This window comes from Hetaerina americana, unplaced genomic scaffold, assembly GCF_022747635.1.
Source record: "Hetaerina americana unplaced genomic scaffold, ioHetAmer1.1.p SCAF_1, whole genome shotgun sequence".
NCBI lineage: Eukaryota > Metazoa > Arthropoda > Insecta > Odonata > Calopterygidae > Hetaerina > Hetaerina americana.
The window spans coordinates 46,257,072-46,524,659 of NW_027286069.1; the positions used below are offsets into that span (position 1 = coordinate 46,257,072).

General features: G+C 37.0%; 7 protein-coding genes across 15 annotated transcripts; 4 read left to right on the forward strand and 3 right to left on the reverse strand.

Annotated features, from left to right (window-relative positions):
* Positions 1 to 4,045: 4,045 nt before the first annotated feature.
* Positions 4,046 to 34,780, reverse strand: LOC139691463 (uncharacterized). 3 transcript variants are annotated; one of them, XM_071589288.1, is made up of 8 exons: positions 34,676 to 34,780; positions 34,125 to 34,374; positions 33,334 to 33,497; positions 26,919 to 27,081; positions 19,493 to 19,593; positions 10,100 to 10,858; positions 5,408 to 5,532; positions 4,046 to 4,208 (listed from the first exon to the last, which is right to left on the reverse strand). In XM_071589288.1, exons 2-8 carry the CDS (start codon positions 34,275 to 34,277, stop codon positions 4,096 to 4,098), a joined length of 1,578 nt encoding a protein of 525 aa, XP_071445389.1. In that variant the 5' UTR covers positions 34,278 to 34,374; positions 34,676 to 34,780; the 3' UTR covers positions 4,046 to 4,095. The 3 variants fall into 3 exon arrangements, with proteins under 3 accessions (XP_071445389.1, XP_071445396.1, XP_071445405.1); XM_071589295.1 differs by lacking the exon at positions 34,676 to 34,780 and adding an exon at positions 34,490 to 34,604; XM_071589304.1 differs by lacking the exon at positions 19,493 to 19,593 and having other exon boundaries at positions 10,100 to 10,842.
* Positions 34,608 to 59,310, forward strand: LOC139691477 (RNA-binding protein NOB1). The gene is made up of 8 exons (XM_071589318.1): positions 34,608 to 34,855; positions 36,751 to 36,883; positions 39,943 to 40,151; positions 41,125 to 41,472; positions 43,281 to 43,514; positions 53,308 to 53,622; positions 54,772 to 54,907; positions 56,257 to 59,310. The coding sequence occupies exons 1-8, from the start codon at positions 34,790 to 34,792 to the stop codon at positions 56,385 to 56,387; spliced, it is 1,572 nt and encodes a 523-aa protein (XP_071445419.1). The 5' UTR covers positions 34,608 to 34,789; the 3' UTR covers positions 56,388 to 59,310.
* A 2,562-nt stretch (positions 59,311 to 61,872) lies between these two features.
* On the forward strand, positions 61,873 to 83,916 carry AspRS-m (aspartyl-tRNA synthetase, mitochondrial). Of its 2 annotated transcripts, XM_071582503.1 has the most exons (13): positions 61,873 to 62,221; positions 62,329 to 62,531; positions 62,662 to 62,760; positions 64,595 to 64,693; positions 69,371 to 69,541; positions 70,208 to 70,324; positions 73,152 to 73,211; positions 74,929 to 75,111; positions 75,414 to 75,524; positions 75,618 to 75,812; positions 78,692 to 78,913; positions 80,064 to 80,247; positions 83,610 to 83,916. In XM_071582503.1, exons 1-13 carry the CDS (start codon positions 62,005 to 62,007, stop codon positions 83,780 to 83,782), a joined length of 2,034 nt encoding a protein of 677 aa, XP_071438604.1. In that variant the 5' UTR covers positions 61,873 to 62,004; the 3' UTR covers positions 83,783 to 83,916. The 2 variants fall into 2 exon arrangements, with proteins under 2 accessions (XP_071438604.1, XP_071438605.1); XM_071582504.1 differs by lacking the exon at positions 69,371 to 69,541.
* Positions 83,917 to 88,538: 4,622 nt separating this feature from the next.
* Wdr82 (WD repeat domain 82) lies at positions 88,539 to 98,053 on the reverse strand. Its single transcript, XM_071589379.1, has 3 exons — positions 97,469 to 98,053; positions 96,955 to 97,140; positions 88,539 to 91,206 (listed from the first exon to the last, which is right to left on the reverse strand). Exons 1-3 carry the CDS (start codon positions 97,940 to 97,942, stop codon positions 90,919 to 90,921), a joined length of 948 nt encoding a protein of 315 aa, XP_071445480.1. The 5' UTR covers positions 97,943 to 98,053; the 3' UTR covers positions 88,539 to 90,918.
* Positions 98,054 to 98,078: 25 nt separating this feature from the next.
* Wwox (WW domain-containing oxidoreductase) lies at positions 98,079 to 124,797 on the forward strand. 6 transcript variants are annotated; one of them, XM_071589345.1, is made up of 11 exons: positions 103,719 to 104,060; positions 104,200 to 104,365; positions 108,770 to 108,881; positions 109,017 to 109,081; positions 109,195 to 109,431; positions 112,905 to 113,133; positions 115,458 to 115,542; positions 117,759 to 117,859; positions 119,554 to 119,653; positions 124,138 to 124,308; positions 124,442 to 124,797. In XM_071589345.1, exons 3-11 carry the CDS (start codon positions 108,787 to 108,789, stop codon positions 124,643 to 124,645), a joined length of 1,287 nt encoding a protein of 428 aa, XP_071445446.1. In that variant the 5' UTR covers positions 103,719 to 104,060; positions 104,200 to 104,365; positions 108,770 to 108,786; the 3' UTR covers positions 124,646 to 124,797. The 6 variants fall into 6 exon arrangements, with proteins under 6 accessions (XP_071445432.1, XP_071445470.1, XP_071445453.1 ...); XM_071589331.1 differs by lacking the exons at positions 103,719 to 104,060; positions 104,200 to 104,365 and adding an exon at positions 98,079 to 98,131 and having other exon boundaries at positions 108,761 to 108,881; XM_071589369.1 differs by lacking the exons at positions 103,719 to 104,060; positions 104,200 to 104,365 and adding an exon at positions 98,108 to 98,131.
* Positions 124,798 to 135,321: 10,524 nt separating this feature from the next.
* Su(dx) (Suppressor of deltex) lies at positions 135,322 to 167,200 on the forward strand. Its single transcript, XM_071589391.1, has 16 exons — positions 135,322 to 135,590; positions 135,994 to 136,142; positions 137,476 to 137,617; positions 139,975 to 140,363; positions 143,651 to 143,860; positions 147,805 to 148,126; positions 148,675 to 148,939; positions 153,809 to 154,056; positions 155,578 to 155,718; positions 157,450 to 157,692; positions 158,498 to 158,657; positions 158,738 to 158,938; positions 159,463 to 159,536; positions 159,616 to 159,841; positions 162,629 to 162,725; positions 164,964 to 167,200. Exons 2-16 carry the CDS (start codon positions 136,097 to 136,099, stop codon positions 165,134 to 165,136), a joined length of 2,937 nt encoding a protein of 978 aa, XP_071445492.1. The 5' UTR covers positions 135,322 to 135,590; positions 135,994 to 136,096; the 3' UTR covers positions 165,137 to 167,200.
* Positions 167,201 to 172,191: 4,991 nt separating this feature from the next.
* l(2)34Fd (lethal (2) 34Fd) lies at positions 172,192 to 181,499 on the reverse strand. The gene is made up of 14 exons (XM_071582509.1): positions 181,387 to 181,499; positions 181,255 to 181,300; positions 180,751 to 180,965; positions 180,521 to 180,657; positions 180,228 to 180,440; positions 179,521 to 179,791; positions 179,111 to 179,230; positions 178,886 to 179,030; positions 177,824 to 177,984; positions 176,061 to 176,242; positions 175,118 to 175,211; positions 174,746 to 175,035; positions 173,925 to 174,024; positions 172,192 to 172,633 (listed from the first exon to the last, which is right to left on the reverse strand). The coding sequence occupies exons 1-14, from the start codon at positions 181,450 to 181,452 to the stop codon at positions 172,502 to 172,504; spliced, it is 2,172 nt and encodes a 723-aa protein (XP_071438610.1). The 5' UTR covers positions 181,453 to 181,499; the 3' UTR covers positions 172,192 to 172,501.
* Positions 181,500 to 267,588: the final 86,089 nt, after the last annotated feature.

Sequence of the window (267,588 nt, forward strand, 5' to 3'; positions counted from 1 at the left end):
CTAGTCTGCAAGCCCACCTAGAATATAACTAATTTTGAACTATTATTGTAACTCTATTGATAATAATCTTTGCTCAATATCACAATCATCCATTATAAAATATTCATCAACCCATTCTACATTTTTTTTAAATACTCTGGTTACATCAACTCCATTACAAATATGCTTTCAGCACTGCTCCCATCAGTTTTAATCACATTTCACCAAAGTTTACAAAATTCATACAAAATGCCTCCTTTTCTTTGGCCAGAGTTTCTCTTAGAACTTCTTTGCCTTCATCATCACTCTAGTATCCCAATAATAAAAATACTCTATTAATTTTGAAAAATGGAACAACCATATTACATTTCGTCAATAAACATATTATTTAACATATAAACATAAGTTCTTAAATGTGATGAAGATTATCACAAAACAATTCATCCAATGAGTAAAGTGGGTGAGCAAGTAATCAGGTGTATACCCTATTCTTGAAACTCTGGATACCGCCTGATTTCAACTGAGTAGGCAGATAGTCATACAGTCGTATGTTCATACTATGAAATGTGTTGTAAGTCGATGGCAATCTAGAATAAATACTATTTAGATTTGAGTTTACCCCTTGTGGAGTAGTTATGGATGTTAGATCTTAATTGGTAAGTTTCTGGATTAACTTTCACATGCAACAGAGCCTTAAAGATATATATAAACTTAATACAGTCATGACTCCATGCCTAATAAAAAAGGTTTGCAGGATTCATGTGGTGGTATTAGCAAGAGAGCAAATCGATCGTCCAAATATGACTTCATTAGTTTTAGTGCAACTCCCTTAATACCAAAATATTCTAGCTTTGTTAGTAATATTGAATGATTAACACAGTCAAAGGCCTTACTAAGATCACATAGTGTCACAGAGACTGACTCCTTCTCTTCAAATGCATTAATTATATCATTCACTATGGACTCTACTGCCAAAATTGTAGATTTCCCAGATCGAAAGCCATACTATGATTTGGAAAAGAGAATATTTGACAACTGTAACACTGGCAAGGTTCCTCTATATTTTCTATTTTTGGGCCCTGTCGTAGCAGTATTTCAGATAACAATTACTGTGGCTGCTTTCCATCCTTAACCACTAGGCATGGCAGTCACACCAGCTAATTAAATTCTACATTTACTGGAGTTCACTTCTCCATTTTTACCTACCATATTATCATGGAATGTCTGGGATAAAAATAAGAATGGAGATGGTAAATGCGGAGAAGATCTTAGATGCATAACATATTTAGGGGAAGATCAGTTACATTCTAGACATGCCTGATGTAAACCAATAATGGCATCACTGATAGAAAGGCATATAGAATTTTACCAGAATACATTTTTTTGCTTCATGCATTTCAAAAAGTTTCTTGAGAGATCAATGGGCACATTGCTTGGTAAAGATTGAAGAGAAATGGTTGGAGGTGACTTATTTTAAATAAATACATAACTCATTGTCAGATCATATAAGTGACACTCTGATAAAATGATCAGGATGAACACTGAAAAACAGGGAATTAGATAGGGTTACCTACTATGCTTATAAAATACATATATGAAATACATAAAATATTTTTTACATAAATATATGAAGTGGAAATGCATACATATATGAGAGAAAAATAACTTACATAAATAAATACCAAGCAGCATGGCAAGGGCTGGATGTTGGAATGAAAGTAGACAGTAGTGAATTAAGTCAAATTTATGGATGATCAAGTTTTAGTTGGTCAGTCGGCCAAAGGGTTTCAATCATCCCAGACCATACTACAGAATTAGTGTGATGAGTTATTTCCATTTCAGGGTAGCCTATGTATTGTATGAACGTTTTTGCTTGCATTACATTATTTCCTTCATTTATTTGCACAATCTACCTGCTTTCATTCCACCTAACGAGCCTATTCTCTTCCTTCCTCTTATCTTGCTTATTTAAAAATCTCTCTTCCATCAAAATTTTCAACACATCTCACTTCAGTCTCTCTCTCAATATTTCCTCCACCCACCTTGATGAGGTATTCATCAATTTAGAAAATAAAATTATATAATCAAATTAGAAAATGAAGGTTATGAGGTTTGCAAGAAATAGAAAGGTTAAGTTTAAAATTAAAGTTGATCAGTAGGCTTCCGAGATGTCCCACCGCTGGATTCAAACTTCTTCCACGATTGCTGCCTTGTACATTATTTCAGATGACAATAGTTTTGCTCCTTCTCCTGAAAGTGTTTCCAGTTCCAAGTGCCCCGAAGCAGCCAGTAAGTTCAAGGGCATAAATAGAGTACATAGAACACTTCAGTTAGAGTGTTCTGGATGAAAGTGGAAAGAGTAGTGTGGGCATCAAGAGAAGAATTCTGCTAGACATTTTCGGCAATGAACCTTTGAGATAATTAAAATGTATGTTATGGGGCTTTGATGAATTACGGCTGCAGAAGTTACAGAGTATGCCCTGATCACCAATGAATAAATATGCAAAGAAACCAATTCAATAGAAGATGAAATGTAAAACCAAGCACAGGGGAAACAGTTACATACATGGAAAGGCTCAGAAGTACCCAGCCTGACCTCGAGGCGGCGGTAGTTATTTGAAAAACATCACTGTATTAGAAAGTACGCCATCTATAAAGCATATATTTCAAGTTTGAACACACCTCATTGCTTATTATTTGTTTGGCAGCCATGATTAGAGGATATTTTCAGAGAATTTATGAAAATGGAGAAAATTGGTCATCGTTATGTGATACATTACTTTTACTTGAACGGCCTCGGCCCAACCAATATAAAAGCTGAACTGGATTCTACTCTGGATGAGTCTGCTCCTTCATTGACAACAGTAAAATATTGGTTAGCAGAGGTTAAACAAGACCAGACGAGCTGTCAAGACGAGCATCGCATTGGTCGACCAAATGAGGTGACGACTCCAGAAACGGTGAAGAAAATTCACAAAGTGATACTGGATGATGGTCAACTGAAAGTGCACGAGCTAGCAGGCAGTAGGAATTTAGAAGCTGCGGTACACTCGAGCCAAACCAGTGTCGTGAAGATGTTTCAATTGATGGTTTAGCAAAGTTTCACAGCAACAAAGCAGAATTTTTGCACTGTTTCATAACCATGGATGAAACATGGGTCCATTACTTCACACCCGCGACAAAAGAACAATCAAAACAATGGATTCAAAAGGGAGAACCAGCTCCAAAGAAGACGAAGACAGTTTCTCATCTGCAGGCAAGGTCATGTCGGTTTTTCGGGATGTGCGTGGGATATTTTTCATTGACTATCTTGAAAAAGGACAAACTATCAACAGTGAGTATTATGCGAACTGATTGCCACATTTGAAAGAGGAAATCAAGCAAAAGCAGCTGCATTTGGCTAAGAAGAAAGTTTTGTTTCATCAAGACAATCCACCAGCTCACATATCTGTTATTTCAATGGCCAAAATTCATTGTTTGAATGGTTAAAAGTTAGAATTTCTACCTCATGCACCCTATTCCCCAGATTTAGTCCCCTCGGATTATTTTCTGTTTGCAAACTTGAAAAAATGGCTCCGTGGTCAAAGATTTTCAAACCGTGAAGAAGTGATGGTAGTGGCAGTTCATGGCTATTTAGAGGAGCAAGACAGTTCTTATTATAAAAAGTCTATTGAACTTATTGAAAATCGCTGGGAAAAGTGTTTAGAGCTGAAAGGAGATGATGTTGAAAATTAAATAAGCTTTTTTCCAAAATATTTGTTTTCTTTTTTGGGTGGGGTACTTCTGGGATTACCCTCGTACATGCAATGATTCTTATTTAGCATGCACAAAACTGCTTTTTCTGGTTGCAAGACTCCTCATAAAATCTGCCACTAAAAATGGATGTATGGAGACAACACCTATATGTAAAAGTTATATACCTATTAAAGATTTCTGGCAGCAGCAAATGCATGAAAACCTAGCATGTCCTTAACAGCATAAGAATTCTCAGGAATGGAGAGGAAAAGACAGGAGGTACCAATTTCATTTCTTTAAATGCAGGAAATATATACTCGTGAATTTTTGGAACAATTATTTAATAATAATATTGAATACATAAAAAACATTTATTGATGTCTATTTAATCTCATGGTTGAGTTTAAGCTGATCTTCTTTCGGAATTTTGTACCTCTTCAAGTTTGGTGCTATATGTCTTCGGAATCTCTCCCTCATTGACTGCCAGCTGCGCCCTGAAAAATATTGAATGTTTACTGAATAAATAAAATTATTATGTTTTCACACAAAAACTTACCAAGCATACCAATTTTATTTGATTGGGTGCCATGTGGAGAACGCGTCAAGCAGAGTATTCCATCCATTGTATGTAATGTTAAATTTTGGATATCATGGCACCTTTCATTTAGAATATACTAATGCTGACATTGGGTCTCTCTCTACCCTTCCTTCTACCATTCCCTGAATATCCTACCTCCTCCACATGAACACTCATTGCGATTGGTGCAAATAACCTCAGCTTCCAGTCACCTCCCAAAAACTACTACAAATACTTGTTAATACAAGTGAATCTAGAAATAAACACAATATCCTTTACATGTTTAAGTAAAAACTATTACCACTATATGCCCATTTCTTACTGTCAGTGGAAGGGAAGGAGAGTCTGCTTTGTCACCCTGGCATGAGCTTCCTTCCATTATTTTCACCAAAGAAACAGCCCAGGTGTGAACCCATGCACTGTCTCAATGGAAGAGAATTTTTTTCTTTATCAAATGAGGCTGTTTTTCCTGGATTTCTTCACTCAACTAGTGCAATAATTATGCAAAATACTCTCTATTTATTGATTGTTTTTTTTTGCAAGTAATAAATGTAGATGATTCCATGGGTGTCCCCAAAAACCGTGGCCATCACCTTTTCAGGGTATTTCAGTCTTCGCCTTCTTTGGAATCGGATCGCCTTTAAAATTCACTGTTTCAAGTGTTCCTGTCTCTGGAGTGTGCTAGTGTATTCGTTTCATTCAATCTTATGAATTGATGCAGAAACTCAACAGGATTTCGACAGATAAGTGCCAAACCAGCCTCTGAATAAACCACACAATTGTGTTTATTTTTGTTCATTTATACTATGAGCATCATTGCTGGATATTCTTAATATTTATTGAAGGACCCGTATACTTTTCTACAATGATATGACCACTTTATTTTAGGAAAATGATTATATCATGCAGACTTTTCTTTAAATTTTCTGATATATCTTAGCAAGGAATGTTGATATGCCAAGAAATGATGAAAGTTATTTGGGTGTCGAATAACAGTATATTATAAGAGAAAAAATTATAACAGTTGTACAACATTCAACCACATCCAAAATTAATGATTGTATATTTTTTGTTACACCATCAGCTACAGCTTGAATTTAAAGTACATGACCATACCTGGAAGAACTCCTCTTGACTCTATAAATTTCCATATTCGATTCCCTGTCAGTGGATCATCCGACCTTTTCCTTTTATTACAAATCCACTTCAACAGTTTCATGTCTTCTTCATAAGTATATAACCTGAAAGTATTTAAATTTATAAAGTTATTTAATTATGTATCAGGAGTAAACCCTGGAACACCTGTAAAAATAAACATCAAGCTACAATAGAAATAGCACCACAAAATTACTGCAAGCACCGAAAAAATAAATAGTTTATGGAAGATAGCATTACAAAGATTGAAGGTTTCCTCAATCCAATCCACTTTAATCTCCTGTTGCAGTGGTTTTTTTCCTTCAGAGCAGTGATAAGGACCAACTTGTGGTCAAAATACAAGTATAGTGTTTCCTTAGTTTTTACGAGATATATTACCTTCCTCCTTAATTTTCCATGTTTCTTTCTTTAGACAGCGGGTTTTAATTCCCTCCCATTTTTGGTTTTGACAACGCCATCCAGTGTTATGTCCAATTCATATTCCCAAGTGTTGGTATTGCTTTGCTGCAATACCTGATTGAGTGTGGATGTGTGTGAATATTATTCCCCCAAAGTAGGTCCCTGGTGTATCGATTAATTTATTCCCAAACATATTCAGTCTCTTCCTAGTTGACACACAAGTAGTTAAGGTAGGCCAGTGTTGGTCCCTGGCAAGGGAAAAACTTCCCCGTAAACCACTTTGGGCTAACCAGTGTGATTGTGTGTGTATTTGTAAGTTCCTGAATATGGTCCCTGGCAATAGCATTAATCCATGTAAACCTACTCAGGAAATACCCCCTGTGCAATTGTGAATGTCTTAATATTTTGAATGAGTCTGATCACTGACGAGGGATCAACTTTCCCCATAAATGACCACACCATTCTTAATATTTCCCTGCTTTTTTCCTTTAAAAGTGGTGTAAAAAACCCTTAATGGCTTAAGGAAAAATTATTATCTAATATAGTCAGTCTAAAAGAGGCCATAAGAAGCATTTTCTTCAATGCTTTCAATTTATCTTTTCCACTGGCTAGTGTTGTTCATTGTAACCTACGGCATTTTGGTACGTGAACAGAACCAAAGGTATAAAAATACCTCAAAATTGATTTGAATCAGTCATCAAAAGCATACCTATGTATCAAACAGTATAAGGTAGCACGAAGATGCACCTGAAAACTAATTCCAATATTTTCATACCAATTTATGGTCAGTACAAAGAAATTCATCACCAACTGATGTGGAGCATAAACAAATGATATCAGCACATACAAATGATCCCCAAGAACAAATAAAATATTGTCTCTCCATATTATGCTTAGATACAATTAGTATTAGATGCAGGATCAGTAACTTCTGAAGGCAGCAAATATGATCAAACTGATAATTATTTAAATTCAAACACATGTACTCATATTCACCAATGCTCAATTTTAATTTCTTCCATTCAGTGGCTAATGGCCTGGATTTTTGTCGGCAACCACCACGTCCTTTGCCAGTAGCCGGGTTCATTTTTAGGTCATTAAGGCTTTTAAAAAAATGCAATATTACTCATCACGGCATCCCATTACAAGTACCTTAAGCGTGTCTTCATACTTTGTACATATTCACATGCATAATATGGTTGGCCAAAACAAAATGGCAATAGAAACTTTTCGTAAAATCACTTAAGATTTCCCAAGTGCTGTTTCCAAATTTCTTTGAGTTTCCATATTCTCAGCTATTGAACAATAGTCCTCTCTAACTTCCCAGCAATAATGAACGGTGAACTAAGCCTATTGATTTAATTATTTTCATTTCCAGTAATCCAACAACTAATGAAGAACAAATAAGTATGGAACTCGAGTACATGTAAGCTGAGACAAAAACATGCCAAAGCATGTATTGAATAAAATTTAAAAAATAAATCCTTCGTTTCATATCTAAAAATAGTTGACAACATACCACTTTTAAATACATAGGTCTTTGGAAAAGTAAAATGTCAATGACATGATAATTTTCAACAAGGTTAGCAAAAGATAAAAGAATAATGTTAACAACTACCATATTCCCTCGCCCTAAGTAGCACTTTTTTTACTCCAAAATGTGCTCTAAAATCAGCAGTGTCTTATGAGCAGGGTCTACACGGGTATAACTTTGACCTATAAGCGCAAGCCAATTTGCCTGAAAAATATTTACTATTAAGTACATATTTTTTACTGCATCAGGAATAGAAAATGGTCGCCTTTATTGGAAATGTCGATAATATCACCGTTTTGAGTTAGTATAAAGCAACAGAGTTTTAATATTTTGTGGAAAGTACTTCCTAAAAAATTTGCCAATAGTAAATGTATACAATGCAGTGCTTTTAGTTTCATCTCAGTTTTGGTGCTACTGCAAAACTTAATACATACTGAGATGATGGGGATGTCACCCCTCTGCTAATACATACATACTCATACATTTCCTCTCTCCAGATAAACTCTTTGAGTTTACAGGAATTGAACCATAAGTAGTATGATAGTGCCGTTAAAGCATAGAAAATGATTGCCTTTAGTGTAAATTTCAATAATACCAAAATAACAGAAACTAAGGGTCACATGAAAGTTAAAATAATAATAACATCGTGGGATATTAAAACTTTGTTTGCCCACTGGTAAGAACCTCAGGGGATCTTAAAAGAGAAGATTGTCATACAGGATTGGATTTGAACTTGAAATCGTGAATTACATTTCAGAACAGTGAAAAAACAGCTTGAAGCTGATTTGACCTGGAGATAATCAATGTCAGGGATTCCACAATGAATAAATGTTGATATGCAGGTAGCCACTACTCGTTTAATGTAACAATTCAGTTTTCTTCGCATAGAGGGTTAACGTCAAAATATTTTCTCTCTGATCCAAGTATTTTCGTAAATTCTAGCCTGAAAAATCATGGTGCATCTTATGAATCAGGAAATATGGTAGTATAATATCTCAAGGACTTCAATAAAAAATTGAATACATGAAGGAAGCAACACACTGCAGTGACTAATTAGAAAAAAAAGGTCTGGTTGGCATTTTTGGAGGATTACTAGGTTATTTCTGTGGAACTCTCTGATTTAGGTAAATTTTCAAAAATACAACTGAGTTTTAAAAATACCTCCCAAAATTCCTAGATTTCCTGGCTCTGTCACCACCCTGCATAAATTCTTTATACATCCACAGCGACCATCTATGCCATAGGAGAAAAACTTATGACCACCTGAAGTGATACGCCACACAGTAGTCCCATTTAGTGGGACTTGGGACCATCCCAAGTCCCATCAAACAATGTGTTTGTATTTTTTCCGCCGCTATTTCTAAGAACAGTGGAGTGTTACATTGTGTTTTCCATTTAATGATCACTAAATTAATATAAACTTTCACAAATTTGAGCTAGTAACCTTCCAATACATAGCCTCCCCCTCCCTTAGACCACTAATAGGCACCTAAACTCAACTTACCCCCTCTCCCTTACTCCCCCTACCTTACCCCCTCCCCTGTCACTTATTCCCCTCTTGGAGTCAGACTATAAAAGTTGAAAAAATGTTGATGTATGTTACCTGATGATGATGCACAGCATCGAAACCATGGTCGTGAAATATTAAATCTTTATGGTGGAAATGTTAAGTTTCTTTTTACCCTCATAATTTCAAAATATTGCATTATTTATATAATTGAGACTTTAAAATAGACCTTTTGAATATTCTTACATATTTTAGCTAAGATCATGTTTCCAATAATTAAATTTCAGTCCACCACCTCTTGGAGCACATCACTAAAATGTAGATAGTCCTCTTTCACAATTTTATAAAATGAAAACTGATTTATAAATAGTTAATTTGATATATTTTACTCATGTCCCACATAAAAACAATGACGTTGTTCAACTGCCCATTTTGTAGGTTCATCCTCCTCCCTGAGATAACTTCCCTTTTATCCAGATATCAACCACTTAATCATCTGTTATTAATTAGACCCAAAAGTGGCTGCTTAAGACAGGTTTGTCAATACTTTTCTTCCTTCACAAATTATAATCATGACTAGGGAATATTAATCATGAAATTAGGCATTCAGGTTACCAAAGTCAGCAAATTATATGATTTGATACAAGATTCAAGCCACTCATTTGATACGAGAATAGGCTTTCATTTTTTTTTTCTCCTTGTGCAGTTCCAAACACAAGTTTTCATTTTACAAAAAATAATGCTTGATGCACTCATTCTCTTTGTCACAAACCCTATTTCTGGCTTACAAATTATAATATAACTGTAGCTTTGAATCCAAGCCATCATCAGCAGTTTCCCAGAGTTGGACGAGCAAGTGGTGGCCTTTTCTTTTATCTTTCTCTATTTCTTATCTCATTAAGATATTTTAAAAACATTTTAAAAGGCATACATTGGCATACCCCTTCTTCCACCCACTCAAAAGATTTATTGCACAATCGCTAACTTGGACATAATAACATTATCATTGATGGTTCCTTATCTATCATTTTAAGTGGGTGCACAAGTGAATGTATTTTCAACTACATACACATATCACAATCAACAAAGTGATTGCGTACATATCGTAATGAAGTTTTTTACTTAGAAAACTTTCCATTACTTCTAATACTTCACAATCCAGGAAACCTGAAAAATGTATTGCTACATGGATGGGCTTTTAATTCACACTCACCTTAAATGATAAGCAGGCTTTTGTCCATTGGCTACAACATTTGGAGACTTGTATTCACTTCTACAAAACTCCTCTTCTACACTATTGTCCATGTTCTTCTGAATACAAACAGACTGACTGAGAGGAGTGGATGTACATGCATTTCCCTTTCTTCCACACTCAGAGCCTGGCCCACCCTTTCTGAGCCATTCATTACACGCAACACTATAGTTGGTTCTCATAAAATTCCTATTCCTCCTCACTTTTAATGGACTCTTAGTTTTTTCAGCTTCTAGTTGGCTAGCGACCTCACCCAAGTCACTATTCTTCCCTTCAAGGTTGTGAGCTCTGGATTTTTCTTCTATCTTAGATTCATCTACCTTTACTTTTTCACTGATAGTTCTCCCATCAGAGTGGGTACTTGTACCATCTATGCACTCCAAGGTACCCTTTTCTTCCTCAGATTCCAATGAACTATCGTCAGTGATTGCAATCCTGTGAACTGCAGCCCGTTTTATTTTCCAACTCAGAGAAATATCTTCAATGGCATCTAATTCATGTCTACTTTTCTTACATAAAACTTCCTTGCTAAGTAAAGAGTATTCAGGTAATATCTTGTTGCTGGATCTCAATCTGCAATTTTCTTTATTCGATTCATGCTGCATCACTTCTCTAGTCTCATTTTCCATCACCTCACTCAATTCTGAATCCATGATAACTGTTGAAGTTCGAGCAGGAATACTGTTCAAAGGATGTTTGGAAACCTGCAACGAAGGACCACTGCCACAGAATTTTTTCAGTTCTGAGTAAATGAAAAAAATGTGTTCTTAGCTATACATAACTAACCCACATCAATTTAACCACTAGATACCACTTGATCCCTTGTTTTCCTCAAACACACACCACCGGCAGTCATTTGTCTCACATGAGATAACCTAAAACCATTTTGATATACAAACCTGCTCAGTAATTTATGCCTTCCTTAAGATAATCACAATTTCATTGAAAATGAGAGATGGCTAGTGTTTTCATTACATATCCAATAGAAAATTGATGCAAACCAGAAGCTTCTGGCTTATATGGCTTGCATAAGTTTTATGTATACACTAATGTGATTAAATGAATGATAAACAATATGTAACAATTTGATTTTTCTCAAAACTAGGATTATATAAGAATGTTAGATAAAGAATTAATCTTAGTAAATAATAATAATTCTATTGGTCCAGCGATCAAGTACATGATATAGGTCAAGTCAGAAGATAGTAGAATAATATACAAATTACTAGAACAGAGCACACTATAACAATGCTACACTCCATCATTAATGAAATCTACAACCTTGTAATACATTTTCTGGAGTAAAATTGCTTTAATTTTGGATTTAAAAACGAAAAAACTATTGATACCCTTTAACTCATTGGGTAATACATTGTTAAGTTTTAAACCCATTGAGTTTGGACCACACTATGAACTTGTAGTGCGTACATATGGGATACGAAGGTCATTAGAACTTCTTGTGAAGTGGCTGTGTACAGCACTGTTTTTATAAAATTTGATAAAATTATTTGGTAAAATTATTGCAAGTAAAGGAAAACTATTTCTTGCATCACATGGTTATTTTTTACCCCATTAAATGTATTACATATTCAGGCCTAACTTGGCATGAATTTTAATTTAAAATCTCTCTTAACCTGAGGACCCAAGAGGGTCCAAAAAAATACACTAGGAGAGAAATTTTTGCCTTCGTCTGCCTCATTGTGTAAATTTTAATGCTGAATGCAAAATTGAAAGAATTTTTCCAATCGTCTATTCCTCCCTGTCCAACAGCAGAGGATGTCATCTACAATCTGAACCAATCTCAAATATTGTCCAAGAGTTTTTCTTTAGAATTGAAAATTTTTTCTTCCAATCTGTCCATGAAAATTTTGGCCAGAAGTGGGGAGAGTGGTGAGCCCATGGCTAATTCCTTCCTTTTGCTCGTAATACCCAATAGATAATTGGAACAATTCTTCCGATATCTAAAAAGAGTGCATAATTCTTTAAAGTTCACCATGCAGCCGGCGGTCAATGGGAGAATAAATTTCCTTGACCTTACCATCGATTTTCAAGAGAGTAAACACATGTTCGGTATCCACAGAAAACCCTCAAATACTGACTTGGTGATTCCCGCAGATTCATGCCACCCCATTACCCATAAACTAGCCAGCTAGCTAAACTCCATGATAAATAGGTTAATCATAATCCCCACGCCTAAAACACATTTTGACCGCGAACTAAATACAATAAAATGCATCACCACCAACAATGGCTACAAGGAGGATTTGATCAACTCCTTACTCTGCAAGGAAAGGACAAGGCTTGCCACCAACATAACCTCCTCCCTGCAAACTGAACAGACCACGGAAACCCAAAAATGGTGCAAAATCCCCTTTATCAACAACACATCATACCAGTTAGCCAATGCACTCCCAAAGAACATATTTAGTCTCTTTTTACACCCCCTTCAACATATCAAAACTCCTTGGCAAAAACAAAGATGCCATTGACCATAAAGGGAAGAGTGGTGTGTATGCGATACAGTGTGAGTGCAAAGCCATATGTGGGCCAAATGGGTAGGAATTTCTCCATCTGAATCACAGAACATGAGAGGTGCTGATTTTGGGCAACACCACATCAATGATTGCCAAACACCTACTCGAGACCAACCACACCTGTGATTTCAAATTAAAAGTGTTACATGGGTCAAATAAATGCAAAAAATTAGAAGCATCGGAACAATTGGAAATCGTCTAACGAGTAAAGAAGAAAACTCCCCTCCTCAATGACATGCAGTTCACTACCTCCTCCCCCCTCCTTTCCATCAACTTACGCTGGTAAACATTGACCACGCGTGACACAACCAACCCCATCCTTGAGTGCCCCCCCCCCAATGTGTGAGTTAAGTGTGGCGTATTCCATCGCCACCCTTCCATAATGGCCTAATCCCCTTGGCCTGGACTCCAACCCTCGGCCCGCCTACTGTCATCGTTCTGGCTACAGATGGTTATTGGTGACTGTGACTGGGGTTAGCTCAAATGCAGAAGTTACTTCAGGTGTTTCCCAAGGAAGTTTTATCAGACCTCTTATATACCCACAATACATTAAAGACATTGATTCCGCAGTCACTAATAAGATGTGGTTATTTTCCAATGATGCGGTTGTTCACCAAGATATTCGTGATCCTGAGGATAGAGCAGCTTTATCAGATGACCTTAAAGCTATACAACAATGGTTCGACACTTGGCAATTAGAGTTAAACTTAAAAAAAAGCATAGTGATAAATTTTTGGCAAAAGAGCAATTCCTTCCTATACGACTATTGAATTGGGAATACCAAAATGGAATGTGTAGACTCAATTAAATACCTAGGCGTTATCCCCACTCACCTTATCTCCTGGGTGAAACACATACTGGGAATATGTGGACAAGCTAACAAAAAATTAAGATTTATCAGAAAAGTAAAAGGTAAATGTGATGAAAAAGTCAAAGAGAAATGTTATCTATCGCTGGTTAGGCCTCATTTAGATTATGCTGCAAGTAAATGGGATCCTCATGACGTTGGATTAATTGCTGAATAGGATTGCATGCAGGGTAGAGGAGCTAGATTTGTAAAACATTATGATAAACTGATAACGTATCTAAAATACTAGAGTAGCTAGGCTGGGAATCACTAACGGAGTGAAGGTTAAATTACTGATCAAAGCTCTCGCATAAGTTGGAAAGACATCTCTTTAGCAGTGATGTTGAAAATGTATTATTACTCCCATCATACTATGGCAGGAGAGATCATGTCAATGAAATTAGAGAGATCAAGTGAAGAACAGATAATTTAAGATGTTTTTCCACGAACTATAAGGGATCATAATAGCATTGTCCAACCATGGTAAGGTCAAGTTCGGGTAAAAATTAGTCTGGTGTGTATTCACTGCCTAGCACACACCCTAGCGTGGGTTTGCTTGGTACATAAATTAATTAATTGATAACCCTTATACTCCTCTCCTAAACATGGAAATGAATTTCCCACAAAAGACTAATTATAACCCAGGGGACCCATACAGCCAATAAAAATGCCACACAAAAGAGATTGGAATTCTATAAACAACAAAAGTGATAAGATGATAATACGAGGGTCATCCGGAAAGTAGTACCCGTTCGTGAATTAAAGACACAAAAGTAAATTAATGAAGTAAGTACTAATGAAGAGGCCACTATAGATTGCCAAATGTCTTTCCAAACTCAAGGAAATTACGCTCTTCATGGCACCACATACTATACATCAGATTCGTCGATATAAGTGAACTGTTCGGTGCAATGACAACCCGAATAACCTAATCGGATGCGGCTGTATTAGAAAACATCCTATTTTCATTTGGACAATATACGAGGGTCATCCGGAAAGTAGTACCCGTTCGTGAAATAAAGACACAAAAGTAAATATTAACAAACATAAAAAATTTTATTTGAAAGAGGATACTTTAAACTACTTCTCAACATAATCTCCAAGCAAATTAAGGCATTTGTCATAACGTGTGACAAGTTTCTGTATTCCTGCTGCATAGTCCTTCGCCGCCAGCTCATTGAGATACGCGAGGGACCCATCTTGCACAAATTTTTGCATAATGCAGATGGTGTTTAACAATTTCATGAACAATTGTTCGAGAAACATTGGGAAAATGCTCACAGATGTCATCAATTGTGACGCGCCGATCGTTCCTCACGAATTCGTCAACTGAGCTCACCAGTTGGTCTGTAATGACAGACGGTCTCCCCGAACGCTCATCGTCGTGTGTGTTCCCCCTCCCCATGTTGAAGTTGCGACACCACCGCCGAACAGACGACTCGTCCATTACATTGTCTCCATACACCTCCTTTAATTGGCGATGAATATCACATGGGCGAACGTTTCTTGCATTGAGGAATTTAATCACTGCCCTCACTTCACAACTGGCGGCGTTCTCAATTTTTTTAAACATTGTAAACAATCACAGAAACAACACAGGCAATGCTAGCGTCACGCAACTTGGCTCAGAGAAGGCAGACAAGCCACTGAAGCTATCTGACCTCGTCCAGCAGCTACTCGCGTCGTCAGCACTTCATGCGGCACGAACGGGTACTACTTTCCGGATGACCCTCGTAGATTAACCCATAAAATATTTAACTATATTTCAAAATTAAAACATGGATGGTGGGAAGAGACCAAAAAGAATGATTGGAATAACAGAAGAAGTAATCCAGAAAAGGGATAAATACAGAAATCTGGTAGATAGCACAAGATTTACTGAATATAAAAACCATAGGTAAGAACAAAAGGGTGTGAACCAAAGAACATGATAAAAATTGCAGGGGATAAGAGAAGTTATGGGAAGAAAGAAAAAAGTTAAACCAGGAGTAAGTGGCGGATGAGTAACGTCCTCCTCGTCTGCCAACCCAGAGGCAGCAGGTTTGATTACCACCTAGGTGGTCCTTTATCCACCTAGGGCTTGGGTGTACGCAATTGTCAAATTGTTACATCAATGCTCAAAGTCCGATGTAAAGGTCAAAGTGTTGTTTTCCAACTAATGCAAAATAAATAAATAAGGTCTTGAGTTCATTGCAGTCTATGGTTGAACCAGGAGTCTTGATTTATTTTCGCCCATAGATGGCCAAATTCAATAAGAGAGAGGACAAAAGGGGATCAGGATGGTGCAGTGACTAACATACTCTTTGCCAATCAGATAATCCAGGTTCGAATCCTATGGGGGCAGATATTTTGAAGTGATCTCCCGATCCCTACCTCAGATGCTTTGTGAAGAGCACTTATGTGAGTATATGAGTATGCCATCCATCTGATGAGATGTTAAACTGTGTACTCCTTGGCACCTTTGGTTAAGAGTCGGCTAATGTTGATGCCGGGTTTCTATTCACCCTTCCTCCTTTTCCATCCTTCTCTAATAGTGCAAATGACATCAACAGTCGGTTGCCACACCTAAAACTACAACTACTACCCCTAAGAGGATAAAAATATTCTGGATAATTATTTCAGATCAGAAGATTGAAATAACACTGGAATGCCAGCAAAACCGTCATCTGCCATGCTGAATCAACATGGATAGAACTTGAAAACACTTGACTCATGACAGTATGTAAATTAGTTATAAAGATGATATTTTGATGATGAAGATGATATTTTATGAAAGTATGACACAAACAAGATATGTATAAAAAGTATCAGCAACAATTTTTTCCTGTGTGCGTGAAGTGCTGAATTCAGACCATCGGTGTGTGCACATGATCGCAGATCATATTGGCATTGATAAGATGACAGAGCACACTATTGTCACTGAAAATTTGGCAATGCAAAAGATCTGCACTAAACTTGTCCCAAAGCTCTTGATGGATGACCAAGAGCAGTGAAGTGTCTGCTTGCAAAAACCTTTTTTATGGCATTGCGAAGATTCCCCAGCCCCCTTATAGTCACAACTTGGCACCAACAGACTATTTCCTATTCTCAAAAGTGAAATCCTACCTCAAAGGACACCACCATAGGACCCTAAATGCTGTCGAAGAAGCTTGCACGCTTGCCCTTGAGGACCTTCCGGGATCCACCTAACAGGGAGCCTTTTTGTTGAGGAAAAGCCATTGGCAAATATGCGTGTCGTCAATCAAGGGTTGTACTTTGAAGAATTTTGAGGCATTGTAGCAATATCTGAAATTAATCTATTTTTCCTAAACTTTTTATACAAACCATGTATGACAATATTTTGGCAAAATGTGGGCCATCTAAGAACCACATACATCACCTAGAGCTTCATTCTCAAAAGGTTTGCGTATCTCATTGGAGGCTAACAACTACCCATACTACGGTTCTGAGCAAAATCGGAGGAGTCAAGGGGAATGTTTGGCGGCATAAACTTCAAATTATAAAAAGACTGTAAGGCATGCATGCATTTTATGACAAGCTTAAGCAATATTTTTCATGACTACAATTACAAAGTTATGTGCAGCTGGATAGGTAAATTAAGAACTGCATTGTTAACTGTGTTGCCTCATTCTGTAGCCAAATTTCCTCATCAAACTGACTGAACTCGTTCTGACAAAAAATGCTTTTAATTTCAAAATTAAAATCTAATCACAAACAAAATGCACTAAATTAGGCATGTGTATGGCATCTGCATACGCCAATATTTTTATGGGATAACTCAAACACAACTCTTTCCACCAACAAACCTTTAAATCACTCTTCGGGGCGCACTACATTGAAGACATTTTCCTCCTTTGGTATCATGGATGCGAAACTTTATCCTCCTTCATTTCCTCTCTTAACTCCTCCTCCTAAATATCTTTCTCTTCATCTATTTCTTATTCAAACATTGCTTTCCTCGATATCGACATTCACCTCCAGATCAATAAATATAACACCTTTGCCCACATTAAACTGACCAACAACCAACAAAACTTTCACTTCAAGATCTGCCACCCACCACATACGAAATGCTCCATCCCTTTTTCACTCTCAGTCTGCGGCCACTGCCTCTGCAACAACATCCCCAACCAACAGTATTACATCAGCCAACTACGCGAATCTCTCAGGAAAGGTGGGTACCCGGAAAAACTATTAAATAATAAAATCCTCAAACCTTCAACCCGATACACTGATCTTCCCAAACCAACCCACACGAAATGCCCTAACTAAATCACTAATTTCTTCCACAGACCTGACAAAATCAAACATATAATCCCTGAACTTTTCCCAATTATTCATAACAGTCAGTCCACATCACCTTTATTCCCACATTGTCCCTTGATTTTGTTTAAACCCCCATTGAACTTGCGAGACATCTTCAAGTCTACAAGACCACCTGCGGGTCCCTTGTTCTTTCATCGCCCCGCTCCACACCATGCAACTGCCCATGTTGCCATCTTCTTCGATTCGCCACCTCCCTGACTACCAAATACCAAATCAAGAGTTACTCCTTCGCCAACTGAACTTTAAAAAATATCATATACTGCCTCCCCCATAACTTCGGTGCTCCTTCTACGTGGGTGAATGCACCACCATTCTTTCCCTCAGTATGATTAACCACCGCTACTCCACTAAATATCCAACATTCCTAAATTATCACATACCTACCCACACTGCTTCCCAGGACCAATCTTTGGATGACTGCTCCTGTTTCATTGATTGAAACCCTTCCTCATTCGACAAGCAGTATAGAGGTGAGAACATGTGAGATAGCACATATCTGGGTGCTTCAGTCATTTAATCCTCCCAGACTCAACTCAACCCACTGCAACCATCCAATAGCTGCCCACATATCCCCTCTCACCCCCTTGTCCACATCCTATGCATCCCTTAACTCTCCCCCCTTACCCTCCCATGAACACATCCTCTCTGCTCTACCCCCGAGAATGGCATTCTGATGATGATGGCCATGCCATTGAAACGTCAACTAGATATGTGAGTGTCCTTTCTCTGCATTTTTGTGCATAAACGTTTTAATCAAAGATTATTAAGGTGGTCTTAAATAAATTTTAAATAAAAACATAGCTTTTCCAAAATTTGAGAAACACAATATAAATTTTAGATAACTATAATTAATATTGTGCTTAAACATGCATAAACCATAGGAATTTCCACAATTACAGAAAACATATACTTAATACATTTTTTTGAGGGCCTGGGTTTGATTCCTGGGCAAGCCTCTCTGGGTACCCTCAGCCCTACTCAAGCTATATGATTTTTCAGGTACCAGAACTTCCTGGGAAACCATAACCGGCACAGGGTAAGAAACTGTCCCCCCTACCCTGATGTGTGAATTTCCCATATCATTGGACTCCAACTGGGTGAACTCTACTATTAATTACCAAAACAAGCTTCGGGTTGATTACTATATCTAAGGTTTTTTAATACACTTCCTGTTCTTGAGAATGATTGTTCCCTCAAAAATTTAAAGTACAATTATCACAGTATAAAATTGGCCAAGTTAAACATTATGACAATATTACAGGATATTGGCACTGGATATCAAGATGGAATATTGAAATTAATGTTACTTTGAAATTGTGTTTCTTTAATTTTTAACGTCCATACAGAAAGTACATGGACAAAATTTAACATTAGAAAGCTGATGATTCAATGAGCAATTGATTTCCGATTAAATTCCACCGTGAGCAAATTCAACAAATGACGAACCTGTTCTATTTATTCTGTCTGCAACAGTAAAAATTTGAAGGGAAATGTAAGTATAAATTTGTAATAATTTGAGTGAAAAATTCTAAATCATGTTGTTTTGTATCAGTTTTGCTACATCTGAGAGCACACAAGTGATGAAATGTGTATCAAATTATAAAAACTCAACCTTTGCATGTATAGAATATAGGATAGAATTCTTACCATAAAGTTTCCATATTTGATGATGTTTTACTATAAAATTTTTCTAAGGCCCAAAAAGCAAAGGTCTTCTGGATGGCTTTCCATGATTTAGCACCACAAACCTAAAATTAAGTCCAGTAAATCAGCCTATTAATGAATGATAACAAAATAATATGAAATTAAAATATTAACAATTTCAACTCCTTAATAATCATTACTAAAAATGTTCAAAAATTTAGTTCACCAAGCCCAACATCTTCCTTTCCAAAATATATTGCTAATCCAAAATTAATGTTTCAAGACTTATAGTTCAACCTAACTCGTTAGTTTCACTTTTCCAAATTGAGTAGGTGTAAGTTGGCCTGAGGATGATGTAGGCAGGAGAATGAGTTACGTCATAAGGAGATTAGATCATTAGTATAATGGGAAGAGTTCACCCCAGCCGTACTCTTATAAATGGGCAAAGGATGGGTGGGGGATATTGGAGAAAATAGAAACAGTAAATCGATAAAAATTATAAAATTAAATAATTAACTGAAAATAAGACTAACAATAAATATAGTAAAAAACTGAAAATAATTGAAATATTTAAATACCGCAACCGGTTAGAACAATGAAATGGAGGGGAAAAAAAATTAATTTTTTTTAATACTAAAAAAGTGAAAATTAATCACGCATTCTCTAGCTTGGATGTACTATGCAGCAGTGATCCTTGCTAGTCGCATACACTCTCACATGGGAAAAACAAAATGGCGCCTTTAACAACTCTTCTCGTAGAGCCCGCTCAAAAAAACGAAAAACATTCCGTGAATAAGTGCAAAATCTGTCAAAAAGGTGTAAAAAAGGGCATAAGATGTGATAAGTGTTTTTCATGGATTCATACTAAGTGTGCTCAAGTGGAAAGTTATGAAATCTCAGAAGATAGTGACTGGATGTGTACCTCGTGTTCGGAAGAAGAGAAGTTCGCCAAGCATAAGCAGGAGATTGAATCTAAGGACAAAGTTATATCCATTTTAATGAAGGATTTGGCCGCACTTCAAGAAAAAAATAAAAAGTGGGAACTGGAAACTAAGAAATTGGAAAGGGAACTTGCGTTCTACAAAGAAAACGGTCCATCGGTTGTTGGTAAGAAGTTGGCTAAATCAACAACAACTGTCCCTTTCAAATCTAAATTTGTTTGGGAAAATACGAAGCGAAATAACGTTGAAAGTGGTGAAAATGCGAAAAAAAGTGCCTCTGTTACCCCTTTGATCCGTGCTGAAACAAGCTCTACTTCCCCAAGTGTTTTTCAACCCGGAAAAGTTATTCTGAATGAAAGTGAAAATGTAAAAAAAAAGGCCTCTGTTACCCCTTTGATCCGCGCTGAAACAAGCTCTACGTCCCCAAGTGTTTTTCCATCCGGAAAAGTTATTCTAATAGGTGATTCCATTGTGAAACATGTCCATATCACAGGGGTGGAAAAAAAAGTGTTCTGTGGAATCAAAGCTGAGCAAATGAGTCGAAAGGTGGAAGAAATCGCTCAAAATGTGAAAACCAACGAGATAGATACGATTTTTCTTCATGTGGGAACAAACAATCTTCGAAACTCAAGATCGCCTGATGAAGTAATGGGAGAAATGTATGAGCTCATTAGGTGCACAAAGAAACATTTCTCCAAATCAGTTATTGTGGTAAATAGTATTTTACGTCGACGAGATTTCGACCTTAGTTATATCCAAAACGTAAATGATAATCTTAGATGGGCTTGTGGTGCTCTTAAGGTTGTATTCTGTGATGTAAACAAACGTATAAATGATCACTGCTTAGCTCACGATGGCTTGCATTTAAATCGCAAAGGGGCATATCTGTTAGGTAAGGCAATTGAAAATGTAGCAAATATTTGTGCATACAAGGGAAACGGAAAACGGAGGTAGCCCGTGTCAATATAATCAGTACCCCCAATCAAAATACAAAAAATATAGTTGATTGCACAAAAAATTGCTCGGTAAAGCTTCTACATCAAAACATTCAATACATAGCAAATAAAAAGCTGGAAATTGAGATCCTATTGCAGGAAGAGAGGCCGGATTTTCTTTGTATAACGGAGCACGGCCTAAAAGATAATGAAATGAAAAGTCTAAAGCTTGGGGATTATTTTCTTGTCGATCATTTCTGTAGGGAAAGAAACAAAGGTGGCGGTGTTGCATTTTTCGCCAAAACTTGTCTTGAATCAGTAACCAGAGCCTATAAAAACTTAAAAAATAGAATCGGCGAAGAAAAGGGATTTGAAATAACCTTGTGCAAATGGCCCAAGACAAATGAAACTTATTTTTTTATTGGTCTGTACAGATCTCCAAGTTCAGCAGTCGATAAATTCCTCAAAAAAATGGATAAAATACTTGAGAAAGTTGTCAAGAAAAACAATAAAATTATCATTGCTGGGGACCTGAATATAGATGTCTCAAAAGATAACAGCTCTACTCAAAAGCTAAAAGAAATACTTCTCTGCTACAGTGTTCAGCTAACTATTTTTACCCCAACCAGAGAGTCATCTCACTCAGAAACTGTTATTGACAACATAGCTACAAATCTACCAGAGCATAACTTCAAATCTCTAGTTTTGGAAACTACTATCTCAGACCATCATGCACAAATTATTGAATTTAACGCACACACTCTAACAGATAGAAGTGACAGAGACACAGATACAGTGTACACACGTATATACTCACAGGAAAATATGAATCTATTTAAATGGGAGTTGAAGAGTGTTGACTGGGCAGCAGTACTAAATGCAACTCTAGTTACAAACAAGTTCAAAGAATTTCAATCAATTATTGAGTACTACTGGGATATTTGTTTCCCATTGAAAAAGCTAGCCATAAAAAATAAATCTGCAAATAAAGGATATAACTGGATAACAAATGAGGTTCTGACTGCTAGAAATAGGCTTGACTACTTAACTAAGGCTAGTAAAGTGGATGCCAGTCTGGTACCCTTAAGAAATAAAATGAAGTCCGAGTACAGGATGCTGCTTAGGAAAGCAAAAAATGACCATGTCCAACAAATTATTTCGAATTCTACCAATCAAACAAAAGCGTTGTGGTCTGTAGTAAATAATGAAAATTCCAGGAAAATATCAGAGCCCGCGAAAAATAAATGCTTCTCAATAACAATTGATGGAAAAGAAATTAGAGATCCTCAAAATGTGGCAAATGAATTCAATAATTTCTTTGTAGATATCATTGGCGAAACAACAGCGCAGAAAAACATTCTAAATGATAGCATAGAAAAATTAATGTACATTAGTGAATCAATTTACTTAAATCCCACCACAGAAAATGAAGTCAGAAATGTAATCAAGAAACTAAAAAACAAAAAATCCAGTGGGCATGATGGCATATCAAATTATCTAATAAAACTTTGTCAAGAATCCTTCACTTTACCTATTACCAATATAGCCAATGAATCGTTTCTAACTGGGCAATTTCCTGAAGAATTAAAAATAACCAAAGTTATTCCACTACACAAAAAGGGAGCCAAAGACCAACTGAATAATTACAGGCCAATCTCACTAATTTCATGTATTTCAAAAATACTTGAAAAATTGATGGAAGAAAGACTATTAAAATTCCTCATAAAAAATAAAGTTCTTTCTCAGTCACAGCATGGCTTCACAAAAAATAAAAGTGTAGAAACTGCATGCAGTGATTATGTCACTAAAATTGCCCAAGCTTTAAGTGATAAAAAGCATGTTATAGGGGTTAACATGGATCTATCAAAAGCCTTTGATTCTGTAAAATCTAGCATTCTTTTAACTAAACTAGAACATTATGGTATCAGGGGAGTAGCTCATCATTGGCTTACATCTTTTTTGGAAAATAGGAAACAGTATGTAGAAATTGTCGGAAAAAATGGTGCTACCTACAAATCAAAAATGAAAACTATTAAATATGGTGTTCCACAAGGTTCTGTATTAGGGCCTTTACTTTTCCTGGTGTATGTGAACGACATTGAAAAAGCCATAATCTCTCCAGAGAATAATAACGTGGTGCTCTATGCAGATGACATAAGTCTAATAGCAGGTCATACTAAATCATCTCAATTAGAAATAGACATGTATGCTATGGCGAATTCAGTCGCTCAATGGCTGCATGTAAATAATTTACAACTTAATGCAAGAAAAACAGTTTACTTGGTATTTAGTAATAGAGACCTTCAGTCAAATATTTCTGTAGAAATAGAAAACCAATTGATTACTGAGTTAGAACATACCACTTTATTGGGTTTAGAAATAGACAACAAGTTAAGCTGGAGGTTTCAAATGGAAAAATGTAGTAAAAAATTATGTTCAGCCCTATTCCTTTTAAAAAATCTTGCCAACTACTGTAATACAGAAGTATTAATCCCAGTATATCATGGTATATTTGAGTCCATAGCTCGATATGGCATAGTCTGCTGGGGGAGTTCAGCACATGGAAACATCAACAGAATACTCACACTTCAAAAACGTGTGTTAAGGGTTATATTTAAACTAAATGCAAGAAAATCCTGCAGGGAGTATTTCAAATGTCACAAAATCATGACCATTCCCAGTATATATATGTATAATGTGATATTGTATGCCTGCACGAAAACACCTTCACTGATCAGAAATAGGGACGTTCACAAGCACGACACCAGGGGCAAGGAAAATCTTCATAATGGCCATTGCAGAGTAGCAGTACTAAAAAAAACCCCAGAAGTTTCAGGAAGACTACTGTTTAATCGGCTTCCTGAAGAGTTAAAACGAATACTCCCCCAAGAAAATAAATTCAAAAAAATGTTAAAACATTTCTTTTTAAATAATGTTTTTTATAGCGTCCAAGAGTACACAGAAAGAGCCAATGTAGGAAATTCAACTTTTTTAAATCCTTAATACTCATATATGTCATGTACATTATTATTCCTAAGAACCTGTATACAATTGATGTAATTTGACGAAGCCCATACAATTATGTATTGTTCTATGGTGAATAAAACTATCTATCTATCTATCTATCTCACCCTATCAGGGCTTACGAGAGGTTTCCCTCAGCGTCAGGGGCCCACCAATCACACGTATTGAAATAAAATTAAGAAATATAATAAACGAAAAATGATCACGCGCTCTCTAGCTCGGATGTACTATATAGCATTGATCCTTGCTAGTCACAGGCACTCACCTTCAATCAGGGCTTAGGAGAGGTTCCTTCTGCGCCAGTGGCCCGTCAGTCACACGTATAATAATAAAGGCAAAATAATCACGCACTCTCTAGCTTTGATGTACTAAGCAGCAGTGATCCTTGCTAGTCGCATACACTCCCACTCTATCAGGGCTTACGAGAGGTTTCCCTCTGCGTCAGGGGCCCACCAATCACACGTAGTGAAATAAAATTAGGAAGTATGTGACTGACGGGCCACTGGCGCAGAGGGAACCTCTCCTAAGCCCTGATTGAAGGTGAGTGCCTGTGACTAGCAAGGATCAATGCTATATAGTACATCCGAGCTAGAGAGCGCGTGATCATTTTTCGTTTATTATATTTCTTAATTTTATTTCAATACGTATGATTGGTGGGCCCCTGACGCAGAGGGAAACCTCTCGTAAGCCCTGATAGGGTGAGAGTGTATGCGACTAGCAAGGATCACTGCTGCATAGTACATCCAAGCTAGAGAATGCGTGATTAATTTTCACTTTTTTAGTATTAAAAAAAATTAATTTTTTTTCCCCTCCATTTCATTGTTCTAACCGGTTGCGGTATTTAAATATTTCAATTATTTTCAGTTTTTTACTATATTTATTGTTAGTCTTATTTTCAGTTAATTATTTAATTTTATAATTTTTATCGATTTACTGTTTCTATTTTCTCCAATATCCCCCACCCATCCTTTGCCCATTTATAAGAGTACGGCTGGGGTGAACTCTTCCCATTATATTTATACGGCCGTAGTTACCATTCGCTTTGTATATAGATCATTAGTGGTCACGCATATGTCTCTCATTCTTAAGTAAAGGCTACATTTCCTGGACTAAGACTACAAACTGTTATTTGTGAACAATTTTTTCATTTCAATAGGCCTTTAATAAAAATGACTATACAGGGCTGGAGGTCGTCTAGATTATTCAAGATTTTAACACACTCTAATACATGGACCCCATTAAATCTTGTGCTCCAGAGACTGCCGATTAAATCTACCCTGACAACGACTTAACTCTTCTTACTTTCTGACAACTGTTTCACCTTCCTGTATAATGCACCAATTTCACCCTCTCTCTGTTAACTTTCCATATCCTCACATTTCATCTTCCACCACACATATTTTGTCCCACTTGTTTTGTGCCTCAATTTATTATAGAAGACTTTATACTTCCTTCTACTAAACTCAGGGTATATATTCTTTCATTTTCTTCTTTCATGTATCTTTCCAATCACCTCACATGTAATCCATGGTTTCCTTGCCATTTTCCGGTTAAATATTCCCATAGTTTCTTTGGCGATTTTCGATGCCCTTTTTTTTAAACGTAATTTTTTTGCCCTGCAGGTTCCCAGTTTTCCTCTAAATAGAACCCAGCTCTCTTTCCTTAGTCATGATTTCCTCGGCAGCCTACTGATATGCCTTCCATGTTGATACGATTAGTGCTTCTACATTCTATTTCGAAGACCATCTCCCCTGTTTTATGCTTAAGCTTCATTTTTACTAAATTATGATCTGAATCCGCTCTCATGAAACTGTGCAAATTGATCACGCTGTTCCTAAATCTGTGCTTGACGATAATATAGTCTAACTGATACCTTCCTGGATCCCAAAGTATTTTCCAAGCATATCTATGCTTTCCTGGTGTCTAAACCATGTGTTGGTGATGATTAACCCCAGTTTCCTGCAGAACATTATTGCTTTCTCCCTGTAGCCATTTCTTACTCCTAAACCATAGCCCCATATCTCAATACTACTATCTCCTATACATCTTCCTTCCTTTCTACTGTAATATACCATTTCCCCATCATTATGAAATGTTTCCGCCAAAAACACCTGCAAATATTTCCCCTAATTCATCATTTACCCTTTTCTTCTTCCCTACAATTCCTTGGTGACATATAGATCTTAACAATGGCCAAGTTCATCAGTTTAGCTTTACTTCTATTGATAATAATCAATCACTCACTTGCGCTATGTTTACTGTGCTATTTCATACCATTTGATATTTTTTTCATACCTTTTATGCTTTTTCATAATTTTGCCACCCTTCGCTAACTCTCTTCTCCTCTGCTATACATGAAAGTCAAGTTTCTATGCTATTTAAACTGACAGAATAAAGGATACCTTACCATGAGCCCCAAGATTCATTATTATTTTACTCATAACAAGCAAAAATTTATTACTTTATAGAGGACCCTAATACTTCTGAGCATAAATGGATATTGATGAAAACTTTATAATTAAGACATACCTTTTTTTCATCAATTTCCTTCCATAGGTCTTTGCATTTTAGGATATACATAATGACCTGATGTAATTCCTTCTGCGACAGTGTTGTAACAGGATAATCTATACCACATAGTGCTCCATTTTTTCTTACAGATTGAGCTGAACCACCATTATCTGGAATAAATCTGATTATATTATGCTGAAAAACTTATATGATTGCAAACAAGTTACATCGATGAGCAAACCTTACTTTAAAGCACAGTATTAAGGTACCATTATCAAAAATTGGAAAAAATATCAAACTTTTGAAACAAACCGTCTTGAATTCTATTACCTATCTCCCTTATGATGAAACTATATGAATAATATTAGCCACAATAGGAGGGTAATCCCAGAAGTACCCGACCCAACAAATAAAACACAAAAATTTTGGAAAAAAATGTATTATTTTTTCAACGCAATCTCCTTTCAGCTCTATACACTTTTCCCAGCGATGTTCAATAAGTTCAATAGACTTTTTATAATAAGAACTGTCTTGCTCCTCTAAATAGCCATGAACTGCCACTGCCATCACTCCTTCACGGTTTGAAAATCTTTGACCACGGAGCCATTTTTTCAAGTTTGCAAACAGAAAATAATCCGAGGGGACTAAATCTGGGGAATAGGGTGCATGAGGTAGAAATTCTAACTTTTAACCATTCAAACAATGAATTTTGGCCATTGAAATAACAGATATGTGAGCTGGTGGATTGTCTTGATGAAACAAAACTTTCTTCTTAGCCAAATGCAGCTGCTTTTGCTTGATTTCCTCTTTCAAATGTGGCAATCAGTTCGCATAATACTCACTGTTGATAGTTTGTCCTTTTTCAAGATAGTCAATGAAAAATATCCCACGCACATCCCGAAAAACCGACATGACCTTGCCTACAGATGAGAAACTGTCTTCGTCTTCTTTGGAGCTGGTTCTCCCTTTTGAATCCATTGTTTTGATTGTTCTTTTGTTGCGGGTGTGAAGTAATGGACCCATGTTTCATCCATGGTTATGAAACAGTGCAAAAATTCTGCTTTGTTGCTGTGAAACTTTGCTAAACCATCAATTGAAACATCTTCACGACACTGGTTTGGCTCGAGTGTACCGCTGCTTCTAAATTCCTACTGCCTGCTAGCTCGTGCACTTTCAGTTGACCATCATCCAGTATCACTTTGTGAATTTTCTTCACCGTTTCTGGAGTCGTCACCTCATTTGGTCGACCAATGCAATGCTCGTCTTGACAGCTCGTCTGGCCTCGTTTAACCTCTGCTAACCAATATTTTACTGTTGTCAATGAAGGAGCAGACTCATCCAGAGTAGAATCCAGTTCAGCTTTTATATTGGTTGGGCCAAGGCCGTTCAAATAAAAGTATTGTATCACATAATGATGACCAATTTTCTCCATTTTCATAAATTCTCTGAAAACGTTCACTAATGATGGCTGCCAAACAAATACTAAACAACGTGGCGTGTTCAAACTTGAAATATATGCTTTATAGATTGGATACTTTCTAATACAGTGATATTTTTCAAACAACTACCGCCACCTCTAGGTCAGGCTGGGTACTTCTGGGCATTCCCATGTACAAACAACCAAAGGAAACACATCAACTATGCTCAATGATGACTCAAAGCCACAACTTCTGAGTTAACTGTCAAGTACGATATCCTTTAGATTAGTCTAGTAATTTTTTTGGCATTTTATTTCATTCATGTATTGTCATCAGCTGTCTCGGCACATTTTCTTTTACCTTTTCAATGTCAAGAAGTTTATCAAGAATTTCGTGCAGCTGTTGCACGGGACTTGTTCCAAGCCAATAACATTGACCCAGATTTTCTAAATAAAGGTCAACTGAAAGTGAAACTCAACTGAGGTGGCTTTGACTCTGAAGCAAAAGCCCAGTCTTCTTAACAGTCGGTCGATGAGATAAAAGACAATGCAATGCATCAGACAACCATTCCAAAAAAGGACTTAAGTCAATTGTTTTGAAAAATGGAAGAGATGCTGGGATAAGGGAGTAAGGTCCTGAGGGGAGTACTATGAAGGAGACTAAGGTCTCATTATTCTAGGTAGGCTATTTTCTCAAAATATAGCACGACTGCATACCTTACCAACAGACCTTGTGCATAGGTAAAATACTGGGTGATTATAAGCAGCATCAACAGAATTTGTAAATTATTTGTTGGTTAACTTGCAAATGTAACATTTTACATAAAGTAACCCATTACCAGTGGCATTCTACTTCATTGATATCATCAATGCAACATCATGACTTGTTGCCTAATTATTATTAGGTAACCAATTAAGGTAGGTTTTGGATGGACACAACTATCAAATAAATATCTTGTTTCTCTGCACAAAACACAACCTATCATCCTACTCTACAACAAGCCCCTCTTCATCTCTGTATACTTTCTTCCTCCCTTCATTCCATCCTTCCTCACTTGCCAAAAATTCTCCCCTACATCACAGTCTTCAATATTCCACTGCCTATTCATATTCTTGTCATCTATTTCTACTGCCTCCTCATGATTTCTTCTAACAATCCCCTATCCTCCCCCACGATACCAAGCACTTCCTCATTTGTTTTCCTTTCTGTCCACTTCTCCACACACACATTTCAAAAGCCTCCAATCATGCTTCCCAATTATGCCTTATATCATGCTTCAATGACCATGTTTCCACACCATGTATAACCACTCTCCATATCTATATGTTTTGAAAAGCCTTTTCTCCGTTAATCAATATCCTTGTCATCAATTCTCCACTCCTCGTGAATGCTTCTTTGCCAATAAAATTTTCCTTCTTGTGTCCCTACCACTTCGACCATTTTGGTTCAAAACACTTCCGAGACATGTAAAATGTTCCACATGCTCTCATTTTTGCCTTCCTATTTTAGCATTTTAACTTAGCCTTTGCCTTTCTGGAAAACCACAATACATTTTTTCATTTACATTTATTCTCACCCCATATCACACTGAATTTCCAGTTCACTCAGCAATGCTGCCCTATGGCTGACTCGCAAATTAGAGCTTGTTCATCAGTAAACCTAACTGATTTTGTGAATTCCCCGCTGACTTTCATTTCAATTTACAGTTTTTCTCACGCCTCTTTAATCATTTCCTTCACAAATACGTTGAACAGCATCAGTGATATTGGAGAGCCATGCTTTACTCCTCTTCCTAACACTGCCCATCCAGACTCTCCATCCACCAGTTGCACCTGAGCAGTCTAAGACATGAACAGGTTGCGGATTAGATCTCTCTATCTATTTCTATTTTCTACAATATATTCATTAGTTTTCCTAATTCACTCCACCAAACACCTTTTCGAAATCTATGAAACAAAAATACATCCTGATTGTACTCTATATTCCTCTCGATTAGTGATCTCATTAATGCAATGGTATCGTAGTAGTAGTATTAAGGGGAGGCGACCGACTGCTGAGGTCATTTGCACCATTAGGGATGTACAGGAAAGGATGAAGGGTGGAGAGAAACCCAGCGTTGGCATTAGCCTACTCTTTACGAAAGGCGCCAAGGGGTCCGCAGCTTAACGTCCCATCCGACGGACGGCGTACTCACTCTCTCTTGGATCTTTTCTGGCTCAACTAGTATTTTTCCTGACTTATCTCTGATTGTTAACACAGATTTTCCCTTCCTACTTCACAATAGTGTTTTAACCTTATTGATAGTGCAGCAATTTCATCCTTCCTCTGCAAACTTTCCATAACCTTGCACTGCATCTGCCATCATGCTTCATTTGGATGCGGTCTAAATTTGATCGGCAGTTGGCTTGTTGTAAGGTAGGATGTTGTGTTTTGACAGGAAAGACAAGATATTTATTTTGTAGTTGTGCCCATCCAAAATCTACCTTAACTAGCAGATTACCTTTAATATTAATAGTTTCTTTTTCAGCTTCTGATATCCCTACTTTGACGTATTTCCTTTTTCCACAATTTTATTCAGCTCTTTTCCCTCACTTATGATGCATATGCTAAATCCACCTTCTGCTCCCGCCACTCTCATATTATCTTCTCTCTCAGAGGTGGTTCAAAATGCCTTTCAGCTCCTCTTTTCCATGATCTGAAGCGTAATTCATGACTTCACTTTTAAATGCGATAATTGGTGCCAACCTTCTCTCTTAACAATTTGTGTTCCGCTCACATAATAGCACTTTTTTTGTTACCAGTATCATATGGCTACTCATGTAGTCTTTGGGTTTTTTTGCCTTGTTGGATCATTTTAGACCTATAAGGAGCTACTTCTTTGATTCTTATCAGTCCATAACCTTTCATGTTGTTTTTGAGAGATAATACATTTTTTTAACCTGAAACATTTATTATTACCCCTTAGGCAATCATGGCTGCATAGCATAGAAGGGGAATGAGCAAATATGATATTTTAATGAAGCTTTTGTCGATAATTTTCCCAGCGGATGTCCCAGGTCGTGAATAAACTGATGGATGTTCTGATGAAAACAATAACGAAATCCCAAGTGACTGTGTTGAAGATGGGATAATTACCAATAAAACTGTTTGCGCACTACCTGTGCAGTATTCTTGTAATTCTGAAGTTGATGATAGTAATGATAACTAGCATGACAAGTGGAGAGGTTTATTTTGGCCAAACAACAACATTATTCCTGATTTATACACATTTGCTGGCATACCAGGTGTGAAAATTATTTCACATGATCCAATAAATGTGAGAGACGTAGTTAGTTTGTTTACTGGGGATGACATCTTTTCAATGATGGTGGAGGAATCAAATCACTTTCATAAGCAAAATACTAATAAATACCAAGTATCTCCAAAAAGTTTTAATTGGAATTATAGAGCCATTGCAGAAATGAAAACTTTTTTGAGTTTGGTAATCCTTATGGGGCAGGTGCATAACGACAGAATAAGTGATTACTGGACACTGGACCATCTAACAGAAAAACACATAGCACAATAATGACAAAGATCACCTAGTGGTCAGAGAAGACAAGAGTTGTATTTGTTGAACAGTGCCCTATTCAATTATTTTAGATTGCATTTGGAGCTCAATGGAAAACAAATTGTAAATAAAAAATTCTTGCAAGAAGTTGCAAGACCCTGAATAAGCCACAGAGATACAGAAGGGCCCATCTCAAACATCCTAAAGAGAAACATTAACATTTTTCCTGAAAGGCATGCACCTATGATGGGCCCACTAAGAGACTTTCAATGGACATGAAAAGGCATAAATTAAAGAAAATAGTTAGTGCTGGGAGCACGAAAATACCCCAGAGACCTTGAAGATTATGTGCAGCCATGAAAAGGAGAAGTGAAACTTGTTTTATTTGTGGATTTTGTTGTGCTCCCCAGCATACAGGGATATGTTTGAAATAATACCACACACTAGTTGATTACTCTGGTAAATAATCTCTACGCATTTGAAATATCTTTAGAAAATATCCTGTAGTTCAGGAGTTGTGTGTTTTATTGAATGCTTATACGTTTAATGGGGAGGCACAAAAAATGGCCGGCCGCAAGGGCTGGTAAATTTAAACGCCACCAGCACATAAAGTCTTAAAAATGCCCCGATGTTACTCTTTATTATTCTCTATATATTATTCTTTGTTTATATTATTTTGATATCATTGAAATTTGTATTAAAGGCAACCATTTTCTATGCTTTAGCGGCACTATCATACTACTAACGGTTGAATGCCTGTAGACTCAGATTCAGGTATTTACAGGTTAAACTGCAACCTGCAAACCCTCTACACTGAGTTTATCAGGAGAGATATAATGTACAAGTATATATGTATTAGCAGATTGGTGACATCCTCATTAGCCCAATGTGTATTAAGTTTTGCAGTAACACCAAAAGTGAGATTAAACTACAAGCACTGTATTGTATACATTTACTATTTGGAGATTTTTTAGGAAGTACTTGCAACAAAATATTAAAACTCTGTTGCTTAATACTAACTCAAAACAGTGATATTATCAAAATTATTTCTGCTACCCTTCAAGTTGTCTAAAAATCCTGGACAAATACAAGCACATCATACCAGTTTGGTGTAAAACAATAGATACCTAATTACCAAACCACATTTAATCATTTCAAGTTTTGATATTATAAAGTACTGTTAGAATTCATTTTCAATTAAAAAGTTTGGAAACATTAAAGGATATTTACTTTTAGTTATATAACATAGAATTTCGATGATAATTAAAAGAAAAGGATTGCAACAATCTAACAACATAAACAAATACTAACTCAAAATTTTGGTTCCCCAGTTACGAGGTCAATCAATGGTTATCATTTGAAATGTTAGCCATTGATGCACACCAAATTAAATGCTTGCTACATATCATTTATAAAAATCATTCAACAAGGATGATTAGATGAAAAGCTTAAAAACTAACCTCACCTGAACTCTTTCATATCAACAAGTTCATCATAAAAACGGGACACATAAATATAAGAAGAACTAATCAATTCTTCAAAATTGTCCACATTTTGTGAACTAGAAGTTATCCTAACAGCACCAGTGCCTGTGGAATCATTCCCATCAACCACTGCACCGCCACCATCCTATAAAGTAAAAAATATATTCTCACTGAGCACATAAGATAAGTACACCGCATTTGAATTATATTCCCAGTTTTTGGCATAATATTATTACCATGTAAGGTATGCACAATGTATAGGTGTCTTAATTGAATCCTAGGTGTAAAACCTAGCCACCAATGATATTTAAAAACATATCCAATATATTCTCACTGAGCACATAAGATAAGTACACCGCATTTGAATTATATTCCCAGTTTTTGGCATAATATTATTACCATGTAAGGTATGCACAATGTATAGGTGTCTTAATTGAATCCTAGGTGTAAAACCTAGCCACCAATGATATTTAAAAACATATCAAGAAACTTCAACAAGGGTAAAAACCTAAGGAGCATACTAAAAAATAGGACTGGTGTGAGAAGGTAGAAGAAACAAAACAGCATCAAGCACAGCAATTCCCACGCAAAATGTAATGTGCTCTAATCCAGCTTTTACAATTAGATAGTTTCATAGTTAAACAGCACACCTTTTAGATGCCCTATGTGATGCCACATGGAACACTTAAAAAAAAGTGCTACCGCGAATGTTTGCAACTCAAATTTGCATCCACTACTACTCAGTAAATTTTTATATACATATAAGAGTTACCTTTATTATTTGCACAATTACGTCGCGGTCTGGAGATGGCAAAACATTAAAAGCCATGGGCGATCCATCTTCTTTACAAAACAGTTTAGCGGAGGGAGAAATGGAATCTGATTTCACTTTCACCAGCATTTTGTTGGCGAATATTTTATCCATTTCTCTAGTCGTTTAAACGTATGCCTTAACACAAATTAATTATCCACATTGTATGTAGTTCCCTTAGGCTCAATGACCACCATTCCGCTTGCTCCTGCTTTTTTGGACCAAATGTTCATGGGAAATCCTAAATTAAAAACTACAACAATATATTGCTATCACTGATCATTATTAGTTTGCCCGATTCGTTAGGACGCTCGAATGCTATTTACCATTTTCGAATATTATCATATTCATATTGTTTACTAACATCTGCTGCCATCTCCGATAAAAATAGAAAGTTGGTAAAAAAAACCACAAACACTAAATGCGCGTCTCCAACCCCATGTGGGTTAAAGTCTGGCTCCAGTTTGTTAAGAGGGGTGCGAACGTGTAAAAGGTCGTTGAATAATAATTACCGAGGGTTTTAATTGTGCCATCTTCGTCGGCTGAACGTTTTTGTTTCCAAGGACGGCATTGTTGAATTCAATCTATAAATCCTATACGGCGAAACTGAAATTGCTTGACCAAGCATGTTCGAAAAAATTAATCACTTAATCGTGGACACGAGCGGCTTCCTGAAAAATCCGGAATTGCAGGTAATTCTTGAATTTCCTGCACAAATGAAACTATTCTTCGAAACATCGTCTTGTGTTCTGTTATTGAAGGCTAAAGTTCTACACACTTAGCAGTTTACCTGGAGGCAGCGTATAACTAACGTGTTTGTGTTTAGTTTTCCAGCTGAATAATGATGGAGAACTTAAAAGATTTCCTCATTTGGAACTTTTCTGATTAGAATCTGTGAATGCTACTTATTTAGCAAAGGCCTAAATCTTCCCTAGCAAGTAGGGAAAGCCTTCAATAATTTGGCGATATATAAGAGAGTTGTGTACTAACTGGATTTGTGAGCGATGTGCCCTACTTATCGATACGTAAAAAAAGTTCTTCGTCTTGAACAAAGTATGTTTCTCCAAGCTGCTCTACCACGCCATTCTTATTTGAGTGACGTCTTCCATCTCTCATTTGCTCACTTGTGATTTATCCTTTGCCCTTCTGTTCCGCTTCCATTTTACGGATCTGGAACACGGGACAATACAGTTGGCATGTTGATACAAATATTTTCCGATCCGATTCCCGTCGAACCCGAAAAGTTTTTCTTATAGGATATTTATTTTGCTAGAACCATCATGAATGATTTAACTTCATTTATTGTAGAGATTTTCGGAGGTGAGGTCTTTTTGTCAATGGATTAATGCTCTACCTATCACCATCGAGTAGTGAAGGTTTGTTAATGAAATTGACGATTGACCTTGAAAGATGTTTGATTTTTATGGAACCCTGATAAATCTCTCAGAATTTGGTTTCAGCGAGCGCGTCGGCGCGGAATTAGTACTCAGTATTGGGTTAAGATGTTTGAGTGCATTCCAAATACGTGAGATATTGGATAGTTCTATTTCCCTTGAATTCAAACCGACTGTCAATTTTGGCCAGGTAAAAAAATATTTTTACAAATAAATGCGCTTATTACCAATGTCTTGGTGATTTCTGGTCATTTTGTAGTTGCCGGATTTCATCTGTGGATTCAAAAATAGAGGGTCTAGCAAAATAATAACCGGAAAGGAGTTTATTACATATGGTGTCAGAAACAACAATAATCAGGCACAATGAAGTACTTCCTCCATTGGATACCTGTTGAGTTTTCTGCGTGGTCTTTTTTTCATTTTTCACTGTATGTACATACATTTGGGTTAACTCCCATTCAACGCATTTGCGGCGTCTGAAGATTTAGTCACGAATGCTCTGATCAATTGATTCTCCATACACTTTCCAGAGGAAATTAAATACAACTTTGAAAATACTTGTTAGTGCAATTGTGTTAGATGGTGCTGATAGTATACCTTCAATTGGTTCATCTCCAAATGATTTAGTTTATTTATTGTTTTCAAAGTGATTGCAGTCATGAGGGAAAAGCAATTTATAACCATTGTTGTGGAGTTCCTGGATATTAATATAAAGGAAACTAGCAGTCAATTGATGTAGCTAGATTTTCATAGTCAATATTAGGTATTGTTCATGTTAAAATGTATTGAATATAGAGAATCCATAAAACAGGTTATAATAGCTAGGGAATTTGTAGTATCTGTATTGTTTAGGAAAACCCTAAATTAAAGGACCACATTACTCAAATTGTTTTTTAATGTGATTAAAGTAACCTTTTATGCATTGCTATTGTATTAACAAAGTAAACTCTACAGTATCAACTTATGAAGGGCATTATAGAATTTGTTCAGATCTATTTTGGATGGCTTTGCTAGCATTACTTAATACCCTGGTATATTGTATTTACCCACAGTGCCTAGCATTGCAAGTACTCATTCAAGTGCTTCGTACTTTAAAAAACACTAGGGTCCCTGAAACTAATTACGTTACCGCCAGAGTTCTCCTATCTGATCAGAATTCTGATGACTCTGATAGAATGCTGATTTCTTTCCAGAACATTGGTGTTTCCATTTATACTGTTCAGAATGTTATCGATGAAGTGACATCCAAATCCCAGATTCGGAAACTCGTGGTCTTACCCTATGAACTACAGATCAAAGAGCCAAATGCCGAGAGCATTAAATTTAGTAAGTACCAGCACTTGTAGATAAGCCCTTTCAGTTTTAAAGTATGACTACTTTCCTACACCTGCAACTCCCTACCCATTGTGCTTTGCACTATTCTGTTGATAAAACTTCTTTTTTTGTCATTTCATATAAGGGCCAACTAAATATAACGTTACTCCCTTGTTAATTTTGAAACTTAATCCAATTGAAATTGGATCTTGCTGTTTTGCAATAGATTACAATGTTTATCTGACACAATATAACATATTTGTTACTGTTGTATAAATCTGAACTTTTTTTTTGTTCCAGTCTAACATCAAATCTAAGGCACAGATTGAGTTTCAATTTGCTACAGGAATACAGGTTACCTTCTTTGACATATGGGCTTATTAAAGTTATAATTCATAAGGTGTTCAAACCAAAAATATTTGCATTTTTCAGTTGCATTTCATAGAATAATCTAAAAATTCCTCTATAGAAACATATTCCATACACATTAAACATAAAATAATGCTGCTAAATTTCTAAGTCTTAGATATAGATTTTGTGAATGGGTTTTCTTGTTGGGTTAATCCTTTTTTGTATCCCAATTGTTTATATTTTTCATTCCCTTTCTCAATATTGGTATCTATGGATACAGATGGTGTTGTACGGTGAATTAGTCCATAATGGAATATGATTTTGAGCATAACTCTTTGCCCTCAAGAGTTGTTGGAAAAAGTGCAATGGTTAATGAAAGTTAACCACATCAAATGATATATTTCATGGCTCAGTTTAAGTGTAAGGTGTGGACACTTGGGCATCTGAAATGGACGAACATACTGATGTATATCCATACTAAAAAGACTTTGTACTTTTCCATAGATTTTTATTGTAAGGTACAATGGGTTTCACCAGCATGCAGCATCATTAGGTACAAATTTACTTAAGAAACAGTGCAAGAGTATGTACGCTCAGGACAGAGTTGGGGGGGGGAATGGGAAGGAGGGCCTGCGAGGGGAGGAGGCGATTGGGTGAGTTGAGGTGTTGGTTTGACCAATTCCAGGCTAGTATCTTAGAAAGGAGTGGGGAGGGGGATAGGAACAATTGCTCGTTACAAAGTGTCAAGTTGGGGTTTGCTAGGTGCCTCCTTATATCCATTTGCTCGAGAGCATCCATTTTTAATCCTTTTGGGAGTATATGTAATATTTCTGGGACAAAGTCACTGCTGTGGTCGAATTCTAGTAGGTGCTTAGCTAAGAGAGAGTTGATATTCTTATTTTGGTGACATCTTGCGTGTTCCTTGGCTCGTAATTTGACATTCCTCCCTGTCTGATTTACATAAACAATGTTGCAAATCTCACATTTCAGTCTATAAATACCTGATTTAAGAAGGCTACCCTGTGTGTCTTTACCATTGACTAGAAGTTAGGAGAGGGTTAGGGGTGTGTAAAAGGCTGCTTTGAGTGAGGTGGGTGGGCAGTTGGAAATCCTATATGATATATCTCCCAGAAATGGGATCGAGCACTAAAAATCTTTAGAAACTGCGGACTGTGCGGAAGAATTACTATTTATGGGCCATTGATTTTTGTTTTTTTCCGAAGTAATTTATCAAGTAGCTTAGGGTTGTTACCATTGTTGGTAGCTATATTAGTGATTGTCATGAATTCATTGTTGAAGTTTTTGGGGGGAAGGGAGATGTGTAGGAGGTGGTGGATCATCGAGTGGAGGGCCGCATGTTTGTGAGAAAAATGGTGGGAGGAATCATTAGGAATTTTTCTGGTCTGTATAAGTGGATTTTCTGTAAATGCAAACTCTTTTCCTTTATGGTAATTGGCAAGTCGAGGAAGTTAATTGTGCTGTTGACGTCTTTTTCTATGGAGAAGGAAATATAAGATGGAGTGTGTTTAGGTAATTGAGGAAGGAGTAACTGGCAGTTGGTTCCTGACCAAATGCATAGAATGTCATCAACGTAACGGAACCAATAATCCATGTTTTTTACATGCTGATTGTCAGCATTGAAAAGATTTTCTTCTACAGAATTGAGGATGAGTTAGGCTAGGAAGGGGGAAAGTGGGGAACCTATAGCTAGCCCATCTATTTGGCTATAAAGAATTTGGTTGAAACTGAAATAGTGTTGAATAACTGTCATTTTGATTAGGGAGACCAATTCATCTGACATATTTTGGGCAATGGTAGAATAATCAAGGAGTTCTTTCACTCTAAGCAAGGCTTCAGATATGGGCACACAAGTAAATAAATTTTTAATGTCAAATGAGACTAGTCTCACTTTTTCCGGAACATTGATTCCTTTTAATTTTTCGGCTAGCTCTATTGAGTTTTTAACTCCCGTGTTTAGGTTTAAAACCTGTAAAATCTCGAAGCATAAAGTTAAAATTACGTGACAGAATGCAAGTCGGTGTAACGCATTGTACCTTATAATAAAAATTGGTGGAAAAGTAAGAAGTCTTTTTAGCATGGATATGAAATACTTCCACGGAGTGAAGCCTGAAACAGTAGAATACATGCCGGTGTATGCTTCAATTTTAATAATAATATTTAAATTCTATGGTATTCGGCTCAACTTGATGTAACTTCATGATGAAAAGTGAATAATGATAACTCAGTAAGTTCCACTGATTTTTATTTTAAAAACAACTGGTTTCATCGAATAGTCGACATTATCAGGTACAATGTATAGGACTTTTTGACTTTTATATATGCATGGATGTGGTGGGAGATGTTTTGGGTGGATGGGAGGTGTGGTTTGGAGGGTGGGGTAAAAGAACTTGGAGAAAGATGGGGGGGGGGGAGGATAGTGACCAACCAAGGAAGAGGGTGGGGAGTGGGAGAGGACATAGGTGAAGTGCAGAGCGGTAGCCACGAGCGGTTGAGTTGACTTTCCGCAGTACAGCAAGTCCTGTACATTTTACCTGACAATGTTGACTATTCGATGAAACCAGTTGTTTTTAAAATAAAAATCAGTGAAACTTACAAAGTTATTATTATTCACTTTTCAATGATATTTAATGTGAGGGTTCACTTGGTGAAACATTATGTTGAAATATTTTTTAAAACCAAGCTTTTATTTTATTTGATAGTCACTGATTTTTCCAAGAAAACTGGTGACTACCACTGTTTGTCAGCAACTGATATTAGAGTGATGGCACTTACCTATCAGTTGGAATTAGAGTTTATTGGATCAAGTCACCTGAAGTCTGAACCACAGCAAAGTAGAGATATTAATTTTACAAAGCAGTCTGCGGAAAACCCAAGGGATATTTTTGGGTTTTATCTTCCTTCAAGAAAGGTATGAAAAAAGCTTTACATTATAACCCATGCAATGACACAAATCAAGCATTTTTCTGTAACTTTAAGGGTGACAGCTGTTAGCTCATATTTTTTCATTTCAATGTGATGGCAAAGCATGATTTGGTATGATGATATGGTATCATCAAATATCCAAAGTAGTTATTTGCAGAATGAAGTATGTGCGTGTATTTTATTGCGTAGGCACCAATTCTGTATTTAACATTCAAATTATAGGCCCAACTCTAATGCTAGAATTAAAATTTAATTGTAACTGTACTTAACCTTTTTCCTTAACCTTTTTTTTTATTCAATTATCTGCTGAAACAGGGACACTTTTGTTGTAGAAATAAAATTATTCCAGAGTTCTTATTTATGGCCAAAGCAAAGTTAAGGTAGTTTGGTTTTCTTTGGAAGTTATCATAGTCACCAAAAGTTTTGACCTCGAAAATTATTCATTTATGAATATAGGTTGTGTATTATGTCACCCATCGAAGTGGTATTTGAAATTAAGGATGTCACTTGCTATAAAATTTATAGAAAAACTTGTTTTTGTCATAGAGTTCTTTGTTTATGCTCTAGGTGTTATGGCATTGTTTTTTGGACCACTTTTATTATTGAATATTTAAATTGTTAGTGCATGTGTTTCAATTATTGTGCAAGCATAAATTGTCAATATATTTGCTATATCAGTTATTGCCTATGAAATTGTGTCCTCACGAACTGTTTCATTACATTTCAGCATTATTGTTTCACTGTCGTATATTTTTCAAATCTGGGGCACAATCTCTAATTTTTTTTATTTCTGAAGTCATTAACCTTTCAAATGAATCAAATACTATGAGCTGTTGAAATGGTTTTTAATATTAAGTGAATATGTCACTGATATCAGCACTGTTCTTTGATGCTGTACTTTTTGATAACTTTTATATTATTTTCACAAGGTTTTGATAAAGAAGTTTGTTTTTCTGCAGGATTCTAAACCAGATAAGGACAAGAGTCACGAATTTTTTTCCTCTCCTATTCTTCATGTCATTAATGAGTATTTAGGAGATCATTCTTATTTGTTGAATTATGCTGCATCTGGAATAGATTTGGCTCTATTCGAATTTCTAGTTTCTAAAGATGAAATTGAAAAATCTGGTGATTCAGTGTTGCCCATTGGCCTTTTCGAAGAATTTCCTCACATTATACGTTGGATGCGCCACATAAAAAATATAACTGAAGATATTAAAAGATCCCAGCCTGAAGATGAGCTGCTGACAAATGAAGATGTGTTTAACTTTATTCATGAGATGGTGTCTGAATATTACAGCACGGCGGTAAAGTATCTTATTATTTTAGAAAAACTTCTTTAGTCGATATTCCTAAATATTTTTTCAAATAGTGTAATGTATTAGTTTGCCAGAAAACCTCTCAATCATAGCTGTTTAGGAAGTGAAAACCCAGTAAATAAATTGTCATCATTTGTATGTACTGATTATGTACATTAAGTTTAGTTTGACCTGTTGAAATTCAATTTTATGTGTGGAAAGATATTGAAACTAAGTAAACTTTCACAATATTTTTATTTAACATTTAATAATGTTTAAAATTGAAGCAAAAGTTACACTGGTCAATGAAAATATTTTAAATTGTTACTTATTGATAGGTGTAACATCTTTCTAAATTTAATGTGGTAATTACATTTTCTCAGTTGGAATTTTTTCCAGCATTTGCAGTAGAGGAGCTGCACATTTCCCATCTTTGTCCATGTTCGGCATTAGAAGTAGGGTGTCAGCCTAGCTATATCTTAAAGTTAACTTAAGTAGTATTTTTTAGTGCTAATCCTTTAGTAGTATTGATTGACTAAATGTTGTTGTTGAATTATTAAGATATGAAATACATTTGTGTGTGGATAGTGCTGAGGATAATGTTTGAATAAAACACATTTTGCATGGAGTTGAGGGCTCTTTTAAAATTGAGTACATTGTTTTCTTTTCACTTAAGAGATTAATTGTTTCCGTGTTCGAAATAAGTATTCTTGGTTATTTGCAACATTTGTATGAAGACTTCCTTACGGGAGCTGTTTTGCTAATTAAAGTTCACTCCCTCATGTATCCAATCACTCTAGGACTTTGCATTTTTCATATAATTAAATTACAGAGATAATCTGAAATCCCCTCCCTGTGGACCACAAATTGTGACATGGTAGAAGGGCTGGTGCATTCCAATGTTCCTAGAGCTGTGCTGTTGGGAGAAATGATATTTACTCCTGGCAGGATCACCCGGATAGGTTGCCCATGCCACCCATGCCAGATAGGTTTAAGGGTAGGAGCCAGACCAAAGGTACTCTTTGCAGCATCTGCCCCTCATTGAGGTGGCTGACAAGGAATCTTACACCGGTGGGATGGCTATTAAGTGATGGTGTCATGTTAAAAATACTATTGAGAAAGACAACAGGCCACCTCAATTATTTATCCCAAGACTTTTAGGATGGATGCCATAATGAAAATGAGTCCTGACCACTGTTGGGCTCAGCTGTGTTTCATGCTCAGCAGTGGGGGAGGGAAGGTTTCTGTAGTTGTCATCTTATGAAATCTTTGCAAAGCATATGCAACAGTGGAAGGACACTAGACATGGGAAAAGATTGAATTAGTTAGAATAAGGACTTGGAATGTTAGACCAATGAGAAGGGCAGGAAAATTAGAGAATATAATACATATATATATATATATATATATATATATATATATATATATATATATATATATATATATGTGTGTGTGTGTGAAATTCACACGCTGTATAGGGCTCAGTACTGGGTGAACTCTACGATCACCTACTAAACTGACCTTCGGGTTAATTACTGTGTTTATGGTTTTTTTTTATGTATATAATTACATTAGTATGCCTTCTGCCCTTTCTGTTTGCTTACGTGATATCAGCCCTGCATTGATTATAAAGTGTGTTGAGAAAAATTATTGCTATTCATCCCACACCATCCTGCAAAAAACAGGATTTTGATTAACTAAGTATTCATCCTGTCTATAAATTATGAATTATTATCCATGTGTCTTTTATCTTTACAAAGATATTCTGAAGGTAACTTTAATTGTTTTTAACATTATTTCCATTTATTTTCATGTAGGGTGATTGTATGGAAGCCATTCCATTTGCTGACGATCAAATTCAAGAAGATTCAGAAGCTCCCCTGGGTGATGATGGATTCTGTGATGATGGTGATGATATACAGTCTTCAGAAGATGATGATGAAGGTTGGATAACTCCTAACAACATAAAAGATGCTATGAAAAAAATGGGAGAAACTTATGAAGACATAAAAGTTGAAGTTGGCTGCCTTACAACTGACTTTGCCATGCAGGTAATTCAAATTTTCCATGTCATTATAAAGCAATGTTCAACTCCATCTACTTTGTATAGGTCTCGCCATACATTAGGTATGAAAACAATCATTTACATAGAAAGTTTAGATTACTTGATAAATAAACAGTAATTCAAATTCCAGCTGGTTACTGGTTAGTGAAATGAAAGTTAGTAAAGTAATTAACCTTTAAACCTTTCTATTTACAACCAGATGAATCAAAATTGACATAGTTATTGTATCAAATAATTTATAAACTGGACTTAAGCAATGGATGCCATCAATATGTAAGATTGTTGACAATGCATGTGTTGGAAGAATTCCAATCACAGTGGCCATTCCTTGAGATTCAATTGATGATGACCAGCTGCAAGTTTTTATAACTCTTGGTATAAGTTCTTTTGTTGATATAATTTGTCAAGAGTACCTTTGGTTTATAAGTGGTGGAGACTTGATTGATAATAGAGCTATCCAAACCTTCATCATTATTAAGTTAAAAAATGGAATGATCGACTAAATTCTTCATGTTAAGTAGTTCCGTCATTTAAGTCTTTGTAGTGATGAAGTACCATTGCTCATCCCTCGAAGGATTTTATATTTGAAAATCAGCTGAAAATAAACAAAATTGAGAGGGACTATAAAAATCCTTAGGAAATTCCAATGCCAAAGGAAATTAAAATATCAAGGTATCACCTCTTCGTACAACACAAAAATAATGGACTTAAATTTAATATAGTCATTGAGTTCATCTCTTCGGTAAGCATCCAGGAAACAAGATATCTGCTCTGTTCCCACTGGTTAACCATCCTTGAAAACTGGGAATATGGAAAAAATCTTGATTCAAGCGGTAAAACCTAGAATTTTTGGAGAATGATGCTATATTATCTGAAAGTAGATACTGGACAGTGGTAGGATAAAAAACTTATTTAAATTGAATGTAAATGACTAATATAGAGATTTTGTTAAATTAATGGCCCTGTGTGTTATGTACTCTGCAATAAGGTAAATAATCTTGTGCAATGTAACTATTCAATTATAAGATTTGCTGCAAAATATCAAAGCTTAATTTATTCTCATTTTGTCCTTCAGTGTTTTCCTTTGGGAAAAATCAGTGGCAGAGGTGAATATTCAGATGTAAGGGCCATTAATCTGAAGGAATGACTAATCTAGAGATTTTTTTAAATTAATGGCTCTGTGTGCTATGTACTCTGCAAGAAGTTAAATAATCTTGTTCAATGTAATTATTCAATGATAAGATTTGCTGCAAAATATAAAAGCTTAATCATTTTCATTTTGTCCTTCATTGTTTTCCTTTGGGAAAAATCAGTGGCAGAGGTCAATATTCAGATGTAAGGGCCATTAATCTGAAGGAAGGATGTCCAGATATTTTAAATTGTGACTACTGATGTGTATTTGAAGGACTTTGTGGTAGTGCTAAAAATTTTAAATATATAAGTAAATTTATGAAAAGATATATCCAAAGTATGCATAATGAAGGAACAAGATTAAAATATCATCATCATAGATTTGAAAGTCTTCATTTTTAACCTTTTGTGGGAGAACAATTTAGCCACTTACAGGCAAAATTTTGACTAGAGTATGACCCAGTTTTTAGTCTATAATTAAGGGAGTCATGCTCTGAAATAGATTAAATAGCATGTGACGCGGTATTTAATTCATAGATAAATTTTCCCCGATACCGCGAGACAAGGGAGGCCGCGACTCTACTTGTTTTGAGGGCGCCAGGCTAGCCGCATGGCTAGCCGCAGAGTCACGCCGCTGGCTGTCACCTGGCCCATCACACTCCTCGTCCCAGGGGAGGGCTCGCTCACCTTTTATGTGCCCCGGGGTGGGCAGCGGCTCTTCAGCTGAAATCACGAGAGACGCTAGGAGGCGCATAAAAATGGACTACGACGAGTTAACTTCACAAGAACTATTTATTATCACAAGAAAAGGTGTGGGCGCTCCCAAGCAAACATGACGCGCGGTGCCGACGCCTGCTGGGCCACGATGTTGGGTGGCCGCTCGGCGGCAGCCGAAGATGGCCGCCTCGCTGTCGACTGCTGGGTCCCGATGTTCCGGTCGGGGCCTGCGGGGGGCCCACACGGCGAGGTCGGTTGCTGGCACGCGCACCCCCGGTGTTCGCAGGCTGTCGGTGACTCGACGATGATAGCACACGACCTTCTCTCTCGGACATCTCACAACGAACTCTGCTTCCCACGTGTTGGCCGGCACTCTCCGCGCGCGGCGCGCTCCGCTCCTCTTTTTTCTTACATACATTGTCGGCGCCCACAGATAGCGCCCCGCCGTTCTACGGCTCGCGAGAGAGGCGCGCGTATTCGAACTGGGCAAGTGACGCTGCGCCAAGCACAACGTCACATACCCCCTCCCTAAGCCGGACACTCGTCCGAGTGGACCGCTTACAAACGAGCCTGCAACTGAAACCTATGAACACAATATAATAACAACAATTTCACAGATTTCTACCAGTAGTTCACTCAGTTTTGAGATTCTGTCCTCAGCTATTGGATAGAAAATGTATAGCACAACTTTTTCCAATTTTAACCACATTCTCTATGAACATCAAGTAATACATTTGGTATGAACAAACTTTTGGCATGAATCTTTCATACATTCCAAGGGAATTTCTCACAAAATTTCAACAAAATCATCACTCGCTCAGATAATTCACTCTATAAAAGGCAGTACGTCCTCAGCTCAAACACATCACACCTCGTTTTCAAACTTTCATTCACCACAATTCAAGGGCTATGTGCCATAGCAACAATAATGTCCGACAGAGATTTTCACATTATTGAAAAATAAATCGCTCACTTTGACACACAGACAAGATAACATGAGGCATACACACAATGCTGACCTATTACATAATACCAAAATTCATAAGGAATTTTTTTGAGAGTGTGCTCCGTGGGCTTGGCGCTCGGAGGACTCACCACTTTGACGAGTGGATCTTGGTGCTATATATCTTTTCAAGTCGCCAACATCTACTTTCGCGTTTTGCTTATTGGAACGCGTTTCTACGATATAAACTGTTGGAGACAGTTTTTTTAGTATCGCGATTGGCCCTTCAAATTTAGGGGCTAGCTTGGCTGAAAACCTATCAATCCCACTGGACAGATGGTGGGTCCTACGCATTACTAGGTCTCCTACATTAAATTCGATGTTTCTTCTACCCTTATTATACGCTTGCGCCTGTTTTTTCTGAGCTTTCTCTATATTCTCGGCTACTAAATCTCGTAATAAGCCTAACCTATCGGCCCTCTTTTTCCACGCTTGTGGATCCAATCTGCTCTCTATGCCTTCCCCCTTCTCAAGCTCGCGCCGCAAACTCTTCACTGGCAGTGGATGCCTTCCGAAGTTCAAGTAGGCTGGCGAGATCTTAGTCGAGGCCTGCTTCGCGGTGTTGACTGCATGCCTTAGTTCGTGTAAATGCTGATCCCAATCTCTATGGTCTATTTCTACAAACATCGCGATGGCCGTCTTCAGTGTTCGATTGGATCTTTCCACTGGGTTTGCCTGAGCATGGTATGGAGGCGTTGTTGTATGCGTTATTCCATACTCTGCCAATGCTTCTCTTACGCATTTGTTATCAAACTCTTTTCCATTATCTGTCAAGAGATACTCCAGCGTTCCCCAGCGAAATAGGACAAGCTCCTCAAGTGCTTTAACCACGTTTGCCCCTGTAGCAGCTCTGACCGCCTTTAGCTCCACCCATCTTGAAAATAAGTCCTGAAAGATTATTAAGTACTTGTTCTTGGCTTTGCTAAGCGGAAACTCCATGAGATCTGCTGCTACGACGCTCCATGGTCTCTCTACCGTTCTTTTACCCAATAGTCCCTGAGGCGCTTGCTGCGACGTTTTGAACTGTTGACATTCCTGACATTGCCTCACAAAGTTGTGAATGTCGTGATAGGCCCCTCTCCAATAGTAATCTCGTACGACTCGATCGAATGTCTTTTCCACTCCGAGGTGGCCCGATGAAGGTTCACAATGGGCATCCCTGATGACCCGCTCTCGACATTCTTTTGGAAGCACGAGTTTCCAGCCCTCTTCACAATCAGCGATTGGATCGAGCAGCTCATCGTACTTGTAACGATACAAGTGGCCCGCTTCGACCTTCCAATTTTTATACCTCTCCGGATATTTGCTGACTTCCTCGACTCTGCGTTGGTAGTCCTCATCCTTTACTTCCGTAATTTCAGCGATCTTCTCTTCGCCAGAAAGTTGCTCGTACATACGAGATAGTGCATCAGGCAAATCATGGATTTTACCTCGACGATGCACCACCTCGAAGTCCCACTGCTGCAACTCCAGCGCCCATCTCGCGAGCCTACCCGTAGGTTCCTTGAGATTTCGCAGGAATTGGAGTGCGGAGTGGTCTGTGATCACGAGGAACTTGTAGCCCTCTAAATAAGGCCTTAGTTTTTTTATGGCCCATAGAATAGCTAACAACTCTCTCTCTGTCGTCGTATAGTTTTTCTCAGCTGATGTGAGAACTCGGCTGACATAAACGATTGGATGTTCTCCGTCCTCATTCACTTGAGAAAGAACACCTCCAATTGCTTCACTACTCGCATCAGTTTGTACGATGAAGGGTTTAGAGAAGTCCGGCCTTGCCAAGACCGGGGCTTCTGTAATGGCCCTTTTGTATGTCTCAAACACTTTCTGCTGTTCCTCTGTCCATTCCCACTCTTGACCTTTGTGCAATAACTTGACCAATGGAAGCTTGATTTCCGAATCGTCCTTTATGAACCGAGCGTACCATCCAATCATACCAAGAAATCGTCTTAGTTGTTTGAGGTTAGATGGTGCTGGATAATTCACGACTGGAGCTATCTTTTCCGGATCTGGTCTAAGTCCCTCTGCGTCTAACAGATATCCAAGATATGCAGCCCTGGTACAACAAAACTCGCTCTTCTCCTTATTGATTACTAGCCCTGCCGTCACACTCGCTAAACTCACTCTAGGCGTGGACTCCACGCCGACTCCCCCTCCCTGAACCGGACACAGCCTATCAGGTTTGTCCTCAATGGTTACAGGGTATGTCACACTCTCACTCGACTCATTCCGGCCCGTCCCTTTGTCGGAACAAAACCGATCCAGAGTGAACAGTACTTGAGGTAATTTCTCATAATCGCTCTCCTGCTCTGATTTCGGGCCCGCGTGAAGCGACTGGGCAGAATCTACATTCCACGCATGTCTCGGCGGGCTTTGTGGCACCGACGAGATGCTCTGAGGCCTCTCACTCATTCTCTCACTCATTCTCTCACTCTCTGCTTGCTTTGGCGGCTGGAGACAGGCTGGCCTGTTCGATCCTACCAAAGACTTGACCCTTTCGCTTTCTTCCGACCTAACGGATTGGCAGAGCGGAGCTGACTCCGTCGACCAATGCGCCTGCTGCCCCATATGCGGTTGATTTGATGGGCGGAGACGGGCTGACCCGCTCGGCTCGGCGAAATCAACGGCTGGACAGCAAATATCAGCTTTGCAGTGGAGGTCGGCCGTCCGTCTCGACTGCTCAGCTGGAGAGCTTTTCCTGATAGCTCCATTGCATTGGCCAGATAGATAGAGGTTGGCTGTCCACCTCGATCTGTAGATTTCTTCATCCTTGATCTTTGCCAACGCCTCAGATGGGTGGTGGATGTTGGCTGTCCAACTCGACCCAGGAGCAGATGTTTCATCTGGCCCATCTGAGTTTATCTCCCTTCCTTTCCCTATACAATCCTTTATTCCACTATTTACATCTCCCTTGATCGAATTTGGTTCGCAGAATTTGGCTGTCCAACTCGGCTTTTCCAAAATCGAATCACCATTTCCTAACCTAATCGACTTATTCCTATGATTATCTAAATCTAATTCAGCCGATTTATGTTCGACGGATTGGTTTGCGGGGAAGCCGCTTGGGCTAGGCGACTCCCCGCTTGTCCGTTTTCCTGCCGAGTAAACAGGTGTTTGCAATTAGGGCAATTAATTGCCAATAAGCCGACCTTGCCGCAAAGTTGGCACTTTCCTCGTGTCCTACCCTGTCGACTGGGGCAATTGACACTGATATGCCCTCTTGCGCCACAGCTGAAACACTGGACTCTCGGGCACACATTTGCCCTATGTCCCGACTCTCCGCAGGAATAACAAGCTCCGTCAAAGCCCGGTCCCTGGTCTCTCGCCTGTGAAGGCCTAGACAACGTACGTCTCGTTATGGCCCGGTTGTCCCATCGGCCATTGTAACCTGCCCCAGAGGAGCTGGGCGTGACCTCTCTCGGAGAGGACGGCTCGCCATTTTTCCCCATAGTGGGCGGTATTCTCCCTCCTCCATCCGCGATGGACTTTTTCTTGACCTCATTGGGTTGAAGTTCATTAACAATGCTGGTCTTCTTATTCATTTCCTCCACATTACTCCCCAGGGCCCCTACTTTCGCTAGTTTTCTCGATCCTTGCTCTTCTCCTTTCCTCACATAAGCGCCAGTCGTGATTAGCGACTCGCTAGCTGGCATAGGATCATGATAACGAGCATTGATTGCCATTCTTCTTTCATACTTATGACCACAATCCATCAGCTCATCCAACGTCTTAAGTCGTCGATCCTTTATCTCATTTCGATATTCTGGAAGTAGATTGCTCAATGCGACCTTGAGCAGTTTCCTCTCTGACAACGGTTTCTTCAAATATTTAGAAAGATGTTGTAAATTTCCTATAAATTCTGCTATCTTCTCCTTCCTCCCTTGGGTTCTATTGGTAATTTCCCTCATCACTTGCTCTTCGTCCCACTCTTCGACGAATCTCTGTTTAAATCGTCGTTGAAAGTCATTCCAGTCTTTGATGTACTCCTCCGTGGCCGCATACCAGTTGTAAGCGGTATCTCGAAGAGTAAACGGCAACACCTTCAAGATATCGCTATCCGAGGCATTAGTGCTGGCTCTGATGTTTCCCAACTTCTGGATGTACTCTCTTGCCTTTGAATTGCCGTCTCCTCGAAATTCAAGCTTCCAACTCTGGAACGCCTTTATGCATCTTTGCGAGATCTCAGCTGAGCGTGACGAGCTCGTACGATGTCTCTTGGATTTAGATGCCAATTTTCTCGGAGCACTGGCCCTTCCTAACTCAGAGCTGATGCTCTGTCTATGTCCATCGTCCCCTGATGCATCGTCCGAGTCATCACTGCTGTCAGTAGATAACGACCCGCTCGTTACCTTCGACTCTGAAGAAGATGACGAAGTGGATGTTATTTCCCTCCGATACTTTTTCCTGGAACCCTTTCTCAAGTTCACTTCCTTATCGTTCTTCTCACTGCCCAATTTTTGTAAAATTCGGCTAAGTCCATCCGTTAGGTTGTTGATCATCTCGTTCTGCTGTTGCAATTGACTCCGCAACTCCTTTATTTCCTCAGAGTTACGGTCGCTCTGTACTGGTATCTCTTTCTGATTTAATTTCGCTTCCGAAGGCAGAATGCGCAGTTTTTCCTTTTCTCTGGTCAAATCTGACGCTTCTTTCCTTTCCCCCAGCGGCGGAAAATCATATGAGTCCATCAGCGGCAGTTTGGGCTGAGGGCCTCCCGCTGCGTTTGCTGTAATGGTCCGAATGGGGTTCAGTTCCTCATTAATTTCTCCGTTGCTTGCGGCAACTTTCTCCGTCTCGATGTGCTTCTTTTTATGCCCCTTACTGCATGCTCCTTTCGTTTTCCGCCCTGCCTCTAGGTCTTCGTCCCAGTTTAAGGCGTGTAGAGCTCCTGAGAGGATTACATCGTCAGGCTGCACATCCTCGTCCAATTCTTTTGACCATGGTGTCCCTAACCGTGGTTGTGCCAAAAGAAGCTTAGCCCGCAATAATCGCTCTTTGCGTACTAAGAGTGGCCCTACCAAGGAGTGTCCTTTACTTGACAACTCATTTTCCACCTCTTCTTCACTCATTTGCTTAATTATTTCAAATTCTGCCTTTACCGCTGAATGCCGTAGCAGTGCCCTCATATCTCTCTGATATCTCGCCAAAAATCCAGTGTCACCCTCCATTGTAAATTAGGAAGAAGAAAATTCTTAACCTATTGAATAATTAAAGGATTTGCCCCACCTAACCTAAAATACGCTTACTTCAAAAATTTAATCCTAATCTAAAGATATTTCCCTGTTCTACAGTTATTATAACAAATAGGGTAGAATAAATCAGAATTCTATATTAAAAGCATAACCTAACCTCAAAATTCAAAAATTACAAACTCCACTTCCTCTTTTCAAAGGATCCTCTGCCACTCTGGGGATACGTGGCTACGCACGGAGCTTCCATCACGCCAATAATAGTAGTTAATCTTAGAAACCGATCGTCCCTCCGCAACTTAACTGGAAACAAGTCGCCTCGGGAATGTTCACAGCTTTCATCCCACCCTCAACGCCAAGCAACCACTCAAAGCAACCGCACAAACCACATTCAAGTACAAAAGATTGAGTAGAAATTATAATCTCTTATTTACTGCTTCCCTCACAAAGAATTTTAAATTTCTTAATTTCATGAAAATGTATAGCAAAAAAAAAGGACTAATTTATAAATCAAATAGAAAAATTGTATACCGCTCGCGAAAGAGCTGTACGTAATAACTGGCGCTCGCGCGATGTTAATCACGCATCGTTCCCGCTCACACACACGCTTTGCACACCATGCCGGTATCACTCCCCTCGCTCTCCTTCACACCATTGTTGCCTCGTCAAGGCCGACGCGACGCCATTTTGCACTCGCGCCTCATGCGCACTCTCGAAATATAATTGTCACTTTTCTCGCACAACAATAGAAAGGCTGCCCCACGTTGGGCGCCATTTGTGACGCGGTATTTAATTCATAGATAAATTTTCCCCGATACCGCGAGACAAGGGAGGCCGCGACTCTACTTGTTTTGAGGGCGCCAGGCTAGCCGCATGGCTAGCCGCAGAGTCACGCCGCTGGCTGTCACCTGGCCCATCACACTCCTCGTCCCAGGGGAGGGCTCGCTCACCTTTTATGTGCCCCGGGGTGGGCAGCGGCTCTTCAGCTGAAATCACGAGAGACGCTAGGAGGCGCATAAAAATGGACTACGACGAGTTAACTTCACAAGAACTATTTATTATCACAAGAAAAGGTGTGGGCGCTCCCAAGCAAACATGACGCGCGGTGCCGACGCCTGCTGGGCCACGATGTTGGGTGGCCGCTCGGCGGCAGCCGAAGATGGCCGCCTCGCTGTCGACTGCTGGGTCCCGATGTTCCGGTCGGGGCCTGCGGGGGGCCCACACGGCGAGGTCGGTTGCTGGCACGCGCACCCCCGGTGTTCGCAGGCTGTCGGTGACTCGACGATGATAGCACACGACCTTCTCTCTCGGACATCTCACAACGAACTCTGCTTCCCACGTGTTGGCCGGCACTCTCCGCGCGCGGCGCGCTCCGCTCCTCTTTTTTCTTACATACATTGTCGGCGCCCACAGATAGCGCCCCGCCGTTCTACGGCTCGCGAGAGAGGCGCGCGTATTCGAACTGGGCAAGTGACGCTGCGCCAAGCACAACGTCACAAGCACCTCAACCTCCTCACACCAACAGTCATCATCTCCTTAGCTGTTTCATTGAGTGTTTAAAGGTTTCTGTGAACAACATGAACTCTCTTTGAATGTGGTACTGCATAGTTAAATTACATAATTGTCTCTCACGGATAATGTGTATGTATTGGTATTTTTCCTCCAGCACTGCCTTGCTCTTTAGGCTTGTAGAGATCCAAGTAATTTATGTCAAATGATAATTCAGACTATTGCCTTGCTTCTAGAATGTCCTGAAACAAATTGGGCTTTCAGTTGTGACTTTGGAGGGGCGTGTGATAAAACAGCTACGGACTCATGTTCTCCGCTGCCATGCTTGCTTCAACATTACAAACAACCCAGCTGGCACTTCACTGGTTCCAGGTGTTAGGCCATCTCTGCAGGGTGCTTCCATAGTAATGGGAGCTGGACTCAAATACCAGTTTTGTCCTAAGTGTGGCTACCAAGGCACATTGAGAAAGGTGGCTGTTTCTGTGGATGAGAATGGGAAGCAAGTTATTAATGTTTCATGTCGAAAACCTATTACTGGGCGAGGGAAAAGAGTAAGTAATGTATAACAAAAATTCTACACCTCTGTTGATATAAACCACAGATTCCCAACCTTTGAGTTGTGACACCATTTTATAGAAGGAAATTGACCTGTAATCCCAATGTATTAAAAAGAGTCTTATGATGGGATAAAATGAAAATGCAAAATATATAATCATATTTTTAAAAACATATTTAATGTTGAAAAGTTCTAAGTCTTAGTTATTAAAAGTCTTTCAAAATTTAAGATATGAATTAAAAATGAAAATTGCTTTAAAATCAATATTTTTCATTATCATTAGTTCACTCTCATCCTCTCTCTCTAGACCATCTATTCCTCATTCTAAGTCTCTTGAGTGTGTCCTTGGTGAACTATTCTCCATCCTAATGAACCACAGCATGTAAGCAATGTAAGCATGCTCCCTTAATGTCGGTGCATCACTTTATATATACCCTGCCAACATAAAATACATCCTAAAAACTATCTAGCCTTTTTCTTTATCTCCCAACCCACTCAAATCAATACAAATCATGCAATCAAGCCAGGTGTAATTCAAGTCCCATCTCCACCCCCAAGTACACAATATTTCTCTTCCTGTCTCCAATACAGTTATACACTGTTAATACAGTTATCCATTACTAAAAAAGGAAAGAAAGACTCGTACTTTTCCACAGATTTTATCATATGGTGAAACGCGTTGTACCGTATAATAAAATCTGTGGAAAAGTAAGAGTCTTTCTTTCCTTTTTTAGTAATGGATGTTAAATACTTCCACGAAGTGAAGCCTGAAACAATAGAATAGATTAATACAGTGTTTTAATTCTTGCCTATCCCACGCTAACCAGCACATCACTGAAACAGAATGCACAGAAATAGGTCCATGCTTGGCTCTTTAGAGCCTTCATTCCACTAGGACTGAATGTCTTTCGCTAAGAACCCCTCATCCCTTTCTATTCAACTTTTATTTCCCAGTAGCCATTGCACCTCTTCCTCTCTTCCGTCACCCCTCCCTACTACTTCCAATCTTCTCAATTTCATACTACTACTGAATATGGTGGTTATGACAATAAAATATTCAAAACTGCATGTGGCTGTGTGTACTGTAATTTGTAGAAAGTTGCATAAATTTGTGAATTTCCAATATTGATTTTATATTCTTCAGTTTTCAGTTCCTCCACCTAAAGGAGGAAAGTATTCCAATGATCCTATCATATGTGCTGACCAAAGAGTTCCTCAGCGACATCCATCTCGTTTAGCTCGCATGAAAACTGATGCATTAGATCCAGATTACATTGCAGGTAACAAATTTAGTGTATCTCTAGTCCATATATCATGGCAAAAGGTTTTGAAAATATGCTGAACCATATTTTTAGGTAACATGTGATTTTGTAAATGTAGACTAAATAACATTCAAGCATGTGTGTTAAGAATATTTGAGTGAATATAATTTGAACCAAAAGGTTGGTGGGGTTAATTTATAAACATTCAAAGGGATAAAAACATTCTGACTAGGATAATAGTATTTGCTGTCTCCGGCATAACTTTATGGAATTTGCATAACTTATTGAAATGTAATAATTGACTTAGTATACAAAGTCAATTATTTCATTTCAATAGGATAATAATATGTAAAATGCATTCAAAAATAATGTTAAGATAAATTTAGCGTGATTATTGCCGTGTATTGATGGTGCGAAATGAATAATCTTCGTAATGAAATAAGGACAATTTGCACTTTTCCACAGTTTATTTAACGTACGACGCGTTTCAACTCACAGAGTCATCATCAGGTACAAGACAAACTAAATAGTAAGGAGACCTTATTTATATGTACAGAAGATGTGGTTGGGGAGGGAGAGTCGTGTAGGGGAGAGGAGGAGGGGGGGAGGAGAGGCGGAGAGGTTATAAAGAGCGAAAAATGGGGGGTTAATGACAGGAAAAACCGCAAGCCTGAATCTGTTGAACTTATGAATAATCTTCAATAATCTCTATGGCGTTCTCGTTAAATTAGAGCCAATTTCTGGAATAATGGATTAACGAGAAAGATGTTACCCTTTATGTTTCTGAAATTTATTATGTAACTTGTGAAGCATTGCATTAGTTAAACAAGTGCCATTGAGGCAGGCAGGCAGATAAGCATAGATTAGAAGGTTTTGAGATTTGGACGTGGAGATGAAAGTAAAAAATAGAATGGGTAAAAATGGATGCAAACAATGAAGTTCTTAATGTGGTAGGGGAAGATGGAAGGTTAATGGGGAAATTTCAAGGAGGTAGGACAAGTGGATGTGGGAGATATTAAGAGCCAATAGGCTACTAAAGATGGCAATAAATGGAAGAATGCTGGTAAAGTGAGGTGGAAAGATGAAAAGAATAGGAATTTTGGATGGAATTATGAAAGGTAAATAGGCAGTATGCAGTGCTAAAGAATAAATTATGGCAATATGTAGTATGGTGTCTAAGGGTATCTTTGTCTGGTTAGTTAAAACTTAGGTGAGTAGTTCCAGGTTCTTCCCAAAACCTACTCTTGGACGATAGACTACCACTAGTAATGATTTTCGCAATATATTAAATGCAGTCTCCTTTAATCAGTGTGCTGGAAAGTTAAGTAGGCTGTTGGTTTAACCCTTTATTACTTTAATTATTGCAGGTTTTTCCCCATTTGTGATGCGTGATGTCAATTCAAGAGCAGCAGTCCTTGGGATTCATGGAAGTAATCTTAAACATTGGCTACGAAAAAATCCAAATGAAAATAAGCATGGAAGGAGAAGAAAGAAATAGCTAAATGTTTTCAATTGCTCATCATTTATCATTGTGAATACAAACATAATTTAATGGTGTGTGTTGTTTTTGTACTTGGTAAAGCATTTTGTTATTTTATCTAAACTGTAAGTGTGTGCTGCATTCATAATTAATGCTAACCTCTATTTTTGTAAAGGGATAAAAGCAATAAAATGATTCTTGTTTTGTACATTTTTGGCAAAAATTAAGAACCCATTTGTATTATGATGGAGAGCCAACATTTTGGGGTAATTTTCTGTGTACTTCAATACGAAGAAGATGGGAAATGTATAATTTAAATTATTTGACTGCATATTTATTCTTCAAAATTACCAGAAAATTCATTGGATTCCTTCTCACCATATAAAAACTGGCATTTAATGAAGCAATGAAGTGGTAAATGATGTGATGTGAATTACAAGTTCAATCGGCGGAAAAGATAATTTAAAACCAATGTAATAGATTGCTGATTATGGAGGTACCATGTTAAGAGCTATGCTAGATTTCGGTGGTGAAATTGGAATTCTCTAGTTAGGGATTAAGTAAGATTTGTGAGCAGTGGCATGCGAGTGTGTGTGGTCCAAAAATGTCTGGTGGTGAGGTAAATTGTTCATGGTCAGGGCATCTTTATGGGATGACATGAATAAAATAGTACATAGTCACTTCTGAATTGTTTCATTCAAATTATTCTTCCTCTTAAAGGTAGGTTTTTGGATGGTTCCTAATCATAATCTTATGTATTGTAAGTACTTCTGTGTTCTTTACATTATTTTGCCTTATCTTTTATTTGAACTTTCACATGCCTTTGTGCTGTCTTGAAAGCAGATTTTCTTCCTTGCTGTGCCCTTCTTAATTAAATTTTCATTCTATCAGGGCCTTAAACAACCCATTACATTTTGATATTTCCTCTATCATCTTCCTCACTTTATATGCTTTATGTTAAACTTTGTTTGTATTCCTCTCTGTATAACTTCATTTCACTCTTCCTCTCCCTTCCAAATGACTGCCCTGAACTACATCTTATTTAAAAATTGTGTTCGTCGCCTTAATGCTTCCATAGTAGTTCAACTTTTAGATACATTGCGTTTGATGTATTACGGCCCTTGAGTAGCTTTGGAGTGAGGGAATTGTTAATATATGGTGATTTGCTCAGATATTCAGCCTGCCGTGTTTTAAATGGGCTTTGATTTGGCATGCATGATGTTCAATGTGACATGATGGTGATGCTAAAGTAATCCTGAGGATGTATATCATGGGAAATGTCTATGTCATGCAGGTGATATTGGAATGATTTTATTAGATTTAATTTACTTATCGTTGCAAATAGCTTGAATAATAAACTTAGGAGACTTCAAAATGACTAACGTTGTTTTCCATTGTTGAAGTGGATGTCTTGACTATTTTTTTTATGTTTGAGGGAAACAAGATTATTTTGCTGCTTTTCTAATAATATTTTTTCAGATATGCTATAAAATGTCGAAGGTTAAAACACGGTCCATAAGTAAGAAGAGAAAATGTGTTAACATTTAGGTCAGCTGGGAAAAAAATTAGTTGAGCCAGAAAATATCCAAGAGAGATCAAAGGAATGAATAAAAGTAGTGTATGATAAAGAACTTAGGCCAGGGAGCTTAGACATAGAAAGAGAATATGTTCTGGTTGAATATAGCTAGTCATACTCGAGGATGCTCAAGTCTAGGCATACTGGAGGATGAGAGGGAAAGGGTATTAAGGGAGATGAGATCAAACAAGGCCATAGGGGTAGACAATATTCCTATGGAACTAATTAATGTTTAGGAATGTGTGGGAGGAAGAGTATATGGACTAATTTGTAACATGTTAGGACGAAGGAATCTGACCAGAAGACTGTGGGATCAGTGTTAAGTTTCTATTCTAAAAAAGGTGAAGGCAGTATCACGTGAGGACTACAGAACAATAAGTTTCATTTTGTGTGCAGCATAAGTGGTTCTTGGGATCATCAACAAAGGATGGAGAGCAGGGGGAAAGATTCCATGGGAGATGATCAGTTCGGGTTCATGAAGGGGGGAGGTGTGCCTGATGCCATTGCTGTGATGAGGTCACTGATAGAGGGTCAAAGAATACAGCCAGGATGTATGTACCTGTTTCATACATTTAAAGGGGTGTTTGAGGGAGTGAATTGGGAAAAACTAATGAATATATTGTAGAAAATACAAATAAATTGGAGGGATAGTAGACTAATCTGCAACCTGTATATGTACTCGGACTGCACAGGTGGGGATGGAGAGTTGAGATGGGCAGGAATGTCCATTACCACCTGTACTATGCAATGTATATATGAAGGAAAAGGTAAAAGATTCATGGGAAGAACTGGAAATAGGAATGAAAGTTGGCTGGGAGTCCATAAAATCTGTTGGTTTGCTGATGACCAAGCTCTAGTTTTTTAGTCAGCCAAGGGATCACCAGCATTGCTGAGTGAATTGGAAATTCAGTGTGATAGATATCGAGTGAGAATCAATATTAATAAATCAAAAGTTTTGCAATTTGCCAGAGAGACAAAGGCTCAGTTAAAACGTAAAAAATGGGAGGCAAAAGCTAGAGAGAGTGGAACATATTACCTTTCTCAGAAGTGTTTTGAACCAAAATGGTAAAAGTAGTAGGGATGTAAGGAGAAGAAACGCTTTAGGCGAAGAGGCTTTTATAAAGAGGAGGAAATTGATGATATGGACATTGAGCAAGAATGTTAACCAAAGACTCATCAAAACTGATATGGAGAGTGATTATGCACAGCGCATAAACATGGTTTGTGAAGCAGGAATAGATTGGAGGCTTTTGAGATAGGGGTGTGTAGAAGATTAATTTAACAGTAAGGAAAGGAAATAAGGAGGTGCTGGATATAGATAGATAGAGGTCTTTATTTGGGCGAAATTGAGGCCAAATGGTCCCTTCTTCCATTTAACCCATCGTCGTATACATATTATATGAGGCATTAAACTTGTAGTTACATTCATATGTACACATAAATACATATAGACAGACATCAATTCATTTAGCACAGATTAGCACATCGAAAAGAAAAAAGTATGTATATATATATATACACACACACATACATACCTATATGCATACTTACACACATAAACATACGTACATGCATGCATACACATACATACATAATTATGCACATATACACCCATACATATAATATATATAGTGGAGGAGGAGAGGGGGATTGTTGGGATAAATCGTAAGGAGACAGGAAAAATGGATGTAAAGCCTATTGATTGACAATGGGATGTTGAAGACTGTGATAGAGAGGAGAATGCTAGCAAATGAGGAAGGGGCAGGAATCGGGTAGGGATGTTGAAGGGAAAAAGGAAGTTCACGGAGATGAAGAGGGACTTTGCTATAGAGTAGGATGTTGCATTGTGTTTTGTTAGGAGAGATATTTGGTTGTTAGGTCCATCCAAAACCTACCCTAACCAGTAGATTACATAGATTGCTATAAGATGTGGAGGGGTTACTCACTCAGTGTTTTTTTTTCTTTTTTAAATGCTCAGTTGAATTTAAAGATATTTAAGTTCCTACTTTAAGAAATCCATTTTCAACCCATCCTTGAACTGTGGTTCTCTTTCCTTTATGTATCAACATCTCTTGGCCTTCATGTCCTTCCATCTCACGTTTCACCTGCTTCAAGGTCTAATTCTCTTAATTCTCACCTTAAGCATTACTTACTTGACAAAGCATATGTCTGCATCTAGTCAATTCTATTTTGTTATTTTTTCATTGTACTCTTACCCTAAAATCTTGATTTTTCATTTGGTCTCTACACATCGAATTTTGAACTCGTCCTTCTTTGTTGTAATTCAGGAGTCAGCTATGTGCAGGAGAAGGGATATGATATGAAACTCCAAAAAAGTTAACTAACAACTTCTTTCATCAATATGGTAAATTATTGTTTTACACGACATTGGGAAATATATATTACATATAATGTGGCTGCTCTTTGTTTTTTACTCAGAACTTTTATTTTGGTGCTCTATTTGCTTTTCTTACCAGACTTTCTTTAAGGATCTTTTTAAGTATTTGTCATAACTCGTAACTTATTTTCCATCCTTTTTAATTAATAATACCTTTGATTTTTCTGGCTGAATAACACTATTCTTAGACCTTGTCTGCTTGACCCTAGGGTTTATGGGTTTTAAGTGGGGGCCTTCTAAGTTGATACTACCCTTTTTGTCATCAGGATAATAATTCATAAAGATGAACAATGTTTTTTCATATATTTTTAAACTTTTTATTCATAAGTTTGCTTGAAAGTGTAAGTTGGCCTATGAATGGTAGTTAGATCTTTAAGGGTGAATTCATCATCTCTTAATTTATTCAATCATCCAAACCATCATGTGCAATAGTAAGGTAAATTATTGTATCGCACCAATTACTCCACATTCAACAATCAAGGGTCCATTTTTCAAAGCTACCAGCTGTTTTTTTCAAGTCATCTTGGTTTATTCATGAAAAACTTTCTATGGAAATAATATGCTCCAACTCCTTTCGCATCTAATTTTCATGAAATATGTTATATTTACAATCATTTTCAAAAGACTTGTAGATGAATGAGTCTCTGTATTTTATTTAGAAATTTTCTCTCCTGGATTCTCTATATTTACCTGTTAGCATGGAATATCCAGTTATCCTAGATTCAAGTCCAAAACCCTATGCTCCTCACTGAGGGGGGTGATGAGTAACTCATATCTGTGGTTATGGGCTATTAATTCTTTGGTGAATGGTAATTGTTTTTCATTTAAAATGTATTCATAAGTACCCAGCTCTGCTTCTAAGACCAAATTAAAAATCTCAGCCAGTGTACCAAGTATAATTGACTTATATGCAGCTGACAAAATTCAAGTTTGTAAAACCAAGAATACATGTATGAAATGATAGAATTTATGGTTGGGAACTGTTTAGTTGCTTGAATTTAGAATGTTTGTTCACATAATCATTGAGATTTTAACAATGTTCATTTACAGTACTTAGCTTACTGAAAGAAAACTAAATATTTTTTAATTATGAGAAAAAGTAAATGTTAGCCACAGAAATATGTTATCCAATTAGAGAGATCTTTTCCAATATAAATAAAAAAAATACTTGCACCATGGGAACAACGGGCCAGAGTCCGTCCACTACCTTTTCGAAACGAAGTATATTTTTAATGAAATTTGTGTTTCTTTCCACACTTGCTAATGTACTGCCTGCAAATAATATCACATCATTTGGGCAAATAGAATTAAGAACATTATTAGAATAGAATTAATGCAAAAACTGAGGTGACTTCATTATCAATTTTATTTTAGTGGCAGCAAATTTAGCAGAAACGTAAATTTTATCTTAAATTTACTACAGAAAAAAATTGTGTCTGGCAGCCTCGTCAATTCCAAAGACAAAAATCCCGCCGTGGACGGCAGATGAATGTCGAAATGAGCTACCATCCCCGCGTTAAATGTAAATAGCCACCTTGGTGTTTGTAAACACATGTATGATATGAAGAATTTAAGGATATAATCCAGGGTGATTTTGCCGTTAAACCACGGCTTAAGTTCGTTTCGCCAGAGTGGTCTCCTGAAGCCAACGTAGATACATTATGGGTAGTGTCAAAGCGTTGCTGTGTAATTGTGCTCGGTCGCATTTCCTTGGTTGCTTCTTGTGGAAGGAATGTCCCCGGTCATCTCTTTTTCGGCGAGGCAAATTTATGAGTAATTCCACAAATAAAAACACGGCAAAGTATTCACTACACCGTGTACTGTCTTACAGTGTGAGACAGTACACGGTATCTTCAGGGGTTCCAGAAATTTCACATGGTATTTATGTAAAATATATGGTAGATATCTTCCAGATAAAGAGTTAAATCCTACAATTCTCAATCAACCACCCGCTTTTCATTTTGTGCGTTGTTGTATTCCTACAGACTGTAGTCATCCCATAACAAATAGCAACAGTTCCCCGGAAAATAAATTCGTTAAAATGAGAACTCATACGTGTGGGTCTCTTGATGAGAAAAATTGTGGTTCTGTTGTTCGTATTTGTGGATGGCTTCAATTTTCGAGGATGAGTCGATTCGCTATTCTTCGCGATAGTTATGGTTTAACCCAAATCATAGTACCGGACGAGGTAAATGGGTTGCGTATGATTTACAACAAATAACTGACTTATTTTGAGAAATTCATTGGCTGATATTATATTACTATTTTCGTACCTTATGCTGACTAAACAAAGATTTTTATTTGCCATGTTTATGCAGAGGAAGGATCTTGCTATAAAACTTAGTGACACACCTTTAGAATCGGTGGTCGCCGTGGAAGGCAGAGTCATTCTTCGCCCCCCCGGCCAAGAAAACCCAGTAAGTCCATTCTGATACTTGCTTCCAGTATTATTTAGTTAGCCACGGTGAATATCTTTTCAAATATTTCAGGTTGTGCTGACACATGTATGACTTAAACTTTGTGTTATTAAAGGGAGTTATATCAAAAAGTTCCTTCCCCACCTGAATGCAACACAAATTCTAAATTGGTGGTTAAGTCATGTCCTCTCCCATCAGAGGTTTCCATAGATAAAGCAGGGAAATATTTTAAAGGTATGCCCCCGGAAAACTCTGAAAAAACTGTTATGTCAATTATTTTTCAGAACTTAAGTGAGTAAATATTTTATTTATTACTCATTTTTTAATGTGATCTGTTTCTAGAGGAGACTGGCATACTTAAACTATACGACAAAACCCCAATGTGGAAGTGCAATGTATAGGGTGATTGTTACCTTTGAAAGAGAATTCCCTATGATTGTTATTATCTAGATCTAAAAATTGTGTTGCATATAATTTGTGTCATTTAATCTACTCGTGACAGTTGCCTTGTGATGTTACGATAAAAGTGCTCTCTGTATGAAGATGACCATTCTGGAAAACTCTTTAAATATCCCTTTTTTAAGTTAAGAAATGGCATACAAGAGAGAGAGAGAGCGCTATTTAACTGTGTAGAGTAAATAACCCTATCTTTATATTAATAGCATTGAGTATTTAACCATATCTCTGTTGTCGATTTATAGTAATTATATTAAAAGAAGGAAAACTACTTAACCTGTAGAGGTGTAGTAACTATTTGTAAATAACTCCATCAAACACCTGGTAATATTCCCCCTGATAGGTATCACTTTAGCTGCCAATTTCCGCTGAAGAAGTTTCATCTAGGGAAAGGCATCCAATCCACTCAAGAGTAACTTCATTAGGTTATGCTGTAGATGTGATCATTTTGGATTAAAAGAAACCATCAATAAATTCAACGTCTAATTTCTATGTAAGCTGCAAGGGTTAGAATGAATTAAAAGATGATATAAAAAAATGAATTCATCACCATCTCCCCAAACATAAACAGATGGTAGTAGTGGATTTCAACTTATAATTATCTAAGATTTTTTTATGATTTTAGCATCCCAAATAGTAGTGTAACCCATCTTTTTACTTTTTCATATCGGAATAATTATATCAGTTTGAAAACAAAAATGAGAATAGCAAAGTGGTGGTTATTGGGAGAGATTTGGAAAGGGAAGAAAAAGTGGATGAAGAGATGATTTTGGGAGGTTCAAGGTTATGAAGAATGGGAGAATGCTGGATAAGCTAGAAAGAGGGAGGAAAAGAACAAGTTTGGTTTGAGGCGGGTACCTACACACTAAACTAGAAGGTTTAATGAAAAATTGTGCTGGTCACAAGTTGTGGAGCACTAGAAGTCCTCTTTGAAATAGTTTCCAGCTATCTTCTCCTACCTAGTAACTCTACTATGTAGCCTACTTGTTAAAATCAAGATTGCACTTCACTTGCACTTAATTATCAATTTTAAGGAAACCAGTAAGCCTTTCTAGAGGAAAACCCATGAACGGTTAAGGTTTTCCCTTTGGACTATAACTGGAGATGAGTATATTTTAATGATTAATGATAATTAGCTAGTGATATTGTTTGTAAATATCTTATTTTCATTTGACATTCAAAAAAATTTACATCATGATTATTTGTTAAAATTTGTTCTTATTTCTTGCAAATTGCAAATCATAGTTCTATCAAGGAGTCAGTAATATAATTGTAAACATGCTGCATTTATCAATATGCATATAATTTGTAAATAATTTATTTTATTTAAATATTAAATACATACCATTGTAGCAAGTGCCAATTTTTTTCTTAATAGGCTTTGTCTACAGGAAAAATTGAAGTACTTGCTGATAACTTCACAGTTTTAAACCTAGCTGAAAGAGAGTTGCCATTCTCTATACGGAAGCACAACAAAGTAAGTATATTTTATATTCATGAGGGATTTCTGATAATTTAAAATATAGTATAATCTTGAAAAACAAGATCAGTGATATTCAGACACGTAAAAATGTGTGTGTTAAAAAAATAACATAGCTTGGGTTGCCGCACCCTGTATAAATGCACTGCACCTGCAGATGCTGCAACCTGTATAAAACTTTCCATTGATATGAAAGCATTAAAAATGAAAAAAATTTCTGTGCATGTCATGTGTTATTTGCACTTTAAAATGTCAAAGTGCTGGATTACAGATAATAACAGTAATCTTCATTTAATGAACATAAACTTCCACAAAGTTGAGCCAGAAACAATCGAATATAATCTTTAATCCAGTGTGACTATTGTCCACTTCTGTGATATCAGTTTTTTTTTATGTTAACTATATATCGCTCTCCCTGTGGTAATTTCAATGTGTTTATTGATAAATTTTCCAGCATGCTGAACAATGTTTATAACTCGGTTGATAAACCCCTATTGATTGTCACTGGTGACTTTAATTGTGACCTCCTTCATAGCACCAAAGAAAAATCAGAACTATTAGATGTTCTTTCCCTGTATAACTTAAATGTAACTACTGACAAACCCACCAGGGTCAGCTCTACTTCTGCATCTGCCATTGATGCTATTTTTACAAATATTGATTATCGATTCGTGAAAACCGAGGTTATAATATCCCATATCTCCGACCACTATCCATTACTCTCCACATTCTGCATTAATGCCTCCGACAAGATTATAACAAAATACAGGAGAAAGTTCTCTGATGAGGATGTAAATGCTTTCTGCAATTTGATTATGTCTCATGATTGGACCAATGTTTACTCCATGAGCTCCTTTGAAGATGGTTTTAATTGTTTTTACTCAACCTATTTATCCTATTTTGATTTTTGTTTTCCTGTATTACCCATTAAAATTAAAAATTTGTCTCTGTCTAAGGGCATAAAGTCATGCATCAGTGATGAAATCCAGTATGCATCCAGAGTCATGAAAAACATGGCTCTCCATTACAAAAATAGATCGGTCCCTATTGAACCTCTCGAATATAAGGCAATGAGAAAGAATTATAAATGTCTTCTTCGTAATGCAAAAAGAACTTTTAATGATCGTAGAATATATAATGCTGGAAACAGGTCAAAAGAAATATGGAAAATTATCAAGGAGTCAAAACTTCCTAAATCATTAACCCCCAATTTCAGATTACTGGACTCCCAAGGTAACGAACTTGAGGACAGTTCTGCTATTGCCATGGCTTTTAATGACTTTTTCACTTCTCACCAGTCACCCAACGTGACTCAACAAAGCTTTCATAGACAAACATCAAGCCAATTTAATTCCCTATTTCTCCGCCCATGCTCTGACATTGAATTAACTAATATCTTAAACAAAAGGGGAAATAAGTACACCACTGGTCCAGATGGCATTCCTTTTATCATCATTAAAAAATCCTTTGATGTCATTAAACCCCCTCTATTATTCTTAGTCAATGAATCTCTTAGGCTTGGTCAGTTTCCATCATCCCTTAAAAGCACCAAAGTCATCCCCTTTTATAAAGGTAAAGGAAATAAACAGCACATGAGCTCTTATCATCCAATATCTATACTTAATCAATTCAGTAAAGTTTTTGAATTAGTGTTTTATTCTCAATTAATATCATACCTGGAATTGCACAAACTGTTATCAACCTCCCAGCATGGATTTAGAAAATCCATGTCCACTACCACTGCTACCTACCATTGTATAAACAAAATATTGTCTGACCTTGACAATAAACTGGAATCTCTTGTTTTATTATTTGATTTCTCCAAGGCCTTTGATTGTGTCAATAACCATATGTTATTGCTGAAACTTCAAGAATCTGGCATAAGAGGTACTCCATATAATTGGATTAAATCTTTTCTAAACAACAGACAATAGAGTGTAAGTGTTACGAAAGATGGAATATCTCATGTATCGCCTGCGAAAACAATATCCTGCGGGGTTTCCCAGGGATCTGTTCTTGGTCCAGTGTTTTTTCTCATATACATAAATGACCTCCCAAGGATGCTTAATTCTGAACCTAATACACTTCCCATACTGTATGCCGATGACACAAATGTCTTAGTGTCTGCCTCTTCAATCAGCGGTCTGGTATCAAGTGCTAACAATACTGTCCACCTTTTGCAAGAGTGGTGTGATCGTAATTTTCTTCATATTAATAAGGAAAAAACAAATTTAATACACTTAGTAAATAAAAATAAGCCTCTAACAGATATTTCAGTGTCTTTTGACAATGTGATTATTCCAAGGAGTGATAATGCCTCCTTCCTGGGTGTTACCCTGGATAGTGGACTAAACTGGGATAGCCATATTTCTAGTTTACGCAGAAAACTCTGTTCAGGGTGCTATTTGGTACGTTCTATCAGGCAAACTGTAAATAATGAAGTTCTTATGTCTATCTATTATGGTGAGTTTTATGCCCATGTAATTTTTAGTATTCTTTTTTGGGGCCCATTACCCTGTGCTCATGTTGTATTTAAAATCCAAAAGAGAATACTAAGACTAATGTGCAATGCACCCCTCAGAGCTCCATGTCACCCCCTTTTCAAAAAACGTTGTATTCTCCCTCTTCCCTGTGTGTATATGCTAAGTGCTATTGTTTATGCTAAATGCCATATCTCATTATATACCACTAACAATTGCATTCACAATCATTATACCAGGACCTGCAGTCATCTACATGTTAACTTCATCAGAACTTGCAAGTCCTCTTTTCCCCCCCATAACATGGGACTCTTATTATATAATAACCTTCCTCTGGTTATCAAGAGCATAGAAAAAATGTCCACCTTTAAATTCAAAGTGAGGGACTTTTTCATGCCACACTTATTCTACACTATTGATGAGTTTCTGAATATGTAACAATGTATTGTATTTTATGTTAAGATCTTTGACGTGCCATATATCTTGGAACATGAATGTACCCAGATCCTCAGGCAAATAAATAAAAATAAATTGGGTTTTATGATCAAAGCTTGGACATAAACAGGTCATAGTTTACAACATAGAGTTCAATACAAATCTGGTAAGACAAAATAGTCTCTTTTGTTGTAGACTTTTTTCCGGGAGGAAGTATTCCAGTCTTTTTTTAAAGAACTTTCTTGTGGGAGAATATTTCACAAATATTGGGAGTTTATTATAAATATTTGATGTTGCAGTAAATACGTCTTGTTGACAGGTCGTCAGTCTGTTATCCTCTATTTGTGCATCATCTTTATGATGGGTGTCATAGTTGTATAAATGTTCATTTGTCACCAACTGGGTGTTATTTAATCTGACAAAAATTGCTCAGTGCAATATATATAGGCATGGAAATGGTAATATTTTCCAAGATTAAAATGATGGTCGACATCGAGATCAATATGGTACTCCAAGCATTGCCTTGACAGCCTTCTTGTGAATGGAAAATACCTTTCTTGAATGAGGTGGATTGCCCTAAAAGATGATGCCATACATTACGTGGTTTGGTACTTAGAAAAATATATGCATATATTATTTTTAACACAACTCGGCTGAGAATGTCATGAAGATGATGAAGCATGAAAATGCCAGTTCATATATTTTTTGGTCTGTATCTATGTGGTGTTTCCAACTCAGATCCTCACTTGGCTATAGACCAAGAAACTTGGAAATCTGTGCCCTTTCAATATATGAGTCCTCTTACTTTATTAGGGGACTCAGTACTGGTTGGGATTTCTTAGTGTGAAATTGAAGGTATGATGTCTTCTTGCTATTTAATAATAAATTATTAGAATTGCATCACTTACCCATATCTTCAGCTGGGGTTCTGATAACATAGTTTAATTGATTCTGAGATTGGGAATTAACTAGACATCTACCTACAGTCTAGGGTCGCTCCTTGATAAATGATATGGGACATAATTCATAAAAATTATGAACAGTAGGGGTCTCAGAATTGAATCCTGGAGAACACCAGCTGTTTCTTGTTTAGACCAGAAAGTGTAATTAAGTTGACCCGAGAGGCTATTTTTTAAGAATCTCACAACTTGCTGTCTGTCTACAGGGAAGGATTTCACCAAATCCAGCGGTTTCCCAAGGATTCTAGCCATTTAGGTTTATTAATGAGTAATGTATGATTTATGCTGTCAAAAGTCTTTTGTCAAGTCATAAAATATCCCAATTACAAGAAGACCTTCATCTAGCACCATGTAAATATTGTTCTATTGCTGAAAACATGCAAGCATAGTGAAGTTAGCTATCCATCTAACTAATGTTTGTGAATGAAAGGATGAGTGCTGAATGGATTATCTCATTTATGAATTCCTCATGACACTGCCCATTAATATGCCTGTTGACCTTTACCATTTATTCGTTTCGCAAAACTATTAGAAAGGGTCACATAAGTGAGGGGGGCCAAAGGCCAATCAAATTGCCCATGGAGCCTAGCCGTTGGTGAAACCCTGGGGTCAAGATGGTTGTCCATTGACAAATTAAATTCATAGTTATAAATGAAAATTTTCAATGTTTCTTTTTGCTTTTTCAAGAATATCAAATGATTATATTCAAACACTTATTCTGTAGTTCCATAAATCTGAAGAAATAATGTGTAATTGGAATTTGAAAAATATATTTATTTATATTCCCATTTGTGGTACAGGCCAAGGAGTCTTTACAGTTGAAGCATCGATACCTCTCTCTCCGTTTTCCTGAATTGCAGCATAACCTCCGGTTAAGGTCTCATATGGTGAATTTAATGAGAGAATACCTCATTAAAAAATGTGCTTTTGTGGAAGTTGAAACACCGACTCTATTCAGGAGGACACCTGGGGTAAGAGATTTAGTTTAATCATGGCATATACAACATGAAAGTTCATGTATATTTGGCTTATCACTGCAGGTGTGCATTTATATTTTCTGTTATGTATAAACCCGTAGGTGGCTATAGAAGGGAATCATGGTTTTGGGTCATTAACACCTTACCATTAGCCTTTTTAAGCTGAAAAAATATCCCATTAGTATTCTGGGTAATGCCCTGTGAAAAATTAGTTATTCGGCCAGTTTCAAATCTTTCAGAACTTCCTCTTTATCGTACATTTCTCTCATACTTGCTTTCATTCATCAGCGCAGAAGATTGTTTTAACATTGAAATAAATTTATTAGACTTCAGATTGTCACTCTTAATTTATTCCTTTTTACCCAGAACCCAATCAATTTGGGGGGGGGGGCGATCTTTTAATGGCCTTCCAAGAAAACTAAGGGACATTTCTAATTACCCACAGTTTAAATGTAAACTACACCAATATATTTTAAGCATTACATCAAATTCCTCTGATGTATTCATATATTTGTAATGTGTATATTGGATTTTTAAAATATATATCTTGGCCTGTTATGTGTGTATTCATACTTGCATGCATAGTTAATATCTGTGACATGAATGAAGGAAAGTACATGTATAATAATTTCAGATATTACATTGGATTGGGTTTTATAGGGTGCGCAAGAATATTTAGTTCCTACTCGGCAAGCAGGCCATTTTTACTCCTTGGTTCAGAGCCCACAACAATTAAAACAGTTGTTGATGGTTGGTGCAGTTGATCGCTATTTTCAGGTTAGTATTGTATTTATTTTTACTTGCTGTAATCTGCTCAATTATTTACGTGCATGTTAATGTATAGCTAGAAAGAAAACATAATTTTTATTACCTAGGGTTTGAAATCAGTTGGTCATTGTAATAACTGAAATAAATTGCTCTCTAAATCTCAATGGGAATATGGAAAAACATAAACCACTTCAGGCCTTTTTCTTGTGGCACACTTCGTTTTTAGCTCTATCATTGAGAAAAGATCTATATAAGATTTTTTTACTTAAATAAGTTATTTGATATGGTAAAGCCTCAACTGGTGAATATAAAATGTCGTGGTATTGGCATCAGAGGATTGGTCTATAATTGGATCAAATCTTTGAATTTTCTCTTAGTATCTGACTAATCAATTTTTCTTTGACTCATTCTTTACCAAAAAATCCCCTGGCAATATTTTCTGGAGTACCAGAGGGCCTGTGGTTAGTTCATTTCTATGTATTATTTTTATAAATATTATGTCAACCGTAAATGGTAGTCCAGATCCTCTAAATTTTTTCCTTTGCAGAATGATACTAACTGTTGTATTGCATTACCAAACTTAAAAAATTAAAAACTGTAATCGGATGTATAGTTAAATACATTTCTGAATGGAGGAAATCATTTTAAATAATGCTTAGCAAAATCAAAATTTTATTGTCTAAGCAGATCCATTTTCAGAACAATGTAAATTTTTATTGAAGGACATTCACTGGCCACAAAAATCCTAGAAGTCAGTTTATGGCAACATGAAAAGTGGGACACCCATGTCTTTCATTAAATATTGCATTCCCAATTGTTTTGCATTAAAAGTCTTAAATCATCTGCTTCTCTTCAGACATATGTGAGTATCAATTTCCGTGTGACAGATAATTTTTCAGGAAATCTATCTACTTTATTATATAATAATAATAATAATTGTTAATTTATACAGAGTTTGAAGCATAGGACACAATCATAATTCAGGGCATTCCTTATATTATAAGATAATGATTACTCATTATTGAACAAGGTTTTTGTAATTCAGACAAATATATTTTATTTAATATACTATACTCATGTAAAGCAGAATGTGCTCCCGGTGGAAATTAAACCTCTTTTAAGAACAGTTCAGACGTGGGTACCTCATCTATCCAGTGGAGGTAAATATTTACGTGTGAAACATCAGAAGGAGGTTTTTAAATAATCCTATGTACTTACTTGATCTGTGGATGATACATTTAGCCAAATGGGAAGGAAAGCGGGGATGATTTCCACAAAAATCAAATAAAGTTCATCCAGAAATTGTTTATCAAAGAAATTGGGAAAAATAGTTATTTACTGCTCCTTGACGACTTGGTCAGGAGAAAAAAGGTGGAAGTGTAGGACATTGTATATTTTGAATGCAAACTGAAACATGAGGAATTCAGGGGAAGCACCTAGTTAAGACATTGTTAGATAATAGTTATACCCACTCATATATTTTGGAAAAAAAATAAAAATACCTCATTACCAAGGTAAGCCAGTAGGATATTCATTTTGCCTTAAGAATATTCGATAGTATTTTCGGAATTCAGATGAAAAGTGGCAATGAAATTTAAATAAATCTTACCCACGGCAAAAGATGCATCACACCCTTTCATATTTATACCAAAGGCATGTATCAAACATTGTGTAAAGGAACATGAGAAGGCCTTGGAGAACTGGATTGGAGAAACATAGCCACCATTAAACATGGTCACTCCAGTCCAAGCCATAAGATTACTTTTAAAAGTACAAAACTGCTAGCCAGAGAAACAAAATGCTTCCCATGGTTTATAAGAGAGGCTTTAGAAATTGAAAAAACATCAAAGTAATTATATCAGGAAGGATACAAGGTTGACCCTATGCGAAAATATTTATTCCATGACTTTGAGAAAAGGGAAGAAGCAATGATCCCTGGTTAAAATTTGAAGGTCAGCAATTGCTGATGCCCAATGGTCATTTAGTAATAGCTGCACTACATGTAAATATTAAAGAGAGTCAATAATACAGTGCTTTCTGATGATGCACAGCACATGAAATTTTAAGAGAAAAACATAAACCAATGCGGAAGACTAAAATAATCTATATATTTGTTGTAGTATGTTATGTATATAGTGGGAAGTGGGAGGGATACAAAATTTTGTTGGCAAGTTCATCTTTGCAATGGATGCATTTCAAAATTTCCAACTGCTCCAAAGCATCGAACCTTTGACCTTTATTTTCAAAATGAATAATTTTAGTCACAAAGTCACTTCTGTGGTCATCAACCTCATCGAAAGTGACCACAGAAGTGACTTTGTGACTAAAATTATTCATTTTGAAAATAAAGGTCAAAGGCTCGATGCTTTGGAGCAGTTTCAAATTTTGAAATGCGTCCATTGCAAAGATGAACTTGCCAACAAAATTTTGTATCCCTCCCACTCCCCACTCCTAGACCTACCACTCTTCCAAGTCAAGGATTGACACCAAAAGATGTAATTCTCTTTTCTTCCCAGCTACATTGTAACCTTTTTACCTCTCCACCCTCCCTCTCTGACCAACCCCCCCTCCCTTGATCAGAAGGTATTTATACCAAGTTTGCTTTTATGAGGACCACCCGATGATGACGTTCAATGTCAAAACCTGGGTTGTGGTTTTTAAATAAAGTGTGTGGAATTACAAAGTAAATTATTTCATTTCATTTCAATAATCTATATATGTCGAAGAAATCCTTTGAAAATCTAAAAAAGTAGGTGATACTGTTCCAATTTTGATTTTATTAATACTATCACTGGAATTAATTATAAAGTGACTTTCCCTCTATCAAACATCTTAGGTTGCAAGATGCTACAGAGATGAAACCGCGAGACCAGATAGACAGCCAGAGTTTACCCAGGTTGGTTTGCTATCTTCAATTTGCAATATTGTAGGTTGGTTTCTGAGACAATTTAAATTTAAGTTTTTAAAAAGAGCCCTTCTAAATGTTCTGATATTCAGTTCAATGTTAAAACTTCTTTGCAAAAAAAGCATTAAAAATCTGATTTTAATTTTTTATACTAATTACATATATAGGTAATCATAAGTTTTATGTTAATATTTTAAAGATATTTATCCTGTAAGTCGTGGTCTTATACATTTTATGTAAATAAATTTGATGTAATTAAATTCTCTTTTCACCAGAAATGGTGACACAATTCTATCTCTGTAATAATTTCATACTCTGGGTATATTTTCCGTTTGATTGATGAAGAGTGTGCCAATTCTCCACTGTAAATGCATATCATAGCTCTTCGATTTGGACTCTCTTTTGATGAATTATAACAGTTTCATTAATATGTACAGGGTTTGTCCAGAAAATAAGTGTACTGACTCCTGGGCTGGGCGCGCCGCTCCAGGCGCACCCAGCACCGCTCTGACGGGCTGCGATTGGAGGGGGGTATGTTGGCAAGCAACGCTGAAAAAGGCAGTCGGCTCTGAGCTGTGGTGTAGTGAGGAGCTCTGTTAACGCGAACCTCCACGCTCGACCCACGTCACGGAATGCGATGCCCAAGTTTTTGGAGCAGCGTTATTCCATCAAATTTGCGGTAAAGCTTGGGAAATCGTCTACCGAAACTGTCGGTATGATTAACCAGGCTTACGGGGAGTCAGCCATGTCCAGAAACATGATCTTTCGGTGGCACAAGATGTTCGTGGAGGGCAGAGAAGAGGTCGACGACGAGTCTTCGAGAGGTTCCCGATGATGCCTTCGCGGGAGCGTTCCAGGAATGGGAACGTCGCTGGAACAAGTGTATCGACTCACAAGGGTCCAATTTTGAGGAATATTAGCTTAAGATATGTAAAAGTGTAAAAAATTTTTTTTCCTGAGCTCAGTACACTTATTTTCCGGACGAACCCTGTATGTCATTATCAGCAGAATTTCTCAGTAGATTAAACAAAAAAATCCTGTAGTAGAGTAATTGTGGATGAGTGAATGAACTTGATTTACAAATCATTAGTCGTCTGAAAAGGATTCTGTGTCTTCTCATACCTTATCTTTTAAAATTACCCAATGCCAAGATAATTTAATATTGAAATGTAATGAAATAATTGACTTTGTAATTCCACACACTTTATTTAAAAACACGACCTAGGTTTCGACATTGAACATCATCATCAGGTGGCCCTCATAGATGAGGGTCCCTATGAGGGCCACCTGATGATGACGTTCAACGTTGAAACCTGGGTCGTGTTTTTAAATAAAGTGTGTGGAATTACAAAGTCAATTATTTCATTACATTTCAATATGTTATGCAAATTCCACAAAGTTACGCCTGAGACAACAAAAAAATAATTTAATATCATTTAGTATTGTCAAATATGTCGTATTTTTATTGATTTACTGGTTAATTATTTTAATTGTTGTTTCACATTAGTTTTCATAACAGATATTATAATGGGAGTATATTTTCCTGAATTCTTAGGATTGGTGATGCATGAACTATATTCTTGACTCTAATGGAAAATGGAACCAAATGAGATGGGAGGGGAAAGAGACAACCAAAAACATTTTTTTTCAAAAGTAGAATAGTTATCATTATGATTGATTTTGTAGTGAATACATTTGTCTATTCCAGTTAGACATTGAAATGTCTTTCTGCACACGGGATGATGTAATGGATTTAGTGGAGGAAATTCTTGGGAATAGTTGGCATTCTTGCATCGGAAAATCCAATTTTCCTCCTTTTCCACGGATTACACATGATGAAGCCATGGCTTCATATGGTACAGACAAACCTGATACAAGATTTGGAATGAAGGTAATTTTTTTTCTTCTGTTGGATAAAAATAAGATGTAATTTATGTAATTTACCAAACAGGCTTAAGAATTAATTCATTTGTGAGAATCATGACATATAGCCATGAAGTTGTGGGTTACAAACTCAATTTTTGGATTTAGGGAGGAAAAATATTTTTTAAGTTCAAATTAATTGTATTGATGCAGTGAAATAGGGAGACTTTGGTCAAATCCATTGATGTTATCTTAAAATGCTAGAAACACTTCTATGTCAGTTTTTTAAAAGGAGGCTACCAAATCTGAATTTTTTTTTGCCTCTTGCAGTTGATGGATATAACTGGAATGCTAGATTGTGATTCTTCTTTAAAAATTACCAAAATAATGAAGCCCCGACCTTCTTTTAGTGCTGTGTGCTTTGTTGTGCCTAAAGTCTTGGTAAGTTGGAATTAAAATGTTGCACTTTGTGCATTGAGGATTGCTTAACACTTACTCATGAACCCATATTGAAATTCTTTGATTCTCTTGCAGGATAATGGTTGCCTGTCAAAAACAGTCTTAAAAAAGCTTGAAGATGAAGTAAGAAAAACACTTTTGGAAATAAAGTCTGTTAACATTGTGATTGAGAGGGCATCTTCAGGAACTGGCCTCCATGAGTTAGTCAAGTCACTCTCAGTCAACTCTGGTGACTGTATTGTTACTGCAGTTGGTGAAAAACATGATATAGTAAGTGGTAATTAGTGTTGATTTATGCAAATATGATTTAATTCCATGTAAACATTGCTATTTTTATTCATCATTAGCTGTCAAAAGCATATCAAGTCAGTTTTAAATAAGTACCATATTTTCCCATCGATAATGCATGCGTTATCTATAAAAAAAATGCTGAGATGATCGAGAAAATGGTGATGCGCGTTATGTAATGAAAATTGAAAAAATCCTAACATGTACATACCTATGTACATACATAACAATTAAAGGAGAGTCTCGCAAAAATAAATTAGCCTGGAAGCATGCCTTTCTACTTGCATTCTATTTTATACAGATGTGCTACTTTTACTGTTATTTCATCTCATAAATCCATGAGAAAAAGAAGAAACACATAATTTCTATACTTCATTTATTCTAATGTGTAGTACTTCTTTATTCAAATGCATAGTACTTCACGTATACGTTGAGTATGTCGTACTATAAACACATACATATAAATATATGATAGGATAGGTAGATCTCTCAAATCCAAGAAATTTGTCACCTGAATCACAATTAAATGAGTTAAGTGTATTTATTATCTACTCAGGCACATTACCGAGTTCGCTCTCCAAAATTAACTCTTCCTCATCCTCTAGCACTGGCGTTGAAATATTGCCTAAAGCTTTTTCAAATCCATTTTTTACACAAGACACTCAGACACCCTGCCAACTGCCCATTGTTTTATAGTCTTTCATACCAGGCATCATCCACTTTTCCCAGCTAGAACGTGACTTTGATTTAAAAGATTAATGGATAAATCCTGGCAGCCTCATGATTTCCTTTTTCTTTTGCAAAATTAATGACTTCCAGCTTAAACATCGCTATGTACAATTTTCTTCTCCATGGGTAATTTTCTTTTGAAAATTCTAAATTATAAAAGTTTAATTCAGGTTTGAATCAATCACCGTGTAGGTGGCATTTTCATAGAACTCGGAGGGTGTCTAGAACAGCTGAGCACCAATACTAACAAAGTGAACTTCGTGAACTCTACGAGAGGGTCCCGGGTTTGATTCCCGGGCAAGGCACTCTGGGCACCTACAGCTCCACCCAAGCTAAAGTGATTTTTTGGGTACCATAACCAGCCCAGGGAAATGTCCTGGGAAACCATAATTGGCCCAGGGAAGGGTACTGGCCCCCTACCCTGATGTGTGAATTTAACACGCCATCGGGCTTAGTACTCGGTGAACCTCCACCATTAGTACCATCACCTACCGAACTGACCTTTGGGTTGATTACTGTGTTTATTTATTTATTTTATATATATATATATATATATATATATATATATATATATATGTGTGTGTGTGTGTGTGTGTGTGTGTGTGTGTGTGTGTGTATAACGCACACCCAAGGCTTTATAGTTATCTTGAACACACACACACACATACATATTTTTTTTAAGGTAATCTACCGGTTAAGGTAGGTTTTTGGATGGACACAACTACCAAACAAACATTTTATTACTCCTAACAAAACACAAAATCCATCATCCTACTCTATATCAGGTCCCTTTTCATCTCTGAGTACTTTCTTCCCCCCTTCATCCCTTCCAACATCCCTATCCTATTCCTTCCCTTTCCTCTTTTGCCCAACATTCTCCCCTCTATCACAGTCTTTAACATCCCACTGCCGGTCAACACCCCCTTCATCCAATTCTCCTGCCTCCATAGGATTTCTCCCAACAAACCCCTCTCTTCGCCCACCATGCCAAGTACTTCCTCATTACACACACACACACACACACACACACACATATATATATATATATATATATATATATATATATATATATATATATATATATATATATATATATATCTTGAACACACACACACACACATTATATATATATAAAATGTGTGTGTGTGTGTGTTCAAGATATATATATATATATATATATATATATATATATATATATATATATATATATATATATATGTGTGTGTGTGTGTGTGTGTGTGTGTGTGTTCAAGATCATAAGGTGCACGTTATCGATGGGAAAATACGCTATATCCATTAGTGTGAAAGTAATGAGCCAGTGACTGTGGAAGATGGAAATGTGATTACATAGGATGGGAGGTTAAGATTATTAAAATAATTTCTATAACATATCAATCAAAATATAGTACATCAAAAGCAAAGATCAACTTAGCTCAAACAGAATTGAAAGCATTAAATAAATAATTAAAATTTAAGTGAGGTTCAATGGATATTGCTTAAGAGAGAGGGAAATAAATCATTAAAAATATATAAGGTGATGAATTTGTTTTGGAAAAAATGTTCATGCTAAATCAACCTGCACCACGTTTTTGATTATTCAATCTGCTGACTGTTGACATGAGTAGACACCATATATGTTTTTAATTTATAAAAATTGAAATTTTAAAAGGTATTTTAAGTAGCACATTTCTTATTCATCATAATTTAATTCTAAAGGCAGCGGTCAGTCCCACAAAAAAATTAAAATTCCACTCCAGTATTTAATATCTTAGTATACTTGTGTTTGTCGTACTGATTATTATTTAAATGATGCACCACCTTAAAAGAGCGTGCATGAACTGAATACAGAGGAGCTTTAACCTTGGTGAACTTGACATAACATTCCTGCTCCTCCTAATGCTCAGGATTAGGATTGTACCACAAATTTTCTTTCTTCAATATCTTAAACATATATGTATAATGAAACATAAATAGATGTGTAAATTCATCATCTATGTTTGATGGGACTTTATTCATTAAAAAATCACAAAAATCATATTCATCAGTTGAATTATGTGGAATATAAAGCATAGAATCTATAGAATGTGTCCAAATATAAAGAGTACTTATCTAATTGTTTTATGCGGCCATAGTTGCCCTTCCTTGGTAAGCTACGGCTCAAGGTTGCAGAATATCTGGAATCTAAAGGAAATAAAGTTCGAGAAGAAGGCTTTAGGTTTTTGTGGGTGGAGGACTTTCCATTGTTTTTTTCTGTTGAAAATGAGGATGGAATGGAAGTTTTGGAATCAGCACATCACCCATTTACCCACCCCCATCCAGATGATCTTCATTTACTGGAAACTCAGCCTCTGAAGGTATGATTGAAAGGAGATTTTTTTTAAGAAAAATGAATTCTCGCAAGAGTGGTGAATTAACATACCTGCTTGTTGAATCAAAATAATTTTTTTTCCCGTTACTAGTATGTTACTAGCCTTTAACTTTTGATTTCTGATATTTGTCTTAGTATGTTTTATTTCATGGTTTATTTTTAGGTGTTTATATTTTTGGAGGTGGCTTTAGTGGCATTAGTATACCATTTTCACTATTTTAGATTTTGTATTGTACATGATTTCCTAAAAGGCAACATGTTAAGTGTAGATACATGCTTGTGAAGTCATGTACTATGGGGGCTGTCTGCTCTGTTGACAATAAATTTTTGTGTCTGAGAGTTAAGATCATAGACCTGATGGAGCAAAAAGAAGAGCAGAGCTGGTGGGAGAGAAATTGGGAGAGTAAGAGAAGAAGCAGGGAAAGTTTGATTGTTTCTGCACATAAAAAATCTAGCTCACAACAAAGATCACCCGTAGTTAAATTATTATGCAGTGATATTATTTGCTAGCAAGTAGGGTGGATATGAACACACTTGAATTATAATTTAACTCTTGTGTAAAACTTACAAATCTGGACAACTAAGTTGAAAAAACTACTTCAGATACTATAAAAAGTTAATTTTTCTGATTTCAAAATCTTCCCTTTTTATGATAATTACCCTTGCCCTCCATATCCTCCTCTTCTCTCTAAGTTGTCCACTTCCAGCCAATCAAGAAAAATATTATTTCTTTAATTGTTACTTTGCACCTATTCAAGGAAAATGTGAGAAATGTCACCACAGTTAACTTAGGAAGTCATCTTTTGATGTGCTCACAGTAGTGCAAGAAATTTCACAGTGGAGGAAACATTCACCCAGACCAGGATTAAAACCTGTATCCATCAGTTTACAGTTCAGCCAGTTAAGCTCCTGAAGCATTCTATTTCAACACTGATTTTTTTTTATTTGTGGTATCCACATAGTTTTTCCATCTTTGCGTCACCTGCTTCTGATCTTCTTTAGAATTAGGAAAAACAGAGGGATTTACTTTATAAAGGCTTCATCGCAGATCCAATGAGTGGCCTTCGGAAATCTTTTATTTCTTTCAAATAGGGAAAAGCTATAGCATTCTCAAAGATAAATAATATCTGTTTTAGGTCAGAGGTCTCCATTATGATTTGGTCTGCAATGGCTGTGAGATTGGTGGTGGCTCAGTGCGAGTTCATGACAAAGAATTGCAATGTCTCATCTTGGATAAATTGGGGATTGAAATTAATTCTTTGTCATATCTAATGGAAGCACTTGGCAGTGGATGCCCTCCACATGCTGGAATTGCTCTGGGTAAATATATTGATATCTTTTTCTTTATTTAAAATTGGTACTCTATTAAATTATTGTATAACCCCTACTAATGAACTAGGGATGATAGTTTTTTTGGTAAAATAGAAATTCTTTATATGTTCAGACTTGCTAATACCCATGGAAAAACCATTTTTAAGTGAATGAATTCACTGAGAACGAATTATTGGAAACATTTTATGAACAGGTTAGCATCATTTATTCTTTCATGTATGCATGCTTCAAATAAATGTCATTGTAAACATAATAAATATACATGGTCAGAGTAGAAGCTTGAGAGTTTCGAATAAGGACTGACAAGGTGAACAATGACTCTAACAAACTCTTTTTGTGCCTTAAAAATTCTTAGGACATGAGCAGAGGCATTTCGGAAAAGGATATCATTCATTAGTGGTGTATAAAATATATCAAAGGACATAGTATTGTGCACATCTTTATAAACGTTTGCTTTAAACATATGAACATAAAGCAAATTACATTAAATTTATAGGATAAATGATAAACATGTTCTCCCAGTGGAAAATGTATCTAAAAACCCATGAATATTGAGTTCTAAACCTCATTAGCAGACTATTTGGTCAGTCAACATAATATACTAAGGATTCACCTGATATATATGAGTCACCAGAGATATAGTAGTTTAGCAGATGTATATTAGTATCATCAGCATTTACTTGAAGGCCATAGCAAGGTCAAAGCACGATTTAAAGGGAAAATCATTGAAAATGTTGTTCAATGAACTGAGAATCAAGTGTTAATGATTATGTCATATTATTCTGCTGAAAATAAATGTATCATATAATATTAAATAATTTATGTTGCATCACCAAAAAATGTTAACTAAAAACATTGAGAACATATCTAAAGGATTCTATATGTGCATGTTTATAATGTTTACCAAGTCATGGTTTATCATTTCATTTTACATCTGATTGAAATAGCCATTAATCCCAGGAAAACTCTTAAATATTTTACCATAAGTGATCTTCAATTTTTTTACCCAGCCTCTGAAATGGCTTTGATAGTGGAGGTCACTGTAAGATAAGTTGGTTTTTTGATCCATGCACTTCCTCCTCCGGCACAGATACCTTTTGACAAAAGAGTCAATTGAAGGGAAGATTACTGGGAATTGTATACATCTTTGACCAGTTTCTGTTTTGCTTGAACTGTGATTCAAGTTGTAAATATTCGAAGCCTATACTTCAAGGTTGGAGATGTTCCATAAGTAGAAAGAGAAAATGTAGACCCGGAAGTGCCTATGCTATTCTACACCAAAGTGACCAATTGCTTAAGTCATTTATGCCATTAAGGATAGATTGGTAATTTGGTAGATGGGGGCAGGGTAGAAAGAAACCTGGCATTTACAATGGCACACTCTTAATGATAGGTGGCAAGAGGTCCACAATTTAGCATATTATTGAACAGATGCTTTACTCCACTTGAAATATTCTCCACATGGCATCGAATTAGTGATCGGGATACCACTAAATATCCTGCCACCACTGGGATTCAAACCCCAGCGTTTGGGATGGGAAGCCAGTACACTGGCCACCACACCAAAAAAAAATACAACGTCTGTCAAATGATCATTGGACATGATTGGCAATAAGTTGGTAAAACTGGAAACCTTTGGAAAATGCTGAGGAAATCAAAATCAAGCAACATATATAAATAGAAAAGTGATTTATTAGATTTAAAAGGTAAAACGTTTGGTGAAGTCAATAATTATTGATATATTAACAATGATGAAGTTTGTTATAAAATCATGGGCAAAGAGATGGCCCATGATGCACGGGATGCATTTAAGTAACATCCATTGACTACCTATTTAAGTTATGTACTGATTTTTTCACATTAGGTGATCTTTGAAAGAGAACAAAACTGCTTTTGACAAGCATCAGCAGCACTTGGCCAAATTATGTTTGTCAAAACCAACCATGCTATTTATATAGTGTATTTGTGGAAATACAATATTTTAAACCAATCCATGTGTTTATAACTATGGAATTCCACTAAGTCACTGTCTCCTCAGTAATTGTTTTTTACATCAAGTAAAGATTTTTTACCGACCATTGGCTTTGCAAAGTTGAGTTTGTAGAATAATTTAAATAATGAACTTCTCTTCTGTCATTAGGTCAATGTCTGAGAGATTATTCATGCATTCTGAAAAGATTGAAGCACCTTGATCATTTTGTCTCGGCAGTCGAGTTCATCAGCATGATAGCGATTCTTAAGTGCATGAAGATATGAGTTAAATGGAGTACAAGGTGGTGAAATATCATAAATATTAAAAAAAAACCGATTGAAAGAAAAAAATACTTTGAAGCTGATATTATTACCAAAAGATACCAAGGTGATACAATGAAAGTGGTTTTTTCATGTGAAGGTCAATCCAGACAACAGTAAGGGAGAGTGGGTGTCAAAGGATTTGGCCAATTTCAGAGTGACGTCATTCAAATATTCACTCGAGTAGCAAAGTTAGGGGCAATTTATTCAATTGTAAGCATTACCATGAAGGGGCAGATTCATCTTAGACAATTTGACACAAATTCAAGAAAAGTGCAAAACCTCAAATCAGAATTGAAGGTCCTTTAAGGCATAATATCAAATAATTAGATAGAACCCACAAAAGGAATCAAAAAAGTACATGTAAGAAAGATCCTTATTGCTTTAATTTTTCTGAGTTTATGCCAATTCAAGTAGATAATTCTGCAGTAGCTACACTGGCCCTAAGTCCAGATTTTCATCACAGAAGCATATTAAAATTAGGCAGTCCAGTCCTTCACTCTAGAAAAGTGACCAAAGAAAGTTGAGGATTCAGCAAATTTAAACTGGAGGGCAGGTTTTGATATCATGATGAAACTATTATCCAGGGTAGGCCTGAAGATTTCATTGAGGCTTTTATAGAAAAGATAAAAAGGAAGTTTGTTATTCCAATTTTGACAAATGTATCTTTTTTTATGTTTATGAAATATATCAACTTTTAATTTGCAAAGGGAAGTACTATTGTACATATTCAAAGTATTGCATAAAATACCACTACTGTAGCCTTGGTAGCTCTATTGGCTAATGCACTTGGTGGAATATTGACGGGTCCAGGTTCAAACTCCTGTGAAGAGGAATGATTTTTACACTCTGAAATTCTCTTATGCGTGTTATTTTACAGTTAACTAACATTGCTGTCAGTTAGCCTATGGAGTTGCTGAGTTACGGAAGTGTTCAATGAAAGAAAAAGTATTTCATTTTTCATATTAAAAAGTATGAATGCCTACTAAAAAGTAGAATGAAGTTTCAATGGTTACTTTGGCATTATTTATTGAAAATGTGACTTCTCTTTTCTTCAGGATTAGATCGTATGATGGCACTGGCTGTTGGAGCGCAGAGTGTTCGTGAAGTAATGGCCTTTCCCAAAGGTTCTGAAGGGCAGGATATAATGTCTGGTTCACCTTCATTTCTCTCCCAAAAGGAACTTGAATTATATCATATTAGCATCAATATGCCCAAAGTGAAGCATTAATGATTGTTAAGGCTGCCGAAAGGTTAAACATGTATTTTTAAACAGTAATTTCTCATATCTGTCAGCATGTTATCTGTATTAGTTGATTCATTATGTAACATGTCTAATACATGATTAATTTACAATTAATAATATATTGTTGATTTAAAATTTTTTATTTCATAATTGCAAACTCAGATTTTTGCCTTAAAAATATTACTTTCTGATACTGTAACAAAAGTAAAACATCAACACAAACAAAGGCAGTAACATGGATGTCTCAATTCTAAGGTGTATAATCAAGATGTCTTTTCAAGCATCCTTGCATATGGGCACTTTGACAGAAAAATCAGTGAACTTACATAGTGCCAATTTTTTTATTAGACCTCTGACCCTTATTTAGGCATATACTTATAACACTGGTTTGTGCCCAAAACTGGCAATTTACAGTTATTAAATGTATCAATTATCTAAAAATCAAATTATTGGTGTAGCCAAGGGAGTCCTGCCCCTACCCCCCTTCAAGTAAATAAATAAGGACACTTGAATAACAGTAGGGATAAAGTGTATGAAGGGCAAATTAAGTTAAGGTCTGATTTGTTTTGGAGGCCCTTAATTATGGCACCACTTACCACAACAGTATTCCTTTGTTAAGGTCTTCACTTGCATTGACCATCCCCTTAATTGAATCAAAATTTCTCTTATAATATATATCATTTATTGATGCAAAGTTCCATTCATGATAATTTAAGCATCAGCATTATAATGACAATGTTAATAGTATGTAACCAATAGATAAAAGAAATATTGAATTAAATACATTTCATAATTATTTATAAAATCTGAAATACATTTTGAAACAAAGGTAATATGATACAAAAAATTAAATTTCATTCAAATGAATTAACACTGACAGAAGACTAATTTTTATTGTGTAATTAAGTTAAGGTAAAAAATTAATATCTTAATGCTGACTTGCAAGTTGCGTTAGTCTATTAATTGGATTATATTGACCATAATTGGTCTCATGATGAGGGCACTCAAATGTGCAAATTATTCTTGTTATATGAACATGTCTGGAACAAAAAATTTATTTTAGAAAGAAGATTGAAGAATTAAATGTTGCTGTTAAAAGGAAAATCTCTTGCTTATTTTTCCTACTCTGGAGGCTAGATAAATGAAATTTTCTTGGAATATCCAAACAGCCGATTTCTAACTTTGCAACTCCCAGGGAATGCATGCAGTTTTAGCATTTTCAAACTCAAAGCTAGTATTTCTCATAGAAAATGATTTGTACACTGTTATTATATAGTATTAGTTATTTTTACATCTTTTTAAGCAACAATAAATAAATAATTCTAAAAGTATAGGGTTGTTATTTTATGAACCTGTTTCTTGTCATTTTGTTTAAAAAATATTTTGGTCAGTAATAAAAGTTATATGCTTTCTAAGGTCACAAGTTTTTGTGCATTCTGGTGACACAACCAGAAATTTTGCTTCTTGGAGCTTCTCATAGTTGCAAGCATTTTCTCCTGAGAGATTCACCTGCACACCTGTCCAGAAATTACTGAAAGTTTCTCACTGGCTGTTTGTTCTGCAAACACCTTGTCTGTGTGAACAAGGTGCACTACCTGCAGAGGAAGGTGAGGCTTCAAGAGTTGCTTGAAACTTTCCCCTTCCACTCAATTAGGTTTCAAGGTAAGGATGGATGTAAGACCCCTCCCTAAGATTTGGTAATATTACATAAGAAATCCATCGAAAGTTCATTTAAACCAAAGACACGTTCCAAGGAAAAGTGAGGTTTTTTCAAACATCAAATCAAAAGAGGTAACCTCTATATTTTGATGAACTATTGCTTCAATGTGCAAACCACTTCTGATCTTCACACTGGAAGATATTTTATCCAAAAATCATAAAGCATTATTTAAGGAGAAACATGCTGAAGTTATTAAGAGATTACTTATTCTAAAACTGAAACAGATTTCTCAATTTGAGTCGAACATTGTAATCAGGGATCTGGAAAAGCTTTTTTTTACTTGACTGAGTTTGCCATATCCGCTGGTAGATGTTTTATGGTTTATCAATTAAAACATGGGATTTATGATTTGCAAGTAGCATAGCCAGCCAAGATCTTTGAACAGGACCTCGGCTTTGGTGATTAGAGACCAATTTCTTAAAGCTATAAGTCAAACCAGGTAATTTAATAACATTGGTACATATTAGACTAAACATTTAAAACCCACCATCTGACATGCTAACATGCTTTAAGTGTTCAAGAAACTTATTTTTCAATGAAATATCTTCTATTACTTAACAAGGACAGGTAAATGGACTCTTAGCATCAAGAAAGATGTTAACAATACATAGTCACCAACTAAAATTTAATCAAACTTCATTTTACTAAATTCAATAATACCTGACTTTATTCAAGAGAGAGCCTTTCATGATATCCCAATTGACCTGAACAACATGTGAGTTCTTAATTCTGTAACAAACTATTCAATTCAAAGAAAATCCCACCCCCACTAATGGTATCGACATTCAAAAAAATGCAATAGGTATTTGTGGGTAGACCTGTGAAAATAGTGATGAAACCTGAGGAAAAGCTTTTTTTATTAGTTCTTATCTGATGTACATGCGTATATAATGACTGCTTATTTTGTTAACTAAGGGAAATTGGAAATAAGATTGAACTGCACTATCCTCAAAATATTCTTACATCATCCTGCTAACAATATCCTTGATTTTTTTTTATTGTTCCCTGTAGATTTTTCCATTAGCATCTCATAAGAAAAACATGCTCCGAGAGCAAATGCATTTAGAAAGTTTTGGAGTTGATCTTCGACTAGAATGATGGAATGTACAGGTCAACAAATAGCTTGTACCTGCAGTTTAGGTGCACCTTAGCAGAGGAACAAAAACACTATTGAAAATAATAAATTATTATATTGGTGAAATCCAAGGGGTTGGATTGAGTTTTCTGGCCCACCTGTAATGTGAAATCCTTGCCAAGGGTTAGTGGTATATGCAATAAATGGTTAAGGCAATTACATTATGTATAGCACTTTCTCAATAAACAACAATAAAAACTGAAAGTGAGCCAACCAATTTTTTTGAATGAATTTCAAATACATTTTACAAACGAATTTCAACTTGCTCCACCTAATTATATAGTCATACATGGCAAATGTCCATTAAAATGTTCTCATTCATCTTATTCAGCCTTTTCTCTTTCGTTAATTGTAATATGCTACTTAAAATTGAACATCAATGTAATGATAACCACATTGAAACATTAAGAAATGTTCCACTTACTGTCAAATTCTTGAGATAAAAAGCACGAACAGAATAAACCACAGGAAGAATTAAAAATTTCAGCATTTTATGAGAGAAATTAGGCATTTCCCATGATATAAGTTAATTTCCTGATCAGTGAAAGGCTGCATAGCATTTTGGGCTTTTTCTGCGATCATTTTAGATTTCCTTCAATTCCGGGGCATATGGGAAAAAAAGTGGAATTGTCAGAGTTGATGTACCAATGTGCAAAATTTCAACTCTATGAGTCTTCTTCAGGGAGGCTAATATTGTTGGATTTACATATATACAAACACTTTCATGTAAAGAGGTCTATGTGATCTTGACAAGGGATATTGATCCCATCATTGGCTCCAGCATGCCCCACATCCCTGACCTGTTGCAACACGTTAATGTATTCACTTTGGAGAAATCTCATTGCCTCTGCCTTCATTTTCTTATCAGCTTTCTACACCAAATTAATGGTATTTTTTGCATTAATAGATGATGAAATTTTTTTTGCAAATTTCTGGACTTTGAAGGCCAACTCTGATATTTATCATTCATAGCAACAACTGCATTACATCAAATTGACCCACATTGCAACAGAAATAATTAATAATGAGAAAGCTTCTCCATTCAAAACATCTTATTTCTGACTCTATCATAATATACCAGATCCAAATACTTTAGGAGGTATTGATACTTAAATGAAATAATGTAATTTCCAAATTTCTGTACTTGCTGCTCTTGATTTAAAAACTCAATGTCCCACCTATGAAGCCTGTCCCTGATAACCTCTATATATAACTCGCTCTAGAGGAAAAGAGAGAAAGTAAAGTCTCTTTTACCCTCAATCAATCAATAGTTTAAACTGCAGATCAGAATGGATGATCTTCAAGCATCCTGCCAACATATGTCAACTGTATTGACAGTTGCACTAAGGCCAAAGCTGTTTTCCTGCCAGCGACAACTTTTACATTCACCTCAGCTCTGAAGTGGTTAGCTGATAATACCAAAGTTGCAGAAGATGGGAGGGAGTAAATCCTCTCTCTCTCATAGGCCACTTCTGGGTGAGGTCAAGCTTCATAAAATAAGAAATAGAATACCATGCTATTTTCAGTCTCATGTGAAGCCATTGTCAGCAAATATTAAAATGCATACCAAAGTGCAGTATTTTAACCTGAGTCTATAATTTGATGAATATATACCTATCTTTGGCTTAAGTTCAGTAAATACTGATGATTCATTCGTGTCCATAATTTCACGCAGCACCTTATGTCCTGAGTGATATCATGGGCAAAAAAGAACATGAATACTTAAAAAATTCTTATTCTGATGAAACACTTCTGACTTGAAAAATAGGAAAATCAATAAATGCAATACAATTATTGGTAGGCACAATAAACAGCATTCACTCCAAAACTAACTACACTTCAAATGAATTTAATAGAGAACTCATAAATGTTATTTAATACTAGTACTTTATTTCAGAAATATTCTTCCATTAGAAACAGTAATATCTTTAGAAAGAGTATAAGGTATTAAATAATACGGAAAATTACAGAATTAGACAAAAGTTTGCTCGGTGGGTTGACCAGTGACTAGTCACAGAGCACAAAAAAATAAAATATATATATGTATGTGTGTATATATATATATATTAAGTATTCATTGAAAATATTGAAGTGAAAGAGACCAATTTTATTAAAACAAAGCATTCATAGGAAGCTGTTAAAACTGAGAGTTGGAATCCTTGCATTTAAGTGCATGCATTGATGTTACAACAATGAAACGATTTGTTAGTACAAAATAATTTTGAATGAATATAAAAAGCTCATACCTATTTTCCATTTCTTACTGAAAACATATTTACAAAACTTTTACATTGACCATAGTATTTATTATACTTGGATATCAATTGAAGAATACTTTTGAATAGGAAAATCAGTAATATATTAATTGGAACTAGCACTTAACACATTTGTAAAAACTGTTGACATTTTTTTAATACAAAGTTAGTTATTTTTCTAAAAATATCACGGAACACAATAGACAAGCTAAAACGAGCTTACTTCTGTACAAACACACATGCCATCACAATGTTTCACACATATCACAAACAATACTGTTTCATGTGTCACAAAGTTACATAGATTGTTCATTTATTACAGTAAAAGAGCCTAATAAACTCATGACATCAGATACTAGTGGTCAGAAATACTGTGCGAATTAGTTTTCATAACTTCACAAAAATGACCACTATGGCCAAGAATCCTTCACTCTAAAAGACAGTCACTTTCACTATGATGTAAACTTTGTAACAGTCACACTTTTCATAGACTTTTGTTTAGAATATTTTGCATGAACTGGCTAGAAATTACTCATCTAGCAAATTTAATGAAATTAAATTCATTAGGATTTTAGGAAACATTTGCTACTAGGAAAAACTCAAAGAATATAGTAGCAACTACTGCAAAAGCAAAAAAGCTCTGTATAGCTTAAAATCAACTGCTCGGCATTCTTAAATTACAAGTTAAGATGGTTTTTCCAAATCACTTATTGGAAACTATTACAGAATATGAAAATATCATTTATAAGTCTTAAAATATAGTAACATAAATTTAAATTATAAAGGTGAATTATCACATTTAAAAGCTGGAGGAATTTTACACTGACAACATGTTGAATTATAAAAAGTTGTTACCTGAAAGTTATTCCAACAATTGTGGTCAATTAAAATGCTCTCAACCCTGAATATAGTTTAAGATGGAAGAATTTATCATGCTTCACCACCAATCAAGTTCTCAGACCACATATATAATGTACCCAGTGAATGTACAAAAAGCAACAGAAGAAACTGTCTAACTTTGGGAAATCAATTTGCAGCCCTAACTCCATTTATATCTATCTGCTACATTGTCAAGTTCAATACCATTCTTCCAGTTGTATATCTTGTATTTCACACAAATAAATGCTATCAAAAACATGTCTTTCAGAACATCAGTGCCATTACTACAAAATGTTATCAAAGTGTTCTCAAATAGAGATACTCCTTTGCACATATAGATATGGAAATGTACTCATAAGAAATGAAGACAGATATGAAAGAAACCTATGCTTTCATGACATAGGATTTTAGTCGTACACCAGAATGCTCCCATGTTTAATGTTCTTATTGCACAACAATATTATTCAGCATTCCTAAACGTTAAATGAACTCAAATCAGACTTCAAATCGTACATAGACACAACTTCACCTAAATAAATTGTGGATAGCTATTAGTATTTCATCAGTGTGACCTTATCCTCCTGTTGTATACCGGCATATTGCTCATATAGCCATAACATCATGATGATTGGGCAGTTAATAGGCCTCTGAGAGATATCTGGTAACCAAAGTATTCTGAGAGATCATTCACTTCTGAATGACAACACAGTTTGCATGGATACATGCATGCCATTTGGCATTTCAATCAACTGATAACCCAGCTTTAATTAACCCAGTAGAGGTTACCTACAATAAGAAATAACCATCACATTTGTTGTTATAACTGCCAAATAACACTTCACTTTCTCAGGTATTCCTCTCACAAAGAACCACAGCCATGCCTTTCAGTCTTCTTTTTCAACGCCACAAAGTGACCTCCACCAATGAAGTAGCTGTGAATTCTCAAATTAAAATTTTTAAATTATATTTTCAAACTCCCAATGCAACACTGAGATGTCAACTTCCTTAAATGGACTGCAACACTTTCTTGGTTGATATACTCAGGCTAGGAATGAGGTAGCCACTAGCCTTGAACATAGGTATGAGCAACCATGAGACAAGCTGTTCAAGAAAAATCATCAATTCCTGTCCCTCAATTGCTGTCTTCTACTGTGGGTAGCCAAAATGCCATGTTTGTACATGCTGATGCCAGCATCATGTATTTTGGATTAAATTGGACACACTGAACTGGTGCTGGATGATCAGCATTCAAGACACATACTTTACAACCAGTGTCAGCATTCCACACATGAACCCTGCCATCAGTAGAACCACCAAATACAAATTGAGAATCAGGGCTGAAAGATGCCTCAATTGGAATGCCTTTGTTATTTAGATGCCCAGCAAAAGTCTGCAGAGGTGTTCCATGGAAAGCATCCACCTTGAAATGGATATGAGAGCCAAGTAAAATATTATTCTTATGATCTTCATATAAACCAAAAAACAAAATGCATAACAACAAATTTATAAATTCATATATTTACAATGAAAGTAGAAATTGAATTATTAAAATATTACCCCAGCATATGAAATAAAGACAAGGTAAAAATATCAGAGCTTCAAAATTTTTCAAACTGCAACCTACGACTATGGGTTATCCACAGGAGATAAGCAGTCAAATTCGCCTTATAGTCATCACAATATCAAACATTCAACCCAAAAGGGAAACATGTCACTAAAAATCTCTCTTGCCTTTCCCATTCTGTATTATGAAATGTAACTATAAACAGCACAAAAGATTAACCTTAACCTCTACTCATTATCTTCAGCAGGAAACCTGTCTTTGAACAGATTGTAATTGAATTATGTCGCCACGCCCGTCAACCTTTTAAATCTTCCTTCATTTTTTGGCATGTGCTTCCTCTCATGATACATGTTTGCCAGCATGTCAAATTTTCTTCCTCCTTTTCCTTATTTATCAATCCATTTCCCCTTCATCACTTTCTTTTGCAATTATCCCTTACTCATGATGTGGCTTTCTTTCATATACCTTTCAATACAACACTTTCTCTCAAAATATTCTCATTATCATGAAATACTTGGCCATCTGGTTTTCTCAATTCTTTGCCTCAGCTACATCTCTAAAACTTTGATGAAAATGCAAAATTATCAATTTACCACTATGAGTAGATATTGCTAAGCAATCCACGATATAACTGATACTTTGTCATACTTTTTCTGTCTTTCTCTTCTTTCTTTCAACAATAATAGAGATCTAAAAATACCACAGTAATTATTTTAGAATGTAAAATGGAAGAAATCACCAATTAACATTGGACAACAAGTTTCTTACCACATTGAAAACCAAAGTTCATCATAAGAGTGAGACAAACAGGCCTAAGAGCAAAACTTTCACAATAACCAACCACAGATGCCATAAATTCTAGGCATGACAAAGCTCTACACTCAATAATCCCATTGGGAACTGTCGTCACTGTTGGAAGCAATTAAGGATGGCTTACATATCGAAAGAACCCTACAGATGAATTTTAAAAAGTTCTACTCTGCTCCACAACCAACTTAACTTAATTTAGTAAACTTTTGGGTTTTACCATCTTAAAAAAATTATACCTTAAAGCAAAATACTCAGGTTTAGCTTATATGTTTTCAGTGTCAGAGAAAGAAATAGCAATTTAATTCTGAATTTCAAAATGGCCCTCTGAACACCATAAAACATAGGTAGGTTATTTATGTTTAATTGAATTCATGACATACGCCACAAAGTTAATACTGATACATTCTCAGATTACCAAATTCTTAGATTAACCATACATTTTGAGCATTCTCCATCACTCACCTACATTGGATCATTCACTTCAAAGGATCTATTATTCTTCATATATTCTCAATCAAGGTAATACAGTTTTTAAAGGTTTTCTTGGTTTGGATAGTCCCTAATAACTATTTATTTTCTGAGTACTGAGGGGACTTCCTATTTCTTGATTTCTGCCTGCCTTCATGTTGTCTAAAAAGCTTATACTCTAACTTTTGCTAACCTGCTTTCCCAATGGTCTCCCTTCTATCACGGACATCAACATTCCACTACCTTTCAATATTTTCTTCACTCACTTTCTCTGCCTCATCTGGATTTCTCCTAGAAACTTCCTCTCTTCTACCACCCTATGTTAAACTTCAGTATGTCTTCCTCTCTATACAACCTATTTTCTCCATTCTTCACCACACTCGCATATCAAAAGCCTCCAATCTATGCTCATTCTGTTACCTTAAAGACAAAGTCTCACACCCATAAAGCACTATGCATCATATCTATCATGTCTTTACTGATACTTTTTTCACATCTTTACTCAAAGTTCTTATCATCAATTCTCTTCTTCTTGCAAATGCCTCTTATGCTAATGCAATTCTTATAATTTCCCTTCTAATAGATAAACTGCTTGACCTGCTCTAGTTTTTTCTCTCATGTTTGAATATATAACTCAGCTTTCCTAAATCTCAAGAACTTGATTACTTTTGTTTTCTTGTGGTTAATCCTTATCCCACACCTCGAGCATTGCTCCTGTAAAACATTCAATAATAACTGCAATCTTTTCTCTCTGACTCACCATTGCATGATCATCTGTAAACATACCAGACTTAATCATCTCACCACCCACTTTTATTCTCAGCTCCAGGCCTTCCCATGCTAACCTTAACATTTCCTCAGTAACCGGAAATAATGAGAATCCCTGTTTCACTCTGATGTCAATCACTGCCTGTCCCAATTTGCCTTCTACTACTCTTATCTGGGGCATTTGATTCATGTATTAGCCTCAGAGAAGTCATCGATACCTCCAGGCAACTCCCATATTTTGCAATGTATATCTCCATGAACTTGGACTTCTCTACACAGTAAAATACCTTGTTAGTATCCATAAAGCACACAAAGACATCCTGATTATACTTGATATTCCTTTCTACTAATGTTCTCATCAATGCAATGGAATCATCCATTCTTCTCCCCTTTTGAAGCCATACTGATCTTCACCTAGGTATTTAATTATACCATTTGTAACCTCCTATTGATGATTCTTAGAACTATCTCTGTTGCACATAAAATGAAAGTTATTGTCATATAGCATCACATAAGAGCTGATTTATATATTTTTTTAGCATGGGAATCAAATTTGATCTATGGGGATATAGTGGAAATATTCCTCCCTCATGGATCAAAAAACCCTTTCCCTAAATTTTCCCCTAAACTTTAGTAATTCTGCAAGGATATAAACCACTCCTACTGCTTTCCTCAACTTCACCCCCCCTAGAACTTTTCCTAGCTCACAATCCGGTATTCCTGGACCCAGGCTATCCTCATCAAATCTGTATTCCCTTTTTACTTCTAAACTGGCAAGCCTCAATATTTTCAAGGTTCTTCCACATATTCTTCTCCCATCCCTAAATCTCTTTGAGTTCTATTAATAACTTATTGTTTATATACTATTGGTAGATATAGTTTTTTCTTGCCACACTGAGACAATTCTCTTACCTACTCATATCAGGCTTCTACTTTTCCCTTATCAGAAAATTTTCAACATCCTAACACTGACCTTTCCACCCCATTTCTCCGGCCCTATTAGTTTCCAGAATTTTATTGCTTAGCTCATGGTACATTTTCTCCACATTTCCATACTTTCACTTCTTTCATCCATTCTCTAGGGTATCTTTCCCATGACCAATGGCCTCTTAATTTTCTTATTACTTACTATTCATTTTGTTTCATTAAATTCTCTTTCTATTCTATTCTTAATCTCCACCCACCTTTTCCACTCTATTTTCATTCCCTTGCCCTCATTTAGATATTTATTAAGTTTTTCCTTATATTCCTTCTATTTTACTTCAGTTAAACCTTCAAGATTCTACTTGGACACTCTCCTACCCCTAACAATCCTTTCAAATATTAAATTGCATTTCCAGACAACTTAAATATGGTATGAGTTGGCATCAACACTTGGAAAGCTGTGTAAATTAATGTCACAGCTTCTAAATCAATATCACACAGGACAAAATTTTGTGTAAAATGAAAATTCCATTATTTCTTTAGCAAGTGACACATGAATCAAAATCATTGCATTCATTTTAAGTGGTATATTACTATTTAAAGTACTTGATAAATGAACCCTTTCGGGACTATGAAATATATATATCAATTGTACGGCATACTCACCAGGCTAAAGTCATATTATTTGGATTTTTAGTCAAATTTTTTAATGTGAGATAAAATTAACAAAATAAGGTTTAATTCTTAGCCACATTTTAGGCTATCAGATGGCTGATTAGAGAACTACAAAATGTAGGTGCCCTAGAGAATTTATATCATGCTGAAACTGTTAGATGCCATATGATATCCTTATGTCTTCCCTAGCTAATTAATTGAAGAGATCAACTTCATTATAAAGTAAAATTATGATACATGGTAGTAACAGGTAGTCAATTGCAAGCATGAGATTTTTAATGCTAAAATATTTCAGTTCAATGAAAAATAGAATTTCATTTATTTTTTGATCAATCCCAAATATTACTACCAACATTTGTGCTAAATATCATTGCTACAGTTATTGCTAACAAAAAAGTAACTACAATGTCTCACATGCCAGAATTCTTGCATTAATCGTCATTAGGCTTTGAAGAGAACAGTAGGTAAGAAACTTAGCTTTGTTACTTCTTGCTATTGTCTTTAGGGGAGGCGAACGACTGACAGCTTTGGTCATTTACGCCATTAGAGATGGATAGGATAGGAAGGGTGGAGAGAAACCCAGCGTGGGCATTAGCCAACTGTTAATGAAAGGCGCCATGGGTCCTCAGCTTAACATCCCATCCGATGGACGGTGAACTCCCTTAAATGCTCTCCCCAAAGCACCTTAAGTAGGGATCGGGACACCACTGAAAAGTATCTGTCGCCTCAAGGATTCAAACCCAGGCTCTCAGGGTGGGAACCCAGTATGCTAGCCTCCGCACCAACCTGATCTCTGTTTTACCTCTTTAAACCCAATGCATTCTGGTAGTGAAAAAGAAGTTGGGCATGCATAACAATCTATGAGAAGAATGAAAATATTCAGCCTTTCAATCATAATTTCTTGCTTTGCCAAGGCACTCATTTATATTTAAGGAGAATTTTTGGGAGTTTCAACACAGTTTTCCATCATCTCTTAAAGAAGTTGATTTCTTTTACCTCACTATCTATAAGTGACAATACAAGGTGAAAACCCAAGTAACATTTTCACTTCACTCCACATGATTGTTCTAGAAACACATTCATCTGAACTTTCACAAGTGCAGAAAGGTATTAAGCCTACACTTACATACTGTCAAGGATATATGAGCTCTAGGTTCTGATTTCATTTACAATAGTTAATAATAATACCACACCTCAACTAGTTATTGTATCTAAAAGCTTTGTGCCAACATCTAACATCTGCTGCTTCAAATAAAATACGATAAATGCTATTCATAAAGGACTTTAACATACATTTTAAGTAAATTAAATTATAAATACTGTGTAAAATTTAGATTAAATATTAATTTCTTCCCACACATTACGTTGTCACAACATTTTAGGTTTCCTTTCATTTCTCCCCTGGCTACTGCTGAAAACTATCATCCCATGTTAGCACATTCCCCGGTGGTAGCTTACGAGGGCACAATTTAGATTTAGAAAAAAAATATGCATACAAGATGTCACCCAAACGACCGACAAGAGTTGAGTTATTTAACATGCATAATTCTAACATCCCACCACTTTCTGTTTATAACAATAAGAAGATGGCGATAAAAGTCGAAAGTGACATCCTTTTACGGAGAAAATTAAAAGCATACAAGAGACTATTATGTGTTCTTATGTCGCCCTCTTTCGTCTGCGTCATCTTCTTAGTCATGTATTAAAGTCACTGAGCATTATTCCATGTAAAATTTCATGTTGAGAAACCTTTCTACGCATAATGATCATATTATTTTATAAGAATCTATGAAATTCATACTTAATTAAATTCTGACACTTTTTCGCCGAGATAGCGTGATTTTAAAAACATTCGTATGTATAAAATGATTTCACAATATGTATAGATGAGGAACATATGTTCATGCATTAATAACGCACATCTGTTAAAAAATGCGATTCAGTTTCATCATTACTTACCAAGCGGATCACAGAGCCATTTGTTGAGACAAGTATGGTTTTTCCATCCCTACTGAACTTCAATCCAGTCCAGTCACATTCCTTTTCTTGACTCAATTTGAATGTTACGAATGGCCCCTTGTCAAAAGAACGCAAATCGTACAGTTTAATGCATTCCGAATTGACTCCAGCAGCAAATATCAGACCCTGTGAAAGATTTTAGATCATTCAGTTTCAAAATTAGCAATGGGCACATTAGGTAGAGCTAAATGTTGCACACAACAACCAAACTCCACATCTTCTTCAAAAATAAAATGTGTTTTGTTAACAGTTATCTCTGGGTGAACATTCTTGCTGTATGTTAAACCCATACTGATATTATTCGGATCGCTCGTTCACAAAACATTTGTTGTCAACATTTACGCTTACATGTATACTAAACGACGCATATACAATATCAATATTTAGGTGCAATTCTTAAAACAACAATTGGTTAGCATGCAACAAGTATCCAACTTATAGTATTGCTATATACCTCTGGATCAAAAGCGGCAACCGGCCGTCCAGAGAGATGCATCAATCCTTGGCAGTTTGGAGACCTGAGATCCCAAAGTCTTAATGTCTTATCCAACGAGCCAGAAAGAAAAGTATCCTCAACAGGAGAAATACACAGAGTAACTACTTTTTTGGTATGTCCTGGGAAATATCTTATGTATTTATTGTCATGCAAGGACAAATATCGGATTGTATCGTCCACTTTCGTTGAACTGTGAATAGCTGTGTTTTTAGCGTGCGTGAAATGTATGAGATCCACTCCATACTTCTTGCTGTTTACTGTTCTTGTTTGAGTGCCTTTTTCGCAGTCATAAATGACAATTTGATCATCTTCACTGCAAGAGATCAGAGTATCACCGTTTGGTGAAAAGTCGATACTGTTGATCTTGTCGGTGTTCTCACGGAACACCTTCGCGACCCTAAAACTCCTCACTACGTGATCCACCAACTTCATTTTAATGATAAATGTAACGAATAAGTTGCTACACACCACAGATATGCCGAGTCTTTACGTATTTACACTAATTATGACCTAGTGAAACAAAGACAGAACAGCTAATCTCAAAAAAAGGACAGTCGCTTAGCGGTCATGGCGCCATACGCGACGATCTTGATAACACACAAAGAGATGATAAGGGCTAAGGTAATGTAGTAAAAAACCACATTATTTAAAGCGATTGAATGCGCTATCATCAGTCATGAAATTTTCATATAAATTATAAATTCCTACTCTCAAATAACTGGTATCGCACAAACTATATGCCGATTACGCCAGAATATAACTCATGGGCTCACGGATCATGCTATATTTTTTCGAGTTTCTGAACTACATGAGCGAACAGTTAATAATAGTGGTTTTATTTGAAATAAATGTAGAAAAAAAACAAAAAATTATTCTAAGACCTATAGATGACAAAAATGGTTAAACCAAAAATCTAAATAAAAGTTTTTCTAGCGATATTCGGTCAGAATCGATAGCGTGATCGATTTTGGTCTGAAGCGCAGCTGCTTAAGCTTTAATACTTGCTGTTTACCTATTTCATAACGAAGTAGTGCATTTTTTGAGGTAGGTGATAACACTTTTGAAGAGAACATACTAATTTTCTTAATGTTAATTTTAGTTAAACGACTTAACACTGACTCGAACCTACGAATAGTAGCGACAACATGAAACTTTCGACAAGATTCACGAAGAGAGCAGGCCAGTTTAAGACAAAGGAAAGTTCACAACACCCAAGGAATAATTACGGCCGCAAATTGCATTGGTAGAGTTGCCACCGGGAAAAAAGATAAAGAGGGGACATCGTCACAATCTCAGGTAGTCATTCTTCCCTTTGACGATACACAACAAAATCGAACTCAAGCAACGGAATATTTGTAAACGTTTCATATAAAGATCCATTTTTGTATAATGTACATACGCGTGTATGTGGGCAAATATGTCTTAAACCCAAATAAGTGCAGTTATGACTCACTAGCCCACGTCCTTATGGCGACTTGAGGGGTATTGTGTATATGAAAATGAATTTGGCATATTTGCACGGACTTTAGAAATAACAATGCGATATAAATACAGATAAAATTGAACCGCTCAACCTGTACCAGTAAGAACCCCAAGGAATACATTAACATTTTGGTAAGGGATCGTGTGAATGTCTCCTACAGTAATGACCTTCGGATATCGCACCTACAATAACATTTGCTCCGTAATCATGGTTAGTCCGAAAGACTTCTGAGATGAATACATGATACTCTCGGCGGTAGTTCTCCGTACAGGCCTGTATAGTCTGGCATCAATCAAATAAGCAGTAGATTCTGTGATTTATATTTCCTTACGTAGTTTCAACGTTGTTTCGCCAATTTTAGATAAATTAGCAAAACAGACTTTCTTTTGCCATATAGTTTGAATTTAATTCACATTCATAATGGAAATTTTAAATCATCATGGTCCATAGGCAAAACTCAAGAGACCAACATTGCTCTCCCACATGTCACAATAAACTACGTATGTTGTTGCATGTTCACATTGTGGGCCTTTAATTTTCATGTGTACTATACCACCGTTAGACATCTTGTTTCCAGAAGTAACAAAATGTGCCTTTAAATCTGGAAGAAGTTGTAGATATACGCTTTTTGTAACAAGTACTCCACGTATGTGTATTTTGTAATAATATTGACAAGACCTATTCCCCAGACGTCGGCAGAACCATCAATAAATTATTATTGTACTTAAGGGTCACCAACCCAATCCCTCAATTGTCCCCAAAATGACTGGCTATGCATTCTTGTGTAGTTCCAGGCCGCCTCGTGGCAGGTGTTAATGCATACGACAAAAACGGAATTTTAATAGCTATGTTATATCATAAGCATGTTGCTGAGTTGTTCATGGAAACTTATTAGTTAACGCAAATTTGTAACTGCAAAATGGTATTACCCTAAATAATTTTACAGTAAGTGCAGTCTAACAGTTAGCATGTTGAGGGTAGAAAAAGGAACTTTGTACTACCACATAAAAGAGTAATACTACCCACGGCCATGGTTTCGTGAATGTATTCATCAAAAACATTCACTCTCCCCTCCCCTAGCCCACTGATAGGTTGCTTCACCAGTACTCAACTTACCCCCCTCTCCCTAACTTCCTCCCCTCTTGGAGCCAGGCTACATAAGTTGAAAATTTTTTCATGTATGTCACCTGATGATGATGTGCAGCACCAAAATCATAGTCGAGTGAAGTATTAAATCTTTATGTGGAAGTGCAAAGTCTCTTTTTCCACCCTCATGATGAAGGAATTCCCCAAAGTGAAGCCTGAAACTGTTGTTTGTTATCATGTTACTTGAAAATAAAAACAGAAGATGACACAATGAAGGTTGAACCGCTCAAATTCAGCCGCTCTCTTTCTTAAACGTTTCTTTTCTTTCTTAAACGGATTATTTATAGCAACTAATGTACATGTATGTTGAGATTCACACTTTCTTGGTTTTTTGAGTCTCAAAAACATTTTTTCAATGATTTAATCCTTAAAGTTATATTGTCCTATTATTGAAATAATATATTCAGTGATCTTAAAAAATTCTGAAAGTTCCTAAACTGACCATGTGCTGTTTATAAAATATAGCTTATCTCTCTCCACTACTCAAATGAGCAATTTATATCCGTTTTACTGATATTTAAGAAAGCATTGAAATCATTTCAATGTCTTTACACCACTTACCATGAGTTAAGTCACATTATTAAAAACAAAAAAAACGGTGGCATGTAAATGTTTTTATAAAGAAGAAGAACATGCGATAAGTATTCATAATTAAATGTGCAGTGCCTACCATTTTGACAAAATTCTCAGGTAAAAACAGTTTTGCCAAACTGCAGGATTCATACTGCCTTTTCTTTCCTCAGAAAAAACTACGTTACGAACAGGCCAAGCTGAAATTGGCATAAAATTATTTCATAAGATTCAAAATAGTATATCCAATCTGATGGTTAGTTTGACAAGTGAAGGTGGAGTTCAGCCAAAGCTAGGCCCATCAGTGTCTGAAATTAGCATGATTGTGTGGGGGATGCAGGTCTTTTCTCTATGCCTCCTGTGGTTTCCCAGGAAGATCTTTAATGCAGATTTTTTTTATGTAATCTACTGGTTCATATAGGTTTTGGATGAACATAATAACAACAACATAATAATAATAACAGTCATATAATATTTAACTATTTTGTGACTCCTAACAAAACACAATCCAGCAACCTACTCTATATCAAGTCCCTCTTCATTTCTGAGTACTTTCTTCCTCCCTTCATTCCGTCTAACATCCCAATCCTGTTTCTGCCCTTTCTTTGTTTGCCTAACGTTCTCCCCTCTATTGCAGTCTTCAACATCTCACTGCCGATCAATATGCCCTTCATCCATTTTTCCTGCCTCCTTAAGATTTCTCCCAATAAACTCACATTTCAAAAGCCTCCAATCTACTCCTATCATCCTGCTTCAGAGACCACGTTTCTCCTCCGTACATAGCCATGCTCCATATCAAAGTTTTTATAAGTCTTTTCTTAACATCCTTACCTAATATTCCTGTCATCAACTCCCTCCTCTTAGTGAAAGCCTCTTTGCCTAGCGCAATTCTTCTCCTTACATCCCTATTACCTTGACCATGTTGGTCCAAAACACTTTCGAGATACGTAAACTGTTCTACCTGCTCTAGTTTTTGCCCTGCTATTTTAATGTTTAGCTTAGCCTTTTTCTCTCTAGAAAATCGCATAACCTTTGTTTTGTTAATATTAATTCTCATCCCATACCTGTCGCACTGAATTTCCAATTCACTCAGCAATGCTTGCAATCCCTTGGCTAACTGACAAACTAAAGCTTGGTCATCAGCAAACCTAACTGATTTTACTAATTCCCCGCCCACTTTTGTTCCTACCTCCAGTTCTTCCCATGCCCTTTAATCATTTCCTCTGCATAAATGTTGAACAGCAACGGTGATAATGAGCAACCCTGCCTTACACCTCTTCCTAACACTGCCCATCTGGACTTCCCGTTCCCCACTCGCACCTGTGCAGTCTGAGACCTGTACAGGTTACAGTTTACCCTCCTTTCCCTCCAAAATATTCTTACTTTCTGCAATATACTCATTAGTTTTTCCCAATTCACTCTATCAAATGCTTTTTCGAAATCTACAAAACATGCAAATACCTCCTGATTGTGTTCTATATTCCTCTCGATTAATAATCTCATTACTGCAATGGCATCACGAGTACCTCTCCCCTTCCTAAACCCAAACTGATCATCCCCTAAGTTATCATTTGCCCTACTCTCTATCCTTTTGTTTATGATCCTTAGAACAACTTTAGCTGCGTGGGATATCAAACTTATTGTCCTGTAGTCCTCACATGATGGAATCTTTACCTTTTTTGGAATAGGAACTGAAACTGATCTCACAAAGTCTTCTGGCCAGATTCCTTCCTCATAAATACTACATATCAGCCGATATAGCCTCTTCCTCCCACATTTTCGTTAACATTTCAATAGTTCTGCGGGAATGTTATCCACCACCACGGCCTTATATAGTTTCATCTCCCTTAATGCCCTTTCTATCTCATCGTCTAGTATGCCTAGACTTAAGCTATTTTCATCACCCCAATTTCACCCCTCCTCTGCAAACTTTCCATATCCTCGCACTGTGTCTTCCACCATGCTCTTTTGCTTTATTTGTTACCCGCCTCAGTTTATTATTCAACTCTGTGCTTTCTTTTGCCTAACTTTGTGTTTATATTCGTCCATTATCTTCTCTCATCTATCTTTCTAATCATCTCATTTGTGATCCATGGTTTCCTTGTCCTTTTCCCATTAGCAATTCCCATAGTTTCTCCTGCGGCTTCCGATATCTCGTTTTTGATACTTTCCGATTGTTCTTCAATAGTACTCAACTCTTTACAGTCATCCATGGGCTTCTCTACAGCCTGCTGATACTCCTTCCTTGTCAATCCATTTAATGCTTCTACATTCCATTTCCAAACTGCCACCCGTCTTATCTTTTTGAAACGGACTCTACACTTCATAGCAACTAAATTGTGGTCATAGTCCGCATCGGCTCCTGAACCTGTGTCTAACAAGAATATAATCTAACTGATAGTTTCTGAGTCACCTGGCATTTTCCATGTATACCTGCATCTTTTGTGGTGTCTAAACAAAGTGTTGGTGATGACTAACCCCTGTCTTGTACAGAACTCAATTGTTTTCTCCCGGCATTCATTTCTTGTACCTAAACCGTAGTCTCCCACGTCATCACCATCTCTTCCTTTGTCTATTGTTGCATTCCAATCCCCCATCACTATCAAATGTTTCCCTGCTGGAACACATGCGATTATGTCCTCTTAACTGTTCGTATATCGTATCGGCTTCTTCCTCCTTATGGTTGCTTGGTGGCATGAATGCCTGAACAAGTTTGTCGGTCTGCTTTTATCGCTACTGGCAATATTCTATCTGATGCTTGTTCTATGTTTACTATGCATCTTCCTACCTCTTTATTCAATATTATGGCAACCCCTCATTGGCTCTTGTCCTTGCCGCTGTATATTATTCTACGAGGCATATTCATAAAGTAAGGGCTGTTTGCTTATATTTAAATATTGGCGCTTCAGAAAACAGTTTTACTCCTGCAGTGCCATCTACTGATTCATTGAGAAGCTATAGCAGCTTTTGTTTTGTCTCAGAAGTCGTTTGCTTGTCCGTGCATGCAAACAACGAAGTCTGCAACAATCGTTGATCCCGCCAACTGTGATGTGCTTTCTGTCGTACAATACTTGTATGCAAAAGGATTGTCAGCTGCTGAAATTCATCGGGAGTTATGCCTAGTTTATGGACATACAGTTATGAGTGAAGGAAAGGTTAGAAAATGCTGCCGTGATTGTAAAAATGGACAAAGACATGTCCATGACAAAGAGCAAAGTGTCAGGCCCAGTATTCTGACCGATGAAATTGTTTTGCAAGTGGAACAAAAACTGAACAATTTCCTCTACTTGGATGCACTACTGTGTACAATATTGTCACGGAAAACCTCGGATACCACAAATTGAGTGCAAGGTGGGTAACGAAAATGCTCACTGACCACCGCAAAGAGCAAAGAAAGTCCAGTGGATGAGAGTTTTTGGGCCCCCCATCCCCACGGTACAGTCCTGACCTTGCACCTAGCAACTACTTCCTCTTCTTTCACTTGAAACAGTGGCTCAGTGGACAACGTTTTGAAACTGAAGAGGAACTCCAAGAATGGCGTTGTCAATTGGTTCAACTCTCTGGCGGCGAGCTTCTATACAGAGGGGTTAAAGAAGCTGTTGCTGGGTTACGAAAAGCTGGCTTAGAAGTGAACGGCGATTATGTAGAGAAGTGAAGTAGGTTTGTAGCTATCTAAAAGTGCCAATAAAATGTGTTTCATATGAGTATATTTTTTCCTGTGGCCAAACGGCCCTTACTTTATGATCATGCTTCATATAATTATTACTTCAGTAATCCCCGCTATCCTTCCATCTCTCGCTTGATATTCTCTAATATTCCTGTTCTCAACATTGTCCGAACATTCCAAGTTCCTATTCTAACTAATTTGGTCTTCTTCTCCTGCATCTTCTCTCCTGCTGCTGTCGGTTTTCACTGCAGAATGCAGAATATCATCTGAAATATCACACAGCTTGGGTGAAGCTGAAGGTGCCCTGAGGTGTCTCCTAGAATTGAACCTGGGCCCTTAGGTTATTAGCACAGGGCTGTACCCACTGAACTACTGTATCCCCTCAAAGTAATTCAAGGTGTTACATTGTAGTTGAAGAATAAACGAACATGAACATTTAAAGCTTCATAATTTACGGTGAAAACTCACGAAGTGAGTTGGGCTGTGAAACCTGGGACCAGCTCTGTACTAGTTAAGTGAACAGGTTAAGGAATTTGGTAACACATTTAAATAGCATTCTCTCTGATTACAGTGAGCAAAGGAATAACACAAACTGTTCATGTATTTCCTTATTTTCCACTTAGAAGACTTGTTATGATTGCAGTTTTTCTGACTGATTACTCTTGAAGTTGAAGTAGCCACTCCGATTATGGCCTTGTAATACATATGTGACACTTGCATAAAAGCCAATGGTATTCCATTCTCATCAAGCATAATGAGAATTGGCCCTTAAATATAACTTCCCAATTACCAAATATGAGTACTCTGTGAAGTGAGAAAAAACACTACATTTAATTTTATTTAGTATTATTTCTCGTGGAGTCAACTGAACATGACAATGCAGATCAGTGGTACAAAAATATCCTCGCTGTTAACACCATCATATCTCCTAATTAGGTTGGCACAAAGGAAAAAATGAATATATACATAAAAAATGTCAGGCGATGCATGAAATAATAACTAAACCCTAAAATATAAACCCCAAGAATATTTGATTAAAAATGTGTACAGATCTAAAAATATCCAATGCATTCCAGTAACACCTGAATGATCAATCATCTGCGTATGTACTAGCCACAGTGACTAATAAGTAATAGATATATAAAGGTGTCATTATATACTTAGAGGTTACAAATTAATCCAGACAAATTTTTTCACCATTGTGCATTAATTCTTACTTGTGACAAAGTATTAAGACAAAAGTTTGCAGATTTCCTCGGATTTAGCATTATGCTGGCTTGTATAATGCTTTGGGGAAATTTAGCTTCTGAAAGGAAACAGAGTAGGTATCATACTTGAACATCTGGAATTAACAATTCACATTATACTATTACTTCAAGTTTTATTGATTGACGGACTTTGGAAATCAGGGCTGAAAGTTTTAATTCCATTAATTAGCTTGAAATGAACTTGGACAAGATATGACGCAGTAAGCTAGTAAACCTTGGCTAAACATTGAATTATGAAAGTAATGTAAACGTACACTTTATAATACATACTTAAGTACACAGGAAGGGATGCATAGTTATCATTTAAAACAGGTGTATTAATGCGGTATTGTGCAGTGTGCTATCTGGTACTCATGGTGAATGACTGAAAGAGGAAAAATGGGATGGGCATAAGAAATGAAAGTTAGAGAGGATTTCAGAGTTATCTAAGGAAAATAAGTTAATAACAGTAGAAACATGGTGTATAAAACTAATTACTTTCATGGGAGGCTCCTGGGTGTATCAATATTACTACATTTTGATGGAACATTGGTACAGAAATGCGTTAAAATCATGTGGCTTGCTGGAAGCCAATAAAGGAAACAATAATTTTTTGTTGATGGCAGAGTTGAGCATCAAACTAAAGAGAATATTTATGACATGAGGAATTTATGAAGAAGTATTTATGGCAAGAAGGAGGTTGGATTATAGGTAAAATGGAAGAAATAGGATGGACCATTTTTGGATAGAAAATTTTATAGGAAAGAACAAAAGAGGGGGAGGGGGTAGTAAAATAGCTGTCAACAATTGGACAAGAGGGAAAGAAAACATTCCTATTGAAATAGAGAAACTTATGGCTATGCAAGAGGTGTGGGGAAAGAGAACTTTTAGTGACAGATTATATAATTATAAAAATGTAATTAAGGAGGAGACCTGCAAAGATGACAATTATCGAAGGATGTACAGAACAGTCAAAAGAGAGAAATGACTTCATGAACAATGCAATAGAAAGAAAGAGATTGGGCTGGCATGGAAGAAGATTAGGGACTTTGTTACTAGATGAGGAACAACAGGAAATAAAAGAATAAGTATACAGAGGAAGGAGGGAACGAAAGGAACTATTGGAAGTGGAAGCATTGAAAATATGGCAAGAGTTTGTTGAAGAGCTGTGTAACAAGGATAGTAAACCTGGAGAAAAAAAAGAGGACATGTAAAGGAAGATGGTGAATTTGTTTTTGAAATAATAGTTTCTGAGGTATGAAATGAAGATGATATTAGTGGATGAGATAGGAGCAGAATTTTTAAGGGAAACAAAATCCTGAAAGAAATTATAAAAATGTATGCAAGGGTTGCAATATATATGGACTGAGGGTGAGTCAAGGAAAGACTATGTGGATAAGGGATAAGGAGAGGACAGGTCTTGAGTTAGATGGAATAGAAATTGAGAAGATTGAGACATTTAAGTACTTTGAAAATGTGGTAAAAGTGTGGGAAGGTTAGGAGTAAATACTATGGAATGTTGTTTATGAACAAGATGGATTTGGACCTGTGGATGAGATCGATGAATTGTTAAAATTGGATTGGTCCCTTTCTAAGTCAGTGAGGAGGACCTGAATATGTTATGTAGAGTTGTTATGAGGACCTGGATAGAATGGAGGAGAAGAAATGTTGTTGAATGAGCTGAAAGTATGGGAGGGATACAGAAACTTGAAAGAGATGGCTTTAGAAGACTATAAAGGGCACCAGGGACTTGCCAGAAGTAATAACACTTCATGATGATGAATTGCATGTTTGATTTTCTGTAAATCCCTAAATATGTTTAGATTCTTCCATGCCCTTAGAATCTCACTTTCATAGTCATCTCTGTCACATTTAATTTATGGGTTTCTAATTCCTTTTTTGTCAAGAATCCCTCTGGTGTTCTCTACACCTCTGATTGTCCTTTATTTAACTCGTTCAACTTCAGAAATGCACAGTAATTCAGCTTTTCCATTTGGTGACCTCAATAATTCATGTCTGGTTTATATTCTAATTCTATATTGTATGACCTCAGAATTATTTATGCTGTAAAGGAGGGGAAGTGTGTCAGTATCTTCCCACCTTGCCTTTCCTGACCTATCCCATCATTCCCAACTAGTAGTTTATTATATCCTTGTTTGTTGATGAGAAATAATCAGGTCACACCACACATTATATATTAATCAATTAGATTAAAAAAAGTCTGTGTGTAAATTGAGATGTTGCTGTCAGTCATGTGATGTGGGATAATGTCTTTATGTGTGTAAGATTATGAGATGTGATCAATTTTTACTGGTTATAACATAACTGCTAACCCATGGTCTATAGCAGGAAATGGTAGAATAATTTTTAAAAGGTGTAAACGGCAGTTCAATTCTCATTATATTTTTATGAATACATTTATGACTTCATCATTTTGTGTAATTTAAAGTTGAATATGTTTATGCGTTAGACCATGAATTCCTCTTTTTCTTGGTTTAACATCGCAAGCTGGAGGCAGGCTGGAAGGGTGAAAGTGGATGATTCAGCTCCTAACATCCAAATTATCCCTCCCAACCCATCTTCAGTGTTACATAACCAGCTGAATACATAGTATGATTGCCAGATGATGATACTTTGTATTGAATCTGGTTGCAAATAAATGTATATCCTGTGGAAAATGTAAAATATTTTCTTTCTCCCTCATCATGAAGAAGTTCCAGAAAGTAACACTATCCACCCCTGCGAACTTAATTAGATTGATTCTTTTAGCTAGGGACCCTGATGAAATCACTGGCCTTGGGCCTTAGTTTGGACTCAATTAAGTTCTCATGCTGAAGAGCATTTCTATATTCCTATTTTAGTAATTTTTGATTTGAATGCATAATTCATTGAGAGAATTTTAAAAGTATTTTTCTTATTATGGGTAAAAGGTATTTCAACCTCCAAAACTCTTCTGAATGTACAATTGAGTAATGTTAAGCATTAAAACCCTCCTATGCTTTCCTTTTGCATAGATTATATACATAAATTTATTTACCTGTTAGAATGATAACAATGAAATGAAAATGTGTCAGTTACAAACTGTGTCACTTCTCTCTCTTTATGGTAATTTTAATTATAAAATTTTTGTTTTTTAGATTCATCAGTTGCTTCATTTGCCCAGATGGCAGCCATTATCCCAGATTCAGACAGTGAAGATGAATTACCTCCTGGGTGGGAGGAGAGAGCTACTACAGATGGTAGTGTGTACTATGTTAAGTAAGTCCATACTATGCTAATGCCTTGTATTAATTTAGGATTTAAGTTATGCTATTGTGCAGTTTACTTGGTTGCACAGCAGTGCCATCTTTTTCTAAGGTTGATACTTCATTATAAATTATCTCTATATTTCAGCCATTCCACAAAAGGTACACAGTGGCATCACCCTAGGACTGGAAAGAAAAAGGTTGTTTCTGGAGGTAAAAAAATTGTAATACAAAGATAATAATTTCCTGAATATGTAAAGATATTCCCATTCAGCAACCTTGAAGTATATTTCTGAGCAAAATTTCATGCAAGCATGTATTTATAGATCTTCCACCTGGTTGGGAGAGGACAGTGGGTGAAGATGGGCGGATTCTTTTTGTTGACCATGTTAACCGACGAACAACATATTCTGACCCTCGTTTGGCATTTGCTTCTGAAGAAAAAGAACACCCAGGAGACTTTCGACAGCGTTTTGATGCATCAACATCAGCCCTACAAATTCTGCATGGCAGACTCCTTGTTGGGAAAGTAGCAATTGTGACTGGGGCTAATTGTGGAATAGGTGAATATTATTTATAGTTATCCTTACACAATGATGATGGTTTCCTTGAATTGACCCTATTTTCACATGGTTGTTGATGTGCCCAGCTATTTTGGATCAAATGTGTAGTGCATAGCTTCTCCTTGTCTCTGTATTGTAAACTTTTTGCAGTAATGTTTTTATTTTGTTATTACCATTATTCTTATGTCAATGTTAGCATTATGGTTATTATTTATTAAAATCTTTCAATCATCAGTAGATAGATAAATCTAAAACTGGGATGACTGCATTTGTCCTGTGTTGAACTAAAAATATTAAAGACCAGATTATGAAATTCATGGTACATATAAGGCACATCAAGCATAATAATAAATATCAGATTGGCTTGATTATCTCACTAGAGATTGTCGTAACCAGCTAAGGGATACTTGGTTAAACATTAATTTTGTGGTTGGTGGTGGGTGTTCCCCTAGAGAATGTTCTAAACAGTTATTATTCTTTGATAAATAACATTGCTTGTTCATGTAGTTGTCATCCATGGAAAATCCAACTCCAAATCTGAAAAGAAAATGAAAAATGATAATATAATATCTAAATTAGGCACTCATAGTTTTTTAATCATTACCTCATTAAGAGTTAAGCACCAACTGAGGATTGGGAGGGATTATATTTTAAGGGTATAATGGTGGAGCTACATTCCTGCCTCATCCTCTACGGTAAGAATAATGCTGTTAAGGGATCCTTACTTGTGAAGATGTATATTCATAATTTAATATTTGTTCAAAGATTGATTTTTCATTCTGTTGTTAGAAACAAATCTTGTCTCCGAATCTTCAAATCAAAAACTCTTCTCAGCATTTTGCTATGGAATTTAGTGAGGGTTAAAGGTTAATTGAAATAATAAATAAATAATAATAAATAAAACTCACTCCTTTGAATATTGGTGATAATCCATCACAATTTATCATTTGGAAACTTTTACAGAACCACAGATGAAAAGTCACATGACAATTTGACAAAAACCTTTGAAACTGTGACCACAGCGGTAACTTTAATGTATATATTTTACCTTTGACCTGAGCCTTTACCTTTTACAAATGGCCTGAGCTAAATACACTAGAGTGAATAGAAATTTGAAGGGGAGTTGATGACCCTGAAGTGATCATTGTTAGTAAATACTTATATCCTTGCAATTTTTCATAGTAGAGCCTCTCCTCTCCTTAATTTCTTCCCCTCACTTTTTCATCCCTTCCTTGTTGAGTATTAAAGAGGGTATCTGTTTACTTTGCAGTACCTGATGATACTAATGCATTGAAACTTGGGTCATGTGACACTTTGTGACTGTGGTTTTGTAAAAGTTTCCCAATAATAATCATATTTATTTTCAGAAAATTGCCCACTTTCAAAATGCACAATGATACAAAATTGTTTTCATAAAAACAACACAAGTTAAACAAAGCCATAAGTTACAAATCATAAATTATAACTTATGCTGAATGCAACCTGATTAACATCAATTCAAAACACTAAAAAAATTTGGTAAAAAAATAGTAGGCATAATATATGTACGCACAACATTAGTTGAAATGATTTGAGTCAGCACCTTCATGTGCAATATATAATCTAATTTTATCTTCGGATTGAAATTAATAATGGAATATCACTAATTTTATTAAGTATTGTAAAGTTTCAAAGCACTGGTAATTGAATTATGAAAACCAAATTTTCTTTTATAATACTTACTTTTTCCCCTATTAGTTTCTTGTCTTAGCTTGTTATTTAGATTTCTCAACTTTTCCTTCCTCATTCAGCGTGTATATTGTTCATTTCCCTCTCTCACCTATCTTCCTGGCCACCTCTTCTGTAATTCATGACTTCCTCACCCCTTTTCTTTTAATTTGTCCCTTTTGCAAATCTATCATTACGATAATGCCTATATTTCTCTATTGCATCCATCCCCTCGTCTTACTCCTGAATTTCATTAACAACTTCTTAATCACTCTAGCTAAAGCTTTAGTGTTCCATTTTCTTTTACTTATTTCCATTTTTATCTTCTTGAATATGACTTTATGAGCATTATGTTCTGAGCTGAATCTGCCCCTGAAAAATTGCAAATCAATCATTCAGTTCCTAAATCTAAGTTTAATGATTCTACTGACTTTTTTTCATGTGTGTCTATTTTTCCAGTGGTGATGTGTTAATTAAAGTTAAGATATTTATTCTGCAAAACTATTTCTTCCCATGGTGATCCCTTATTCCTAAACCATACTCCCCTTATCTCGCTCCTATCTCTTCTTTCATCCCCTACTGCATTTCAATTCCAAATCACACCCAAGTGATTTCCTCCAGAAATACTTGCAGTAATTTCCTCATTTGCACATTTTCTATTTCTTCCTATGTATGATTGTGAACCTGTAAACCTAAATAAGAACCAAATTCATTGGATTTGCTTTTATCCCCAATAATAATATACTGTTGCTAACCTGCTCCATGTGCACCAATATTTTTCCTACAGCATTGTTTAGTCCCACTGCCGCCTAATCTCTTCCCTTTCACTGCGTATTACTCTACATCTATCACTCCAATCGGGTTGTGGTAGTCCAGCAGGTAGAGTGGTGGATTACTGACCAAAGGGCCCATGTTTGATTCTCAGGCTTTGCTCTGGGCACCCTCAGCTTCCCTTAAATGGTATCATTTTTCATGTGCCAGCTCTTCATAGGAACCCATGGGTGGCACAGGGGAAGTAATTGGCCTCCCTACCCCGATGTGTGAATTTTGCATGCTCTGTTGGGCTTATTACTAGGTGAGCTCTATGCTTACCTATCAAACCAAACTTAAGGTTGTTAACTGTGATTTTTATCACATTAATAATCCTATTTTTCCTTCAATCTCACCTAATACAGCCCAAGCATGTCAGTTTCTTCTGTCCATCTCCTACTTAATTGTGTGTGCCTGTACATAAAATACATTCTCTTTTCTCAAAATCACCCATATATAAGCCTAACCTCACCTGCTGCCAGGTATGACACCTGCACCAGTGTGCTGTCCCATAGTCACCAGGACTTGCGCAAATATATCCATCATAATTTTACGGGAAAAATAATTGAGATGGTTTCTTGTGTCCTCCCTCAATTGCATTTTTAATGTGAAACCTGTGTCCTTCCTCAATTATGTTTTAAATGTGATACCACCACTTAAAGAAGACGCACCTTGTAGAATAGATATTTTTCCAGCTACCTCACTGAGGAAGAAAACAGATGCTGTATGAATTACCTTTTGTCTGTTACCTAACCTTCAACCTATCTCGATGTACTTACCTGGAGAAATTGTCATTGTTCCCACCTGCAGAGTTCTTAGGGTCATTAACCTACATTAGCTCTTCCACCACATCAAGGTTTTCATTTGTGGGGAGGGAACTAAGGTTAATGCCATTAGAATTGCCTATCAATTTTTCTGATGCTTTAAATTCAATGTAATTATTTGTATTTTGTAAGGTTTTGAAACTGCAAGATCATTGGCTTTACATGGTTGTGCTGTCATTATGGCTTGTCGCCGAGTGATTGAGGGGGAAAAGGCAGCCACGTCTATTCGCGAGGAGGCAAAAGGAATGGGTAATGTCAATGGCTCCCACGTAGTTAAAGCTGATATTGAAGTAATGGAGATGGATTTGTCCAAACTACATTCTGTGAAGACATTTGTCACCAATTTCAAGCTTAAGCATAGGTAAAGTATGAACTGTAACTGTTAAAATATGGGTTGTTATTGTTATTTTAATTTACTGTCATTCCATCATATTCCTGTTGGACTACTATATACTTACTAACACCATCATCAGTACTCAACTTTTTATGCTATAATCAATGGTTTTGTTAATTTTCTAATTTATCTCTCCAATTCTGATGTGTCTTTAAAATATAGATATTATGAGACCGTCCCCATGGACTATAATTGTGATGTAGTGTTATGGCAAGTGCCTTCTGATGACCCTTTAGAACTTAGCTGAAGGGAGCAATGATAATTGCTCCTAGTAGGTCGCCCATGCCAGTTAGGTTGAAAGATCGGAGCCAGACAAAAGGCAGCCTCCTGTATATTGTGCCCATCAATGGTAGAGGTAAGGCTTCTGTGATCATCATCACATGAAATCCTTACAAAGTGGAATCAACTGTAGCACCAGAGAAGAAGACACAGTACAGGACTGAAACAGTATTGAGGCTTGAAATGCTGCGGCAATGTTGAGGACTGTGAAATTGGAAACTTTAAAGCAGGAGGTGGAGAGAGGAAATATTGATGTTTTATGGTTGTGCAAGGTGAGAAAGAAGGATTGCGGGGATTACTGGATTGAATTATAGAAAAATATTGAACATAAGGGAAGAGAGCCACTTCAGGGGTGGCATTAGTATTGAACTAAAAGGTAGAAATGTGAGTAGTAAACATAGAGCAGGTGAGTGATAGAATATTATTAATTGAAGTAAAAGCTGAGGCAGCAAACTTAATCATTATTCAGGTCTATGAGTATATGTCAACAAGTAATCATAAGGAGGAAAAAATCAATAGGATATACTATCAATTAGAGGAAATAATTGTGGGTGTTCCTGGAAGGAAGCATTTGATAGCAATAGGGAAATGGAATGCAATTGTAGGTGTAGGAAGAGATGGTGTCATGGTGTTGGGGACTACATTTTAGGAATGAGAAGTGATTGTAGGGAGAAAGCAATAGACTTCTGCTGGAGACAGGGTTTAATTATACTGACTAATTTAACTAGGAAAGATTCAAGAGACATTAAATGGATATATAAAGGTTAGGCTTAAGATATCAGGTCACCAAAGTTAGATGCAGAAAAAAAAATGACTTTAATGGAGATAGCTTTGGATCAGGCATGCTTGATTGTGAGATAGAAAGGGCATTGAGTTTCCATGCCCGAGGATGCACAGAGTGCAGCGCTTAAATCCGGACAAACATGCATTTCCTTGAATGAGGTTTCCTCAGTAGGTTAGCAAAACCTTCCCCAGACTTTTCCGAAGCATTATAATTAGCCACAATATCGTAAACAGTTGATCTGGGGTACCTGAAGAATCGAACTATTTTGAAATATAATGCCCAGCGCGAACACTTTCGATAATAGCAGCTCTTTGATTGTACTCTGTACTTGTACATATTATGTCTGCTATTTTGAGGTTATGACAGTTAACTAATTGCCTATAGCTTTCAAGAATGCCAATGGCAACCTCTAGTGGAACTACGAATGGCGGTAAATCCAAATTGAAATTTGTCCGGATTTAAGCTCTGCACTCTGTTCTTACTCACTCTAACAAGCAGGAAATTCATAATGAAAACGAGTTAAAGTTAATAAAATATGGTTGGAAACCTGAGTTTTGGTTTGAAAAACCTGTGAAAGCGAGATTTTGATAACCAGGAATAAATAGAAATCCTAGTGAGGTTCATATTATAAAAGGAAATGTTATGTGGAATTTTTTGAGTGATCCACTTCATAGATGAGATCATGGTAACCATTTAAATTAACCTTCAGAGTTTTATTTCACGAATGGGTTATCTGCTTCAGTAGGGGTGCTTGAAAACAAAGATGAGGTGATAGTTTTAGAAGGTCCACTTGCTGAAAAATTGTAATTATTTTAAAATGCATTAAATAGCATAGGTATCCAAAGTAGCAATTTGATATATTAGTTTGCAGTGCAGAATTGTTTGTCTGGGAAAGATACATATTGGTACCCTTTGAATTAGAGTTCACTACTAATGAGTTGACTGGAAGTCAGGGTATGATATTTATGGAATTTGAAGTTATAGAAAAATTAATGAAGGGGCATATGTTTTCTGTGGGATGGATAAAGGCCTTGTCAGCTGTCTTTGATGCTATATGGTAGTTATTTATACCTATATTAGTGGAAAAGTGATTGGATATGGAGTGGAATGGTCAAGATCTATTTTACTTGGTGTGGGCTCTCAAGAAGGATAGCATTTTCAACCAACCAATCATCATTTGATGGCATAGTGGATTAATAAATCTTTGATCATTTCTTTTCCTCCCTAGAACCTTGGATACGCTTATACTGAATGCTGGAGTGTTTGGGCTGGGATTCACCCTGACTGATGATGGCTATGAAGCTCACTTTCAGGTGAAAGGAATGGAGTGATTTTGCATGCTATGAATATTATCACATATATGTCAAGATAACATAAGGGCGAGGAAAGAAAGATTTTTGTCCAGACTTAAACAATATTTAGCCAGGGGTATTTTACAAATATTCCAATCAAGTTATTAGTGGAAAAGAGGCATTAATTTTATGGACATATTAATTAGAGTGGGCTGAAAAATAAAAAAAAATTGCGCAAAAGAATTTTAGGTGTGGCATTTCAAATCCGAATAGGCATAGGTACCCATCAGTTTGAAATTTTAGTGATTTTTGACTAATTTCCACAAATGTATGAATTATTTAATTTGATGAACATGATATAAAATCTTATTAAATTGTGAAATGGCCAAACATTAATTTTTAATGATTTTACTACCCACTCTGTTAAAAATGCCAGAATTTTAGTGCACACTCTTATTTGCATGCACATCACTGGGTGATTGTGCTGAGGTAAGTGTTGTGACATATCCTGCAGTTCTCTGAATTATCCCACTATATTGTCTGTCGATACCTTTTCTGTTGATTGAATATGGTCATGATTAGTAGCAAGCATTTACTGATATTCAATGACCAAAATTAAGTAAAATACCAGCCCCAGAGTAATTTTTTGAAATATAGGTTTGAAAACTTGAGTAATGGGTCAATTTTATCATTTTTATTCATTGTTTTTAATTATGATACAATTTTATTATATACTCATGTTTTATTCTATTTTTTAAATAATTTGTCACATTCCACTAAATTGCTAGCACAACTACGAGAAATGGATCAAATGTTACCTCTGCTGTGGAAATAATTTATTATTTAAATGGAAGTCAAAATTCCCAGAAGTATACATAATTTTTAAAAGTTTATGAAGGCATATTGACTTCCCTTGGCTTAAAACTAAAATTTTGGTTCTGTAACAGGTGTCAAAAATCACTTCAGGGTGCATTTTTCTCCCCCGTTTAATGTGCATTTTTATTTGCTGTTTGCACTGTAGGTTTATTGTAGTATTAGAACCTGTAAGGGGGATCGAGATGGTGCGGGGGCTAACGTACTGGCTTCCCACCCAGAGGGCCCGGGTTCAAATCATGGCGGTGTTGAATATTTTTCAGAGGTATCTCGATCCCTACTTGAGGTGCTTTGTGGAGTGGGCATTTTGAGTGAGTACGCCGTCCGTTGGATGGGACGTTATGTTGTGGACCACTTGGCGCCTTTCGTAAAGAGTACGCTAATGCCGACGCCAGGTTTCTCTCCACCCTTCATCCTTTCCTGTCCATCCCCCATGGTCCAAATGACCTGAGCTGTCGGTTGCCTCCCCAAAAATTTACAATCCTTGAATGAATTTTAGATTGACATAATTCCTTCTTTTATGAAGAATTTTATCACTGCACAATATTCAATTTTTTCCATTTCTAGCAACACATGCACTGCAGCAACTGATTCAAACAACTGCTTACAACATATTGCATTTGTAAAATACCCAAGTTAAAAACAAAATCTAGAGTAACAGCAGTGTAGGATCTGTGTATATACAACAGAGAGGAAGGATTTTAAGATGCTCAAGTAATGGCCTGCTTGGAGATCTAACGGATGCCCCTAAAATGACTTCAATTAAAATTTGAATGTGAATGCTCTAGAGGTAGACCTTGAATTACCCCAGAAAATTATACCAAATGAGATATGTGAGTGAATATTAGCATATTAAACCATTTTTAAAGTGTCAATGGAGCTTATTTGAACTAGCTTTTTTAGAATGCAGCAATTTCAAAGTGTAAATTTACTACAAACAATTGGGGTAACATTGGAAAGAATTGAAAATAAATAAATATTCAATTGAATGAAACCTTTAAAGAGTTTGTTAGAATGATGATTGATGTAAGCGGTCAGGATCCTCACACAAGTGAATCCCCAGGAATTTTACTGTTGAAGAACACTGGTCTCTCAAGTTGTTGCCTATTAGTATCCTTTGTGTAATAAAGTATTTTTTGTAATAGTTTTTCACCTTGATAAGTGAGATTTATGAGAAAGGCACTACATAAGTGTTTGCCTATTTCCCCACAGAATTCCAGTTTCTATTTTCAGATGCTGGAGAAGTACATAATAAATATTTTTAAAATAAATTTTGTCTCCAAAGTTGAAACTAATCCTTGAAATCATCATTGCTGTGTTCCTAAATTTGTTGTCATTTATTATTTGGATATTTTCTGTTTTAGGTGAACCATTTGGGGCAATTTTACCTAACTCTTCTCTTGGAGGAACCACTTATGTTGGCTGCACCATCAAGAGTTGTGGTTGTGTCCTCAGAATCCCATAGGTATGTAGGGTTCATCGCAGTGCTTGGCTTTTTCAGCTAATGAGTCTTCACAGTTTCCTTTTATTTTCAGATTAATATTCTCACAGTTGAGTCCTTTGAAAGTCTATTAATATTATGTAGAGTTATGTATAAGAGTCCATTATTTAATTTCTGCATCCTACGAAGATGAATTCATTTTTATGCTTATCTGGCTTCAGTTTTATGGTTAATTTATTTTCAAAATTCTTGGCTTACATCTGTACCTCACTTCTTATCCTTTTCTGTAGTGTTTCTCCTTCACAAATTCTAGTTTATTGTTCCTTCTTGCTGTAGCATTGCCATTCTCTATGTAGAGGCCATCTTTTCTTACCTTCTACTTGGATACAAGTAAGAATTATTGTTTTATGGAATCATTACCCGAGGAATTTTTGTGGAAATTTCTATTTTATGGTCTCCTGGACACATTTTAATTATTTTAGAGTAATGTCTGTGTGCATCATAGGTTTTTGTGAGATATTGCATAGCATTTAAAAGTAAAAAGTAATAATATTAAAGTATGTAATATATCTAAACTAGCCTAATGCAAACTGATGCAGCTGAAATATAGGCTAAATTCACACAGTGCATGGCCTCTAACATTAGTTTTATAATATCTTTTAAATATTTTTTTGTGTGTAAATGAATATATTTATTTCTGTTAAGTGCATATATGTATTGCAATCCTACTCATGAATCATTATAGTCCATAGGGTAAAATAGCCTATGGTCAATAAGGGTAACTAATGTGATTTTTAAGTACTTAAGCCTTAAGAACTTAAAAAAGCAAAAATCTGTGTAACTTTGAAAAACATTCTATATGATGCAGAATCCCACAAAATATACTCACATATTCAGTTTAATGCATTTATGGCTTTCATAATTTTTACATGAAATGGTTATTTGCAATGTCTGCAAAAAAAATGTCAGCTGCTAATAAGATAATTCAATTACATGGTCTTCTAAGCTCTAGTAATCTGTGAACCTCAGACACTAGCTGCCTAATTTTGAATTTAGAAGCATTAGCTTTGTGAAATTCCATCCGTTTGGGTATAGAAAAGAAATACTAAGTAAAATTACACATACTAAGTAATTACTTTTAATAAATTATTAATACTGAGTAAGATACTTAATATGTATATTATTTCTTTCCACTGCCTAAATTAATTTTTTTAAATTTTTGGAATTTGTGCCAATAGATTACCCCCCTGTCCTCTCCTTATCCTCCATAGATGTTCTCACCCTCTTGAAACATGGATGCCACTCAAAGCATCTTTTCCAGATCATTGCCATTAACTTGTTTGATCATTTCAAAAGCCTCAATCATGTAGTTTTCCAAATTTGATGTAAAATTTCATGTTACATCTCAGCTCGACCCTTTGGTCCATAGTTAAATATAACCGAATTGCAACAATTTCCATGCTCATGGACACAGAAGTGCAGTGTACAGTTTCACAGTGTGAAACACAGGTCCTGATGGTTGTAGAACATTGCCATATGGCATTCTGTTAAGATGGTCACTGCTCTCGACTATTGTCTCATGTCCATGCTGTTCTATTTTCTTTTTACAGATCTAGTTTAGGAGCTGTTAAGGAGCAATATAAAATAATAATCACCAGAAAAATAAAATTGTTGCTTGGAGTTAAGATTAATATTTAATTGAGTTTCTTTGCTTCCAGGTTTTCTTCTATCACCGCTGATAATATAAGCTGTGAAAGGCTTTCACCCTCTGTTCCTTCTCAGTATACTTCTGGAATGTCTGCATATGGTGACTCTAAGGTTAGTAAATATGTAATCAAAGAAAAGTTGGAAAAAGCTGATAATATATTTCATGAAAAATGAAGGATAGTGAATTAATCATCATTTTCCTCCAATTACTGATCAAGATTTAATGGCACTTGTGAGTTAAGCTGATGTGGCAGAATGCCTTGTAATTTTTTCTACTCTTTATTTTAATACCCTTAATCCTACTTTCCCAGACTATGCCACCAACTTTCCTATTATCCACTGTAACTTCTTTTTGTCTACCTTCACCAATCTTGAGTTAAAGTACAAAATCCAGGGTTCATATGTAATATAGGCAACAATGAAATTCCCATTTATATCTTTACTTTTTACTAATGCATTAACCACTCCTGTTTCTCATATAAATAATCTGTGAGGCTTCATACATTTCTATCTGCTCTGGGAAACAATCATTCCCTTTTACAAAAATAAAAGCAGCTAACATGACTTGAATTAATTTCATCCTACATCTGTTCCAAACTAATTCCATAAAATTGTCGAGAAAGTATTCCTTAAGCAGTTATCTTTTTTAATTGAGGCCAGCTATCTCTTGTTTACTTCTCGAAATGGGTTCAATCGAGGAAGCTGACTAAATCTTAAGGTATATACTTCGACTTTTGAAACCATTTGATTCTGTCCAATGCCAATTATCCATGCATAAACTCACTTCCCAGAAACTGCAGGAGATGCTGCGAGAGTAACTTTTTGATGAATTCATCCTCTAATATGCATTACAATGCAACAGTTTCAGAGTGTAAAAATCATTCCCCTTGAGTGGGATTTGAACCTGGATCCCTTGATGTACAGCTGAGTGCTTTAGCCAGTTAAGCTGCTATCAAGGCATCCTCTTACACGCCAAAATTTGGGGGCTTTTAAGGAGCAAGATGTTGTGACAAAATACCATACATACAATGGCGCAGTCATTTGTAGATCTTAGTGTTTAAAGTTGGCTTTAACCTTGTGGACTGTGGCACATCGTGCACAACTACTAATGCCTGTGGCATTGTATTCTTGGTATTTTGTCTCAACATCTTTAAAGCCCTCAAAATTTCCGAGTATAAGAGGATTTCTTGATAGCTTAACTAGCTGAAGCACTCAGCCAGACATTTGGGGAATCTGGTTTCGAATTCCAGTCAAGGTGAATCATTTTTACTCTCTGAAATTTTTGCACTGTAATGCATAAACTCGGTTATTTGTGAATCCAAGGAATTGATGTAGAATGCATTAACTTATACCTACAGAATAGAGGCCAATATGCCTTAATCACTAGTAAGTCCTGTAAATATGTATCTATCTGCTGGCAAAATCATTGCCTAAGGACTTCCTTAGCGGTCAATCTTAGACCTAAATTTATTTTTGTTATATATCAATTTTCTTCCAAGATATAATGAGTTAGTTTCAGATACCAAAGCATATTTTTCATTTCACAGCTGTTATACTTTTGTGACAAGAATATTAAAGGGGCATTGGTTCATTGATATTTGCCATACTTTGATTCTGCAACCCATTCAAATATATCATTTTTCTATGATATGCAAATTTTGTGGGAGTTTTACTGAATAGCCATCTCTTCTAGGCTTACCAAATTATTAACGGTAGTACCTGTATTTATGTCTTGAAAGGTATGCCCTTCAAAGTAATTGACTTGGACAAATTCTGTCTGGAATTGCACTTCGAAGTATCTGCGATCATGTTGAAGGACCTTAATCTGATCATTGCTTCTGTGTATCGCTCCCCTAATGGTGTATTTGATCATTTCTGCAGTCCACTGGAACTAGTGCTATCCCTATTCTTGGCTCTGAAAGCCAATATTATAATTTGTGGAGATCTCAACATTGACATAACACTAAAAACTAGCTACTGTCAGGTTCTTGAAAATCTTTTGCTTTCATATGATTCATACTTGGCGAACAAACAGCCTACTTGATGGTCTGCCTGCCGAGATAATGTAATTATCAATTATGTTCCTGAACTGTACAGTATAAGTGTTATTGACTATCTCCTATCTGACCATCAAGGTATAAGCTTCACTTTAAATACTCAAATAACCCAAAATATCAAAGAAACTGCAGGAGATGCCACAACAGTAACTTTTAACAGAGTGCATTGAAACCCAAAATATATTCTCAAATAGAAGTAAAACCATTATCATGAGGCCCGTAAGAAGAGAAGGTTTAGAGAGTTTCCTACTGCTTCTATCTTGTATCAATTGGCATGGTATTTGCACAGACTCCGGAGAACAAACATGTTTTTCAAGTTTTTTAGGTAATTTCCTAGACATTTCTGAACAATGCTTTCCTAAAAAAATACTAAAATCTATCCCCACTAAAAATAAAAATAATCTCTGTTATACTGGGGAATTATTAGCTCTTAGAAATGATTTACTTAGTTACTATCACTCTTACAAGACCAGTGGAAGCCTGCATGACAAAGAGGCTTACTTGAAATACAAAAGAGATTATTATAATTCAGTTAGGTGTGCAAAAAGTAAAGCTTATAAGGATTTTATATTGAATGCAAAAAATAAACAAAAGGCAGCATGGAGAGTAATCAATGAAGAAGTTGGTCATGGAAATGGAAAAGAAAATCTTCCTTTCACCCCAGATGCTGTAAATAATTCTTTCTTAAAAGCTGTTGAAAACAATTTGTTCTCTCGAAACGTTGATGCTGCCAATATTGGCAGTTTGCTGCAAAATCTTCCTCCGAATAATTTAAATTTTTAAATGGAATTTTGTTACTCCATTTGATATTATATCAACTGTTAAAAAATTTAAAAAATCTAACTGTAAGGATATATATGGTCTTTCTAATTCCCTAATATAAGACATTATCGTGTTCATTGCAGAACCGTTAGCTATGTTAGTCAAATTATGTTTTGAGACAGGAGATTTTCCAACTGCTCTAAAATATTCGAAAGCAGTACCTGTCTCTAAGAAAGGTGATTAAGATGATTAAGCTAACTATCGCCCCATTTCCATAGTCCCAGATTGTGGTAAAATTTTTGAAGCTATTATGAAAGATCAAATTTGTAATTTTTTTGAGTAAAATAATCTCTCTTCCAAATCACAGTATGGCTTTCGATCTGGGAAATCTACAATTTTGGCAGTAGAGTCCATAGTTAATTATATCATTAATGCATTTGAAGAGGAGTCAGTCTCTGTAACACTATGTGATCTTAGTAAGGCTTTCAACTGTGTTAACCATTCAATATTATTAACAAAGCTAGAATATTATGGTATTAAGGGAATTACACTGAAACTAATGAAGTCATATTTGGATGATCGCTACCAATTGGTTGAACTTGATGGCTGTCGATCTACAGCTGTTAAAGTAAAATGTGGTGTACCACAGGGCTCTGTGCTTGGCCCAATACTTTTCATCGTCATGATTAATGATTTGCCCTGTTACATGAAACCTACATTTGTTTTATTTGCTTACGAAACTACTTTTGTGGAAAAATGTCAACATCTAGAAGATGCAAAGGTACGATCTAGCGCTACGCAAAGACAGGCTAAGGAATGGTTTGATGTTAATCATTTACATTTAAATACTAACAAAACAGCATATTGTGTGCAGTCTTAAATCAAAAATAACTGATGTTGAAACTGTTAATATATTAGGAATTTATATTGATACAAAACTTAACTGGGAATTGTGTGCAGTCTTAAATAAAAAATAACTGATGTTGAAACTGTTTAAATATTAGGAATTTATATTGATACAAAACTTAACTGGGAGACTCACATCAGTCCGACCTGTAATAAACTGATTAAAGCTGTTTAAATGTTAAGAAAGCTCAACTTTCTCATTTCCAATGAGTATCGTTTAACACTTTACCATGCCTTCTTTCAATGTCATTTGAATTATAGTATTGAGTTATGGGGTCATCCCCCACATGTTAAACAAATTTTGCTACTACAAAAGAGAGCTATTCGCGCTCTTGCTAATATACCACTACATGATTCCTGCTAACCTTTTTTTATTAGATACAGAATCATGACTGTATTTAGTTTATATATATATATCTTTAAGGCTCTTATTCATGTGAAAGTCAATATAGAAACATACCAATTAATATCTAATATCCATAACTACTCCACAAGAGGTAAATCAAATCTAAATACTACTTATTGTAGATTGTCATCAACTTATAACACAAAAGAAATTGAAAATATTACAGGTCAGACTCTTATTCTGTTCATGTGTTTTTGACTGTTCATATCAATATGTCAAGTGCCTATTAATTTGTCCATTATTCTACCTTGTTTAGAGTTCAAAAGATATATATTTCTCACCTCAGTGTGTAGTACCACATAAGTGACGCTGTGTTTTGGAATGCATTCCTTAACCTTGTGTGTACTTGTTATGTCTTTTATGCCTTGTTATTGAGATTCCTGGACAAATATATAAATGCTTAGAATATAGTTATGTGTTTTGAAAATGATGAAAAAGAAATAATTTTTCTGTTATGCTTTTAGTTGTGCAATGTGCTGTTTGCCGCTGAGCTCTTTCGGAGATGGGGTCCTGGAAAGAGAGGAGTTTTTACTAACTCTTTACACCCAGGAAACATGGTTTATTCAAACCTTAGCAAATCATGGTGGTTTTATAGGCTTCTTTTTGCCCTTGTTCGACCTTTCACAAAATCTTTGGTAAGTTCACTGTACAATAATCAACCCGCTACAATTTTATCTAACTGTCTTTGATGTACTCATGATTTAACAATATGTTAGTTTTAAATCAAATTCTCTATGCAAGAAAAATGACTTCATTATTTATTTTTAGCAACAAGCAGCCAGTACTTCAATTTATTGTGCAGTTTCACCTGACCTTGAGGGAGTGGGTGGTTTGTATTTCAACAATTGTTGCTGTTGTCCACCTAGCACTGCAGCTCAGGATGCAGTATTAGCCTCTCGCTTATGGGAGATTAGTGTAGAAATGGTGGAGAAGATCATGGGAAAGGGAGCATGTGGCTTAGGAGATTCTTAATTGAAGGTACCAATTTTACAATTCCCTGAATTGGAATGTACTGTTATTTTTATAACTTTACATGTCCAAGGTCTTTTATATAATATCTGTGTATATTTGTGAATATTCAATGTTTTTAAATTATTTTTTGTTAAATAAAAATCTTTCATTTATGGGCATTGTTTTGCTTAGCTATCTACACTATAATAAAAAATATGTATAAGGTAATATTTTCTCTCAACAACACGGAGAGAATCCTATTTATTTATTTATCATCTTCCAAACAAAATAATTACAGAGATGACCAAAATTTCAACAAGCACAATCATTGAGGTTTGTTGCATTCCTTCAGAGTATGAAGTAACTTAGTTAATTTACTAAAATTGCCAACTTCACCTGCTATTTTATTGTACAGTGTATACACACCCAGAGAGGCAAGCTGTGCATGCAAACTAGTCCTGTAGTATTTAATAGAGAGAACTTATTATTCCTGATACAGAATATTGGTACATCGAAGTTCATTCCATTTACTGCATGAACTAAGCAATGATGCTACTTTGGCACCCATATTTATAATTGCCTCCCATCTCTGGGTAATTTTAAGGGGTCTCAGTTAAAAATACCATGTGACATCCCAGCACCTGGTTTTCCTGAAGAACTTCTCCCGTCAAAAGTCGTAGAAAATGTTATGTAGCCTACTCTTTGAGAGTCTCCCAAAGCTGGGAGATGATTATCAATACCGGCCTAAGTCTTGTACATTCCTCCTCCTTGCCAGACTATCCAAATTGTTTTCTCCTAAACAAGGCTACTTATGAAGTATCACTTTCCCTCTCAGATAAAATCCCTTTTTCGTAATGAATAAGTACCTTAGTAATCCATCTTGAACTTTCAACAAAATTTAGATACATATGTATTTCTTTATCATTTGGGGAAGCATAATCAAGTTTATTCCTAAGAAGCAAGTGAAATGTGTATATGTATGTGTTAAAAGAGACCTTTCAGTTTTAATGGGGAACATGCTTGTAATAATAAAACCTAACGTTTTTACATATGAGACTATATTTTCTATAGCATTGTGAAACTTCAAAAAGTTATACCAATATCTGGACAATTGTAGTGCCTATGATGGACCACGATGCTGTATGATCTAGTTACATTTTAATTATTAATTACACTTCTAGTATAGAAACATTTTAATTATTAATTACACTTCTAGTATAGAAAGAGTATTTTGCAATACTACTGTTAATAAAATGTGCTGGGCAAAGTATCTATATTTATACAGTGAATTAAATATGGTTCTTTCTTGAACAGCAACTGTTATTGCTGCTCTATGAAAAGCAAGCTCGGCTGCTCTCAGTGAAGATTGCTGTGGTCAGGAGTTAATCACCAATTCTAAGTAATCATTTTGTCAACATTGTTATTGTGAAAATGAGCAATGCTGACAATTGCATTCCAGGATACGCCGATTATTTATTAGGTAGCTATTGTGAATCATGGGTATCTACACTCCCGAGTCACAACACATTTAGTGTCCTATACTATTTATGCTCCAGACATGGTTGATAACAGAGTAATGGTGAACCTGGAAAAAAAGTGCTCACTATCAGTGAAATAGCAAAAATGAGATTCTAGAATGAACATGAGAGAATATTTGGATATAACAAACCAAAACTTATGTGCACCTCTTTGGGCCAAAGCCTTAGGAAAATCATGGGAATTCACTCTTGGAATAATATACTGTTTCCAATCAGACTTGGCCTTAAGATGATAATTATAATCTTTATTTATGTATTCAATTGTTTGCGGCTCAACTTTGTGGAAGTTCATGATCATTAAATGAAGAACACAATGTATATTTCCACTGGTACATCTAGTTTCAACGTTTAGGCATCATCGATGATGCCTAAACCTGGAAACTAGTTGTACCTAAATAGAGAACAGTGGAAATATACATTTTGTTCTTCATTTAATGATCTTTATTTATCATCAGATGGTTTTGTACCGCAAAATATATTAAAAATGCAAAATGATAAGGCTATATAGGCACTTATTTATGTACATTTTACTTGAAAACCAAGTCACGAGTGTCAATGTCAAGAAATTCTTTGACTGAGTAATGAGGCTTGTTTGATGGCCAAGGTATGAGATATTCTGCAGAGAGGTGCAAACTTCATACTCTTGATCAAGACTTCCTTCCATAGCATGAATTGGTGGTTGGAGATGTTTACCACCCTTGGATGGAACTTTCAGAACACTTGGGGACTCTGCTCCTTCATATTCAACTGTTGCCAAGTGGACAAATGAATTTAAGTGTGGTCGGGACAGCTGAGATGATGATCCACTCAGTGGTTGGCCAATTTGTGCCACCATCCCAGAAATTATTGCAAAAATGCATAAAATGGTCATGGCGGAACACTGACTGAAAGTGTGAGAAATCTGTCAGGATGTAATCAGAACGGGCATGTCACATTTGAACAGTGGAATTGGATATGAGAAAATTATCTGCTAGATGGTTTAGGGCCGTGACTCTTTATTGCAGGATCATAAATGCACCAGAATGGATATTTCTTAACAATGTTTGACCCAATTTAAGAGCAACCTACAGGACTTACTGCACTGGTTTTTGACCACAGATAAAATTTGGGTCCACTACTATACCCCAGAGACAAAACAACAGTCAAAGCAGAGGAAACATGTTGATTCACCACCACCGGGGAAAGCAAAGGCAATACGGTCGGCCGGAGAGTTAATCGCTTCAGTTTTTTGGGCTGCAAAAGGGATTCTGCTGATAGATTATCTTCTCAGTGGTCAAACAATTACTGGACAATACTATGCTAATGTCTTGAACCCACTACAGCAAAAGATACATGAAAAAAGGCCAGGTTTGGTAAGGAAGAGATTCATCTTTCATCAAGACAATGCACGCCCACATACGTGTCATTGCCATGGATAGTAGGGCCGATTCTAAGGGCAAAAAGTTGCACACAGCAATGCATGTTTGAATTGGCACATAGCTGTGGAGAAGCTACCAGCTGTGCTAATTGTAGATGAATCTAATTGACTATTTTCACTAAAGAATACATAATCCCAAGGTCATACTCTTTGATGACCATCTGGCCTGGTGAGGTGAACTCCTGTGGAAACTTTCAGATAACTGTACTTATGTGAATGTCTTGCAATGGCAAGCATTTATTATAATTACCCAGGGGCACCATATCCAGAACCTAAGAGAATGAGAGTTATCTCCAGAAGAAGTTTTCTCAGCATGACTGTGGAAATTTGTTAAATCTCCTTGTGCTGAGTTAAATTTCTCATTTCTGTTGTGCCAAAATGAAATGTGGTTGGGTTGCTATCTATTCTTGGACAGATACTCATATCTATTGTATAAATTACCTGGATTTTACTGTCAAAGATTTTGAGTGCATCTCTGATGGCCCTTTGGATAAATAGCTAATCATCAGGAATTTGCTGTCTTTATCACTTAACTAGTGTAACTTGCCAAACTAATTTATGGATTTATTTAATGCTATAACTTTCATGGTATGTCAACTTTTTCAGGGTATTTTAATGATTGTTGATTTGTACATTGACCAACTAATGAAAATTCACCTGAGAGAGTCAATCTGGTCCATTTTATGAGTTCATTCGGAGTCAAGATTTCAAATGATATACAGCCAGAGTCACCACAGGCTCATCCACACTACTTGATGCTGTAACTTCAGACTTGCCTTTGAGCTACACCTCTCTCTGACCATCTATCCTTTCATCTTACTATTAATATCTCTTTTAAATCCATTTTTAAACCGATGAATTCCCCCAAACATTTTAAATAAAATTTATCAATGAATTCTGTAATCTAATTTCTAATGAAAAGTGGTCAAAATTTAATTTTTGCATACTCATTAGACAGTAAGTTTCATGTTTTTATGGACTATTTAGTGTTTTATTTTAACGCTCTTTCCCCCCTAATAATATTAGGGTTGATAAAGGTTGCAAAAAGAGAATTCCTTCAATGAATTTATTGTCACTAGTTGATAGGTCCACATTTACATTATTACAATGAATTCATAAATAGTACCAAGAACCTTTGCTCAAGGCCCAGAATAAAGTACAAGTAGTCAGCTGTACAAAATCAATTAATGATTGCCTGATTAATGTCAAAAACATTGCTATTAAATCTGCAAGAAATATAATCAAAACAACTCACACTATCAGCTATGAAGTCCTCAGCCAAAGCATATTTCCTTTCATGCTCCACCTCTGATTCATTAGCAAACACAAGTAAATTCATAGAACAATTCTGCAATACACTATTGGCTGCAAGAAACCTAATTTGTCACCCTCATGCCATGTTCTCCTACTCTTTGTTTTCCCCACAAACAGTCCGGAAATTTTAAAAACAGCCATTACATTTAAAAATTCCTTGTCTGATGAAATTACATGTACATGGATGCTAAAAATCTCATTCAACTTATTACCTTACCCCTTTCCAGTATAATTTACATATCATTTATTATATGAGGGCTATTTTCATAGTCATTTAAAATCTGCTGAAGACGCACCTGTTCCGAAATAAGATTCACCATCAGACTAAATAATTACCGATCCATTTCAGTAGTATCAGTATTTTCAAGAATATCTGGAAAAATATTTAACTTCTTTGACATTCATAAGTAACTAATGATAGACCAGCTTGGATGCGGGATAGCTTGGTAAATTACATCATCTTCTTCTGAACTTCTTCAAATAACTTGTACCAAGCTTCACATGAAAACATTATCCCATTGGGGTACTTCCTGTGACTTACCAAAGGCTTTTGACTGCATTTGACCATTATACTTGATTAAGTAAGTTCACAAAAATGGTTATCATTGGTAAGTCCTTAGAATGAATTATCTCTTTTTTCTCACATAGCATACTATGAAATACTCTCAAATCTTTAATAACATCTTCATTCATGAAAGAACGCCACCACTATTTACCCAACATGGCATATCCAAGGGGTTCATTCTTGGCCAATTATCAGGTATTCATTAGCGATATGAATGACCTATCAGTCTACATTTCTACTAGTAAACCCTATCTGGTGACACTTTATGTTTTAGCAAGTCAGGAAATTTAGTTGATTAATTAAAATGAGCTGATGATTCTATTAGAGACATGTCGGTTGATGTTCACCTCACAAACTTATTATCAGGGTTAGGTGGAAGAAGGGACTACGAAGTGTCAATCTCACCCCAATTAAGTCCTTATGCATACATATATATATTGTTTTGCTAGGGGTCACGAATTATTTAATTAGTAATTATGTCCATCCAAAAACCTACCTAAACCGGTAGATTACCTAATAATAATATATATATATATATATATATATATATATATTGTATATATATATCTATATATATATTGTGTATGTATATATATATATATATATTGTATATATATATCTATATATATATTGTGTATCCCCTCCCCGGACTACAACCTTGACGTGGTGGAAGGGCTTGTGCGTTCCGATGACCCCTAGAGCTGTACTGGCGGGAGTAATAAAAATTGCTCCTGGTAGGGTCACCCATGCCAGATAGGTCGAAGGTTAGGAGCCAGACGAAAGGTAGTCCACGCAGCGTCTGTTCCTCAGTGAGGCGGCTGCAATGGCGTCTGACCCCAGTGGGGCGGCCAGTAAGTGATGGTGTCACGTTAAAAACACTATTGAGGAAGGCAACGGGAAACCACCTCAATTATCATTCCCAAGAACAATGTGATGGACAATAGAGATATTTTGAGTCCTGGCAACCACGGGGCTCGGCCCAATCGGCCGTGTGTCGTGCCCGGCAGCGGGGGAGGCAAGGCTTCCGCGGTCGTCATCCCACGAAACCCTTGCAAGGGAAAACCAGCAGCAGCAGGACAGAAGACGAAGGAGAAGAAGACCAAATTAGTTAGAATAGGAACGTGGAATGTTAGGACAATGATGAGGACGGGGAAATTGGAGAATGTTAAGCGAGAGATGGAAAGGGGAAATATAGATATTTTAGGTCTATGCGAGGTGAGATGGAAAGATAGCGGGGATTACTGGAGTGATAAGTATAGAATAATATACAGCGGTGGGGACGAGAGCCAACGAGGGGTCGCCATAGTATTAAATGAAGAGGTAGGAAGAAGTGTAGTCAACATAGAGCAGGTAACGGATAGAATACTACTAGTGGAGATAAAAGCAGAACCGACGAACTTAGTTATTATCCAGGTATACATGCCACCGAGCAACCATAAGGAAGAAGAGGTCGATAAGATATACGATCAGTTAGAGGACATGATTGCATGTGTTCCTGCAGGGAAACATTTGATAGTGATGGGGGATTGGAATGCGACAGTAGGCGAAGGAAGAGATGGTGATGAGGTGGGGGACTACGGTTTAGGCACGAGGAATGACCGCGGGGAGAAAGCAGTTGAGTTCTGCAGGAGACAGGGGTTAGTTATCACCAACACTTGGTTCAGACACCACAAAAGACGCAGGTATACATGGAAAATGCCAGGTGACTCGGGAAGATATCAGCTAGATTATATCCTGGTTAGACACAGGTTTAGGAACAGTGTGATAAATTCCCACAGCTTCCCGGGAGCGGATGCGGACTCAGACCACAATTTAGTTGTTATGAAATGTAGCGTACGTTTTAAAAAGATAAGGCAGGGGCGGCGAGTTAGAAAATGGAATGTAGAAGCATTAAATGGGTTGAAAAGAAAGGAATACAAACAGGCGGTAGAGAAAATCATGGAGGACGGTAAAGAGCTAAGTACTATTGAAGAAAAATGGGAATGTATCAAAAAAGGGTTGTCTAAAGCGGCAAAAGACACTATTGGAACCGTTAACGCTAAAAGGACTCGTAAACCATGGATCACGGATGAGATGATTACAAAAATGGATGAGCGGCGAAAATGGAAGAATATAAATACAGAATTAGGCAAAATGAAGTACAAAGAATTGAACAATAAATTGAGGCGGGCAACAAATAAAGCAAAGGAAGCATGGTGGAAGACGCAGTGCGAGAATATGGAAAGTCTGCAGAGGAAGGGGGAAATCGGTGCGCTTTACAGCATAGTTAAATCTTTATCGGGAAGTAAGAAAGGGAGATCAACGATAGCAGTTAGAGATAAGGCCGGTAAGGTAATAGTTGACGCAGGAAAGATCCAAGAGAGATGGAAGGAATATGTAGAAGACCTGTATAGTAAAGAGCTTAGACCAACAAAGTTAGACATTGAAAAGGAACATGACGTAGAGGAAGATAGCTTAGGTCCAGGCATACTAGACAATGAGATAGAAAGGGCATTAAGGGAGATGAAACTAAATAAGGCCGTGGGGGTAGATAACATTCCCGTGGAACTTTTGAAATGCTTGGGAAAATGTGGGAGGAAGAGGCTATATGGGCTGATCCGTAGTATTTATGAGGAGGGAATCTGGCCGGAAGACTTTGTGAGATCAGTTTTAGTTCCTATTCCGAAAAAGGTAAAGGCCACGTCATGTGAGGACTATAGGACAATTAGTTTGATATCCCACGCAGCTAAGGTTGTTCTCAGGATCATAAACAAAAGGATAGAGAGTAGGGCAAATGATTACTTAGGGGATGATCAGTTTGGGTTTAGGAAGGGGAGAGGTACGCGTGATGCCATTGCAGTAATGAGATTATTAATCGAGAGGAATATAGAACACAACCAGGAGGTATTTGCCTGTTTCGTAGATTTCGAAAAAGCATTTGATAGAGTAAATTGGGAAAAACTAATGAGTATATTGCAGAAAATAGGAATAGATTGGAGGGAAAGGAGGCTAATCCGCAACCTGTACATGTCTCAGACTGCTCAGGTGAGGGTGGGAAACGGGGAGTCAGGATGGGCAGTGTTAGGAAGGGGTGTAAGGCAGGGTTGCCCATTATCACCGTTGCTGTTCAACCTGTACGCAGAAGAAATGATCAAAGAGGCATGGGAAGAACTGGAGGTAGGAATGAAAGTGGGCGGGGAATTCGTAAAATCAGTTAGGTTTGCTGATGACCAAGCTTTAGTTTGTCAGTCAGCCAAGGGGCTGCAAGCATTGCTTAGTGAATTGGAAATTCAGTGCGACAGGTATGGGATGAGAATCAATATTAATAAAACAAAGGTTATGCGATTTTCTAGAAAGAAAAAGGCCAAGCTTAACTTTAAAATAGGAGGGCAAAAGCTAGAGCAGGTAGAACAGTTTACGTATCTCGGTAGTGTTTTGGACCAACACGGTCAAAGTAGTAGGGACGTAAGGAGAAGAATTGCGCTAGGCAAAGAGGCTTTCACAAGGAGGAGGGAGTTGATGACAGGGACTTTGAGTAAGGATGTTAAGAAAAGACTCGTAAAAACTTTGATATGGAGCGTAGCTATGTACGGAGCGGAAACGTGGTCATTGAAGCAGGAGGATAGACGTAGATTGGAGGCTTTTGAAATGTGGGTGTGGAGAAGAATGGAGAAGGTGAAATGGACAGAGAAGAAAACAAATGAGGAAGTACTTGGTATGGTGGGCGAAGAGAGGGGTTTGTTGGGAGCAATCCTATGGAGGCAGGAAAAGTGGATGAAGGGGGTGTTGACCGGCAGTGGGATGTTGAAGACTGTGATAGAGGGTAGAATGTTGGGCAAAAGAGGAAAGGGAAGGAACAGGATAGGGTTGTTGGACGGGATGAAGGGAGGAAGGAAGTACTCAGAGATGAAGAGGGACCTGATATAGAGTAGGATGATTGATTTTGTGTTTTGTTAGGAGTAATAAAATATTTGTTTGGTAGTTATGTCAGTCCAAAAACCTACCTTAACCGGTAGATTACTTAAAAAAAAAATATTGTGTATGTGTATATATATATATATATATATTGTATATATATATATATATATATATATATATATATATATATATATATATATATATATATACTCATATATACAGAAACAGATATAAGGAAAATGGATAGGAACACATATAAAGAACGAACACAATAGAGGCGGGGAAGGCGGAATCGAACGGATCACAAGAGTAAAAATATCTCCTCAACCGGGACTCGAACACCGGATCTTTCCACTTGCCGGGCGGATGCTCTTAACCACTTGAGCTATCGAGGATACGTAATTTACCCTGAGATCCGTGGGTCTAATATGTCGCCAAGCGCCCCGATATATATATATATATATATATATATATATATATATATATATATATATATATCATCAAGCATGGAAGAAATCATATTCTATAAATTCACACCAAAAATCCCCCCTCCATTTAAGTAATTACACCAAATAATAAGGCAATAAAGCACCCCTCAGATATTAAATTTCTTGGCCAATGCTTAAAGGAGAATCTAGATTGGTCAACTCACATTGACTCCATATTGCAGAAAATGGCTTTGAGCATCTCTTGCTCCACAAGCTATTAATTGCTCTCTCTTTTGAAGCCCTGATTATAACTTCACAAAATTAGACTCACATTTCACTGATGTCATTCTTGGGAAAAGGCAGTTACTCCTAAAAAGCATTCTCTCTGCAGAAAAAAGGAATAGAGGTTTTCTGTAGTGTCATTGTAAACCCATGGAAGGCCTTATTTCTAATCCTTTCATATGCTTCCCCTATCGCACTTACACATATTCCATTCTGCCCCCATATGGGGAAACATCCCCACTAATTCTCCACATATTCTATTAACAATATGACGCCCACAGAAAATTTGACTTTCACCAAAGTAATGCAGTTTTGTAGCACCCAAAGGGCCCTCACAATGCAGAATCCATCATTTAAAACAAATTGCCTCTTATTAGAAAGAATTTTTCATCCCTTTCAAATTTCAGAAGAGACCTAAAAATTTACTTACTAGACAAATGCTTTTACAATTAAAATGACTTATTCAAAGAGAGAAATGCTTTAATGTAATATTGAGTCAACCTATCTTTTTTTGGGATACTGTTAATTTTGTGATGATAATGTAGAAACTCTTTGATGGTTGCCATGCCTCTCTGTTCAACACACTGAGTGAAGATATTATGAAGCCAATAGGTGTTATGAAATTAAGATGAATGTAAGTACTTACCTACATACAAGGTACTTATTGGACAGGAAGAGCCGAGTATGTAAGGCTCTTCATTGAGGACTCTCCAAAATTGCAAAATCAGGAATGCATAGTCCTACAGTTAGCAAAGAAGACATACTTGAAGAAAGCACGTAAAACACTGAAATTGCAAGCATTTATGTTGAATGTGACTAAAACAAGGCATGTGAAAAATTAATTTGAAAAAAACCATAGAAGTTAGTGAAAGTATTGTTTACTGGTCTGAGTGATTCCATAGCAATTTTTTAGTTATTAAAACTCGGTACCTAGCGGTCTCGTTGTATGTAATTACAAACGACTAGAACTTCTGTGTTGCGAACGTGAGAATATTTTAATCTTTTTATGCTCTAATAATGGTATGCAACATTTCAGATGCGAATATATTAAAAATCCTCTACAATGCGTATTTAACCTGAAGAAATGCTATGAATTTAATCAGTGGGTTATTGTGTTTTTAGAAGCATTTACGGCATAGTTAATATTTCAAACATCATGCCTCTGCGCGGGTTTTATAGTTTCAATGGTTTTCAAGAGGTCGCGCTTCGGTTCCGAAAGTTGGAGAGGTCACGTTAATACTAAAAGATAACAGTAGATGACTATAGCAAGCAATTGAATTTCACGCAGAGTAATTCTAGGAAGTTAATGCTGCCTTGTGCTTTGGCAGCTAGTGTTATTTGGCTACTTCATTGTGTTTATTTTGATTGTGTGTGTGCACGCCAAGGCAAGTTCCGTTTGAGCTCATCCTCATCGGAACCAATTACCTCGCCAATAATTTGTTTATATATTCTATTATATCAAATTAAATGACGTCATGATGATTGCAATGGTGGGTTGAGGATCGTCGGAAGCAGTGTATTTCAAGTAAGTAGGACCGTAATTAGGGCGTAATTATATGTGCTAGTAAAGCTATTTTCCTGAACCCAGCAGCTTCCATTTAATGGTCAGTTATCCCTCCTTCAATGGGTTATCATTAAATGGTATCATGTGAAGTCATCTTAGGATTCGAGAAAGTGGCCTTTTTTCGAACGGTTTAGTATCCTGTTTTACCTCAATATCGCCATGGGAGGAGATTGAATTATTTAATAAAGCATTATTATGGATTATCAAAGGGGCCGGAAGTTGAAAATACTATCTCGTGATCTGCTTTGAAGTGCGCCGCCTTTATTTATCGGCTATATTTCTAATATCACTTACAGCCAGCAGCTGATGTAATCATTTTATGCGCATTAATGTGATTGATTCGCTGTGAATTCTTGATTTCCAGGTTGTACATGCGATTCTGGCAGAATGCCCTTAACTTGATGATTGATGTAAGGTTGTCGGAATCTGGCATATTATTTGTCTAATTCCAATCCATAGTTTTGATAATGTCTGAATCTCCAACTAATGGATTGTACCAACTGAATGTCACAAGTAAGTATTTTAACACTGAGTTAATGCTACGCTATATTGTTCTGTAGTTAACCCTACATCACCACTTTTAACTGTCCGCGAAACAATTTGCCGTTTATTAACTTCATTATGTTATCCTTCACTAATCTCTCAAGCAAAACTTTCTCCTCCTTTGCCGTCGTATTGTATCACCGCTAAAGTTTACGATTTGATTCAAATTAATATGCATTGATTTTCGCGATGAAATAATTGCCAATGTTGTACCTGCATGTGTTCAGCAGATACGAAGACTTAATGCCAGAGTACTGATGAAACTATTTCTTGTATTATTGTTTTGTATCAAGCTTGTCGCCATTTCGTTGACTTTGTATCGCTTATTTATCTTTCACTTTACCAGTTATGTCAACCTCGGGAATAGTTTCTACTTTAAAATTACTCATTGCATTTTAGTACATGTTGTTTGGTGTTGGTCGAATTCCGAAAGCAGTTATTATAGTATGGGTAATGGTAAATAAAGGCTGTTTACCGCAAGCTCTCTACTGAACCTTGCTTTTGTTGTCTCTCTACATTTGACTATTTTTAAGCACTCCCTTCTACACGAAGGATACATTAGTCGTGTAGCTGCTGTATTTTGGGGTATTTTATTTAAAGATGTGTATAATCTATGTGAAACAGCTGAAATGAACGTATGCAATTGTCTGCCTTCACCAGCATACTCGTATAATGCAAATGAACTTTACTCAGGACGAGTTGAATCATTTTAGTTTTACTTGTTTTTTTCCTTCTTAAATTCATGAGCGTAACTGAGGATCTTTTGATTGTGTCAAATGTTTTATAGCTTTTCTCTCTTAATTAACTTGTATAATCTTGATTCATGTGAAAGTATTTAGACAATTTCCGTCTCATTTCAATTGTTTCAACGAACATTTAAAATACTAAACACAAACAGGTAGGGATTTTAAAGGAAAAAAGACCCAAGTTGAATGGGAAATGAAGGTTGCCAAATAATTATGACCTTATAATATAATATTTTGTAAAGTTTAAAATATTTGGAAAATATTGCATTAGAGTTCAGAATGTCATTTCCATGTGAATGTCTGATGTTAGAATAAGATGTGTCAAACAGGTGGTTTTCAATTGGCAGTTCAATTTTTTTCACCTGACAGACAGTAGGAAATCCTATTAGTTTTGGACTAAATTTGTCATTGAAATAGGAATTTTAAAGAAAGTTGTTAACTCAAGGACTGTGCTCTTACATGGACTATGTGGCTGGATTATGTCACGTTTGTTATTGTTTTCTTTGGAAAATATATCCGGTCTGAAATTTAATATCCTCCCTCTCTCTTTTGTCTAGTTGAATGTGCTCATCTGAGGAGTGGAAGCAGTTTTCTGAAACCGAATCCATATGTGGATTTGTTAGTGGATGATGTACCATCAAAGAAAACAGATGTGATAAAATCGACTTACCAACCAAAATGGAATCATGAATTCACCATGTAAGCAGTCAGCATGCTATAAGAATGTGTGAATAATCCAGTATTAGAATGAACTCTAAACCTTACTATCAAACCAACCATCAGGTTGATTCCTGTGGTTGATATTAATAGAAACCTTGTATTTTTGTGCTGTTTAATGATTAGAATTATGATCAAATTAATTATTCCTGGTAAAGCTCACTTGAGACGTATTGTGTTTGAAATTCATGCAGTCAGAATAGGTGAGCCAGTTACTTTCCCTGTGCCACCTGCAATTCCTCAGAAATCTGGTGAAATATTTGCAATGAATTCTCACAGTTGGTTAAAACTGGGAGTGCTCAGTCGTCCAGATTTAAACCAACTCTTGAATTAGTGACTGAATAATCTATCCTTTGACTGTCAAGTACCATTTTAAGTGTGAAGAATTTAAAAGAGCAGGAAAAAATTTTAATTGCAGCATTTGAATCCTGGAGAAAGCTATGTTTACCACTTTCATTTAAATGAAATTCAATATATCATTCAAAAATGTTTGACATCATTTCATTGAGTTGTATTTCATTGTGCATAAATAGTGTATATTTAGTGTAATACCTCTTGGGTACTATGTGCGTATTTATTTGAATGTGGATAGCTTTTCCATGGTATTTGTTTTGGGCATCCATTTCATGTTTGTATGATTTCATGAGTAAGGATCCACTGTTATCACGCTCGGCGAATTTTAAGTCTGCATAGGCTAGCCCTAACATGACTAGAAAGTTCAATGATGTGGGTAAGCTGATTCTTTTATTTGTTCCTTGGAATAAAATAGGGAAACATGACAATAATTGTGCTAGCTGAGTTGTGGGAGGAATTACACTTAGTTTTTTTCTACAATTTTGGATCCTGGGCTGGACTTAACTGGAGTGTAAAATATTGCTTTCTTGGTATTATGTATGATCAATCATGAATGTGTGAAAGAGCTGTGTGTCAAAAAATAAAATTGGAGGTTGAGGAAAGGATGGAATGAATGATGAAAGCAACTTCACAGAAATAACAAATTTTTAATGCTATACCCTAATGGGGAATTATAGACACCAAGCCCCCAAAACAGTATTGACTGCATGTACTAATACTTTCCGCTAGTACAGGGACTTATCATAAAAGAGTTGAAGAATATTATTGGGAGTCTCCTCTAATGAATGTTTGATTTGTTTCCCGATTGATATTGCCTACAAAATTAAGTTGCTTCTTTTTTTGATACTATTGTTTTTTAAATTACAAATCAAAGCATAGTAATTTTGTGGGCTAGTACTGTTATTAATTTACCATTCAAGGATTGCAGTAAAGGGTGTAAAACTATTGAATAGTTCTACAATTTTATGGGCATACATTTTTTCACATTTTTGATATATTTTGCTCCAGCTATGATTTTTTTTATTTTTTTCTATTATATTACTGTCTTATGAACATTTTTTTATTTAATTAATATATGTTGGTGGTTGTTGGCACAGATTCCTGGTAGGGAGAGTTAATGACTAACTGTTAGAAGACCTGTTTCAACTCAGGGTAATGCCCTTAGTCAGTTAAGCTATAATTCAAAGGAAGATGACTTAGTTATCTTAAGACCAGTTGTATTTGAAAACCATAAATGAGGCAATGTAATGCCAAAACCTAACTACCCTTTTTCTATTTAATCGCTTGCCTCCCTTCTGGACCTCCGTGTCAGCTATGCATTTGAACCGAGAGTGGTTTTTATAGTTAAATTTGTGAAATGTGAAGATAAGTTCAACTCTTTGCTGTGTGATATTATTTTTCAATTTAATCTTAAATTGAATGTGAAATGACAGGACTTATTATTTTTATTATATTTATTATTAATGAATTAATTTAAAAAAATAGTATTAATTGATGGGATGTAGTAGTTCAGGGGGTAAAGCATTGATCTACTGATGGAGGGTCCTGATTCAATTCCTGGGCATGCATCTGGGTATCCTCACCTTCACTCAAACTGTGGTTTTTTGGGTACCTGATCTTCTTGGGAAACAATAGTTGGAACAGGGAAAGGAACTGGTATCTTACCCTGATGTGTGAATTTTACATGCCATTGGGCTTAGTACAGGGTGAGCTCTGCCCTCGCCTATCAAACTGACCTTCGAGCTATTAACTTTGATTTTTGGTGGTTAAATTAAATGAGGGATTAGCTTAATTTTAAAAAGTTTGGAAGTGCCTATTGGTTTAGGAAATAGGGCTTTAGCTATACATGCAAAAGTTAACTTTCTCATTCTTGGTCTCCATATTTAATTATTTCCATTTATTATTCTTTCACTAAATATTATGGAAAACCTACATTGACCAAATTATTTTTGTTTCAATTAGAAACCAATTTTTTTCCTCTTCAGTCTTGTGACACCCAATTCACAGCTGCATTTCCGTGTGCTCGATCATTCATCATTCCGAAAAGATCCAGTGCTAGGCGAGAAAAGGTTTCGCCTGCGTGATGTGCTGGCACACTTGAGGGGTCGCTGTGACCGGCTTGAGCTAACACTGGACCTAACTGCTCCAGAACCAAAACATCACAGTCACCACAGCCATCACAATGGGGAAGCTACAGGTTCACACCATGGAGGGCAGCATCACAGGAGTGCGAGCACTGGGAGTGGGGTAGATGGTGCTGTTGTGTTAGCCTCTGGTGCAGCAATGAATGGAGCCGAGAGAGCCAAAGTGGGGGAACTGGTCACATTGTGGACTGGGATGAGGCTTAATCCTGAATTGTGTACTCCTCTTCCAGGTATGAGGTATTCAAACCAGCCATTGCAGTGTTGTATTGGGTGATGCTCATAATCGATTGAGAGGAATTACTCCTCACTGCTGTCACGTTTCACTTGAAAAGTAGCCTAGTGACCATCCTTTGTCTAAAACCTAACAAAACTACTTCTTCTGAATCTATGTAGTTTAATACTAAATAATTCCTGGTAGTAAAATAAATGTCTTAATGTAATTATTAATCATTTCAACTAAGTGCTAGACTGTTATGGGTCACTTTACCAAATGCCAGTTGAGGTTATTTCAATGGCCTAAACACTAATATTTCCAGTTTTTGTTTTAACTTCTAATGATATTTATGTAAAATGTGGGAGAGTGCCAGGCTACTGACTAGAGGGCCTGGGTTCAATTACCGGGGATGCTTCTTGCATCCAACCAAATTATGTGATTTTTCAGGCGCCAGATATTCATAGGAAATCATAGGTGAAGTAGGGAAAGGAACTGGGCCCCATACCTTGAAGTGTGAATTTCTCACACCATTAGGCTTTGTATTGGGTGAGTCCTACCCTTACCCATTGAACCAGCAGTCAGGTTGATAACTGTGGTTGGTTTAAGGCGTAAATTTATGGTATTCAAAATAATTTCTTAATCAGTAATGCATCCCACAAGTCTGCACAGCTATTTTTTAAAAGCTCATATGACAGACTACAATATTTTTGTGTGTACTTCAAATGATATTTTATATTATAAAACAAAAACCAATTCATCCCTACTAAATTGTGAAAATGCAGCTTCGCTGGTAAGAGCCTGAGATTTTCCTCTGTGGCTAGCAATGTGCTTGGAATGAGTCAAAACTTTGTTAATATCATTTGACTATGGTATCATATTTCCCATTTTATTTTAAAAATTGAATAATTAGTTGAGAAATTTAGTTTTTAAGTACTCCAATAGCTGAATATTGCTATTTCCTTTATAATAATGGAAACTGTTCGAATCTCTTCAATGTTGCAACACATTTTGTTTCGAACCATGGGATTGTTTGCTGATGTGAAAAATACAGTAAAGAATGCCATCCATGAGTCGCAAAACTTGGTATTTTGAAGTTTACCTGTGTAATTGTGTTTTTATCTCACAATAAAACATCCTCTAATCAGGAATGACTTCAGGCTTAGTCAGGTTTGAACATTTTTTGTGTTCCTGCTTATCGGTAATGATTTATCAGATTTCAATACCAAAATAAGAATGTTACTCATTAGTATTTTAGATACATTTTTGGAACACACTTGGGTAGGCTGAAATGAGTTTATTGAATGTATATTGTAATCTACTTTGATTTTATGTAGCTTCATTCTCATAATTTGAAAACCTTTCCAACATAAGTTTACAGTAATGAGATGAAACATGCATAATGAAGAACCCTAATGGCATAATTCCAAGAAACTGCTGGAGACATTACATTTAGTACATATTGGAAAACAATGAAGAAAAGTAGTTGTTGATACAAAAATATAAAAGTGATTACAGAATATATGATGTTGCTCTGAACATCTTTGGAAAATTTTGAGATCTAACATTACTTAGGGTATTCCAGTTTAATTATGATCACATTTATTTTAGTGGTGTAAGATAAGGCCAAATTTGCCTAAATTACTGGCTCAGTGTGTTAGTATGTATTTAATCGCAGCATTAAGGTACTGAGTGGTGGGATGAATAATAATTTATTTGACATTGAGATTGATTTCTCTTGAAATTTGTAAGGCCATCAATGTATAAAATAAATTAAATGTCAGAGTGATACCCTATTTTAAAAGCCAACAATTTTCCACCAAAGGAATTTCTACTGAATAGAATGTGTTCATGAATAGGAGAAGCATGCCTTTTATTTTCGATGGTTATATAATTACAACTGGTGTAAATGTTGAGTTATTCAGATAAGCAAGATAAGCAGTGTGTCCTTACTACTGAAAACTCTGCTAATCTGGCTTACCTTAATTTTTGGAAATGTGTACTGTACCCAGCATTCTTATTTACTTAGTAGCTAGTGGTTGTCTGATCCCAAACATTTTTATAGAACCTGCTCTGTACATTGATGTGCTGTTATAAAACATGTTAGAGTGGAGGATGGGGTAAATGTGGATTGCACTCAGCTATTGGAGTACCCAAAGTCATTAGGTCAACTGGAATTATGGGGATCACGTTGATGCAGAGTTTGGTATACTAGATTTCCACCCAAGGGCCTGGGTTAAAACCCTGGCAGCAGCAGGACTTTATAGAAGTATCCTTATCCCTAAGTGGTGCCATGTGGAGAGCACAAGTAGAGTATGTTGTATTTCAGATGGAGCATCAAATTGTGTGTCTATTGGCTCCTATTGATAAGAGTAGGCAACTGGCAATTTCAGATTTCTCTCCACCCTTCGCCCCTCTTTCTGGAAAAATGATTTCCTATTTACCGCCTTATTCCTAATAGCACAGATGACCTTAGCTGTCCGTCACTTCCTCAAATGACTGCTAATACTACTCAACTGAAATTGCTTCAAAATTATATTGCAATTCAACTGATGACTGGTTAGGGAGTAATATATGAAGATAATTATATTATTCTGTGGTTAGCATTTTCTTTGTTTCAATCTGATGGTAAAAATATTGCACATTACGCATTTCATGAAAGTGAAACCCAGAGGGCCCGGGTTCAAATCCCGGCGGTGTTGAATATTTTTCAGAGGTATCTCCATCCCTATTTGAGGTGCTTTGTGGAGGGCACTTTTGAGTTAGTACGCCATCCGTCGGATGGGACGTTAAACTGCGGACCCCTTGGTGCCTTTCGTTAAGAGTAGGCTAATGCTGGTGCCGGGTATCTCTCCACCCTTCATCCTTTCCTGTCCATCCCTAATGGCGTAAATGACCTCAGCTGTCGGTCGCCTCCCCTAAATACTACTGCTACGAAAGGGAAAAAATATATTTCCTCATTAATCATTTAGGAAATATTCAAGTGTGATGTATCAAAATTATTGGTTCGTATCTTCATTTAATTACACCATTTGTATACTCTATTGAATTTTTGATTCTCAAAAAAATGGGTGCACTTCTTTTCATTGTCTCATCTCATGTTAATGTAAGGCATTATAATTTGAATTGAGTATTCTCACGTATATTAGTACGATTGTTAATTCATTAATTTTAAACCAGCAGTTTAAAATTTAAACTTGAGTCCCTACAGTCACACCTATTTGTTACATTGTAAGCCCAGGAGGACTTTATAAATATTAGCATTGTATCAGCTTTTCAAGTTTCCATTTCTTTTTTGTCAACAAGGTGATTCGAGGGTGATTTTAAATGGGGGAATACGAGCCAGAACGCGAACACGTCCCTCTGACACTGCTTCATTAAGTGGTGACAGACCAAGTCGCATATGGCCCCACCAATATCACCACCACAACCATCACCATCACAACTTGCAGTCTCCAAGCTTAGCATCAAGCTCTCCTGCAATATCTCTTCATTTGCCTTCTGTGGCTCCTTCTGGTAATGATGCAGCATTTACGCTGCATTGTGGGTTATTATTCTTGCTTTTCTGTATTGCTTGATGGACTACAAATTCTTTGGTATTATCATGAATAAGATTTTGATAACAGTTATTATGTAATTAAAAGCTTAAGGATTTTTTTTATCAATTGCATAGTATATCCAATTGGATAAGTTAAAGGGCTACTTAAACATTTAGAGAGCACTATTGGCATAAGTAGATGTAGAGATTCAATGTTATTTATAAGCTATTCAAAGTGAAACATTTTTGTAGTGCATACTTTCATGCCCCATTATTCTACTAGTATAAATCTGAAAATCTGATGAACTCTTCTAGTGCTAAGTACAGCATACTGACTCACAACTATCACGTTCAAACCCTGATTAATTATTTAATCATTATTGTACTTAATGGACATCAAGAAACTCCCACAAGCAAAATGAAAACATGAAAAAGCATGGATGCAAATGATGTTAACATCAGTAGGATTAATGTCATCAACAGTTGGGGTACATTTTGTTACTTTAAAATTGTAAGATTCTTCGTGATTACTTTTCAGTTTGTGCATCTGGCCTTGAAAAAAATTACCAAGTTGTTGTGTAACATGCAACGTTATAACATCTCCACCTCATTTTTTGAATTTGAATTTTGGGAAGAAATAATTTTGAAATAAAGCTGCAAAAGATACAGTACTTGGAAAACACTTGAAAATAAGAAATATATGGCATAGAACAAAGTTTGGTATATTTATTTTCTTTGTAAATAACGCTGATATAAGGCATTTCCATGAGATGATGAACAAATACACATTTTGCATAAATATCTAAGAATATCATTTATATTCCATGTGTAAGTTAGTTTATGGTCGAATCATTTTTTATGGGTGTTATATCATTCATCCTTCTGTTTTTCAATTTTTCATGCACTATGAGACATTGAAAATGCATTAATAGCAGTTTAAAACTTATATAATGCTGATATTGAACTTCTAAAATTAAGGGAAAATGTATATCTGGGGCTGTTCAGATGATTTTTACCATGTGTGCAATATTTTATCATAGCCCTTTACAAATTTTAAGTTTTTCAGTTTCATTTATTGGTTTTTAGTGTTAACCATTGTAACTGAAATGCCATTAAGTTTCACATAACACAAATAAGTTCATAGAGAGGCAAAGTTTTTGGCAGGTTTTTCATTTGGAATATCTTCAACCTCCTTTTATTGAATATCATGTCAAACTTCTCCATTCCTTCCCGTAATTATTTAGGTATTAATTTTTTAATAGTGTGATCGATTCCATTTGCAGGAGTGTGACATTAACATTTAATGGGCATATTTTATGTTTATTGTGAAAATCACTGGCTCTTGATTTGTGGTATCATGTTCTTTTACTCAATCACATACTGCATTACTTCCCAAATGCAGTATTAAGTATTTTATTATTGACTTGTGACGTCAGTTTGCTTTCAATGGCTCAATAGAATGGCATTGTTATTTCCCTGTTCAAATATGGCTTGTAAGAAATTTATTTTTAAATTTATTTTGAATATCTTTTTTTTTCTAATATTTTTAGTTTCTTCGGTTGAATGAAACATTTAGTTATTACTGTAGTCTTTTATGTTTCGATTATGTGAATCCTAATTCCATAGATCTGAATTCAAGATGATCTCCACCTCACCTATTAATACCAACTGTCAGTAGTAGTTAAAGAGATAAGTCCTCAATTATGTTTTCAGCTAATATTTATTCTAAGACTACCTGATTCATTGCATGATGGATAATTTGCATGCCAATCTGATGCTAATTTATTCTATCCATTTTCTAGTTTGATTGGACATGAATTTAATTGTTGCATGGATGAGCACACCTTGTTTTTTCAATGTTGAATTTTCCTGCAGCTGCTTGATTTACAACTTTTTCTTTTTTATGATTTTATGAAGAGACTAGCTATAGATGGTGGACCATTGAGGTTTTTGGCCATGGTCATTATCATACTTAACCGATGATGTTTAGTTTATCTGCAGGAATATTGCCTTACAGATAAATGTTGTCTGTATATATTTAAAATTGTTACAAAACTTCAAAAGTATTAGTCACTACTTTCTGCCATTTTGGTTAATTCACTGTCGACTACGGAACATGGTAAAATTTTTCCTTAACAAAGGATTGACTTCACAAAGATTTTTCCTTTACATGCATATATAACAAATGCTGATTGCCTCACTCTATGGTGAGCTTCTTCTCTTCAATGTACTAAGAGTAATATTTGACCTTTTTATAGAAATACCACCTATTACAATCCTAAATATTTGGCTTTATGAAAACATATTTTAGCAAGCATGGGTTTTGAAATCGTGAAAAAAAAACATTTTTAATGTGAGAAACCATCGGTAGAATTTGTAATCTGTATAAAGTAGTCTAAAAGACATGTTTAAACCCAATTAATACTTGCATAAATTTTCACAAGTGGAATAGCGAAGACTGTTAAAATCCTAACTGAAAAGCTATGAGACATCTGGAAACATTGCTCATATGTCAATGGCAAATTACCTGCTTGCCTCAAAGGTAATTAAAGGTTTCTTATTAATGAACTACGAAGGAATATTTTATTAGGCTTATTGTTAATATGGTTATCCTAGTTCTTGACATGATATTAAATGAATCATTAGGGAACTAATGTGTTTGTTAGTTTTCTTTGAGCTGAGTTATGGACCAGAATAGTATACCTCAAGCTTTATTAAATTTCTCAATTTCTAATTGTTCATATCAAGTAAAGAGGTATATTTTTATGCAGAATAAAAATTGGTTAGTGTGGCATTGTATTGTGACTTCTGTTTATGCCATGATACATTTAACATGATAGATGTTTACATAATTTGGACTCATTGAAGGGATAAGGCTTGACAGATGGGTAATATTTGAAATTTTGCAATGTAAGCTACAGTGTTCTATGGTGTGACCAAATCTATGTAATCATAAATTAATGACCTATTATACATTATATTTTCCCCCTATAAGTACCATGTTTATTACTTAATCTTAGCTTTCCAATGTGGTTGCCTTCTGTGGGCTATCCCAAGAATGCCCCTAGGAAACTGGTGTGCCTCAGGATTTATCCATTTCCTTTCTTTATGGTTCAGCTTCTGTAGGCTTTTTTCTCTACCGTTTCTTCAATGGATTTCATTAATAGTCCATTGCGCTATCCAGTTTACTTTTATAATTTGTCAGTAAATTCCATCATCATCTGTCTGATTCTATTTGCATCCATACATCTTATCCATAGAGAATTTAACTTCCCATAGAGAAATTGTCATGCCATGGCACATATGAAGTATCATGAATCTTTTCCTGATTTGTGTGCTAGTGATAGTCGCAGTTACCAGTAGTTGCTTCTGATGGAGCCTTCTGTACATAAGATGATCTCCTTTGTATTTTCCTCATGGTTGGTTTAGGATTTTCTATTGCCAGAGGAGCATAATTTTTCTTTTTCAAATGTGTCTTCCTAAATTCAACTTGGAAATGGTCACTCTTACTCAGGGAAATACTGTTATATTGGTTTCATGCTATTTATACTTCTCTCCGCTTTCTCTTTATAATCTAGAACAAAACTGATGAGTAAAACACCCATTTCTAGGGAAAAACTTAAAGGGAATGTTGAAAATTACTTATGATTTTATTAATTAAAATTTAATGAGGCTTTACTTTATCAATAGGTTATAAAATGATGGTCTGAAGCAGTTGAATTTATCTTAGATTGTAGAATTTTACAGCAATTTAAAGAATCAAAGATGACTTCTGATGAGTTCTGCTGTACATGGAGCATTGAGTGTGGCAACACTTGAAAGCCACCTTTGCAGGGTTGAGTTTATATGTTGTTGATAACATGTGTTCTCTTTTTAAAGCCACCCTGTTTTCATTTATGCCCTATTTTCTTTTGTTATTCAGCAAATTCTGCTCAAATTGAGCCACCTGCATCAGGCACCCTGCCTCAGCAGCTTGTGGGAATGCCAAACTACACTACAGGGACAAGTACTTGTTTGACTTCTTCGGTCTCTGTATCCAATGCAACAACAATGGCCAATGGTAATGCTACACAGACGCCATCTTCTCCATCTCCATCTACTTCCTCAACAACCGCAATAACTAGTGTCACTTCCTCAATATCTCCCTCCACTGGGACGACAACAGCTGCCCCAACTACTGCTACTAGTGCCTCTACCACTGACAGAACACATACTACTGGTGTTGAAGAACCCCTTCCTCCAGGGTAAGTCGTCTTAGTGTTGATTTTTGTTTTCAGTGAAGACATGGTTTGTATATTGCTATAATATGTACATAGAACGGCAATTGGTTAAAAAGAACAGCAGCTCTTGGAGAGTTGTTAAATTGTGGTGAAAGTGGTTTTTGCCGACCTCAGGTATTGAGTGTCAGCATCTCATTATTTCAGGCTTACATTTGAGACAAATGGTGGAAAGAGAAATGATCATGCTTCCAATAACATATTGAGTGTGTCTGAGAATTGAAGCTAGAACGAAAGAAAGTCTTCCTCATGATCCAGCCTTGGGACTATATTTGCATTCATTCATTTATTCATTCCAAAGTGTTATATGGCAATTACTGCTGCGTATGGACTAATTTTCTAAAATTAAAAAATGAAAAATATCAGTTCTGGAGCACCCTGCGAAGTTCCTCAGTAATTTGAAAGCTAATTAATGAAACATTTCTAAATCTTTGTTCATTTTCCAATTTATGTAGCATAAAAATTGTAGATAAGTAAGTATTGGTTTTATAATAAATATATTCTTTGTGCTTCAGATGGGAGATGCGTTACGACATGTATGGAAGAAGGTATTATGTTGATCATAATACGAGGAGTACATCATGGGAACGACCCCAGGCATTGCCTCCTGGGTGGGAGTGTAGAAGAGACCCAAGGGGCAGAATTTACTATGTTGATCACAACACTCGCTCCACTACATGGCAGAGGCCCTCTTCAGAAAGATTGCAGCACTTCCAGCAATGGCAAGGGGAGAGGGCTCATGTCGTCCAGCAGGGAAACCAGAGGTTTCTTTATCCACAGGTAATTGTCTTTTCCATGTTCTCTGTTACTTGAAATGTCTAGCAAGCAGTTATCATTGTACACTTTGATGTGCTTGAGTAAATTTCCTTCGTAGTTTCTCAAGTTTTACAACCTTCATGCTCTTTACAATCTACTCACACAGACAGTGTGCTGATGTTCTGACTGCACCCTAGTATGTTGGAGTGTTATATGGCCATATCAAATAGTTTGAATGCATACTACCTTGATCAAAAAGTTCCCGGAATAACCACCGTGTGGCGCTCCCATCGTTCCGATTTGAGTTCTGTTTTTTTTGTTAAATTGGTACATCTGTTGTTGATATTCCCTTTAAATCTTAGTGTCATAACTTGACATTTGCAAAAGTTACGTAGCCAAGAGTACATCTATCTCTGTGTGTGTTGGCGATTTTTTACAATTGCAGAAATGGATTTAAATTTGCAACAACGAACTTGTATTAAATTTTGCGTAAAAAACGGATTTAGTGGCGCACGGACGTTGGAAATGTTGGAAAAGTGTTTCGGCAACGATTCTCTAAAAAAAACGGTCGTTTACCAGTGGCACGAGCGGTTCAGAAGTGGTCGTGAGTCAATCGAAGATGATGAACGCAGTGGCAGACCATCGACATCGAAAGTCGGTGAAAAAATTGATAAAGTAAAAGAAATGTTGGTCAATAACCGCAAATTAACCATCAGAGAAATAGCGGAGGACTTGAACATTGCCTATGGATCCGCCCAAGACATTGTGGTTAATGATTTGGGTTTCCGTCGTGTAGCAGCAAAGTTGGTGCCAAAAGACCTCAATTTCATGCAAAAAAGAGACCGTGTTGACATCGCAAAAGACATGATTTGCGAGGCTGAATCCGATCCCACATTCATCAAAAGGATCATTACTGGAGACGAGACGTGGGTTTATGAGTACGACACGCAATCCAGACATCAGGCAAGTGAATGGCGTTCACCAAATGAGCCGAGACCAAAAGAACCACGTCGTTTTCAGTCAAAAAAGAAGGCAATGCTGACGGTTTTCATGGATTACAACGGTGTAGTGCATCATGAATTTTTGCCAGAAGGCCAGACAGTAAACAAAGAGTATTATTTGGGCGTTATGAGACGTTTGCGTGAAGCAATTCGCCGAAAGAGACCAGAAATGTGGGCAGAAAACTCGTGGATTTTGCACCATGATAACGCACCGTCGCACAGTGCTATCATTATTCGTAATTTTTTGATGAAAAATGCAACAAATACCATCCAACAGCCACCGAATTCACCTGATTTGGCTCCCTGTGACTTCTTTCTGTTCAATCGAGTTAAAAAACCATTACGGGGAACGCGTTTTAGCAGCCGAGAGGAAGTAATGGAAAAATCGCAGGAAGCACTGATGGACATACCGAAAACCGAATATAAAAAATGTTTCGAGGATTGGATCAAGCGCTGGCATAAGTGTGTTGCAGTCGATGGGGATTACTTTGAAGGGGACAATATAGATTTAGATAAATAAACTTGTATTTTTAATTTTCTGAATAAATTCCGGGAAATTTTTGATCAAGGTAGTATTCAAACAATAGAAAGAGTTAATCATTAATGAAGTTTGCATACCAAGTTTCAAGAAAAGATAATGTACCATTCTTGAAAGACAATATTTTAAGATAATATGTTGAATGCATGATTTCTTTATCCAGAAAATGAATATAGCTTTGGTAACAAATTGCAAATATGTATGAATTCAATTTCTAAAAATATAATCAAATAGCAAGGAAAAAGTTAGTACAAAGTAATTATGTTTTAAGTATGAATTATGAAAACAACAGCAGACCCAGGGATTGGGTTGCTACGGAGGCTAGCATACTGACTTCTCTCCGAGGGCCCGGGTTTGATTCATGGAGGTGACAGATATTTTCCAGTGGTATCCCGATCTATACTTGCTGTGCTTTGTGGAGACTACTTTTCAGTGTGTACTCCATCCATCAGATGGTATGTTTAGCTGAGGATCCCTAAGAGTAGGCTAATGCCGATGCCAGGTTTCTATCCACCCTTCCTTTCCCATCCATCCCTAATAGGGAAAATGACCTAAGCTGTTGGTTGCCTCCCCTAAAATTTACTACAATAGCAGACCCTCTGGGCCTGTCATTTAGATGGTTTTCGTTTGGAAAATTTACCCAAGAAAAGTAATTTCTTAGTTTTTGAGATCTTACTATACGGCCATCCTGGCTCCAGAAGGTGCATTGTCAAACATGATCATTTCAGAGACAAAATATAAATATGATAAATAAGTACATTGAAAAAATATTTTGGTTGAAACACCTTTCATCATTTATGTGTTAATAACTGACATTTACAAAGAAGAAAAATATGCTAGGTACTTCTATGATTTTCATTGATCAGCAACATTTTTAGCTGTTTTTACAGCAATAAATAAGTTCTTGAAAGTGAGTAGTTTTATTTTAAATTATTCTTGGTAACATATAGTTTCATGTAAAAAAGTGACCTCACTAAATATGTATCGAACATAATTTGCTACTGACGTTAGCCAATGAACCTCCTTGAATTTAATGATTATCTCTACTGTTTCAGAAAAGTTAAAGCATAAGCAGCAATTAATAGCCATAAAACAAAGCTGCAATTACTTAACAAAAATGATTTCAAAATTCACTTTACAGTAGAGGCTTGGTTATCAAATAGTATCAAAAATGACTAAATCAGCGTAGGTCGTCAAGCTCAACACTTGTTCAGGAAGCATCCCCTCATAATGTAGACACATTTCATACTGGTTACTGCCTCAATGCATGAGCTCCTCATTAGAGATGGGGGCTTCCTGGCATGTTCTTGTTAATGAGGTAGTGCAGTTATGAAAAATAATAGTTTTATTCCAAATGGCAATGCGTGCTATTTTAAAAATGTGTGGTAAATCATTATTCATTGTTTCCTAGTTTGTCTGTATGCATGCCATGTAAACTACCCAAAGTGCTGGTACTATACTAACCGGAAAGTCAGGTACATTTGCTAATAATGATAAAAAAAGAGATCCGTAATATTTTTTTTAGAGTTTGTAGACGCAATTTATATTGAAGCTCCACTAATAAGGAATTTTATTTTTTGAGCTTTTTACTGACATAGATCAAATTTTGTATAACAACAAGATATATATGAGAGGAGACTCAAATCTAACGGCATTGAAAGGGTGCGGCCATTTCTAAGCATAAAAGAGAATTCTACCACTAGAGAGCTCTATTAGAGACCTTTCCAAATCAGTTGCCCAAGCGGTGTTTGTATAGGACGTTAACATTTGATCGTAGAGTTGTTCCCAACTGTTCTCATTTGCCACCTGCGAAATTGTTAAGGCAGATTGAAAAGAACAAAGAGTGGTTGAAATTTAGCTTCCTGCTTGAAAAATTGGCAATGAAAGCTATCCAAATGCCTCAACAGGCTTTCAAGAAGGATGCTATGAGCTGTACACAAATTTTGGAGTGGTTTGAATGCTTTTAACATGGTGTGATGAGTGTTGAAGATCTTGCTCATTCTGGGTATCCTTTATCATCAAACAATGAAAAAATCTCCCAAAAAATCAACGAGGATTGTTGTTTCACGTCTGACCAAATTTCAGAACAGGCAGGAGTGAGTTTCAGCTCGTGCCAATGGTTGTCGACTGATGATTCGTAAATCAGACGTGTTGCAGCTAAGTTTTTTCCTTGCCTGCTCGCAGAGGATCAAAAACCCATTTATCTGAATTTGAGCTTGGACTTAAAAAGTCAGATTGAAAGTAATCCAAACTTTTTGACCTAGGTCATTGCAGGTGATGAAAGTAAGTGTTATGGATATGACCCCGAGACCAAGCAAGCAAGGTTTTAGCCAGTGATGACATTCAACGTCGAAACTTGGGTCGTGTTTTTTTAAAGAAAGTGTTTGGAATTACAAAGTAAATTATTTCATTAAATTTCAATATGTTATGCAGATACTATAAAGTTATGCCTGAGACAACGAATTTTAAAAAAAGCAAGGCCCGTGAGGTTGAATATTAAAACTACTATCAGTCTGTTTTGATTTTCGTGGAAGTGCGCACCAGAAATTTGTATCCCCTGATTAAACTATTTACCAACACTTTTATTTGGAAGTTTTAAGATGTTTGCTGGTGGATGTGCAGAGAAAAAACCCGGAACTCTGGCGACCAAGTGACTGGTTCCTCCATCATGACAATGTCCCAGCAGACTTAAGGCCTTATCTGTGAACTGCTATTTGGGCTGTCAGGGGTGGACTATTGTTCCACTCCCTCCGTATTAGTCAGACCTAGCCCTGTGTGACTTTTTTTTATTTTTGAGAATGAAAAGAAACCTATAAGGGAAACATTTCGTGATGTGTAGACTGTAAAAACTGCTTTGCAGTGGGTACTGGGAAATATCAAAGTTGAAGAGTTCCAGAGGTGCTTCAATCAGTGGGAAAAAAGACTGTACCAGTGAATTGACTGTAATTGAGAGTACTTTGAAGGAGACTGAAAGAATTTTGTAAAAACTTGGAATTTTTGGTCCCCCCTCATATGAACAAGATTGTATTAAATTTACCTCCTTGAATCTCTATTATTTTTGTCTTATTTATTACTTTATGGCCATTTCTTTTCACAAAATTTCAAAATGCATCATTCTTTAACATTTTGGAGAATCAACAATGGAGCAGAGAAGGACATTTTTTCCCATTTACATGATGGAGGGATCACATAAATGGAGAAAGAGTTAAAAGAGTTGAGGGAGAAAATATGTTTTTTGTGAGTTGAACCATAGTGGATTTTGGGAGGTTTTTCATGCATTAAAGGAAGATCTCTTAGTTTCTAAAAATAAATTTGCAATCTAAGTTCTTCATGGCTACTTTTTGTGTTCCTTAGCATTCTGGAGTGCCTCCTGCTGCTGCTGGTTCATCAGCTGTTGGTGCTTCTGGAGGTGCTGATGGCTCCACTACGGGGTCCACTGGTGTCGAAGAGGAAGCTGGAGCTGTTGGGGAAGCTGCCGGGGTATCTCCAACAGAAAAACCACTACCGGCAGACTGGGAGAAGAGGGTTCAACCTGACGGGCGTGTTTACTTTGTGAACCATACCAACCGTACCACCCAATGGGAGGACCCACGCACACAGGGGTATGTCTGAATATCATTTCAATACAGTTTTCATTGAGTGAAATGGAGGGAAATGTGTTGGAAGAAATGTGATCTCAGTGATGTCTGGTACAGGTGTTGCATCAACTCTTTTCTTTACTTGACTGCTTATGTCCTTACAAATGAAGGTTTATTTATTCACACTATGTTGTTACCCTAGAATATTAAAAGATCAAGGATATTTATGGAGGAAGGATATTGTTCAATTTTTTATTTCAGGTGTACAATTTGCTCTGTTCCATTAATTAATTGTTTTGCAAAAAATAATTGCTTGGTAATTCATGGATTCATCCCAAATCAGTTTACGAATCACTTCATAAAAATGCATTATAATCCTTGAAATTAATTTATTGTAATTATCCTAGTTAATAATTTTTAATTCACCAAGTTAAGGCTTTGCTGCAATATGTTCAGTATTATGGTCAGTGATTATTTTGGTCTTGAAATCCTGGAAAAAAGCAGGAGTGTTTAATATTTGAAAAGCATGGAAAAGCTTTAAGTGGGTAGAAAAAACGAATTAGAATTATTACTGTAAAACAAGTTGTGAGGAAACAGCAAAATCATTGGTTTGGTGACAAGGGTACCCTAAACATATTGTATGTCCCTGGTATTATGAAATATTGAATTTACAAATATCCATTGCTATCCCAAGTGAATAAAAATATTCCTTCTTGTGAATATTAACAGAAAAACTTTTTTGATTTTTTTTAAATGTTATAATTCTAGATTCAACACAAAAATTCTGGATGTAGAACCTTTTCTTAGGTATTTTTCTTGTAATTTCAGAATTTTAACCACTTATTCATGTAAATTGTTGTAAAGCTTTTGTGTTGGCCTAAAATTTGGTAGTGAGAGGAGTTTCTCTCGGCTTTGTTATTGATTCCATTGGTTGTTGGCATAGTCCAAATCTTTATTTCTGCTAAACCAGACTTTATTCTGACTTCAAACCAAAGTGTATTGCATAGAACAAACTTGTTTTTGTGGGAAGTAAAAACCAGTAAAAGAGATATTTCATGTTTTTTAGCAAGTACTCTTTCAAATTTCATTTTTACCAAGTGCGGATTTTTCATTCCTGCCAGTTTCATAAGAATTAGTTTTTACCTTACTATTTTCAAGATAAATATTTGACGTTATAAAAATGTTGCTTCTTTCTACTGTGACCCTATGCCCTCTCCTATAGCTATGTTGATGATACACTGAACTAATGCTGCACATGGTTGTAAAGTACGTTTTGCATTATATTTAATAAGCATTACATGGTAGCTAACAAATGAAGTGAAGAAGCATTAACATATTGAAATGAAAGTGAAGAAACACTAATATATTAACTTGAGGTTTCAAAAATAATATTTGATTGTCAATATAATAAAATATATCTGGCCTTAAGGGTTAGGAAAAAACACCTTGTACCTGAAAGTATCCAATTGGAAGCCTTCTTGGCATTAAAGAGTATTTCTTCATTTCAATGCATAATTATGGCATGTTTTTTGTTATTTTTTTCAGGCAAGAAGTTGGTGGTGTAGATGAGCATCCTTTACCAGATGGTTGGGAAATCAGGCTTACTGAGGATGGTGTCCGGTATTTTGTTGATCACAACACCAGGACTACAACCTTTCAAGATCCTCGCCCTGGTGCTCCAAAAGGGTATGTCTATTACTGTTACACCACCTGGTAATTTCCTTTATTTTCTGTTGTTATGCTACGCAAATGGGAATGACAGGGCTCTCTTCTGCTGAACTTTAGGTATTAGTGATTAGCTTTTGGTATTAGTGGGTTTTAGTAGTTATGCCTTTCTGATTCTGAGCCTGTAATAATCAATTTATGTGAATTCCATCTTTATGATACCCTTTAATGCCTACGATTTTATCTTGACCTCTGTACTGGTAGTCATTCAGATGCTGGTGTGCATATAATAATGGCTTATTTAGGATGTTTCTTTCCAATTAAACAGGCGAGATGGAAGGGAATAGTGACTAGAGAAAGCAAAGAAAAGATAAAGAATGTAGGTCAAGTGGACAAATAATTTTAAGGGGACTTCTTTGAGTAAGGAGTTGCTAAATGTGTGCTCCTCTGTATCAAAGGGAAACTTTTTGCACTACAAATGAAGAAAGAGACAGAAGGCTAAGAGAATTGAGCTAAAAAACATGAACTTGGTTTAATTTGCTTAATTCAAATTCATGAGACTATAACTGAAACAGACATGCAATTTTTTTAAAAGAGAAAGGCTAATTTAAATATTTAAATAGGAGTTCATGAACTGAAGCAGATGGAACAGGTCTCAGAAGTTTTTTGGACCAAGATGGTCAAAGTAGTGGGGATATATGAACAAGAATTGTATTAGGCAAAGAATCTTTCACGAGGAGAAGGGAATGTATGACATGGGCATTGAGTAAGAATGTTAAGAAATGGCTCATCAAAACTTTCATATGGAGCATGGTTTTGTACGGTGCAGAAATATATTCATTAAGGCCAGATGATCAGCATACATTAGAGGATTTTGAAATTGGGTTAGGAGAAGGATGAGAAAAGTCAAATGAATTGAAAGAGGAAAGAACATAAGCTACTAGGTATGGTGAGAGAGGAGAGAGCATTGTTGGTAGAATCCAAAGGAGGTAGGAAAGATGGATGAAGAGCATTTTGATTGGCGATGGAATGCTGAAGACTGATAGATAGGAGGATATTAGCAAGCAAATTAGTGAAAGGAAAAGGATTGGTGTGGTGGATGGATCAAAAGGAGGTGAAATGCATGCAGAATTGAAGAAGAGTTTTTTATTGTGAGTGATGTCAGATTTTCTTGTTAGGCATGGCTCAGAAATGTAGGAGTGTTAAGGTTGTGTCTGTCCAAAACATGCCTTAAATGGTACGGCCAAATAATAATAATAGGTTAGCTTAAGTAGAAGACCTAATATGTCAAAATTTTTGTTTGACATTCTTCTATATGTCGATTGGACATGAGTGATAAAAGCTTGTCCCTAAAATCTTAGTCAAATTGTCAGAGAAGTATATAGTATCAGATTTCAAATGATTATTTATTTAGAATGCCAAATTTCAATAAATATGGAAATTGATTAAACAACGTTAACATTAGTTGTTATTTAAAGTTTTTATTAGAAAATTCTTTGAAAAGATGAAAAATATTACCAACTTCTATTCCTAATGATGCATTGCATAGCCATTAGAAATTAAAGAATTATTCATAGGCTTCAATTCAAGCAAAGGGTGATTTTTTCATTATAAATTGTGAAAAAAAACACTGGTTTATTTTAGGACAATTATGGTAATTGATCTAATATGAGTCTAGTTTTATTTTTAAGCTTATTTCATTCAATATATTACATTATTGTAAAATGTTTCCTATTTCTGATCCCAATGTAGGCCAAAGGGAGTGTATGGTGTTCCTCGAGCATATGAACGTTCTTTCCGTTGGAAGCTCAGTCAATTCCGGTATCTTAGTCAGAGTAATGCTCTTCCTTCTCACATCAAAGTTACTGTAAATAGAGCTACTCTGTTTGAAGATTCTTATCACCAAGTAATGAGGTTGCCAGCTTATGAGCTAAGGCGAAGGTTGTACATTATTTTCAGAGGTGAAGAGGGCCTTGATTATGGAGGTGTATCTAGGTAAGTATAACATTTCTTGATTTTCCAATGTATGTAGTCAACTGACTGCACTATTTAAGCCATTAATGTTTGTTAGAGACACATGCTTCGTATCTTTATTTCTTTCCTGTCAATTTTGCTCTCATGAATAGGGTATAGTTTATTTGTTAAAGTTTGATACCAAAAGGCGAATGCTTTTTATGAATAGGTTCATAATATTCCATTCTTTCTCTTAATGAAATATTTCATTGAAAATAGTGAGTCCCAAATTAACGGATGGGTTCACATTGTGATAAATTCACTTTGCCTTGCCCTTTGATGGTGCTCCTGTATTACTTTGTTTGAATACATGCATTGATTCTGCATGTCCTTGGAAATTTGGTTCTCATTGGCATTTTTCTTGACTTTGATCCTTTTAAACTATATATATTTTACAATGGATTCAGAGGTGAATCCACAGGTTGATGGCTGATTTTTGTACAATTTAATTCTATTAGCTGGTGAACAAACTGATTTCTTTCTTATTTTTCCTAGTAATAATGCAGTCTGTAATTTGCTGGAGCAATTGTTTTAGCGGCATGCATTTATTTGAAATGCATTTTTTTTGAGGGACAAATTTGAAAATGGATTAATTACTGTACATCTACATTTTGTTTTCAGCAGTACATTATCAGTTCTTTTCTGGTAAAATAGTCTTGCCTCCTTTTTCAAACAAAATCCATTTGGTTTATTAAATATATTTATATGATTTCATTTCCCCTTATTTCTTTATTGCACTGTATTTCTGTGCTACTATTAACTATACAATTTTGTTTCTTTACTTTAGGGAATGGTTTTTCTTGCTGTCTCATGAAGTTTTAAACCCAATGTATTGCCTCTTTGAATATGCCAACAAAAACAATTATAGTTTGCAAATAAATCCAGCATCTTATGTGAATCCGGACCATTTATTATATTTCAAGTTTATTGGAAGGTTTATTGCAATGGTAAGATATTAAGAATTAAGTAGGTGAATTTTGAAATAGAAAAAATTAAATACTAATTCTCTTTTTATTTTGGTTCTCAGGCCCTTTATCATGGTCGTTTTATTTATTCTGGGTTCACTATGCCCTTTTATAAGCGTATGCTTAATAAAAAGCTGACAACAAAGGACATTGAATCAATTGATCCTGAATTTTATAACTCCCTTGTATGGTTTAGAGACAATGACATAGAAGAATGTGGCCTGGAGCTATATTTTGGTGTTGACTTTGAGATATTAGGCCAGGTAATGCTCTTTGTATTTTCCTAAAGTAAACTTTGTTGACGCTTCCATTTTTTGTGCATCAGATTAATGAATTGGATTCACCAGTAATCATTGGAAAGTGTTGGAAATGTACTATGCATTTTGGGTGTTGGAACTAATTATTTTATTTATAGTCTTCCCTGAGCAATAAGCAGACAGATGAACTGTAAAAGATTAAAATGTAATGAATTAAAGTACTAATTTTGAGTTTTCTCCTGATAAATGTTTGTCCTCACTAATTAAGAGGGTTCTCAAACATTATTCCTTTGCCTAAATTAATGGAACTTCAATATGTACTGAATTGGTTGATGCAAAACAAAATGTTTACATTCATAGTAAGAAAAGGGCCAGTATAAGCATGCCATCCATGTGAAGTGTATTTAAAAAGGCATCAGTGAAAAAAATCTCTAATGGAATGTTAAACAAATGCAAAAAATTCATATTTCTTTAGTATGTAATTTTATTGTGCCAGTAAAACTTACTTGTGTCTTAATCTTATTTTGAAGGTGATTCATCATGAGCTGAAAGAAGGTGGTGACAAAATACGTGTTTCAGAAGAAAACAAAGAAGAGTACATTAGGTAAGGGTTTTAACAAGTGCAAAAATTTGTTAAATGAAAGGTGCTTGCACTGATGATTTGGATTCTCATTATGTTGCAGACTTATGACTGAATGGCGTATGACAAGAGGAATTGAGCAGCAAACAAAAGCTTTCCTGGATGGATTTAATGAGGTAGTTCCTTTGGAATGGCTGAAATACTTTGATGAGAGGGAGTTAGAGCTGATGCTGTGTGGCATGCAAGAAATAGATGTTGAAGATTGGCAACGTAATACTATTTACAGACACTACACCAGGAACTCAAAACAGATTGTTTGGTTTTGGCAGGTTTGTAATAATTTTATTTCTCCAATTACCATTATATTTATTGTAAACTTAAGGTACTGAGTGCAACCCTGCTGCAAAAATGTTATTGTCGTGCCGAAGCAATGAATGGAATGTTATATAGAATGAAAACATTAGATGTGGCTGAATTCATATTCTTAAAAATGTATTCCAAATGTTTCATTGACCCTACTAATATTTTTTTATCTGACTCTTAATTACATTGTCAAACAAATTAATTTGATACAAATTCAAATTTTGTTTCAGAAGTTTTTGTGTGAGTTGATGGGCTAATGTTGAAGTATGAGTGAATTGTCTCAATTTTAATTTAGGAGGGTTAAAATGTGCTTACTGTTATGAGTGATGAATAAGGGGGAGACATAATGATACTGCTCATAGATGAATTTAATATTTGGAAGTTAATGTACATAATTTTTAAGATTTTGATGCCATAATATAGTCATTTAATAGTTAAATGTGTAAAATTGAAATGGCGTATTTAATTATGCTGTGTTCATGAAAATCATCACTCAGTTTTTGTTTTCATATAACATAATAGTAACCTTACTGAAATAGAATCTTAATTATATTTAGCTTGATTAGACATAAACTTTTATTGGTGAACATGTTATTTCTCTTGTGACGTATTGGTGACTGGTATTCTGCTCATATTAGCTTATTGTTCAAAAGTGCCTTAATTTCTTATGATTTTGTGTGATGAAGTTTTTTTCTGTATCATTTGATCAAATTTATTAATGTAAACCAAGAGTACGTAGTGAATTCCTACAGAACCAGACTGATTTCTGTAAATCTTAATGGGCTCATTTTGTAAACTTCACATTATCAAGTATAATATCATGACTGTGAGAGAAATACTGAGATACCCTCTGCTAGTGTATGATATGACAACTGGGGTCACTATTCTGACATACTCTGGAGTATAATTACTGTTTATGCTTAGTGACCTGATTACCTTCAGCCTCTCATCTGGCTACTTAAGTATTCTTTCTATGAAGAAAATACATTGCAACATAAGGGGGAAAATTTTTTCCATCAGGATGAGATTCCAAGAAAGGTGTTAATGTCAATAAGTATTCCCGTGTATGAAAAGCTCCACCCTTTTAGAATTGCATAAAACCCAGCCAGGAAAAGAAATATTGTCTCTAATTCAAAGATGTCCGTAAACAGAGGTAGTTCTGTGCTTAGTCATCTGATAATTGATTTCTACTTCAAACTAATTTCCCAACTCTAATGCAGTGTTTCCCAAAACCTTTTTCTGATCATTCCCCACCTCCACTTCATAAATGTTTCATGCCACCTGTAGCATAAAAGCCAACCTACTTCTGGAAAAGTATAATTTAAATGGGAACCAACAGTAATACGGATTCATACCTGTTCATGCACTATTCAATAACTACTTAGAAAATCCATGAGAAGGTGCTAGTAGGAGTGGAGATGGTGATATTGGCTGACAAGGTTATGGCCATAATTCTTTGGGATGCACACGTAATCATTTGCAGCCATCCCTTGCAAAAAGGACAAATAATAAATTGAGAGTATTATGTGTCACTATTGCACTGGTTGAGTGGAGAAATCAAGAAAAAATGTCCATTTGGCAAAGACCATCAAGACAATACATGGGTGCACACCTGTGCAATTTTTATGGCAAAAATAATGGAAATTAACAATGGATTTGACCCAGTGACTTGAAAAAATGGCTCTGTGCAAAAGGGTTCATATGAAAGTGGAAAACACTTTTTGGATGGCTAATAAAGTTGGATAAGTGCCAGAAAAAGTGTATCAAGATAAAAAGAGATATTTGAAAAATAAATTACCCAAAATAATTTGTTTTTCTGTTTTTATTTGTTTAATGATTTATAATTTTACCAGCAGGAATAATTTTTTTGTCTTAATCAATGCTGAGGTGGCTAAGTAAAAACCACTTCCTAATTGAATCCCTATTGGGTTGCATATTGGGAAGCACAGCACAAGCATAACCTGTATTGAAAGTATGGCCTTAAAAGATGCTTCAAGTATAGTAATAATTGATAACTACTCTAATTGACGGTGATGATGTTTTTGTTAACATTCATAACTGTTGACTTTGAGAGAAAGATTATTGAAAATTTATTACTTTTGTATTTAGGCTGTTTTTAGTTTTCCGTACAGTAATAGACTAATCACACTTATTTTGGGCTAAATATTTGAATTTTATTGGGACTCATGAAGAGGTCATTAATGACCTTTGATTCATAGTTGAACTTAGAATGATCCAAACTTAAGTACCTTTCCATTTCAAGCAGATAGTGGTAATGTCACCTTCAAATTCGGGTTAACATCAAAATATTTACTGATTGTAGGAGCTTTTCTGTCAATTACACCTTTTGATATCAAGTGCAGTTAACTCTTCACTTTTTTAACTTTTCACATAATCAGGTGAACTGTGATAGAAGCTTATTAGGTCTGGTTTTCTGCTTTCCATTTCTGAGTATTCAACATTTTCAAACCAAAACCTATCGATAATTTTATTTTGCAAGTTTGTTTTACAATTTTGAAGTACATATTTTGGTTGCTGCATTGGGGACAATTATATCCTGTTTTAGTGAATAGGCCGTTAATAATTAGATAAGGTTGCAAAATATTTTTGTTCTTTTGCAAATAGTAAAGGAAACATAATAATGTGAATTAGATCATGTTAATTGATGTCAAAATTGTTTATTATTAGAATGGTAATGTTATATTACTAAGAGATAACCTTTATTTATATGCACTTCTTTTATCCTTGTGCAGTTTGTTCGGCAGACAGACAATGAGAAGCGAGCACGACTGTTGCAGTTTGTAACTGGCACATGCCGTGTTCCAGTCGGAGGTTTTGCTGAACTAATGGGTAAATTTAACAGTTGGCTCTTTGAATCCCTAGATGTATTGTTTTGCCTCAAAGATGGTTAAAACCAGTTTTTTAATCCACATATTTAGTGTGTAAAGGCTATTCACTTCTGTATGGTTATGGTCACAATTAGCAAAATACTCTTCAAGATTTACATTTACTGAAAAAATATGGCACTGGATTGTTGAAGTACACTGATACTTTGACTTTAAATTGCATCATTACAGGCTTAAAAGAAATTGAAAAATGGTCGAATGTTCTAGATGATATTTGAATTGATAAGCAGGAATGCCTAGTAATTTAATGGAGAATTTTCTTTTATTTATGGCTGGTGGACAGTAGTCTGTACACGAAAGAAAAAAAGTTTTAATCCACCAAGTCTCTATGTCCACAGTGTTGGGTAATAGTCACCACCACCTTGGATGTGTTGGGTTTGAATCCTCTGGTCCTTGTATTGTCTTTTAAGTTTTTTAAGTTGATGCATATGGTGTGAAATATAGCATAAAATGTGGTTGATGGTGTGTCGAAGTACCTCAAATCCCTATACATATCGATGGTATGATATTGCATGCAATTTCAGTAGATACCTGCTAATCCATACCCCTACATAATTCAAAGGGTCCTGCAGGTTACTTATGAATGGGTCATGAAAGGCAGTACTGCTGTATTCTTCCAAAATATATGTCATGTTTTGCAGATATGGCACATTTATTTGAAATAGATGGCTAGTTCTTTCCTTGGGATTTAATTACTATCCATATAGTTTCGGTACTTAATGAATATGGGGGCTTCAGGTAGAAAAACAGAAGTAACTTTTGACAGTAGCGCCAAAGAAGGGTAGTCCTTAAAGAAAACAAGTGAAGTTTCTTGAAAAATTGAATGAGAGGTTTCCGTTAATAGTTTGACATAGTATGACACCCTATCTGACCTGAAAAATAAGGCAAAAGTCTTCTTATTTGTTCTTAGGTTTGATTAAACTTCCGTAAATTGAAAGAAGTTCAGAAAATGTAGTTAACTGGAATATGAATGGTAGCAAGAGTCTGTCCACATTTGGTATATGTACATGTGTTAGTATATAATCACATGAAGTAAAAGTTTGTGGCACTGATGTACTAGATCCAACATTAAAAGTTGCCAAATATTTGCATGGAGAGCACTTAACTTCAAGCACTGGTTAGTTGGTGGTTTTGAAGGATGGATGATACTATTTACAATAAAGGTAGGAAAAGGAAAGGGCTGATAACAACACGATTGAACTTACGGAACATTTTTGAGCACTGATGACAATATGGTCTACACTTATCTCATATCTATAATACAGAAGAAGCGGACCTGTAGTGAAAATCTCTTAAACCAATTATCCAGTTTCTATGATTTGAGACAAAGGTTCCTGCCTGAAAACATCTGTCAAGAAAGGGTGTTCATAGGTCTGTGTGCTCATGTTGATCAAGGCCATAAGTTGAAGTGTTGCCATGGAATAGTATTGACCCCAAACTCAGGGGAGGATAATGAATAAATTCTCTCTGCAAAAAGAGTTCAACCCTTGCATAGTCATCAGGGTTATCACGATGGACTGGCACCTTATTCATTTCATTCCCTAAGTTGCGAAAATGATGTGCTGAGAATTTATTGGGAAGAAATAAAATGGTTTTGTTTCAGTACTCAAGAAAAGTTAAAATCCCAAGGCATTCATTTCCATCTAAATGAAATGTCAGGAAAAATGCTAACTAACTCTCTCTCGTTGATATTTCTTTGTCTATTGCTAATTAACTCTTTTTAGAAAAGTAATCTGTAGAAGTTCCACTAAAATCTAAATGGAATGCTAGTGCTAGTAACCAAATTCTTTTTCAATGATTTAGACAACAGCAGGTGTAATATACTTAAATATCATAGTTGTTGTATCTACAAATTATGCATGTAAATATATTTTGATGGCAAAATGTAGTATGCAGGAGAGCAGTGATGGTCATGTGTTTTTAATATGGATTTGCTTCATTTTACTTGTTGGAGCACTACAGTTGGGTGTACATCTACTTATAGCAAATGAAGATGGTATCTTGACAGCAAAAAGTCTTGTACAATGCTGTGCATTGGTTGAGAAATATAAGGGATTGTTTGATTTTGTGTAAAATAATGTGCAATTATAGATGGAATTTAAGTGCAAAATAATTACAATTATCAATTATGCATCATTTGTGGTATTGTTTTTTTAATTTATTAAATTTTGTTTTGTTGCAGGGAGCAATGGGCCCCAGCGTTTTTGTGTCGAGAAGGTTGGCAAAGAGACTTGGCTTCCACGGTCCCATACTTGCTTTAATCGACTTGATTTACCCCCATATAAGAGCTATGACCAGCTAGTTGAGAAGTTGAATTATGCCATTGAAGAGACAGAAGGCTTTGGACAAGAGTAGATGATGTTTGGTGGAAACATAGAATGTTGTGAAACTATGCACATTAAAAGAAGTGATAGTTGCCCATCATGTGATAGAAACTTTGGAAAATGAGTTATACCCATAGCAGGTATGATCATATATTTGGTATGATAAGACTTATTAAAATATAATTGCTGTAGGAAGATGAGAAAACATCATGATCGAGTAAATGAAGTTATAGGGGAAAAAACCAAAGCCATGGCCTGACGTTTACTGTAAAATTCAGTAACAAAAATATCAATTTTTAGGAGGTGAGAGGTTTATAAATTGCTCCATTAAAATTTGGGCTTAGTAGTTTCTTGCAAAAGAATGTGTAATATAAACCAAGAAAAGGAAAATTTATATTTTTACCTGTTTTTGTAGGTTTTTTTAGCCTGGGTATATAATATGGTGTTAAAGGGTTTGAAGATACATACTTGTTGGAACAATTTGATTGTTTGGATTTGCTTTTTCCAAGTTTGTGATTTGGCTTACTTAGTAGTCCTTCCTTTGAAGTGATCAAGTCATTTCAGTAGTTTCTGTTATATCAGTCTCAGTAGATGCGTGTGAGTATGTTCTATTTTTTGTGGGGCTAAGGAGATAAGTTTCTGCGGTCAAACTAGGATTATAATTATTTCGTCCAGATCCAATGTAATGTGGAATTTGGTATTTAAATTGGAGATATATTTTTTGTGATTGTTAGTATGAGTGAATGCAACTTACATATGGTTTTCAAGTGATTCTGTTAAACGAAAGGAATGGAGGAACTGTGATGCAATATTGGTAAAAGTCATCCCAATACATACGCAGCTTAGCCAGCAATTGTGTCAGTCTTGCATTTTATCTGTTTTAGGCTTGTTTCTGTGTTATTGTATGCCAGCTGCTTGATTTTAGAGACCAAATGCATTCTTAAAGAGTCAGAGATGGAACTGAATTACTGTTTACTATGTACCATTGAGAATTTATAGTCTCAGCTTGGCTGTGGTTGCAATTTCTGTCCTAAGACATTAAGCCCAACTCTGCCTACTCTAGTCTGTCACCCTCTCTGACTTATTTGGCCTCCATTCTTTTCTGAGATCTGATAGTAGTATCATTTTTAACTTTTGAGGGTTTTAAACATGTTAATTTTTACAATATTTATGAGCATGTCTCTGTGCTTTTATGGTAAACTCTGAAATACTTATAGATATATATTTTGTTACACTCTCCTAGTTCTCTTTTGTATTATTCCTTCCTTCGCTTGAAACGATTGGCGATTTGTATAGACTTTAATTTAAAAATTGTAAGTCATTTGTGATGAATGGCTTTGGTAGTCTAATCCTTCCCTCAAGTGCAGGAAAAAAGGCATCCTTACATGTGATAATAAATTTTAAGCACAGATTCATAAGTAAAATATGCTCGTATCTAGGTAATATCTTTTCCAGTGGTAATGATAAGTCTTTGTGATTGTGTCAGTCCCTATTGCAAGCATTTTGCTTGTTTTGGGTGACTTCTAAGCCTCCTAGTGAAGTGTGTTTGATACGGGTCGTGTGATTGGAAATGGGGTAGTGATTGTGTGTGTGTTTGTGTCAGTTGTGTGATTGGATGCAGAGTGTAATTTGTGTGCCCATCAATGTAGTGAATGGTTTTTTACCGGGGTGAATGACTATTAGAAAAGGGAACCATTTGGCAAGAAGACTTAAACAGTGAATAACTTTTGGTTACTTGTGTGGAAGACTGTTTGGGTTGAATGTTCGGGCCAATAATGAGACATGAAAAAACAATCCCAATCGGTAAAAAAAGTGGGTAGGTGATGAATGTGAAACGAGTCCTTCATTTTTCATGAAGGTATGGAGTTGTGGAGGTGTTTTCTCTCAACTGGTCTTTTTATATGTCATCTATGTGTGTCTACTTCCTTTGCATTTCCCATTTTGAATCCTGCCTTTTGTTGTGATCTCTTACTGGAGTCCAGTAGGAGGCATGGTTGATGGGCATTGTATGGTGCAACAAAACCAATGTACACTTATGTATATATAAAATATCCAAAGACATTGTAGATAAATGATTAAATTTTAAACAATATTATCCATGAAATTTTCTTGCTATGAATCAACATTTTTAAGTTAGTAATTGAAAAGGTTTCTTGGAGTAAGGCAAAGTGATACCTGTTAAGTGATAGTCTACAATTAAGTACTTTGATCTCTTTAAGACATATCTTTAAATGTGGAGCTAAAATGCCCATATCATTTTATTTATAACTAGCTAAACTATTTTTTAAGCCAATTGAGTAGTCAAGGCATGTTCAATTCTCGAAAACTTATTTTATTGCTTTATTTGCATGTTTTGAGACACTATTCTTAATATGGAAAATCCTCTGAATTGGTGGTATATGCCTGTAAAGTTTTCATGTCAGGCCCGGTTTGTTCGTGTATGGAATATATTAAACGTGCAAAAGATCTGATAAAAAAACATACCACCCTCATATGCACTGGTTGCACTTTTGAAAACTTCTTATTTTGTTGTCTCACCCTCCACTCCACATTTCAAGGTATAGGATGGAGTTTTGAGGTAAGTTAGGGCCATCTCTGAGTATGCTTCAGGAAAACTCAAAGTCAGACCTATGACGGTTGTCCAAAAAGGTTCCGACCTCAAAGATGGCTGCACTCTTCAACAAATGCTGGGGTGTATGTTTGCCCATGTGTTGAAAGGTACTCACTAAATTTCAGTCATTTTGGACACTCGGTTGTTGTTTCACAGTTGCTTGAGTGAGTCATTGTGATGGTTTTTGTGAAAATGAAAAAATTGAGTATCAAGCTGCCAAAAATATTTTTTTTCAAGGCAATATGCCTACGCAAATCTAAGATGACTTGGATGCTGGGTAAGGGACTCTGCAGCATCATTTATGACCGTGAAATTTTGGAAAGCTCAGTTTAAATAAGGCCATATCTGCTTGGTTGATGATGAGTGTTTGGGATGGCCAAAAACTGCCACAATCATCGAAAAAGTTCACCAAATGGTTCTGGGCGACTGTTGAAATAAAGTTCCAGAGATAGCAGAGGCTATAAGCATATTTAAAGAATGCATTTGTCTTATACTTACTGAAGAATTGGACATGCATAAGCTATCCACGTATCGGTGGTGTGTTTGCTCACTTAGGACAAACAAATGCATTTGAATTAACATTCCATTATTTAAAAAAATTGTGATAACGTACATAGATTTGAGAATAGAAGTTTTCTCAATGCCATACCGATAATATTTTTTCTTTTTTGTGCTAATGCTCTCTTACTCCCATATTTTTGACCAGTTTGCTGAGATTGGGCCTTCTAGTCCTTCTGGAAATGTCTTTCTAGAAGTGGTAAATAATGGGATGTAGTGGTGGGTGGGACTATGAGGAAAATTAAATATATAATATGGTGAGTGTGAGGGAAAGTTGTTATTGAACAGAAGACTATTAGAGATGGATACCTCTGCCTGATCATGCATACCTCACGACTATATCTGAAGACAGCAGCATGAATATTCATGAGGCTCACAATTATTAAAAATCTAATTGTGTTCTGTTCAATAGTATTTAAAAATATGTATCATATAAATACTCTTTGAATCAATGATTGATTGGAAGTGGCATGCAATTAAATTGATGTTTGGTGAAATAGCCGAATATAAAGATTTTGAAATAGATATTTAAAATTATTTTGCTAGATGGATGGGTTACCTTCATAAGTGAATGAATTGTTAGCACACCCTAACAACCGTAAAAACTGTGAACACAGTAATCAACCCAAAGGTTGGTTTGGTAGCTGATGGCCGAGTTCACCCAATACTAAGCCTAATGGTATGTGAAATTCACACATCAGGGCAAGGAGTCAGTTCCTTTCCCTGTTCCAACTATAGTTTCCCAAGATCATCTAGTCCCTGAAAAATCGCACCGATTGGGTAGAGCTAAGGGTGACCTGAGGGGCATGACATTTCAGGCATAAAGAAATGTTTATTATTAATAAGATTGTATATAAAAAGTGATAAATGTTGTTTTTGCAAATATGTATGCTTAAAAGTTTATATTTATGCTATATATATAGTCTATATATATGCTAATTCTATATATATAGTCTTTATATATATAATTTTACATATATAGAATTCTACATATAAAGTCTATATATATGCTAATTTATAATATTTTCCAAAATGATGGTTAGGGTTTCAACAGGTTGATCACCAATTGCAGAATATAATTATGAAAAAACAACTATAAATATTTCCAAGGGCTTGCGGAATATTTGAGGGGCAATTAAGTGTCATTTGAATTGCTTTATCCAGAACCTGAACCATGCAACTGATGACTTCCTTAGATAATAATCCTCCATTTTGAAGATAGTAAATACAGGATTTTAAAGAGCTCATACTAATAGTAATTTTAAATACTTGGAGAAAATTAGGTATTGTAGTAACGTGAGTGTTTACAATATGAAAACGTGTGATTTTGCTAAGGATGCGGTGATTTATAGGGACATTCGAAGTCGCGAAGACAAGAGTCGCATTAGCTAACGACCTAAAGATGCAATTCAGACTTGGTGCGATACATGGCAATCGGAATTAAATTTGAAAAAATGCATAGTAATACATTTTTGGAAAAAGAGTAATTCCCTCCCATTTAGTAAGCGAAACACACAAATCGCGAGTATAGATTCCTTTAAATACTTGGGTGTAACAATTACTCATGATCTGTCCAGGGATAAGCACATACAAGAAATATGCGGTTGTGCTAATAAAAAATTGGGATTTGTAAAAAGAGTGCTAGGTAAATGCGACAAAAAAGTGGAGGAACGATGTTTTCTTGCCCTAGTCAGGCCCCACATTGAGTATGCTGCCAGTATAAGGGATACTTGAGCTAAATTTGATTTCGGAATTAGATCGAGTTCAGCGGAGGGGGCTAGATTTGTCAAACATTTTTATGACCAATGCATAAGCGTAACTACTTAGCTAGAAAATTTAGGCTGGCATTCCCTTACATAGCGGTGTTTAAAATATAGATTAAACTTATTTAAAACATTAAAAATGGGTCCTTTTCCAATGATCAAGAACATAATACGAACCCCAACGTATTACGGGCAGAGGGATCACGAATATAAGATTACAGAGATAGACTGACAGGTTTAAATGGTCATTTTCTCCAAGAACAATGAGAGACCAGAATGCTTGTAATCAAAATCCCCCAGGAGTCAGCTCGACATAATAAGTATTAACCTACAAGGTAGGAACTGCGCATGGTTATACGAGTATATTTATTTTTTTTGCAGTTTCCCCCACCTTTCCCCATCCATTTGAAAAATCCTAACACCCTCATCCCTTACCCTTTCCTCCTTGTGCTGCACCCCCTTCCACACATCTTTTTGGTGGCTCGCAGGGTATTCATGTAGATGTGATTGCATGGGTTACAGTTAGGAATATATTTGGTTTCTATACAATGGAATATTGACTTTTTAGCTGATAAAGGAAGGTTCTGGGATTTTAAGTTGGAAGTGTTTTAGTAAGTACAATTCATAACCTCAAAAATATGTGTGGTGCTATTAATCTTTGAAAGGCACTTCTGGGGCCCTTTTCAAACTAAAATCATGCATAGATTTTTATTATCACCAGGTTTCATGGGGACTTGTGTGTGGTGTGGCAAATTAAAAACAACTTGATGTGACAAATCAAATTAAAAATGAAATCTCAAAAATATTTCCACAGGTGCAAGCTATGACTCTAATCATGGGTACCCACACCCAAACAATAACCTGATGTTGAAAGATCTGTAGCTCTACCAGGGTATCTGCTGAGTGAAATCCTCCCGGGTCATCCTCTAGTTTAAGTGTTGCTATTACTGCCACTGTTTACAAAACTAACTCAGTCATCATCTTCAGGACTTCTAGCCCTGAGGAGAGGACTGAGTCGGTCATTAAAAAATGGACGGCAGTGAAGACCCGAGACAATAACCCAGTGGAAGACCCGAGAGGATTTCACTCAATTGACATGATGTGTTGTAGGGAGCTTGCTACACATCTTATAATGTCCATTGTAAATCCCTCTCTTAAACTGGTGCTGCAGTCATTGAAATAAATGATATTCAGTTTTTATGCAACAAATGTTCCTCAGGGCGTTCTGAAACTCATGAATATGGCAATGTCTATATCAGATTTTTCTCACACAATCTAAGTGACTGAAAACTGCACAAAATGCTAGCGGTTTACTGGCTATTTATCAGGTGTTATGAGGAACAACATGATAATTATCAAAGCTAAAACACAGAGAATTCTGCAATGAATGGAGGAATAAAAAAATGCTGGGTTTCCTGGTAATGCTATAATTATGTCGTCCACAGTTTACTATGGATTCTCATGACAAGAAATGTGGTGAGATGGAGACCTAGAAAAGAATCCTTGTTTTGATTTGAGATTAGGCTGTTGGAGCACAAATTTGTCTCCTGATTATCTATAAATTTAGACGATTTTGCATTTAAGGTACTATTTATTTACCAACAGTTATGGGCACATTAGTAACATTTATTTTTAATTTTATTAAAGCTGAAAGCATTCTTCAGGGTAGGATCCCCGCCCCCTTGGTTCTACCCATGGTAGACTGTTACCACGACAGTAACCTTAGCTGTGAAAATTCATTAGGATCAATGTTTTGTAAAAGTAAAGGGTAAATTATATCTACTTTGTTCCTAGTGTAACTCCTATCCATCTAGGTTTACCATAGGCTTACACTTCTCTTCTGTGAGAATAACCGGCTCCTTGAGTGTGCTGACCTAATGTTTTGCACTTTATTTAAATGTTATATTTTGGATGAATCTCTCAGTTTTCCCCTTAGATCTCTCTTAGAATTTTTAAATACTATTAACAATGTATCATTGGATTAAGATGATACATTTATGAAATACGATTTGCTTGATATGCCCACCCTGAGGCCACAGGAACAAAGGAGAAATATCTAAAAGCAGCTGCAGTCTCACCATAGCAACTGCCACAAATAAAAAAGGAAATGTTTATTGGACACCATGACCAACATGCTTGGGTCAAATCTGTATTAGTGGACCTAGGGAACACTGGTATTCACCTCAGCAGGCAACCTGTTAACACAGGTAGGCCATTAGATTTAAAAAAATATTCAAATTAAATTAAGTGTTATTAAGTAAAAGTATGTACAAAACATATTTACAAATTTCACGAACAAGGCATTTGTACTTGGATGCATCAAATGTATGATGATCCCCCTCTTAAATAAAACAAATGTTTATATGAGGAAATGACTTCAAAATTTTGTCCATAGTTTGACACACTGGAAAGTTTTCATAATTTCTGATGATATTATGAAGATTTTTTCCATAACAAAACCACATTAGAGAACTCTTCTTCCCATCCAAAATTTGGGTTTCAACTTTGCTAGTACAGATCCTGCACTGCGTCTTATCTTCCGCCGTTCTTCTTGGTGTGCTTTCAAAGCTTCTCTGTTTTTCCTCTTCTTCTTCTCCTACAATGAAAGAAGGGTGACCTCAATTCATAGTCAAAACAAGGTATAATAGGTGCATTACCCAGAAAGAGACCAAAATGGATAGTATACAAAATTGAATACCTAAGATCTACATTTCCTTTTAAAATAAACATTAATGATTAACAAAATGTGGACTTCCTGCAAAATTTCATTTGAGAGAATTTTAAAATCAGTTTAAAAAACATTATTTTATGAAATTAATTAGGAAATTTTAATTATTTATAACTGGGCAACACTGTCTCGGCAAACAATATTATTATAATTACAGCAATACTTAAAACCCTTCCATTAGTTAATCTACAAAATTACCAAAAAGTTTACCAAATCAAACAGTTTATTCATAAACTTGGCAGCCAACATTCAAATGGAATGATAAATAATTTTTCTATCCTACGTATCCAGGTATTTTTTAGTTGATATGGCTGAACACTCGCCATCGAATATCACTGTGCCATGGCACACCTTGTTTTGAAGCATCAAAAGGCAGTAAAAAATTAAGATATCCAAAAATTGACAAGTTATAAAACAAAGTTATGAAAGTCAAAGGATTTATTTTAACACCCTTGGAAACAAACATAGAAACATCAGACATGATCAAAGAATATTAAAATCATTTTTGAAGACAGGCACGTGTCAAGTCATAGTCATTTCCGCTATTACATACAGCATAACCAAACAGTTGCCTGTCCCTTAATATACTATGATAGCCAGTTTTTAATGATTATGAGTTTATCCCAAAGGCCAATATGTCCTTATTCATGCTGAGATATGCAAACATGTCTTTCCTTCAACTTATTTTGCAACATTCTGGCACATTGTCCTGCAGAGTTATTTCCTATTTCTTCAGCATCTTTTGATTACTTTTAATTTTTCACTTTCCATAAAAGCCTGTTAAATTTTGAACTTTTTGATTTTAGGAACAAGAATGAACTAAGTGCAAATTATTGCAATACAAATTCAAAACTTTTCCAAGTAGCAGAAAAAGTGCATGTATGAAGCAGTATGGCATTTTGGTAAAAGGGTGTGAAAGGGGGCTAGGGCTTGATGGTATTGGAAGGCAAGCAAGTAAAGAATACACTTTCACCTCCAAATGTATGCTATGCTTAAGGGCCTCAGAGGCAGAGGGAGGATTGACTCACTTTACCTGGGGACTTCTGAGAAGGGACTTGAACTCATGTTAAAGGGAGTGCACGCTACATGGTTCTATGGTATTTTGAGTACTTTGCAAACCTGAAAATTGTTAGAATCAATTTAACCTCAATGAACCTACCTTGCCTAAGGTAAACGTCATTTCTCGGCTACCAACTGATCCCAGCAACTTCACTCGTCCTGAATCTTCATCTTTCTTCACTCGTTCCCCAAGACTGATTCTTAAAAAAATAATCAAGCAAATTAAAAACACACAATGGCACTGGATCCTTCCAGTGCCATGAAATCCATGTTTATGGCCTACAGCACAATCATTGGCATGGCTTGACTGTTTACACATGCCCAAAATTTCTGTTTAAAGAATTCAGGCTTTCACTCTTGAGAGTGAAAAAGAAATTCATGGAATTAACTCTTCCTGTTTCAATGAAGTAAGGTAAATATCCTAGCCAAGATTCAAAATGCAATGGTCTGCAACAATCATGATTAACACAAAGATAAAATCAGATTAAAAGAACTTTCAATGTTATAATTTCAAATTCAATGCCATTCAGAATATTTTACACATTGATGTGCATTTACTCTGGCGAATATATTAATTTACAATGTATTACTTGAGTGCAATAGATTTAACACTCTCCTTGAGAGTTACTTTTATTTTGATACTCTTAAACACAGCCTATAAAATGGATTAATAATTTCAGGATCAACTAACCAAGTTTCAACTGAGGAAGTAAACTTTCTCATCATAAAGGCACTAACAATTATATTAATTATTGAAAGTTTATTAGTCGGATGTGAGTAAAATGATGACACAAAGTGTGGTTTTAGGTTATTTGCACTCGCAGCAACTGATCGTAAATGCTGATTTATGGAACCAAAGGAGTGGCAAAATAAAGTTTAGTACAAATGAATCTCAGTAGGAAATTAACTAGTTTTACTAACTTGGCCATCTTAGTTCTTTTCTTGACAGAACTTCTGACAGAAGGAAGCCCATCAAATTCTTCGCCAGGACGAATGGCATAAAATTTTGGCCTTGAAGTTTCTGGTTTGATGTCATCATTTTCCTCACTATCTTCATCATTCTCTTCCTTCCAACCCCGTCGTTTTTCCAGCTGAATTAAACGGTGCTGCTTTTTAACTTCCTGGGTCCATTCTTGGTCATCTTCTGAAGAGCTTTCATTGTTGAGAATGTAATTGTCCTCATCTGAACTTGCTTTCCCTTCATCTTCATCCTTGATTGAAATTGAAATATCTCATAATTATGCCAAAATGATGTTTCATTGGAAATAATAGAATGCCATCTTTTGTACTAACCTCAACTTCATCAAATTTGGCCTGTTGCTCAATTTGCTTTTCAAGTTGTTTTTTCCTTTGCCGGTCCAACTTTGAAACAACTGGATTTAGCAACCTATATATTTATAAATTAGATTGTTACTTTGAAAAATATCAAGAAATAGTAAGCAAAATATCTATGATGCACAAAAAATATATTACTAAGAGAAATGCATAAATAAATATGTCCTACAAAACTTATTCTAAACAAAAAGTAGTGACATTTTTGACTAATGGTAGGAATTTACTCTTGAAATACATTGCCTCTACTAATGGAGCAAGGCCCGAACATGACTTTTGAATAATGATGATAAGTTACAAATAAATAAGTAATTGCAGCCCAAATTTAGTAAATAATAACATCAAAATATAAGAGTGTAAAATCATATTCAGAAATCATGGCAACTGTTCACATACAAGCTTGTTCTTCACAAGATAACAACCTAAGTTATCCATATGTAAAATTTTATGGTCTTGTGTAATAACCGTACGGAATTATAATTTATTTAAAAATTTTACCCAGTTGATTTCATTTGTTTTTTTATTAATTTTACTACCTCAAGTTTTGAATGAATAGTTTTAGTTCTATTTTTCATTCCACAATCTTTTATGAAGAAGAGTAATATATATCTAATTTAGGTACCTAAATGAAATGAATGTTTGATGGCATTCAATAGGGATGGGAGTACATCCTACAGCATGAGGCAGTTTATGGGATCAAAGTAGCTTTTAGTAGTAATGCATTACATTTAAAAATTGCCAAGTGGGATTAAACAAAAATGGCATCAAAATAATAACATTGGAAAATATATTCAGAGCTGATCACCAAATTCAGTTCAAATTATTGATATATAGGTGATAATATGGGGCATCTACAGCAAGGAGCATAATTTAACTCCTTTTTCAAAATAAAAGCATTTATTACCTGTATTCATCAGCATTTTTATCAACTTCAAAGTCTGGATTTTCAAACAGGGCTTTGAAGCGATTATCTTGTAGAAGGTTACTTCCAGGTTTAACCTTTTTTCCTTCTTCTAATTTTAATTTCCTCTTGTTTTCTTCATCCATTAGTTTCAATGCCAATTCCTTGTTTACTTGTGGAAGTTTCTGAGATAAATTCACAATGGAAATGCACCTGATTATTCATAGTCATACCAATACACATTTCCTTCATGGATCATGTATATAAATTTAAATAAATAACATGCTAGAACTAATATACAGTGGTACTTTAACTGGTTAATATAATTTATTCTTGTCCATAATTCATATCTCAAAACCCAATTTTTCACTTAACCACATGGGTAATCAATCAACCCATTAGCAGATTTAGAAATGTTGGAAAACATAAGAAATTGAAATAGTTTATCAATCTCAAAAAGGTATCCAGTTGTGGATTGAAGGCATTACAAACTGTGGATAATTTGCCTAAAAACCTAGAAGTTATCAGAATAGTATTTTTTGTTTAACAAATATCAAATAAAACTAAATGCACAGTAAATACTTGCATATTAGATATACACAAAGAAACAACTATCATTACATTAAATACAGTTTAGCACCCAACATAAGTATATGCTACAGTACGAGAGTCGAACAGCAATTCTTTAAGTATGCAGCAAAAAATTCACATGTGCGCTGCACTCAATGGCATCGCTGAAAGTGCAAAACTGCAGAGTAGAAGCCAGCAGTGAAAGTATTGCACCATTTTATAGTTGGAAGCCATTAACACAATGAATTCAAAAACAGTCCAGGTTGAACTTTAAATTCCTCATTGATACATAGAGCCATCTAATACCTGATTAATAGGAAAGAAATCCTGCTTTACAAACCCCAGCATGTTCGCAGACCGTGACTGATCAACTCGGGAATAGAAAGTGAGACGGAATTAAGATAAATTTTAAGTTAGTTAAATATGAATATACATACATGTACTCCTCAGTGAATGCTTTCTTCTAGATATTGTTCACAACAGTATTAACAAAGAAAGAAATAATGCAAAAGACAGCTTTTGTGGTCATACTGAAATAATCAGTCTAATAAATTGATACATTTTAGTAATTTTAATTTTTCTATTATTTAAAACTGGTCATGGAGCACAGTAATGTACTGCTGAGGGGTTAATAAATGTTGTCCCCCCCCCCCAGCTAAATACCCTCGTGGCAGCTTGTGAGGCATTGCATGTACATAAATGTAAAGTGAATAAAATTTAATTTTTAAAGAAATGAAAATTTAGAATAAAAACAGAATTCAGATCAAGGAATTGATTTTTTAAATTTGTAATAGAAAATAACATTTGAATGAGATTGGTTGGAAAAAAGGACTCTTATTCCATCAAATTTTAATTCAATCCACACCTTGATAATTAAAGAAATGACAATGCAGCATAAAACAGAAGTAAAAGGACAGTAATTATAATTAGCTTTTGCGATTCTCTGAAAATATAGTCCATTTTATATGAAATGAGCATCAATACAAATGTAAACCAAAACTAATGGATATGGACATAGGTATTGATTTGCAATGACACAGGTTAATCTTATTTTATCAAAATTAATTAATACAATACATGTGTTAGGTTTGATAAAAACAAATCATGCTCAGCAGACTATTACAATATAAGAATTTCCTTCGCGAAACTGGCTAAAAGAAAGTTATTATTCAATATAGGTGTAACTAAAATCTTACCTTCAACTGGACTCTATTTTTCCTCTCAAGGTCAATTTTCTCCTTTATCTTCTGTTTCTTGTATCTCTCAAAGGCAAATGGGTCAGCTATTGATAATGCTTTTCGATAAAGTCTAACATCCATGAAGAAGCCATGCATATATGCTCTTAGAAGATTAGTACCTAGAATAATTCACCATTGATTAGGAGGAAGTATTACGGATCCAAAGGGAGGCGATAAGTAAAGTCCTCATTAGAACTTTCAAGATTCATCATCATCAATATTTTAATCTCAACATTGGTTTGTTGCCTCAATTTTTCTCTATTCAGAGCTATTTCCCACACCCCCTGATTGTGTTTCTGTTTTTTGCCCTTCTTTATTTTTCCAATACACATCTCTCTTGGTCTTCCTTGTGCGATATACCCTTCCATCATGTTTTCAAAGGCAATGTGGTATTCCAGGGGATAGCTTTGGATTACTGACTGAAGGGCCTGGGTTTGACTCTCAGGTACCCTCAGCTTCAACCAAATGGTGTGATTTTTCTGGGAAACCATAGGTGGCACAGGAAAAGGAACTCTCTCTCTTCCCTGATGTGTAAATTTTACATACTGTTGGGCTTATTGAGAGGTGAGCTTTATGCTCACCTATCCAATCAACATACAGATTTAAATCTGTATGTGTGTGTATACATATGTGTGTTCCATCTACTCCTACATGTGTGTGTATACACACATGTAGGAGTAGGTGGAAACTGGGGAGATAGCTCCCTATAATTTATTCTGGTACTAGGTGCACTCCATTATTTTCTGATGTGAAAATACATATCTCATTTTGCTGTAACTTCAAACTTCTTGAAGAAAATTAAGAATTTAAATAGTTTCCCTTACCCTTCAAGAAGATACATTCATTTTAAGTACCCACTCAATCTCTGCCCATTTTAAAACAGTAGCTTTTAAGAGCTTTCACAATACCTGGATGAGCACCTTAGACAAACTTGTGTAGCTTGTAACCATTTCATAGAGATATAAGAATTAGAAAATATTAACCAGATATGGAAAAATGTGAAAAAATAGGAATACTAACCCAGAAGATGAGACAAGTTAAGCTCCTCTAATTCCTTGTGGGTAACAAACTTATAATCATCATACACAACGTCTGACACATTTTCTTCCATTTCTTCCGTCAAATTATCCAAAAAGCAGCACCACTTTGGGGCAGGTCCTAAACTCTGTCAAAATGGCAAAAGAAAAGTATTTAAAAACTATGAAGGCATATAGAATTAATTTAATGAAAGAGCAGATGACTTACTGGAATGTAATACGTGAGAATTTTAGGCTGTTCATTGGCAATGAATACCATTCCAGTATTTGGTACATGCTGTAAGGAATTATACTCCACATCTGATTCAATTGAAGTAAAAAGTTTTCCCTGGAAAATATGATATAACAAATTAAACATAGATGTTATTTGAATAAAAATCTAGCATTACTAAGGATAAATTATCTTCACATTCTAGAGCAATGTTGTGCCTCCTCCATTGGCTAATTAAGCAATAACTGTTACAGTCTACGGCCAAGTGTATTAAACCATTAAGAAAAGAGGTGTACACCATTAGATATTGGGTGATTTGTGACGTTCTTTTAAAGCTTAAGACCTGATGACACAACTGTTCTTTAGAGAGGGGTCTCAGTGGTGAATCTACCCAATTTTTTGTTTACCGTGTCAGAATTCCATATTTTGAGAATATTTGCATCCATTGACAGAACCATACTTCCAGATGAGTCAAATTCCCCTGCAGGACCGCCATGATGAAAAGCTATAGATCGTATGGGTATACCATACATGTGATCTTTAACCAATCGAGGTTTGGATGACCTTAGATCATAGAGGAGGACCTGGCCAGATGCAGAGCCAACTCCCAGAGTAAGAGGGCCATCAAAAGCCATGCAAGTCACAGAAGGTAAAATTGGTCCAAAAAGTGGTGTTCTCCTGGAAACAAGGAAAACTTGTTTTAAATTCATAAAAATCATCAATGCTAATGTGAAAGAAAATAATACCAATTAGAGAGTGGAGTCTAAGAAACTGCGGCCAAACAGTAACTTTTGATGAAATCATCCGCCACATGCCCATTAAAATGTAACAATTTCAAAGAGTAAAAATCATTTACCTTCAAAGTAGAGGGGAGATATCAATGAAATAATAATAATGACTGAGAGTACTGGTTTTTAAGATTTTACCAATGAATCCAAAACATGGTTTATTTTAAGGAACATCCAGATGTCATTCAGGTTTTTGGAACATCAAAAGCACAGATGCTGGCACAGGCTTATCAAATTCGAGCAAATAGGGAATGTAGGCTTTGGTCATATGATAAATACTGGCATTATAGTAATTAAAACGCAATTTTCGCACACACTACACTTACTCTGTTCCACTGGCAATACATGGAAGGGCAACATCAAGTATCCCTACTCTACTTCGTGACCTTGGATCCCATGCTTCAACCTTTCCTTCTGTTGTACCAAGAAGAATCAAATGATGATAATCATTCGTCTTCACAACATTTATTTCACTAGCTTCTGTCTGCAATGGTGCTAAAAATTGGCCCCTTTCTAGGTTCAGCCTGTATGCTTCATGACTGAAAAGCGGAAGCTTAAGTAGTTACTAAGTTGTGCACTGAAAATATGTAGCAGAATCTCTATTTGAAAATGATGTTACCTTGCCCCAACGAGGTAGAGATCGCAGGTTGTGTCATGATATGCCATATCTCTACCAAATTTTGGAATTCTTAGGCGGCAATACCTGCCGTGAGCGGCATGAAACTCAACATAGCGATCGCAATGAAGGAAAACCAACTGGACATTAAAAAGAATAGTTTTATAAGAAAAAGAAAATGATTATTGTATGTATGCAAATAACCACACTATCAATCCATAAATTAAGCTCACCTTACTATAGTCTTCCGATAAGATCTCAAACGTGACAACTTCTGAATCGAAGCACCTTTCAAACTTCATGGAAAGATTGTTCACATCGTAGCATCTTACTCTTGGTTTGTATATTCCTGTAGCCAAAATATACTCTCCATCTTTCGACACTTTAATGGATGTGCTGACTCCCGGCATTTCGAAGTCCTGGATGAGCTCAATTCTCCGCCGCACATCTGAGTTTGGACAATCACATTTTATGAGCGAAACTTTTGTTATTCGAGGGGAGATAAACTAATTTTGGGGTTAACCAGTTTTGTATTACAATCAAAATATTTTAAAACACACATTAATTATAACATTATTATGAAAATCCTAACTAATATGAACAGTTTAGCCGAATCAAAATATTATTTAACAAGTAACATTTGAAATTATCGGGGGGGCACACCGTAATATACAATTCATTCTACCTGCAATTTTGCAAAATAAACTAATAATTAAAGAAGACAATGAATTACTTACCAACATCTTTTTTAAGCAATGCTCGCTTCTTTCTGTCTGAGAGCCACTGAAAAAAGTATACCATAGAATTACATTAACAAAGTATTAAATCATTAGTAGTTGAAAAAGACCACTGTGAACCCAAATTATCACCTCGGGTAAGGACTTTCCTGCACTCAAATTGTATATTTTCACATTATTAGGGTCTGAAACCTGCATGTTTCTCTTCGTTATCTAGAAATTTTTGAAAACATTCCTCTGACACACGTGCGATGTTGCGAAATTGGTCCCTCTTTTGTTCGACCATTTAGTTTAACTCTTTTGTTTTAAAGTGGTTTTTTCAAATAAGTGGTAATATTGTTTGAGTTATAACGCTTTTTTATAGTCGCTACAAGTTCTATATAAGTGATGCTAATGTACTTGTAATTGATGGAAAAAGTTGACTTATGGTCTATAGGATGTGTATATGTGATAACTTTAGAAAGGTTGGCTTATTTTAAGGCATTGATTCGTTTTAAATTTTCATGCATAAGCATCATAAAAAATTGGAAAGCTTCATCCATGTGACCCGGAAGCGACTTTAGGCGAGTTTTTCTTTTCACGATCCGCTTGTTTTAATTGCTTGAATACTTAAAGTATATTAAATCTTTTTGAATGTAGAGTGAGTTAGATTTTAAGCAACAATATTATGTAATATGTTGATTAACAGTAATTTTTGGATCGTTATCTCTGTCTATCTTGTCACTGACCAATTTTTAAACATAAAAAATGTGAGAAAGATTATGTTGTATTTGTTGTTACTAATATTGATAAAATACAAATATTTATAATTCCAATTTAGGAATATAAAGCGTTCTCTGCTGAAAGTAATTTGTTAAGTTACTGACGGTTTTCACAATCATCGTACAAAGCAGAAACCGTTCCATTTCTACAAGGAAATGTACGAAACTGAATTCTTTAAATGAGAATGTGTAGCGCAGGGAATATACAAATGTTAGGTCTGAAACTTGGTTGATAATTAATACTTAGGATTATATCATGTATTCACTACTCTTATTACAGATTCAACGAATGATTTTTTATACAGTGCTTATACTTACCCGTGGACTATTGTCAGTGGTTTTGAATTGGAGGTTGGACGAATTGCGATTTAAATATTTATGATTACTGATGAAAAACCAGTGTTAACAACTGCTGTAAATTATAATTATTTTTTCATTTGTATTCGGGACGCTTCAGGTTGTCCGTATCCTCTAGGAGTTTTCGGCAAGCATTAGAAAATTGTGATATTTGGACGTAACGGGTCTAGAAAGATGCCGGGTGCAGGAGACAAGTAATTAGAATAATTAACAATGCAACGGGCAGAAGAAGATCTAGGACCTGTTTGAGAAACCGGATGTCAAGGAGAAGAGGTTATTAGAGTCGACAATGGCTTCGATGTGGTAAGTGCACGTTCTTCCAAGTGTTCGTAGCTCGTTTTGGGTGGGTATATATTACTGCTTTCATAGCCTTTGGGAATTATGCATTTCAGCATCCGTTGAATACAAGAGTTATAAAGGCATCAGTTTTCACATGAAGATATTTTGTTGTGTTTTTATGGTCTGCACCGTGCTTTAAGTGCTGAGAAAATCACTTTCCTGCTTCCGTTGATTTAATTACAGTGGAACCTGGCTTAAAGAGCACTGTTCGGCCCAGAATCTTCCTCGGTGAATTAAAAATTTTCACCACATAAACTAATGTAAAATCCAATAATACGTTCCATAAAAAAAATAAATTATGTAAGTTTAACTCAAAGAAAATTAAATATGCATTGTTTAGGATCGTTAATAGTCTCCATATTTTCTTCTATCGCGGAATGAACCCACCTGGAATGCGAATTCGATTTGCAGAAAACTAAGCACATTTAGCCTGCTCTCCTGGACACTCCAATGAAAGTCTCTTGGAGTTCCTGAATGGTGAAAAAGCAGGGGTTTGATTTTAAAATCGCAGCTTGAATATGCACAAGATAGTGTGGGACGTTCTTTCATTGGCTGGCAATTCATTCTCCTCTACTGTTAGATAGGTTTGCTTCGGCATCTTTTTCCAGAAGAGACCTGTTTCATCACCATTGAAAACCTATTTGGGTAGGTAACAGAGAATCTAGAAGCTTCTTGAAGTTGCCCATGAAGTTCACGGTTGCCTTTGAGCCTGAGCCTGCTATTTCACGTTGGCTCAAAACGCTGCAAATGCCGGTTCTTCATTTAACTCTCTCGCACCACCCAGAGCTTTCCTAAATACTCTCTTCGGCTGTCGATGATCCTAGCGTCTTCTTAACGAGGTCGGCAAAAACCAATTTCGCCTTCACACGAAAGATATTCTCCTCAATAGTGTCGCATTGCAATTATTTTTCGTTTATCCATATGAGAAGCAAACTTTCAACATCGTTAAGAATACATAACCGTTGTGTAGATATGTCTGATTAATGAGACAGATACTCCTTTAAGTATTTCTCTCCTTAATCTTGCCCTTGCTCTTGAAGATAGCGCAAATCGTTTATGTCAAGCGATTGTTTGTAGATACACACATGTGAGCCACGCTCACACCTCATTCTCGCCAATTAATGATTTTACTTTTCACTTCTACGGTTATTTTTATTCACTTGTGCGTGTATTTTGTGATTTTTTTTTCGGGGACATTTTTGCAATGCAGCAAAACTTAACTAATTAACTTAATGAAGCGTGATGTTTTTAAAAAATAAAATCTGACATGTCCAACAATTTCGAGTTCACGGGTGACTTTTGTATAATCCGCAGACTTTCATATGTGAATGAGCTTAGTCTAGGGTTTCAGTATAGTACGTTACACGTATACTATTGTTAAGAGGTATTGTGCCAGTGATCTTCAAAAAAATCCTCTGGAGGCCAAATCTAGTGAATACGGTGGATGTTTTAATAATTTCAACTTTAATTCTAGGATTTTCGCCGTAGAAACTCCGCAGTTGTGCACCCGCGCATTGTCTTGATGGAGGAGAATATTTGTCTTTGCCAAATTAGGACGTTTTTCTCTTGATTTATTCGCTCAGCCAGTGCAATAACAACACATGATACTCTCCATTTATCGTTTATCATTTTTCCAATCAATCTATACAGATGATCCCGAGTGCATCGCACGCCTTGCTCCTTTGTAGTACGTCCATGTTTTGCTCACAGTAATGTATCGACCCAGAAATTATTCAGGATTGTGACAGAAAGATGCCAAACTAGCCTTCGAATCGACCACGCGATTGCGTTTATTCTCCATGAGATTGATTGAAAAATGTGAGATTCTTTTCACATCCAATTTTTCGTGGAAATTTGAAAATACTGTATGTACCTTGTGATATGCCTGTGGCCTCTACTATTTCGTAAACTTAGATTTGTTGATCGCTCAAAACCAAATCGTGGTTATTGCGAAAAATTTCAGAGAAAATTACTTTCACTGGATGTCCCGAACGATGTTCATCATTTGTGGATGTACGGCCACATTTAAACTCATTTAACAAATTGTAAATAGTCGAAAACATAGGAACAGATGTGCCATGAACTTCATTTAATTGGGATTTGATCTCTTGTGATTTGATGTTAGCCTCTTAAATAGAAATTTTAATCACTGCACGAAACTCATTTTTTTCATTTTTCTAAAGAGATAATAATCTGTTGCTGCAATCGACTATGAGAATAAAACCACGAGGTGTGTATAGCTGAATCTGAAATAGCTTTCTATTGACAGGCAAGGTTTACGGACAGTTAGTCTTTTCCGATACTACGAGCGCAATGTCTTGAATTTTCTAAGGACTTGTTGAAGGGCACACGTAATTTCAAATAATTATAGCCTGTCACTACTACTAATGTGCGCAGGGATTGAATTGTACGTTTCCCTTCTTGCATGTAATTCTGACCTTGTAATACGCTTATCACATTTCGCGTATTATGGATAATTTTTCTAATTTTAAGCAGGCAGGGTATTGAATCTCCCATTTACCCCTGTGTTGACTCACAGGAGAGGTATTGAAAGGTAGAAGCCATTCAGACCTGTTTAACTACCATCCGCATCGTTTCCCATATTATTTGATATTTTACTGCCCATTGGTAATATTTGTAGCCTTTTGATGGTGATTTCGGGGTACGTTTTTGCTAGTTTCAGACGGTTAAATACTCCTTGACACCTTTTTCCCAGTCGCCTCAGTATCCAAGCTCTTAGTTATTCCCAACAGGATTCCTAGAGTTCCCGCTTGGGTTTATCTGTCTTCATTCCATTGACAATGTCTAACGAGTGAAATCATAGACGTGGATTGTTTCGAAAATATTTTTTTTTCTTTTCAAAATAATGCTGACTTTACTAGTGAATGAGCATCGAAATATAATATTTCATTGAGCTGAAGACCAAACATTACTTGAAAAATTTAGCGCAATTCAAAAATTCCCTCTCTGAGAAAAGGAATACTTTATTTTAGCGGAAATGAACCTTCGTGGCAATTACTATATGTAATATCACGCCATGACTTAAATAAAAGGATAATCGCACGACATTTGATCAGGCTCGTTAATTTGTGAGAATAGAAAGGAATATTAATAAATGCAATCCTTTAACCAAGAAAAAAGATATCCTTTTTCAAGAAGGGAATTTCAAGGATTTTGCCGACTATCTTAAGAAAAACCTACTATTACTCATTAAAAAGCAAACAACGCTGGAACTGAAACTAAGGGGAGGTACGTAGTGGAAGTCGTATCTATTGCATTTGATCGGATACGGTATAGAGATATTATATTCCTAGCAAAACAAAAGACGAAAGCAACGGACCGCGTTCCAGCGGCGAGGTTAGAAGAACTTTCAGGAAACCAAGGAAATTGCATTCTAAATACAAAAATAACTTTTAAACCAGCAGATGAAAGCCTTTTAAATAGACCCGAAAAATACTGAACTTATCGTACGGAAACAAAAAGAGTCAAGGAAAGCTCCTAACCAATTTGAATAGGAAAATTCTGTGCGATTACTTGGAGGATGACCCTAAATCTTTCTGATCATGCGTTCGGGAAATGTAGGGAAGATGTCTAAGCATAGGGTCCATTTAATACTCAACTTTAATATCTTTACAGACTGCACCCAAAAAGTGAAAGTTGTAAATAATTTATTTCAAAGCATTCTAAATATTTATGTATTCACGGCACAAATTTACCCCGTGAATGCCCAAACAGATGCATTAGAGATATGGATTACATTATAAGTACGCTCAAAGGGATATTGCAACAACTTCTTCACATTAAAACAAAGGAGCTCGAGCGGGAGTATCCACCGGACCCGGAGGATATTCCCGCTAGAGTAATGAAAGAGCTCGTGCCCGAAATTAAGCTCTTCTTAGAATACACATGGCGTACTTTCCCTGAACTGGAAAATGGCTAACCTCACACCTATCTTTAAAATGGAAATAAATAAGGCCCCAGTCATTACCGACCAATTTCTCTTCCCACCTTCTCCTGTGAAGTCCTACATCTACATCTACATAATACCCCGCAAGCCGCCGCAAGGGCGTGTCCTAGATCATATCATTATTAGTAATACCGTCACATTCTTCGCCACCCACAAACTTAAATCCAGCATAATTAATGGTTTCTGGCGTAATTTTATGGAACCGATTCATTATAAATAAATGAAAGGACTAACTTTGTAGTTCCACACGAAAACGGTTTTCGTGTGGAACTACAAAGTTAGTCCTTTCATTTATTTATATTAAATCCAGCAAACAACACATATTCAGAAAGGAGAGATACGAATTGAATGGGGGGATATTTTTTATACACGTCATACAATTGTAGGAAAGAAATAACAAGTAGATGCGATTTTTGGAATTTAGAAAGGCAATTTATGAAGTCCCACACGCCAAGTTGATGCAAAAGTTACAAGATTAAACGATAATAATAAACTGGACTCAGGACTTTCTTACTAGCCGCAAATAAAATTCATTGCTAAATGACTCAAACTTCATTGATCAGGGCACAAAGAATTGTACTAATTCATGGAAGCAAAATGGATATAAAGCCGGATTTGTGAAAACTTCGTACCGATGAAAACAAAGCGTCACACATTTACTACAAGATCTGGGATGGGAACCTTTAGATATGCGAAGACTGTGAGCTAGATTAAAACTATTACAAAGACAACCAATCGTGTAGTTTTGCATCCGAAGTACAGGATTCAACCTTTAAATCACACCCATTGGACAGAAATTTGTCTATAAATAAGAGAGGCACTGCTGAACGGAGAAATTCAAGAATTTGTTTTCCCACGAACTATTCGCCACATTGACTCAAGGGGGAAACACTAAGACAAAAATCGTTAAGCAAAAGCGAAAATAGGAGCATATAAGTTACATTTCCCCTGAACTCACTTCATTGCTGGCTTCCTCACGCCCCCACCACGCTCTCTTGTGCTGGGTGGCGGGATGTCATGTAGATAGTATAGACATATAGCTTATGTATTTGTGAACTGTCCACCCTTCTAGAGTAGAATGCCAACTGGTGCTTAGTGACTGCGTTTCATGTGAGCCCGGCCTTTTTAATGGGCTTCTTTATTTGTCATCTTGGTCATCTTCGCAGATAGTGGAATAGTTACTTACAGTATAATATTCTTAATGTGTATAACAGATGTTGCATGAATGGTGCCCAATTTCCCTCTTTCCATGTGCCATTTCGGTTGATGCCGGTTGCCACATGCATGTGGAAGTAGTGGAGTAGAATTAGAATGGCTGATGATCTAACACCCCCTGCCGCACGTTATTGTGGTGGCTTACGGAGTAGAGTGTAGATAGATAGATAGATAGAGGTCTTTATTTGGGCGAAATTGAGACCAAATAGTCCCTTCTTCCATTTAACCCATATAGGTAGGTGTAGATGGAATGCATCTTAGTAGTAGTATTGCCTGCCTCCACTTGTCCTGCCCTCAAATTTCTCCCAACAATCGTTTCTCTTCCCTTACCATACCTTGAAATGTATCAATCGGTTTCCTTTCAGTCCTGTCATACATGATTAATTAGCACAATTCAGGAAAAAATACTAGATATTAATAAAAACGACAATTAGAGGTGTCACGTTATGGAGCGTTAGCCTCGCCTATTGGCTCGCTTATTGCTCTGTCCCAGAGCTTGAGTTTGGAAAATATGTCCACTATTCAGCAGTTTCCACATTTAATAGGAAACAGACAACTTCGTGTAACATACTTAAAACGGATAATTTCGCTGCACTTTTAACTGGTTGAAAATAAGAAATGATCCTTCAACGCAGCTTCATAAAGGCACAAGTGACACATGCAAGAGGAGAAATACAGGTGTACTTTCATCATCATGGATGGTGAAATCGATTTGTTTGCAAAGCACCAAGCTACCCTGTATCCTGCCAGTCTTTTCATCCCATCATAGTTCCGTGCGCTTACGTCTCTCATTACCTGCCTCTCGTAATTCATCTTAGATCATCCTCTGTAACTCTTATCCTATATAGATACTTCAATTATTCAGTGTCACATCATTCGTTTGGAAACAATAATTGTTTCCTCTTCGACCTCATCCGTAGATTCTGTCCCAATATTCATCGTGTATAACTACCAGCTTATCTTCAGACTTGACTCCTTTTACTTCCTTGATAATCCATCTGTACTTATTTCGCTTCCGCATCATCATAGTCCATTCATATGAATGTAAAGTACGATGTTCCTGGGTTTCCTTGCAATATTAGCTATAAAAATTTATTTATTGTACTGCAGGAAAAGGACCGCTCGCATTCGAAGGGCTATCCCCATTCTTGCACTTTCAACCTCTGGTACTACTCTACCTATCCAGAATTTTTCATTAAATCTCAAAATGCTCGTTCTTCGCAATCCACATTCATTCATTTCGCTGGGCCTTTGTCTAGCACTCAAAACTGCTTTCCTAAATAGCTAATGTAGTTTCACGATTTGCCCCTACACATACATATGAGGGAATTGTTTATCTACAAATTATTCTATTTGAGAGGGCTATTTCACTTCTTATATCATCACAGTTTCGTAGAAAAAGGGGTACCTACCACTCCTCAGGCAATCATTTGGTGATTTGGCTACCTTCCGCGTCGCTTTTTTGTAGTCATCAAAGGAAATGTACTCAAATGGAGATAAAAAGAAAAATCTCTGGGGCAGGGAGTAAGCTCAGGGACTGCATCTGGTGGCACAAATTCTAACTAGGCCATTTTCTGGAAGTCCCACCATGCACTACCCAGTGAATACGTACAGTATACAGAAGCATAATTGCAGTTCGCAAAAGATAGAAGAGGTCGAAATTCTAAAACTCTAGTTGAACTCCCTCCCATCAAACTTCTTATTTTATTATTTGATAACAGGTTCGCTTTCGAGTTTTCATTTAGCCACTTCTGGAAGCATGACTGCACAATACGTTGTAAGAGCGAAAGAATAATTATTAAATGGAAATCGTAATCCATAACTTAATTGGTTGTAAAAGATTTCATTTAAAATAGGATTGTGTAATTGAACGAATGTTTAATAAGCCTGAAAACGTTTAAGCTAGATTGCGTCTTATTCTCCCGTTGACAGGGTTCCTAGGTACCTATGGGCCTTTTCGGGGTGACGCTACGAGGAATTCATTTCCCATACTTATCTAGTGGTAATCTCGCATTGAACGATTTTACTTCATTTAATCGTTCATCATCTCATAAGATGTGTCTCATGTAGGTGTTGTAAATTTCATATTGTGCACTTGGCAGCTGTCCAGCAAGTCGTTGTATTATAGTTTGAAAACTGAGTGTCTCGTTAGTCACAGAATATTTTTGCGAATATTGAGAATGTAGAATAATTACATGGGCGTGCAGAGTGTTCATCACGCGGCAAAAACTTCTTCATTTTTGGATCCTTAATTTGCGAAACTGACACAATATGTGGATTCCGTATAAGTGAAACATGCTAGGAAACGCAATGTCGTCTCTGTCTGATTTCGATTTGACTCAATTTACGAAAATTTCTTCCGGCATATCGTTCATGTTCTTTTCGTCTAGCTGAAATCAAAACCACCAAAGATATTCAAGCTTCATGTTGTTTGTTTTAAGGAAAGCAAAATATGGTTCACGCTGAGTGAATGAATTTCACCAAGTAAAGAGGTCATCAATGGCGACACCACGTTGCACCGAGCGGAAAACCTACCACCATGATCCAAAACACACGCAGCAAACCTGAAATACCAGTCCGTATGCACACATCGAAGCAAATAACTGACGAGGTCGTAAAAGTCGCGTGATACAAAGGGAAGGGGAGGAAGGAGTTCAAAATATGCCCCAGAAAACACCGCGCGATTGATGGACGCTCCCTAATGGGTAGCGGCTACCAGATAGAAATGTTGGTCGAGTTTGAGACCATTGCGCACACATATCGCGGATTCCTTTGGGACTTGGAGGGGTTTTCTAAAAATGCATTGGATAATTAACGCATTTCCCAAATACGTGTTTCTCGTAAGACATATAGCGCAATATACTTCAATTTTGGATATAATTTTACTCTCAAACTGTCCTATAGTTTCAGTGGATCGCCAATCCCTGTCAGCGATTCCGCATTTCATTGCCATATCGTGCACTCTATCAAGAGTTATGAGATCGAAGAAACAGACAAGTGGAATATTGTTTCACAGTTGTTTTTATTAGTCGTTTGCCCTCAAACTCGGCTTGTCCCCAGAGTGAAGTGTCTCATAAAATTAAACGCCTTGCAGCGTGAAAACAAAATGAAGTTTCATTCGTATAAACATACGTCCTGCAAAAATATCAAGGCTGCGGTTCTTATCACAATATATAAAAAAGGATTCGGGGGAATAAATTGATGTAAGATGTATTGTTTCAATCGAATCCGCATATTCGATTGCAGGCTTATTCATTTAAATCAAACTAACAAATCAGAATGGAAATAGATCTATCGTAAGTCGTAAAATTTTCTTTAGCTCGGTTCATCCTTTTAGTTTTGTGCGCGAAAGAATGGGGTGATACGATTGGAATACACAGAATAGAATCGTTATCTGAACGCATCGCATAAAAATTAAACGAAATTGATCGAATCCATTCGTAAACAATGAGCAGCAAATCGTTAATGGCCTATTTTGAGCTCATCGAATAGAGCTATCCCATTTCTACATTACCAAATATATGTTAAATATTCTCGTATTCAATACCGATGAAAATAAAAAATATGCCGTAAAACGACAGAGATTGGAATTTGTATGTTCTCCAAATATGAAGAAAAAAATTGTTCCTCCCTTCGGCTTCAAAGAAGAATATGGCAACACATGTTTGAGTATTGTTCCTATTACTGAGTCGAATTGTAAAATCTTTAGGTGTAGAGGATTCAGAGGATATTGCGATAAAATTTAATAGGTTGCCGCTTTTCTCACGCGGGTATGTGAAACATAAATATAATTAATCGATAAACCGTTTTGTTCCCCCCCGATGAGATGGATCTTGCACCAGCCTGCTATTTACTTGTATTGTTATTCTTTTCGAAAAGAATTATCGAATTCTTTTGAGTCACGCTTTGGTCTTGCCTGACTTTCTTTCGTTGTCGCTCTCGTTTAAGTACTTATAAAAACTACTAATTTCACCTCCTTAATAGATTAATGCAATTTTTTCCAGTATTTCACCATGCTAGTGTATATTTTATTAATGGCAGTCTGGTGAATATAGGTGAGGATTTGAACGGCTCCTAAAAATATAACGCAGCATCGTAAAATTCTAAAAACATGTCCGAGCTACAGAAATAACTTTTATCTAATACTTTTTTTTTCTTTTGCTTCTCTTACGTTCTACCTCATAAAAATCCTGATTTTTTTCCGCTGCGCTTACAAGACATCTCTTCTATTACGGACTTCAAAATCCATGATGTCTACTTCTACCACTTTTACCAGCTTATCCGAATATCCCCCAGACTTGTTCCCCGCCATATCAAGCATTTCCTTGTTTGTATTACTATCTATGCAGCTTATTTTCTCCGTCCGCTATATTAAATCTCAACAGCTTCCAATGTGCATTCCTATTCTTTCCTAAACGGGTAGGTTACTGAACCACACCAACTTTCTTTGTAAAAACGCTATTCAATCTTTTACACATTGCTTACATTCCGGTCATTAATTTACCATTATTTGTACAACCCTCCCCCTTAATGCCATTTTCTCCTGTTACTATTCAAATGTACGTCTATATTACTTCCCAAATTCATTCCCTCGTACCTTAATTCTTCATTAACCCTGCATTTTTGTGCATTAAAAATCTTCTTCATTTCGTTTTCCATGATTACCCCTAACTCCTGTCTATCGCTCAGATTCCGTCATGCGCTCAACAGGGAATTAATGCCGAAGGCAAGAAGAGTGTAATGGTTGTGGACACCTTCGGTAAAAAGATTAATTGAAATTAGCCTACTAAGGTGAGAAAATAAAAAAAGGCGAAAGAAGGTTAGATTTGAGAGATGGTTGAGGCCGATAGTGGAAATCCATTTGTAACCCCCGAAGAAAGAATTAAAGACAGCGTTTCCACAGGAAAAGGGTAGATGTTCATATGTAAGCCTGGATTATGAATAATTCCGTAGGATGGGGAATTTTTTGGTATGGATTGACAAAGTATACATTTATATATGATACATACAAAGCATAAATTTATTTTTTTCGTTTGTTTCATTCATTATTCATTCATATTACTTTATTTACTCAATTCATTTATCTTATTTTAGGTGTTTTATTTTATCTGTTTTGTTCGTTATTGGTAGCCAGATAGCTAAATATGACTAAGCATAATACGACAAGTATAAGTATGAGCATAGCAAAAGGTGAAATATCTTTCAAATCTTTTCGTGAGTGAAGTAAACGAAGCAACAACACCTTCTACTCGAGCTCCGACTTCCGCAACGAATTGATGTTGCCTCAGGGGCCTCCGAGAGTGAATAGTGCGAGTATGGAGCCTTACGTGTCTCAAATTTTCTGCCGCGTTGCATCCAGCAAAATATGGAACGACATAATTAAATTAATGCATCCGTACATTAGAACCACCTTAAAGCAACATTTTCAAGTTCTGCAAAGTGTGACAACGAAGCGACAAAGATGACAAGATAATGTGCCCTTCTCATGCGTGATCTCTTCAGCCAAAAATTGGAAATAAACTGTGCAGTGAAGTGAACAAATGATATTCTCAAGTAATTTGATAACAAATCCGTGACATTTTTGACCGGATGGTCATGGGATGACGTAAGAGGCTGATGACATTTCCAAATTTTGGTAATCAGGACTACTCTAATGAACACGGACGCAGTAGAAAATAATCGGAATTAAGCCGAGAAATTTCAAAACGCTGTTAAGCCATCCGTCTTCCTTAAGACCGATTAGCGGTCACGAAAGAGTAGTTCAATCGACAATCATGCTCTGCCACCTGCCAGGCTTCAGGCGTCACGCCGCCCCAACGGTGACCTAAGGTTTTGCTGTAATACCTTTTATATGATCTTTTTAAAAAATAACACCCTAGAGATCATTCAAATAGGAAAGTATTCCGTTGATCGTCAGGATACCGACTCACAACTTCGCAATTAACAGCAAAATCGGGGTTTCAAGATGAAAATTATTTCTTCAAATTTTTATCTTCAGATTTTCTGTACTCTTTTCTCAATTTCTAATGCGAGTGTGACGCATTATAATAGCTCCTCTATTTTAATTTACAGATCTGGAATGTACGCTCAATTCTAGCCACTCTATTTTAGTAACCTCACAGAATTATTTGGCGGCCTTACTGAGGTGTCTCGCCTCATTTTATGTTTTTCACATTTTTATTGATCTGCCGCGCTCGGCAAGTAATATAAATATAAAGCCAGACGTCTATCCTACGTATGCATTTTATAATCAGGCACTTGACTGTTTATTTCCTAACTATTTCAATGGATAGGGTTCGGAGTATTCTTTGCCATGACGAAATTTCAAATCTTTTGAGCACCTGCCCTTCCTCATGGTAATAATATGGCAAATTAAATTAAAGAACCAGGCGTGGCTTCGTGTAAGTTATCGATACCCAGAAAAAATAGAATGGTAATGAACCCAGTAGTTTTTAACAGTGTTTAACGGCACCAAAATTGTGGAAAGGGAAAAGATTATGGTGGTTTTGTACATGACGTAGATTCACACACAACGGTACTGAAGTGAACACGTTAATGTTTGAGCAAGTAATTGAAATGAATATTACTACGCCAATCATGTTCTACTTGCAATCATATGGATGGTAATGGTAATGGCTGCCCCATACTTGAGGTTAAAAACAGCATTCAGAGGGACATGAAATCGTCCAAGGATTGTGGGATTCGTAAATGGACATTACAAAAGAACGTATTCATAACGTTCGATTTTTTTCATACCGTTCATGGCTTCGCTTCGATTAGACTATTGCCCGGCCTTATTTTACTCTTTCGGGGACAAATTTCAATAATTCCATCTAAAAGTGAAACCAAAATCCTCCAACCATTGAGCACTCTTTTTAGCTAGCCTTTCCTTTATAATTTGTTGTGGAAGATTGTCCTCTATAATTTGTTTGCTTTTGAACAAAAGAAGAGAACAAAAATATAAAAAAACTTAAGGTCATGAGTGAGTTTATTTCCTGTGTAATTTATTTAAGAAGGGAACGTCTGAACTTAGCAGTTTTATTTCAACGGAATCGTAACAGTAGATATAGATTTAGGAATAATATTATTGTTAACACTCCTTTGATTAGTTTTTTATCGTCCTTCTAATCTTTTGCTTTCTACCAATTCCTTTGTTTTGTTATAATAACTGACAGATTTGCGTACCATATCTTAAGTTCCTTTATTAGTCCTCGACCCTCTTCAGTAATTCTTTTCCTCCTTCTTCCTTTTCATTATGGTCTTCATTAAACCACTCTTCTGGATCATGTGAAAAATAATCTCTTCTCTTTTGGACCCAGCCCTCTGGAATTAATGTTTATTTCTTGCTTTCCTCTATCTTTTAACCAATATAACTAAAAATACTCGTGTTCGCAGCATACTTCTCCTGCCTGTCTTAATTGGTCCCAAAGTAAGATCTAACTGAAGACAATTGTTAGACCAAAGTAAAAATAAGAACTCGAAAATGATGTCACGTCACTTGCCTGTCTTTCCGTACTGTCTCAGAAATTCTATAACAGGAATGTGACGGATAAACTTTCCAACTCCAGCATAAAACCGTATGGGAAAACATCCTAAAAATGCTCTTAAAAGAATTTTTAATAAATCTATGTAGCCCCGACTGGTTTCTATTTTGTAAGCAATAGCATAACAGCACAAGATTAACAAATTCAATCCGCAAAGATATTTTTGAGAAATTTACATGAAGGTAGGCGACAACCATGTTGTCCCTAATTCCTAATGTCCTGTCAGGTTGTCATGTCATTTTACCGAATCATCACAATGCAAATGCTATTAATAAATATAGTGATTTCAATTTTTGACGACATTCCGAATGCATACTAATAGTTATAATATTTTACATGCTTAGTTTTCCTTTATTTTCAATTATTCTTCCATTGAAATTTCCACTCGTGGTGTACATCTTTGAGATGGATGAAATGGACTAAAAGGGTACAAATATGAGTCTTCTTTAGTTCAAACTATTTCGTTCGGACTATTTCATCTATTTGGAATGCTGTTATCATACCTGTAATCTAATCGTTTCAGAAACTGGAACAATTAGATGTATTAAATTACTGAGAAAATTGAAATTGTCATTCTCATGACGGGCAGAGTTCAGGAAAGGGCGTCTCGTTGAGGTCGATTGATATATTTCTTATTGGCGTGAATAATTAATTGTTGGAAATATGGATAATAATTTTAGAAGATAAAAGGTGTTCGGAGACACGGAAGGGTGTACATTGGGGCGTTTTCGCCTTCACAAGAATGTCGCGGCAGGAGCATGACACTGAATATTTAGAATGATCTTAGTATGGTGGATTTCCCGTAGGATTCCGTGCATTATACGCAAAGGGAGGCTTATTATCGGAATGGAAATTTGACCGTGGTTGGCGAATGAACCGATGACCAATAGGCGGGGCATTAAGCCAAGGGCCTACGCCGATTGGACGAGACTCCCACCACCTGTGCTCTAGGGAAATTCTTGCAATATTCTTTTTCGTGTCTCGCGCCGTTAGAGCCGCCCCCGAGCCGAAGTATGTTTTCCAGTAGAAGAAATATTTCCCGCGGCGGAAACCTTGTTCTTCCCCGGCTGTTTGGATTAACCCCCAGCGCTGTGTAGCTTGTCCACGCCTGATCGTCGAGTGACACGCCGAACTCTTCCCTTCGGGGCAGGCTCTAACAATCCCCACACCGCCGCAGGATTTCCACGCCTCCTCGGAGTCGCGAGACCTCAATCGTCCGCACTCTACTGCCATCTGGCGGCACGGGAGCGAGGTGGAGATCGGGTGGCGCGTGAGCTGACTTCTCCGGCATTCATCGGACAGTTCGCGGGTGGTGTGTATCGTGCGAGTGTGTCAGGTGGCCGCCGGCACTCGCTCGCCCCGGAAAACCGCGATTTTTGACTTGTACCTCCATTGTCATCCGTCGAAAATCTCACGCGGTGAAAGGGAAGTAGTGGGTGATCAATAGTGAACATGCCTTTTGTCTCGGAAGTTGTTTTTTCTCGGTGATACGTATCAATTTGTGCCACCGTTTTTGACGTTAGTTCTTTTTTTTTGCGGGAAGAATTCAAAACGTTTTTTGGAAGCGCGTGACACGCCGGAGCAGTGGTGGACCGTTGGAAGAGATCATCGCGAGTGTCTTCGCGTGTGGGGTAGGGAGGAACTATATTTACTGTGCGCTCATCACGCGCGTGTCATCCAAGTCCGGCAGACTAGCAATTACGCCTGTGCGTTTTTAAACGTCATGCGCCATGTTGAATTGTGGGAGTACCAGGATTGGAGCGGGAATGTGACGTCATGCTTGGCAACTATCGCGTGTGAATGATAACAACAAAACCGCATTGGGGAATAGATAGCCTGTGTGAGTGGCGAAGCGAGTCCGAATGTCGCGAAGGAAGCAGAGCCATCCGAAGCCGATACTGAAACGTAAGTAGGCGCCCAGGCATGCGTCACTTGTTCTTAACTATATGCTTACTCATCTCGTTTTATTAAACTGAGCGGTCAAGTCGGAGCTGTTGGGTTGCAGACCGTTATCTACGAATGAAAGTTCTCTGCTCCCCGAATGCGCGATGTTTTAATTCTGCTTTTTAGTTTTTTTATTGGGAACATGGAATTAATACGTTAAACTGATTTCGAAATAGCTAATTCCGTTTGGAGCGCTGACAGTCCCAGAAAAAATATGACACTTCCAAAGAATATGCTACCATTCGCTACGGTTATCGGAATTCGCAAGGACTGCATTTCTTTCCTTTGCGCATGTTCTATATGAGTTGCTTTTCTGTTAGCATGTCAATCGAAACCGTTGAGTCGCACCTACCGGCTAAGTACTGGAGGCAAGAAATGTCATCCCAAATACCGATAAAGTACCCATTAATTAGACATGATTATTGGGAACTTCTGTCACTCTAGTGTCACTGTTTTAATGGGAGATTTGGTTTTCGACTTCGATGAATGATTATGAAGCATTTTCATTAGGTTGAGAACAATAATTTTATAACAGGCGCGAATTCTATTCTATAACTTTTGTATTAGTCTCTTATTGGTTAAATAAGCAATGGGAGAAGCCCGTCCACGATTTTCGTGCACGTGGCCAACCGCGTCTCGGAAATTCCTTTCTCCTTTACTTCCAAATTTGTTCGTATTCTGTTGAAGTAATGGCGCCCCTCCCCGAAACTTAAGAAATTACGACAGCAAAAAATGATACGGTACTTGTTCCACTCATGGAAATTTATATTTTAGCCTTCGAAATTGTCCATTACCGCTGAGAAATGTAATAAAGTCTTCTATATCACTCTTCCGTCCCCTTCTCTGAATTGCTCAATGTCTCCTCTCAATTCTGCATATTAAGCACGAGTAGTTTAAAAACTGTCCGGAGCTGACATTGACGATGAACGTGAGATTTTTCTGTCTTTTACTTCATGCCGTCCTGCATTGGCTCCCTGAATCGCCTGGGATGGAGGCCCCGGCACGCTTCCCTCATGTCGCGGTAACCCCCCTCGACGATCCCAGCAACGTCTCATGCCATCACCGCTGGTTCTCAATGTGAGGGAGTCAGTCGTCATGCCTGTACGAGTTCATGATTTATTTTTCGACCCCAAGGTTAAGTGACTGAAGTTATTCACGTATCCATGATATGTTGATTCTATTATGCCTGGATAGAGCATATTAATTGCATCACTTTTTATTCAGTCTACGCTTTCTAGCTTTGTTCATAATAGTGGAATCAACCCGTCTGTTCCTCTTTGTTCTTGATAAATCCGCTGAGTCTTAAGTCCGGTTACTCCATCTGGTTCACATTTTTCGTATAACACAGATTATGACCTTCTCCTCCTCTGCTCTTATATATGCTTCCTCGTTTTTAATTTTTTATATCAGTTTTGATTTTCAGCATCCGCCTCCAGTGCCTGGTATCAGAAGCTTCTAAAGAGATTGTGGGGCAGAGTGATGTTTGTTGGAACGCGAGCTGAGTGCTTTCTCTTCTCCACGGCCCAGTATTTTCGAACACATTCCACGATACTCGGGCATAAACGTTTCTGGTGTCAACGATTTGAGGAAACCCCTGTTGTTGTCTCTCCCTGTTTACCTCTCTGTTTTTTTTAAACATATCATCATCCGGATGATTAGCTGAGAAGTAAAGAAAAGTCCCCTGCATTCTAAAGACAACCTATTCGTTAGCAGTACTTTTTAACTTATGCAAGCATAACATATTATGAGAACATAATAGTCCTCGATCCATTTCAAACAATTACGACTCAAGTACGCTTGGTAATTGGTTTTTTTACTTTTATTGAGTATTTAATTTTCCGCTGCTGAAAATTAATTGTTGTATGTTTCCACCCATCCATCCATCAATTCATACTCCGATAGAAAACTATATTTCACTTTATATGAAAATTATGAACGTTAATATTTTGGTTATCCTCTTATACTTCTTCAATTCCTTCGCTCTAGCATCCTTAAAAATATATTTTGCTTCCGACTTAAAATAAAGGTAAAACGTGTTTTCATGGAATTATTTTTTTTGTAAATTATTGCAACCCGCTCACAAACTTTACCGTGGGAACAAGAAAAATAACAATTTCAGCTTTTCAGAGATTTTCGGGAATTCAGAGACTTAGATGGGGATGATTGAGACGTGTAACCGTTGGTGTGTGTAAGTCAGGTAAAAAATCGGCTTAAATAAATTATGAGCTTGGAAAACCGATGTTTTTCATTTCGCCGACAAAGTCCCCAATCATTAACGCGCAGAAAGTACTATTAAAGAATCCTGCGTTGAAAATGTTGAAATGGGCATATAGAGTGAGTGCTGACACGGCGAAACTCGGTGCGCTTGTATTCCCATATTTTCGTGTCACTCGCGGGGAACAGCGCAGTCTCCGTCCGGTGGGAGCGGGCCGAGTGGCGGCAAAACTCCCGGCGGGTCTCCGGTGCGCTGGCCGGGAGATTGTCTCTTTGTCTGTTCGCTCTCACCGGCACCGCGGAGGCCGATGGCCGCACAGCTCTGCGGTAGCTGGCTACTCTTTGCCAAACTATGTGGGACGCACTATATCCAAAAGTAATGCCACCTTTGCCAGAAAGCTACTTAAGATTCAAATCTCACTTTTACTTATTGCATTTGATGAAATAGTTCAATAATTATCGGGTACATTTCTCGATGAAATATGACCCATGCAACCGAAAAACTTCTCTCTCTATTCAAGAGCCTGCTGATCTTTATATCCCATGTGGATTGCCCTCACGGCAGGATTTAAAAAAATTACTATCGTTCGGAGACTTAAATCTGTGGAATTGAAAAAAACACCTGGTAATTAGTATTTTCATTCAAATAGGCGCTAATAGTGGCGCAGTCATTCAGCGCTTATCAAGTGTCCAATTGGAATTAATGTCTCCAATTTTTGATTACTGAAAAATTGGCGTTAACCTTTCACTGGACCCACTTGAAAATGGAAAATTTTCGACATAGCATGGAAATATGTAAGCCGACGACATAGGTGAATGTAACCGCAACAAGACGGATATTCCTGGAAGGCGCAGAAATTGCTAAACAGGTAAATTCACGTCTGTTTCTTTTATGGCGTAAACATTTGGGTGGATCGAAAATCACTGAGCCTCTTCAATTCAACACATCCTTCACCGAGCCTGCACATTTTTCATTTCATCCACCCGATCTCACTCGGCTCGTTAACGTATGCCGATGTTTAAATCTGGGAGGAAAATCTGAGTTGCATGATATCTTTCATAAGCTCGTGTTAATAAGTTTCCCTAATGGACCACACGTATATCGCTGTCCATCTTATTTGAATAATACAATCACGTCTGGGTGGATAGTTTATAAAATATTTAACTTCACTTAATACACATGTAATATTTTTTTTCGATTCGAATTTGCGTTTCATATTTTCACCGCACGATTATTTTTATTTTGCCGCGACAAGGAGCTGGTTAATAAGGCGATCGACAAAACCAAGTCCGAAACCTCAACCCTTTCGCCGGTATTTGTAATCCTTGTTGCGGTGGATGGTAGTAACCAAAGTATCAGGGCTTTCTGAGTATTTTCTGTGTTTTTAGATTGCTTACTTGAAAGTGAACAAGTTAGAGTCAAATGTAACCCAGACTACACAAAATTTTCGTTAGAAATATTTTCCAGTGGCAACTGCTTCGAATCTGTTGTATTAAGGGGTATAATTTTTGATGGATTGTGTTTTCTGCGAAGCAGTATTTAGAATAATCCTTATTATGACTACGCAACGAGCAGACGGATCGGAATTTGGTAAGGCTCCTTGTTTCCGAGTTAGAAAAAAATGAAAGCTCAGTGTATCAGCTTCGCCTCAAGTTGCAACTCCTCTTCAAGGAATGGGAAAGCAATTTTTTTGCGTTCTTACACTTAAGAAGGGATGTCATCACATTGACCGTTGACTTGTTGCTCGAAGAATTTTTTGGCTCCCCACTGAATTCTCTTGGCTAAATATTTGAAGAGGGATATCTGTTACCTATGAAACTCTTTGGTCCCTGTTGTGATAGATTTCCCCGGGAGTCGACCATTAATCGTCATAGCCGGCGTAACCAGTCTCTATTCTCTTTCCAAGTGTTTCCTTTTGCTCATTTTATTTTTTTGGAATCGATTCCCGACGAAAAGGTTGCATACATATCGTTGAAAGAAAAATAAGGTATCACCTTTTATGATTTCAGTGGTATTCAGAAAATTAAGAAAAATCAAATGAGATTTGAATGTGTTACTTCATGACATGTGTAAAACGATTAACAAATGACTAATGGCGGCAAATAATAATCAAGAGCCGAGTGTCTTCATTGAAATATCATAGATGGTTCAATTCTATTAATTTTTGATATAATTTTCTTATTACTCCCAGTTTGGTGGCAACTGAAATAAATCTTATAATTGATACTGAATTTACAATACCCAAATGGAAACTAATACAGATATATATATATATATATATATATATATATATATATATATGTATATTTGTATGTATGTATGTATATATATACACATATATAATGTATAATACAATGAAACTAACACGTATCGTGTGCATTCCCCATTTTAAACATTTTCGGCATCCACCCTTTAGAGGAGATAATTGCAATTGAATGGGCATAAAAATTGGCATTATTTTATTTTGTGGCTCTGAAAAATCGGGATATTCATCGAACCATTTCGAAACATCGATTATTGAATGACATGCTAACTGTAAACTACTAAATATGCAACCAGTTTCCTGTTCATCTTCCTGGCATTTTGCACTCTTTATTGTCCATTTTGGTGCCTATTGATAAATGCTGCGAATATACCTCAGTCGGATCGGTACTTGCAAAAATGCACCGGTAGGGAATTACCATCTTAGTTACGATGAATGAAACATTTACTTTTACCGTTTCTTGATAACATTTAGTTCAAACTAATTTCCTTCCATGCTGTCATCGATGCTCAGGCTACAGTGTTGTTCAGTGACATGGTTGAAGCCAATTAGTGTAGCGATTTGGAATAAGCGGGATTAATAAGGGGGAAATTGCGAAAATTTTGCAATGCGATTACAGAAATCAGCCTTGAAGGTAATTTCACCGAGAAGTTTTCCTGTCGAATTAAATGTATTCCTGAAGTTGCGATTTGGATGGATGTAAAGCACAAATTTTTCTACGCACGCCCACTGGAGAGGCTTACCAAGGATGAAAGAATTAAGAGTAACCGCCTATCGAAATCACGGAAGCGACCGTTCTAAATACACGGTAGTGAATGAAATGTTATGCTCGTACGATTAAGTAGAGGAGACGATCGATAAACACACTGCTGAACGACTAAACGAAGAAAAACTCTACCCCGCGGAAGTCGACGAAAAATAGGGACCGCAACTACTAGCACTGCTCCATTCCCATAAACCACAACCTACAAAACACGTTCTCAGCAAAATCGCCAAAGGTACCGACTTGGACATAGAGATGTAACAACTATGGAAACTAAAGAGCGTGGAAATGACAAGACTTAATTTGCCACTGGTAGCGGCTAAGGATCATAGTTGAGTCCAAAGTACAGTGTCCGAGCTCAATAAGAGAAGGTGCGTCAAAGTCTCTTGTGTCTGAATTCTACAGGTTTCGGCTCAACTTGATGGAACTTTATGATGAAAAGTGAACTTTGTAAGTTCCCATGTTTTTATTTTAAAAACAACCGGTTTCGTCGAATAGTCGACATCATCATGATGATGACGAATATTCGACGGAAGCGGTCGTTAAAAAAAAAAATCAGTGAAACTTACAAATTTATTATAATTCACTTTTCTCTTGTATCTTTAATGCAATGGAATCGTGAGAGCACAAAAGTCACGTTCTAATTTTTAAAATAGTCATCAGAGCCAGGAATTTGTTTCTAGGTGCAAAAATACGTTCGATATAGTCTCCCATTTTGCTCCATGGCTCTCGTGCTTTCGTGATCACCCGGTGGCAACAAATTTCGTAAACGAGATACAGCCTAGAGATTTCGGGCGATGTGTTCCAATACAGTTGCACGTCATCTCCAGTAAAAGCTAGTTTTCAGAAAGCCCCTGTGGAAATGATAGCAGGGACTAATGTCGTTTCTGCAGGAGAATGGAGAGAATGGCAAACTTGACTGCCAAACCTCTCTTTTGTTTTAGAAAGCGATTTAACTCTCTTTCGCTTGCTGTTAAACTGTTTTAAAAGCTTGTATCGTACCTTTGTCTATAGGCAACTCAAGAGGTGTACCCACCCGCATGGATCAATTTTCGTGAGTTCTATGAATTTTTCGATGCCAATATTCGATTGTTTCAACTTTGACTCTGCAAATTGATTTTTGACGTAGCAATTGGTACCACCCAGTGCGATTAAATGCTATGATTATTAATGAAAGTTGAAATGTCACGATATCCTTTTTTGTGGAATATATCACAGGGGGCTCAAACATGGCGAATGTCACGGGAACATAGAGGAAGACGTGTATCCTTCACGGTTCAAAAAGTGTTTAAAACAATCATCATGCTACAATTATATCTAAAATTCTGTTATGGAGAAAGGAAAGTAAAATGGTGATCGAGATGGTGCGGGGCTAACGTACTGGCTTCCCACCCTGAGGGCGCGGGTTCAAATCCCGGCGGTGTTGAATGTTTTTCAGAGGTATCTCGATCCCTACTTGAGGTGCTTTGTGGAGGGCACTTTGAGTGAGTACGCCGTCCATCGGATGGGACGTTAAGCTGCGGAACCCTTGGCGCCTTTCGTTAAGAGTAGGCTAATGCCGACGCCGGGTTTCTCTCCACCCTTCATACTTTCCTGTCCATCCCCTATGGCGCAAATGACCTTAGCTGTCGGTCGCCTCCCCTAAAAACTACTACTAACAAGGAAAGTAAATGCTGCTTTAGGAAATTTTGTTTGCGTGGCTCCAAAATTAACCACCTTCAAGGATAGCAATATTTAATCTATTAAAACCACCCATCATTTTTATCGCTCAATTTCTTCTAGCCCACATCAGAAGACTGTCTATTGTTACTTACTCACAAATTATTTTCATGATTTCTGAGTGCGAATGAAAATCTGAAATATTACTTTATTTACTTGCGCAACTGTTTGTTAATGTATATTAAATTTAAACCTGACTAAATAGTTTATGGCATTGAATATTAGTCGAAAAGTTTGAGGACCAATATTTTAACATTTAAATATAATTTTGAAATGTATTGTCAAAATTTATCTTGACAAACAATGCATTCAGACAGAAAACTACTACCAGATAGACCGAAGGTTTGTCTCAGGAGTACATTTCCTTTTTTTTCAATAAGTGGTTCGTTTCTCGTATTTATTATTTTTCAACTTTACATTTATCATCCAATTCTCTACATTCGTGAATATTTTCCTTATTCTTTATCTTCATTAGGTCATCTTATCAACTCTTTTTCCTCATTCGGTTATTCGATTCCTTTTCCCGTCGCTATGCCTTTCGATTCTTCTCTTCACACTTGGTTGTGACCAGTAAACGCACCTTGCACATATACGTTACAGAGATGTGACGTCAATACTCGGCTGCTGTAGAACGCCAAAGGATAAGAACAAAGTTCCAAAATGGTGAGCGATGAAGTCGTTTGGGTTAATGAAAGATCAAGAAGCGCCTGACTACAAAGAAACCCGGTGCCGGTGTTAGTTTGCTTTCAGTCTCCAGTCTAGGACCGCATAAATTATCGGTGCTCTAGCTGGAAAGTGCTTTCATCACAGGGAACGAAAAGCCACTGGGAACGCTATGAAAAATCAGGAGCTGAGTAATATAAAGGCGTGGTAATATTCATTTTGTTGAAGTTGCTCTTTACCAATGCTGCGAAAGCGCTGTCTAAGACTGATTTACTTAATGATTGTAAGTTTACGCCAAGATTTTTGTGCAAGCACGCTAAAGATTGGAAAGTTCTTCGCGTTCCGGTGGTCCCTCATCCAATATTGTAATATCTGCTTTTTTAGGACATATATATCATCAAATCATTGCTTCATTGGCCAATGCGCAACTGAATGTTCCGGAAATCTGAAAACACCTTGTTAAAGATTTATCGAAGGTTTATTTATAGAAGATGTCCCTACAATTGAGTCATGGGGGATTTTGCGGGCGGGGGGTACCATCAAAATCGCACTAAGTCGGATATTGAATCAATAGCGAGTTGGTATCGCAGTATGCTCAAATATTAATCATATATACCTAGCATATATAATCGGTTGCAAATTGAGGAAATTTTCCTAACTCTATAGTGGTATTTAGAAGAGATCCCTCGTCAAATATACATTGAATATTACTTACTTAGCATCTGTCCATGACCCTATGGTATCATTTAGTTTTAGTCCAAGACGTCTCATTGCGTAATTAAATGGGGTGTTTGAGAGAAAATTCGAATCTTTGACACAAAAATGGCATCATTTGCGGTAGTATTTTACGAACTTAGGGTGGAGAAAGTAAGATGTTTGCCAGTTTGAACGTCTTTTTCGAAGTGTTCTCTCTAAAGTTAGACAAAGACAGACATGAAGCAGTGGAGTAGTTAAAAAAAGCATCAAAATCTGCCCATCTTTTGTAAACAACTCATCTGAGCTCTACCTATTAATCCGGTCGATAACTTCTTAACTTTACCATCCAGGTGTGTATTACGGTTCGAGGATCCTGACTATCTTCATTTCTTTCTCCATGTTAGTTAGACGTGAGACTCACGACAACGGACTTTTCTGCGATTCAAACCAAGTTGCAAAATGTCGTATATTTCTCAGAAGGGTCATTACAAATTGTGATCCTTAAAAACGTCTCTTACTCTACGAGCTTTTCCAATTGTTTCTGTATCTTGATATATTTTCCTCAATTGCCTTTCAATCATTTAGGGTTGTCACGCGGAATATTTCTTTAGAGCGATGAGAAACTGGATTTTCTCTTGGATTGCGATAAAAAATTCGCAATACATGCATGAACTGAGGAATCAAGAAGTCAAAATGTGCAATTGCTATTTAAAGGCAGTGAGTTGGTACGTCAATGGGCATGTTTATTGTTTTAAATGTTAACATTGCATTATTTTGCTACAAATGTCAATAAGAATAAATGCTTTTTTTAAATTTTTATCATTCTTATAGATAGCCTACTTGAAATTGCTTTGGTTCACTTCCCTTTGATAAATTATTTATAATAAAACGTTTTAGCATTTAAATTGATTCACCGCTTTCGATTTTCAATAATTGTTTTATTTTTACTCCTGCTAGTGGTTGTGGCGAGACCATTCATCGGGACGAGTCCAAGTTGGGGCAAAATTGTATTTCACCTCATTTAAGATATAATTATGAATTGAAATACTTCTCCCCTTAAACTTTGTCATGTTTTCTTCTTCTACAATGAACAAATATACATCCCTGTTTTATTAATGTAGAGATTTATATTGATTGACAAGTTGTAATGGTAAAAGTAGAAAGGATAGGATTGGTGAACGACTAGCGATGAGCATTATTTTAAATACGGGGAACCCTGAAGGATTGAGGTTTGAACATAGAATATTTTGTATCGAGATCTGCGACAAATAATCCCTAGGAGCCGTATTATCTTTAACCAATAGTGATATATACTATATTTTGGAGGTAATTATTTTTTTCCGTGACCTCCTCCAGGCGTTCTAATTTGACAAAGCCGACGCATTCTAAGGCGTCTCAACTTGCTAGGCATACTTGGATTCCTTACTCTAATTCAGCGTGTTTTTCTTAATTATATTTTATTGATCTGTCCTACTCTCACTTGTCGAGTAGCATGAAGTCACGTCATTAATCCCTGTAAAAATGTACGACATTCATTCTAAAATATTGGAATTGAAAGGATTATTAAATATAAGGCAATCGAGTAAGTTCTCCTGTAACTGGGGTTTTTGTCGTAATTAACGCTAATACGCCTCAATGGTAAATGCAGTAGAAGCTTTGCTAAATATATTAAATTACAGTTAATTATAATTAAAATTTCTTTATTATGCTATTAAAACCTTGTAAGGGAACCTTTACCTTAGGGAACCTTAAGTTCTGTGGAGACTTTCTACTTGAGAACCTAAGTATTTCTGTCTTAGAGTCGTCGACCTAGACTGAAGAAGACTAATGACGAAATGTGTGAGAAACGGATGTGCGATTTAATTACGAGGAGTCGTGCATAAGTGAAGTGATTACCAGGAACTTTGTAGATTGTCTTGTAGCTAGCCTTACATTTGGTACCTCTGTAGACTGAAATTATAAGAGTTCTAAAGAAGAATAGTGTAAAGAGTTGTAATACGAGAAAAATAATTTGTTTTAATTTCGATAGTTAAATTGAAGGAAATAAGGGTTCTTATGTATCAGCAGCCAGGTTAATGTTCACGTTATTAGAAATAACTAAATAGTTAGGGTTTGTTAATGAAAATTCCGCGACCATGTGAATTCTGCTGGACTAATAGACCATATTGAATTCGCAAATATGGCACAGTTATAATAGTGAATATATATATATATATATATATATATATATAATATACCTGTTTATATACACACATATGTGTATATATATATATATATATATATATATATAATATACCTGTTTATATACACACATATGTGTATATATATATATATATATATATATACGTATATATATGCATGTGTAGACACACACGCAGTGGATCGCGGTAGTCCAGGGACTACTGAACGGAAGGGGCCTGGGTTCGATTCCCGGGCAAGTCTCTGGGCACCTGCTGCTCCACCCCAGCTATGTGATTTTTCGGGTACCAGATATTCGTGGGAAACCATAACCTCCACAGGGGAAGGAACTGGCCTCTCTACCCTGACGTGATTTCACACACCGTCGGGCTTGGTACTGGGTGAACTCTACCATCACCTACCAAACCGACCTACGGGTTGATTACAGTGTTTATGGTTTTATGTATACAAAAACACACCATATATATATATATTTCTGTAAAATCTCCATATTTTTATCTCTTCGTCTTTCACAACCTTGAGTTTTAAAACTATTTTTCGCTGATTCCTCCAGACATTTCCATATCATTCCTGCGTTTTATAGAATCTGAGGGAAAAGTATTTCTCAGGGGTCAAACGAGCCAAACGTCTTTCTATAAATAGAAATTCTTCTTTTAACTGTGTGAAATACTCTTGTGTTTCTTCAAGACAAGGTTAAAAATTGAAATTTGTGCTAGGCCTTGGTCTCAACCGCCAGGAAAATTTCAATAGTCGCTATTGCCAGTTTTCTTCTCCTGCTTGCCGCTATTTTCAACGGGTTTGTTTATTATCTAGTTTAGCCTAATTTTACCAAAATGGGAAGGCGTTGAATTCGGTGTTGAGTTTTCCTTTTTTACATTTTTTATCTTTGGATGTTGATACTTTTCGGAAGTACCGAATCATTTAAGAAGCAGATGCATATTTTGTCAAACGATTTTATGTTTTTATTGACAAACTCAAATGTTGAAGGAACTTGACGCGGTCGTTGGTCACTGATTTTGAACCCTGAAATGTGCGATTTTAAAATATCTTCATAAGGTTATTAATCAAGTTTCCCCTAACTTTATCTCCACAAAATTCGGATATTTTGCCCCTATTCAATGTTCGCATGATTTATTTGCGTTGCATATTCATTTTATGAGTGACGATGAATTTTATTTCAACTTTATTCATTTTCATTAAGACAAATTCCTTGTGCGTGCTATTAGGTTTCCACTGAATGATTTACACCTAAAAAGGAGTGAGGACTCGAATGGATGCTTGCTTCGGTAAAATAAATTAGCGTTTTAGCATATTCTTCCATCAATTTACAATGGGTTCGCCGTCTAATAATGGCGAAACAAAAAATACAAAATCTTTACGTTCTTGGCCGTTATGGCCGACGTCCGTGCTTTCTCTTTCATTCTTTATCTCCCTTAGATGACATCCTGATGCCCTCTGGGTGCTCCACGTGACGGTAGGTTTGGTATAGAGTTAAGGCTCGACTATGTTCTGATCGGCAGCATATTATTTTACATTGCCAATACTGTTGCGTGAAATAATGAACAAACTCTTACTGGTCAATCATGTCCCGCGTTTAATGGAAGTCCGTTGAGTTAATTAACCATTCTTCGGATTCACTGGAACTCATACTTCATTATACTTGAAAATAAGTGCGTATTAACTGTGTGTGGTCTTTATGTCTGTGAAGAATTTATGGAAAATCGTCATCATCTTCTTTTAACGTTTTCTACTACGTGATCCATTGAGTATCGACGGTGAATTTCGAATACGGATGTATCTCGAAATTGGGGACGGACTCATTTATGTAATATTAACATGTTAGGTTGGAAATTCATTATTTTATATGCTTCCTAAAGACTTATTAAGAATATTTACTGCAATCAGATGTGAATATTGAGATTTTTGTTCCAATTGAATCACATTTATTTATTTATGTCGTGAGGTAATTAGTGTGAGATGCTTAGGAAGTGATTGACGTTGTTAAAAAGGTAGTGCATTGAGCGACAATTAATAAAAAGGACGTGCGTATTCCCTACAGGCGATAACGTAATGAAAGCCGACGTTGGAAGGATGCTGGACATACCATAGGACACATGCACCAATGATCTTGTGATACCTTTTCGCTGTGAAGTGCTAAATCAAGGAAAAATACAATAATTAAGTCAACAAAAACAATTATTTGGACAGTCATCAAGAGCCTTTTGCTTTATTGGGCTTCACTAGCCACACACTGGTGCTCTGTCGCTAACTCCTGAGGGAAAGAAATAAGAGGTGTCCACATATCTCTTCTGGTGGCTAGTTCAACGAAATATATTGAGCCAAAAGTAATCCTATAGATATCAATCGGTGTTAACAGCACTAGGAATCACCATTTGGCTCTTCCAAGTAATTAGACCTGCAACGAAGGAAGCAAGTACGCCTGCCACTGCTTCATTGCGGCTGATGACAAAATACGAGACTAAAATTCTGAGATTTGTCAATTAGTGTTTTGGGCTGTGTAGTGGCATTTATCCGTTTCCTTTCTTGACTCGGGAGAATCATTAAAACATATTGACGTGTTTTTTTAAGTTCAAGAGCCATATTTACCCTCTCTATGCAGGAGAGAGGACCTCTGTTGATATGGAAATACATATATGCCAGTGCCCATAAATATACCGTGTTTTGACGCAGCCCGGTCGTGGGGTGTGAAAACCAGTGTGACCCAAAGTTATTCTGTCATTTCATTTGGCTATGAAATTAGTGATGAAATGGACTCGCGTTCCCTATTTTTACATTCCCCGTGACCACCCCTTAAATAAATAAGCTTCAATGATTACATATTGCTTGTATGACATGGTTGTGTATTTTACAGTGTAAATGATTTGAGGTTTAAGTCTTATTCTATGATTGTTGGCTGTTGAGTGGTGGTGTTGGTCTGTATCTAATGTGAAAACAATTACCCACTCTCGCAATCATAATTAATGGACTAATGTTTAAAAGGCAAGGAAATACTTAGGTGTCACTCTCAATATTTGGACCAGCTTGAGCGAGACAAATTTATTAAAATAGATCATCATTTACATAAATCACTGTTATGCATTGCTAGCTGCAACCAGTGGGAGAGGCCTATGACGTAATCTACCTCGTTCAAAACCATGTGATGGGCGAAACCAGCAGAATGTATTCCAAGAGTTACAATAGAAATTGAAACAAAATTTAGAAATGTAGGAAGGAGGATTAAGGATTTCATTCAGTGTTAATGGTTACTGCTATGGAAATTGTCTCTTGCTCCTCTGTCACATTGAAATGAAGATTCAAAGAAACATTAGCATGACTAAAGCACTAACCATGCTTTAGATATTAACGTAAAGAGAAGAGGAGAAAAAGGAAGATGGTGAAATCAGCTTAAAAAATGATCCGGTTCATCGAGATTAAAAGAGGGTTTCCTGCTGTGAAAATATTTCCCTGGAATTAAACGCAATATAGCAGGCGAAATAACTGGCCGAAAGAGAGAAATACGATCGTATTTCAGAAAGCTTTGTCTAGACTTTCTCCCCATCAAAGAAAAATTATGGTCCAGTATGTATGAATTGCTGACTCCGTTTATGCGCTGAATAAACACTGATTCAGCCAGAACATTTAGTGCCATTAATAATTTGCCAAGCTCGATAGAATGGGAATGCGCTCATTTTAGTTTTAACATATTATTTATAATGATGCCTTAGAAACTATTCTGTTCAAAAGGCTAATGTTCCCCAGTCTGCAAAGCGGGTTACAGATTTTTTATTTATTTCTAAAATGTGAAATATAGGAGACAGAACGTCGCTATCACCTTTAGTTAGCTCCAGTTGCCCTCGGTGACTGTCTTCATTTCTCACATTAAATCCAAAATTTTGATGGAACATGACGCTGGCCCGATTAATGCGGTATGTAACACACTCGCTGCTAATCCAAAGTTCAAGGGGTGGAATTTCGCTGAGATCAGTTGGCTTGCCTCGATATGGTTTTAGAAAACGAGTATACAAATTCAATTATATACGTAGTGCCGTCATGCCCAAATCCTCATCAGAATTCATATCCGTGAACTTTGAGTTGTCTGTAAATACGCTACCTACTCTTCTAACCATTGCGGCATTTTCCCGGGGTCTGATATGCCAAACTTAAGGTTGGGAATATTTTTATCTATAAGACCCAGTTTTATAGCCATCGTTAGTCAGCGTTATTTAATGTGATCGTTACTAACGTACATATTTTTAGAATCAGATGTTTAATTTCCTTAATCAAATGTCATTCGTTAATGCTAAATTCATTCGATCATCAATTCAGGCAAAACTCTGACTTATGCCGTTTGACTTAAGTAGCGATGGCGAAAATGATTCACGGCTTTAACTCTACTCTAAATTTAATATTAAATTTAAGCACATTATAAAATCAGAGTCTCTTTTTTATAATGATATGTGCTATTTGCATATTGCTCTCTCTGACTTGATGCCAAGGCCCGATTAATAATGCCACGAAGTCGCCTAGCCGTACGACAACGTCAAATGCCCAAAAGTCGGAGTCAGGCACACACTATGCTTCATGAATTTGTCAATCACTGTCATCCCCCATAAAGAGCTGATCCTTATCTTCCAATGGTATCGTCGTCGTGGAGATAATCTCCCCCCCCTCCCATTCGTCTCCTTCGATCCTTAATCCTTTTTCTTGCTCCCGCCATATTCAATCCATCACGCTCCTCATGCCCCATCCAAGGCCTTCCCTCACATTAGGTTTCGAAACGCCATCTTTCCATCATTCCGTTCCCCTTTTGTTTCGTGTGCCGCCGACGCCGCCATCTTAATTTTATTCACCTCATTCCATTCTCGCGACCCTTTTTCGATGGCGGCGATTAGTTGGCCGTGGAGGGCATATGCATGTCTCCGGGAGAGATGTTAAGAAGCAGGGAATGCGATATCTCTCCCACCCTCGGCATAAAAGATGCAGATGTATGCAGGCTTATATGGTGACTCTTAAAGGAATAGCTGGCGGATAGCGTGTTAAGAGAGGGATGGAGATTAAGCGAGAGAGGTTTTGGTGGAGGGGAGCCGGGTTTGGGGGAGGGGTCGAGGTGGAGGAGGAGGTGGGGTAGTGCGTGTAAAGATGTAGAGGGAAGGATGGGAGAGAAAGGTAATATTGGGGTAGGGTATGGAGAGTTTGTATTGGGAAAGACTAGGGTGAGGCATTGCATTCATTATTCGCATTCGGGATTTGCTTTGGTCTTAAGAATGATGAAGTGGTTCCGATAACTGCGGTTTGGGCGATTTTCGCTGCTGCTTTTTCTCTAAAAGAGTTTTATTTCATCTACTATTAAGGAGAGGGAGAGAGGTAAAAAATCCTCCTTTGCTTATCTGGGATGATAATTGCGGTGAATCGTAAGGGAAAGAATTTGTTCCTCAAAGAGTCGTTTTTCGTGAAGTAGCGTTTCTCGTTGTTCTCCTTTCGGACCCCATTTCCGTTCGTTCTTACGTATCGAGGCACTCGAACAAAGAATTGATCAGCATCTGCTGAGAGCATTCAATCACGGTTGTATTTTTACATCATGTACGTAAAACTGTACTATATGCTACGTTGGTAACCTGCGCCACGGTAATTAGGTATTCATCACGGCTAGACAAGTCTCCATTCTCAATGAAATGACGCCTACGAAAGGTTGACTACTGCTAACTTTCCCTTATTCATCCTTAGTTTGAAATAAAAATGGACCGGGGACGTGGGATGTACGAAAATCAAACGAAAGGAAATCGTGGAATTTCGAAATGTGGCTATGGAAATTAATCATAGTAATCTAGTGAGGGTACAACGTGAGAAAGGAAGAGATATGTTTACGGAAGAGTAGGAGAGCAGAATCCAGTTCAGAGTTCAATTCAGAATAATATTTTGAACGAAGTTATCGATGAAGTTTGCGAACAATCACACAATGAATTGAAAGATTGTAAAAAGTCAGTGTGATGAATATGGGATGAGAATTAATGCAAACAAAACAAAGGCAATGAGGTCCTCGAGAAATACACAGGTTAAATTAGGCATTGCTGTAAGAGTTCATAAAATATAGCTAGTAGAACAGCTTACCTATCTGGCAAGTGCTTTCAAAGATGATGATCAAAGTCACATAAGCATAAAAAGAAGAATTTGGTTAGGCAACTAAGTTGTTGCGAGGAGGAGAGAGTTGATGACAGAGAAAATGTGCGGAATTGAAGAGGGTGGTTACACATTACCCTACAGTAAATGTACCTGTGTTTAAATGAATGTAACTGTGGTCAGTCCTCTTGCCCGTCCTCAACCTTCCCTAAAAGGTAAACTGCCATAAATAATAATTATGGAAGAAAAAAATAGGCGGGACCTGGGCAATAATGCCTAAAGAGGGGACTGAGGCGTTTGATTTTGCATTGCAGGACTTTCCAGACATTTTATTTGGCGATGCATCGTAATGACTTTTAAAATAGCGTCTGACATCCTTTCACATAAAAAAGCGAGGAAGTGAAAAAAACTACGGCGAGGAAAATGCAAATTACCCCTAGTACTGTTTATCAAGCATATTAAGTACTGTTTATCAGTGATAATGTTTAGTAAGAGTCCAAATACTTGGAGAATTGAAATATTGCATCGGTTTTATAAAATTAAGTTTTATGCAGTATTATCATGGCGTATGATGATAAAATTATTTTTATTTGCACGTATTTGACGTTTTTGTTGATTTCTAGGCAATAGGTATCTTTATTGACACTGGTCACAAGGTTTCCATCGAACACAGCTCCGGTGCGAGAATCGAACTGTCGACTCACCGGGGGTATTTGGTGTTTAGTACGTGACTGACTCGGCCAATATTGTGGTAAAAGGTGAGAACGATAGCAGCAAAATTATTATTACTCTGAAACTTACAACTTCATTTTACCAATTAAGAAGAGCATCGCAAGGTTGCTGCAAGCTGCTTATTTCACTTCTAGATTGTTTCAAGATAGAGAAGCCTTCATGAAATGTATTCCGCTAAAACTGTGTTACATCCAGCATCCTCACTATTCAACCCGATTCTTGGTTTCAAAAGGCGAAGGAGGAGTTCATCCCGAACTATGCCGTAAGATGTATGGAATTCACAAATTCGGGGTTACGGTACAGTTCCTATTCCTTAAACACAATTTTGTTTCTAGAGAAGTTCTAGGAACCAAAATATCGTAGCGTTTGGATTTTTCATGGAACTACCCAAGATATTATCTGGGATTTGATTGCAGGACCCTCGGATCAGAAGCCGAAGGATTTATATTGAGATGCCACGCCTTATTTTCACTTAAAATAGTGTCAATAATCGCTTGTAATTCCAATCCCAGTGTCCACTGATTGACGATGAAACATTTTAGGAAACTTACACTTCTGGCCACGTCCACGACCATGTACCAGGTTAAAAATTTCGATTTGATGACGTACTGCATATCGCATATTAAAATAATCGAATTTTGTTATTGCCTAACCAACGGGTGAAATCTAATAAAGCGCCATCGTGTACCATATATTAACGCTCCAGAGGTTCCTGAACGATAGACGAGGGAACGCGAAATGTTACTAATCGTTTGGCGTAGTAGTGTGTTTTCGGCAAAGTGGTTGTAAAGGATGATTGAAGATTATGGTGGAAATATTCTGCTGTTGTTAAAAAAATATATATTAGTGTGACCAAGAAATAATGAAGCGGGCTTTTTTAGTTATGCTAAGGTAATAGCTTATATGATATGTAAGGCATATATATTGATTGATTTTGAATTGGCATTTATTAAAAAATGAGGTTTTCATCGTATGTAAAACGATTTCAATACTTTTTGTGTTATTTCCTTCATCCACTCGTCCGTATATTTTGTCAATCCCCTGTCCTTCTTAAATCCCTCCGTCCGATGATCGACTGTCGAAAGTACCGTTATTCGACGTATTATATTCGATGTGTTGATTGTTAATAGTTACCCATTTTGTCAACATTATATTTCAAGAACTAAGGACCGATTGAAAAAAGTGCGTAGTTCTTATTATTACTAGTTTAGAATATTCGTCGAATCATGCCAATGCAGTTGCTGCTTTGCAAACAAACAGCTTTGATTGGGTCACCGAGTTTATCGGTCGGAAATCAAATACGATCACCACGACAATAGCCATGGTTTTTGATGGACATGACGACTTTCGGGGTGTGAACTTCACGCTTTCAGGATGGGGGATCGGCTATTTTACATCCGCTAAATATGGTTTCGTAAAAAGTTACTGAAATCGAGAAAATTACACCGCTAGAGTTAGGATGCCCACTTGTAACGTAGCCATCACCCGTGATTCGAACCTGTAGTGAGTAGCTGAATACTCGGCATACCTTTCTGGGCTACTCGCCCGTGGGGTAGTTCTATCTCAAGTTATGAATCTTACGTCATATTGGGGGTGGTAGAGGGTAGTGGGACGAGCGTTCGGTTCCTTAACGGAGGGCCTGGGCTGAAATCCGGTTGAACCTGGAAACCCCCTGCTTTCCCAGTGTGTGGCATTTCGAATATTTACTAAGAAATAGGAGAAGGTTCAGGGAAAAGAAATAATTACTTTCTCCGCCGTAATGTGTAATTTTCACACGCCGTTGAGCTAGGTAGGGGATGAGCTACACTCAGCTTCCATCATTCCAAAGATGGGATGATGGAAACTCATGGGGCGGTCGATGAATGATGGCAAAGGGCATTCTTAATTTGGGTGAAGAAAAGCCATCGAGTGTCGACGCAAAGCAATCCAAATCCAGGTGGAATGCTAACCTTTTGTAGCTCAGATTAAGTCGCTTAACCCATCGGATTAAACTTGTTCGCAGTATTGCATGTTCTTTCTCGTGACGTACACATTTCCTAGACTACATTTTGCCTTATTATATTTTAATCATGTCAAGTCTTCTTGATTACTCAGTCTTCATGACAATTTGCGACGAGGGGGTTGTCAGGTAAAAATTGCAAGGAACTGCTGGAGATGCCGCATTAGTAACTTTTCACGGAGTCATCCGCTAATATACATTTCAATGCAATAACTTCAGAGTGTAAAAATCATTCGCCTTGACCGGGATCCCGGTCAAGACGAATGATTTTTACACTCTGAAATTGTTGCTGGGAAGTAATTGGTCAAAATTAGTTATTATTCCAAATGATATCAAAGCTAAAGCGGATGTATTTTATCAGTGGAATTCTATCAATGGAAAAGTGATTATTCTCATTAAAATCCGTATTCCAGGTTCCTATTTAAAATTGTTATGAAGGTTCCTAAATGCGTTTATAAATCTTTACTGATAATTTTCTCCTTAATGCTTTTAAAACGTTGTTTCTTTGATAAGCTCTCTTGGCATGCTTTTCTAGTAGTTTTCTTGTGCCATCAAAAGCTCACGATCTAATCATCTATCCAAAATCAAGCATGGTATTGACGTAAGGATGGCGAGTTTTTTGATCCGGTTACTTAGGGCAGCGTTGAATTAACGAATTTCACTATTTAATTTCTTCCTTTTTACATTGGCGTCACTTTATTGTCTTTTATTTCAACTTTTCACTAATTCATTTGTAAGGAAGGCCGTATTAAAAAGCCCTTGACTTTTATGTTTTATCAATTACCATAATTCGAACTGTTTTCACGAATTAATTGTGTTATTTGATGCATAAACTCGATAAGAGGATATCTACGTATATGATAAGTAAACTAACTTCAATGATCAATTTAAATGATCAAACAAAATGTACGCACGATTCACTCAGATGCTGGCAGAAGTTTTACTAATTTTAACTTTACCAGTTTTTTATTGCATCTCGCACCACTTTGCCATTGGTTGAAATATTATGAATAGGTGCTCTTCCACAAATTATGTATAAATAAGCAGCTATTTTTGTCCTTCAAAAATATGACATTACGCAACTTTGTGATATTACTTATATTAGCCATATGTATATTTGCATTATATTTAATGATTAAAGAGAGAAATGTTTTTCAACGAAGTCATGACTTGAGTTCGGTTATAATTCTCTTACACTTGTATACTTCGTCTGTTACATTTAACCAGCTCAGGCACCTTTTGACTAATCAGTGACCAGGTTATCATGAGATATTCAGACGTAAAATGTGGTATATTAATGATAATAATTTAATGTTTATTAATAAAAACATAATTTTTAAAGCTTCTCTCAGAATATATTAGTACCCCTTTAAATAACAACAAGGGTTATGGCATAAGTTACGCAGTTGAAACTTGCTATCAGTAGCTAATCAGCCTAATTATACTGTTTTATCTATCTTGAGTTTAAATTGAAAAACCATTATCTGATGAATACCAAAGACGTTGTATTATTAATGATTACCGGGCATTTTCGTTATCCCTATTGTGTCGTGTATTAGTTCTTATGAAAAACCATTTTAAGCTCTGCTTTATTCATCTACGATATTCGAACCATATGATTTCGAATCCTATCTCTGAAAACTTTACGGCTTATATGTGGTTATTATCCGCACGCGAGCTGATCGTTACAAAAATAATATGGACTTTATCTTGTAGGATTTAATTTATTTGTGAATAGAATTACGTAAAAATTGCCTTAGAATTACTCGTAAGCGGCAAAGATGTGAGAATAGATGAACTCGATTATTCATTAATGGCAAAACCTAAAACCTGTGTGTTGGCCTCTTTTGTTATTGCAGTTTTGCATTTATTGAGACGGAAAATGCACAGACGCTGCATCATCATAGTTTTTTGTTTGTATTCTTTAACATAAGCTTTGGCGTTTTCGGTAAAGAAACCAGGTTGTTAATATCCTCTTCGGGAGACCAGCTCTCAGTTTTGCTCAATTGATCATCCAGTGAGTAATCCATGGTATCTAACCGGAAAAAAACCTCATTCGAGAAATTGAGAAGGTTCAACGCAAGGCAAGGATCGTTAAAAACCGTTGGGAAAAAGCGAAAAGCGTCACAGAAATGCTTCTATAGTTGGATTGGGAATCATTAGAACAAAGACGACTAAGCTCTTGGTTGAACTTATCAAATTAATTCATAGTCGCTTGTTTCAGCGCCTGGTTCTCATAAATTATCCATGATACAACATGCACTAATCATTTGGGTCATCAGTTTAAAATTCTAGAAATACATATAGGTGTCAGAACTAAAAGACTCAGTGACTTATTCTACCCACGGACAATAAAGGTTAATAACTGTATGGTTAGAGGTAACAAGAATGCCACTGGCCAACCGCCACGTCTAGGGAATAAATAGTTCTATCTGTATGCGTGCGTTTTGCATTGATCTCATATATTTTTTGGTAAATCCCTTCCCACTTTACCAAGGAGGACCAATACAAATAACGTTGGGCTTGCTAAAACACTCTAACCGTCCAAAGTTGTACTTTCAAGCCCCCCCCTTTGCGTAGATCTTGAGCTATAACAGATTCCTGAAGACATTCATGATTGAAAGGAGGGTAAAGCACTGGAAGGCCGAGAATAAGATACTTCAATCAAATAAAATGAGAGAGAAATGCCAGAAATAATGAAGGAATGAAACGACTAGCTGGGCAGAGAACGGTTCAAGGAGTTGTTGGGCTTTCCATGTTTTAATGCGTGAAAATACGAGACGCAGCGCGGTGTCTGTAGAGATCGTACCTCTCTTTGTTCGGACAGATTCTCGATATGACAAAATTTATATGATACAACTATTTAAACGCTAGTTTGTCCGCATTATTTTTTATGTGGTAGAGCAATATAAGTAATGAAACTATGAACCCTTTGTCATCACCAGGCGTACATAGGCGTTGAAACGCGCGTGCGATTCAATTAAATGTGTGGAAGATTTCATTTATGTTATTTATTAAATGAATTGCTTTTGTATTTTCATACATATGCCAGTAAACATCTTAATGTAACTTAAAGGTTGATAACTTATGTACAGACTCTTAGAAAATATTAGATGCAACCTGAGTAAATGGAGAAGTTGATTCAACGCTCTAATGTGATCGTCACAAGTATTAGGAATGGATGTAAAGTTGATATGAACTTTGCGTTGAAACTTCCTATCTCTTGAATTTTGATGAATTCCACAAATTCAATTAAGATGATTTTTCAAGCTCACTTCAATGCCTTGAAAATGTGTTACGTCTAACTACCTTGGACTTGCCACTAATATTACAAAATTCAATGTACGTATCCTTAATAGTATGTGTACGTATCCGTGATATTTCCAACTTGAGTGAATTCATCACTGGGGAATTGCCGAATTTACAGTGGCAGAGTCTGTCATCGAGACGCTGGCACTGCATACCTATGCTGGTTGATAATACTGATGAAGACTTCCAATTAAATGATTTGCCATGAAAGTACAAAATCTTTTACATGCGGGATACGTGAGATGTTGAACCTCTAGAACCCCTAGAAAATTAATTGAACCAATTTGGGTCGTTAAGTAATCGATGATACAATATATCTCTGTATTTATAATTAAATAGGTTCATATATAGTGTACTAAAGTTTTCCAATCTTAATTACAGATTTTTTTGGCCTATTTGAAATTTAATGCCTCGGGAACGCTTCACTATTTGTAAAAATTAATTAGACTTGAATGAACCATTCGGATCGGTTCCCCCACTAAAATTTAACCCGGCGTACGTGCTCGTATTTCGCGGCCACACTAATTCCCTACTGAGGGTTAGTGCCCGGTTGGGCAGATTTAGATTTTCGTCGCACATCTCTGCGAAAATCCTCGCTGGAAGGGCGGTCCCGGTTTTTCCACTTGGGTGGCAATATGAAGAGATAGGTATTATTTCGGCATGGTGTTCAGGTAGATCGGCTGGAGGCAACGCCGTGATGATGGGGGATGGGGAGGCGGGCAAGGGGGCGAAGGAAGAGGAGGAAGGACGAGTTCAGATAGGATTGGACGGAAGGACATATACGGGGGCGGGTGCATGGCAGGTCGCTGCGGAAGAAATAATGCCTTCGGAAGGCGGCAGGTAGGGAACCGACGGCGGTAGCCATGGTGCAGAAGGGCGCCAACGACGGCGGCCAAGGAGAACCGCCGCCCCTCCGGCGGTGGACGACGCGCTCGTCTCCTTACCGAACCTGTTACGTGACGTATGTTCAAAGTAAACCTTTGAATATAGCAGTTAGGAGCGGATGAAGTTAGAGTAGCGGGAGGGAGGAAATGAAGGGAGTTCGTACGGCGATGCACATAAGTTGGGGTTGGGACTTGAAAGCCGACTCGTGGCGAAAGCTGTGGTAACCGGGATACTTTGAAGGGCAGTTTATAGAGAATGGAGAAGATAAGGGGAAAAGGGAACGAGAGGAGAAAAGGGAAGAGCATTTGGAAGGGAATATTTGTGTGTTTGTCTCTATGTATGTATGTCTATTTATGCATGTGTATGTAAATATGTATTTGTTTTTGTGTATGCATACGTAATGTGTAATATACGTGTACAGTTGTTCTTCTGGCGAAGGTGCCACCTCCGGGCTTCGAAACATTCGCGAATTAGTTTCATGATTTTCTTTCCTCTCTACGCCCCCGAAAATTATAATTCTCGCATGAGTTCCTCTTATATGTATATATATATATATATATATATATATATATATATATATATATATATATATATATATTTATATACATATATATATTTATATATATACATAATTACTTTTCTATCTTCCGATAAAGACGGAGTAGAATTCCGTCGGAATTATCAAGAAATAACGTGTAGGTGATCTTTTTTTGTTTCTATATTGTTTGTTACTGTGTAATGTACTATAAAATATATATATATATATATATATATATATATAAATGTATATGTATATATGTATCCCAGGGAGATCTGATACCCGAATAATCACATAGGTTGGGTGGAGTTACAGGTGCCCATAGACTTACCCGCGAATCGAACCCGGGACTCTCCGGTCAGTGGTCCAACGCTGTACCGCCTGGACTACCGCGACCCACATATATATTTATATATATACACATATATAATATATCTATATGTATATAATATATATCTATATATATAATATATATCTATATATACACATAAAAATCTATCTATGTACATGTATATATACACACACACACGTGTGTGTATTGATCGATTCTACAGGCACTCCATTTTCATTGGACACGACTGAAAGGGAGTTAGCTTGGGTTATACTGCCGGACGCATAAAAACGAGGGCGCACACACGTGGGCTACGTACATTCGGAGATGGGTGCCGGCACACGGTCTGCCCTTCGAGACGGCGAGGCCACACCTACCGTTGTTAGACCACATTTTAACGCCTTAGTCCTCTCTCACTCGGGGGTTTCGGGCGGGAGGAGGGGGGAGGGGTTCGCTGGAGAGAGGGTTGACCGTCGGGAGGAGGGGGAGTGGTGTGGGAGAGATATGGATCGGAGCGATCGATCAAATTATTAACGAGGTCGGAGCCAGCGACGACCGTAAATTGGAAGGAGTTGTTCTTTTCTTTTCCCTTCCCGAGCCCTCATCCCGCTTCCCTCCATCTCCTCCTCCCACTCCTCCCCACCATGAATTCTTATTTAACTCGGCGGGCATGGGTGCCCTCCTCAAGTTCTGGCCTTTTGCGTGTGTAATGTTGACCAGGAAGATGCGTGGTCCGAGATGAGTGTTTTTTTATTCTCGAGGAGATGAGTTTGGTGGCGTTCGGGCAGGAGAAAGTGAGGGGGCGGTAGGTGGCGGGGGGGGGGGGGGTTGATGGAGGATGAGAGGACGTGGAGATAGCGGGGCGGAGAAATATCTTGTGCTCATCTGTTAGTACACATTTTCCTTCTGTAATAAAACAAGAAGAATCGACCGCCTCTCAGTGGCGCGTGTGGGTGTGTTTGCCGAGGCGTTGTTGGATCGATTCGTGTTTGCCGAGTCAAAGAATATCGTCGTATTCGGACATTTGAACTTGGGTTGGTGAAGTGTTTCCTTTCGCTTTCGTGTTCCAAGATGTTTATTGAGGTATTTTTTTCCTGTCTCTCACCTGATGTCTTCGTTTTCTCTGAAAGTTAAAGGGTGTGGCTTGTGACCAGTCTTAATGTTTAATTGGCGAGTTATTTTTTTACTAAAGATATTTTTCTAGAATACTTAATGTGAATCGATGTCATAAGATATGCAGTAAAATGATTTTCGAATAGGTGTAATACATTTTGGGAGCTTAGAATTTTATTGTGTTCATATTTTAGTTGAATACATTTTTTTCGATTTCTGAATAAACTTCGTGGTGTATACATGTGTATTTGATAATGGTAATTAACACCTATGTAGGAAACGAATGAGTTCTACATTTTTATGAGAGATCTTGCTATTTTTATGCTCAAATACATATCCCATCTCACTTTGATAATTTAAAATGAAGAGTACGAAGTTCGTGTTGGACGAGCGCTGTCAAGAATGAAATATAGTTTTTATACAGGGGCATTCTGAATGTTCGTTATTGAGATTTCAATGCATTGTCATAGTGATATCACTATTCGCTGTTTCCAGCCGGTGTGTGCGATAAACTTTCTCCGGTTTTATCACATTTCCGCGGACAAAATGTGAATAAATGCAGTTTGTGCTGAAAATGTTTCGTTTTTTAGTCTATGGGTTCAACCCGTAATTACTTAAGGTACGGGGCACATTACATTCTGCAAAATTTCTCTTTAATAAAATCTCAATTTAAAATTCCTCTTTGCCTTTCTTTTTGGTGTCATTGATTACATATTTGGCGATATTAATTTAAATTGTACTATTAAACTTTTCAAATATTGCCGTTGTCTTTCCCTGTGTCTTACGAAGTGGAGGATTCGGAAAGGGGAGTGAAGAAGTAGGTATCCTTTAATTTCAGGGATTGTAAATATTTTAATAGTCACAAACGCTTTTCCAAAATATTTTCTTTTTCTATATTTTAAGGTTAAACCGTGGAAATGATCTCTGAAACAGGGTAATAAGTAGGGCAGCGGAATTTAAGTCCATTTACCTAATCCATTTCCTGCTTCCGAAGAGATTGAAATTGGGAGGGATGGAGTTCTCCCATTCCCCCTAACTGCTTCTGACCATAGGGAAATAATAGGTATTCGATTCAACGCTGGATGGCTAAATATTGCGCTCTGCTGGTATGGTATTCAATAGAATATGTCTCTTGGATATCTAGGTACTTACGCTGATAGCAAGTATTACATAAATATGAAATATTCAAACGAAAGTCATTTGAGCTCAAATACAGCAAGTATGCTTTACCAATGGAAACAAAACACTTCGCCTTATAGTTATGAGTAATATGCTGCATTTATAAAAGTTTCTCGGATTTGCTTAAGATAAAGGAGTTCTATGCGGTATGTACGAGCCAAGCTAGCTCTGGAAAAAGTTATATCTGTATGTATGTGCACATACGAGTTAAGACCCTAGACCTAAAGCTGGTAAGGAAACATTTACTAAAAAGCCATTATTTAAGATAAATTTAAATTAAATTCCGAAAGTCCTTTGCGCCTTTTCATTAAGGTAAATCATACCCTAGCATTTGACTCGTTCTAGCCTAGCAGATAAATTTTGTTCTCATCGAGTGGAAGAAGGAAGCAAGAATTCCGAACTTTACATATCAACAGTGACTCAAAAGGCTGACATTCCGTCTGCAAGATGATAAACCTTATGGTGACAGTTTTCTAAATGGCGGTGGAATGAAGCTAAATAAATAAATTGAAAAATATTTAGCAATTATGATTCGAAGTACTTATACATTATTCAAGTGTGCCGCTCTAGTAAAAACAGTATTACAATCTCATAAAGGAAAATTCCGAATGAATAAATTAGAAATAATACCGGGATGTGTGGGAACTCTCAAAACTAGTCAGAACACGCCTGTCTGTCATATTATTGTTTCTGTATTTTCTTCATTCTTTATCCAATATTTTATATGGGATATATAATTTACTATACAGCTATAAATTGATAAAGCTGAAAGCAAGCACTCTCTTGAAACTTCTGGTGGTCTGCTGTTACTATTTGCTACATTGAGACTATTTGAAAACGTAATTTATTGCTAAAAGCTTTAGCGCACTTTTAGTTTAGAAAACGCCATCAAAAGGTATAGGCGATTTTGTTAGTTATCGAATGACAGTGGAAGGTGCGATCAACTAAACAGATCATTCGTGTCATTTGTTAAAGTTTGGACAATGGGTAGATAGGATTTCAGGGTTGAGAGAAAGTGCGGAAAGAAACCGGTCTTTGACGATAGTCTTAGCGAAAGAATCAAAGTTTCTCAGTGTTTACTTGCCATCTGACGGACGGAGACATGTACATGCATGTGCCTAGTTTACCGCTCTCCACATAGCACTTAAATAGGACCAAGAACATTGCTAAAAAATCTACGGGGATCGGGATTCGAATTTGAAATATCGTCGTGAGAAGTCAATGCACAAGATACTGCAAAATGCCGATCCCTAAATGGAAAGATGGCCACGGAAAATGATTGAATATTATATGTACCAAGGTAGGCTTTATGCCATGATAATAATTACTTGGTGATGTATAATTATGTAGATAAAGATTGCTTTGAAGGGGGTTGCAAAAATATCAGGAAAAATTGAGCGCCTAGAATGCGTAAAGGCGAAGGTACAAGCATACGGATACATTATTTCTTTAGGTAATTTAATATGGCCTTATATAGTGCGCAAGTGATATTTTGTTAATATTAATAAATATAGAGTAGTTTTAGAGAGGAAATTAGGGAAATCACCAGGTTAATTTACGAAAACTACCGCGTTAATTTTCGCACTAACCCATCTCTATTGATGACATTGGTATGTCATTATCACGCCATAATCAACTTGTACGGAGTATATATTCATCTACATCTACATCTACATAATACCCCGCAAGCCGCCGCAAGGGCGTGTGGCGGGGGGTGTTAGGTCACCAACCGTAAAAAAGAAAAATACCACATGCAAAAAACAACACGCAAAATTACACCCACAGCAGCGCACACACTCATGCAAAAATCCCTTCATCCAATACTCATGCAAACACATATACCGCAAAACAACTAAAAAACTGCACCCCATGATGCAGCACGAAAGACATCCTACAACACGTAAGCCAGGACACAACAAGCAAGAAATTGAAACATCACTACCACATGAAAATGCACCACGAAACACTCTACCCCCAAAGAGTCTGTAAAAGGCAGGGAATGCGACCCAACGTTGCAGGTAGCAGGAATTTCCCCCCGCGGAGAGGGACGAGGGATTGAAAGGGAAACTTAAAAACCAATGAACAGAACATGAATTTTCAAGGTCATTTGGAAAGAATGGGTTATTATAGCAAAACACATAAGGTTAGTGGAAGAGCATGCATTTAAATACAACTAATTATTTTTTAGACGCTGAGGGTGGCAAGTGGAATTTTTGCTATCTATAACCCTGCAGTTGCTATCCCGTATTGTCCGTGGGAAGAAGGAGTCCTTGAGTCGGCTAGTTCTGGCATCTATTTCCCGAATTTTATATGCATGATCCAAGCGACCAATGTATGTAGGAGTACGAATAATTTGCGAGACCTCGGTGCTGAAACATGCGGATCTAAATTTATTTAATAATTTCAATCTTGCATTGAATCGTCTCTCAGCCAATGATTCCCACCCCAAATCCATGAGCATTTCGGTGACGCTTTGCGTTTTATCGTAGGAATTTTTTACAAAACGGGCTGCCCGGCGTTGAACCTTCTCAATTTCCCGAATGAGACCTTTTTCACTCGGATCCCACACGCTGCATGCGTATTCTAAATGAGGCCTTAAAAGAGCGTGGTAACAACGTTCCTTGACCTTCGAGTCACTTTTGCCGACAATGCGTCCAATGAATCCCAATTTTTTATATGCTTGACCGCAGACTTTACGTATGTGAGTCCCCCAAGTTAAGTCTTTTGTGAATGTGACACCTAGGTATTTCACCGTATCAACTACTGCTAGGTCACCTCCAGCTAATTTGTAAGCAAATCCCGTTGATCTTTTAAAGAAATTTACCACTGAACATTTATTATAATTTAGAGTCAATCCCCAGTTAGAACACCATTTAGTAATGCAATCTAAATCCTGCTCTAGAATAAAACGATCCTCATCCCCAGATATCTCCCGATAGATCACCGTGTCATCCGCGAACATCCTAATTTTACTTTAATTTTATATTGAATTATCCCCGCGTCTAACATACCCCGATAGCAGGATATTCTTTCGAGGGATATTGTTGCACTTATCGTTTTAATATTTTCGCAGTGATGAAGTGATATACGGCAATAAAGTTACATTTCGTCATAAAATTTCCCATGCTCACCTAAACGTCGTTCAGGACGGTTCTTAATAGCCATTGTAGCCGAAATACAATCTTTATCACCTTACAGCCAGCATAATACCTCGGGGTGAATGACTCAATATTCCAAGGCAATATCACAGCGCTACAAGCATTGGGTCGTCAAATATTAGAAATTCTGGCATTTTCGTATCTACTCAAGGACTTATGTGAACCGTAATGTTTATCTCGGCTTCTCAGACAAATCATATACATGGCGTCTGAATGACTCTAATTCCTCTTGGCTCGAAATATACGCACTTAAAGGGTGACCCAGGTATTTTTATGGCTGTCAAAACATTCAATATCTAGGAATGGATTGGCAAATTTACTATTCATTCCTTTATCGAGTTAATAATAGGTTATTTGTTTTTATGTATGCTTTGATAAACGATGTGGTTGATACCACGAAAATGTGGACACAACTCACAAGCTAGGTGTGTTATCTGTGCGGCAGTAACAGGATGATTTAAGACCGGCCTCTCAGAATCTTACACCGGTGGCGTGACGTATGTCAATGAAAGCGCTGGTTTGGGCGACACCGGCCTCAGTAATGTGAAAGCGGTGCATTGCGCTTGAGTGAGTCTTTAAGAATATTTCGGGCTAAATTCTCGCATATTCAAAAGATCGCCATTCTATTATTTATGCTCATTTGTATAATTTTACACGAAGGCGCAGATTAGGGTAACAGTTTAAACGTACCTTTTCTGAATACCGTACCCAAAAACCTAATTAGAAATGCAATGGCATTGGTGTAATGTTTTTGAAAATCTTATAAGCGCCTTTGATTTTTTATCAAAAAATTGAAAAACTTGGGGGTTTAAATAAAAATATAATAATCGTTTAATTTTATCGAGCTCAAGACTCCTCTCCAGGACCTTTTACTGAGTCCAGTTTTATTGAATAACAAGCTAATCATTCCGACGAATTTGTGTGAAGCAAAGAAACACCAGAATACTGGACAGGACATCATTATCCACTCATCAAGTCCTTCATTAATTCACGAGAGAAAAAGGTTTTGGGGAAAAAAATTTGGAACTTTTTCTCTTCTTCAAGAAGGGATTTCTCATCACATTAAACAGCTCCTACGACTGTGGTCATCTCCAACTGTTAGCACAGCTAATGCAATCTAAGTTCTGTATATCAGCTTGTAAACTCGTGGTTGGAGGTTAATCATCCATTTTCATTGAAATGAAAACGTTCCAGATGCTTATGTTTTCCAATTAAAACAAATTTCCCTATTGAATACTTTCAGAAATGGAACTCCCAATTTCGTCTCAATGCAACTGATTAAAATTGTATTCATATTTTGGTTGTTGGTGCTTATTAATAAAACATAAATTCGATTATTAATTGTTTCCTCATGAAACAACATCTTCTTTTAGACACTAATGTATGCTTAATGAAGTAAAAAAAAGAAATTCAAAATCCGAAGTTAATTAAATGCAATCGCTGACTAAAATCCTTATTATGTGTTGTGTCCTTCCCTGCCATTATCAGAAAATCCCCTGGAAAATGCACTCCTAATATATAATTACTGGATGTGAATGCGGTGGGCGAATAGAAGCATAAATAGACCTGTCAATAGCTTTTTATTAAAAAATATTATCACAGCATTTTTATGATATAGATGTCTCGATAGCTCAAATTACATTTTAAGAGTTTGAAAATCTATATCTACACCATACCCCGCAATTTGCCGCTAGGGTGTGTAGTGGTGTTAGGACACCTCCCGTAAAACAGAATGCAACCATATGCTAATAATACAAAAGAATGCCAATTCATTCTCACAAAGACGACTATATTCATGCAAACCCAATTTTAACTCACTCATATGTAAATGCATATACTAGCAAATAACATACATACAGTAAGCGTATGCCTGCGGATATGCCATATGCCTACGCAGCATTATATCTTCTCGCTCGTAATTGATTTTCTTTGATCTTGCTAAAAGTCTTAAGTCTCGCATGCTCTCTCCGCATCTCAAGCGGCTCCCAGCCTAATTCCTCTAAAAGACCTGTCACGCTCGTCTTGTTATCGTGGCAATTTTTGCCGAATCTAGTGGATTTTTACTCGTACTTCAGCTAATTCTTTTAGAAAAACTTTCTCCCAAGGATTTCTAATACTTGCGGCTTATTCCTAATGTGGCCTAACTAGAGCGAAATAACACCTCTCTTTGACTTCCTCATTACTTTTCCCAACCATCAGTCTAAACAAGCCGAGTTCTTTAAAGCGGATCCGCATGTTGTCTTGATAGGTACTCCCAATTAAAGGCGTGGTGTTCGAACTACCTCCAAATATCTTACTTTATCTGGCGTAGTTAGCTTTGAACCCTTTATCTTTTAATTCATGTTTGCTCATCACTTCCTTTACTCCAAAAATTTAAAACTACGTACAACTTGTATTTGCTTATGTGAAGTAATAATACCCATTCCTTCCACCTATCCGATATTGTGTCAAAGTCTCTAGAGAGTAGCTCGCAATCTGCTGGGGTCCTTATTTCCCTGTATACCACCGTGTCGTATGCAAACAATCTGAGGTTGCTACTGACGTATGAGCTTAAGTCATTGGTGTATATTAAGAATAAATGTATTTGCGGTCCTATTACACTTCCCTGGGGGACGCCCGAAGTCACCTCTATCTCTGTTGAGCAGCACCAATCGATGAATACTAATTGTTTGAGAATTGGCAAGAAGTCTCTAATCGAATAAACCACTTTCTCATTGATTTATTAGCGTTAACGTTTGTGTAACAGGTTATTGTGCGAGACTTTATCGAAGATTTAATTAAAATCTAAAATCATCAATTAATCGGCATATCAACAAATAAATGTAGGACTTAGGCTTGTTAAGAAACGTAAAATGGAATATCAGCTGATATCTCCAGGTTCGGTTCTCGAGTGACTTTCTCAGGTGTGGGCGATTTTTAATCATCCGTCCTGATTTGACAGCCTATAGGTGAATCTGTTAATCTCCCGGATTAGTTTCTCAAAAATTGTGAGGAACTGCACCAAAGTTTAAACTTTACGAGAAATTTCATTGCCTAAATTGTGCAATGAGGACTAATGATGGAATCATAATGAACAATAATCTGTTTTCTCGCCGTCGTATTTTGGGGTAGCACCGTTCTCCAAATGCTTATTCATGTACGAGTAGGCACGCATTAGAGTAAATGTATTGCAGGCACCGATTCACTGGGTGCTTCTTACACCTCCGTTTCCTTTAACCGGCAAAGCGTTCAGCGAACGTGGGGCTAACATGAAAAAAATTCGACGAGTTAAAAAGAAGACGCAGTGAGGGGAGAAAGTGAAGGGGGAGTGGGGGGGAGAGGAGGAGAGAGGATGAAAGAGTGGAAAATATAAAGCGGGCAGAAGGGCGAGAGGGACTTTCCGAAGAGTGTGTTCACCCGGCCCGTCACCTTCCCGGGCGAAACCTGTCCCTCGCTCGACGCGGCTTAACCTGGTTTCTTCATGGGTTTCACACTCCCAGCTTCTCGCTCACACTGGAGCCTCACTCACTCGGTATAAAAAGCATACCCGATGCGCCTCCTCCCGCGCTCCCCCTTCGTTTACTCTCGACTCCCTCTCCCCCGACACCGACGCACCCATGCCCACTCCTTCCTCTCTTCTTCCTCTTTCTGCCCTACCTCGCTCGATCTCAATCTCTCCCACTCCTGTCGCACGTATCCATCAGGCTTGGTCCCCCTCCCCACCCTCCCTTCTTCCTCGACGTTTCTCTCCACCGCAAGCCTTTCACTTCTTGAGCAAATCCAATGTGTGGAGTGGTAGTTTTAGCGGCCCGTGAATAGTCTTGCTTAAAATATTCTCCTGAAAGGAAGACTGACTATACCCCTCGAATATGACTTTTCGGCATTTGAATCGCGAACTAGTAGGGTCCATGCGGCATGGAAGCGTCATGGACCGTTAAGGATATATAGTATGGGTTTCTAATGTGATGCAAGTGGTACTTCCGATGACCCAAATGTTTTTTCCCTTTCCAGTGAGTGTTCGCTTGCCATCAGGTATCCTTCGGGCCGAGTCATCGGGGTTAAAAGAACACTCACTTCCGAGGCGGGACTCGAACCTGTGATCTTGACGCGGGAGTACTACGAAACTAACCCAACCATCCTTTGCATCCAGAATATTTTCGGAGTGGGCCAATTATCATGAGATGGCAAATCTTTGGTATTAGCTTGCCTAGGTTGCCAATCAATGTTGTGATGGCTTCTGAGTGAAATCGATTTCAACAAAAGGCTTAAACTTTATGTTAATTTTCATAAACATAGTGATTGATTACTTTTAGAATGTGGCGATAGCATTGATTTTGGTAAATCATCCAATAGCCGAAGAAAAGTGTATTTATTTCATGATTTTACAAATTTGAGAACAAAAATTACGACGTTTGTCTAAAACAATAGAATTTGCGTGTTAACTAGTAGCTTTTATTTTATCGTTCTAAGAGATAATTGGTTTTCAACTTTGATTAAACTCTTATGCATTATAATAATTAAATTCCTGAATGGCTACCGGCCCGAATTCGCAAAAATAAACTTTTTAACTATAAATTTATCCATAAATCCACTAAAATTTCAATTTACATTTGAAGTATTTTCGTGGACTACACTTATTCCAAGCAGTATTTTCATGATAATCCTTCTTGTTCGTATCCATTCACTCTTTGAAGTACTAATCCCTCAAATCATCCCTATGTTTTTCTCTATCTCATTCAATTTCGGGCTAGAACAAGAAGATTTACCCTTATAAAAGGTCTCTTTCTGCCGACTTCATCAGTCAGGTGCTCTTCCCCATTAGGGATAATTTATAAAACCTGGAATGGCAATTTGTTGGTCTCGCCTTTTTCATTCGTTGATAATTGCAAAAAGTTGCTTGAAGGACGTCATATATATAAAAATCGATTCTTTTCACTGATTATTTGGAGACTCAATTTTTTTCCCGGCTTTGAACGGAGTTCGACATGCGTATATGCTTGGCAGGTTGAAAAAAGTAAATAAAAAAAGCTCCCCTCATCCTTTAACCCTCGACTAATTACTTTGGAAAAAGAGACGTATCCTTTTCGGGCCTGGCGGCACCCAGCGCAGTTGAGAGGGATGAGGGAGCAGGTCGGAAAAAAAGTTATTAGCCCGTATTGTCCCTAGCCCACACCACTCTCCACCCTCCAGTGACGGTCTTTCGTTCCTTCAATCTCCCTTCCCTTCCCCTTCCCTCTCTCCCTCTTGACTGAGACTGATATTGTTCGATTCCGAGGGAGCAAACCCTTCCCGCTGCTTTCCTTCCGGTCCCCTCTTCGTATTTTTCAACTTCGTATTTCTCCCCCTCTCGTATACCCCGCCACCCTCCCCCCCACACTCCTGAGGGCATACCCCTTGGGTCAACGGCAGCGCGATTTCGAACAGGCCACTCGCTCTCTTTTGGGGCGATGGCCTACCTCTCCTCTTCCCCCTCCCCCACGCTCTGGATCCATTCCCCTAAAGGTTGTGCGGGAAAAGGGGGTGGAGAATCGGCGAGGGGGAGAGGAGGGAGGGCTAGGATGTCAGACCGGGTAATGATATACCCGCCCCCTTCTCCTAATCCCCACTTCCCTCTAATTTCTCCTCGCCATCCCTGTCTTAATCACACTTTACCCCTCCCTCACTCGCCTATTCTTTCGGTTGCACTCCCTCGAGTGAACCCTCTAACAGAGGAAGGAATGGAGTTGAAGATGGGAGCGAGTGGCGCAGTATACTTTATTGAGGGCAAGAGGGCTTTCACGTCGAGCCTGGTCTCTATTCCATCCACCCGAGGGCAGAGCTAACAAAAATAATGTATTCATACTTGCTGTTTGGCGCGTAACAAATGCGAGGTCTTGGCCGCCTACCCTTCGGACCTCAGGTGACTGAAGTATGTGTCGTATTCGCCGCTCCTATCGTTATCTCACTCCCACTCTTGAAACTTCTCTCACTCCCGTCCGTTTTACCCACTTCCCCCTTCCGCGTAACTCTTCCTCACTCTCTCCATTAAATCCGTGTTCATGGCCCTCTTTCGGTTGCGGCGCGTCCTCCAATGCGTATCCATGTGAACTAAGATAACGTCATTACGGGAAAGTATCTCGTCTCCATTGTTCTTATACTCTTGATTAGTGTATTTTGATTCAAAATATCATCGAAAAATCGTTTTAACTTCATTCTTAACATCTGTCTCTAATGCGTGAAATATCCCAACTCTTGATTTTCTCAGTAGTCTTACATGATGTCTCAAGAAACGGCATAAACTTTTCGTTGAAATGACTTTGGAGAAAATTTCTTATTGCTAAACTAAAAACAAAAATTATTAATAATTTACATTTTTTAGTAGCGGTCATTGACTTCATATAAATATTCTATCGTAAGTCACATTCAATTGCAATAATATAATATTTGGTCCACGTGATAAACATTTTTGTTATTATTAACAAATATGATCCAACTAAATTATTTGTTAGTTGCATAATCGATTAGGCCGTCACTTCTTATAGCTGTATGACATGTTGATATTCAATTCAAATTGTATTAAATACACTTCTGTAGACAATAATTCGAAAATCGCGAGTGAAACTGCTGGTTTGGTGGCAGTACATCTGGACATGTAGGGTTAAATACAATGAAAAGCGTTTTTACTAGGTTTTTTTAATTCTCATAGATTTCCTCTTTTACAAATATTTCAGTAAATTTTTCAAGATATCAACACGAAAACACGCATAAGCTGTGCCAAAGGCGAAGAAAAATCCACTGATGGGGAATTCGGGACTTCAATCTATGGATGAGGAGTGGGAATGTATCTTTGTCATCGAGACCGCCATTTCCTCTTATTTTTTCTATGAAATTCCGTTTTATTTAATATATTTTCGTGTACCCCTTTACCTAAATCAATTATTTCCATATTTTTGGATTTACTTTAAGAACAATATTGCCACCAACTTGAGCATCTCACCAAGAATATTTACAGGTAGAGCTGTATCTGAGCTCATACGCCTCCTTGAAAGATTGAAACATGTCTAAGATTCCACAGATGTGAAATTCTTTACTTCCCGATGTCTCTATCTTAATCCTAATCGAGTACTCGGCACTTTCTCTTATCTGCATGATTTCTCAACTTGAGCACGTAAGCATATGCTTTGAATAACACACAGCTAATCAGATGTTTCTTCTCTGCGTCACCATCATACGGCATCTACTCATAGCGTCCAAATATTTTGCTTTTTATTTACTATTGGAGACAGTGAATAGAATTTGAAACAAATATATTGTGGCTTGTGGAGGTCTATAAATTTATGCTTAAAGCAAATTAAATTCATCTATGAAGGAGTTTCGTGTAAAAATTAATTTTAAATGTTCGTAAGAATTATATTATTGCTTTCTGTACTTAAGGCTTCTCCTGGACTTAAGACATTTTTCCAGGCTTTTCAAACTAAAGTCTTGACAAGATCCTGGAAACTGGCCTGATGGGGGACCTCGTATAAGTTTTGCAGCATGAGAAAAACATAATCTAATTTCATGTAATGCCTGCAGTCCTTTGCCTCTTGCGACTTCTAGTTTTCTGGACGGATATTGTTCCCTGGAAAGCACAAAGCAAGGGATTTTGAGGATGCCCAAAAAGAATAACCGATTTGAAGCCCAGATTATCCGTCCGAACGTTAAAACTATCTTTTAGTTTACCACACTGTCCTCAACGTTGAATGGCATAAATAATTGACGCATTATACTACTTGCCCATTCATCCTTTTCTCTATTGGCCAGATATTCCGAGCTCAGATTTTCTAATGTCTGCTAACAATTTAGCATTAAAGTAACCTTATTTATAGGTCTAAGTAGATATTCATTAATTACATATAGCTATAGGTTATATAAGAGTGAAAACGCGTGAAAATAACTGCGCAAATATTAATCACTTTCCTTTCCACTCGAATTTGTGGCAAACTCATAGTCTCCAAATGATCACCAGATTTTATTTGTTTTTGTGTGCGGGAAATAGCTGCATTTAATTGTTAATAATACGAATGGTAATGCTTACAGAGGAATAACCGGAAGACATGAAATTCAGAGACATTGTCCACGGCAATAACGTGTAAGTGGGCTTAGTCCTTCGGCGCCATTCTCTGAGGAAATATTCACGAAGCATTGAGGAAAATGTTTTTTATTCCCATCTCCTCGATTGAAACTCCTTCTGTTCAGAGTGGGGACCCCTTGGGAGCAAGTGGAGGAGAGGAGAGAGCCTGGGTCAGGGGAGATTTTTTAGCGGTTAGTCCTCCTCATCTAGTCCTCAAGGAAATCTATGGGCGATGCCTCGCTCATCAGACTTCCCTGTCGTCCTCTGCATCCTCAGTCACTAACTCTCGCGCTTTCCTGTCCATCCTCCCTCTCAACACCTTGGTCCCCCTTCCTCAATGAACCCTCGCCCTCTCTCCCCGCAACCCAGCTTTCGCCAAGGACCTTCCACGAAAGTGGCGCGGGGCCTGTTCCCGGAACTTCGACGGGCGCGAAACGGGGTGAGGGATGAGGCGGATGAGAAGGGATTAGGGTTGTAGGATGGGGCTGGGACCGCCTCCTTGTTATGCTAAGGTGGGCTTTAGGTCCCTGCTGTGTGCGTGATATGGAGTGGGAACAGCGAAAGGGAGGGAGACGGAGCACCTCACCTCTCCTGGGTGACGGGGATGTACAGTATGTATCGATGTATCGTTATATTTGATACTTTATTCACCGTACACATTCTAATCTGCATTCGTTAAATCCCAAAGTGAACGGAAGTTTCAATCAATATATTTATGGACCTCTAAATAAAAAGAAAGGCAGACTACCCAGAGTTACGTTTCTCCTCAAATTTTGGAAAAAAAGATAGATGAAAATTAAAGACATTACCTCACCCTCGATGGCGGCGACGTAACGTCCTCTCTTGCCAACCCAGATGTCGCTGGTTTGATTCCCCCCCCCCTCCCTAAGTGGACTCCATCTTGGGATTGGGTGTTTGTAGTGGTATATTTAGTTATTTTTATGATAAAAATTGGATGTAGAAGGCTTTCTTCGGATTGATTGTAAATGAATAAATGTGGCAATTTCCTAAATTGAAAATATGTTTTGTGGACTCTCCCGCACTATCACTAGAATACTTTTAAGTAATAAAACTCCCCGGATCAGGATATTAAGAAATGAAAGCTACGTCCCGAAATCAGTTGACCAATCCGAATCCATGGGGTGAACTAATTCGAATGGCTGCTTTGTGATTAATTTCTACGACCAAATTAACATCAATCAATTCAGGTAAAGTTTTCTAATACTTGTATTCCTCTTCCGGAGTAGTGTTGGATATGTCCTGGTGTTGCTCTTGTCGAAAACTCGATACGATTTTGCACCAGGCCAATGGGAAAAAGTGATGTGTACGCTCGCACGCTTTGTAAAATATTTGATTCAGGTGATTCGATAACTACGTCGATGTCGCCTATGTCGATCCTCAAGTCGAGGGAGATACGGACGCTGAGGAGGACCGCGGCGGCAGCTAGTGGGATCGTTCGTTGGTTGGAAGTGAAGGAGGAAACGTCCATTGGGCCTCCCACTTCTCCCCACGCGCGCGGAGGGAAGTCCGCCGTGCTAACGAGAGGGTGGTGCGGTGGTAGGGGTTCTAATCCGACCACCCCCTTCCTCCTTCGTGCGCGCCTCCTCCTCCTTCCTCCTCCGACCCCTTCGCCTCCCCACGCCGTACCTCGTTTGCTCGCCCACTCAACACGCGCCTGCGACTGTCGAATTTCATTTGTTTTCCGTTTCGATCGTTTTATTTGCCGTGAGGAATGCGGCTGAGACCTGAATGCTGTTATCTTTGAATCTTAAAGGTTGGCACTTCGTGAAACGTCGGAGTCTAATCCGACCCAAGGATTTCTTGACTTTTAATACACGCAGTTGCATAATATAAGTGACTATTTACCCTTCATTTATATGCATTGGAAAATTTCGAGTTCATCAGAGGGGGTTGGTTGACTTTTGATTCAGGATTGATTTCTTAAATAAAATTACTGTCGACGGCAGATTAAGTGTAATAAGAGTAAAATGATTGAATTTTGTTTCTGAGCTTTCAGATTTCCATAAAAAGTTCCATATAAGGCATAAAAATGGCTGAAATTACATTTCATAGATTGCGGACTTGTTAAAAACATTATTGTTAATTAATGACACTGATTGATTTTATTCAACAATGAGGACAGTGACGATATCATGGAGTCGATTATTTAAATATTGCAGCTTGAAAGCTAATGCTGGGAAAATTCAGTGACTGCATAAACAACTAGATAAGAGGCACGTTTGTTATGAAGTAGTAATTTGAAAGCTCTCCATTATTTTATTTGCACTTTTTCTTTTCTACTAATACTATTTTAAGGGCAGCTCAGGAAAGGATGATGGTTGTTTAGATATTTCACTAGGATAAATATGCGCTAAATACTTTTTGGATATTAATTTGGACGAAAAATATTTCTTCGATCACTTGACCTATATCTGGTATTCGCCGCAAATGACCTTAGCTGTCGGTCGCCTCCCCTTAAAACTACTACTACTATCTGGTATTCGGATGTATAGAGAATGAAATAATTATTTGCCGCGAAAGTGGTGTATTTTTCGTGAGAGTTCTGACTCTCTTGCATACATTTCCGGCAATATATTGAGAACTGTTCCTGCCCTATGCCTACTTCCGGGTCGCAGGTTCCTGGTTTTTTGTATCGTCTTTCCCCCTGCCCTCTTATGGTTCCATTACCAAAGTGGAGAAGATTTTTCCCAGTATGTAAAAATTAATGTAGTGAAACATATTGATCGGAAAATATTTTTTTTCATCTTGAAACCAAAAAATGTTCATTATATTTATCAGCACATTAACTGAGGTGTATGACTGCGTTCGATATCGTTGATGAAAATTGAATTTTGGAATTGACGTCTGGCCTGGACCCGTAAAACATTTCAATTCATAGGAAGGCTTGGGAATTTTATTAATCAATAATTGTGTGGATACTGGATTTTATTTCGTCATTTAATCTTTCAGGTGTGTATTTAAAGGAGCGTATTTTGCGAATTTATTTTTATTTACGGGTTCCGATGACGTGGAGATGATCAAGATTCCGGATAAACGCGTGGATAGGAGGCGATTTCCATTCAGTCTTCGCTCGCATCAGGGAAGGAGGACTTATTGCGATAGCCAAAGTGTGGTCTCCCAAGCCGAAGGGGTGAGAAAGAGATTGGGGCGGGGGGCATCGTTTCCGAGGCGATCTCGGTGAGATTAAGACGGGAAGAGGGAGAGAGAACCTTCAGGTGGGCATAAAATGCCGCAATATTTCCCCTGATCGCTTCCCGCTAGTGTTTCGAGAGATTAATCGGGCAAAGCGGGCCTTTTAACGCGGAGAAATCTCCACGTGCGCAAATACATAAAACCACGTTTGGAATTTCCTTTCATGTCTCAGCGCATAATTCTTTGACCGCTCCCGCCCTTTCCTCTCCCCGCTTCCCCTCTACTCACCCTACTCCCCTAACCCCTTCCTCCATCGTAGTCCTCTTCAATCACTCCCCCCACCCTACTTCTCTCTTTTTTTATCTCCCACGCCCTATCTCCCCCACTATAACTCCCTTTTCCAGGATATCTTCGCCGGACATCGCCGCTGGTGTCCTCCTGCATTCATTCCTCGCCCGCTGCCTCGAACATCCGTCTGCCTTCGGAACCAAGGGATCTCGAAAAATCCCGATTGCAGAGGCGAACATGTGAAAGGGGGACGTCTCCTTCCTTTCCCCAACTACCCCCCCTCTTTCCTCATTCTCCCGCTGCCTACCCCTAAGGCCTCTCCGAAAGAGATCACTCTCCTCTCTCTCTCTCCAGGAACTTCTTCCTCCCCTACCTCCACCCCTTCCTCGTTTTTTTACGCGTGTTTAAGGTGTACTTACGATCGTGGGGGTTTGATAAGGAGCTTTCTCCCCGGTCTCTCTCCCTCTCCCCTTTCCTTCCCCAGCTCCCTCTCGACTATTGCGATCATTTCGATCGGACGGACAGACTGCCCGTAACGAGGCTACCATAAACCAATTTCGTGAGAGGATCCCTAAGGACGGGCGCGAGTTCAGACTCGTTTCCTCGGGGGATGCCCGGTCGGGTTCATGGGTCTTTCCATTCACTGATATTAGCTGCACGTCAAACAGTGGATTATCTGTGGATGTAATATCATAACTAAATCTCACCTCTCAAAGTGATTAAAATGGAACAAAACTGTATCCCTTCCGTGAAGAAATGAAATATGTGGAAAATATTGGGTTAATAGATCTCCACATCCGAGATTATTTCACATCGGTAAGGCTATTGAAAAAACTGCATGCTTCACTGCAAAGTATCAGTTCCTGAGGTGAGGTTCAAACCCATGACTAGAAGTGTAATCGGCGAGGATGCTAGTCGCTGTGATCACAGGACCAGCGATGTGTTTGCCTCTGTAAACTATTTGGTGGTTTGAACGTTCCTAAGTATACCCTCTAGGATGATCTGACTACTCCTATTTTTAAAAATTGAAATTTGCGATGTGACCTTTCCTGAAGGTTTCGTTTTTGCTCTATCTTTTGTGATTTTGCTATCCACCATGAAAGGTAAGAATGAGAACCATGCGATTGTTGAAAGTATGCTTTTAAACGAAATCCTTGAATTTAATCTTGAATTAAATCAGCAAACTGGAAAAGTGTGATTTGCATAAAATTAAGATTTTTTTGGTATTTTTTTTAATGTTAAACATTGTTGCGCTTAAACGTTTTTACACTTAAATATTGGTGCTCAGCATATCGACGTCTAATAAAACATATTTTCTTATATAGATATAGCTTATATAGATACAGCCTAATATAGATATCTAGAGCTCATATCTATAAAACATAATTTTATGTTTTATAGATATAAGCTTACTTAAGAGATAATAAGCTTACCCCACTCATTTTATTTGAACAAATTTTCCTTTGAACAAAGTTTATACATTTATGATATATATATATCGTATATATATATAAAATATCTTCGAAATGGAACGCTCATCGGCGACACACAAATATATAAAAACTGAACATTCTGAAGACGACAGCCGTGCTGTCGAAACGTAAAATAACAAATTGTGAGTGTCTTTTCTTTGTGTCTCTATATTCTAAAAATCTACATCTGTGTTTATATATATATATATATATATACTTAGACGAAAGTATCTATAACAATTCCGTGAAATCTTACAACACAGCCAAGTAAAACAATTCTTATTGGAAGCAAATACTTTCGGTTGTACTTTTGCCATACTAATTTCCTAAAAATTATGACATAAAATGATTAATTTTTTCGGTTTTAATTAAACAGAATCCTATATCACTACTATGATACTGGAAGTAAAAATAAAAAACCCAGGCTTTTGGTCGGCGGTCACTATATCCCGTGAAAGTATTTACGCCATCAGTCTCTATCCAGTTCTTGCCGAAAAAACGGCCATATGATATCTTGTTTGCGGCTTGGAGGTCGCTATCGGTCGCAAAAGAAATGCTCGATTGCAAGTGATAAAGATGTGCGTCTTATGATTTTTGACCTTTGGATGTTCTAAACTGTTATGACAGCCCATCACTTTCACATTTGAAATGTAGTTCCTTGCCTTTACTTCACGGAGTTTTTTGTTGACCCCCAAGGCACTACGTGACCAGTGGCAGATATTGACTGATATAAAAAAATCCCTCGATAATTTTTCGGAAATCGCCTATGCCCCTGAACTTAGTAATTCCTTGAATCCTTACGTAACTTGAATATTGAAAGGAACTGTGTAATTCATATTTTCTTTAGTTTCTTCTTTTATTGGGTTTATCGAAAATTAAATATATTTATTATCATATCACTGAAAGCCTTGATGAATCCCCGAACTTAAAGCCAATCTTAGATGGTCATACCTCCTATATATTATAGGTAAGGCTAAAGCTCTTCTCCGTTTTCAATCGATTTGGACTAATAAGTATGATCACGATCGGTCGACTTCGTTACCATCGACCAGGAGCTTGATTCATTCGTACGATAATATTTTACCCTGGGAAATTTCTATGAATGGATGAAATGCCAACAATTGATAAAGATTCATATTTATATTTACGAAAATCAGAATACCATTTGAGTTTTATCGCTTTTAGATTTATTACGCCAAACACGTGAGTAATAATCTGAGATTTCGGTGTCACTTCTCGCTTGAAAGCAATGGGCTTTTCGATTTTAGCTACCCCGATTTTAGGATCTCATCATAATGATCTTGTACTTCATGAATCGTGTAAAACTTCAAGATCCAATGACCTAAGTCTGGAAAGATGTGGAGTGTGAAGACCACTACTTTTGGGATAGGTAGTCAGCAGCCATCAGACCCAACTGCTTAGAAGAAACCTTTCAATCTTGCTTCTTGTAAAGTTACGTGAAGTTCGTAACTACAGTACACTATTCGGAAAAATATAACTGTATTTTGATGCGCGGTTTGTTCATAGATTTCTAAGCCGCATATATTTCGTTTTCTGACCATTCCCTCCTTATGAGTTTATTCGAGGCTGAAATTGTAAGCAGAATAAATTTATCATTTCTATTTAGATATAAGGTGGGGGAGCATTAATGAGGTATTTCTCCTGATCCTCCCTTACTTACGTTCCCTCCTCGTTTGGTATCTCTCTACTGTTTCTCCTCTCAAAGTCCTCGGCAGCGCGTCTTCATTACGTATTACGACTTGCGAGCGGCTCGAAGTTAGCGAGCGAGTTCGCGGGGTAAAGAGTGATCAATTTGGCATACGTCCTATCTCCTGCCCTCCTCCGCTTCTGTCCTCTCCCTCACCTCGCACTCCTTCACTTCCCTTTGTGCTCACCATTCCCTCCATTCACTCCCTTCCAAGTTCAAAAGTGTCCCACGGATCCGACCGCCCATGAATGGTGGCAAATTAGGGTCCCGTTCTCGAATGCTACATTTCATTTTATAAGTCCTATCTTTAAATCGTAAAAATAATATAACCATAAAAATTGTAACTCGCACGATCAGAGAAAAGTGAACATTCCGAGTGTCGGCAAAATTCGTTATTATATAAATGCATTGTGAGCAAGCTTCAAACAAAGAGTTTGTTGACTGAATAGTTGTTTTGAGAACCGGGCCCCTTACATTTGAAATTTTTGTCGCCTTCCTCCCAATTAACCGCTGCCTTATGAGACATTTCTTTTTTCCCTGGTTGGGAGTAGATTTTACTGTTAGAATTCTTCACAGAAAATGGTTTAATATACGATTCAAGGGTTAAAGAATGCATGATATTTATAACTCCCAGGGATTAACATTGTCTGCCAACAGCTTTTATAAACTGCATCAAATTTAAAGGAAACAGAAAAAAGACATCATTTTGATTCCATCATAAGTATTAAAAATAGAGTTGCCCTTAAAATAAATATAAAACAGCTAAATAAATGAATTATGTATTTTAACTCGATCATTCGGGGAAATCCAAGAGCGTCTTTTATTAATCATACCGGAGGTCACTTTTGCCCATAGCCCCCTCTACCGTAACGTCACCTTACGCACGTACACCTGGCCCAGCCCTCATTCAACCTGCCCAACTTATGACGTCATTTATGGATAGAACCCAATAATCGGAATTAGAATTTGAACCGCAATGCGGGCATTTCGGTGTCCGCGCCCCATACGTCGTGGAAATGTGATTCATCATTCTTCGCCGTTTCCTGCCTCTATTCTCCTTCCCTTGGTATACATGTAGTCCGGGTGCAAGCGGATATTTCCGTTAAATACATGCAGACACAAGTACATACTCTTCACGCCGTTCCCCGCCGGGGTTAGTAAAAAAATGCTGGATTTGAAGGTATTGCTTGTGAAGGAAATCTATTACCATTTACTAATTTATTCCATAACTCTTCACTTTCATGCATGACGTCATACCTCTACTCCTGTTCCCGAGACTAGTGCTTTTCAGCATCTCGAGAGAATCATCGACAAAATTCATCACTTTCTCAGACCTACCATTCACTCTCCTTTTTTATTTACTTTGGGTAATTCCTCTCTCACCTAATTTTTCTCAAAATTACTGCAAGAGCGTAGAAAACTTCTTTCATACGCCACTGTTAGTGATCCATCAAATCGACATTCTTCCATACCCCACTCATTCCTGACCCTATCTTTCCAAAGCATTCTTACCAAAACTATTTCGGAGTCCCCATGTTAAGTTCACATTAATTCTTATCAAGGCATACACAGGTTTCAATTACTTGCATTATTGCTGGGAGGAGCCCACTTTTATAATCTGACATTTTTACCACTCCAAAGGTATACAGGTATGAGAAAGAAATCCCCGGATTTCTATGTATCTGATGTCATGTAGTGGACGGTACAATAGCAAACTTATAAACGGTTATTAAATAACCATTGATAGGTGGATTAAAAAAAGCTGACCCGCTTGCATTTTTTTCTCGTTTCCCTGGTATAGCAACAATACGAACTATTCCTTCTCGCTATTTCTAATCTACTCCTCGTATAATTTTCTTTTTAAAGTAGGTGAATGAAAGTTTTTTCCACGAGAACATTGTCTTTTTATGATCTTCAATAAAATCAAATCGAGAGGAGATTCTTTTAAAAGCATTCGGGCTTACTGATGACTTGACCGTAAACATATGAATGGTTTACATTTTCTGTGTAAACCAGACGCTCATTACTCTTGTGACCATCGATTCGTGAGGATGCGTGAAACAAACTGAAGAGGGTAAGTATGGGCGGATGAGTTTTTCGGTTCCTCATATCCGCCTACTTTTGAGAGAATGCCGGAGAGGAAGAACATGTATGTTTTTGAACGTTTGAGTCGCGGTTCAAGCGTTCCAACCGACCGACCGCCTCCCTTTTTATAAGTCATGCCTCTTTTTGCGATCGCCAGAGTTAACCTAGCGGAGGGAAACGGACGCTAGTTATGCACGTCGCAGCGGCAAGGTGGCGCGGGAACGGGGTGTGGAGGGGCTGAGGGTGGAGTTGAGGTAGGCGGTCGAGGGCAGCGGGGGTGAATCTGCTCACCCCGCCCGCACTCCCCTCTTTCCCTCCCCGACCCTCCCAGACTGCGCCGCATCACTGTCCTTACTTACCCCACCGACCACCTTCCTCATCCCCGTACTCGCCATCACCCTGCCTCCCCCTCGTCCTTCTCCCCACCCTCCCCGCCGCAGCCCTCCACCCTTAAAAAGCGACGGCAGTCCGAAGTCCGGCGCTCCACGGCACTTTATCTCTCTCACCCCGAAGTCATCAAACTCTCTCAGTCGCCTCCTATCTGTCCCATGCCTCACGCCCTGTCTTCCTCCCCCTTCAGCCTTTTCTACCCGCGCCCCCACCCTCTCTCCAACCGGACAACCCAGGTCCACCTTCCCTTCACCCCCTTCCCTTCCTGCCCTCCCTCCCACGCTTTTTTATCCCTCTGTCTCCTTTCCATCTTCCCCCCTATTCTTCTTCCTTGTCCGGGAGTGCCGCTGAGATTGGGGCCTATGGAATGAATGGACTGGATTTATTTATACAGGCTTGAGGGGTGGAGGGTTGGGGGGAAGTCAGGTGGCTGGTGTGGGGAGGAGGAGGGAGGGGAGTTGGCTATCCCAGCCCAACCGCTGCCGCGTCATAAGGGATGTTTGCGGTCCAGCCCGACCGACCGTCTGGATTATCACGTCACAAAATCCCTTCGCTATCGTGCGGTCAAGAGGGCAGAGAGCGCCTGTGTTCTTGGTTCGCATCCCTGCAAGAATTAGCGATGTTTTTTTTCGGCACTTATCTCCGCCAATAAATTCCCGGCGCGGGAGATGTGAAAAAAATGAAAGTAATTAATTCATCGTGCCCACGCTCAGTATAAATGTGGTCGAACAGTTTTGTTTATTCCGGGATGCTCGTTGCCGATTTCGGACAAGGGGGCATTCTAGTTATTACTCGGCGGCTATTGGAAGAAATTGATCCGACGATTGATTGCTCTCCATTCCATTGCGCTGTTTCTGGTGAGGGATGAAAACATCAATCGGTGATAAAACGAGAGTAATTTTCAAATTTTATTGCGAGTACGATGACTAAAAATTGGTGACTAATTAGGAAGCATTTGGTTTTCGTTTTCATCCAATAGAAACCCAGTTTAGTCAGGGTATCACTCATAAAGTCAGTTTTGAAAGGCCATTAGGTACCATCATTATTTACCGCTGGCTTTAATGCTTCAAAAATTTTTGTAAAGTAAACTATCGATATTAACACCTGAGAAGGCCTAAGTTCAATTGCACGTAGTAAAGTAAAATATGACTCATACATTATTGGTTTTTGTTCTGCCATCACCTCCTTAAAAAAACGTTCCGACCATCTCTCATGAAGTGAGTATTAAAAATCACCTCTCGTTTTAAATCTTATCATTTTTTTTTGTTGCAAGCCCTACAACCTTCAGTAGAATGGGAAATACAATGATCAGTATTTGGTACAGCCACTTCTGAAGTTGTGTTCATTCGATGTGGGTTTAAGTTGTCCTGAAGACTCTGCTATTAAGTAATACATTGCATTAATCATTCCTTACAATTAGAAGTAGAAATACTAGCATATATGCTTTTACTGACAGCTGGTCGTGAATGTATTAAATATTGGGCAATATTACGTATTGCATTTTGGATGCCGAATCAACGGTTTCTTCCGCAAAGCATAAAAATATTCACCGCGATGACGTTTCTCCTGCTCCATCAATCAAGGCAAAATATTTTTCATCCTCTCACGTAAATCCCTCTTGGCATTCTTTCCATACCTTACCTTCACCCATCTCCTCCACCCTTCCCCGTCCTCCACTTCCGCGATTCCCACCCCTCCTCTTCACCTCTCACCCTCCACCACCCCCCGCACCAATCCACCCCCTCACAATTCCCTCCCCCCTTCCCCATCGTGTCTCTCCCACCCCTCGACCCTTCTCCACCCCAACCACCTCCGGCCGTCGCAGCCGCCTTTTGCCCGCGTGACGTGGTGTGCACCTCTATCTCCTCCACCTCTTCTCTTCGATTTCGAAACCCTGAGGTAACAAAAGAAAAACCTGGCCCGCTGGAGATGAACGGGGGATGGGAGGGCGTACGCTGGGAGCCCAAAATGGGAGGAATCGGGTGCCAGGAGGCAAGGGGAGAGGTTGAGAAGAGAGGGGGGGCGGCGGTAGAAGGGGTTGGCGTTCACCGTGACCAGGAAAATGGTCGGGAAAGCGAAGTCGGCCCCCTCCCGCTCACTATAGTGGGCCCACCACCTCTCGCCCCCTCCTACCGAACCTCCATTCTTCTTTGCCCTTCCTCCCTCCCTATCTCACTGTCTCTCGACTCTCTCCACCTCTCCCTCTGTCTCTGGACTCCCCTCACTTCCCGGATAGCACAGCACCCCAGCAGACGTAATGAATGACAAATTTATTATTATTTATCTCCGACGCCTCCAATCCTCCTCTTTTCTACCCGCCCTTCCACTCGTCCGTTTTCACTCTCCCTCCCTCTCTCTCCCCCCTTGGTCCATTATCTTCGGAATAAAAAAGCGGTACCGTGCGCACCTCCATCCACCAACTCCACCCTGTCACCTCCACTTCGTCCTCTGTGTTTCCTCTTTGCTCAATTCCCCCTTCTCTTTCTCCCTCTTTTTTCCTCCTTTACTTTCCTACTTCTTTTTGTTCTTATAATTCACATGTTATTATTCTTTTTGTATCTTCTGATCGTGCTATTCTTCATTCAACGATTTCTCTTTTCTAAAAACTAGCGCGTACTGATTTTTTCTATTGGTGAAAGAGAATGAAAACTAGTACGGCTTATCCAAGATATATTTTGATCATATTAATTTTACATGACTTTAAAATAATCCCTAGCTTAGTTTTTTCACCTATGTCTATAGCGCACACTACAAACCGCCTCTGTTCAGTGAGGTGGGATCGTTCGGTCTCTGTGCTACGATTAGTGAGCTGATATTAGTGTGGGTAGGACTTTGTTAAACGAAGTATTGGAACTGAAAAATATCGAATGAGAACAAGTTACTCGCATTCTAAATTTCACCACCTTGGAAGCCATCTTTCTCTTTAGGGCCTCGAAAATTTCGCGGCACAAATGAGGAGCGCCATATAACCTAATTGCACCATAATTTTGTCTTATTTCTTTCGTGATATCATTCCATCATATTCATTTTACAATTTAAGACGATCTTTTCCATCTCAATTCTCTTAACGGGTGCCTCTCTTTTGATTGCGTTGAGGTGGGATAGTGTTGATTATTTGTTTATATCTTCTGATTTTTTAAAATTTAATTTATATTTTGTGAAAACCATTATTATTATACCTGTTTGTTGTGTTAGCTGGTTTATAACCGTAGTGTTTTATTGTGGTTTCAACCGGCTAGTCGCCGAGAAGAGATTTTGTGAATCGCTGCACTTAGTGAATGCAGTTTAAATGGCCAACCACTGCTTCCAGTTTTATTTGAACTTGTAACGTGCCTTAATAATTACATCGCTGCATTTTTGGTGAAACCAAAACTACAATAAACTGACTTCTACATCTACATCTACTTCCCCGCACACGTATGATTATAATTTTACTATCCGTCGCAGAGAGCATCCGTCACCCCTTAAAAAAAAGGTTTCGAGAATCCTGAGAGCTGAAATTGAGCTCGGGGGGATGAATGTGTTAGTTTCCCGAAGATCAGAGGGAAAAATAGAAAATCCGATATGTTAAATGATTAAAGAGAGATCTCATATGGATAATAGTTTCGGGAGCCACTTAGCTGTTATTTTTTTAGGGTGATTCTTATAAGGTGATCTGATGGAGTCGCGGGTGTCACTTTCTGAAAATATTTTCTTTCCATCATACTGACTATGATTTCAGCACAGTGTCACTATCAAAATAATGCCAACTTTGTTGGAACCATGGTGAGTATATTAATAAAATGTGAAAGTTTAACTGTTTTATCATCGTATTATGATTTAGATTCTAAGTTTATTACGAGCTTTAAGTAAGATTATTATTTATAGTAAGCAGAGGAATGAATCGAAGTAGATTGTTCATTGGTAACATGGTACATTTAATGGCAAGGGATCACATTTTTACGTCCCGTCTGGCGGACGATGAGCTAATACTATAACGCAGGCAGGCTAGAAGATACCTTTCAGGAACTCGGTTGAAAGAGAACACTCTTGCCACATATCTAACTCCACAAAGGCTGGGCACCAACTGCCACCGGCCTCTATATACATATATATGTGCACACACACACACACGCACACGCGCACGCACACGCACACGCATATATACATTCGTCCTTTATATGTGTTCCCATCCCTTTTCCTTATATCTATTTCTATGTGAATGAGTATGTATCGTATGTATGTATGTATATATATATATATATATATATATATATATATATATATATATATATATCTTCGAAATGGAACGCTCTTCGGCGACGCACAAATATATAATAACACAGATTTAGATTTTTAAACCATAGAATCTCAAAGAAATGACACTCACATATGTTGTTTTGACGTTTCGACGGCACGGCCGTCGTCATCAGAATCATGATTATATATATATATATATATATATATATATGTATAAATATAATATATTTATATACATATAAATATGTATATATATGTATGTATATATACATATTTATACAGAGTATATATATATATATATATATGTAATACAAACATGTATAAATATCAATATAAACATATTTTTTATTGTAAATAAATACTTATATATATATATATATATATATATATATATATATATATATATATATATATATATATATATATATATATATATATATACACCTATATATATGCATATAAACAGAGACGTTTTTTGCATATTTTCCAACGCATTTAGAGTCCCAATTAGTGGATGGTGGGTTGATATCACCAGCGATTATAAGTATGCCGTACTATTGCTATGTTTGTTTTCGAGTGAGGATATTTGGTTGTCGAGTTTCTCTTCTATGTTGCAATCTAGGGACCTGTAAAATGAGCACACGATTAGACTTCTGTCGCGTAGTCTTGTAGGCCAAACGCTTTCTAAGTCATTTTCGTCGCATGCATAGCGTCGGCTCCTCCTCCATCAATTCCTTTAGGCAAATTAATCTATTCCATCAATGGATAAGTTCTGAGCTCTTAATTCCATACTTAAGCTTCTATCGCGTGATTATTGCTCTACTTGATATCCAATGACGTCTATTATATTTTCAGATGTTCATCTATTATGCGGTTTATTATCTCTGAATTTCCCCACCTGCTCGTCTACCGTTATTGACCATTACTAACTTCATAGTCCCTGAAGATGATACTACAGGAATTAATGAGTAATTTATTTAAACCCATCAAAATATATGCATGCCACTTTGGTAAGATAATCAGAATGATAACGTAATCGGAAAAGTGGCAATGATTTTATATCATTCAACGTTGATTTATCAACTAGTTTTAACGCAAACCGGCTAAGTTCACATACTCTGTTCTCGTTCTCTCACACTCCAGAATCCAATCGCCCAAAAACAATAATCACCGGCACCGCCTTTTACCACGGTGTTTTTGCACTAGTATCATAGTATTATTGCCTTTTATTATAGTATTAGTGGCAGAAATGTTTCACGAGAACCATTGATAATTTACTTCAATTTTAGCTGAATTTAGCTCAATTTTAGCGAGAATTAAACTTCTCCACGTTATTGGTTAGAGAGAATGCTCCAATCCGGTTTATTTATTTTCCTATAAGGGCCTTGGAGAAATGGGTTATGGCCAAAGCCGTGGAGATAAAAACTACGTGGCTCTTTATTTGCAGGTGCTTTGAAGCGAAAGTTATTGTCATGTTACGACTCCTACTGACAGTTCTTTCGTTACAAGACAATTAACGTGAAGGACTCGGAGCCTTCTCCAGAATGATCTGTATCGATACCAAGTATGCAAACTTGGCGTTCAGGTAAATTACCATTCCCCATGGTTGCTACTTCCACCCGTTGCCGCAGGGTTGCTTCATTAAATTGCGTGACTGCAGCCGATCACACGGCGCAAGACAAGTGTTGCGCTCTTAGCTTAATACGGATCGACAAGTCAAGTGTCAGTCAATTAAACCGTGTCATGGAAGTTTATAACGCCTTTCGGAAAAGAATGTGAATATATATATATATATATATATATATATATATATATATATATATATATATATATGTATATATATATATATATATATATATATATATATATATATATGTATATATATCGATGTATATATATATGTATATATGTATATATATATATTTATATATATATATATATATCATAAAGGATAAGTTGTTGTATGATTCCTTTACTACTATCCTTTACTCTGTGTGTCTTGTCTATTTCTCCTTTGGTGGTTGAAACAGCTCCCTAACGCCATCTCTTGGCCAAAGAATCGGGGAACTTGGTTGCATAAATCATCGCAGATCTATGTAAATTACGGTTCCTGGATAGCTCAAGTGGTTAAGAGCCTCCACCCGGCAAGGGGAAAGATCCGGAGTTAAAATCCCGGTCGAGGAAATATTTTTACATTCGTGATCTGGTGGATTCCGCCTTCCCCACCTCTTCTGTGTTCGTCCTTAATGTGTGTTCCCATCCCTTTTCCTTATATCCGTTTCCATATAAATGAGTATATATATATATAAATGAGTATATATATATATATATATATATATATATATATTATGGAGTCATGAAAAGTGGACGAAGGGGGTGTTGACCGGCAGTGGGATGTTGAAGACTGTAATAGAGGGTAGAATGTTGGGCAAAAGAGGAAAGGGAAGGAACAGGATAGGGATGTTGGACGGGATGAAGGGAGGAAGAAAGTACTCAGAGATGAAGAGGGACCTGATATAGAGTAGGATGATGGATTTTGTGTATTGTTAGGAGTAATAAAATACGAGGGTCATCCGGAAAGTAGTACCCGTTCGTGAAATAAAGACACAAAAGTAAATATTAACAAACATAAAAAATTTTATTTGAAAGAGGATACTTTAAACTACTTCTCAACATAATCTCCAAGCAAATTAAGGCATTTGTCATAACGTGTGACAAGTTTCTGTATTCCTGCTGCATAGTCCTTCGCCGCCAGCTCATTGAGATACGCGAGGGACCCATCTTGCACAAATTTTTGCATAATGCAGATGGTGTTTAACAATTTCATGAACAATTGTTCGAGAAACATTGGGAAAATGCTCACAGATGTCATCAATTGTGACGCGCCGATCGTTCCTCACGAATTCGTCAACTGAGCTCACCAGTTGGTCTGTAATGACAGACGGTCTCCTCGAACGCTCATCGTCGTGTGTGTTCCCCCTCCCCATGTTGAAGTTGCGACACCACCGCCGAACAGACGACTCGTCCATTACATTGTCTCCATACACCTCCTTTAATTGGCGATGAATATCACATGGGCGAACGTTTCTTGCATTGAGGAATTTAATCACTGCCCTCACTTCACAACTGGCGGCGTTCTCAATTTTTTTAAACATTGTAAACAATCACAGAAACAACACAGGCAATGCTAGCGTCACGCAACTTGGCTCAGAGAAGGCAGACAAGCCACTGAAGCAATCTGACCTCGTCCAGCGGCTACTCGCGTCGTCAACACTTCATGCGGCACGAACGGGTACTACTTTCCGGATGACCCTCGTATTTATTTAGTAGTTGTGTCCATCGAAAAACCTACCTTAACCGGTAGATTACCTTAAAAAAAATATATATATAATCACAAAGAAAGGGCACTCGCGTATGTAGTTTTGACGTTTCGACGGCTCGACCGTCGTCATTCGTGGACTTGGTTCAGCCCGGGGGGTTTGTGGGACACCCAAATATGCGCCATCTCGCGGGTTCTCACCTCTATGATACTTGCAAATTTGGGAAGGGTCTCAATCAGCGAGACGGAATGTATCCATTAGCTGTCTACATATCCCCTGTCACCCCCTTGCCCATTTTCTATTGGTCCCTTACCTCTCCTTCCCTCACCCTTCCCCCGAACATGTCCTCTCCGCTCTTCCCCGAGAACGTCATTCTGATGATGACGGTCGTGCCGTCGAAACGTCAAAACTACATATGTGTGTGTCCTTTCTTTGTGTTTTTATGTCTTAAAAATCCACACCTGTGTTTTTATATTTATGTGCGTCACCGAAAAGCGTTCCATATGTATATATGTACGTGTATGCCCTAATTAGAAGAATTGGAATACAGCTGACTCGTCCATTCACTCTCGATCCTTCCCTCCTAACCACCCTTCTAGTTCGAAAGTTTTCAAATTACAGGAAGCGTGTGGTATTGATTAAATTGACAACCCTAAAAATTTAGATAGTGTTGCACATTAAGCGCGTGAAAGACATCATACCCCTTAAGAAGATAATTTGTTTGCAAGTGATCGATAAGTATTCAATCGAAAGGAAATTTCCTGGAAAACTTAACACCCTCAGTCGTCCGGTTTGAAGCGTTATATTTCTGTAAATTAATATACTATAGATATTTTTAGATGAAGCTCTAGAACAGAGAAATACGCTGGACAATTTTTTTCTGATTTGGAAGGTTTTAAATCTTGATCTGTGTGAAACTATGTATTCCCAATATTATATCAATAAGGATACATGTATATCAGCTTATTATTATCGTATTAAAAACACTTTACCGAGATTTGCAGAGGTTTCGTGATGGTTCTCGTACAATAGTTCCGTGACCTGACTGTGGAACGGCCATATAACGACCTGTGACAAATGCCCCTTTTAAATATTGCATAAATACATACTTATGAAAGGAAAGGACAGATGGTATCAAGGTTTAAACGTCCCAAATACTAGGGAATGTAACCCTGTTTTGATTATGACCGTGAATTTTGCTCGGGTAAAAACTAGCATTTGACTTTGATGGTCTGAGGTCATTTACCATACGCGGGTGATCTGATCTGATATGAATCTAATTCCTTCTATGTCATAACAATATTTGATTGTTCGCCTCCGTTTAGTTTTTTTACGATGCGAGATTTTTCGATTCTCATCAGTATGATATGCGGAGATTTCGACTATCGAAAAAATGTGAAAAAGTGCGCCATCTTGATAGGGTTATCTAGTCTAAAGCGGGAATACTGTCATTGCCATATGTCTTCTTTAAATTTGATTGATTAAAAAAATATATCGTCCCTGCTTCAATCATTGTAGTTCGGTTTCATTGCTTAGGAGGATGTACATGAAACGTCGTGTGTGGAATATGCGGAATAATGATTGTTTCATATTTGTAGTCCTTTCTTGTGCAAAAGAACCTGCATGATAAATTCGCGCATCTCATCATCTTGTATGGGAGCTTCCCCCACCCTTGCCCATTCTTTCTCTAACGTACCTTCTTTCTTCTCCTTGCTGAATGCTCATGCCGTCTGTTCTTAGTTTCTGATCTCTCCTTAATGTACTTAATGGCCCGTTCACGTGGAAAAGGACATTATTAATTAACTGCACGGTTTTGGGAGTTGTAAAGCAGCCACTGGGTGGTAAACTTCATTGTAGTTATTATAATATTGTTTTTATGTGATGTGAACGGCATTTTGTATGTGATGTGGAAGTTTGTTTGCATGTGATGTGGAAGTGTCATTGTATGCTAGAATATTTTGTTTCCCATCTGTTTTTCTAGTGTGTGTATGCATGTATTTTTCGTTGTAAGAGTGATCATTGCCCGAACTTGACTGTTGCCACCAGGAAAATTGCCTAATTGCAGCGTAATTCTTAAATAATGAATAATAATAATAAATACGGGGTGTGAAATTCACACATTTTTTCTCCCTTATTCATTTATGTGGTGCATGCTAGTCCAGTGGGTAGAGCGCTTGATTACTGTCCTTCCGATTACCTTTGGACGCTTCTGGGCATCCTCAGTTTCACTAAAGCTGTGTGATTTTTCGGGTGCCAGATTTTTCTTGGAAACCCTAGGTGGTACAGGGTAAGGAACTGGATGTGTGAATTTCATTTGCCAAAAGGTCTTACTATTAGAAGAGCCTACTGAGATCTATCTAACGAACTTTCAAGTTGATAACTGTAGTTTTTCTTCAGCTTTATAACAATGAGAGAAAAGTAAAAATCAAACTGCATTCGTTTATCATGCTCCCGTTTTATAAAAGAATCCCAAATTACAAAGTACGAGCGGATACGGAGTGTGCTAAAACATTCTTTGGTGGTTGATAATGACTAGTTTCTTCCATCGCTTCCTTCATGGCCCCTTCATCCCTCCCATCTATGCCGGGTAGGTTAATCACCGCCAATTCTGGTGATGTTGTTGTTAATTTCACAGGTAATCGATATATTTGTTCATCGAGTGCATGGAGTATTAGAAGTCCGACTCTGGAGGCATATAGAAAGAGCATACATTAACATTAGGTTGATTAGATTGAATTAAGGTGAACCAAATACTTTCTTTATTAATATTATCAGATATCCTTTGTTTGCTTTCAAAAATATTTTTAGCTTCCAGAAAAACTCCTCCTCCAGGTCTATCACCTCTATCGCGACGGTAAACTGTGTAATCAATTGGGAAAATTTCGCAGTCGTTTATATCAGTTAGCCTTTCTGTGCTTATAACCATATCAGCGCATCAACTCTAGATTAAATGCTTGAGTTCTTCTCTCTTATTTATGAAGTTTTATACAAGGATAGATAGATTGCTCTTTTTTTATGAAACCCGCAATTATGTCTCACGGTAATTTAGTACGTGTTTGCGGACAGCGCGTGTTCAAAGTCTTTCAGTGTCAACGCCTATGTTACTATTTTCTCATTTTGATAAGTAATGATTTCAACTGCGCTGGTCGACCTATTAGTGGATGTCCTCGAAGGACTGTCTCAATCAAGGTGCGTGACCTTTTCTGTTCATGTGCAGTGCACGCTTGGTATGGATATACCCCCTGCCAGATGCCTTCACGGTGACTTGCAGGGTATTATGTAGATGGTTTGGAGTTGACTCACATTTTGTTTTTACCTTCCATGGGGATGGGTTTTCCCATGTAGTAGTGTTTATTTGCCATTTAGAATGAACTTCTTTTTAACCCACTTGTGAGCGTCCGCCAGCCACCGATGAACTCGTATGCAGTAAAGAAGTGATGTGATTAGATCTCGCAGAATTAAGAGGTGATGATTAGAATATCAATGTTATGTTTATGACAAACTGGTGGGATTATATTTACCTCTGCTTTCGATAAATAATTTTTGTACAATGAGGCAAAAATCAATGCGTGGTGAAGTGTTCAAAGAGTAGTATTATCAAATTAGTGTGATTTTCACTAGTATGATTCAGTAAAGGTGTAAACATAGAGCCTTGTATCATGCTCTTTCTCTTGGTATCTGCGAGAATTTTCCGATTAAGGGCACATCTATGTCATCGTGTTGATGTCCACTAAACTACAAATGAAGTGTACTTTTTAATTAAAATACTTGCGTTCCGTTTACCGTTCCATGGAATATCATGAGTCGTTCGATTCCACCTTAAACCATCAATGTGTGGCTAAATTAGTCGTTGACTGTTCCTCATGACTAAATGAAATTGTGACAATGGTAATGCAATGGTTAATCGATTAATAATTGCAGAATTTGGATATAGTATAATTTCCAATTGATTTTGATCAGTTTGGAGTTAAGCTCAGGAGATCATGGAACAATCTTCAAAAGAAGAAAATATGAGAGTTCGCGTTCATGAAAAACTACGTGTACCTCTCCGTTATTTACATGAAATCTTCAAGTATGCAGTTTCTCAAAAGACGATTATTTTTTTGTACTATTAGGTGTGAACATTTTTAGGTAAATTTTACTTGACATAGTAATTATGGGTATTTACGAATATTAGAGGCATGGGTCGCAGATAAAGTGCTTAGGTACCGATTTTTTTCGTCTTAGGGATGTAAACATGTAAGTGAAAGACGATTATGAGATGAGGAAAACATTTTCATGATCTATTTGTTAATCTTTTAACTCCCTTTGAAAAATATATTATTGTGAGAAAACCTACTCATAGTGTTGTTTCTGGTTTGAAAACGTCATTTAATCACCTTCTATTCACAGATAGTGTTTACCTAGTAGCTGTACGCGTAAAACTTTGGAAATGGAGTTGTATTTCGAGTTTTTAGAGGTTAACGGTGGCATTTTTTTTTGTAATTTTTTGAAAATTCAACTTTGTATACATTCGCAGCCTATGTCCATCACTGATGAACCAGAGGATTCGTCTTTGAAACCTCTTGTAATATTGTGGAAGGAAAAATGTGACCTTATAAGATGGGGACGATCGAGTGTGACACCCAAATCATACTAACGCCAGTGCTTCTAGCTCAGTCCTATTCACCCACTCACTCATAACTCGCGTACAGAGTAATAGCAAGCATATTTTCTCACAGGGACCGTGAGTTGTGGGACGGGACAGTGACAGCTACTGATAATTCTGAAAGATGATCATATTTCCATCTTCTTTAAGAAATTATTCATAGAGAGCTTCACAGAGAGTTTCTGGTTTCCTAGTAAATTATTTTGCAGCAGGCTATAAGTGAAGCCATAAGAAAAATTCTTTTGAAATGTCCTACTGATCTTCTTAAGCCCTTCGGCGTCTGAATACAAATAATTCTGCGTCACCTTTTAATAGTACCAGGACTTTCTCTCGCTGCGACGCTTATCACCCAGAATGGCGTGAGCTACGTGTATCATATCAACACTGATGTTTTTGCGGAAATACGGGTAGGTAGCACAATTGTAAAATGACAGAAGACACCGTTGTCCCTTGCGATATTACTAATAAAGTAATAAGTGTACAGAATCATAGTCTATGTTACATTTTGCTCGAGTGGTTGCATATATTCCAGAGATCACTCGACAGATTACATATACACGTCAAGTCACGATCGATGCGTAAATTGTTACTTTATCAGGCAGCGACAGAGGTATTTTATCAATCGGAATTTGAACCCTTTAGAAATTTGAATTGAAATGAAATATTTATGCTAATAATTTTGGGGGATTTAAGATATATTTAAGGATATAGTGTTTCACTCACGCCTAGGTTTCTTTGTTCCGCGCTCATAAATACTTATTACGCTCACCTTTGGATCGAGAAAAGGTGAGCCGATTTTGGACTTCCTTGGCAATTTAAAGGCTGCTTCTGTCGTATTGCGTGTGTAATGTTTTATGTGCCTCTGAGACCACTTACAGAGTTACTGGAAAAAGTTTTGCCGAGAAAACCGGCAATCGTCTGTCACGGTGGCGGCGGGGTAACATCTTAGCTTGCGTTTAGAGAGGTCACGTGTTCGGTTTACGCTCGGGTTTTGTCCACATAAGTATTGGGTATTTGTGATTGTAAAATTACTGCCCTGTAGTTGTTTCGTTGGGCAGACTTAATGACATAAAATAAAAAGATTGGTGAGAATTTGCTATCCTCGGTTGGGTGGATACCCAGAGTAAATTATAAACTAATTGATGAATTGATTTGGTCACATCTCATGGTAAAGTAAAGCATGGTAAACTCTTCTGATAGATTCTCCTTAGCCCATAAAGGCGTGGATTTTCATTTTAATTCGTGACTTGGTAGAAGAATACTATGAAGAACTATGCTACATTAGCCCCGCGTGAAAAGAAAAAAATATTCGTTTGGATAAATTCTCGCATATTAAAGCTGGAACCAAATATCACGAGCAGAATTATAATATCGTCTTTCATCGTGAAATTTAGGGCTGCGCATTCACCTTTTCTGTAAGTTAGTAATTACGTTTGTTAATATGCAAATGATTGAAGGGATGCCCTAATATTCTGGAGTTTCTCAGTATCATTTTCTTTGAGTTCGTATGCAAAGAATAACATTTGGAATATGTTATGAGAAAATGTTATTGATTTGCCTTGATCTAGAATTGATTCGGTTAGCTTCAATTTTGGCCCCATTGTTTAACTTTCGGATATCTAGTAAATCACATCTGTCAAGTAAACACACCGCAAATCACTTGATTCGTTCGAATGTTTATTTTTTTCATCGGAATTTCAGTGGAAGGGAGATTTTGAGAACTTTTCTCTAATATTTAATACATTTTTACGTTGTAATTGCTCGGGTATACCCTTTATTGCGTGCATTGATTTTGAGTCGTGGAGAGCGTTCGTCCGTAAAGACGACTAGGTTTAATAATCCCGCTTGAGGGAAGCCTGGTGTGGAATTGTCGGTCGCACTCGTGATAAAGTTGACAATTAGGAGAGATGTGATTACGTATCCCCTTCAAGGACGGCTTTATCGATTCAGAACCTCTTCTCGAAACGGCCTTCCTAGTCTCGCTCAGCTGAAGTAGCTACTACGTTAACGAGCGGGGAGGGCTATCCGAACTGGATTCGAACGTTGGATCGTCGCCAACAAGCTTTCTTTCTTATTGTCCGGTCTCAGCTTAATTCCATACGTGAGACGGCACGCGGGGTAATGGCAACGCGCAATGGAGCACAATAACCTGTCACTTTACCTTTTTATCAGAAAAGAGATGCATCGTGAGTGCTGCGTACCTACGTACGCACCGGGCATGACTAAAACGGTGAAAACGATACCACTCTCAGCTGAGATGCCGGGGGTCGAGAAAAACGTGGGCGATGTGGGCTTTTGATAAAGCCCTTATTTCCAGGAAAAGTTCTTTGGGATAGGGGAATGGAACGATTCCCGCTCACTTTCAGGAGTAATTCCCGAGTTTTGACGTGTGAATCCGAATGAGCGCACGCAATTCCATACAGCGGTTTGGAAAGTTAAATAGAACGTCTCTTTATGTCAAGAACGTTTGGCATTGCATTGCGAATCTTGTTTTGGAATAGAGTAAGAATACCAATGTATTAATATTTAAAGGGTGTGATTTTTAGACATGTAGACCTTATAATCACTTTATTTCGCGATGTCATTCACGATATTTTCAAATGTTTTAAGATGAGCGTATGCCCGAGGTTGTATCATATATTTTGATAGCATCCATTGGGTCTTTATTTTATCATTATGCTCCTTTCCGAAGATGATCAGTATTTTCACCCATTTATTTTTTCTTTTCCTCTTTTCCATTTGAGTGTTAAGACGTTTGTCCTTCTGTGGTGCAATTCGCGTCGAATATATTGGCCGAGCGGCAACAATACGCTTTCATATTGATAACGTTGTGAAATAATGGTAAGATATTCCGCCAAGGTGCGGCAGTAATGATGCTGGATAATTCAGAACGCTTTCTACAATGAGTTCTGTGACCATAACGTAAGCTAACTCCATAATTTAAACAGTCCCTTTTCATTCCCACACCATCATTGAGTTGAAAATCATAAGCGATCGATACTTGTTCTTATTTTCCAGTCGGTTTATCCGCACGTCTATTAATTTTTTTGGGGCACTTGAAATCATTTCTCCTCTTTGTGAAACCCGATAGAATATTACTGCTCGGGCACTGATTGTAAGTCCCGAGAAATCGAGTCGTTAAAAAAATGTGTGCACATCTTACGAAAACCGTCTGCGTGTATTCAAGACTGGATATATCGGCGATATAATACAACTGTGCCCATGGTATGCAGATAATGCTTCATGGGGCATCTAATGATGTTTTAAACAAAAGCATCAAAAACAATTATGTGTGTGTACCTTATCTATGTATCAGTTATGTTAAAGTCACGTTTTATTTTTATGCTTGCTGTTGCCACACCAGTGTTCTTCCCGCGAACACATTCGAAGTATTTTCACCGGGTACATAAGTTTCCAAGTATCCACCAAGCAGGCCAAAGAATGTGCTCGCAATTAGCTGGTAGATATGCCTCGAAAAATTATTCGCGTGTTAATCCATTTTCTGAATGCACTCTTAAATGCGTAGAAGTCGTAGGAGTAGATATCATTCCCGCAAATATTATCTGACCTCACTTAAAAAGTTTAGAAAACCACGGGAGGGAGAGTTTTTATAATAATTTCGAAGTATTTATGAGAGAGGATTGAAGCCGGAATATTAGTCAGGTCAGTAATAGTTTCCATGGATAAGAAGAAAGACTGAAATGTATAAGGACTTCAGAACAATAAATTTGAATTCGCATGCAGCCAAAGTGGTGCTCAGAATCATCATTAAGAGACTGGAAAGGAGAGAAAATGATTACTTAGGGGATGACCAGCTTGGGTTGAGGAAGGGGAGATGCCCGTGAGGTGCTGTAGCAGTTATCAGGTAAGAGGAATATAAAGAGGAACCTGGAATACAATCAGGATGCATATCTTTGTTCCGTAGACTTCGATTAGGGATTCGATAGAGTAAATTTAGTGGAGGTAAAGTTAACGTATCTTGCAAGTGTTTTAGCCCAAAATGATCTGTTGTATTCGGGACATAAGTAAAAGAATTGCGATAGGCAAAGAATCTTTCAAAAGAGGAGGGAATCGATAGCAAGGACGCCTAGAAAAGTTTAGTGACAACTTTGATATGGAGTGTGGTTTTGCACAGCGCGAAAACTTGGTCGTTGAAGCATGGCTATTGGCGTAGATTCGTGGATTTTGAAATGTGGACGTGGAGAAGGATGGGAAAGATGAAATGGACAGAGAGGAAAATATATGTGAAAGTGCTCGGCATGGTGGGGAGGAGAGGAGATAATTCTTTTTCGCGCATTATCAAACTCGATATTACCGTTATGAAGATTCATAAAAAGTCCGATTTTTCGATACTCAGAAAAGATTAATATACAGATCATATTAATTCTTCTTCGTGCATCCAGACGTCATTTTCCTTTTCAAAAATTAGTTGCCTTCCACTCAATGACCCACCGCTTGGTAAGGATACCGATGCTACAATTATGTGTCCAAAAATTACTGGCAATTGTCAAACATGTTGCAGTTAACAGCGGGTACAGTGAAAAATTATTAGAAACATTATTTAACAAGAAGTTAAAAAAATATAAACATTTTTTAGCAACACTTCTGATGGAGAAAACCATGCGAAATGTAGTATATCCCTATGTGTCATCAAAACCCTACATAATCATCGAATCAAAATTACATTTTACAACAGAGTTAAAAAAAAATATTCTCAAGCAGTAAAGACATCCCGATTCCACAAAAAAGTGTAGCATATTGACTAAAGTGTGAGTGCTCAGCAATGCCTGCGGGCCAAACATTTTGGAAAAGGGAATTTCAAGAAGTGAAGGAGTGCAAGGCCTGTTTCCAAAATTAGACCCAAAGCCTCATTTTGCGAAACATCTTTTGGACACCAGGCATAAGAGAAATTTAATTTCCGTAGTCATGTATTTTGAAAAGACGGGTCGTCTTGATACTCTCGAACAATTGGAGATAGGGAAGGGTTTGAATTCTAATTGTGAAATTCTTAATGATATGTTGTTTCTTTCCGACTCACCCCTTCTCAATCTCCCGTTTCCAACCACCAACCAACAGTCGCACAGTGCAACGGAGTACATCCCAAACGCCAAAGTTCCTCCTCCTAAGGGGATCGAGATGGTGCGGGGGCTAACGTACTGACTTCCCACCCTGAGGGCGCGGGTTCAAATCCCGGCGGTTTTGAATATTTTCAGAGGTATCTCGATCCCTAATTGAGGTGCTTTGTGGAGGGCACTTTGAGTGAGTACGCCGTCCGTCGGATGGGACGTTAAGCTGCGGACTCCTTGGCGCCTTTCGTAAAGAGTAGGCTAATGCCGACGCCGGGTTTCTCTCCACCCTTCATCGTTTCCTGTCCATCCCCTATGGCGCAAATGACCTCAGCTGTCGGTCGCCTCCCCTCAAAACTACTATTCCTCCTCCCCCTCCCATCGACACTTCTACGTCACCCCAAGCACTCATATGCTGGTCTTTCACCTCCCCTCACACCCGCCAATTACCAAAACCGGGCCGGAACCCTCCCCACTCCAAACACTAAGGATATACGAGTATATGATATGTAATGTCGATAATTTGTCTAAATCTCCAAAACTCGTGTATGATATGTAATGTCTGCATTGTATATCTGATGAAGACACTTCTCGTTAAAACCTAGGCCGTTGTAATATACAGTTCTTCTACACTTGTAAACTACCCCGGGAGCTGTTGTAAGGACGTGTGGCTGGAGGTGTTAGATCACCAGCCATGACCTCTAGTCCAATACTACCACAAACACATGGCATCCCGTGTACCAGCAAAAAGGCACGTGAAAGGAGGCGACCGGGCATCATTCATGAAACATCCGTTGTACACATTACTATTGTTATACTATTAGTGACTACTCAACTGATTAAACTATCAATACAAACAAGAAATACCATTAAAAGTGCAGGCTTACATATAGCATAGTTACTAATTACTTGGTTGCATTTTACTCAAGCAGGGCGGACAATTTACTCATTCATTAAATCTACAAATTCATTAAAACGAAAACTACCACCCGATCCAAGGGCGAGTGGCGTGGAGCGTTAGGACGCCAGCCATGAAGTGAATTGAGGGGAATGCAACTTGTATGTTTCTATTTTCTCCAGTACCTAACAATTTCTGTTTTATATTTATGAGGAAATACAAAGTGCATTCGTTTAAGTCATTCAAAAATTCATCACCACTCACTTGCTTAAAATTTTTATTCTAATTCCCAAGTGTCGCACCAGCTATACAACGCTGGTGCACTTGAATTAGGAAACACTTGGCAATTAGCATTAAACTTAAATAAGTGTGTAGATGAATATTTGGAATAACAGCAATTCTCTCTCGAATGCCCGAGTGCCTACTGAATCAAGCGCAGTGTTACGCTTAATTAACGGTGGTTTCCCAAAAATTGTACGACCTTCTCTTCCACCCAGACCGTCCCCGATGTTTTGTTGTATCACCTCGAAATGGATAAACCTACCTGCAATGGTTGGAAAAGAGACAATATTTCTTTTAAAAAAATAAAAAAATTTCAAGTATACTCATATAATAGCATGTGTTTTTTTATGGCATTGGGACATCATTATCATTATTCGGGTGTTGCCGAGTCATGTTTATTCGGTAAGATGTAATCAAAAACCCAGTTGAAATAAATATTGTTACTCCAATAACACCTGGCTAGGCCCTGATCCCCATTACTTCGATTTATTTTCAAGATCTTTTCGGGAAACAGCGTTTAACACACATGGGAAGATGTCGCTTCTGTTAAGAATCTGGAGGCAAACCAAATTTATCATCGATTTAAACACTGGGGCTCGCACATCTACGTTAACTTTTCCACCCCGTTGAGAGAGCGTACGTCTAATTTGGATCATACATATTGTTTTTAAAAAATTTTTTGTGGATAGCACTATGCCACTACTTCGTTTGAATTTTATATATATATATATATAATTATATTTCTGGACACAACTACCAAATCAATATCTTCTCAAAAAGACAACCCAACATTCTACTCTACAAGGAGTCCCTCTTCATGTTATATGCATATTCATGTATACGGTATTAATGAAAATATAAAAAACCATAAACACAGTAATCAACCCGATTTTTAACAAACGAAAATCGCCGAGCTCATAAAAACACGTCTAACCTTAGCGGCTGCCACAGGCAAAGTAAATAATGAATACAGCTGAACATTTTATCATAATTTAGGGGCATACTACCTTGATCAAAAAGTTCCCGGAATAACCACCGTGTGGCGCTCCCATCGTTCCGATTTGAGTTCTGTTTTTTTTTGTTAAATTGGTACATCTGTTGTTGATATTCCCTTTAAATCTTAGTGTCATAACTTGACATTTGCAAAAGTTACGTAGCCAAGAGTACATCTATCTCTGTGTGTGTTGGCGATTTTTTACAATTGCAGAAATGGATTTAAATTTGCAACAACGAACTTGTATTAAATTTTGCGTAAAAAACGGATTTAGTGGCGCACGGACGTTGGAAATGTTGGAAAAGTGTTTCGGCAACGATTCTCTAAAAAAAACGGTCGTTTACCAGTGGCACGAGCGGTTCAGAAGTGGTCGTGAGTCAATCGAAGATGATGAACGCAGTGGCAGACCATCGACATCGAAAGTCGGTGAAAAAATTGATAAAGTAAAAGAAATGTTGGTCAATAACCGCAAATTAACCATCAGAGAAATAGCGGAGGACTTGAACATTGCCTATGGATCCGCCCAAGACATTGTGGTTAATGATTTGGGTTTCCGTCGTGTAGCAGCAAAGTTGGTGCCAAAAGACCTCAATTTCATGCAAAAAAGAGACCGTGTTGACGTCGCAAAAGACATGATTTGCGAGGCTGAATCCGATCCCTCATTCATCAAAAGGATCATTACTGGAGACGAGACGTGGGTTTATGAGTACGACACGCAATCCAGACATCAGGCAAGTGAATGGCGTTCACCAAATGAGCCGAGACCAAAAAAACCACGTCGTTTTCAGTCAAAAAAGAAGGCAATGCTGACGGTTTTCATGGATTACAACGGTGTAGTGCATCATGAATTTTTGCCAGAAGGCCAGACAGTAAACAAAGAGTATTATTTGGGCGTTATGAGACGTTTGCGTGAAGCAATTCGCCGAAAGAGACCAGAAATGTGGGCAGAAAACTCGTGGATTTTGCACCATGATAACGAACCGTCGCACAGTGCTATCATTATTCGTAATTTTTTGACGAAAAATGCAACAAATACCATTCAACAGCCACCGAATTCACCTGATTTGGCTCCCTGTGACTTCTTTCTGTTCAATCGAGTTAAAAAACCATTACGGGGAACGCGTTTTAGCAGCCGAGAGGAAGTAATGGAAAAATCGCAGGAAGCACTGATGGACATACCGAAAACCGAATATAAAAAATGTTTCGAGGATTGGATCAAGCGCTGGCATAAGTGTGTTGCAGTCGATGGGGATTACTTTGAAGGGGACAATATAGATTTAGATGAATAAACTTGTATTTTTAATTTTCTGAACAAATTCCGGGAAATTTTTGATCAAGGTAGTATATGCCAACATAATTAAAAAATTGACATTCGGACTGTATTAACCCGCGAAATTTAAAAAACAATTCCTATGATTTCATGAACATACCTCGTATACGAGTATATGCATCAAGTCCCGGTCAAGGAAATATTTTTGCTCTTGTGATGTGGTCGATTCCGCCTTCCCCACCTCTCCTTTGTTTGTCTCTTGTAAGCGTTCCTATCCCTTTTCATTGTATCTGAATGTGAATTAATGTACGTGAATATATTATCTATATGTATGTATATATATATATATATATATATATATATATATATATATATATATATATACACACACACACACACATATACACGTACACATAATACAATTACGCATAATAACATACATACGCCCGTTTTAAGATGGAGTTGAGAAAAAAGAGTAAAAAACATGAACCGCACGGTGTACCTTTTCACAGTAATCTTTTTAAAAACGTACCGATCAAAAAAATTAAATTGCATAAAAATGCGTGGGAACCCACCCTATTTTAGAGTGTATTCGGGATTTAGTGGTTCTTAGGATTGAAATTGCCCTTCACGGGGGCGCACAGCGTATGAGTTTACCCAGGTTCAGTTATTCCCCTCAGGAAGCATTTACTTCTTTCACTCGTCCCGAGCAACACTGCTCTTTCATGTCTTTTCGCTTCTTTTATCATCATTCTTATCGCCCCCATGTCTTTTTATCCTTACCCTGGCTGGCTATATATGCTTTATAGGAAGATACGCCGCTTTCAACATCACTCGCAGTAGCATTCATTTTTATTCCTTACCGTATGAGTCCCTGAAAGGGTCTAAGGGTACCCTAGTGTTCTGGTCTCTTGAGTTCAATCCGATTTTTTCATATCTTATCTACTTTTCGTGTTTTTTGCGTTGCTCTTGTGAGAGCTTTTCCCTTTGATTTTTATTTGGATGCCGTTGTGCATGTTTGTATTAAGATCCCTGCAAGTGCGTGAGGTCAAGTGATACGAATGCCTACTTCCTTTCTTACTCTGTGATCCCACTGATGAATGGAATGGGTCGAGCGGTCCATTTATTTGTCCTGAGGCGTAGGTATCCGCTGGGATCTATATAAATATATAATTTATCTAAATATCTCCGCTCTAGTTCCTTCAAAGTTATCATTTGTATTGTGTTGTCATTTTAGGAACATAAACTTGGTATTACCTTAGTTGTCTGAGTATCTCGAACGCTAATACTCACGTTGTTAGCTGGGCGTCGTAACCCATTCAAGATGCTCAATTCCCTATCAAATAAGCCGAAAATTTTTGATGAGAGGCATGAGGATAGCATTGCATACGAAAAACATTCTAACCTAAGGAAATGGAAGATGGTAAGTACGGCTCGCATGAAAAAACATATTTTAAGGTTACATCTGACCAAGGGGCAAATACATCGGTAAAATAAGGGTGATTTGGAACAGAAGAGCAACCAAGGTATTCGAGGGATAGGAATTAAGAAAAATGCATGGCTTCTGTCAAAATGTAAGCCAGTACTCGGATATAAGGACTATTTGTTGATGATGAAAAAATCATACATTACTTTCATTCTATTCATTTATGTAAAAGTAAGTGTTGATTTCTTCTTTGTTAAAATTTGACTGCATATTTTCCCTTAACTGGATATGACTCCACTGGTTATATTAATGGTAGCTATAAATTATTGTAGGTTGAGGTTTTCCAGTAACTTGAAAGGGAAAGTGTAGCATCCGGATTATCTTAGAATCGAGTACGCGAATCACGTCACGGGAAACATTCCAGCATTTGATTATTCTAAGCATTGCATTAAGCGATATTGACAAGGTTTTCGGAGCAAAATCAATCAAAATATCTCAGATCGTTGGAGTTACGTCTGGAATACGACGGACATATCTATCCTAAGATTGTATTTCCCTTCATCTGGGCATGTAATTTAGATAGTATTGTTGATTTCACGTTGTTTTATTTTAGCGAGATATTTTAAGTATTACCTCTAAACTTACAGCGTTAGACTTTGCTCAATGAAAATGCATCCTAAATAGTAATCTTAAAATGCTCTACTTGCCCAAAAAATTCACAATTAGACTTAATTTCAAAAATAGAATGCATTAGCAAACGACAGTCGACTATCAATAGATCATCCGCCGGCTATAACATAATTCACTGGAAAAATTGAAATTTTATAAACCCGCATAATATTTTCAAGACGTTTGCACAAACTCTATAAATGATGCATCAAATTAAAACTAAAAATAAATATTAAAGACAGTGCGGTATTCTAAAATCTGAACCCTCAGAGGAATAATCATTCGCATTGCCAACCATGTAAAGTATACTTCTCCATGTTCCTAAAATGACAACCATGTAAAGGTCTGG

What these genes read in the sequence shown, in the direction of transcription:
- LOC139691477 (XM_071589318.1), top strand. Translation starts at nt 34,790, where the DNA reads ATGTTCGAAAAAATTAATCACTTAATCGTGGACACGAGCGGCTTCCTG. An exon ending in CAACTGACTTTGCCATGCAG is followed by an intron (nt 43,515 to 53,307) that starts GTAATTCAAATT and finishes CCTTGCTTCTAG; the next exon opens with AATGTCCTGAAACAAATTGG. An exon ending in TTACTGGGCGAGGGAAAAGA is followed by an intron (nt 53,623 to 54,771) that starts GTAAGTAATGTA and finishes TATATTCTTCAG; the next exon opens with TTTTCAGTTCCTCCACCTAA.
- Wwox (XM_071589331.1), top strand. Translation starts at nt 108,787, where the DNA reads ATGGCAGCCATTATCCCAGATTCAGACAGTGAAGATGAATTACCTCCT. An exon ending in TGGGGCTAATTGTGGAATAG is followed by an intron (nt 109,432 to 112,904) that starts GTGAATATTATT and finishes GTATTTTGTAAG; the next exon opens with GTTTTGAAACTGCAAGATCA. An exon ending in AATTTCAAGCTTAAGCATAG is followed by an intron (nt 113,134 to 115,457) that starts GTAAAGTATGAA and finishes TTTCCTCCCTAG; the next exon opens with AACCTTGGATACGCTTATAC.
- Wdr82 (XM_071589379.1), bottom strand. Translation starts at nt 97,942, where the DNA reads ATGAAGTTGGTGGATCACGTAGTGAGGAGTTTTAGGGTCGCGAAGGTG. An exon ending in TTGCCGCTTTTGATCCAGAG is followed by an intron (nt 97,141 to 97,468) that starts GTATATAGCAAT and finishes AATCTTTCACAG; the next exon opens with GGTCTGATATTTGCTGCTGG. An exon ending in ATGGCTCTGTGATCCGCTTG is followed by an intron (nt 91,207 to 96,954) that starts GTAAGTAATGAT and finishes ATCCATTTCAAG; the next exon opens with GTGGATGCTTTCCATGGAAC.
- AspRS-m (XM_071582503.1), top strand. Translation starts at nt 62,005, where the DNA reads ATGGGTAGTGTCAAAGCGTTGCTGTGTAATTGTGCTCGGTCGCATTTC. An exon ending in TTGGTGAAAAACATGATATA is followed by an intron (nt 75,813 to 78,691) that starts GTAAGTGGTAAT and finishes ATGCGGCCATAG; the next exon opens with TTGCCCTTCCTTGGTAAGCT. An exon ending in ACATGCTGGAATTGCTCTGG is followed by an intron (nt 80,248 to 83,609) that starts GTAAATATATTG and finishes TCTTTTCTTCAG; the next exon opens with GATTAGATCGTATGATGGCA.
- LOC139691463 (XM_071589288.1), bottom strand. Translation starts at nt 34,277, where the DNA reads ATGGATAAAATATTCGCCAACAAAATGCTGGTGAAAGTGAAATCAGAT. An exon ending in AGGAAATTGATGAAAAAAAG is followed by an intron (nt 19,594 to 26,918) that starts GTATGTCTTAAT and finishes ACTTAATTTTAG; the next exon opens with GTTTGTGGTGCTAAATCATG. An exon ending in AAGCCTGCTTATCATTTAAG is followed by an intron (nt 5,533 to 10,099) that starts GTGAGTGTGAAT and finishes AAATACTTTCAG; the next exon opens with GTTATATACTTATGAAGAAG.